This window comes from Agelaius phoeniceus, chromosome 11 (genome assembly GCF_051311805.1).
Source record: "Agelaius phoeniceus isolate bAgePho1 chromosome 11, bAgePho1.hap1, whole genome shotgun sequence".
Lineage (NCBI taxonomy): Eukaryota > Metazoa > Chordata > Aves > Passeriformes > Icteridae > Agelaius > Agelaius phoeniceus.
The window spans coordinates 18019185-18286787 of NC_135275.1; the positions used below are offsets into that span (position 1 = coordinate 18019185).

General features: G+C 42.1%; 1 protein-coding gene across 2 annotated transcripts; it reads left to right on the forward strand.

The window, feature by feature from the left end:
• The first annotated feature begins 3668 nt into the window (after window positions 1–3668).
• Window positions 3669–216291, forward strand: TAFA1 (TAFA chemokine like family member 1). 2 transcript variants are annotated; one of them, XM_077184519.1, is made up of 5 exons: window positions 3669–4449; window positions 6528–6648; window positions 171744–171881; window positions 207916–208040; window positions 212578–216291. In XM_077184519.1, the coding sequence occupies exons 2-5, from the start codon at window positions 6531–6533 to the stop codon at window positions 212593–212595; spliced, it is 399 nt and encodes a 132-aa protein (XP_077040634.1). In that variant the 5' UTR covers window positions 3669–4449; window positions 6528–6530; the 3' UTR covers window positions 212596–216291. The 2 variants fall into 2 exon arrangements, with proteins under 2 accessions (XP_077040634.1, XP_054496175.1); XM_054640200.2 differs by having other exon boundaries at window positions 3680–4449; window positions 171741–171881.
• Window positions 216292–267603: the final 51312 nt, after the last annotated feature.

Sequence of the window (267603 nt, forward strand, 5' to 3'; positions counted from 1 at the left end):
TTCAGTTTGGCCACTGAGGTTGGATTAGATCCCCTGCAAGAGAGGGAGAAAAGTGGTGAGGACTGAGAAAAGGAAGTCTCAGGATGAGGAAGGTTTTCCTGGGAATGTATCAATCAAAAGTTCTAGACATGAAGTGGAGCTCCTGGCTAAGCAGAGGTGATATGCACACAGAACATTAAACTTTGCTGCACTCATGCATTGAATGTGGGCTGTGAGTGTTTGTCAGGGCCAAGCTGTGGCCAGGGAGCTGGTAACCCTGTGCTCTCCCTGTACCAAAGGAATCCTCTTTGTGCTTCCTCTTCCACCAGGGGAAAGGAAAACAACCAGGAGCCAGAAACACAGGGAGGCTCAGGGCCCTGGATGAGGATTTCTTGGCTGGTTTTACTCTGGGCTTCACAGCATTGCTGTTCAGGCAATCACGTGTAGGCAGCTCCATCTTCACATGCTCAGCTGCTGGGTATCCATGTGGGATGGCTCCCAGTGGAGGAAAAACTCTGAGGAGGGGAGGAGGCCAAGCAAAACTGCTCTGCCAGGCTTTTGAAAAAGCTTCCACGCATGTTGTGAACCTTGGATGAGTGTCAGAAATCTGGCTTTTGGTGGAACTGAGGTAAAATTTGCTGTGAGACTGCACTTGGCTCACCTGGGTAGGAACATTTAGGTGGGGAGGAGCTGCAGTGTGCAGTGCCTGTTGCCCAGGCAGCAGCCAGGGGAGAGGCTGGGATATGAGAAGGAGCTTTGTAGGGTGGGTGGAAGCAGCTGGGAGGGGTGGAGAATGCAATCTGTGAAAAGCAAAGATTCCTTGTCCCAGGAACACTGGAACTGAGGAGCTCTGCATTTCCAAGGTGGTGAGCCTTCTCCAGACCCTGTGAAACATGAGCCTGGATGTGTGGTGTTAAACCTCTTCATGGGAAAAAGGCAACTGTGGGGAGGAGGAGAGGGAGGCAGAATTCAGAAAGCAGAGGCCAGAGGCCCCCATTTGGGTGCAAGCACCAATCTGCTGTCTGCATGAGCCTGCCTGAGTTGCATATGCTGTCCTTTTCTGTGTGCCCAGAAAATTGTGATAAATAGAGGTCCAGGCAGGGAAGAGCATTTATTTTTATTTGCCTATTTTTGTCATTCACTTGGCATCTCTAGATGAATGGTGGAAGCAGGAGGGAGAGGCTGTTCTCCTTGTGCACACAGCCCTGGGCGTGGGGCAGATTCTCAAAGACAGCTGGGTTCTTGCTGACCCCTTGCAACCTACCTTCACCTTGGAGATGCCATCCAGTGTGATGCTCTGTGCCAGCAGCCCCGTGGAGTCTCTCAGAGCTGTGGATGGGCAGTTTCCATGATCTCCAGCTGGGACAGCTCAGGTGCTGGTGTCTGTCCTCTCCTGTGTCCCATCAGGTGTCAGAGTGGGGCTGGAAGGAGCTCCCCTGACACTTCACCTCCCAGCAGTCAGACACAGACCATGTAACCCAAAGGGTGTTCATGGGTTCATCATGCCCCAGCACTGCCAGGAGCTGCCATTCCACAGGACACCACCTTTTCTCCCATCTTCCTCTTGTCTAGAGACAAATTACTTGCAGCCTTCCCTTTTCACGAGAAAGAATTTTGAAATGTGCAGACTGCTCACTCGTGGGTTTTTTCCCTTCCTATTTTCTCTTCCCAGGGTGTCAGGGTCAGTAGCCTCACATCCAACATGGGTCCAGAGCATCATCCCCTCCCTGTCAGAGCCAGCTGATGAGGCTGAGGTAAACCCCAAACCATCAGGTGAATATGGCACTGTGCTTAGCAAAGAGAGCAAGAGGAAAATGTTTGATGTCTTGTTGGTCCACTGAAAGTTAAAATTGGCAGCAAAGACATCAAAGCAGGTGTGAGGATGCTTCTGCAAGATTTGCCAAGGACTCCTGTGCTCCTGTCTGATGCTGAGAGCCAGGGCAGGGAGAGGCTGCAAGCACAGCCTGTTTAATATTCTCCCTGTCCCTCTGATCTCCCCCCTACCCTGCAGAAGCAACATGTCCCCTGTTTCTGCAGAGCTTGTCCTGAGCAATAGCAGCATCTGTCAGGGGTTATGGTGGCATTAGCCTCATGGAGCTGGGAGTTAGCAGTGCTTGGCAGAGTGACAGGTCTGCTGTACCTTACATAAATCTGTATCTTGCATAAATCTGTCTCTGCCTACTCTGCCAAGGTGTGTGGTCACAATTTGTCCGATTCTTCCTGCTGTCCACAAGGCTTTTGAGTTCCTTAGAAAGTATTTGCTTGAGACTCTCCTCCTTTCATCTTTCTTCACACCTCCCGACTGTATATTTCACTTGTATATTTCCCACACTGTGTATTTCACTTGTATGTTTCCCACAAAGTCCTAAAAGGGATGTATCTTAAACAAGTGTTTATTTTCAATTAAATCCTCATCACCTGCCCCTCCCAGGAGCTGCAGAAATCTCCCTGTATTCCCATGGGATTGAATTTCTTGAGCCTCCCTGTGGCTTTGGCAGCAAACCCAGCAGCCTCCTCCTGCTGTTGGCTGTACCTGATCCTGGGTAGCTACAAGGTACCTACCTTGTTCTTCAGTACTTCATGGTGTTTCGTTGCCTCTCATCCACTTTTCTTGAGCCTTCTAGACCCTTTTGGGGCCAGAAAGTAATAACTACTTCAGTTCTTTGCTGTCTTTCAATGTCTCAGGAAATTCTTCAGGAAAACAAGAAAGCCCTTATTAAACATAGCATTATATCCCCACCCACAACGTGTTTTCAAACAAAGCACCTGAAAAGAAAATGCTGACCCCTTGAAAGCATCTCTGGTCAGCTTGGCCTGGGCCACTCTCTGGTCCCCAGCTCTGCTCAGGGACCTGATGGGAAGGTCCATGGCCAGTGATCTCCTGTGTCACTTTGTCACACCCACCTGCCACCACCAATTGCTTTGCTGTGTTAGGGCTGTAATAGAGACCTGCTCTGAGCATTGTGGCAGAGACCAGTATAACATCTCTGTTGGTCTGCAGGCCCAAATACTTGGTGTGTATTACCAATAAAGTACAGCAGCTCCAAAGGAGAATGTGATCTGTCAGGTGAGCTCATTGCTCCTCTAAGAGAGTCTGCACTGAGATAGATGTCCTCAGGTGCTGAGGTGGAGGTACTTGAGTGTAAGAGTACTTAGTGCTGTTATTATTTATTATTGTGTGGTGTCTTGTGCTGGTGAGCATTTAGTGAAGGTGGCACACTCTTCTACCACAGGTTATCCAAAGGGAAAACAAATAATCCCACGTTGTGTTGTAGCACACATCCTGAGCTCTCAAAATGGAAGTTTCTGTGTTGTCTCCAAGCCCTTTTTCTTTTGTAGGCAGACATAAGAGCTGTAATGCCAAGTGAATGGTATGTACTAAGTCTATACAATGGCTCTTTAAAAAAATAATTACATATGGTACAAGAGGGAGAGGAAACCACTCCATTCCTGTAAATGGCCACTTAAGACGTGGAGAATAAATAACTGCAATAAATAATCTGGCATAGCTGAGCTTTAGCATTTGGGAGTAAATCAGAGCTCTTTCCCCATTGTCTGCAGAGAAGCCTCGGAAATGGAGTTGGAAGCAAAGATTCCCCTGAGAGTTGAGGCGAGGTGCTGGACAGCCCCTGGGAGCGTGAGGGAGTCTCCGGCTACGACGCGTGCCTCGCTCCCCTTTCCCTGCACCTCCCTTCCCCTTCCCAGGCATGTGCAGGGGAAGAGACTCCCTTAAGTCTCGCTCTCCTCTGGTGAACAGGTGCCAGGAGAGGGCTGGGGGATGAAGGCCGGCGGATAAAGGCTCTGCTGCCGGAATCAGCCCGTCCCAGGCGCCTCGGAGGCCGCGCAGCCCCCGGCGCTCCCCGCTCCCCTCCCCGCCCGCCTCCCGCCGCCGGAGCGGCCGCTCCCCTGCGCCGTGCGGGCTCTGCTGCCGCTATTTAAATGCAGCTCCAGTCGCTGGCTGAGCGAGGGCTGTGTCGCTTTAAGGCACATGTGATACTCTCCCGAGCGGGGATGTGTTGAAATAGGCTCGGGCAGGTCCGGGAGCCGCCGCCTTGTGCCGCCCGTGCAGAGTCGCGGCCGCGCTGCCCTCACCCGCCGGCTGCTGCTCGGCCTCGCGTGTCCTGCGAGCCGCTCCTCGCCGCCAGACCCCTCCAAAGGGCTCCTCCAGCACAAGGGGATGCTCGGAAATGATCTAAAGGTGAAAATGAGAAGGTTTCCACCCCTCAAACCTTGGCCACTTTTCTGACGGCAGTCTGAGAGCTCAGATGTCTTCTTTACTCTGGAAACAGGATTTGTAACGAAAAAGAGATTTTTTTTGCTTCTTTTTTTTTCTACTTTTAATCCTGATAAAGAAGATTATTGGGAAGCTATAAAAGAAATCCCTTATTGTGGTACAGATGGATTTAAAAAAGTATTAGATCTTTCCGATGAACACTACTAGAGTGCTCTGCTCTTGGTTGGATTACTCAGGTAAGGAGCTTCCTCAGGATTTAAGATTCAGAAAGCAGATCTGGAACTCCTCAGATAATAAGTAGAAAATAATCACTGCTGTGTTTCTGTATTAATGATAAGATGATCTCTGGGTGAAACTGTGTGTATGTGACAGTTTGCTGATGAACGAGTGCATGAAGAAATATTTGTAAGAAACGCTGGGTTTGAGCAAAGGTAGTTTGAAATAGCAAATCTTTGAGAGAGGTTTTTTATATTTTAAAAAACCAAAACCAACTAATAATAAAGGCTGAGTGGGTAAAGTCTGCTGTCCATGTGTGAAGAACGTGATGCCGGAGGAAAGATACAGGAGCATTTAGCAGGTTGTGGAAGTTTCGCTCTTTGACTGGGATTTTTAAAGTTCCGTTTAAATAACCTGAAATTCCCCTGCATGAGGCTCACCTTTCCCTTTGCCTTGTGGTATAAAAATCACGGGAGCACCAATTATGACAAGAAGGTGTTAATTCCTGAAGACACGAGGAAGCCTCCCGGGAGCTCCCTGATCTGAGGAGATTGAATCTATTTTGCAAGATAAATGGGTCTAAAAAGAGAGGAGAAAAAGTGCATTGTATACTGCAAAGCAAACAGTTGGAAATGAAATTAATTATACACCAAGCAGTGCATCAAGCACTCAGTACAGAGAAAGGAAGAGCCTCATGCTGATCAAAATAATGTTTTGGTATTCTCTATTAATTATACTTGTCAGTTTATGTGGTTCATTTCAACTAATTAGACTTAAAAAGCTTCCCAAAGACTGCTGCTTTAAAATCAGGGCGAAAAAAAAAAAGGATTTATATGCATATATTTTATTACCACAGCATTTCACTATTTTAATAATGTTCATCTTCCCACTGTAGAAATCCCCTGATATTGCATGCAGATTTTTTTTTTTTTTGTAAAGACATGATTTTTTTCCAAGTGAGAGATTTGAATCTTTCAAAGTCTTTCTTGCTCTGTGGAAATGATGTTCAGCTGATTGGATTATTAGATAGAGAGCAGCATCCTATCATTGGCTGAGTGAGGAGAGTGCCTGAAGTTTGATTAATTTGCCCATCTGAAATGCAGCAGAAGGTGCTGTTAGGGGAACTGGACGATGTGTAGCGTAGCTGAGCCTTGCAAACCTCCTGATCCTTGCAGGCACTGAGAAAGAGCTGCTGAAGTTACCAAGTCAGAGGGAAATTCAGCCACTTAGTACAGCCATGAGCACAAGTATGGAAAAAGAGTTGTCTGCCCTGCATGGCCAAGTGCACCAGCACCACAGACAAAGAAATTGCCTTTTCCCTTTGCAAAGGGAATATTTTTAAAATTTTGACACAGTCTGCTTTGTGGAAGCATCAAATCTTCTATAGACCACATCTGAAATTCAGTCTGGCCATACTCCAGTCCTTGTGCATGCACAGGTCGAACAAAAGGAAGCTGATTTCATCTGGGGATTAGAACATAATTCTCAGAAACAATTACTTTGTTTGGTAGACAAAAGCATAATTAATAATTAATGCTTGCAAAAGCAAAAAACCAAACAATGTACTGTTACCTTCTGGGTCAGTAATAGCCTTTTTAGTTTAGGGGATGGAGAATTTTGGCAATATGTCTTGGATAGCTGAGGATGTGTTATGTCTTTCTGCAATGCATTTAAAGCAGCTTTGATACTGTCTGGACATCATGTTGGTTTTTTCCAGCTGGTGTTGTGACTTTTTACAATTTGGTTTATATTTTTAACTCCCTTGTAAATTGAGCTATGGATCAGTGTGAGAATATTTCCCAGCTTCTATTTATATTGTGGTTTTTTTACTCCTCAGATTATTACAGTTTGATTTTTACCCCTGAATTATTAAAGTTACCCAGGCTCCTGTGTTGTCTTTTTACCTCTGCTGTCCTTTTTGGGCGTGACCTTTGTTGTACAACAATTGCATCCTGCAGGGGGGGAATTATAATCAAAAGACATTTAGCAAAAGGAGTGAAAAAGAAAAATACTAAAACCACTGTTGTAATGGAAGCTGACTATTGTGTGTGCTGGAAGGCATTGGATAATAATAATGTGTGTCTAATATTTTGTTTAGAGAATGGCAGTGGTCTCTGCAATGTCCTGGGTCCTGTATTTGTGGATAAGTGCCTGTGCAATGCTGCTCTGTCAGGGGTCCCTCCATCACACTTTCCAGCAGCATCACCTGCACAGACCAGGTAGGACTGAGCTCAGCTCTGGGCTTGCAGGCTCTCTGCCCGTGCTCCTGTCTGTCTTGATAAAATATTGACTAATCAAAATTCTCTTTATCATTTAAGTTTTATGAGTTGTTTGCCTTTGTATTGCACAGCATCTGTTCTCTGGTGAGTTTAATGTGTGTTGTGCTTTGCCAATCTAATGTGGGAATAGTCATGTTTAATGTCATTTTCTAACAATTGCCCAACAGAAAAATCCCATTGTGGGTAACGGTTCAGTTTGTGTCCTTGTTTCTCTCTCCCCTTCTTCCCATTTGGTGAAGTTCTGGAATTTTTGTAGAACTTGGACATTCTGAGAGCTCAGGTTTGGGGAACTTTGCACTTATCTGACCCAAACTGGGTTCAAGTTTGTTCTTTAAACCACGGGCACTGAATCTGGAGGTTGGATGTTTGCCTTGGGTTAAAGGAGGCACACTCATTCTGAGGTTCTCAAGTTTACCTCTGAAATTGATGGGGCTGCAAAAGTGTGTCCTGGAGGAGAATTTGGGACTGAATAGAGTGCAGTGCCTGTAAAGGCAGAATCAACCCCACAGGTTAGCAGTGGAGAACACAGCTCACTTGGACTGCTGGGCCTGCAGGGACAGCACAGCAGTGGTTTTATTGTGTTTTTTATTAATAGAAATGGATCACATAACTCCTTCAAATGCTAATTGCACTTTGAAGAATGTGCTATGCTAAAAATTGAGGTGGTGGCATTTTCTAGCACAGTGTTTTCATCTGGTTAAAATTAGATGGGCCAAGAATGTCACTTAACCAATTTTGAATCCAAAGAAAAGGTGGGAGGGGCTCTAAGAGTTGTCGAAATGAAAGATGGAAAGTGTTAACTCACAGTGATGAGTCATTTTATGATGTGGCAATTAATATTTGAATGTTTTTTGATTGAATGACATCCATTCAAAGACAGATGGTCTTTAACACAGGTCTTTGGCAACTTTAAAACTCAAAGTTTTCCCAGGTTTGTTTCTTGCCCGGAAATCACAGGTATTGGCATTGTCTTGGTTTGTTCTAATAAAACATAAATGTTATAGAGGAATAGACCAAAATCCTTGCTAGGCCAGGTCTCAGTGCCCATGTTAGAGCATCAGATTAACCAAGGGTGTCACCTTTACCCCCTGGCACTGGGAATCTGGGAGTGCTTGAAGTTTGAGGGGTGAGGGACTTATCTGGAACTTGCAGAGATTTATTACAGTGCAATTATCAGAGATGCTGCTGGTTTTTTGAGTGTGTCCCTAGTGAAGGAAAGGGGAAAAAAGAGCCCAGCTGCAGAGGTATGTAAAGGGAAAATGTAGTCTCATTTTATGGAATCAGTTGAAACAAGTGACATTATGAGAAAAAATGGGAGCTGGGCAGATCCTGAGCTCTGCAACATTTGCCTAAGCTTGAAAAATCACCTTTTTTATGAAGCAAGAACAGCAAGACACTGAATGCATACCAAATGTTGGGGAAATGTGAAAAATGACAAAATCTTTCACTCAGGGATGTGCTACAGATAGAGTGAAGGTTTTACAGCTGCCTCATCACCTACTTAGAAGCAGCCAAGCTTTCCCTCCTGCGAGCCTGGCTCAGGCAGCTTCTCTGCACCCTACATGAATAAGATTGATGGTGTTCTGATCCCAGGCAGCCAATTTCAGTCTCTCAAGAAATAATCCACTACATTGACAGATGAGTGGAATTTGACATGATGTTCACCTCAAATTCAGATTGTGCTGCACCTGGGAAGTACCAGCCAGTGAGTGTCCTTTAGGGAAACTCTCAGATATTTTGGACGATTTCTGCTGTCACAACAGAAAATCAAGACACTGTTTTTTTTATAAGGCCATGAATTTGCAGTCTGCCAACTGAATGTGAAAGGTTGTACATAAAAGGGATGGAAATATGTTAACTAGCAAACTGAGTGAATTTAATGTATTCAACTGCAGTCCCTGAGCACACCCTATTTTTCATATTTATATTATTAGGAATGCGTAGTTTACTTTTAGTTAGAAACTGTGTAAGTAAGATTAAAATGTTCAGCCAAATAAAAGTGAATAAAAAATGGCTGCAGATAAGCCAAAGCATAATTTCAGTAATTTAATACTTGGTGTATGAAATTTCAACTTATTGAATCATGGCAGATAGAGCTGTAATCAATAGCATGCTCAGCATACCTTTTCTTTCACTTTGTGATCATGCATAGATAATGAGCTGCCCTAAAATAAGGGAGTTTGAGCAGTTCATCTCCATCATGGGGCCACTTTGGTACAAGATAATTCAAAAGGCAGGTTCCACCCCATCTTGTGCTTCTTGTTCTTGATGAATAGAAGAGTCTCACTGAGCACAGGAAGGTGCAGGTAAAAGATAAAATCCTCTTGGAGTGTATTTAGCATATTAAACTTGAACTGAGCACAGTGGATTAGCACAGTGAATATATCCATCTGGACCACAGCAGTTAATCCAGTTTGGAAACCCTGGAAATCAAGGGCAATATATTAAAAGGTTAGTTTATCATCAGAGATTTCTGAGCTTGATCTTTTTTTTTTTTTTCCCCCAGAAACTTTCTTAAGCAAGTATCTGAATGGGCTGAAATAGATTTTAACACACTGTGCAATCACAGAAGCTTAAAGCCTCTTTCCAGTGCAGTATAATTTTTCATTTTTATAATTCAGTACTTCTTTATTCAGTTAGATGACTTAGCAGAGGGTATGAACCTGGAAACAAATGTGATCAACTGCTCTACATGACAGTATTTGTGACTTTATTTTCTGTGAAATGTTGGCAGGTGGGCCAAGGTAGTAAGGCCATAGTAAATGCTGCTTGCTTATAAGATGAATGATGCTGTATTATTTGTGCCTGTTCATTAATTCTTTCTTGTCTCATTAACACAGTGAGAAGTTTGAGTGCTGCTCCTTAGTGCCCTTAAATATTGATGCCTGTTCCTTTTGACTTTGATAGGTGAGGAAGAGGAGACCTGGGAGTAAACCTGCAGAACCCCACTGCAGTCTAATTCCCCTTGGGCAATACTCATGGCTTTCTGCAGGGTTTTTTATGACTATATTTCATTTTCATGAAAATCATGTTAGGCAAAGGATGTGTGAAAGCATTCACAGGAAATAACTTTATGTGGAAACAAATCTCCATCTTCTTTGCAAGCTTGTCATTTCTGTGTGATTTAAGAAGAAATGGTGGTAATGAAAAGAATTCCATGCTGGTTGTTTTGGTCTCTAAGATACACACAGTTGTAGGGCTGTGGAATTGGCCTGAGGGGTTAGACTGGCCAGGTTGATTTGCAGAGTTATCTGAGTGCCTGTGATAGTTCATTGATCATCTGATTGACAGGATTGATCCTCCCAGCAGCAGGAATTAGGTGCTGGGATTTGGTGACATAAGATATTAGCAAAGTACAGGATTCAAGTTAAAAAAAAAAAAAGCAGACATCACCCTTTCAATTATGCAATTCTTTGCAAAATTTTGACATTGTTCCATAACAAGGTATAGGATCTTTCAGCTAATAGGTGACAACACTGGCCATGTGTTACTTGGAAGGACATAGGATTCACCTGTGAGTTTGTGCAAATGAATTATGTACACATCAAGTTAGTCTTGTGTGCAGTGTAAAGGTGGAAGGCAGACACAAGCAGAAAAAAGTATCCACTGTAGCACTGCTGACATTTGCAAATATGCTAATTAAAAACAGGCCTGTTCAGAGGAAGAAATCATGGACTGAATCAAGGCTGGAATTTTATGATGCTAAACATGAAGTACCTTTTATTGTGACAGTAGTTAATGATGTGCCTATTAAAAATCTTCTCAAGAAGTGATTCTCTGGACTACATAATACTAGACAGAAAAATCAGTCTCAAAGCAATTCTGCACCAGCTAACCAGGAACATCAACCTAAGGATGCTGCGAGCATGTTTCTCAGTAGACAGCATTTTGCAGAAACGGGAGTCTGTGGCTGTGAGCAAAAAATGTCTTAGTTCTGATCTTGGCCTTCCCACTGATTTTTTTTTTTTTTTTTATAGCCCTGGGGTAAACTGCGTATTTTCACATTTCAAAAGGTCTGCTATTTTCATATGCCCCATATATGTGGCTATTCAGTTCAAAACAGGCAGGGTTTTGAATCTAATTCCTCAGGAAAGTATAAATAAAATCTCTCATTTGGAAGGTGAGTTCAGCAAGATTTTTGCTCTTGCTGTGGACAGAAGCAAGTGTGGCACTAGGCAGTTAATATATAAAAGTTTCTGTGATTAGCAAGAATTGTGTTTCATTAATCACATGGTGTGAATGCAAACTGTTGCCTTCAGTATACAATGTTCAAATTGCCAGGCAGGAACACAGCCAGCCGTGGCCATGAAAGGTGACAGCTATTGTTTCTTGCTGTGTTAATTAAAATCAGCACCTTTTTAAGTTCTAAGGTCTGACTCTGTTTTCATTTACTCCAGCAAATGCACAGAAAGCAGCACAGTGCCCTGGTTTGTTCACAGTCAGAAAATCCTCCTCTCAAGGAGCTGTTCCAGTCACTCACTGTAAAGATCTCCCTTGTGATACCTTTGTTATACACACCTGGCCTTGACAGGCTGCTCTTGAAAATGTGAAATTACCAACTGCAAAGTGAAGAAATCCAGGTTATAAGTACCTACTGTGTTCCTGGTCACACACAAACTACATTTGGATGTATGTGGACACGTACTTAGTTTAGGAGGAGAACTGATGTGACAAAACCAACACTTAAGCATGAGGTTGGGTTTCTAGCAGCATGATGGCAATGAACTGCCTGCTGTGCTTGTGTGATGGGCTTGTTTACAGCAGCACACTTGATCAGAAGTATTGCACCCTGTGATTTTGAGTTTTTTGATTGTTTTTTTTTCCTGAAACATCAAACCTCTGAAACAAAGCTATCATGGCTCCAGGGTGTGCTTGGAGATAGGGTTAGCCATGGGAGTTTTTGGGGTCTGTTGCCTGGGACACAGGGGAAGTAAAGGGGAAGGGATAGGTTGGCATTACCAGGGGTCAGGCTCTCTTCCCTGGCTGGTCAGTGGCAGGAGCAGAAGAGCAGCTGGGATCCTCACAGCTTGGTGGAGGAGAGCTGTCACCAGTGACTGCTGAATGTGCTGCCTGCTTACTGCTCATCCAGGGAGATGGAGCAGCCTGGGGGCAGCAGGAGTGTCAGCTCCATGGGTTGGGAAGAGCAGCATGGCCAGGGTGTGCCCTGGGGCCTGGGCAGCACAGGAGGGCTCCCAGGAGCTGCTGGAAGCATGGCTGCATTCCCTGTTGGGTGCCCCCTTTCCTGTGGGTGCACTCCTGGGGTCACCCTCTGCACACCTTGTACAAACCAGCAATGGCAAAGTGCTTCCAGAGGGACAGTGGGATGGTGCCTCCTGTGCTGGTGCTTTGCACTGACACTCTCTGTGCTCTGGTTTAGTCCCCCTTCCTCCTGGCCATGCTCCTGTCCCCATCCCATGCCATTTCAGCCACTTCAGCTCTCCCTCAGGCCTCTCTGCAGGCAGACACTTGGGCAGAGCTGCCCTGGGGAGGCAGGGACCAGAAAGCTCCTCTTGCTGTGCTGGCCCTGGCAGCATCTCCTGCTCCCAGCCCTGTGCTGAGCCTCCCTCTCCAAGTGCAGCCTCAGAGCCCTGTGAGTCATGCAGAGACCTTTCAGTGCACACCACTATTTGTAGCTCGCTGTCATGGCCTTAAAGACTGTGGGAATTCGTTCTGGGGTGGTAAAATACCAAGGAAAATTTGGCACCTACAAACATAAACCCCAGAGGCAGACTACATTGCTCTGCACTGAAGTGTTTCTGCTGATAACATCAGAAACATGCCTTTAATGATTAGCCTGCTTTAGTCCAAGGCTCATTTATATTTTAAAAAGTAATATTCAAGTGCATTGCTTCGTAAGATTGATGTGTTTTCCCCTTTAAGTTTGATATTATTTTATCCTGTACTGTCTATAATATTTGTGTTTCCTTCTGAATGTTTTTCTTTCCACTCTGTGAAACCAACCTGTGCTGTGAGCAAGATTTTTGGGTTTTTTTTCTGGGTGGAACTCAGCATTTTTTGCTGTTTTCAGATGCCCTATACAGAGTAGTTTTCTCCAGCTGATCTTACTCCTTTGCATGGGAGTGATGCTGGAGCTTTCTGTTCATTGTGCCCTGGGAAGGGACCACGAGGACTGCAGCACAGTTGGAGTCTAAATTTATGAGAGTCAGGCAGTGATGCACAATGGGGAATCGGGGGTGTAAATTAAGCTGAATGAAGTTACACAGCCCAATGTTTCTGTGACTCATATTTCTACGCTCTGTTTAGATTGTTTTTTGACATCTCTCTCTTGCCTTCTGTATCTCTTCTGGAATACCAGTTTGCCCCTTCATAGTGGGTAAAGAAAAAACTCCTGCCCTTCTTGAAAGGTCACTTCAGTGACAGCAGCGTGCAGGATCACTGTTGCTATCATGATAATCAATATCTCTGTCCTGCTGTTCCACTGTAATCCTTATTTTGAGAAAACAGCTTGGCTTGGGAACTGAAATGATGGCAGGAATATAAAATTTTACTCATTTTTGGATGATGTGAGAGGGATTCCTTGAGAATCAGTGAGTGAAGTACAGTACATAAACCATCTGTTATATGAGTACCCTTGTTGGGGTGCAGTGTCTCTGAGTGCCAGGTAGCCCAGGGAATAACCTGCCCTCCATGAGCAGCTCCCACCCAGCCACACCTGCTGGGAGATTTTTGGAATTGGGCACAAATATTTCTACCATGAACAGTTAAGTTTTATTTGTATACCATGTACCTTAACTCTTACTAAATGAATAGGCAACTAAAAACCAGCTTAAACAGTGATCCTTGTCTCTTGATTATCAGGAGAGCTGTTGGTTCAGATTAAAAAATATTTTTAATCCATCCTCGTGCACGATCCAAAGATCTGCTGGATTAATTTAGCTTTCTGTAGTTGACAAATCTGAATCAAGAACCCTCATTTTGAACCTGCCAAAAAACAGGGAGCAAAATAAAATACACTGTCAATTAAACTGTGTACAAGTGAGAGTTATATCTGTGGCAAACTTGATTAAAGACTCCCATGCATGTACAGATCAGCTTGTTGGAAAGTGGGGAACCTGGGACTGTGATTTTTTTCTGTGTAAATAATGCCAGCAACCAAAGACTCTACAGATCAGCCTGGGTGCAGGCAAAAGCCTCAGGATCTGAGCTGCACCCCCTGTTAAAACTTTATTTTTACTGTCCTCATTAATGCTCTCCAAAACTGCTGCTACATATTGCTGGTAAGCAAGGCTTCAGTACAATTGTACTGTGTTGTTCAGGATTTATTAATTATAATCTTTTCTTGCAGAGTCTATTTATATTTGATCGTGACATTAATTGGTTGCCAAAACAAACTAGAGTTAATGGTGTTTAATTAAGTGCTTGAGAGCAAGCAAGGACATTTTATTTGGAAAATTGGTTTCATTGATTTATATGTTTGTTTCTTACAAGAACATGCAGAAAGGAAGGGAACCTATTGGTTAGCACCTCTTTCCTACATGCTGCCCAGGAATCCCAATAACACAGTGGTGACTGAACATGATCAAGAGTTGACAAGTATCTGTAGCTCATGTATTTGCCTCTATAAACATATTAAAAAGTAAGTGTTTCTGAGTCATTCTGAATTTAAATAAAGCCAAAATCCAGACAGAAATGAGATCAAATAACACTGAAATATCATTAAGGTCATGTTCAGAACACTGCATTGTGAAAAAAAAACATTTTAGAGAAGACCTTAGCTTCATTTCTGGACTGGCTGAAGTTGCTGAGGATAAGGAAGGAATGGAAAAATACACTGAAATATGACTAAATATAGGTACTTCCTGTAATTATATTAATAAAAAACTCCATTATTTTATTTCTATGATATAGTAATTCCTATGCTTTCTATCATGTCTTTAAAAATTGGCTGATTTTACAGTTCAGAAACCTTTGAACACCAGCCTATGTCAAGTTTTTATAGCCAAAACTGGAACTGAGTGGGAAATTCTGAGGACTTAACATTTGGGGGTTTTGTTTGTTTTTTAAGAGTCAGTTTCCTAAGTTGAAACTTTAAGAAGTGATTCTATGTCTTTGTGCCTTTATTTCTGCCTTGATATTCCTCTTTGAGGGAAAAAAAATTATCTGTGTAGGTATCAGCAGCTACCCAAAACAAGCCATCATGCTGATAAAGGCATAAATCCTGTCTGGAAGCAGAAATTGAAAGCTGCCAGTGGCTTCCTCTTTCCCAAGAAGAATCAAGACCAGAGAGAGCTCAAATTCAGTACCAGGGTGAACATGAGGAGGATCTTGTGTGTCCTTCTGGCTGGTTCCAGCTCTTGTTTTGGTTTAGAGCAGCACTGAAATTAAAGTAGGTGTGGTGTTTTCAGAAGTTGCCCCTTTTTACACAAGGATACCCCTTTCATTAAACAGGTATCTGGGGGAAAACCTTGCTTTAGTCATAAGCTCTCATGGCTAAGCTAACACAATTTACTGTGACTTTCATTAGAACATTAAATTCCTCTTTTTGTTTCCTTCCATGGAGTGCTTTCAGATTTGAGTGGTCACCCAGCCAGAAGTCACTGCTGTGTGAAACAGAGGGGAACCCAGGGGATGAGTTGAGCTCACAGAGGTTTTTGAGTTCCTGATTGTTTTCAGTGTGCTGGGGCAGGATCAGACAGAGAATGACTGTGTCTAAGCCAGCTCCTACATCTGCAGTATCATTATTTCTTTAGCAGTAGCTTTTTGTGAAGCTTTAAAACGCAGCATTTTTTTTTTCCTCCAGGTAATTAGAAACTGTTTCCTCAGCTGACATCTGAGTGCTTTCTCCATTAATTCAGCTGCCTGGGTGGTGTTTATCCTAACCTTGTTTTGAGTTTCTCCAACAAATAGATGACTCCTTTAGTTCTAATTTAGTTTCTCTTGGTATTTCTATTATCTCTTTCTAGTTGGCAGGCAAGGAAATCAGATGTACATCAAATGAAACCATTTGTCATGGATTAGTGCATGCAAATGCCTTGATAACAGTAGTAGACAAAAGCTGTGAGTGTCTGGGAAGAGAAAATTAACAAGGCCAAAGCAGCACTGATAGCTGTCCCTAAATGAGATTATTCAATGGCTAAGAGCAGGACAACTCTTCTGTTCCCTCCCTTGACATTTGTCCTCTACTGAAATCTTAATACATGAGGGAAATTCACAGTGAAGCCCGTGAAGTGGGGAAGTGTCTGTGGCAGCTCCTGGCTTTCCCAGGAATATGGACACATCAGGATCTTCCCTCTGTCCATTAAAAGCCAGCAGAGGTGGAGGATGGGGCTCACAGGTGGGCAAAAGTAGAGAAAAACCATGAATGATCCTCCAGCCTTGTGTATCCCAATTTGCCATAGCACACTGGGAGTCAGGAGAGCTGCCAGGCAGGACACAGTGAATTCTGTCGAGGTTGAATGTATCCTCCTCAATGACTTCTCTGGAAATATTTTGCATTTCCTGCTTTCCCTGAGGGCAGAATTGGGTAATTGTTTAATGCTGATTCCTGCTGTTGATAGCTCACTGAATTGAAGGAGTTGAGTGGTTATTAGATATTTATCTCATGCTTGTCGTGGTTACTCCAGTTCCATTATGAGCCTGGTTGGTCCCAAGAGGTAAATGTAAGCTCTGGAGTTCCCTGCTCAGAGGATGGAGGGAGGAGGAGCTGAAGCACAGTTGGAGGAAGGGGAATTTTGAGGTGCCCTGACTTGAGGTGAGCAAGGCTGTGGGCAGTGAGCATCCAGGGCCATTGTATCTCTAACCCTCCAAAACCACCCCTGGGAGATCACCAGACACAGAGGCTGTCATTTAGTGCAAGCTCCACAATGTAGGCAGATTACCAGCTGTTTTCTGTTGGTTTTTATCCTGTTTCAGTCTTTATTTTCCCCTCTCACTTCCTCTAAACCAATTTCCTTTGTTTTCTCTAAATCTTCCTTTATGTAAGCTCCTAAGGCTCTCACTTTTGGAAAAAGCTTTCTGAACTTCCTCCTCTTAGATAATGCACCTTGATGTGGTGTTTGAGCAACAGAATGCCATTTGATTTCATCCCAATTCGAACACCAGCAATATCTTAATAAACTAAATAGTTTTAAACAGTTTTATTTTTAAAAAGTATCAAAATGGAGCTATTTGATAAAAAAAACTTGAAATGTTAGAAAGAATTTCCTACTTTCTGATATTGGTAGGATAGATTGTTTTCTAAGAAAAACTGGGAAAAGTAGAAATCATAATATAAAATATATCTATATAAAATTATATATATATAAAATCATCTTCTACCCATAGGAAAAACTATTTCTGCTGATCAGGATCTTCCAGTGGGAAAGATTTTGTAGTGGTTTCTGGTGTCTACACACCCCACACATGTTTTGATTGGTACCTTTTACAGCAGTGTGGCATCGAGCAGTCCTTTGTAGCAGTCAATCCTCTGAGGTTCAGGCTATGCAAGTCCCCCCTAAACCCTGTTCTTAGGTGAAATGAATTATTTCTTACATTCCTTTCTTGTTCTTTAGCCTATCAAAGGAAGAGGTGTAATCTGTAGTGTCTAGAGATGGAAACAAGGTACAAAGAAGTATCAGATTTATACTGAAGTCCTTCTGATGAGGACTGTGTGTCTTTAGTGTGCTGCTCCCCAGATCTGAGGGGCTGTGCTCTTTAACAGCTGAGAAGAGATTATCCCTTAGTCCTGACAGAATCTATGAATCAAAATCTGGAGGAGAAATTCATGCAGAGTTTAGAATGCAAACCTGCTTTTAAATGTTACTATGGTAAAATAATTTTCTCTGTATAATGCATGATGTAAATTAGTATCTTAAGTTTGAGATATCTTACTCTAAGCTGTGTCCTGTCTGCTTTCCAAGTGCTTTAATGTCCAGATTTCACATAAGAGGCAAAGATATGAACAAAACTGAAATACGCCTTTGTCAGGAGGGATTGTTCCATTATTCTATATTTTGATAGCACATATGGGTCTCAGAACCTCATTTGGTACAGAAAAAAGGCAGCCTAGTTTTACAGGGACTCCAGAACTGCCTGTTTGGTTCTTTCTGTTTCTGGCCAGCCCAGGGACAGCCTGTGCAGCATCCAGCAGTGGAAAGGCCATCAGAGGAACCAGCTCTCCCCAGGAGCACATTTCTGGGAGCTGGCATGGAAACAAGTGAGATTTTGTTACCCAGCTCCTCACAGCCTCCTGGGTGCCTGCCCGACCCTGTCCTGCAGCTGGTACTGTGATGAGTAATGCCATGGCTGACTCTCACAATTAAAAGGCAAATATTGTGTATATATGTTAAGTTTTATAGACTTATGTTTTACCCCCCTGGTGCTGTTATCAGGGGCTGGCCTGGGTTTGGGACATCTGAGAGGGTTTGCTTGTGACTGTGGCACAGCTGACCTCCAATCAAGATTTAAGGAAGTGATCTCCACCACTGGATGGTAAAGAGGAGTCAATGGACACAACTCTAGGAGGGGCTAAAGGGTTAAAAGCAAAACCTCCATTGTGTGGGCGAGCACATGGTGAGGAAAAAAATTCTCTGCTCCCGGTGCTGTGATATTTTCTCTATCCAGTCTTCTGTTGTATTTTTGATAAAGTCTTAATAAACGTTTTAAAATTGGGAGTATCATTTCTCACAGTACCCAGAGCAGGAATCCCCTCCCTCATGCTGTGTCCTTGGCATGGCTGCTCTGGGCTGGGTGATGGATCAGGAGCCTCTCAGCTCCCTCTTTTCATGGAATCAAGAGCTTTGCCTTAAGCCAACTTCACGCTGGCTTAAACTTCCATGGTGGCTAAGCTGTAATGGCTCAGAGTGCTCCAGCTGAGAGGTGTAAAGAGCCTTTGTGTTGCTGGAGCTCAGCTGACAGACAAGTTGTGCCATGTCAGGGAGTGTTTCCCTGCCCGGGGAATGTCCAGGCTCTCAGCTGAGCTGCAGAGGGGCAGTGCCAGCTTTGCTTCAAATGTGGAGCTTCCCACTTTCTACTTAACTGCTTTCATAAAAAGGGGAGAAGATTGGGCTTGTCTTAGGATAGAAAGGCTTCCTCTTTAGCCATGTTTCTCACTCAAAACCTACACTTCCCACCTGAGTTTAGTGCTGTGCTTCCAGCCTTTCCCAGGCAGTCTTAAATGGATTCTGTATAACTCAGGGTATTTTTTGAAATGTGTCTGACTTGCAAATATTACCTGCCCACTGTTACTCAATAGTCAATTCTTGCAGGCCAGCTACAGCAGTGTGGAAACTTGTGTCAAGATAAATGTCATCTTATAAAGGAAAAAAAAAATTCAGATTATTTCTTTTGCTATAATTGGAAAAAGCCCCCAAAACCTTAATCTCTTGTTTGATTCTAAAACCACAGATTAATCTGGGGAAAGCTCCAGAATATCTGTCCCAAAAGAGGATTGTGCTCTGGCAATCCTGGGTGGAAAATCACCTGTGAGTGTTGTCTAGTTTGGCCCAGCCAAAGGAGTGTGCCCACACACTTGGCAGGGGCAGGATGCTCTTCAGGTCCTGCATGTCCTTCCCCACTGATGGCCAGTTCTGGGCTCTGCCTGTTCAGGTTGACTGCAGGAGTTCTGCTTGTCATTTGTTGGAACCTAGAAAGCTGGAGGAAGGTCTCTCCATGCTTTATCTCTGTTTTGGCAATACAGAAGCTCTGAGGTTCTGTAGATATTTATCGGTGGTTTTGTTTCATGTCAGGACTTTTTGCTCTTTTTGCTGTCATAGAATGAATTGTGTGTCCCACCCTTTTTGGGCTGGGGAGTCCTGGCCAGGGATCCTTTTCCAGAGGATCCTTCTCCCCTCACACAATGAGAAGGTGACTGAGCATCAGCTGCTGCCCTCAGCCTGCCTTGCAGAAAGTGTCTGGAGGCTCTCATTAGGCCTTAAATATCAAACTAAGACTTGATTCCCTCTCTACTGAAAATTAATGTAAAAATTGCTCATTGAATCTCTTGTGGTGATAAGCTTTCACGTGCTTGAGTAATTGTAGTAAATTTTTTGTTGTGACAATTGTTGATTTTTTAGTTTGAGGGAATACAGGGTAACAGTCTACATTTTGAAAAGCAGCGTTGCTTTTGTTGTGTGACTAAGCAGTGTAAATAATTGAATTTTTTTATATGACAGCCAAAGCAAGATATCAAGTGTTGTTTTGGTGCAGTATTTACATTTTGCAATTAGTTTAGAACCACTCGATTGTTTTTCTGACTAAGCAGAAAAGCAGAAAAAGAAAACAAAACCTGAAACAATTTGACAAATTTCTAGACACTGAAAGAAGAGTGAGGAAATGGCCAGATGAATAAAAACCACTAGGGATGGTACTGCTTCTTTCCTTTAATAGATTCAATTCAGAGTATCTCTAATCAGAAGTTGTGTTCTGCTTTAGGGGCTGACTCTTCATCTTTCTCCCTAAAGTAGATCTGTGGTGTTAAGATATGGCTGGGAGGGAGAGTGCCTTCCAATAGCTCTTCAATTTTACATCTTGAATAAATAAATAAGAGAGCAGAGATGAGATATCAGGATTTTTCTGTCTCACTTTTTATGAGACAGCAAAAAGCCCCCGTTGCATTGCTGTCAGTCTCCATGGTAAGGCAGTGCTCTGTGGAAGTTTGAGTGGCCTTTGAGACAGCCCTGAACTCTGCCAGAAAGGGAGGGGATGGACAAGACACACCTGAAATTTCTGCCACTGAAGCTGAGTGTGTGGCTCTGCTCTGAGCTGCTGGGGGCAGTTGCTGGTCATTCAGAACTTAATATTTATGTGAAAAGGAGGTTTTACCTAAAAAAGGGTGCATATTACAAGAGCAGATTGTTCCAAAGTTTATTTGGAAAGGGAACACTTTGGCAGATTTTTCTTTCTTTTGGGAAAATGTTGAATCCCTGCCCCTCAACTCTCAGAGCAGTGTGAAAGACAAAGACTTTCTGCTGTTCTGCTGGGATTGAGCTCAAGGCTTCACCTGTGGCTTCTCTCTGAGTTTTGGAGGAGGCCAAGGCTGCCCCAGCCCTGCCCATGGCCTCTGCTGATCCATTCAGGAGGAAGCAGGAGCCTAGAGGGAAGGAAGGCAAAGCTTTGACAAACCCCTGTTAGTCTGCAGTGCTGTTCTGTTTTGCTGACTTCAGTCATCTGAAGACCTCTGCTAATTTAATGAGCACATTTCACTTGTCAGTGTGACAGTTATCCATGTCAGACACCAGGGCTCCTCCTTTAGCACACATCTGTAGCAGTTATTCTGCTGTCCTTGAAGAAACTCGGGCTGAAATAGTACTTTGAGAGATGCTTCTAGGGTTTTGGCTTTTGGGGTTTTTTTTAAACAAAGTTTTAGTATTAAAAATATGTTTGTTTATCTCAGTAATATTATCTGCTTTTGCCATTTTTATGTAAACTCAGCTCTGCCTTGCCACAGCAGCACTGTTCTCTTCTGGGGAAAGCAGCATTGTCTCTCAGCAGTGGAGCTCTGTGTGATCTAATAGCAGTCACTGAATCCAGCAGTTGTGAAAACTCTCCCTAATTGTGCCTTTTTCATTGCAGGGAGGGTGCAGGGGATTGTGGTGGTATTCCTATGTGGACATATTTGTTTTAAAATAGACTGGCAGTAAATGAGTTATGTGCCAGGAGATGTTTAGTGAAATGTAGACTTGTGGAAAAAAAACCAAAACCTCACACATTTCTGGTAGGAACATACCACTTTCAGCAGGTTCCAAATTTGAGTAAATTTGAGAGAGAGGTTGAGATGTGATGTATTGGGTTTGGCCAGGTCTGGTGGCAGGAGGGAGACTCCAGGAGTGGAGCAGTGAGAAGCTGCCAGAAGCTTCCCCTTGTCTGACAGAGCCAATGCCAGAGGCTCCAGGATGGCTCTGCTGGCCCAGGTCAAGCCCGTCAGAGAAGGAGGCATCAACAATAATATGGGGATTTGGGAAGGAGGGAGGGAATTTGGACTGGGAAGAGGGGAGGCATGGGAAGGAAGGTGTTTTTGTGATTTACTTCTCACCATTCTGCTCTGGTTTGGTAATAGATTAAGGTGATTTCCCCAAGGGAAGCCTCTTTTGCCTCTGACAGTAACTGGGGAGTGGCCTCTCCCTGCCCTGCCTTTTCTTTTGTCTCCCCTGTCCAGCTGAGAAGAGCAGGGATGGAGGAGCTTTGGTGGGCACCTGGCATCCAGCCAGGGTCACCCCACCACACCAAAGGTTTGGGTTGTTTTTTATAAATTAGGGGTTTTTTTTATTTTTTACCTCTTTCCAAAGCCTTGTGATGCCTGTTGAAGTCCCAGCCCAGTTTTGTGATACCTTTTCGTGCTGTTTTCCATCTCATTGGATGATCTCTTGCTGTCAAATCTTAAAGCCCCAACTTTCTGCCAGCAGAAATAGAACAGGGTGTGAAACATTTTGATTTTGATGGCCCTTCATGTGGAATAGAAAATGTAGGTTCATTTCATAGCTGACAAAGAGCTGATTATTTATGTTTCTTAGAAAACAACGAAGAACGTCCAAGAATCTTTTTTTGCCATTATGGATGACTTTCCTTGTATTTTCACATCGTTCTTTTTTGAATCATGACAAAGTGAGATTAAACAACAAACAGCCCCTGAGATCTGTCATTTTCTTTCCAATGATTTGCATAGGATGGTGCCCATAAATTATGGAGGCAGTTACTGGATACTGTGAATTCACAAATACTTTTTGATATAATTTTGAGAAGCATCCTGTGCATTATATCTGCACAAGATAATGATGCTATTCTATAAAAAAAACTGCTAAACATTTTTAGGACAGTAAACCTTGAGGCAAGGGTGTTAATTTATTTCTTTTTTTTAACATAAAATTGGGGAATTTTATGTTGGATTACATAACACTTTGCCTACCTCTCTTCTTATTTATTTAAACATTATAATTACAAAAACCCTCAGTGTTTTAGACACCCTCCTTTGTCTGTGAATCCTCCTTCTGTAAATGGAAAGCTTGGGAAAGATGCTCTGAGAAAAGGAGGCTTAATTCTGTTCTGCTGCAAAGACTCCTTATTATGGCTGATTTTATTTTCTGTATTCCCTTCATTACTGATTGAGCAAGGGGGCAAAGTATCATCTCCCAAAGTGAGAGAGTGTGGATATGCACATGGCCAGGCTTGCCTGACTTTTCTTTCTCTGTGGCACAGGAATATTCACTGTTAGCTCCTGTACATTGCCTCATCTTGTGCAGAGACCCATCTTTAGTGTGCAGGGCTGGAATCTTCACATAATTGTCCTTTGCTCTTCCCTAATTTCTTGTCTTCTCTGTACAGCCCATAGTGGGATGTTCAGAGCAGCCAGGGCCCCCTCATGGGGAACTCAGTGCTGAAAGTTTCCCTTTGGCTGACCAGGTCTTGCCCTCTGTTATTCGAACACTCACAAGGGTTTGGGGTCTGGCTGCATTCTGGCTGGTTTTGATGAAGACTGAAATGTTTTCAGTCCTGCTGTTGCTGAGAGCATCTTTCCTCATTGTCCAAGTGCCAGTCTGGAACAAGATGTTTCCCCTGGGACCACAGCTTGTCATGGACTAAAGCAGTGAGAACAGCACTGTGAGGGACAGCAGAAAATCCCTGTGCTGCACTGGCTATGGGAAATGGATGCTGCTGCCTTCTTCAGATTTCTTCCTAATCCCTGAGATAATTCCTGATGGTTTCTCTCTGCAGCTGCCGGGGCAAGGCGTGTCAGAGCTGCCCCAGCACTGCAGGAGCTCAGCTCAGCTGGTTTTCCGTGTTCCTCTCCCTGTGCCCCAGGGCAGTGTGGCTTTGTCTGTCCTGGGGCACAGCTCTGACAGCTGCCAGCGCTGCTGCTGGGCTCTGGCCCCCGTGGGACAGGCACTGTCCAGGCTCTGCCTCCACAGGGCAAAGCCCCAGCTGACCTGGGCGTTGAAAAGGTGCCATTGCAGGCACAGGGCTTCTGCCATTCTTTAGGCAAAATCACTCACTCAAATTCCCTGACTTTTTGTTGTTTGTTTTGTTATCTGTCTATCCCCACCCCAATAAAGAAGATACTTCTAATATTTTTGCTTTACATTCTGGTTCTGGTTCACAGCTGGGCAGACCTCAGTGCTCACAAGGATAGGTTTTCTAAATGAAGTACTTAAAATCATAAAGGATAAGTGTATGAAAAACCTGAAACCAGTATCAATTACCCTGCCTTTGTTCTTCTCTAGAAATATTTTTCTTATTACATTTTGAATTACGATTCCTGTAACAAATTCTAAAGCATATCCATCAACTCAAGTGCAGAGAATGCTCAGAGTGTCTTTTAAATCTGGCATGATTCTTTCTGTCAATATTTCATATTTGGCTAAGTGCAGCTCATGCTGTAAACAAAGCCATGGCAAACTGGGGGAAGGTGGTGCTTGGATGTCCATACCCCAGCTTTGCATCCACAGCTTTACTGCAATCCAGCTCAATTCTTGCTTTGCATTCCCCACATCCACGTGGATTTCTTCCATGGGGGTTTCAGGCACTGTGCCCTTCTGTAGGTGTGGCAAGATTCAAAAGCTGCAAATCCATGAAATCAATCTACTTGGTGATCTTCCAGTAAATAACACCTGAGTTTATGGTTTGTTCAGCTTTGTGATAGATCATAATTTGGATTTGGAGCTGTTTGCCAGCCTGGTGGGCAGAGGGGTAAATCTGCTCCCGTTGGGAGCCTCCAGTCTGGCAGCAGCTCACCTGTGTGGGATGCTCAGAGCCTGGCAGGGAGAGGGTGCTCCAGGGATTCCTTGCTCCTGCTGGCTGTAACTGGGGATTTAAGGAAGTGCCAGGCGTTCTTTACTTTTCTTTTTCATTTTGCTTCCATCACACTTCTGGCAGTGATAGGTATATTAATTATCATTTTTATCATGTAATAGTCTATAGCCCTAAAATATCAAATTACGAGCACATCTGTAGATCAGGTTTAACTTTTAGTGCTTTTCTGCATATAGATATCCATTATTTCTTTACTGGCAATATTAAATCATTCCAGTTGAAGAGTTAAATATCTGGATTTTATTAATTTTTCCCCTTCCACCAGAATCATGCCAACATCACAGCATCCTGCCCAGCTGTCAGTATATGAAGATGTTTTCTCTTTATAAGTCTCTTATATAGGTACACAATATAAAAGAGTGGAGGATACAAAGATTTCATCTGTATGCTTTCCCATAACTTAATTTATATTTCCTATTTTTTTCAAGGAGGGAAACTTCCCCACCTGTGAGGAGAAAAAGAGAGGTAGACTATGAAGCATTGTTCTTAATGGCAGCAGTGAAAGTGTTCTGTGATTTGGGATGTAAAAGCAAGTCTGCTGGGAAATGGATTAGTAGGCCAGGAGAGGGTATTGTGATCAAAGTGCATAGTAAATTAATTTACCTCACACTCCAGCAATTTATCACATAGATATCACCTCTACATGTGTAAAGATATATGAGTATGGATGTGATATTGCTCTAGTGTTTATATCTTATTCCTGAACCTAAATAATTTAACACTCGTGCTTTAACCTTATTGAAGTGTTAAAACCCTGCCTTTCCTTAGATTTGGTTTTGTTACAACTGTTACATTACATTTTTGTGTCATTATGACACCCGTTGGTAGCTGCAGCCCAGACAGGTCTTTGGCTGTTGGAATAGAAAGCAAAGCTGTTTTGGGCTGGTAAATGCAAAGAGATTTCATCATGAACAAAGATACACTTTGTAAAGTAGGAGGAATGACAGATTCGCTGACATCAGGAGCCTTTTTTAAAAGAAGTTTTTCATTTTCTCCCCCTTGCAACTTTTGGCTTGTAGTCATTTCCCATCTCTAGAGCAGTTCTGAGTGCTGTTTCAAGTTGCACTAGTTAGGCTGTGCAATTAGACTTGGCTGGTAAACAGTTCATTAAAAATATCTACTTCAAAGCAAGATGAAAGGCAGCTTTCAGAGGTTTTGTTGCAGAATGGAACAAAATAAAGATCCACCTATTGTTGAAGGGCCTCGAGGTCAGGGAGTGGAGGTGGTGCAGTGAGGTTGGGCATGGGGAGTTCACAGATATGTCCTGGCCTGAATTAAGAGGTTTTTTTGCTGCTCTTGGGCCAGGGCAGTGCCCTGACAAGGGGCTGTGCTGTCTGTGCCTTTGACCAAAACCTGCCTTGTTCCTCAGCAATTCCTTCCCATCAAAACCCCAAGTGGCTCCTCCTCAGAAGGTTTCAGCTGTACAGAATCCGTGCTGCCAGGATACACAAACATTCCCCCAGAAAAATCCCAATTTTCTCAGTGCCTGTGCCCAATTCAGTGGGGGTGAGCTGCTCCCTGCTGCTCTTGGAGCTGGCACAGGGCTGCAGAGAGGGGATCTTCCCCCTCCTGCCCTTCCACAATCCCTTTCCAATGATTCCCTGGCTCCTGGCTGCAGAGCCACCAATTTCTCAGAATCACTTTATTGCTAGTGTTCCTCTAATTAATTACTTATCTCCAGGTCTTTTAAAAATCTGTTAATTGGTGTATGTAGCTGTCTGTCTCCCTTAAAGTCTGAAACCATTTTATGCACATCTTATCTAAGTGTACAATCAGCTAAATTAATACTAATTACAGTTTCCAAGGCTCTCTTGAATTCATTTTCTGAAGGGAGAAAAATTTTCTTCATGTTTATTTACAAGTAGAGGTCATGAATATCCCTGTATTAATCTTTTTTGATTACTAACACCTGATAACTCAGATTGCTTCTTCCTAAAGTATTTTTGATTCAATTAATTTGCCTTTACTGCTGGATCTAACACACATTCTGCTGTAGTAAATCACCTGCTAATGAAAGTACATCTTCTTAAATCAGTTCAGACTTGCCTTGTTAGGCTTCTGTTTGAGGGAAAAAATGTACTTAAAAACACTTAGAGAAAATGCAAAAAAAATAGTTACTCAGATAATTAATTTTAGTTGAAATTTTTCAAGTGAAATACTATGACCCTTAATTCTTTTTGAGTGGATTTGACCATCATCTGCATTTTTCTTTGTAATTTTTTAGCATAGTATTATTAGTGTTTCTTGTAGGTTTTTCTGTTTGTTTGAGTCTCAGAACCTTTACTGTCAGTATGAAAATATGACCCAAGGACAGCAGGAAGTATTTTCAGAAGCTTGTGGAATGATGAGCTGGTGCAAATCTCAGACTCACAAAACTGCCAAGAAAAAGGGGATGGATGAAGTTGATTGTCTTGTACAGGAGAAAATCTTTCCAAAACAAGCAGTTGGATCTTGGTTGAGTTTTTATTCTCCTCTCACTCCATCAGCACAATGGAGGCACCAAGTTAGACCACATTGATTCAGTGCATTTTACCAGCATTGCCCAAAAGACTCAGGGCAGTAGATAACTGTCCCAGGGTTATATAGAAAAGCAGCTTTAGACCCTCTGCCAAATGAAATTTGAAGACTCAAGGGAGGGATTTCGGATCAGCCAAGTGACCCATCAGAGAGAGGAGTGAATGCTTAATCAGGATTTCATCCTAACCAGGGCAAAATGAATCTCTTCCACTGAGGGAGAGAATTTGTCATGGCAGCTTTGGTTCAGCTCCTCAGGAGGGAGTGTGGTGTGGGACTGGGTGTGCAGGTGGCAAGGAAGTGTTTGGGTGGTCAAAAGGGAGGAAGGATGCAGTGATCTCAAATAAAGAGAGCAAAGCTACAGAACCGCTTTGCAATGTGCCAGACTCTTCACAAATCAACATGTGGTGGGATTCAAACAAACAAATTGGGGACTTTGACAACTAATAAACTGGAGATATATGTGGATAACTTTTTAGGTTATAATCTTCATTTATCAGTGTAATCTAGCTATCAAATCTTAGTATCTCTGATGCAAATCCTAGTTATACCTGCACTAAAATGTGTACCTAATGTCCATGATATCTGGCTTTTTAGTCTGATACAATACAATTAGAACAAAGTTCTTCTCTTGTCACAGCTGCAGCAGGACTCATCATTGTGTCAAATCTCAGTTTTCAGGGTTGTCCACTGTAAATAATTTCACCCTGCCTGTAACTTGAGTTATCTTCTTCAGCTTGTGTCAAATCATGCTGCATGAGCCATCTAAGATGCAGCTGTTGAAGTTTATATGTGCAGCCAGAAGTCTTATTAAGGTTCTTGTTTCATGCTCTGATTATTTCCACCTTTTGTAAGTTTTGTTACATTGTGCTGATGTCTGATTGTCCTTAGCCTGTGCCTTGTGTTCCCTCTGTCCTGGTATCCCCTTTTCCATTGTATCAGTTGTAAAATTAAAAAACTTTGATTTTTTAATGGTATTTTTGTCTATTCCCAGCAGATTTGTTTCCTATTTGATGTGTTGCACTTGCTTCCCATGTGCCTTGCACTGGGCAGGTTTTCATGTTGCTCCTTCCCACAGCACTTTCTGTACCCTTTCCAAGCACCAAACCCCTTTGGCATCAGGGGATTAGGTGTAGCAATTGGTCTGATATTCTGTAATAATTTACCTATTACTGCAGAAAGAAAGATTATCTAAAGAAAGTCTATCTATCTTCAAAAGCCTGTACTTAGAATAAAAAATTATTCTTAAACTCAGGTGACTTTATCTGATCTCCAGAGACATCTCCTGGGACAGAGTGGTTTAGGTACCCAAATGCAGGTTTGTGCTTTCTAGGGATTTCACCCATGAGTTTTTAGGCATTTAGTTTCAAAGTTGCCTCAGGGTCTCTGATTCATTTCACCCTGAATATTCCCCTCTCATAAAATGATTCTAGGCATGTCCACACAGTGCAGAGGGCACAGAGGTGTCCTGGCTGGAGCCTGCACCAGCCCCAGAGCCAGCACAGGGGCATCAGGACACACTCACTGTGTTGATTTGGTACCCTGCTGCCCAGGCATACTTTGTGTTGCTTCAGTATCACATGTGTTGATTGCAAATCTGCTTTCTGACTCAGGTGTTCAGAATAGCCTATTTTTAAGCTATTATATCATCCTAGGGGAACATAAGACCAAAATCCGGTATTGTAAGTGTTATCTTAATTGCACACATTTTTGTTCATGCTATGTTTCCCAGATTTTGTTAATGAACTAAATTATCAGCAAAAATTGTTAGAAGGTGTAGCTAAAATTTGATATTGATTGACTCACTTATGCCTGTGAGTGTGCATAATATGGAGTGCCCTGGTTTATTAATCTGAACCAAATTTTACTCTCTGAAAGAAGGAAGATGTTATTAAAGTGAAATACATGTGCACAGCTAGGCTATTGCCCTACAAACTGTGGTGATAAACCTGAGGCTTAGGTACTCCAGAAAATATCCCCTGTGGAGAGGGACATGAATTTGTTTATAATAATTCAGGGACTTAAACCAGGATTTCTGCTGGCGTTTTTAGCCCATGCCCTGGCAGCAGTCAGCAAACTCTTAATTAGCATCTAAACCCAACTTTAGGGCCTCAAGGGTGACCTTCAGTAGAGGGGAGCAATGAGACACTTTTAATTTCCTAATTACTGAGTGGGGCTAATGGATGCATGGCAACATCAATTCCATAAAAACTATTCTTGTTCCCCTTGGGTTCCTTGGACTCCTTTGTGTGTATTGATTGCATCTCTGCCCTGAAAAATGTATAGGCAGTGTGAAATAAAGCTATTTTAGCCTGAGGGGCTTTGAGATCAACACTGTCACTGTGTACAGGGTGATTTAAATGTGATATTCCAAACAGAGTGCCCTCTGTGCTGTGCTCATCTCTGCTGAAATAATAATTATTAGCTGTGCTCTGGTTTTAAGGAAATAAATGTGAAATAGGGATTTTCCTCAGAGCTGAAGGGTTTAAATTGCTCCAGTGAATAGCACACATTGTGCCATCAGTTCAGAGCAGCAGCTGAGGTCACAGGACTTTTCAGCCTGGGGAAGAGGATGGGAGGCCTCAAAGCTTCCTCACAAGGGAAAAGTGCAGGGTCAGGCACTGAACTCTGCTCCCTGATCAGGGACAGGGCCCAGGAGCAGCTGGAGCTGTGCCAGGGGAGCTGGGATCAGGGAAAGGTTCCACCCCAGAGGTGCTGGCACTGCCCAGGCTCCCCAGGGAATGGGCACAGCCCGGAGGCTGCCAGAGCTCCAGGAGGGTTTGGACAATGCTCCTGGGCACAGGGTGGGATTGCTGGGGTGTCCTGGGCAGGGACAGGAGTTTTCTGTCCCCACTGGAGTAGCTCAGTGCTGGTTTATCTGTAATGGTCACAGGGTGTCCCTTGTCCCTGCTCCCAGCCCAGGTGACTGAGGGCAGGTGCAGAGCCAGCAGCTTCTGGGCTTCAGACCCTGCTCCTGCCATGGATCTGGGACCTGCTGTTGGATTCTCCCCATGAGTTATTTCCTCTGCAGCACTAGGACACAGGGTCCTGCTTCTTGTTACCTCTTGTTCACATAGCTCAAGCTTGTGTAGTGACCTGGAACCAAGTAATTGCTGTGCATTAAAGTACATATATTTACTGATGTAGAATGCCAGTAATTCTGCCACAGAGAAATTACACCAACCCAAAAGTTGCTCATCTAAATCAATTTGACATGTGATGTCTTTAATGCTTTTCACCAGTTTTGCATTTTGAAGAATGGTGAATAAGTGATTGGTCTTTCCATGTCATCTGCTACTGTTTGTGCTTTCCTGTGTCCCTCCCCTTTATTTGTCCCTGCTGGAAATTCAGTGTTTCAATTGGTTAAGTGCCCTTGATTCCCCTTGCTACTTTTGCTGCTCTCTCTCTTTTTCCCACTTTGTCTTTTTTAGGGTGAGTATCTAACATCATGCTAAAAAAGAGCAAAACTTAAATATATTCCTTCTGTACTATATTTTTTTCAAAGCTATTATGTTTCTAGCTCCCAAAGTGTCAGATGTTATGGCTGAACTATCATTTTTTTTTTCCTAACCTGACATTGTTTACTTTAGAAATAGCTTGGAGAAGGTAGAGCTGACATATGACTTCAAGTGGAATTGCATCTGTTTTGTTAACTCTTGTATCATTTAATGATTTTCCCCTTTAAAAAGAAAAAAAATCAAACCACAAAAACAACTCAAAAAAAAATCAATTGAAATGCAGTTCAACAAATGAAGATAACAGTTAATGTTGGCCTTCAAAGTGAAGCAGGGGGAGTTGATGCTGGTATTCCCTCCAGAGCCTAGTGCTATTTTTCTTCCTTTGATAATACCAACAAAGTGGAAGCAGCTTGGGCAGATTTGTGTGGGGAGGTGTAAAAATTGTGGGAGTGTGGAAACAGCAAAATAAATTTATCTTCATCCCACTACAGTGTGTCATTGCAGCTGTTTATTTCAGTGGTTGTTCCACAGAAAATGCCAGAGCAGAGCTGATTTCTCTGCTGCCTCAAACTGGCTTCAGCACTGGGGTGTTTTCAGGTGATGGGCCAGCAAGGAGCAATGAGCCTGAATTCTGTCCACATGCCTTGGAGAGAGGCAGGTCCTGCTTCTTCACCAGAAAACAAAATCCTGCTGCAGGAGCTGGGCCTGTGCACAGCAAAAAAAACAAAAAAGAAAACCCTCTGAGGAGGAGCTGGAGCTTGGAGGATGCTCTTTCCTCTCAGATTTGAAAAGCCACATCCTGTATTGTTTTTTTCCCTGTGTCCCCATTTCTGAAGGGAGCAGTGGGACAAAGGCTGAGGAGGATTCCCCTGGATTTCTCAGCTGCCTTCTCCCTCTCACTGTGAGTGCCACAGTGAGTCACTTGTAAAACAAGAGGTGGCTCCAGGAGTGTTGCTGTTGTTGTTGACTGTAGAGGGTAGAGCTCCAGCACCCCTTGATGAACCAGAATTCCTGCTTTTGCAGGGCTGTGAGGTTTGGCTCCAATAGGAATTAAAACCATTATTTTTTCTAGGACTTCCATGGCACTTGAGTTGTCACATTGCAAAGTGACCTCACCATCTGCTCCCAGGTTCTCATCATACCTGCCCAAAGACAGGTGTGACTCTGGGTGGAAAGGGTAGAGAAGACTTTGGGCAATTAAATAAATACTGGTTCTTTGGTGTTTATTAAGGCATAGAAACTCTCATATTTAAATAGAAAAATAACTCTCGCAAATGCAGGGGTTTTTTCCTTAAGTTCATCTGCTGCTATATGTGATTCTGGTGCTCCTATACTTAGAAATGCTTAACATAAATTATGACCTAATTAACATTTGCATGGTAAGCGAGACTTCCTAGAGCTTATTCTCCTAATTAACACATGACAAATGATCAAGAATTAATATTTCATTGAAACATAAATTGTCCAAGAAAGCCCATTAATGCTGCAGAAAACATTTTGTTGCCTTATAGTTTTATAGCTGAAAAGTGTTCTGTTACATTTGAGACCATTATATAATTTTGTCATTAAAATTATTTGTTATTAGAAAAATTATTGTAATAATGATGAGTGGAGGTGTTTCAGTTTTTTCTCAAGTTGTGTTACAAACAGATGAATCCATGTCCTGACATGATCACCTGGGCTGATTGGGGCTAGGGGGAGTTTGGGCTGCTCTGCTGTTCCTCCCTGGACCACAGTGAGCTTCAAACAGGTGCAGAGGAGTGCAAAGCCCACGTGCTGTCCCTCTGGGTTTATTTGCAGTGTGTCAGCACCAAAGGGCTCTGTGCAGTGCTCAGGTGAGCCCCAGGGAGGCCAATCCCAGCACACACAGACACAGCTTGGGCCCTCCAGCTGCTGCTGCCTCTTTCTCTCTGTATTTCATGTTTTCCCCTTTTTGATGTTGCAGAGCATCCTTGTGTTTATCCCTGCTGCACTGGGGTCAGTCTGTGAGTGGAGCCCTGCTCTCTGTCCCCACCTTTCCCAGGGAGATGTGTGGCCTCTTTGAAGGATCTCAGCTCCAATTTCCCATCTTAAATGGATGGCAAAGTCCAGCTAAAATAGAGAGCTAACACTTCAGGACAAAATGCTTTCTTCAGATCTACAGGAAGAGAGCCTGATGACTTTAGTAAATGTGTATAGGCTTAGGATAATTAACACTTAAATAATAATTAGCTGCTAACTCATATAACCAAGAAACTGAAGGTCTAAATCAAGGTTGTAATTAGGGTTACATGATCAATGCAGCACAAAAATCCAATGAGCTAATTCCTAGAGTTCACAGTGATTAAGAACTGGCCATTTTGGCCATTTTTGCTGTGTCTTTTCAAGCATTTCTATTTCTGGGCACTGCTTACTGAAAATTTGAATACAGCTTTAAACTTGGGCTGCAATAGTAAGTTTGGTTACACTTATAAATCTCCAAAATTTAAAAATAATCAAATGAAAACAGATTTTCTTCTACTTGAATCCCCATGTAGATAATATTTCTAAAATAATAGGTACACTTTTGCAGGAATGCAGGTCCCATCTTTGTTGTTTGGCCATCAGATACATCTCCACAGGCACCACTTGCTCCATTTCTTTTAGATAATGTGTCATCATTTGTTCACTGAGCAATAAATCCTTAGTGATTAATCAATCAGTGCCTATTGGTTTCAGAAGGAATCTCAGCTGCTTGTGAAACACAGGCTCTGCTCTCTAAGGAAAGAGCAGAAAACATGCACATATTAGACTAACATTTGCTTTGTTTTAAAGTCAAATTAATTTTGCCTTGCCTGAAGCTGAGAAGGAACTTAATCATATAGAGAGTGTGTAATAAATCCTGCTTGACATCTGGTATTTCCTTATGAGCTTCTGAGAAGGAGGGGGATGCAGCAGACAGGGTGTGCAGGGACAAAGGGCTGGTATTGCTCGAGCACCAGCTGAACTCCAACATTTTGGATTTGCTTTTGTCCTCGAGTTGTGTGTGCTTTTCCTGGAAAGAGCTCCTGACTCAGTTTTGTTGCACATGGCTGCTTGGCACAACTCTCAGGTGCAGAGCAGAGCCACCAAGCTGAAAACTCTGCTTCAGAGATTGTCAGTCAGCTCATCTCCAAGGTGTGAGGTCTGTGTTTAAGGGTTGAGCTTTATGGCTATTGTTTTTTTAAAACCCTGAATAACGATCTAATTATGAATTACCTGTAACCTTTTTAATTCAACCAACAGGAAAGATATTTGGGTCTCTATTTTCAGTTCTGAGGTTATGAATATCTATCTCAGCAGCTCAACATGCCCAGACTTCTACAAATTGATTGATCAGGCTGGGGAGTCTGTTTTCTCCCCCAGCAAGTTAAAAACGCAGGCCAGGAATATGGAGGATTTTGGACAAAAGGGAAAGATTAGGTTTGTACCTGAATGGTGGCATGATGTCCATGTCATCCCAACTATTGGATGAGTACAGGAGTGCTGAGGATCCTTGTGTGTCATCCTGCCACTGCCTTCTCAGGACAGGCCTTAGTGAACACTGGGTATCACTCATTTTTTGTCTTAACTTTACAATGAACTGAGTGATGCAGAGTTGTATCTTTGACTTTCTTGTTAAGGGCAACTTTTAGAAGAGTTCCCTTTGTCTGGAATGGGAGTGCAAATGGAAATTAGCAATATTGATCTGCCAGCAGTGATGTATCTTACAGCTGAGTGTGAAGCATATCATCCCTTTGAAGCTCCCTTTTTTGTTGGGCTATTTTTCCTTTGTTCTAGTTATTTCTTATGTTCTGGGATTGATGCCCACAATGCAAAGAGAACTGAATGAAGAAACCCTTCAGAAATATAACAGTTCATGCCTGTTTACATTCTTCTGCTCTACATTAGAGATACTCAAACACATTTGACCCTGAAAAAAGGTTTCCTTTAAGGCTTTTGATTCACTGTGACATATTTTGTGTGTCTGCATTATGCAGGTGCCATCGTAGCATTTGCCCTCTACTGTACAGCTGGAGGAGTAAAGTAATAACACAAAATTTCACGTCAGTCACTTCAACTGTAGGTGACATTTCAGTGCTTCCAAAACCCAGATGTGCATTTTTTTCTTTCCATGAATTTCACAGGAAGCAATAAAAGATTGTTTCTATGGAAGAGTAATGAAGCTGATGAGGGGACTAAAGCACAAATCATATGAGGAGTGGTTGAGGGTGTTTGGCCTGGATAAAAGGAGGTTCAGGGGATCTCCTGCAGCTCCTAAAGGGAGGTTGTAGCCAGCTGGGGCTGCATCTCTTCGCCCCAGTAACAAGGACAGGACCAGAGAAAATGGCCTCAAGTTGTGCCAGGGGAGGTCTAGATTGGATTTTAGCAAAACTTTCCTCACTGTAAGGGTTGTCAAGCACTGGAATGAGCTGCCCAGGGAAGTGCTGGGGTCACCATCCCTGAAGTGTCCAAAGTGTGTGGATGTGGCACTTGAGGGTGTGGTTTATTGGTGAACATGGAGCTACTGGGTTAACTGCCAGTGGCTTGGATTCCAAATAAAATGTCTTGAATGTCTTTGATCTGTGACAAAGTCTGAGATACAGAAGATATTGCACATCGCCCATGGGTCTGGGGATAGCAGAAATGTCAGTCAGGCTCCCAGCTATTTTGCAGCAAGAGCAATTTTATGTTTCTCATGGTCCTAAATCCTCCAAATGCAGAGCACTCACTTTTGTATCCCTTGGTTTCTTCAAACACCTGAAGGGTGACTGTAACTTGGCCTACTGACTGAAAGGAATTGTGAATAATTAACTCTTGGTTTATATGGTTCTTTTGGATTGGAAAGGCTCTGGTCTGTATTGGTTACTCAGATTTGATTTTTTTTCCCCAAAGGTTGGAGAGTCAAATGCCTTGGAATGATTTTATTTCTTTTACACAATGAACAGCTGTGTTTTGTCTCTCTGCATTGTTATATCCTAATTCCATTAGATCTGTGGATAAACCCACAGCCCTGACTGCCTCAGAAAAGGTTTTACTTTCATCCAGCTGCTTGAAGCAAAACCTATTTGCAAATAAACAGGGAGTTGTTAACAGTGTCCATAAGAAACACTGCTCAGTGCAGTGAGGAGCTCCTCCAATTTGTCTGTCTAAATGCAATTAAATGCTGCAAGACTTGCCATAACAAACTGCTAAATTGTCACTGTCATCCACTGCAAGAGACCCCTCGAGCTATTGGGGGCACTGTTCATTTCCTGCTGCAGATAAGGGATCTGTCCTGCTGTCAGTGCCTGGCAGGCAGTGCTGGGATGGAGCCTGGACTCCTTCTGCTGCTTGGCTTCGCTGCTTCAGGGCTGCATTTACATTTCCAGCTTCCCCAAGAGCAGCTTCAGGGGGAAAATGGAGTGGGAGCAGGAATTTAAAGGGGTGAAGTTTTGGCTCTGGTTATTTTTGTGCGACAGGGCGGGCATAGCTCAGTACCCTGGCCATGGTGAAGGAACAAGTTGTGGTTTTATCATTAGGGGTCTGTCTGCAGGAGCTGGCAATCACAAACCTGGTTGTTTTGTTTTCTCCACTCCAACTTGTGCTTTGCAGTGAATATCTCCATGTCCACAGACCAGCACAACATTTAAATGGAGGAAGAGAAGAAAAACCTTTTTCGTTGTTAAGTTAGCTGTAAATGCATCACAGGACAGTCTTTTCTTGTTGAGAACAGAAGCCTTGCTACCTGAATTTGGTCTCTCTCTAGCATTGAACTCTCACTTGTTTTACCTTTTTGCTTCTCATTACTTTTTTGAAATGAGAAGAGCCCACCAGAGGCTGTTTTCAGCATTAATTACTTGGCATAATTTGAAATACTGAGAAAACTCGTGGTAGTTCAGACACTGCATTTTGGGCTCTGTTATTGATTGCTGTTGCTTTTTCCTCACATGCTAATTTACTGGGGAAAACACACACCTTTTTTTCTTTCTGTCCTCTACCATCCAAAGCATCTGGAAGCAGCTGCCTGTGTGCCAGGCCATCAAAGAGGAAAAGTGGCTGTGCACTGATGCACATGCACATTTCTCCCTGACACCTCTGGCTCTGGTTCTGTTGAGGAGCAATATTTTGGCTGCTGGAGCTGGTATTTACATTTGGAGCTGCACTGTCCGTTTGCTTCATGGCCTGGAGACGTGAGGCTGTCCATCCTCACATCCAGCAGGGGTGGTGGAGAGCCCTTCTGCTCCTGCCCCTGGCAGGGCTTTCTTTGTGACCCATCCAGTCACAAAATCAAAATGTTTATGGTGTCTGTGTCTTGGCAAGGCCCTCTGCAGTGCCCCAAACACAAATCCATCGCAGAGATTGTTGCAGAGCAGCCATGTGTATTAACTCTATTTATCAGATAATTAATTTTGGGAGCAGGGAGAAGGGATGACCATAATTTACAATGCAGTTCAGGGAACATGGAAGGAAGAGCAACTCTGTAGTACTGTGGGCTGCAAATGGGAATTTTAAACACACCTTAGTATCACATGAATATACTAAATATATTAGGTAACCTTCTAACCAGAAGTCCAGTCCAGTTCATGTCCTGTTTCTGGCAGGAAAGAAATAATTTCCTTCTCTATGTGTTTCTTCAGTAAGAGATGGGGTTTGGGTTTTTTTGTCTGGGATTATTTTGGGTTGTTTAGTATCCCATAAATCTCAAGAGGCATTATTACTGGTTCTCTGGCAGCAGTCATGTTTTAATATTTTTTTAAACAATATGGTATTTATAGGCCAGCAAAAAGATTTGAACAATTTTAAGCCACAAATTCTGCTTAGACTATGAGATGTGGAAATACACTGTCCCAGGCAGGGCCTGAACCCTATAAATGTGTAATCAGCCCCTCTGCTATTTTCTGGGTGCATTTTGTTGTTGAATGCCCTGCCAGGGACTGCAAAACTCCTTCACCTTGGTTTTCCTGCCCTTTCCTGGGAGAGAAGGAGCACACATCACATTATCTGTATCTCCTCAGAGCACTTGGAGTGCTTCTTTCTGCCTCCCAGCCCTCAGCAGCCATGCAGAAGCAGGAGAACATTTCTCCTGGCTGCCTCTTTTCTCCCTCAGTGTTGTCAGACTGGGCACTTCCATTTGACAAAAAATGTAGAACATGCAAAATTTCACCTGTGCTTTTCCATAATTGGCGTGACCTCTTTTATCAATAGCACAACAGAGAGCAGGTAATGTCTTTTAAAATTTATTCTCCTTCCCTGCAGTTTTCTTCCATTTTCTACAGTTTCTAGCTGGAGGAGGGAGGACCAAACTGAGCATTCAGTTTTATTTTCCAGTTCAGCATCCCCTGTACTCCTGCAAGCAAAGTGTGGGTCACACTCCAAACACCAGATAAATGGCTCATTTTACCTCATCTCCGAGTGAAACAGTCCTGCTCCCTTTTTTCTGCTGTTACAACGTGTTTGCTCTTGTTCCATTTGCAATATTTGTCACAAGTTCCACTCTGATGACCCCCACGATCCTCTTGGCAATGTCTGAGAGTGGTGCTATTACAGCACAAAAGGGATCCAGCAAAATTTCCTTTACTGCTGCATGGCTCTCTGCAGAAATGCCAATTCCTTTGTAACCTGGTGCATTGTTAGTTTGCATTTTATTTTATCTTGCTTAGTTGCACTGACTGTTGTGAGAAAGTTAAAGGGATCAAAGCTTAGACCAGTTGGTGATTTAGACTGAAAATTTGGCTGTGTCCTGGAAGAGAGACACTCTTACAGGATTATATCAGAATTTGAGCTGGTTAAAATGTGAGGTTTCAAGGTTTTTCTCTATTTTTCATATGCTATTTTTCAACTTCGTAGTAATTTTTTACAAGTGGTGGTTCAGTATTTCATCAGCTCATCTTTTGTGTTGTATCTTCTCCCATGTTTGCCTTGTACTGGCCAGATCCCAGCTGCCTTTATCAGAGCAGTGTCAGCTTTGAGCTGCAGTGAAGGGTTTGACACATGCACCAAATCATGGCCATGGCAAAGGAGTGCAGGATGTTTCTGCCATCCTGTTGGAAAAGGTGAGACAAGAACCATGTAAATTGTAAAACACTTCACAAGATTTTAATACCACACTTATAAACCCCTAATTTATTTTTTAAAAATGCCTAAATGGAATACATTTCATCTCACAATGTCTTCATTGAAGTTTGTATCAAATCAGTAGAATTAGTAGAAATTTATTTTTTAACTCCTTAAGACTGATGCTAAACACACTTTCTATTCTTGCCAGCTCTTCCTCAATCACCCTCTACTGGGGAGAGGGGGAAGGAAGAGTGATTCTTTCCTAAAGCCCTTCTATGAAATCCAAGACACAATCAAGTCCTTATATCCTAAGGAAGTGTGTGGTAGATATCAACCTAAATAGATTAAAATGAATTATTTGTGTGCATATTTTTGAGACTGACAGTAATCAGTCAGAGATGACATTCATTTGCTATTTATTTCCCCCAGAGACAGGACCAGATGGGACAGCTGGGTTAGGGCCCCTCAGTTTGGAGAGAAGATTGAGGGGGTGCCTTGCCAGGGCACAGTGTGGAGGAAAAGCAGCCAATGTGGAGCTGTTCATCACATCCTGGAAAATTGGAGTTATGAGCAGGGCACTGATCTTAAAGAACATTTGTGTTCTTGATTGTGGCCAGGGAAAGGCTGCAGGTTTGTAGGTTGTTTACTCCCGTGCCAAAAACCACATAGATCAGCTGGGGTTGTCACCAGAACCAGATGGTTACTTCTGAAGAACTGAATGGAATTTCAGTGATATAGACAAATACTTCTGAGGTTGGTTTGCAGCAGGTTTAGCTTGTCTCCAGAGCCACCTAATCTCAGTTTATCTAATATAAAAGATTAATCTTTGCAGCTTTCAGATTCTCCCAATATCCTATGTCCAAGCTTTGTGCAAGGAATGCAGATTTTAGGGTGAAAACTATCATGATGAATGCATGCATAATGTATTAAACCTATTCCTAAGCAAATACTGGCTGATATTTACCAACATTTGCTTTGTATCCAAGCCAGTCTTTTCAGCTCAATTTATATTGATCTTTCAGCCTGGTTTCCACCTTTCCCCATCAGTTTTTTTTGAACCACTGACCTTTATTTTGTCCTCTGGAGCTGTAAGAATGACTGAAGTGATGCTATTAGCTTTATCTTTAGAAAGCTGATGGTGACAGTGGCAGCTTTTCCTTCAGGCTCACAGAAGCCTACAAGTGTGTTACTGATACTCCCATGTTAGTTTAATCTCTCAGGTCAGTTCCAAAAAGAAGCAGCAGTTAAACCAAACACTTTGTCACCCCCAAAATGAGAAGAGTGTACAACAGAAGCCTGTGGGTAGAGCAGACATCTCTGCTGCCCTTTAGAGCTTCTTATTTCAGATGACATGGAAATAGCAGCTTTATACCCAGACAGGGAGCACACAGGTTAAAATTCATGTGATTGAACACTATCCCACTTGTGGGGCTGTCAGGAATTTTAGCTGCACCCTGCAGAATGAGAAGGATGTTCTTGGCAGGATAGCCCCTAAATCCCAGGGCTGTGCTCCCTGCCTCAGAGGTGGGATTCTCTGATGTTGGCCACATCTTCCAGTGGGGACTTGTGGCTTTAAGGACTGTATGAAATATTGATGTGCCCTGAAAATGGCACTGCCTGGTCACTCTTTGTTTTACTTGTACCTCCTGTGGTACAAGGCTTGAATCAGAATTACATGGAGGCTGAATCCCAACCCATGAAATAAACCCCTCAAAACAGACCCATTTTGTTTAAAGAATCTGGTCCTTTAGTTTGAGGCTGGTGGAAACTCCTAATTCTGTCCATTTCCAGATGGACTGTGCTTTTGTCAGGATTTGCTGTATCAGGAGAGAGATGAATGCTTGGCAGTGCTTTGTGAGAACATAAAAACCACATCTTGGCTGGCATATTCTGTATTCTTAGATCCAGTCCAGAGGAAAGAGCAGGTCACAAAGACCATTCTGCTGGTTTTGAGCTGAGTCTCCCACAATGTAATTATCAGTTAACTGATGAAGAACCACACTCTGCAAGAATTATTTTCTGTTTTTTTTATGAAGGGATAATGGCCTTTTCCTCCTGGGAGCTGAAAATGATGGGCGTGTCACTTGTTATGTTCAGTGCTTTAGAGGACTGGCTCTAAAGGTGGCATAAGTATATTAAGGTTAATTTTAGGTGTAAAAACCCATGGAGAGAGGCTAAAAATCAGGACACTGAGATGATATCAGCCCTGCAACTCTCCATCAGCACCTGCTGAACTTCTACATCTTCTGAGGAAACTGAAAGCAGGGTCACACATACAGACATAAATGTGGGTACATAAAGACACAGAAAGATGTTAATCAAAATCTCACTGGATGTGTCACTCTGTTGGTAAATGTTTCATTGTTTCAAATCTGGCTCTTGGACTTTGGCTTTTCCTTCAGCCTTTCCGAGCCCCAGCTAAAATAACCTGATTTTATAGTGGTGTTTTGACTTAAATTTCTGACTTGTGTTTTCTCCTTGGAAGATTTTTTTTTTTTATTGTATTTTATTATTATTTTATTTTTCACGCTATGAATTATTTCCTGCCAATCCTGACGTGTTTTCTTCTTTGGAGCCCTGCAAGATTGATGGGCTTGTTGTCATTTGAGACTAATGCACAACTGTCAGTGCCACTTGCTCACTCAGGGATGAAGAGACCTTTAATCATGAAAAATGGTTAATAACAACAGCTTTTCATGTCTACTATCTGGAATTAAAAATCTCATGAAAGCTTTTACATGCTCTCAAATTGTGGTCGCTTAGTGCCTTTGTACTTTTATGTGCTAGAAATCTAACAACTCTCCCCTTCATGCCTGCTGAACTCACAACTGGCTGATGTGGGAATGAAACCACAAAGATGGCTAGAGCTCCTCCAGCACTTGCTTGAAGATTAATTTTCATTTCTATTACTTGGTGATTCTAATCTTTGTTTCAATTATAATAACATGTTGATAATGTGATATCTGGGTAGGGATATAAACCAGAATTTATGTATATGTAATTTTGATAGGTAGATCTACCTCTTTAATCTGATGCAGAAATATTTCCATGGGTATTAGTTGTGTATAAAAACATATTTCTGCATAATTTGCAATGCCAGTTAATGCATGGTACCACAGTGCAGGATTTTGGTCCCCTCTCAATCTGTACACAAAGTTATTTGTTGTGCCATAATGCTGGGTGGTCTCAGCCTCCTTTACCCAAGCTGGCTTATTTAGGTGCAGGTACCCAGGAAAAGTTCCCTGGTTCCTCTGTCAGTGCAGAAGAGTGGCTGGGACCAGTCTGAGCAGAGGTGCAAGATCAGTTATTTCTAGATTCACTCTTGGATCTGTTGGAGGGCTGAGATACAGCATCCAGGGGCTCTGCTGGATTAGCAGATGGAAACAGATTCCCTATTTTCCAGAATGAGAATTCATTCCACTAAGCCCCAAAGAGCCCGTGACACCTACCCTAAAAATAAACCCCTGGTGTATGGGAAGTTTATTGCAAAATCGTTTTATGATATTTTTCAAGAGAGCACCAGTATACACCTGGCCGTAAGTTAAAGCAGGTATTTAGTTGAAGCAAAAGAGAAAATTACCACAGTTAACTTTTAACACACTACACTTTTTCCATGTTGAAGTATTAGTGTGGATTAAGCACTCTAAGGAGTCTGTAGGCATTTGGATGACATTCACAAGTTCCTTGGGAGTTCCCTGTCTGCACTGGAGACGTGCCCAATGAGTGCCAATTCAATATTTACACCACCACAAACTATTGCACAGATACAGTGCTCACCATTAACATCTCAGAATGTGTCTGCAGGTGCTTTATTCTTTCCAATTTTATTTGATAATTCAGACATAAGCACAAGAAATGGTGAGCAGAACAAGTGGTATTTCAAAGAACTAACAGTTGGAGGAGGACTGAGGACGTTCATTCACTGATTGTGTCAGTGTAGGATGTGAATTTAGGCAACCACCAATGTCTCACCAGTCATGTTCAAACAAAAATAATGCAGGGTGTAAAAAGTGACTTTAAAGCTATTAAGTGATGTGTCCTTTCATAGTTTCTTCTCACTTTGGATTCATAGTTCATGTGCTTCTAGTAAGAATGATCCTTCTTTTAAGTTGCAGTTATTCTTGTGCTTAAAGGGTACAGCTTAATAAAACACAGCTTCTCTTTGAAATGTCTCTTGTCAAAACTAAACATTCGGGAATTTTCAAACAAACGTCAGATGAACTCACTGTAATTGGCACCAGTGTGTTGAATATAAAATGCATTACTCTAGTAGGATTTGCTTCACTTTAACCCAGTATCTTGAAATGAATGTAATCTGCACACTGAAAATGTTTGGTGGCAAGGAAAGTGATGAATGAACGTGACTGGTGGCAATAATTAAAACGTGTGAGCTGGTGTGCATTCATTGTGCTGCTGTGTAAACTTTGTTCAGGTTGAAAAGAATCAATTTGCAAGTATTTGCCTGAGCCCTGATAAGTTGCAAAATTTTGTCATGTATTATTGCTGGCTTAATAATTCATATATTTAAGGAGCTTTAGTACCTCTGGTTCTATAGACCAGGTAAGTTCTGGTCCACAGTGGGAGAGCTCATGTCCATCTGCACTGCCCAGACAAATGCATCTTCAGGTGGGCATGGGATATGGAAAGAGTGGTAGAGGAACAGGATGTGGCTAAGAAAAGGCTAAAAGAATCACAAAATAATCAATAATGGGAAGAAAAGCAAAATGAATCAAACTAACACATCGAGAAAAGAAGACATAGTACCCTAGAGGCAGGGATATAAGAACTGAAATTAAATTGCTATAAATTACTACACCTGGAATACTCCTACTGACTAGGCCAAAAAATAGAAATGAGGCTTCAAGGAAGACCACTGTTGGTATGGAAAAGGAGAAACAGGAAGAAAAACACTTTTCCTTTTCTTGAAAAGAAAAGCTATGGCATGAACACCTTCAAATATATCCCCTGTTGTAACTCAGGGGTGAGACCATCTCTTCAGAATGCAGAGTTGGGTTTTTTTTTTCTTTTTTTTTTTTTTTTGTCTGAGAGGGGATGGAGGGAAATACCTGGAAGCAATGTAGTGAATACAGTGAGGTTTGAGTGAAAATTTCCTTTGTTGAGTAAAGGACTGGGTCTTTTTTTGGGGAGGAGGGGGTGTTAGGTTTTTTTTGGTGTATGTGTGTGTTTATTTGTGGTTTTGGAAAGTTGCAATCCTGGTTGCTATGCATTTGGAGGCTTTAGTCCAGCTGATGTGAGGAAGGCAGATCAGAAATTCCCATTCTGCACCCTCTGCTTCTGCATTTTTGTTGCTGGGCTGTTGCTCAGCTGCTGGGATGAAATCATCTGTGCTGTGCCTGGGGTGTGGAAAGGCACCTCAGGAGAACTGGGCTCTCTGTAAGAGCCAGCCATGCTAAAGCTCCATGAATTCCACATCCTCCTCAGTTCATCACTTGGTTCTCTCAGAATAATACAGGTTATGTGCACTTGCATTAAAAATCTTCATCCTGACGGTGCTGTTTAGAAATATGTCAGCTGCTGGCATCATTGTTTGGTTGGGAAACCTTCCTTGTCATGGTTCTTTTCCTGCTAGAAGGCAATATCAAAGCTGCCATCTTCACCTCCTGCTAATTTGCTTCCAGTCAGTCAAATGATGAGTTAAACTACATTATTTTTCCTTGTATCTGGCAGTTTAAGTCAACCTCTACCTTTTCTTCATTCACAAAGCCAACAGCACAAAAATGCCTCCTGACTGAGTGTGTGTACATTAAAAGTGCAGTTTCCTAAATAATCTGATCTCTAAAAAGCAATAAAATCTGTTGCTTGTACAATTTTTGAACATTTAGTTTAAAAAAAGTGCAACGAGAATCTGATGATAAAAGCTTCTGGAAGTTTTGTTTAATTTAAACAGAGAGTGGTTTTTGCGAAAAAATTGCAATGGAAGAGTGACACAGCATTTCTGCTCCTGGGATGAATTCTGGGTTGCATTTGCTGAAGTTGGTCACAAAATCAGTTTATGGAGCTGAAAGCCAGCCCTGTCCTTTGCTGCACATCTATCAGGAACGGGGCAGAAATGCTTCTCACAGTCTAATCACTCCAAACAAGCATGCCTGGAGCAGACAGGATTACAGGGATATTAGGAAGGGCAATCAATTTAATACTGATGCTGCAAGAGAAGCCAAGCACTTGGGGTGTATTTCAACCCAAAATTTGAGTTTTGGGAGTTTGAATTTGAGAGGTTTCTCAGACTGCCTGGAAATCACAAACTTGTGACATGGAAGCTCAAAGCAGGAGTAACTTGGATTTTTTTTTTTTCTGTGCTTGGAAATGAGGTTGTTTGTTCCCTCTTTACAGTCCTGGGCGATTTAGAGGCTGGGGAGAGGCAGATAGACAGCAGAATAATTAGTTTGCGGTGCATAAAGCATTCACACGCTGAAAGGAGGCAAATGGGTGCCTCAGGGAGGATGTGGGATGCACCTGAATTAGCCTGGGTGCCCGATGCGAATGACAAAGCTGACCCCAGGCTGGCACAGGGACATTAAACACCCATGGGCACAGGGAGCTCAGGTAGGCACAGCAGCGCAGTTTGCTGCAGTAAATCACCCGCTAAATGAGGAGCAAGCAGGTGAGCAGGATTTACACAGCCCTGCTCTGTCATCCTTTTACACGAATAGGCACTTAGGACATTTGCTGCGGTTATGTCTTGCTCCCCTGGGAGGCTGGAATCATTTTTCGTGGGGGTAGTTTAGTTCAGCTCTGAGGAGGTTTGTCTGTACCTTTATTTTATGGCACACAGAAGCTGCTGATCTCCCTCAGCCTGTCTTGGCTTGCAAGCACTTGCTGCTGAACTGCGTGATACCTCTGTTTCCCCAGCAACTCCATTCATTCATTTAAATCTTTCTTATAAAGTAACTTTTGCTGTCTACCTAAGGATAGAGAATTGTAAGGGAATTACAAAATCAATATACAAAACAAACACAAACTACATTTAGAGAGACTGCTGCCAAAACGATGTGTGTTTGTGTTCCTTATCTAAGAAAGATTTATTTTTTTTGCATTGTTCACTTTCATTTTCCCTACAACTATTTCTTTATTCATCATTTCAAACATAGGAAAGGATGCTGAAGCTACTGAGGTGTGAGTTTATGCATAAATGTGATGGAGCTGTGTTATTTTCTTCATCCAGCTACATCTTAAATGTAGATCCCAGTTTTTGTAGTTTACAAACTGTATGGTGCATTTATATGAATATTTTGGAAGTACAGAGAACATTTTTAAGAAAGGAATTCTGTATGGATGGACACAGTGCTGGGTGGAGATGCAGTCCCCATCCTGCCAGGATGATTTATCTACTCAATCATTGCATTTGCATTAGGAACATCCAAATCCATTGTGCTAGTGATTAACTAGAGGATAAATATTTCGATTCAGTGGTATTTGGTGGATGCCCAGCTAAGTGCTCTGCCTTTGGCTCTGGTTTAGAAAACATTGGCATGGAGATGAGAGGAGTTTCCCCCACAGTGCTGAACTCCCACTGCCTGCCCAGTTTGATTTCTTAGCACTCTAAATAAAACCCCCAGGACGCTGGCAGAGTCTTGAAATTTCTTTGGAACTCAGGGATACATGAAAAATAATGGGCACTAGCTTTTAATCTATTGGAACAAACCCTTAAAAATCAAATCCTTTTTGCTTTCCAGACTGTGACAAAGCCTCTTGGGTTGCAAGAGCTTTTCCAGTCCATACCTTCATGGTGGCTCAACCTGAGCCAGGCTTTGAAGATGTGTCAGATGCCTTCTCATGCTGAGCAGATCCCAGGCTTTGTGTTGACCATGTTTTCTCCCCAAAAACTGGGGAGCAGTGGTCAGGGCACAGCCCTCTGCCCCAGGGCAAGTGGAATTTTCAAACATTTCTGATTTCAGCTACTTCTGCTCAGCATTGTACAGGCACTTCCAAGGAAAGCAGTGAGGGCTGGGCTGAGCTGCTCTCCCTGTCAGGGAAACTTGGGTTCTGTTGTCTCTGCAGCCCCTGTGTGCTTTTAAAGGATGAAAATTAAACTTGCAGGAGCGTATCAATCCTGAGAAAGTTGTGCACAATCCTATTGCCTGTGGTCTGCACAGGGGCCAATTTCACCCTGCCTTTCTTCATAGCCCAAGGCTGTCAGCTCCTTGCTTTCCCTGAGCCATGAGGATTCAAAGGGAAAACAAGATAAAGAAAACTGCTTTGATTTTTTTTATATTTTTGTTACCACCACCAAACAGCATATAATTAGCCTTTCTTTTACATATTAAAGCTAGCCTGATGATGCAATATCCATTATAACTCTAAAAGCTTAATCTTAAACAGAGCAAAAAAAACCCCAGAGGAGGATCATATGCCTGGAAATTAGCATAGGGTTTTTTCCTCTTTAGAGGAATGCCTGAGTGCATGGATGCTGAGAGGATGTGACTCACATAGAATGAGAACAAGTTGTTCCTCAGCCTCTTGATATAGTGCCTGGGATATCAAATCAAGTCCAAGCCCTGATTTGAAACTCCCTTAGAGGACCAATTATTAATTGGATGTGAACTACTTTTAATGCAGGAAGGACATCTCTTTTGGTGTTGTATTTATGTGAAGAAGTGAAAAAGTAGTTTTAGATGAGCAGTAACAATCCAGGGCATGCAGCCATAACCCAGTGGAGAAGTTTCACAGAATTCAGAATTCACAGACTCGCTGGGTTGGAAGATCCAGATTCCAGATCATCAAATCCAACTCAGCTCCAACCCCTCAACTAAACCCTGGCACCCAGTGCCACATCCAGGCTTTGTTAAACACACCCAGGGATGGCGACTCCACCGCCTGCCTGGGCAGAACATTCCAGAACTTTATCACCCTGTCTGTAAAAAACGTTTTCCTAATATCCAACCTGTATTTCCCTTGGCACAGCTTGAGGCTGTGTGCTCTGGTTGTGCCTGCAGGACTCACAGCTGAACCATGGCACGTGGAGGACACAGGCTGCACGTGGCATCTCACACAGGGCTCAGCACATCGCTCCTGTGATGCTGCTGTTGGTATTTTCACACAAACTTCCCCCTCAGGACAGGAGCATTTTGCCATGTTTATGCCCAGGAAAGACAGATCCACCTGGTGATTGCTCTGTTCTGTGCATGTGGAGAATGAAAACTGACTGGCCCTCAATTCCCCTTTCATCAGACCCAATTTTTCCCATGCTGGCTGTGCTGTCCATTGCACCTCTGCAGGAGCTCGTTAACCTCCCTCATTAGTACAGTGTGGAGGTCTTGGCTCCATCCCACTGGGGAATGGGGTCATGCATTTGTGACTCACTCCTTTGCTGCTGCTCTATTTAGTGGCTTTAACTATGCCATGTTTTGGGTTAGTTTTGCTTCAGTGCCAAAGCAGAAGCTTTTAGGAGACACCTCCTTGCATCCTGCACTGTTCCTGGGCAGGCACAGCACTGACCACCACCAGCTGTAATTGGCACAGAAAGTTTGTCAAATAAAAATAACTCTTGGGTAATTGTTACTCTACCTTAGAAATCAGATTTTGCCTTTTTTTTTTTTCTTTTTTATTCTTCCTTCTTAATAACCAGCCAAATAATGGCTTATAAAAACTAACATTTAAAAAATCTCTTCGCTGGGCATAACGTGAACCAATTTGAATTAAAGCACTGCTTGGAAAGAAGAAGAAGAAAACCCCACAACTTGGCCTTTGCCTTTTACTTTTTACTTTTTTTCAGAAATAATAGGCTATCTGGCTATTTAAATAATCTTTCATTCCAATAACTAAGTCCCTACCACAGCCTCATTATTTAACACTGATGGGAGTGTTTTGCTGTGCAAAATCTCACTGCTCTTTTTACCCCTTGTTTTTGTATCTGAAAACTCTCACACCTGTTGACTTTCTTTGTTTTTATGATTTAGCAAGTTTAATATTCTGCCCTATGCTTTCTGTGCCCTGGATGTTCTCAGAGTTGTTATGAAGTAGCTAAGCAAGGCTACATTAATAATTTGCTTCTCAGTAATTTTCCTGCAAGCAAAAAGCTCTAAAACAATTATTTTTCAGCTGAAGGTCTTGGAAACTTCATTTGATTATCCAACAAACAAAGGACCTGGTCTCAAGGTTGACTGCATCCTCCTTGTTCTCCCTATTCTCTACAGGTTTTTGTAGCCACAAATTCACAGCTGCACCTGAACTCCTTTCAGTGTGTGCTGTACAGCACAGTTAATATCTGGTGTGTGTTTTTCTTCTCACCTGCTCCTCCTTGGAAAGGGAAGTGTGAGTTGCAGTGTTCCCAGGTGGTTTTTTTGGTTGACTCATGCAATAGGAACATTTCCCTGAGTTTGTTCTGCTCAAGTGAATGGTTTGGAAAAGGAGATGTTGAAGGGTCTGTAATTCCTGTGTCAAAGGAAGCTCAGCATCCCCCTTTGGGGGCCTAACATTCCTTAGAACATATTTTTAATTTCCAAACAATGAACTCCTCAAACACAGGTTGTGATCCTGCAGACACCTTGGCCTCAGCTGGGTTTCAGGAGTGTGGAGCTGGGCTGTGTCAGGAGAGAGCAGTGCTGGGGTGTTACTGCCTGCTGGGGGGGCTCCCCAGGGCTCCACAGCTGTGCCAGAGAGCCATTTCTGCTCTTTATTCTGGTTATTTGGAGAAAACAGTCACAGCACCACGCTGATAAAGGTATTTACCCTCTAATCTAATTGGTCTTGTGGGCACTGGGTGCTGCAGCTTCACACCCTGAGGTCAGCTGGGATTCAAGGAGTTTGAATCTTTTGGGAATTTTGGTGTTAGAAAACAGAAGATTGATCCGATCTACTTAGGGTAAAAGCTTTCAGTTTCTTGCAGTTTTCTGTCCAGTTGGGTTTTCTCTGAACAGGTCTTGCTGCCCATGACCTTGGCACCACGGGCAGACCTGACAAGGTTTGAACTGAAGTCATCATCTGCACCACTGGGGGGGACAGGGAGCAACAACCTTTGTGTGTGCAGACACTTGGAGCCTTGGATTTCTTGAGTCTGTAATAGCATGGAACTCTTTTCCAGACAGCAGGATCCCTGAATCCTACTTCATTTTGGTCACAAAGGAAATTGGTCCAACCAATTTCATTATTTCCTCACTGAGAGTCAAATAGACCACATATTAATTGTGACAGTGCTTCAAATTTTCCTTTTTTACTATATGCTGCATTATTCTTTCATGCCAGTTATTCTTTGTTTGGTCTGCCTCACTGCAGGAATTTATTAAGAATCCTTATAGCCCAGATTTAGACATGCTTAGGCATGATGATTTTTCATTTACTGTTATAGAATGAACATTGCAGAGCAAGCAGGAGGCTAACCATTTAACACCAAGTGTCTTATTAATCAGCTTTTGTTTATTTAATTTAATAAGCAGCTTTTGATAGCTGTGAGAGTCTGGTTGGGTATTTAATGAGATCAGCATTTACTGCTTGGGTCTGTGGTACATCTGACTTCAGCTTTCCTGATACTTTGGATCTCAAATTTATTCTTTTTTTTTTTTTTTTCTTTTTCACTTGAAAATGCAATAAGTATTTTCTCAATAAGATAATTTCAGCTCATTCTTGGTTTTGGGGGTATGTGTGGGGATACAGAAGCCAGGAACCACTTGCCTTTTGGCATTAAATACACAAAAGCAGTGCTGGAAATTCCTGTCTTTGAAGCCTCTCTGGTCTGTTGGGAAGGTGTGGGACCTTCTTGTCATCCTCCTCTCCTTTTGAATAAATCCCAAATCACTTCAAAATCACAGCTCTGTGAGCTGAGGGCCAGACTCCCCCTCTGAGACCCCTCTCTCACAGTCCTCTGATCATATCTGCTCTGGGTTCTGGGTTTTCTCACACAGTTGTTTTTAGAGCCATGTGAAACACTTCCCACCATGCACAGTGCTGCATTCCTGTGCCTGGCACCTCAAACCTTGTCTCCTTAGGGATCTGGGGTCCAGCAGATCACTGTCACTCTGTGCTCCTCAAAATTCCCCAGGACAGAAATCAGCCCTGCAGAGTAACAGGGCTCTGGGAAGCCTTTCTTTACTTTCATTTACATTTCATGTAATCATTACTTATTTATTAAGTAATTAATCTGGATTTATTTTTCTGAGCCAGAAGAATGCCATATGGTTTTTTGTCTTCCATTAGTTCAATCATGTCACATTAACAGGATGGGTTTGCATGTGCAGCCTGGAGTTCCAAGAGGCCTTGGGCAGTTTTTTCATGGATCCCATAGCTGAAGCTGAACCTGACTGTCTTTAGTGAAAAATCAAGAATTCTCCTTAATAGCCACTGCAACAGGATCCAGAAAGATCTTGATAAATTGAGGACAAAGTATTACTGAAATAAATTCACAGAAGTGTGAGTTCCCTTATAGTCTTTTTCAAGAAAAAAAAAAACACACAAAAAAACTAAACAAAAAACCTCTTCTATTACTCATAATAATAATAATAATATTTTTGCAGTTTTGCAGTGCTATATTGACATAGAGACCATGTATTGAATTGAGTATATATATATATGTATGTATGTGCCTAATTTTATTCTCAGTGCTGTGGGCTACAATACTTTGCTATGAAAGAATAATCAGGATATAGTCTCTTAACTTCACAACTCCTCACATAAATTATTAAAATACTGCAAGGGCTGGGAGGGGAGTTTGAGAAAACCAGAGAATTGTGATTGTCTTGGTGAAATGGATATTGATAACATTAGTGTTTAACTATTTGGGAAACCCTCTGGGAGAAAAAAATTACAGTTTGCTGTGACTGGCAGGTCCCAAAGCACTCTGAGGAATACAGGGGTGGACAGCACTGCAGAGTGGCCCCTGTCCTTGGCTGTGGCCCCCAGCCCTGCAGCCCCCTACAAGTATCTCCTATTGCACTGTTCTGACACCTAAACAAGAAGATAAGTGAAGGACAGCTATTCAGTGCTGAAAAGCTGAAGAAAACCCACCCCACAATAACAGCAACAATAAACCCCTCCAAATCTCTTACACAATTTGTTACATTGGGTATTAAAGCCACCTAACCAAAATTCCATGCTTGGCAAAAAGCCAGGGGCAAGGTTCAATTTGTTTTTCAAAAACATGGAATGTGGATATATAAGTAATTAACAAAGCAGGTTTTTAAACCCAATTTAAAGGAAAAAGGGGGAGAGTTTTGAAGCACATAATCCAGCTTCTCTTTCAGTTTATTGCCATGCTTTCATTGGATTTTAGGGGCTGTTGAGTAGTTCAGTTGTAGTCATTAGGATCCTAATTCTCTTAGGTGCTTATTAAGCACTAAATTGCTTTCTTGTGCCAGTTCTTAGTAACACATTCTCCTGGAATGAAAAGAGGGCGAGTACAGATTGACATCTGAGTTATTCTTCCTATTGTGTTATCTGGAAGAACAGTGAAATCAGCATTTTAGAATATTTTCCTCTCTCTGCTCTCTATAATCAGCACATAAGACACTTTTACCAATGATGGAGATCCCTCATCTAAATGGGAAAGCTGAAGTTTCTATTCCCCTGATTTTTTTTACCCTTCCAGGAGCGGCCATCCATAATTGATTCTTGGTACCCAGCTCCCTCTATTTCCAGATATCCAAAGAAAAAGACCACTGTGCTCAGGAGCAATGGAATTCTCCTTTATCCAGTAACAGTGGGACTTGGAAATGTTTCCAGATGGGATCTGAAACAAAGACCTTAAGCGCTGTTGTAGGAGTCCCAGCTCTTCACTGGGGGTGAGAGGGGCTGCTGTGTGGAAGCAGCCATGGAAACTCATTTTCCTATGTCCATCAGCTACAAGAATGGGCCATCTCTCACCTGTTATGCCCACAGAGCCTATGTGAACATCTAAAACCCATTTCTGCTGCAAATAATGTCAAAAGGTCCGTAGGTTAATTATCTCTGAAGCATAACAGCTCCTTGGGGAGGCATAAGTATAAAACCAAATGCTGCTGTGTGCGTTAGGGACAGCAAGTGCAGCAATCATGTTTTAGGCACAGAAAATGCCAAACTGGGAATCTATCCCACTGCAGAGCCTTGGGAACCTTGGCTTTCCCAAAAAAAAAAAAAAAAAAATAGAAGTGGCCATCTGCAAATTAACCTGAGATGGCTCTGTGTTTTAATGGAAGAGCTGTTAGGCAGGAGTGTCAACAAGTGCTCTTTGACAGAAAAAATCCTGGATAAAAGATGTCAAAAATAGTCCCTGCAGAGGGGAGACAATCAAAAGCTCAGGTTGGATGAGGAATCAGCTTTGTACAGCAAAAGGTGACACCAAGCTCCCTGCATGGGATAACAGGCAGGAAATGATCCTGGAAAGAACTAAGACTTGTTATCCTTCCGTGACCTGAAGTGGTGATGGCATGAAGGAGCTATTAAAGGGCAGTGGAGGCAGAGGAAAGAGTCTCCTTTTAAGTGAGAAATGAGTCATTTGAGGAATGAGTTGCTTGCTTTTTTTTTTTCTTATTTAATTGCGTTTTTCTCTCTCTATTAGTTAGATAGCAGCTCTGAAAAATGTGCTCTTTGGGTTTCTGGGAATTCATCAGCAGTATTTCAAGTTTCTTTGTCTATTGTTTTTATAGACTTTTCAGCAAAAAATCATGGGAGAGGGAAAATCAGAAAATCTCTATTTTTGTGTAAATCATCAGTTCATTTCCATGGGTATTTCTCAATCTGATTTCCACAACACTAAATGCATGTATGTGCTTTATTTTCATTGTGTTTATTTATTGGAAAGCAATGTTATCAATAGAAAAGTGTTTCTCTAAATGCAGTCTTGCTGGAATTGTAATGTTATGTCTCTGGCACTCTCAGTTATGCCAGTGAGAGTATTTGCTGCTGCTGTTTCCAAAAATTAAGTCACAGGCTGCTGTTCCCTGCCTTATTCCTGCTTTAGGCTTTTCCCCTCAGATTTTAAGAGAACTCCTGTGAGAGTTTTGCCTGTCCTCTGCACCTCAGGTGCCCATCCCTGTTGCTGAACAGCCCCAGTGTAAAACCCTCAAATTGCCTCCTCCCCTGTGGTGATACCCCAAACTCAACCTCAGAGCACACCAAGGGCTGCTCCGGCTTTGTTCTTCCCATCCTTTGTCTCATTGATTTATCTTACTCTTCAGAAACATCTCATTTCTCACACCTTGCTGTTTTGTTTCTCCATTTTTCCCATCTCTTCCTGCCCTCTCAAAAGCAAACCCTCATGTTTCACCCACCCTGGCTCTCCCTGTGTCCCAGTGGTTGCTGCCCCAGGGATAACCACCCTCCTCATCTCCTCCTTTTCCTGGCACTCCAGTTTCTTTCCAGGGCAGTGCCTGGCAAACAGGTTTACACCAATTTACCCAAACCAGATAAAATGAATGTGCAGTTATTTTTGTTCCTAGCAGCTTATTTCAGTTTATATCAAAACTGTTCTTACACTCTGCTGTGGTGAAGCAGCACAGAAAATAACTGTTTTGTTTTTTTTACCATGTTGAAGAAACCACCCAAGGTGTTCTGCTGACTGATCCCTGCTGGTTTTTGGATAAGGAGATGTGGGAGGTTGTGGACAGGATCTGAGGGCTGTGTTTCAAGCCACAGCCTCTCCACTATCCACTGCTTCTGCTCCCAGGTTGTTTTCAGGTGAAAGAGGCACTTCCTTGTTGCCCCAGCCATCTGATTTGGTCTCAGCACACTTCTGTCTCTTCTGTCTCTGAATGGAGTTTGCACTATTTGGACCTTCTCCCTCTGAGTGGACAGAATTTTTAAATGATGGATTTTCAGCTTGGTTTTCTCACAAGTTCCCTCTTCTAGGAAGAGTGTGGAATTGGCAGAGCAGTCCCCTCATGGATGTTAATTGGGTCACCCTTCTCAGCACCTCTCCTGACCCATCTTTTCCCCTTCAATTTGTGTGCCTGAGTAGGGCTGGCTTCCTCAGCATCTGTGCAAACATTACAGCATTTTATGAAAATAGCAGTGAATAATTCTGTTAGTTCCTCCTCGCTGAGGTTTCATTGCCTGTATTTTAAGCATAGCTCATTAAGGCTGTAGTTATTTTTTTTTAGCTCTTATCATTTAGTTTTCAGCTTAGATACCATCTACTGTTTATTTTTTTTTTAACTTTGGTGTCCTACTGCTCTAATAGAGTCTTCCTGAGTTTCTGGAAACTGCAGAAGGGTTGACTCTGTCAAAAACCAGGTCTTTACCCTTTTTATCAGTCTGACTTTCCTGACATTTATGACTGTCAATGGAACACAATGCCTTTATTTATAATGATAAAAGATATATTTGTACCCCAAATTCAGCTTTGGGTTTTCTGTAGCTTGAGAAGGTGTTTGAGGGTTGCTTCTCACATCCCTCAGTCTGACATAGAGAACAACCATTGTTTTGTCTTTAATTCTGGTTGTGAGGAGAGTAAAGAAGAAACCCCTAGGACAGGTGCTGGTTTGGAGAGGGATGGATCACCCAGCCAGGCTCCTGCAGAATCTCATGGACAGGCTGCACTAAGCACTCCCTGCTTCACTGATCTGGTCTGCTGACCTTACTGCATTCATTGAGGGGTTTAAAATAGGTATTCTTGCCTTCAGCTTAATTAATTAAATTTTCTAATTGTGTTCTCTTTTTACTGCTGTAGGAGTGATAACTGGTGACTTAATTGGGATAATTCAAGGAAAAAAAAGTCATCTTGTTCTTATTACTGGCTTGTGGAGTTTGTTTCTTTAAGGTTTTTTTCAATATAATAGCCAAAACACTAAATTGCTTAAGACTGTGGGCAAGTTTCTGCCAAATACAGCACAGGAAAAGATGCTGAGAATCCTGGGTGATGTGGGTCAGGCCTGGCTTCCAAAGAGCCCTGCAGCTGCCAATGCTGGACCTCTGCTGGGAGGTTCCTCTGCTGGGAACCCATTTATGCACAATATTTTTGGATTTAGGATTTTAGGATTAAACTGCAGCACAAGGACCACAGGTCTTGTTAGGCTGATCCCAGTTTTTAATTACTGTATTGTTCCTCTGAAATGAATGTTGGACAAGAGAAAATTGGCCCATTGGGTGTGTTATGATCACAGGGTTTGCACCATGAACCAAACTTTGTAGTTTGCTTAGCAGATGAAAATACAACAGAAAGATCCCTTTGACAATCATCACGTCCCTAAGTATTGTCCCTGTTTTCCAGAGACATTTCATGAATGGGAATTGCTGCTTTGGGAATGGGCCATTGAGAGTTGTGGATATTTTGACTGAAACCTTCAAGGCTTTTCTACATGGACAGTTCAGCTGGTGTAATTACACCTGTGCAATTACACCTCTGACTGTACCAGCACCAATACCCCATGTTCCCCAGAATGAGGGTTCCTTTCTTTTTGTTTATTGTGCTTCCATGGTGACACATTTTGGGGAAAAGGCAGCAAACTTTGGCAGGGATGATCTCTCCTATCAGAGTGGTGGAACCCAGGGTGTTCCAGGGCTTTTCCATCCTCTGTTGTCCCCACAGCCATGTGGATTTATGTTCCAGCACGTGGTAAAATGAGGAGGGCTGTGCTTCATGTGGGATGATTTTGTCCACAGGCTGTGTTTCAGCCAGTTCTGTGGTAACTGTTATCCCTTTATTCTGCAGGGTGACAGGAAGGAGCTATCTAGCAGGGACATGTCTTTTTTTGGCAGCACAGATTCTGAAAAGAGCATCATGTGCTTTCAGCAAGGTGATATTGCAGGGGAGCATTGAACCACCCCAAAAAAAGCAGGGGACTCTTGAGGGGTTCAAGAGGCACATCCCCAGTGAGCAATGCCTTCAGGGCTGGCAGGGGAACACTCCAGAGCTTTGCTTTGAGGCTGGGTGAAGAGAAGAGTAGAGGGGGCTAGGCAGGTGAGGGGGGGAATTAATTTGCTGGAACTTTTGTGCAAGGTGCAGTTTGAAGCATTAGGAGTCCTTGTGTAACCACTGTTGTTTGAAGAGACAAATCTCTAATTTTGGAGTTGTGTGTTCAGGACAAAGAAATGTTGGTTCTTTCTGCAAGTCAGCATCAATAGCCAGCTGGAACTTGTACAAAAATGTTTCTCTTTGGATTTGCAATTATTTTTGATTAAATAAAAAAGAGGGACCTCATTTTGTTTTAAGTACACATTCTGCAATATTTCTGATACTATGGGAAAGAGCACACCATGCACTTACAAATTACTGCTCAGTAATTAACTTCTTTGATCCTAAAAGTGAAAACAGTCCACCTGTGCTACAAGGTGGCTTGCAGAGTCTTTAGAAAAAAGACTTTTGCTGAAAAAGCCTATTCTCTCTGCTCTGTTATGCAAACAAATGATTTTTTTTTTCATTTAGAAGGAGTGAAGTATGAGTTCTTTTTCTTTTCCTGGCTTGCTAAAAATATGTGATAACAAGTTGACTTCTGTGGGAGTTCTGCATGGGTAAAATCTGAAGGATCAGTCCCCATATTGTATGTGATTTTGCCCTAGTAATTATTCTTCGCTTGAACAGCTTCTCCATGGCAACTGCTTCAAGAAAGTCTTGTATCTTCACCTATTTTTAAAAAAGGACTTATTAAGATGTATGTTTTAAATTTTTTCACCCTAAAAAGAGAAACAGAAAAAGAATCAGACACAAGCAGAAACATACGGAGTTTCGCCCAGAAAGCCCTTTCTTCCATGCACGTCCCCACCTTTTCTCTGTCCTGGGGGTAAAAAAGAAAAAAACCTCCAGCAATTAAAAATAAATTCACTACCTTGCCTTTCCCCAACCCCTTCCTGAGCCTCTGAGACATTGTGACGCTGACTTGATCAATCATCCCACATCCACCCTGGCAGTTTCTTAACACAAACTTTTTCCTTCTCCCTGTTTTCCAGCCACAGTCTGCTTTCAGTCTGGCAGTTAATTGTACCCCTGCTCCAGTCCCACAGTTGTATTCTTGTCAGAAGGCTCAGCTGAAAGTCAGGACCCGCTGCTTTGTAGCTTCTTGCTATAAAGCAAAGGGAGCAAAACGTTCTGTGGCTGAGTATTCTCTTTCTGCCTGGACTCAGCTGGGTCATTGGTGGTGCCTCTTTGTGCACTTCTACTCCTAAACCAGGAAATTCTCTAATGTTGTGCCAGAGAACAGAAAACACATCTGTTGTTAGCAATGCAATAGTCAGGAAAAGCATCCATTTACTTTAAACTTACTTTCTGTCTTCATTTTTGGATGGCGACTGTGCTTTCTAATAAAACACCAAGAGCAAGGGGGTTTTCTACTTTGGAGGTCACTGTCTTCTGAAACAACACATCCTTTAGAAAGTTTTTTTTCCTTGATTCATTTCCAAATGTTGGGTGATTGTTGTATGCTGGATGTTGTATTTTGTGTTCAGCTCCTTATGCTGTGACAGATTTTAAAAGCTAATAGGTTAAAATGGGGTCCCTCTCCTTTGTGCTGACCTCATGAACATGGAAATTTACCTACCCTGGTGACATGATTTTTGTCACACTCCTGACTGACAGTCTTGCTGGCAGGTTTGACCCGTGACTTTCTTAAACTGAGATGATAGATAGATAGATAGATAGATAGATAGATAGATAGATAGATAGATAGATAGGTGGATGTACAACCATGTTACCTATGTTTCACCTGAAATCCCACATAATGTGGCACACAGAACATGTAATCTGGCTTCAGCAGGGTTGCACCCCTGTGAGAGCTGTTTCATCATTTCTAAAGTTGTCTCTGAAAGTTTTTTCGGCTTATGTCTGATTTCAAAATCACTGCTCTTATGATGATCATCAACCACTGCTGATTTTTTTCTGTTTTTCTAACACAACCAGGCTGACTGGTTCAAAAGTTGTGTGACTTTGGCACCTGGGGATATGGTTTGGAGGTGAACATGGCAGTGCTGGGTTTACAGTTGGACTCAGGTGATCTTAGAGGTCTTTTCCACTTTAATGATCTTGTGGCTGGCACTGTGTCTGAGTTTTACCTTCAGTACCTGCTCACCCTGTGGGTATGTGCTGCTCCCATCCTCCTGGCAGAGCACGTTGCTTTCAGAGATCCAGTCTATATTATCACCCAATAAAGAGTTTTATCTGCAGAACTAAGATGGCAACAAACCGTGGCAGAAGCTAGGAAGAGTTTTTGGAGGATGAGAACATAATAAACCAGATTTCTCATTTAACCTGATTTATCCCTGTACCCTGAGCCACAACAATCGTGCAATCCAGCAGGTGCTGCTCAGTTTTGTTCTTTTCTTTGCAACTCTCAGTGTCAAAAGGAGGACTCATCAGGCAGCATCCCCAAGTCCACTGGTGCACATAAAACATTGCCTGGTGCTGTTTTCTGACAGTCACAGCAGAGAGGGTGGTAAATAAAGCTAAACCAGTGGTTTTCAGTCAAAATGTTGACAGCCATTTTGCAATTGCCATCTTGGCTCTGACATCTTGGGAAACAGCTCAATAATTAACCTTGCAGTGGAGATTTGAACTGTCTGCCATTCCTGAGGAGCCCCAAAACAACACCCAGGCTCACTGGAGGGAGCAGAGGTGCCTCAGGTGGGCTGGACATCAGGCACTGGAGAGCAGCTGTCATGTTTGATATGGTGCCGCAAGATGGAAGAAACTGCAACAGAATCTTAAACAGGTTGCATCCATTAAGTTTTCATTATGGATGTTTGGCTTGAACAGTTACTACAAGGATTTAATTGTCTTTTGTTGACATTTAAAAAATTAAGCCAGCAATTAGAAAATGAAATAAGCATAACTAGCAGTGAGAAATTTAGGGTTGTTTTTTAATATGTCTTGGCCGTAATAATTGTTAAATAGTGATTAATGGTTGGCTGTCAGTCAGGTTAGGAGAATAATTTTACTCTAAAAAGCTGCAAGACAAAATTTCTTGTTACCCTCGGTTCTGCACTACCTGTTTTGTCACTTAGTCTAATACCAGAGTAATTAATTCCAAAGAGCTATCTTTGAAAAACAAATAGCCCTGGCTTCCTGCTGAAAATGATAGATATCACTCCACAGGGAGGCTAAAAAATAAACAATAGTTTATATATATCACAGAAAATTGGACATTTTAATTGAGAAATATGTAAATTCTCCAAGCACTCTCTGATTAGTGATTTCATATGTTAAATCTATGGGTGAAAATGAGTGACATGGTACATTTCTTCAGTGGTTATACAAGTCTTTTGGTTAAAACAGCCCAAAAATTACAGAGGGTTCTTGCAACGTTCACCTTAATGCTAAGCTTTTAATAATAATAATAAACAGAATGCAAACCTTAATGGCTTAATGTGGTTCTGTGGACCAGTGTGAAATGAATATTGGTGTCCTGTGGATCACCAGGGACAGGTGGGGCAGCACATGGGATCCTTGCTGGTAGAATCCTTGTGGAGCATGGAATGCTGTTGCTGACAGTGCAGAATTTCCATGGCCAACACATTTCAGCAAGAATCAGCCTCCCTGCATTGCAAAGAGAGAAACCTTTCTGCAGCAGCAATAAAATGATTGATGGTGCTGTTTTTCATTACAGCTAAGTCTTAAAACATCCATTTATCCCATTTGTCTGTCCCATGCAGATTTTAGACAAAGTGACATCTTCTCCATGAGTCTCCTGAGCTTGCTGCTCTCCCTGAGGCAGGGCTCCTCAGTGCTTGTATTTTCCTCAGGACACCCATCTCTTTGCCTGTGTAAGGAGGATAGTGAATAAAGTATTCTTTTGTGGGGAATTCAGCAAGTTTATTGTTTCATGTATTGCTGCATTTGGATTTTGAGCAAAGCATGCAGCACATGAATCCTGAAGGGAAGGGTAAGTGTTGCACTCTGCATCACTGATGAACTACACTGGTCTGGGCAGGTCCTCAGGAGCAGGGGACATGGAATTATAGACAGCTTGTGCACAGGATTAATGTCAGATGTTTATACCTGAGAGCAGCTTGGATAGTGCTTCCGAAGGCTTTTTTTGACTTTGCAGCTGTGGCACTCATCTCAGCCCTTTTATTTATGAAATAATATCTTTAGACACCTTCCAGCAACTTGGCTAACATAAATCCTTCTAATCAAAATGTTTTCCATCCAAATTAAACCTGATGTCCCACTGTGTTATGAGAATTACTTTTCCTGATTTCAGCTGACCCTAGCTGTGGGTATCCAAATGCTGAAGAAAGGATTGTGCATCAGATCAGAACTGGGCACAGTGGAGAAAGAGAGCAGGGCACAATATCCATGGCTGGAGACCAAAAGAGGAAAGGTTGTCATCCCTGCCTGTCTCTCAGATAACAATATACACCAGGTTTCTGGTTAGTTTTATCTGCTCTCCTCTCTAAGCTGTTCATATTTGAAACATACATCTACCTGAAAGGTGGTATTAAGATAATATCACAGAATCACAGAATCATTGGTGTTGGAAGGGACCTTTAAAGGTCATCTTGTCATAATAGGGTACATGTGTCTCTGTCAGCTGTTCAACAGCAAGAGATATCATAAAGTAGGTGGCTAAAGCTGGTTTTGTACCATACCAGTTCATCTTGTTGTCAAAATTACCATGTAGCAAAACAGGAATTAGGTCTCTCCTCTTCCTGCTCTTATTACAAATTAATGACACCAGGGCACAAGACTAGATGGGAAAAACTCAGGAGTCCAGCTTACAATTTTGTCTTTAAAAGAACTAGACCAAAAAAAAGAGGAAGTGAGAGCTTTATGAGTGTTAATATCCTCTAAACTTAAAAATGCCTCCTAAATGTGGTAAAGTTAACACATGTTCCTGTCAAATTCCATTTCTGGAAGGTGTATGAGCAGATTACAGCTTAATGTTTTTCTCAAGGTATCTTTGTTTAACCTCCATTACAATGCAACTATGTAGTCTGCAGTCTACATATGGCTTTTTATTTTTAATATTTGTATCCTGTGCCTAGATTTAGGTAGCATATAAGTTAAATTCTGTCACATATTAAGCAGTTAAGACTGATCCTAATTTTCAGGATCTATTAGAATGCAAAAGGAGTCATGGCATTAATCTTGCAGACTCATGCTTTTGAGATATAAATGTAAAGAAATTTGATTTGCTGGGCTGGAGTTTCAGGTCATGCTAAATTTATGCTTGTGCAGACTTTTCTGAAGGAGAGAGCCTTTGCTTATATCTTACAAGGGATGTGAGGTAATGGACTTTCACACTGAGACATTTGTACTCCAGGAAAGCTTTTACTGACCAAGAGCAATGCCCAGCCACTCCTGCGGTTTAGATAAAATTAATTGGTGAAGAGGCATTCCACATTTACTGAAAATGGAAATAGAGTGTTTTGATAACTTGAGGGACTTCTTTCCTTCCTAGAATTGACCATTTGAACATGCTGAGGAAGAGATAGAGTGCTGTTGGTGGACTGAAATAAATCCCAGGGAAATATATTAGCAGGCAGGGTATGTAGTTGTGGATGTGGGCTAAATCAGATAGCTGTGATTATAGATATGGAAGAGAAATCCATGATGTGAATTCTACATGTATCTGTGTGTGCAAAGTAAATCTTGACAAAATAACAGTGAAAGGATTAGTGTATGCTCTGAAGTCAGAGTTGAAAAATAGTCCTGTGAGCTGCCCCCTTTTTAGTTAATGAAGACATAGGAATTTTTGCAACATACAGAAAATCAGGGCTCTGTAATGTGTTCATTATCCTCCCATTAAAGTCTATCCTGGACATAGAAATGGAATATAAGTTAAGCTTTATAGGGGAAATATCGACTAGACAGGCTGCTAAGACGGAGATGGATTTTATTATTTAGAAAGGCAGAATATTAGGATACATGAGCTTTTTTTTTTTTTTAACAGAGATGCTATGCTGTCAGCAGTGAAATATTACTGCAGGAGAGTTTTCTTTTTATACACAGTGGTAAGAAGTATGGCTTCCTTTCTCGGCACTTCAGCCACAGATGCTATTGGCGAGACCATCTGTGGTGACAGATTTGTGTTATATCACTTCCAAACTCAGCGAAGCTGGTAAAGCCTCCTACTACAGGATATAAGTAGCTCCTGCTAAGGCTGGGATGTATTACAGGGCTGTCTTTCTTTGGGGGGCAGAGCAGTGGGAGGATTGTGTGGATAGAGGCTCACAATAGCTTTCAATCACCTCCCCACCGAGTCTTGAAATGCTGGTGTGCATCTTCTGGGGCAACATCTACACAAGGATCCTTCCTCTGGGTCCCATAGGGGATAGGTCTGGACTCTTCTTGCTCTGTGTGAGGCACTTGCAGACCAGTCTGATCTGGGGATGTCAAGGGGGACACTGACTCTGACCTCAGAGGGAGTCTGTGTAAGTGGTAATACCAGGCTGTCGTGTGGCCCGTATCTCCTCTGGAGGCATGGCTGCAGGAAGCACATTGTCCCCTCAAAACATCTCCTCAACATTACATTGTCCTGGAGATGGTGACCCTTTGGCTCACAGTGGGCTTCTTCTTGCCTAGTCATAATTTTTTCTTCTCCTAATGTTCAAAATTATTTTAATTGGTATTGTGGGATTTCCTTGGCCGGGGTGGATGGGGCTTGGAGCACCCTGGTCTAGTGGAAGGTGTCCCTGCCCATGACAGGGTGGCTGGAAGTAGATGGTACCTGAACCATTGTGTGATTGATTCCCTGACTCCAGGCATGACAAGCTCTGATGAACACTGTTGTTAGCAAGTGACCACGGTGACCTTGGCACCATTTGGGCACTGCTGGGACCAAAACCATGGCACACACAGGGCCAGCTTCCCACACCAGGGGTAGGTTTTCAGCCATGAGTAGGCAATGAAGGGATGTTGATGGCACAGAGCATCACACAGCATCTCTGTGCAGTGAGACGTGGTACAAGCTGCTGTTTTGGCAAAAGCATTGCAAAAATCCTGGTTGAGCCAAGAGTGGAAACCTCCAGTCTTCACATCTGTGACTGTTGAAAGTATTTGAAGATGTGTTAGATTGGAAAGATACTCATGTCTACTAAGCATAAAAAAAAAATGCGGGTTTAGACTGAGAAGGAAGTTTTGTTGCTAATAACATTGCAATAGCCTTGCCCTGGGTTTGGAGTCAGGAGGGCATGCTCATACCAAATGGGCACGGTTAATTCAACACCATGGAAGCTCTCCAGATACCTTGAACTGAGACTTACATGTTCCTCAGCCCCTCATTCAAATCATCTCAAATTCAAATCTTCATCTCAAATTCTAGCAAGTAACAAAAGAACTTAAAGAGCTGAGCACCTTTATAGGAGTTGACATTCCATGATCTCAAGTTCCCCACCTACAAAAGAGAAGAGGTCATTCACTTGGTCATGTCAAGCAATGGCCATGAAATCCTTCAGTAATAGAACCCATAAAACAACCAAAAATAAAACTATGGCATTTTACAAAATCTAAGTGATAACAAACACCTACTTGTCAGTATAAATTTGTAAAATTGTCCTTCCGTTCTTTTAAAATAAAATCCTACTGATAGCTCATACTTTAAAGGCAACAAAGAGACTTTCCAACAGATGATTTGAGGAAATTGTTTTTTATCTTTCTCTTTGGAAATTTAGACTTGTTGCTTTCCTCCACAATAATTTTGCAGAGGGAGATCATAGCAGTTTTTCTCTGGGTGCTGTTCCTGCATGCAGCACAGCCACCTAAAATTTTCCGCTTGGTAAGAGAAATACTGAAAGAGTCATCAAATGAACAACTCTTTTTTTTTTTTTTTTGTGAAGTCTGGTGTTTCCTAAAGGATAAATTGTCAATCAGTTAAGTCCCTAGCTGGAAGATACAGCTGATGTATCTTCTATGTGGTAGCTTGTCTCCTCTTTATTCTTTTCCTTTACTCTTCCTCCTCCTTTCATTCTTCTCTGTTTGGACTCTTGTTTTACAAAGACAGCACCCAGAGCAGCTGGATTGATTGCAGGGGTTACTGCATCTTTGGCATCTATGGTTGTAACTCTGCCTCTGAGTCAATTCTCCACTCAAGTTCTCTTCTTCCTTGCTCTTAAAAATGTGAACTGGCCATCCATTTAAAATCATCCATTTTAAAGCAAAATGGAACTGATGATAAAGACTGCTGCATTTAATTATTTTCAATTTTTTTTCATTCCAAAAGTACTGTATACAGTGAATGTGTTTTACAAAGGAGAGGAAACTGTGACTGGTTTTACTTCAGTATCAGTGGTGGTCCTTTAACTGGGCTCTTTTACATGAGCCATTTGTCAAGAGGGTTGTTGTTTGTATAGACATGATAGGATCAATTTAAGCTGATGATTTGCAGTTTTAATAATTTTTTTTTCTTGTTTATTATTTGTTTGGGTTTCTCAGTCTTCAATACAATAATTTGATGCAGCTCTCCAAAATTCTGCCTTAGCAGGTTGCTGGTGCCTGTGTTTGTTTCTGTGGCCACTGGCAGGGTACAGAACGATGGGGGATTGCATCTGTCTGTCTTTGTCTCCAAGCACTGCTCCACACCACACACACACACAAAGATATTTCCCCCTCCAAAGGCTCTTCCTACAGCTAAGGAGATCAGTGCTGGAACCCAGCTGCTCCTTATCTCTCTGGCTGTTGACTGGGTAATTCACAGCCCAAAATACAATGCTGTGAGGGTGTTACAAACAATTAGAGGAGCAGGGATGGGAACCATGAACTCTTGTCAACTGGACAGCATCATCCATCTGGGTGTGCTGCCTCTGGGCACCTTCTGGTTAAAGCCTTGCTCAGAACAGGCTGCTCAGGAGCCTCTCCAGGCAAGGTCTGAATGACACACTCAGCACGAGCTCCTAACAAGGTTTGTGGGTGAAATGAAATTCAAATGTAGACAGGAGTTATTGCCATAGAAAAGATCCTGGCAAAAAAAAGGAGATGATCACCATGTCACAAGTATAAACCACAGAAAACCAAAATCTTCAGCACAAATTCTGTTCTTTGTTATGTTCTTGTCATGTCCTTGAAGTCTGGAAATCCACCCTATGGATAACTGGGGTCAGAACCCAGTTCTGCAGCAGACATGTGATGACTCTTCTGTAAAGAATAATACTTTATTAACAATATGTTTAAGTTATGTCAGTTATCAGCCATTCATGAACTTTTATTGACAGCTAAATAGGACCTGAATGATCTGAGCTTTTGGCTGTCATTCAGGGGGGCATTTGCTTTCAGGTCTGCCTTAACCTGCAAGTATGTAATTTGTTTCATTTATGGTGCTGCATAGGAAATGAACCTGGTCTATAGAGCTCGAAGGCAAATGCAGTAATCATCTGCATGACTTGATTCCTTATTCCAGTAATATGAAAATTGTCAATTATGGATGAATTATGGGTGCTACTGATACCTGTAATTTGGTTGTGCAGTTTTGTAAACATATGCAGCTGCATTTAATTGTATTTTACTAGTCATGTAATTCATTAAGGTGCACCTGCAGTCACCTAAGATACAGATATTAATGAACTGAAACGCTGTCTTTCATTGCCTACTATTTATATTGACATTCCTTACAAGTTTTGTTTTAATCAAATATCTGTGTATCTGAGATGCTGATATTAAAAAAAAATTAAATGATTGAATGAAATAAACAGAGGGCATAGCTAGGTGCTACATTTTTAACTTCCAAAAGTACTCTCTAAATAATTAATTTAAACAATTGCTTTTCCATGCAAAGCCCAAGACTGGAGGAAAGCTGTAGGATCGATTTTTGCAGCAGTTATTGTGGCAAAGATGAATCATTAGATAACTGATTCCAGGGATGTGAGCTGCTGAAGCCCTTACTCTGTATTTCCATGCTCCAGTGGTGATGGATGTTGTTCAGCTCTGCCTGAATACAGTACCTTTACTTTTTAACTTCCAGTCCAATCTCTTGGAGATGTTATCTTCAGACTTGGGAACACACTTATGAAATAGGCATTTTATTTTGCACAAATATGTGTTTAATATTCACAGCCTGTTCCTTTTCTGCTGCTGCTGGATATTCCTTTCATTTGAATTAAACCAAAAACCAAGTAGATTTATTAGCCATGGAACCAGTCCCTGGTTCATTGGATTTTGGAGAATGTGCAAGTAGAGCATTGAGAATCCAACCATACCTGAAATTTTACTTTTTCCTTCCTTCAGCAATTCTCATTTTGCCTATTATTATCAGGTAAAAAAATTATTTTATGGCAGAATCTTGTGCCTTCAGCAGGTCTGGGGCAAACTTTGGCTCCATAGGGAGTTGCCATAACTTTGCAGAGGATAAAGATGGAGAAGGAAGTGACAGAGAGAGCTTCAGCTGCTGCCTGCATCCCTGGCATGGTTGCTCCATGGCTGCTGTCTGTGTGGGAGCACAGGGGAAGAGTGATGAGCCCATTAGCTGTGAGCTGCTTAGGGAAACACAAACCTTTCCATCAGGGCAGCAGTCGTGCTCTGATCTCCTCTCAGTGCTGCTCTCAGCCTGTTCCTGCTCTCTCTGTTAGCTGCCTCTTGTCTCTGACAGAGTCCCACAGTCAGGGATCTTCTTCCTGTCTTTACTCCTCCTTGAGCAGAGTTTTGTTTCCATTGTCCCCTCTACTTTTCCTCAAAGGGTTATTCCCATTTAATAACACTGTTGCAGATATAAAAGAAGTCACACCACTGCAGCTAAATAGCATAGTAACGAAACAGAATAAGGTTATTGAGTCCAGGAGAGATGTAGGCTTGCTTACCTGAGGTTACAAATGTTGTAGTCCTCATCCCTGAATCAAAGGTATTGTATTTCTTGAGAAAAATCTCTTTTCCTTTAAGAACCTGTTGGTGGATTGACATCATTCCTGGAAACAGCTTTAACTTGTATATTCTATTTTCAATGAATTGCTTTTGGTCAGGAAAGTTTTCCAATCTCTATTAGAATACTCTTCCTGCCTGACAGAAAGTTGTTCCTCTGCCCTGTAATATAGGTCCTGGGACAAAAATAGAGTGAATCCTTTCCATAGATCTTGACATTTTGAAGAATATGTGAAGTTTCTGTTGCAGGCCGGGGGGGAAGGGTGTTAGTTCCGCATTTCAGAAGTTCCTGTGATCTGTGTGTGTATGGTGACATTATGTCAGGAAATATTTTCTGGCCTTATGAGATTTTGTGATAGATGCTTTTGCAGTTACAATATTTGTCACAAAATGGACTAATCCCATCGTTCAGATGAGGTACTTTGTGGCTTGGCATCATTTAACAGCACAGTGATGGTTATTGTAAGAGCAGGCTAAATATTCTTCAGCCTATCTAGGATATTAAGTTCTACCAAGCATCACACCTCCATTTCTGGAGGTGCTTTACAGAAACAGTTTCCAGCTAGGAAAATGTCAAGCAAGAAGATGAATTGGAACCTGAATAGCAGGACTTGCATAAGATGACATGGGCTCCTCAGATGGAAGAGGCAGATATCAGGACAGATGCCCTCAATTAGGAGGAATTAAAGATTTATGTTGTAAATAACTCGGAGGGGAAAAAAAAAAAAAAACCACAGGAAAGAATAATCTGATTATGTCTGTTCTGACATCTGTGCAAGTGTTGAAGTGTCCAAAGGCAGGAACATTTGCATGGGAACAATCAAAGTACTCATGTGCTCTTCCTGTGCTGGAGTCTAAAAACAGATGAAAAAGATAATTGCATTTTTCTTCTCTTTCTTTGTTATGTCCATTAAGAACATTGCAGACAACTGAAGGAGCAAGTAAAGAGAACAGAAAAATGAGCTGCCATTTTTGAGGAGAGGGCTGGGAGATGAGGAAAGGTGGGTAGGATTTTCCTGTGCATCAGGTTGAGGATGGTCTTATTTACTAGGGAATTCTGTTTAGAAGCCTGAGTTAACTTGGCAACTTGGCTGTTTTGTGATTCTATTCTACTGACTGTATTGAAGTTAGAATTTGAAGAACAATTGAAATGCAGGAAAATGTTAACAGTAGGCTACATTTTGCAATCACTTTGTTCAAGCTGTGCTTTCCAAGGAAGTATAGAACAGATGAAGCATAGTTCCATTAAATTAATGTGTTGGTTGAGGCATTTCAAAGTCCTCCTTCTGTGTAATAACAGGATTTGTGAGGAAAATGAGGTGTCCAAGTCCCAGAAGCTGGTTCATTTACCAGGCCTTGCACTTTAGCCAGCTCCAATTAGGGTTATTTTCTATCTCAGACTCAGGTAAAATCTCCTCCAAAGTTTGGCTTTCACTGGGCTTTGGAGTTCTTAGCACTACTGACATCTTACCCACTTCACTGTGTGAGGAAACAAGATTTAGCCTTCATCTCTGCCTACACTCTTCACTTGAAGTTTCCTTTAAATGGGAGGCTCTTCTAAGCCACATAGGTACCTGGATTTGAGATAAAACATCTCAGTCATTAAAGGGGTCCTTGTCTTGCTGCATTTCATGCAGCTTTGGGAATGGCTCAGTTAGTTCTGAGTTAGCAAACACATTGATTTTCTGCTCCTTTTCCCTCTGCCAAGAAATGGATGCTGGTTATGACAGCACCTATCTTTATAAGAAAATTCCACACACAGAAACAGGCTTCAGAAATAAATGGCTTTATTACAGACTCACAGAGTTGTATGGCTGCATTTGCTTTGATCATTGATTTGTACAGAGTGAAGTGTTAGAAGAGAGGAGAGGTGTTTCCAACTCTCAGCTGACCAGTAAGTGCCATATCTAATTGATTCTTTTGTGCCAAGTGGAAATTGAGTTTTCTTGGCTTAGAAAAATGTGTCTGTTTCTGGAGTTTGCTGCCATTAAAACACTCCTGTTAATGCTCATCATTGCTATTGCTATGTACCATTGTCATTTACTTTTGCTGCTGATTTCTAAGCACACTGAATTAACGAACTTGAGTTTATAACCTTAATGCTTGTTTAAATAACTGGTTCTTGCTGCATTGAACATTTATCCTTATACCTCATGTCTTTTATGGCTGAACTCCACTCAAGCACTTCACTGATGAAGGCTTATCCAGACTGTGGAATTGCTCTATGCACAACACAAGTCAGTCACTGTTTGGTTTCCTGCCGTACATTTCAAGGACAATTATCCTAAACTTGGTTTGTCTTGAATAAGGACAGAAATATGATTCTCTCTGGCAACAATAAAAGTCCAAGGGGTAAAAAAATAAAATTATTTTCACTTTTTAAACAATATTAGCAACTTCAGGACGTTACAAGACGTGATTTTTGCTGAATTTCAGCTTACCAGTCTCTTGCTTCTTTCTGAAAGGCTTTCGGAGCAGAGCTCCCAGTGCAAAGCCCACAATGGCTGTGTATTAAACACAGCTCTAATTTGCAAAGACGTGTGGGATAGTTTATAGTTTAATTGGTTTGTGGCTTCAGCTGTCTAGAGAAGGTGGGAAGAGGGGATGTAAACCTGCCAACGTTCTGCAGCTTGCCTGAGCCCCCGCTCCCAGGGAGAGCCCAGCAGAGGGTGGGCAGCTCCAGGGCTGGGTAACACCTTGGCTCAGCCCTCCCACACGCTGGGTCAAAATAGCTGAGCCAGCACCTGTGTGCTGGGAGGGAGGAACTCAGTCCTGCTCTGGGCCAGCAGTGTCTCAGTAGCCTTTCCCTCCCACGGGGAGTAGGTGCTGGTGATTCAGAGATGTGGCTCTGAGTCAGGTGGCCTCCCGGGGCTCCCGTGGGATGCTCGCTCCTGGTTTAGAGTGTGGAGATGCAGAAGAGAGGATCCTCACCAAAATATTGCTGGAAGGGGCTGACTGCATCCAGTCTGATGAGAGGGTGTAAGGAAATTTTTTTTTTTTTTTTTTTTTTTTTTTTTTGGTTTTCACAGTCACAGTCATAGAATGGTCTGGGTTGGGAAGGACCTTAATGCCCATCTCACTCCAACCCCTGCAGGGACACCTTCCACCAGCCCAGGTTGCTCCAAGCTCCATCCAACCTGGTCTTGGACACTCCATCCAACCTGGCACTTGGACACCTGTTCCAGGGCCTCGCCACCCTCATAATAAACAATTTCTTCCTAATATCTAATCTAAACCTACTATCAGCCAATTTGAAGCCATTCCCCCTTGTCCTGTCACTCCAGGCCCTTGGGAATAGTGCCTCTCCATCTTTCCTGCAGGCCCTCTTCAGGTGCTGGAAAGCCACAATCCAGTCACTCCAAAGCCTTCTCTTTTCCAGGCTGAACATCTCAATTATCTCAGCCTTTCATTCCTTATAGACAGTGTCCTATCCCTGAGGTGTTAAAGAATGGTTTAACATCCTGAAGCTGAGATTTCTATCTGCTTTTCCAACTGGTTGTTTTCTAAAGAATGTGCTATAATGTGCAGAAATATGATCATAGTAAAGCCTGTGTGCCTGCAGAGATGTCATAAGTGTCTTCTCATGCCTGCATTTCAAGAGGCAGCACTTCCAAAGATGAAGGAGTAATCTGAAATAGTTGAGGTGGTAGAAATTTTCTCACAAATTCTGACAAAGTTCCAAAGATATACATATTTCTTCCCAAATCTGCAAAATGCCCATCATTAAAAATGTCAGCTTAATGCAAATTAATGTGGAAAAGAATTTTGGAAGTTTTCTCTGGTGTATCCCTGAAGGCACTCCTGAAGGACTGTAATGTTGCCTTCAGTGCCTGTCTGCTGGAAGGAAGGGAACATGCAAGATTTTTTCCCCCAAGGCAGCAATTTCTCCCATGCTTAGATGGAAGGGGTTTTTTTTTGGTTTGTTTTTTTTTTTCCTAGAAACACTTACTGGGAAGCAGATGGAATTATGTTTCTTTACAGAGTCATTTTCTCAAGTAACTTCTTTTTCCTCATACTTTCCAACCAGCTAAGCACCCTGGCCAAAAGAGGAAAGTCTGGTCCACAGCTTTGTTCTGAAGGAGTCATGGGATAGCCTGGTACTACCAGGCTTCCAAAGTCTTTTTCCTGGCTCAGGCACAAGCAGAGGCGTTGGGGTTGCAGTCCTGCAGCAGGAGCTGCTGTGGGTGAAGAACTTGTTCCTCTATGTGCTGCTTTCTGCTTGGGGTTGTTTCCTGACTCAGTCTTCTTCTGAGATCTTTGCAAAAGACTGTGACATCCTCTTGTTTCTGATCACTTCTGCTCCAAGACTGGCAAACATGCAGGAATAAGATTACATATTTAGAATCCACCCAAAACCCCAAGAAATTTCTTCTTTGCCATTTACTGGGCCCAGTTATTCACTGTCTGTTCCTAGACAGTCTCTCCCAAAGGAGCAGTGTTACTATTTCTTGTAAATATCTTACTTGTGAACACTTTATTAGCTAAAATGAAAGTGTGATCAAAACCCTTCCTTAGGCAGGAGTGAAAGCAAATGAAAGAACAGAAGAGATTCAAGATTTTGTTCTGCCTTAACAGCAAGTGACTCAGACTTGTATAAGGTAACTTTTATTCCGGTTTTTTTTGCATTCATCCATGACATACTCATGTCTTGTTCTTTCTGTAAGGTGCCTGGGGTACTTGTGAAAAGGCTGTCATCAGTGCCAGGGAGAGACAAGTGCTGCATGAAAAGCGACAGCGGAACTTTTCCTGTTCCACCAGAGTCGTTGCCTTGATTTTTTTTTCGGAGCTGTCTGGAGAACAGAAGCTGCAGCTCAGCTATTACGGCCATTCAAACAAACCTGGCTATAAATATCTCTGCTGGCTCCAAGTAGAGTGTAGTTTTTCACTGGGAATGTTTGCTCAATCAGTGTCTCCTGACTGTCCCCAAGCATTGATGAGTCAAGGCTCTGCTGCAGGGGAAGGGCTGCTCTCCATACAAACACCTTCCCCCAGACTTGGAACACTTTTGTCTCTTCCCAACACTCCCAAAGACTTATGGTGAGAATTATGGTCACCTTCATCTTCCAGTGTCTCAGAAGGGATGGTTTGCACATGTGGAATGGAGTAACTGCACTGTTGATTATTGCTGGTACAGGATGGGGTACTAGTGGTGGTCCCACGTGTGGTTGTTGCAGGACTGCTGGTTTCCCAGATAATTGTACAGGGGACCCATGCAACCCCTTTCCAGGTTATTTGATGGATATTTCCAAATTTCCTTACTCAAGGAAACTATTTTTATCCTCATCTGTTACCTGTGAATGAATCCTGTAGTTCTAAATCTTCAAATTCAGGTTGAACATCAGACTAAAATTTCATGGTAATGTAATTGTTTCATATGAGATCATTCCACTTCATAAAAGGTGTGTTCTGATGGTCTGGAAATAATGTTATAGAACAGAAATACCTCAGAAACACTAACGCACTCTGGCTAGAATTGTGTTATCTAAAAAATACTTGGAGTGCCTTTCTACTCTGTACTGTGTCCGGAATCAAAATGAGGAGAGAAAAATTTTTAAGATAAATTGGTTTGTGAAAAATTTATGTGCACTTTAGTAGTGCAGGCAGGATGTAATCTGCTTTGTATTGAATCTGCTTGGGAAAAAAAAAAAAAAGCCACAATGATAATGAGATTTTTTAAAGGCACTTTTAAATTCATGCTGGCAAAAGACAAATAGTCATGACTTTTAATTTCTATAAACTTAACAGCTGGGGACAAAATAAAGCGTTATTAACTTAAGGGGTGTAAGGAAGTTGCTTTTGCTTCAAGGACGAAATAAGTTATTCTATTCTCAGTGTTATTCATCTCAGCTGTCTGTCTGATCTTTCTGCTGGTGCAGCCAGGCCAGTGAGTGGGTTTATTTATACTGCTTTTACTGTTAGCAGTGAGAGAAGGGGGGCTGTAGACATCTTTGGTGATGTCTGTATTCCTTGTCCTTGGTAATGGCTGTGAAAACACTGATTATGGAGGAGCTGTGCTTCAGGGGCACGTTGCTCTGCTCCTAAATGGGAGATTTCTTGGATTCAAAATATAAATTGTATTACCAAATATTGAGGAGCTTCTTAACTATATTTTATGGTTTGGAAAAATATTTGTCTCTTCTACCATGACAGCCATTAATGATGAAGATGTTTGTCCTTGTCAGACTGAGTTCCTACACCAATTTTAGTAGCATTAAGGACAATTTACTGTTACCAGCAGATAAATAACAGTTATTTTTATTAATCACTGTATGTATGTATTGTATTGCAACTAAGAATCAATCTGTTTGGTTTTGCCTTTCTATTTTTCATTTTGATTACAAATTTGGAGGTAATCCAAAGACTTCCATAGTTTCTCTGTACTCTTATGTGCCTGCTCTTTCCTTTGCCTGTTGAATTAAATTGCACTTGCATTAGTGATTTTTTTTTTTTTGCTGTGAATATCTTTGGTGGCCACTTGCAGACTCCTCCTGTTTTTTCCTGGACTTCACCATGGAAGAAGTTGTAGAATATATTGTGTTAATATAAACCACAAGTTCATGTTTACATGAGGAGGAGTTTCCCCTGAGTCCCCAGTCTTTACTAACTGATTTGTCATGGAGGTGAGGGGCACAACCTCTGTGTTTAGGAAATCAATACCAGTTGCCATTTCCATTAAGGAGTCTTGGCTGAAGTTGTTCTGTCTTACATATTACACTGCTGTCAGGATCTGCTTGCACTTGCTCATGGCCCAAAGCTAAAGTGGGGACAGACTAAAAAAGGTTGAGGTTTTTTTCCTCAAATCAGCATATCATGTCTGTGGGATTGGGAAAGACTGATCTGAAGATGGCTTTAGCAGAGAGGGAGCACAGGAAAACTGGTCTGAGTAAACGTTAGAAGACAGCACTCACACATGCTCAGCCAAATCAGACAGTAAAAACAAAAAAATAAAATTATATATATATATATATATAGTTTGACCTAGTGTAGAAAAATGAGCAGAAGTACCAGAAATTCAGAAATATTGATCCTTCTGCAGGGAAGATGTCTTTGTGCACTATAAGAGTAGCAAAGCAACACCTCTCCATAGTTCTAGAATGCTTTCTGATGGCACTCCCAGGCACCTGAAAGAAGGACCAATCTTTGAAATAGCTGTAGAGTAGCAGCAAAGAGCCCTGTTTAGGAGAAAATGTATTATTGTCATTGCCAAATTATGGCTTCTGCAAGGGCTTGCTTAGGCTGAAACCCTTGATCTGTACCTGTTGCTGTTCTTTTTCAGTACTTCTGACCATCAAGACACATTTTGTTACCTTTGAAGTCCAGGAATTCACACGTGCACCAGTGTGATGGTGTCATTACAAAACCCACTTGCATCCCTGTAAATCTGGTGAGGAAGTGGACTGTATCCAACCATAAATAGTTCTGAAGTCAGTGTGGAAAATGGCAAAACACATCTTTCATAGTTTTGGATTGTCACTCACCATTTTCTCTAGGCAGGAGTGTAATTTAAAAAAGATTAAAGTGCACATGAAAAGGATAAAACTCTCCTCTTCCTCCTAGGGTGCTACTCAGAGCTTACCTGCTTAATACCAGTGTTAGTACCTTCTTCTCTCACTGGAACCTTAACTTGATTAGACCCTCAGGTGGGACTAGAGAGATGCTCACAAGGGTGCAGCATCAGCACCAAGACTTCAGGAGTCTTGGCCATGGATTCTTTTCTACAGCATCCAACACCCACCTAATAGTAGGAAAAGATTTGTCTCCCAAGGCAGTGCTAAGTTCACAACACCCACAGTGGTGTGGAAGTGGGCTTGAAGAAAATTCAGCTTGTATTTCATCATCTTTCTGCCTGAAAGCGCCACAGTGCCATTGCATGGTCTCAGGCACTCTCTGGTATAATCCAAATATTCTGCCTTTAAACACTGGCCAGCAGCAGAATGATGCCAGTGCTGAATGCTCTGCTCACAGATAGGAAAATCTGAGGGAAGATCCATTTCTATCAAAATTATTTAAGGGACATCTGATAGCACTGTTTCAGTTCAGGCTTATTAAATACTCTCCATTTTATCCTTCATTTTCAGGGATTTATAATTTTGCTATAAAAATTCATTCAACCTTGAAACTTGGCATCCGTCGTTTCTCTCCACAAGATATTTTTAAAGATACAAGAGCAGAAATATTCCTATTCTGGCAATGGCTTAAACGGATATTAACTTTCAATCCTGCTGCACAGCACAGTGGAAAGTTGAAAAAACTGCTGAAAATTACTGCTAAAAAAAAAAAAAATAAAAGCCTTTGCAGCAATATATAGCTTGAATTGTTCACTGAAATCCTGGTCTGTTGAACGTGATCTGGTACATTTTGAGGGTTGAGTTTCAGAGGGAGCTGCTGAGATGCAGATCCCTCTGCACTGTCCTTTGTGCAGGAGCTGGAGCCACGTGCTCCTGCTTAGCAGGGCCATGTCCCACCAGGGAAGGGCTTTACAGAGAGGGGTGATGCCCAAACACAGCATGTCCTGAAAACAGTGAGAACTGGGAATTTTAGCAAGTGGGCTTCAGCTTTGAGGACTGGGAAGTCCTGTATCATATGAATGCCTGGCAGCTTTGGCAGTGAGCACAGTGGCACTGAGATTGTGTGCTCTGGAGAATTACTGGGGAAAAAACCTTTCTGTTTAGACTTGGAACAAATTCCTTAAGGTTGTTGTAGCTTCTCTGTATCAGAGGTCCTGCTGGACAGGCTAAGCAAGGCATGTCTCAGTAATGTCTCAGGTACAGAGGGAGAGGTGGACTCTCTCACATGTCCTCCAGCCCATTTTCCACACCTTTTTCATTATAAAATTGGCTCTGTGCTTTGTCATTAGTGCTGCTTTTGCCTTTCCCCATTCACCAGGTGGGCGCTTCACAGGTGCCTTAAGTGAGCCCTTAGTTCTTAGAGCAGAGAAAAAGTTTTTGGTCTCAGTGGAGGTCTCCATTTTCCTGTCCTTTTTTCCTAACATATCTGAGCCTGGTGTCTTCTTGATTTCATTGGCATTTAAACTGCTTGACATCTTTAGCCCTCAAGGATGCTCTGAGCTGTAAAGGCTCCTTGCTGAAACTGCTGTTCTGGAGTTAGAGGTGATGCACGATTGGTTGGCTGCTTCATGCACTAAAGAAATCAAGCAGCATGTAGCTTCTCCCATTAAAAATTAACACTCTGCAGTAGGCAGTAAAGACCTTCAGTGTTTTGTTGTTAAGGAGCAAATAATGGAAAAACACCACCTTTTTGTTAAAGTAGGAGGGATGCTTCAAATTAAGAGCTGTCTCCTGTTATGTAGCTATCTCCTCCTTGAAACTGGTGACTGGAGAAGGATTTCTGGGAATGTGTGGCTGTGCATGTGGTTTGCTTGGATGTTGTTCCACAGTTCATCTCCATTCTGCTTTTACCTTCTATAGCCAGTGTATGCAATGTGTTAAAAGATGGATAAGTACCTGTTAGAGCTGATAGGATTTGGATATCCTTTCACATACCTCATGTTCATGTAAAGCTTCACACGGCTGCAGATGGCTAATTTGAAAAGAGGCCTGTGGGAAATTTGGCATAGAGTATATTTGTCAATGAAAATAACAATAATACATGTGGGAAGGAGTGAAAGGATCATTTAAATGGAGCACTGATTCCAAAACTTCCCAGACATCTGTGAATATCCTGGGTTAAGGGGCTAAGCTCGTGCTGGGGGATTTGCTGTTTGGGGTTATGTGAAGGTGAGCTGTGGGATGTCCATGTTCCCATCTATTTTGCACACTCAGCCTGCACAGGGGGCTTTGCCTGGTGCGTGGGGTTCTGCTGCCCTGCTGTAGCTGTCTCAAAAAGCTGTCTCAAGCTGTTCTTCACCCTGCAGAGCAGCGATGACTCGGAGCCTGGGAAATGCCCGCAGAGCGGGACGCACTGCTCAGAGCAGACTGGTGGAAAGCAGGCACGTTCCCTCTGTCTGCCTCAAACAGCAGAAAATGGTTTTGGCAAGGACCACAGCGAGGGAGATGAGAGGGGGCATTCTGTCCAGCCAACTGGCACTGCTCACATCCACCTCCCCTCTGCCTCCCTGGTACATCGTCCCTCTTTCTGTGGCACCATCTAAATGCTAAATAGCAGGGCTGTTGTGTGCCTGTAACTATGCAGCACTCTTTTGTTCCACTCTCTGCAGTTATCAGATGAGAAAGAAAAGTAGTTATTAAGTAATCGAAGATTTAGGAGAGCTCTGAAGCGCTGTCATGCAAATAGGAGGAAAAAATATGATGTTATAAGAATGAAGCATTTGTCTTGAGAAGGTCTCTAGAGTAATAGAAAATGAAGTCTCTCTGTTAAACAGCATTGCAGCAGAGGGGTCCTTCAGCTCATCTGGCATGTGACAGGCTATAAAAGCTGGTGCTCACAGTCTCTGTCTAATTGGGAGTAATTGCAGTAACCAAGAGGTGTAGTAAGACCAGTTAGAATAAATGCTATTAATGAGGAACACATATTAACATTGATATGATGATTGCTGGGTATTGGTGTGCAGTTGCTAGTTTTCATTTTAATTTCACATAGAAATGATCTATTGTCAGCAACCCAGTCGTTCAGTTCAATGCAAAGACAGTTAGTTAAGACACCTGAATTCAGGCTCCCCTGGTTGCTTTACCCACATTTCACTGTGCTTCTCTGTAAATTCTGTCCATAGCCTTCAACACATCCTTTATGGAATGAAAAGAGCAATGTCACTTTGAGGCAGATCCACAGGGTTTAGACCAACTTTCCATTTCCTCAGTTAATTACCAACATAATCTCTAGATAATCTCTTCTCGAGTCTATGAAGATTGGCTGCCTTTGAATTCAGAGGACACTTGGTCTTTTTGGATCGTAGCCATAGATTAAACTTCTTCAAAGTGGAGATAGCTGTACTTTCCTGCTGTTGATTGAAACATGCCACTGAACACTTCTGAAGCTGGATAACCCCTCCAGAAACACAAACAATTGCTGGCACCCTGTGTCCTCCCAGCTCAGAGGTGCCAAATCCCATTATAACTCATCTCTGTGCAGACAGTCAATCATAGCCTTGTTGTTCAGTGTGGAAGAGATTTTTCTAGTGTTACTGGGAATATTTTATCAGTAAGAAATCACACAATATGAAAGAGTTGTTTGCAGCAAATTGGCAAAATCACGCCTGTAATTGTGGTGATGTGTGTTGCTATTGCATCAACCTAAACAGGGGAATTTTCTGCCTATGTTTTCTGAACTGTCCTCATCCTGACTGAGTTCTGACATCTCCCATGGAAGGAGAGATCTCCCACCTGCAGGGGATGTGCTGCTGTGCCCTGCACTCCTCTGCTGCCTTCAGTCCCAGGAACATTGGCTCCCCTACACAAACCTCATAAGGCTTCTCTGATCTCGCCCCTGGGAACTTCGCACAGGATCAGAAAACTTTCAGAGGAAAATTAAACAAGTGAGGAAACCTATTTAAATGAACAAATTTCCCTTGTCCTGTGTGCTTTCCTTCTGCATTTTGTGCAGGTATAGTTAATGTAGGGAGCCATTTTCCTCCTCTGTGCATGGCAGGGAGTGCAGGATCCTCTGTGCCAAACACATCCTCACAATCCTCACCTCAAACATTCAGGCTGTGCCTCAGTGCCTCTAAGACCATTCCTGGCCCTGTTCTTTTGGCTGTGCACTTCTGATGGGCTCACTAAAAAATACTGAGGACTGAGAGCATGAATCCATTTTGTGTTCACTATTAAATGCTCAATGTATATTTTCATGTAGGGCATAAATTTAGATTAATTTTGTCTTTTTAATTGGTCTTACACTTCTAAACTATTTCACATTAAAAAAAAAAAATGCAGATACCTGCACAGTCAGCTTGGTGGGATTTGTTTTTTTTTTTTGGTTTTGAGATTGTGTCTCTAGCAGCAAGTCTGTCATTTAGTTTGCTGATGTTTGTTTACAAGCTAAACTCTGCCTGTATCTGAATGTAACACAGTAAATGTCTGTTTGGTTGCACCACCAGATATGACCCAGTGTTCAGATATCCATACAGTAATTTCCCATGAGCTCAGAGGAAATCATTCCATCTCCCAGTGGACATCCAGCACCATTTTCTATTGTATTTGAATTTTCTTTGCTTGTGATATTGCATTTCTCCCCCTCCCCAGACACATATAGTCATTCCAGTTTCTGGTAATAACTTTTTGATCAGGTTTTCTTTGTACTCTTCAGCTTTTGAAAGCTCACCATTGGGGTAAATTTCCCTTTCATCTTCATGTAGCCTTCTCCTCCCCTTTTTCTCTGAAAACAACTGAAATTGGTAAGGAAGAAAGTTGCAGTGCAAACACAATTTGCTTGTTTTGTTTGAAATTGTAAATCTCCTTTTATAAAAGTTCTCCCTACAGTGAAGGAGAAAAAACAAACAAAACCCTAACAGTTATTTTTATCTTTTGACATTAAAATCTGAAATTTCTACATCTGAAGAATAAGACAACTCTCTACTTCACCAGCTGTATGTTTTTTTACAAATGTCAGGCTTAGTATTGAATGAATGAATGCATGCAAATATAACTACAGACCTAAATATGTGCCATAAAGGCATCTGAATTGATGGAATTCTGCCCTACCTAGGCCTGATATTTTGAACACTATCTGCAAAATACAACAGCTGAAGAGTTTGTTAATCAAATCCTGCTCTCTGCCAAAGTACTAAAGATGTTACTATGGCTCAAATGCTTATAACTCTGTGAGATGTGGAGAAGTGGGCAAAAAATACCTTTCAGAGAATGATTTTGGTTTAGTAGGAAACTCAGATTTTACTTGCTACTATAAAATGAATAGAAAATGGCCTTAACTACAACTTCTGAAACCACTGACCAAACAAGCAGCAATGTGTGTTATTGTTTGGTTCCACACACACTGTGACTGGAGCCATGGGGCAGTTTTGGAGGGGATGCACTGGTTGCACTGTGCAGGAATCTGTTTCCATTACCTCATCTTTTAATTCATCCCATTGCTCCTGTCCCTGCCTTCAGCCAGGGGAATGGGATAGGGAGCCACAGGATCCTGGAGTGCTTTGTGTTGGAAGGGACCTTAAAGACCATGCAGTGCATTTCCTCTGCCATGAGCAGAGCCAGGTTGCTCAGAGCCCTCCAGCCTGACCTCAGACACTCCCAGGGAGAGGGAACCTTCCATAACACACATCCTTCTGCTCTTGGGTTTGATTCCAGGGCTCTGTCCCTCACAGTCACTGCATTCCTCAACCTCCTCACCTCCTCCTGCAGCTCTGGTACTAAGGGGAGGATTTCCTCCACCAGGAGAGCTGTGCCCACTGCTGCTGGATGGAGCTGGAGCATGAGCAGGGCACAGCCTGCAGCTGGCACTGGTGGGCACCATGTTCCCCCCGAGCTGCCTGGGCAGCTCTGATCCCCAGGCTCTGTGCCAGGGGATCCAAAGCTCCCAGTGGAGCTGGCAGGGCCCTTCTGTGCCATCTGCCCTGGTGACAGCATTCCTGGTCTCCAAGTGCTCCCCAAGGGCTGCTTCTGTAGATGTGGGAGGCTTTGGCTGTCGCTGCTCCTGGTCCCACCCAGGTCCTGCCAGCATCTGTCACACGAGCTGCAGGCACCCAGTGCCTCTCCCAGGGTTCTCCCAGTTGGGGAAAGCCCCCTGCACACCCCACCAGAGCCTTGCTGGGAATTCTGCCAGCACCAGGGCTGCTCTCCTCAGAAGCAGCATGCCAGTGAAAAATGGATAGAAAAGCCATAAACATTTGCCCTTGGTCTGTGTCCCCTGTTCCCTGCCACTGCTGGGAGAATCCCTGTGAAACTGTTACAGTGACACAGCTCCACATTTGCTCTTTTCCTGCCATGCTCTTTATTTTGCCAGGGCTAAGAACAGCATCCAAAATCCTGTGAGCTGGACCTGTTGTGTTAAGGACTGGTGTTTCTGTGTGCAGGAGGAGGAAAGGCTGCAGCCTGGAAAGGCTTTTGGCTCAGCTCAACAGATGAGCTCTGCTGGCACTGGCACAGCCCTGTCAAATGCCACCAGATAAAGCCCTGATCCAGAGTCAGGTGTAAAGCCAGATGTTCCAGGCAGGAATGTCAGCTGCCTTTTGTTTTCTCAAATGAGGACTGTGAGCAGTCTCAAAGCTGCAGTCTCACAAGAGTGAGATGAGTGGATTTAGTGAGATTTTGGAAAGCAGTGAGCATGTACGAAGATCTAAGAAAAAAATTAATATTTTCTTGTGCTGGGCTTGTTGTCTGTAAAACCTCCCTGTTCTTATCTGCTTTGTTACACACATCAGAGTCTAAAATAGAAAATATGTTTTATCTTTACATCTGTGAGCATGATATACTTGATATACTGTGTGCATGATATTCTGGGTGCAAATATACTTTTAAAAACATTAATTACCTGAATTTGGGGTAAATAATTTCTTAAAGGGAATAAAACTCCTCCTGAATGTCCAGACCAAATGGCATCAGATCCTTTAAAATGATAAGGTGAGCCAGATCCCCACTGATGTAAATTAGTATAGCCTCAATGAAACTAAAATAGCAGTTCAGACTACAACTAAAAATGTATCATGTTTAATAGGAGATTTTCAGAAATAAACTGTTTATTCCTTTTACTGTTAGATATATTTTGTGGCAGGATATTTTCAGGCAGTAAGAATAAGCAGCTCCCAAAATTGTTAAAAATACAGAAAATACTTGGGCACTGCTAAAAGGTGTTATTTTTTCACTGTATGTAGGTTATTACTTGCATAATTGGCACAAAATAGAAAGCAGTTCACAAAAATGGTATTGTTTGCACTTCTGTAATTAAGATTGTATCAGTATTTCAAGGGCATAATAGCCAGCTAGAAAAACGCATGCAATTACAGCATTAATTCCTCAGGAAATGAATCTTTAGCCAGTTTTTGTAGGGAAAGCACTGCTTTGGTGAGTGACCAGGTAGAGGAGTCCAAAGAAAATCATTCTGGGTTCCAGCATGGCATCAGGTGTTCTGCATTCCTCACATAATTAAAGCCTAATGTGGAAGAGAAGCCTGAGCGGACTTAACAAGCAGAAATGCAAATATTAGACAGACTTAGTATGTTCCACTTTTGCAATTTATTAATTGCTGTAAATATGCAAAGGTATGCAATTAAAAGAGCAAATGAGTATTTCTAATTAGGATGGAATGGCAGCACATTCCATCGAAGTAGGACGCAGTGTGCTGCTTTGCTGTGTATATGTTTTTGCCAATTAGTCAACACGGGATTCTCGTCTCAACAATTGAGCCTCATGTAATTGGCAAACGAGCACTGGAGCACCAAAGTCCAAAAACAACATTTATATTACCCTGTAACACAACAGGGTACTTCTGGCCTTCTTTGAGGAAAGGGATATAATTCATTGACAAAACCTGAGCCTGCCTGTGGGAATGTGGCTTTTTCTGAGCTGTCCTGCTCAATGAGCAGTGCCTGGCACTGGGGCACCAGGTCCCCCAGCGGGCCAGGGCAGAGCTGCTTCCTGCCCCTTGCATTTGTGCACTCAGATGTGTCATTCAGCAGGTGGCAAGTATCCCCAGCACGTGTCCTTGGGACACTGAGGGTTGGATCCTGGCTTTCCTGGCAGTCCCAGCAGCATGCTACAGCCAGGATATCCTCAGTGGCTGCACACCACATAGACCATGTCAGCAGCACTTTCCTAGAAAGCACTGAGAAACAGCTCTGAGCTGAAATTACAATGGAAATATAATGCTAGGCTAAGTTAATTTTGATTTGATCTCCTCCACAGAGCTGTGGTTTTGTGGATGAACATGTGGGAGAGGGGTAATTCCATACAGTGCCATGTGTGGGATGTGCCAGGGCTACGTGGCCACTTGGACCATGGCAAATGACCTGCTGGCAGGCTGGGACAGCTGAGCACTGTGCTGGGGTACAGCCCTCAGACAGATACCAAACCCATCTCTCATGTAATGGCTGAGAAAATTGATTTTCTGTGCAGCCAGGAGTATCCCAGTGAGTGCTCCCCATTTTGGATGAGGGGGCATTTGGAGCAGGTGGAATTCCTGCTGTACAATGCTCAGTCCCATTTGTGCTGATTTAGCAAATTTGGTAATTTTGAGACTAGATTTCCTCCTTTCTTTTCTGTTGAGTGAGAAGAATAGGATAAGAAGGGGAAGAAATTCTGTTCTTGGCTCATGTCTCCATTTCCTGTATGGAAAAGGATGCTACCAGTACAAATTGGAGCCACCAATATATCATGACATCATTTCATACTGATGTGGCGTTTGCAGGCAGAAGAGTTTAGTCTGCCTGTCATGAGGAGCTAAAAATCTGAAACCAGCAGGTTTGGAAAACCCTTGAAGAGGCAATGGAGCCCAAGGATGAGGAGAGGAGGGGTGGAGAGCACAGCAGGGACCCCCAGCCCAAGGGCTCACAGGAGCTGCTTGGAACAAAAAGCTGCCTCTGGTTCTGTAGTGCTCTGATGGGTTTGGGGCTGCTCTTCCCTTGCTTTTGGATAAAGTTTCCTTGAATTTAGAATCTGTGTTGTGGAAGCACTGAGTTTAGGGGCTTCATCTGGGGAAAGGAAAAGCCATTTTTCCTTTGTATAATAATTCAAATAAACTTCGACTTAGGCTGTACTTCAAGACCTGACTGACAGTTTCTGTGACAGATGAAATAGAACATTCTGGGGTTGCAGAATAAAATAATATAATTCAGACTGTAGCAGGCAGCCTCCTGCCCTGAGCCATGACCCCTCAACAGATATTCTTTCCACAACCTCCTGAAATATTCCCAGAGCCTCTCTCATGGTGAAAGGTATCTTGCTTAGTGCTTCTCCTGTGCTCAGAAGGCACAGGCCTGTAGCTATAAATAATTACTGACTACTCACACTGCCTTGCACGAAGTTCAGGTTTGAGCTTTCATTCAGATACCTCTGTGCCTGCTCCTGCTTGCTGTACCTGGGAAAAGTTGTATTTTTTACATCCAGCCCATTTGCTCCAAGTTAAAGTCATTCTGTCATCTGGTTGAGATGCTCAGACAGGGGATTAAGTTCCAGGCTTTTCTGGTGATTTGGGCTTTTCTTCCATCTTGCTTCTTTTCCTGAGGATAGTTACTAAATCCTTGATTTTTTCCCTGAAAGAAAGGAAGCAGTTACCTACCCCCAGGTCATCAGGGTGTGAGTGTTTAATGGCCTTGTGCTGCAAGGTGAAACACAGCTAAAGACTGAGGTCTGCCAGGCTGCCTTCCCCAGCTTTCCTCAGGAATTAGGATGTCCTAAGGTGAGCCAGGGGTGAGGAGCACCTACAGGTCTCTTCACAGGGCAATCCAGCTGCCCCAAATGGGACATTCCCTGTCCCACCACCTCTGCTGAAGTCCAGCCTGTGGTGGCCCAGCCTTGAGGGATCCTCTCTGCCTCCAGGCTGGTCTCCACCAAGGCCACTCACTGATGGCAACATAGCCCCAACTTTTACACATGTAAAAGCTTCACCCAAGCCCATGGGGCTGCACCTCTGTTTCCTTTTCAAAGAACAATTACATTTATAATAGCAACAAATGCCTTTTGCTTCGTGGCTGAGTGTGACGTGTAGAGCTGTGTGCTCACAGGTTGTGCCTCAGTGGGATGAACCATCCTCCCCAGCTTTCAACAGCACTCAAGGAGTTCTGCATCAGGTTCTTGGATGCTGGTTTTTCTGCCAAAAGTGCTTTACATCACTCAAGCTCACCAGGTGCTGAGCTTCATATTTTGAGTGAGGGTAACTTTCCTGATGTATGGAAGGTGTTTAGTCCTTTCATTTGACCTTAGCTTTAGCTTGCTCATATTTGTCACTGGAGAGGAAGGTGATTAGGAAGATCTATGGTCCTCAGGACTGATTGCAGACAGCAGATATGCAGCACTTTCAAGAGTGGGCAATTGCTGACAGAACTGTTTCAAGTTCAACTTTGGATCTCAGGCTCACATCTCCGTCAGCTCTATTTTAATATCTCCTAGCACAATTTCAATATTTACTTCCTGCAGAATAGAGAACATCTGGGATTTATGTGGCTGCTCACAGGAGTAAAGAAAAAAAAAAAGAGAGAAGTGTTTCTGGGGCTTTGCCTATAAAAGCTTTGACTTTCTGGGCAAAGCTAAATGGTATTTGGCAGTGCTGTAGTAGAAAATCAGAGAAAAAATGGTATAAAGACTCCTGTTAATACCAAAAGAACTTGCATTCTGCAGAATTTGGCATAGCAACAACCTGCATTCCCAGAACTCTCCCTATGTATTTGAAAATAATGAAGTGAGAACAAATTGGGTTTGTGGAGTACATTATGTGTGCCAACAGGCTTGTTTGTGTGTGTCTGAGATAAATGTGTGTGTGCCTGTGTGTTTTGGGGGGTAATTGTTATCTCTGAGTGCTGTGAGATCCCCTTCCTCCCCAAATCCACATCACCACTGGATGCTGTGAATAACAAAATCCTGGGTACTGCCATTTCTACCTCTAGACTCAGTTTCCATGTAAAGAGGTTAATGCTAGCTAAGGCTGAAATGGTCTTCTCTTCCTGCTACTTTTGAGGCATTTGGGAATATTTTTATATCCTTTTTGCTTTTAATTGCTGTTGTCCCTGCTTCATCCTCTCCCTTGTTGCCACTTAGTCCTTGCTGAACTGAGGAAATGGCTTTTACATGGTGTTCTGTAACTGGTGAGATCTTTGATTATAAAAGGTGCCTGCTGTTCCTGCTGCCTTCTGTAACTGTAGTTTGCTGAGGGAAGGAATGGTGAAGGCTGCATTGAGGGGGTGGCCAGAGCCTTAGGAAAGCCACCAGCATGAAAACAATGATCTCCTTTGCACTGGGGGAGGCTCTGTGTCTCTTCTGGCCCCTCAAAGGGGGCTATTTTTGTCAATCAAATAGGGCTTCCCTATGGTGTCAGGGCTTTGTTAGCAGAATTTCAGGACAGCACAGTATCTCCCCAGACCCTTGATGCTGTGATCATTCCTGCTCTATTGACAGCCTGCGTCCGAGCTGACACTTCACACTCAGAGCAGTGACAGCCTGGTGTGCTGCAGTAATTCCACAGCACTTCCACTCCTGCTCTGCCATCCTTCTTTCCATGAACCCTGAGTCCTTAGCTAGCCCAGGAGAAGTTATTAGCCTTGGGCTGTGCCCAAGCCAGGTAATCTGTGTGAGGTAAAGTTGCTCAATGCAAGAGTTCTTGCAGGAAGTCACTGCTGCTAACTGGGAACTGCTGCTACTGTGAATTTACAAATTCTCCTGCCTATCCCAGCTCCTGAGTGCATACTTCTGGGTACCCCATGTCACAAGTTTTCTCTGCTTATTTTCCTTTTTGTTCCTACAAATTTTTCAAAGTGAATATTTTATACAACTGCATAGTAATATTTATATTCAGAATTCCTTTGTGCCTTACTGACACATGTCAAGGCCAGGGCACTGCAGGTAGGCAGTAAATCAAACTAACCCTTTAAATGTTGACAATATGGTGTATGCTCTGTATATTTATTGCTCAGCCATAAAGCAAGCCCTGGACTTCATGAAATATTTGGATTTATTTGCATGTCTGGAGAGGCAGTCATGTATGAAAGTGCTGGGTGTACTGCACGTGCACAGAGCATCTGTGTTGTACATACACATTAGGAGTGATGCCTCCCAGGGGCATCTCTGTGTATGCAAGAGATGCACAGGCTGATGGTTGCTGAGCAGGATGCTTGGGCTTCCAGGAAATCTTGCTTGGAGCACATTTCCTGTGGCTCCACAGCAATGGGGATCCCCCACGCTGGCCCATTATTTCAGGGAGGCTTTTCCTGAAGGAAAACCAGCCCCATTTGAAAGTGGACTGGTCAGCAGGAGGTGATAAAGTGTTCATTGTCGGGGGGAAAGAGAAAACTCTGACATTTCTGTAATTGCTTGGCTGCTGTGTCTCATATTGCAGCAGAGTCATTCTGCATGGTGGGCACCTATAATGGAGAGTGATGCTGTCATTAATCTCAAAGGAACATCAAAAGTCTGAACTGTTTCTGAGCACTGGTATAAATCAGTTAAGTGTTGTCCTTTGCACACAGTCATCTGCTCTGCTTTCCTAATAACTCTGATACATCCTTTCTTCTTTTTTTTGACACATTTCTCCTTAAGCATAGTGGTAAGATGGACCTCCCCACATGAATCACAGTTTGTGCAGACTTCCATTCTTGGGTTTTAACATCAATTTTACCTTAGGATAGTTACAGGTTGTCACTGTGCCTACTCAAGGTATATTATTTCCATATCATTTTTGTGTGAATGTGGTGGTATTTATTCATACACAAATAAAGCCAATAAAGCACATAGCCAGTGCATATTTTATTACTAATGTAGCATTTAAAACACTTTATTGTTAACATAAAAAAATGGTACACATATAAAAAGCAAATGTTACAGCATAAATCACCCTAAATGTTCAGCCAGCATGACCATCACATATAATGTTTCCATTTATCAATCAATATGTCAACATGCCTTGATGCTTCAGATGTAAATTATCACCTAAGGTGTCTTTAACTCCTCAAAATGTCATCTGCTGAACCCAGCTCATTCAAGTTCACCTTTTAGCTTTTTCCCTGAGATGCTCACTGTCCATCAAATAAGTGAAGGAGGCCAGAGGTTAATGAATCTTAATTGGACTTCATTATGGGGCAGTGGAGCACCTCAGGTGCCTGTTTGTGTCCTGTACTGAGGAGCAATGTCCTGACATGGGGATGGGATGGAGCAGAAGCCAGGGTGAAGCATCATGCACTGTGGCATTTGGAGGCATGTTCTGGTTCCCTCCCTGTGGCATTTGGTGACATGTTCTGGTTCCCTGTCTGTGGCATTTGGTGACATGTTCTGGTTCCCTCCCTGTGGCATTTGGTGACATGTTCTGGTCCCTCCCTGTGGCATTTGGTGACATGTTCTGGTTCCCTCCCTGTGGCATTTGGTGACATGTTCTGGTCCCTCCCTGTGGCATTTAGTGACATGTTCTGGTCCCTCCCTTTGGCATTTGGTGGCATGTTCTGGTCCCTCCCTGTGGCATTTGGTGACATGTTCTGGTTCCTCCCTGCACTGTCCCCACTGAGGTGTAAAGCTTGGTGCAAACCAGAACAGCCACATTTTAGTTTTGAGACCTATTTAAAATACATTTGTAAGCATGAAGACTTATGAATGACTGAATTATGCTGTAAGGCAAGCCCAGTGCTTTATAACTTCTATCATTACTGAGATCTGGTGTTCTTTATTGCCTGTGATCCAGAAGAGAAATTGTATTCCCTCACTGCAAGTAGGGCAAGGCAAACCAAAAAAAAAAAAAAACTTCACTCACGAATTTTATGGTGTTAATTTTCCACATATTAATTTTCACGTATCATTTGAGAGCAAACAAAGAATTAAAGTCATTCATTCAGTAATAAAACTGTTTTATTCAGAGTTGTAATTAGGCTATATTATTTTCAGTTTCCCTTTGGAGGATTGGAGGCCATGAACAGAAAATGATTGTGCTGCTATTTCTTATGTCAAAAAGTCTGCTTAGGCACTGGCTTTTAGCAAAAATGCCTATGAGATCCTGGAGAAATTAGAAGGGCATTTCATGGCCAAAATATATTGGATCCCAAATGTGGTTTTTGGTATATTGCAACCACTGGTGGTTATATTTGTGTTTCCCAAAGTTTCACATTCTGCATCAGCTGCATTTTGCCATGTTTAGGAGCTGTCATTGATAGAATCACTTTGTCCTCTTACAGGAGCCAGGTACCATGTCAGTTAGCTGGAAATCATATTTTATTAATAAAAGGTATACTAAAGAGCTTTCAATAAGCTCTTCACAGAGCTGTGTAATTAATTGATAGGTCTGATTGGGGTTTTTTTGGGGTTTTGGTTTTTGGGGGGGGTTTTAGAGTTGTTTTGTTTTTTTATTTTTAATTTTAGTCATGCTAGAGGAAAGTATTTCTTATTAGGAAAAAAATTAAGTGTCAATTTAGGTTCCTGATTTGAAAAAAAAATGATGATTCATATTTCTAAGGATTTTAAGTTTTTTTCCATATTTAATTTTTAATTTAAATATTCTGGCTTTTTTATAATTACTAAATCAGATTTTAATATTTTTTAAAAATCATAAACAAAAAGAAAAATCAAAATTTTTCACTTTGAAAATATTAAATGAGCACTTCAAATTTTGAAAAACTAACACCTTTTTAGCCCCAAGGTCTTCATGGACATCACCCTAGAAAGGTAATATTGTATGTGCAAACTACTCGCTTTTTAATTCTTCATTTCTCAGGTCATTAGTTTTTCATGCTTTTTTTATTTTCCTCCTCAGAGATTTTGTAGCTTTTTAGGGGAAAACCCAACCATATTCACTCCTAACATTATCTGCTTGGGCTAAATCTTGCTTAAGAATATGCATTAACATTTGCAAAACCAATAAAAATTCAGCCTGAAAGATGACAAACAGTAGGACCACTTGAAACCTCACTGCAGAGATAACTGTGCTTTGGCTGAACAAATGTGCTGCTCCTTCCTGGCACTGCAAATGGCAAATAATTTTAAATTGTTTCATAAATAAAGGATTTTCAGCCAGCAAAAGACCACCTTCATTTCTGAGCTGAAACTGGTAATTTTCTTGTGGACTTGCAGTTGTTAGGGAAGGAAACAGAGTTATGTGCTGCTGCCTGCACCATCAGGTATCCTGCTTTGAATCCAATAACTGAGCTCAACAGCTTCAAAAGGGTATTAAACATCAATATCCTTTCCTCAGTTGGAACTAATCAGTTCCATCTCTCTACCTTTTGGGATAAAAAGAACTCTCTGGTTGCTGCAGGATTTATAATATTTATAGGTGCATTTTATATTCTGTTTCTGCCTGCCTTTGTTTCCATCTCTCTCATTTGCTTTATTTACATGGGGCTGTGTGAGCTGATGGTAACACCCCAGATTGGATCAATGGCCTGAGCTGGAGGATGCACCTGCCATAGGAAAGGCTCCAGTGGTTCCACTCAGCAACTGAGACGTGCAAATATCTTTATTCCTTATTTTCACTTCATAAGGACAGGCCCCAGGGCCAAATGGGCACTGTGGGGCTTCTTTGTCACAGCAGTGGCCAAAGATCCTCACCCTCTCTGGAAGTGTTCATTCCTTTGGGCACCTGAGCACCCCTGAAAGATACAATAAATAATCTATTATTATTATTTATAATAATACATGACATGGAGAGGGACTATTCACAGTGGCCTGGAGTGGCAGGACAAGGGGGAATGGCTTCAAACTGCCAGGGGGCAGGGTTAGATGGGATTTTGGGAATAAACTCCTCTCTGTGAGGACAGGGAGGCCCTGGCACAGGTGCCCAGAGCAGCTGTGGCTGTCCCTGGATCCCTGGCAGTGCCCAAGGCCAGGTTGGATGGGGCTTAGAGCAGCCTGGGACAGTGGAATGTGTCCCTGCCATGGCAGGGGTGGCATGGGATGGGCATCAATGTCCCTTCCAGCTCAGGCCATGCTGTGATTCCGTGGTTGATAACACAGTGGGACCCTGCTCCTGATCAGGCTGTCACAGCACTTTTATAAGTTGTCTATTTTCCATTGCACCACCTGATAACTCCATTCAGATAAACTATTACCTGAAAAAGATGAAAACAAAACCAAAAACCCTCAGGCATGTGTGGTGTATGAAAGCAAATCTCAGCTCCTATTAATTTTTAGGCCGTTAAAAGACACTTTCCTAGAGAATAACACATTCCTATTGTCCCTAAAATGTGAAATATAATACAAATAGCCAGTGGCAGCAAGGGATTTATTTTCTGTATGCTCGGGTAGGGTTCATCTGGTGGAGCTCTATCACATTCTGATGGATTTATGACAGTTCAATCAGAAGTACAGCACTCGTGTGCATGTGCTCAGCACCCATAGGGACAGCACAGATTTCAGGGAATGCAATGAGCATCCCAGCAACAATCACAATTCAGGACAGCAGTGTCTTCTTGCTGGATATCAGTGGCAACATCTAATTATGAAGAAAATGTCAATGCTTCCTCTTTATTACTAACATTGTAGCTGCATTAAATCTAACTTTATTTGACAGGGCCTACTCAAAATTATTTCCTCCAGAAATGTGCTATCAGACAGCAAGAGTATATCTTTGTCAAAACAGCAAGTAGTAGCTGCTGTTAAGCAATTTTGCAAACATGGTACCTTCAGGCACATATCCTGTATATCATTCTGCATTTCCTGATATGACAATTAGCCTTCAGTGTCAAGATAAAAAAGATTATGGATGCAAATATGGCTATTTCTTTTCTTTTGGTTGATTGTATCTGATTACAGCCAGATACTACTTCCCAGCATGATGAGTTTAAATATGTTTTACTCTTTTCTTAAGGAAAAAAATTGAAAATTGACAGCAGAGTACTTAACTGCTGAGATTCACATGCTCACTTTATGTATATATGAAATGTAATTCAAGTGGCTGCAAACATTGACTAATCCAAGAATTCAAGCTTATTTGAGTTTTCTGTAGAGAAGCTTAGATTAGATCAAGTTGATGAGTTCTTTTGAGTTGCATATTACAATGTCATAAAAGACTAACTGAATTCATACCAATCATGAGCTGGGCTCCTGCTCTCAGCACCACCAGAGAACAGAATCAGGATTTGCATCTTCTCCTCACAGACAGCAAACCTCCTCTTTGATTATTGGAGGAGTTTTGGCAGATTGTCTCACTCAGCAGCAAAATAACATGAAAAAGTCTTATTATAGAGTCAGTCCTTGTACGTGGATTTTATTATTGTAATTTTCTAAATGTGAGCCATTCTTCAGCTTTGCAGCCTGGAGGTGGCTTAAAAAACTGTCTGGGAAGTTCAGTAATGAATTTGTCATAACAGCATTCTGAAAAAGACATCCTGGAATTACAAAAACCTATAGTTAAAATTAGTCACTCCAGACTCATCTGTGGTGCAGTTTGACCCTGAGGAGCTCTGCCAAAGGACCAGCCCAGCCTGGGCTTGCCCTGGTGCTGCAGTGAAACCCAGGGGGTTTTGTTCCTGAATGTGCCAGGGAAGGGCTGAGCCCTGCCTGTCCTGCCCTCCTGCTCATGGCAGTGGAGACAGCAGAAATCCTTGTGCAAAATGGGCAGCCTGGAGCACAGTCTTCATAATTAGAGACCTTTTCCTTTGAGTCTGCACCAAAAAAAGTTACATTATTTTTTGCAGCTCATTACCTGAAAAACAGACATAACAATGGAAGGAGCATGTGTGATAAAAGATGGAGCTAAATAAAGAGAACAATAAATATTGTTGAGATTAGGCTGTTGGGCAATGAGCTGAATGCAGTTGAAAATCCAGCAAATCAGTTCAGGAAGATAAAGTTCATTGAGAGCAGGCATCAAAAAACTGTGTTTCAACCACAGCAAAAACTGAAAAGAAAACACAGAGATGGCCACAGCAGGTGTACTTTATACTTCCAGCTCTTATGGAACCTGCCAGAGAGCAGTATTGACATGTGGCAGCAGAGCATTTGAGTAGAAAAGGAGCATAAAGTTGCCTTGGCATCCACATCCAATTTAAGAGAAAAACACTGCTTGGATACCTAGAAAATACAAATCCTTCAAATAGTTCATATGGAGCTTGTGTGCTAATCAAGAGAACATTCAGGGAAGAAACCAGTAAACAGCAGGTTTGAGCAAATGCTTTCCCAGCTCCCAAGTAGGAATTATTTTTAATCATAATACATAAAGCATCCATTGGAGTAAGCCCTGATCAGTGTCTTGCTGTCATGTGAGTTGTTTCATTGATTTCAGTGGAGCTATTTAAGAAAAGCATGTGCTTAAGTGCTTGGCAGGGTTCAACCATAAAGAGATGGTTGAACAGGAGCAAAGATACTGGCAAAAACTGCCCTCATTTGCACCTTAACTCCCATTTCATAGTTCTGTCCTTTCAGAAAACATTAATTCACTCAGAATAAGAGAGGACTCATAGACCCAAACTGCACCAGAACAGAGGCAGTGTTTTCCCTGCAGATATTCCAGCAACATCCAATGACCTCCAACACCTTTAATTAAAGAGAAATGCATACAGCTGAATAAGCTATAGCTGATAATTTAGTTCAGCATCAAAAGTCAGCAAAACAGTGTGCTCCATGAAAAGCAACTGTCAGTCCTTGGCCAACAACTATAAAACATGCTGTGATGCCCTGAATTATTAGGGGGGAGAGAAGGAAACTTTTCCTGACTTCTTCAAACTGGGCAGAGCCTTCATATTCCTTTTAACTACCTGAGGGAATTAATTAAGGAGGAAAAAAACCCACCATGAACCCAAAGTGCACTGGGCTGTTAATTGCAGGTATTTCTTTGCAGCTCTCCTGCTGCTTTGGCTGGTTTTATCCAGGGCTGCCGTGGTTTAGCTGCTGCTGGCCTCACCCTGGGAAACCTCTGCACACACTGGCACAGAACTCGAGGTGCTACAGCCCTGTGTGCCCTCCCCTGAGCTGCCTTTCAGGGATTAATCCAGGGCAATTAACAGAGAGCAGCAGCCACCTTTCCTGTCCCAGTAGCTGCAGGCCAACAGAATTTCCATCTGCATTACCAGGGGGAGGTGGCTGGGCACTGCCCAGGCTCCCCAGGGAATGGGCACAGCCCCAAGGCTGCCAGAGCTCCAGGAGAGTGTGGACAACACTCCTGGCCACAGGGTGGGATTTTTGGGGTGCCCTGGGGTGAGGCTCAGTGATTCTTGTGGGCACATTCCAGCTCAGGAGATGCAGTGATTCTAGAAATGGACACAGGGCTAATTCCCTCCTCTGACACAGGGTCTCTGCCCCTCCAGCTGCTTCTTTCATTGGTTTCACCTCAGTCCTCTTTAAAAATAGCTTTGTGGACTTCTCACTTCCCCCAGAGAGATGGAAAGGCTTGAGCTGGGTGAGGGACACCGTGGGAGTTTATCTTGACCACTCCTTATCAGATCTTGTCAGGTGCCAGTCACAAAAAGCCATGGCAGCAGCAGGTCTGTCTTGCTTTCATCTGTAAATGTCTATTTTTCACCTTGGGCAAACATGTCATTCAAGAGAGGGGGGTAGGCCATGCAAATGTAGATGGCTTTGTAGATTTTTCTCTGATTTTCAGGCAAAATCTATGGATTTTTAATCAAAAAAGGCAGTCTATATTTACATACTGTTTTCCTGGAAACCTCTGTGATATTCTGTGATGATCAGGACATAGCAGTCTGCCTGGGTTGCAGAAGCCACACAAATTTAAAGAGATAAGGGACAAACAATTTTGCTGCTCTGGTCCTGTGCAGACTCCTGCAGGAGAGGAGGTGTTTGTTGAGGACAGTGTTAAATTAGAGAATTAAACTTCAAGCAGCCAGGTTGGCCAAACTATCTGTCCTTAGTGCCTGAAGGTTCCTGTTGAATTCAAGGCATGTTTTCTTGCTGGCAGGTCTCAGTGGAGATACCCTTTCCAGGCATTAATGTAACTGATAGCATCACTTGAGTGGTGTCAGTTGGAGTGATATTTCGCTTTCCTTCACCTAATAGAGACTGAAAGGGCTCTGAAGTTCTGGATTTAGTTGTGTGGAAGTATGGGGTATTTAGGAAGGAAAAGGAAGATAAGATGCAGGAATCAAACCCATGACAAAATCAACACAGTGTAATTTAAAGATCAGTCACAGAGGGTTGGAGCCTGCTGGTAGCAGACCTGTCTAGTCTGGGCTAAAGCAGGAACAAGTCTGAAGGAAAACTGTAAAAAAGACCCAAGGCTGAAACTGGGGCCTTTACCTCTCTGTGACAGTGCTTAACTACAGATACACAGGACTAAAATGTTCTAGTGTGAACTGGACTTGATAGTTTTTCCTCCAACAACATTTAAAGTATGTAATTTTGAAAATATAGATGGCTTGACTGAGACAAGTAGATAGAGAAACCTGTTGAGAATTAGAGCAGGTAACCACACTGACAAGACTTGCTGTACTCTGTTTTATTTACAATGCATGGTAAATTTATTTGGATGTCTCACTCCCATGCAAAATATGACTGAAATACTTGGCTGAAACTGAATCACCAATAAGGCCACTGAAGTATTTATTTCACCTTTTAATGCACATGTTTTTAATCCATCAGAGATTACAAATTATAACATCAAAGAAATACTTTCAATTCTCATGAATAAACCTCCAAACTCTGGCTTAATTTCAAGTATTGGTTCTAATCCCAAGCAGTTTAGTTGGAGCTTCACTAGTGTAAGGATTCCAAATAGATCTCACTGATTGCAACCTCACTTCCCTGCTAGTCACAGTAATCTCAGAGAGTCTTCTGGCTGTTAGTGTGACATCTGGAGTAGTACAACTGCATTTCTTGTTGAAGTGTGTTTCATCTAAACTGTATCATTTAGCAAATAAAAACCATTTAGTGAGATACAGTAGATGGATGCTGAAATTGGCCTATTAAAGATGCTTTAACAAATGGTGTAATGAAATTCTCTGCAGCTGAGACACCACACTTAATATGACTCAGAATAGATAAAGTAAATAGTGACTAAGAGTAACAGCACTTTATAGAACATAATTATCATTTAAGTGAGGTGCTTTGCAGATGTGAGGAATTTCTGCAGTACACTTTCTGCTAGCATTAAAGGTAGTTTTCTCTTGGTAGTGACTCAACATGGAGCAATTTGTTTCATAACTGGAGAGTTTAAAATGTAGTTTGGAGGTTTGCTAAAATGTCTCAGACTCTTCATTTTGTGGTGCTTTGAAATAGGCTGTGTATTTATGAATGGTTTTCCCCTGAGCCTTTATTAACCAACAACCACAGGTCCCCCACATCTTCCAATACAAACTCCTGTGAGTAGTAGATTTTCTTGTTGCCTGTGCAATACCTTCCTATGCTGTGAGAAGCTTTACAGACAGAGACTTTAGTAAAATTCTGGCCAAATAATACACCATATTTAGGATTTCAAGTGCAGGGTGGAGCAATCCCTGTTTTTGATTAAATACAACAGCAGGATGAGTCTACTGTGTCTGACTGGGTTACAGATGTGTCTGTGTCATAAAGATGTACCTGTTCCCACTGTGATATAAACATGAGCTCCATAACCTTGTAGCCTCACTTTGCTAGCAGCTCTTTCAGAAATATGGAGACTGTTTGAAATTCTGTATGAACCAGGTTTTGCTTTCCAGAATAAAATTATAATTTTGATCTATACACATTCAGATCAGTGACTCTGGTTATCCTCATGTACCAGTGACTCCTCCTGTTTGTCTGTGGATAAAAGGCAGCTAAAGGTTAAAAGAAAGGCTGTGTCTGGTTCATACAGTCAGGATGCAAAGCCTGACCTAGTCCAAAGCCAAATGAAGTGAGAGATGCCTCATGAGCTGCTCTTCACAGCCTTGGAGTCACCATTTTCTCCTGGGCAGGGAGAATCCTCCCAGACAGGGCTCTGACAGGACAAACCTCCCCAGATGAGGTGGGGCACACATAAATGATTCTCCCTTCTTTGGATGTGTTCTGAGATCCATGAGTCCTGAACCATTTTTCTGTGGGTGACTTATTTGATTAATTAGTTTGCTGTGCTACATGCTATCCATGAGCAGTTAAAAGGCCTTTCCTCTTCATCACAAAGTATTTTATTTTGCTAGATATTGCTTTTATTTAATACAGAATTTATTCAGCAGCTGATTGCTGAATCTACAAGGTTTTTCAAGTGTTTGCTGTGTGTTCTAGTAGCCACTATAGTTATTGTAAGGTTTAATGTTCACAGTGCTTCAGAAACAAATGGCTTTTCAGTGTCCATATTATTTTATCATATCAGTTATGAGCTATTAGATGAATATGGAACAAGTTTTATGTGACATAGCAGAGAAACAGTATTAATTTTCCATACCATTACATTCTCATTTTGAATTAGCAAAGGTGTGACTGAGAACCATTTCTAAAACACATTGTGCCATATATTGCTGTATGAGGAACGTCTGACAAGGAGTTGCTACAGTTAAAAAGAGAATAAATGGAACTTTACTTTTAGATGGAAATCTCACCTATGATGCTGCACAGGAGAGGCTGACCATACTGTTTAGATACTGGCCCAGTGGCCCAAGGAAGTGCTGCAGTGCTGCACATTTGATTTAATTTATCTGAGGCTGAAGTAAGGTCACTCAGAGGTCTTCCCTTACCCCCTGATTTCCCCTGCAACAGATTCAGTTTTGTCCTGCTGCCTGCAGCACATCTTGCTTGTGGTTTTTTACCTGGAAAGGGCTTCCATGGCTTGCACAGGAGTGAGATTAGATTTAGGGCCAGGCACATTTTTTTTGAGGGATTAAGTTATTCCCATGCAGGGTCTGGAGCCATCCCAAAACTCCTCACTGAGTGGTTAAAATAAAATCTGCTGAATTTCAGGCTAAATCCAGTGTGGGCTTGGGCTATCAGCAAGTGAGGAAAGCAGGAGGCACTCGGGGAGGAGGGCAGGGGCTGCCCCACTGTGCAGGCTCTGGGGGGAGCATCCTTCAGCCCACAGCTGGATTTAGCAGATACCCCAAACCCAGCACAGCCTCCCCTCATTTCCACTTTGCACTGCCCTCCAGCTGTGTCCCACCTTGGTGTTGGAACATCTGATTTCCCTTCCACACCTCAGTACTTTGCATTTGTCTTCCATGAATTCCATTTTCTCTGTTTCAGTCTGTTTCTCCAATTTATCAAGATCGCTTTTCTAAGTCTGGCCCTGAGAGACTTCCCAGGCTCTTGTCAGCTGCATGTTCAGCAGTGGCTTCTCTTTTCTAATTACTCCCTCTGTAAAAAGCAGCACCATTGCCACTGATAAAGCACAGTAATCATTCCTTTGCAGCCTGCAGAATTTAACCAGTGATGCACTTCTGCCCTAGAAGGCTATAAATGGGCTTAAAAATCTTCAGAAGATAGATAATTATTTATTTAAATGTAGCAGTTTTATCAATTCCTGTGGAATCCAATTGATTTCATCCCAGTGAAAGCCCAGGTGAGTGAAGAATGCAGCCTCTTTGATAAATTAGTAATTGAATGTAATGAATTCTTAATCATGGCTCTTGTTCTGCATTTGGTGACACAAGGTGCAGAGACCCCAATTAATTCCTTGCCACCCCCACTTCATTCAATGAGCAGTTTCCATACCAAATTGAGGTTTTTTATAAATCTAGCAGAGGAATAACATTAGATATGCTGTTTGTCCTTTTAGTTTTTAGAGTGAACTATATACTTGCAGTGTGTGAGACTTCCTGAAGTTATTTCAGGGGTTTTTGTAACATACATACTTTTTTCAGCAAAAAACCCCCTTGTATTCCACAAGTCTGAGTTTCACTTCATGTGTTCTACTGTTGTGAATAAAGATGTGCATTCATCCACCTCCAAATTATGGATTTAAATAATCATCAAAATTCTAGATCAGATATTTATATGACCCAAATTATCAGTGAGAAAACAAAGCCTGAAAATCGGGTCTTGACCGGTGTGTGGGACAGTAAGTGGAAATCATCCACAATACAAAAGAAAAAAGGGTTTAAACCAATTTAAATGAAGAGAAGCCTTGCCCATGCTACAGGAGAAATCAGCCAAATGCACTCTGCTGTTTGATTCCATTCCAGCCTCCCTGTTGGTTTTGCAGCTCCCGTTTCCTGCAGCTGCACACATCGCTCGTGCTCAGGATCTCGCTTCACCTTCTTGCTGCCCTCATGGGGAGAACTCAATGTTTTGTTCTGGAAGATAGGATTACAAACAGCACTGCACAAATGATCTCTCCTTCTCTTACCCCACCTGCTGCCCCACTGGCCAAGTGACAGCCAAAGCTGCTGCTCAGTGCCATCTCCTTGCCTTAGGAACTGGAATTTCTCCTAAGTGTCCTTGATCTTGCTGTAGGATATTTTAGTAGGACTACCTCCTTCCTAAGATTCTCATTTTTTTTTTCCCTCTGAATTATTTTAAAGCAAGATATTCTCTAAAAGGATTTATAACTTACCATTAGAAATCCTCTTCATTGCTTTTTAGCCCTTTAGGATTTTGTCAGGATTACTAACGGGATTTTTATCACCAGGGAAATATGGCTTCAGACATTATATCTTAAAAAAATAAATCTGAAGCATAGACTGCCAATGAAGCAGCCAACACATTTATATTCTCTCCAGAACAGCTTGTCTTGTAAACCAGAGGATTCTTTAGCAAGGTGTTTTAATTTTTTATGTGTCAGAATAAAGCAGATTTCTGGCTGAGGAAAACCATCTGCACAGATGACAGCTTGGCCATCGTGCTTTCCCAGTTTGTAACATGTAGCTGCCACACAGTTTTAGCCATGTTTTCACCATGTTTTGCTGCAGCTGCATTCCTCATTCTGGTCCCATACTTAAATATATTCTTAAATCCAAGTCTGCTCAGCTATTCACTCAGCATTGCAAGAACATGCCTAAATAAATCAAGCATCCCCTCAAGTGTTTTTCAGCATCAAGGCCTCTCTTTTTGTGTATAGAGGATGAGCAAAGAAGGAATTAGGGACATGAGACCTGTGCCAGACCCAAGAAGCTCTGATTTTAAAAAAAATTTAAAAAGCAGTTCTGCCCTGCATTTATCCCTGGGCACAGAGATTGTAAAGGACTTAAGGGGTAAAAACTCAGGTGGGCAGGGATACATGAGTGAACTGGATCTCTGACTTTATTCAATGGTTTTGCTAAGTGGGTTTGCTTGTCTTAGGGTTGTTATCTTCCTCCTCCCTGCAGGGAGCAGGTTTTTACAGTCACAGCTTTCTGCACATCCATGACACCAATGGAGGCTGTTCACATTTATGTCCTGTCCCTGAGTGCCATGTCTCCACTTTCTACCCTGTGTATCAAAAGCTGGGGAATGGGAGTCAAACTGGGAAGGAAACGGAGGAAGGAAATTGCAGGAGGAAGTGTTACCCTTAGATATTGTCATCAGGTATGAAAGAGCTGAAATGCAAACAAAAGCAGATTTTGCTTCCAGAAATGCTTCCTGATGATCAGATTCCTTGAATTGTTTGTCAAGTGAAGGAAGGAAGGAAGAAATAAATTTCCTTTCTTCTCCCTCTAAAACTGTCCTCACAGGGTGTGAAGAGCCCTGTGTCTTCAGTGAGCTCTTTCTGCCCACATTCCACCCAGAGAGATGAGAAAAGGAAGACTGGATCACTGTCAAAGCAGAGCAGCTCCAGATTGAGCAAAAGCCCTTCAAATAGGAGGTGGAAACTCTGAGTTTCTGACAGTGTTTTTCCAAGTCTGTGTTTTGCCCAGGAGGCAGATTCCCACTGCATACCCTTGGGCTCCAGGTTCACTGAGGCTCTGCATGTTCTTCCTGTAAACTGGTCAAAACCATTTCATAAATAATTGCTTTATTTAGGAAAATCCTGTGGGGTTTTTTTTCTGCTGTTTGTTTTGTTGTGGTAGGTTTTTTTTGCTGATCAATAAAGAGCAGAGTTAATTAGTTAAGATACGTGACACTGCAGGGGTTGGTCACATAAATATTTTAGAGCAAATAACTCTGGGGCTTTTTTATTCAAAAAAGTTTATTTCAAATAATGTGTCTGGGGAGGTACCATCAAGGGTATTTCAATTTTATATCAACTATAATTATTTAAATGAACTTTAATCTTACACCTTAGAAAGTCTAGAAGGCTTCCACAGGAATGAAATCCTGTGAGTACAGCCTTTCTAGCCACTTACAGGATTATCCTTGGGAAAAGCTCAGGCTTTTGGAAGGAATGGACTTTCTAAATACTTCAGATCACTTAAGTTTGGATTAATTAACAAGGGCAAAATACAGAGGTTCCTGGGAATGGCAGAAAATCCAAGCAGTAATAAGCATGATCCATCCAGATCCAAGTGCCAGGGGCTCTGTCCAGCTGTGACCATATGATGTCCATGAGCTGCATGCTCATTTTCTGTTTATAGCAGTATTTAGGTTGTTCTCTAGCTCTTCTTCATTTTCCTGAAGAATATGAAGAAGTTGTGCAAAAAACCAAAAAACCTCACCATAGAACACTATTAATTTTTAAAGTGATGAGTACAATCCTCACAGCTGGTGGCTCTCTGCTGTTTACAGCACAAGTGATCTGTCTGTTTATGTATTTATGGCAGGCCAGGTAGTGATAAATGTCTGGGGGCCATGGGGGCAGCTCCATCACCCTGGAGCAGAATCCCTGCTGCCAGCCCAGGTCACCTCTGTCCCTCCACAAACTGCATGTGCTGCCCCTGCACCACTCAGTTATAAAAGTCAGGAGTCGTGCAACAGGATGAAATGCCTGTGATCTTTGAAAAGAAATCCGTGTCAGGTAACTCTTATTTCCATCCTTGGCTTTGACCCTTTGGGCTTTAATCAGTTTTCATTTTCAAGTTCATCTTTGAACCCACAAAGGCTCTCTTGTCAAAGGTGAGATATTATGTCTAATCACTCCATTTCAAGAGCTGGGCTTTAAAATTAAAATAGCAGATATTCAAGTTCATGGTAAGGACAGGAAAAGTCATCCTTAAAACAAAAGTTAGCAGGAGTTCTTTCTACCTCCTCTGTGCCATCCCTGAGCCCACGGCACAGCCCTGGGCAGCCCTGAGGGACAGGCTCAGGGCACCTCCTTTCCTGAGTCAAATTTCACAAATTCCAGCCTTGGCAGCTCGCCCTGTGCACAGGGTTTGTTTTAGCAGGGGAGCAAACAGTTTAATTGCTCAGATTCCAGGCCCTGACCTCAACTAACCTTAATTAATGAATTAGATATTGGCACCAGACATCAAGCCTGTAGGTGAGGGGAGGGAAAAGCTGCTATTTTGGAGCATGATCCAGGACCTTCATACTTGCCTTTGCCAGAGGAAGGGAGGGGGAAAAAGTGCTTTGCACTGCTGTTCAGGCAAGACCTGGTACAGCTGAGGGAGATGTGAGCAGAGCCAGGTGTTGGGGCTGGAGCAGAGAAAGCTTTAGGGAGACCTTAGAGCCCCCTCCAGTGCCTAAAGGGGCTCTAGGAGAGATGGAGAGGGGCTGGGACAAGGGATGGAGGGACAGAGCAAGGGGGAATGGTTTCAAATTGCCAGAGGGCAGGATTAGATGGGATTTTGGGAGGGAATTCTTCCCTGTGAGGGAGGCACAGGTTGCCCAGAGAGGCTGTGGCTGCCCAATCCCTGGAATATCCAAGGCCAGGTTGGACATTGGTGCTTGGAGTAACCTGGGATAATGGAAAGTGTCCCTGCCCATGATAGGAGGTGGAAGAAGATGGGCTCTAAGGTCCCTTTCAACTCAAACCATTCCATGATTCCATGATAACTTTGGACTCTGCTACAGCACCCATCCTGCAGGGGTTCGTGTGGCTGCTGTCACCTTGGGGTGAAGCTGTCACCTTGGGGTGCCTGATGTCACCTTGGGGTGAAGTTGTCACCTTGGAGTGGCTGCTGTCACCTTGGGATGAAGCTGTCACCTTGGGGTGAAGCTGTCACCTTGGGGTGAAGCTGTCACCTTGGGGTGCCTGATGTCACCTTGGGGTGAAGCTGTCACCTTGGAGTGGCTGCTGTCACCTTGGGGTGCCTGATGTCACCTTGGGGTGCCTGCTGTCCATGCCTGATCTGCTGAACAGCTGAGCTGATGTTTTAGAAACTGAAACCACATCAAGGCAGCCGGGCTGCAGCTGGAATGGTGTCAGACACTGTCTCAAGCAGGGGCTGGGGCCAGGTTTTCCAGCAGAGTGAGGCTCATTTCAGGCAGAATTAACCCCAGGTAAAGGATTTCAAGCCCCTCTAGGTATTCTGGACATTGAGGAGGGAAAGGTCCATTCAGAGGGCAATGCAGGAGAGGGTTTAACTGGACAGAAACCCCTGTTGTTGGCTGCAGCCTCTCCCTGCTGCCTGTGCCATGGTGAGAGGGATGCCCAGGGGAGGTGCAGCAATTCCTGTCATACAGCCTGGGGTGGCTGTAACTCAGCAGGACAGAAGCTTGTTCGTCTGCAGGCTCATGTTTGGGATATAACAGCTTCCTTTGGGAAGGAAAACACAGCTCCCCTGAATAATTTATGGGTTTTCCTTAATTATTCAATAATAGGTGCCCATTCTTTGGTATTGAGATCCCAGATAAAATGCCAACAGTATGTTATGTCTCTAAATCTTATTTTCAGGAGCAGTTTAAGGCCAAATTTTCAAGGTTATAAAAGCAACTTAAGATAGAGATAGCAATTTTCAAGACTAGTAATTAAGCCAGGCATCAAATTCCCAGGGAGCTCAACCTCTGCAGGCATTTAAATGTGTCTTTTGGCACCTAATGACCTTGGCATCTTTCTCAAGAACAGAGAACAGAGGGAGTAGAGATGACTTCCTATGCCTGAATTGCAGTGGAAATTTTTATTAAGTAGGAAATGCAAAACTATCTTTCAGCATGTTTATTTTGTTATCTGCTCTCTCATGATACAGAACAAAAAATGAGGCTTGTAAAAAGCTGAAGTGACCACCAAGCTTGTTGTTTTGAGGCTGTGCAAATAAGTAATGCCATGTTTTTCTTCTGGTTCATTTAAAATTTTGTGTCTATGGTACCAGCTTTATGTGGCATCATTAGAATGCCTGCACCAAAAATAACTTTCCACTATTCATTTCTTAGAAGTCTGAAATGTGACTAACAAATGCTACATCTTTTAAGGGTTGTCTTCCCAGCTGTACACCACTACTGCCTTGGCAGATCCCCAGCATGGCTGGGACTCCTCTCTCTACTTTCTGTCCTCAAAATGTTTTCTGGATCAGAGCTTTTGACAAGTAAAAGGGCGTGGGAGTGTCACGTTCCACAGCTCTGAATCATTAGCAAGAGGCTGAACTGGAGTAAATCAGCATTCCTGCTCTGACCAAGCTGCTGGTATCTGTGCTTGGGTTAGCTGAGATCCTGATCCATTTAATAAAAGATTTAATTTAGATTAATGCTTTAAAGTGTTAATTTAGGAGGGGTTTTTTTACATAAACAATCCCTTTTTAATGAAATATTGCTTTGGTTTACAGATTTATCTATATATGAGCATACTTTATTTATTCCACAATCAAATTTTTAACTGAAAGTCTAACAACTTAATAGAACATTATAATAAATAGTAGAGAGTATGTAATAATAGAGAGTAAACAATAAAGAGTGGAAGAATAGGACAGGAATTCCCATAACCCTGGCATGAGGTTTATCTAGTTTCCACTGGGCATGTGCTAACCATACCCCCCTCCAACTTGTGCTGTTCCAAACTTCTCTCTGATCACTTAAAAACAAAATTAAGAACACTAATTATTGACAGAAATTATATGGTAAATAATTGTGCGCAAAAAATAAACTTTTTTAAAATTATAACCTGCTTGTGAATGATTCACAAAGAGGGAAAATAGGATGCTTTATTTAGGGTAAATTATTCACTACTGTGAAGTGGTTTGAAGTAAAGTGCTGATTATTGCCCTATATAGAGCTGTGTTGAAATTTATTAAATACTTGAAGAAAGAGTCACAAGAACATTGCATGGCAGAGTTAGTGTTTGTTTGCAAGAGTCTGGAAGTGACTGCTTGGCATGAAGGTTTTGCTCAAGAAAATCACCCAGCACTGCAGACTGGTGTTACATTTTCTTTACATAAATCTCAGATCAGAACAGCCCTGCCTTGCTCACCTTAACTTGCATGTGGAAACCAGGGGAAAGCGAATGAAATTACAAAAATAATTTTTTTCCAGGCTCTTGCTTCAGAAGATAATTTCAAAAAACATCAGCTTTTGCAATAGGTTTTTATAATGCCCAGACAAACAGCAGCAATTCCTGGTACCTGAGCTGCTGTGTGTGTTACTTGACAGCTGTCAATCAATCACTGTTGAAATTTACTTCTTTGTTATATGTGGTTTATGAAAAAAAAAAAAATAGGAGAGCATTCACACAGCCTGAGTGGGCTTCATTAGCATATTGACAATAACATAGCACTCATGGAGAGAAAAAGAGCATAAGGGGAGTTTGGCTTGCCTTCCACCCCAGAGTCTGCACGGAATGGGAGTTTTCCAACCAAGGCATTGAATCTAATTTCCTAAATCTCTAGACTGACAGTGGAAATAGGAGAGGGAGTAGAGGGGTTATTGCTATTGAGACTGAGCAGGACTCTTGGGAGATGCCAGCCTGGCTTTTAGTTTGAGCATTTCACCTTCTTACTCTCTGACTTAATCTTGATGAACGTGGTTATGGCTTTTGTCTGTGTTTTATTTTGCTGAGGACACTTGTTCTTGACATATGTATATATATATATAAATATATAAAAATAGATTTATAATATACTTGAATGGCTCAGTTAATATTATCAGGATGCCCAGAAGCAGTAGTGCAGCATCTGTGGTGTAGATGGCTTTTGTCACCAGCTAAGTCAGCAGCACTTCTAAGTTGTTGCTTTTCACCTGTAGCAAAAATAGGGGTGACAGCAGAGCCCTCTCCAGGTCAGTAACCAGGGACTCTTCACAAATCTCACCCTGCATGAACTGGTGTGTGCTAAGCTATATTTTAAGGCTTTGAATGCATTGGCCAACCTGTTTGTGACTTTCCATATTGTAGTCAGTACAGAGCTATGCTGATTTTCCCCAGCTAAAGACTGAAAACCTAGTTCCAATGCTTTAAAATTATTACTTATTACAAGACTCCAAGAGAAAAAGCTTGTGATAGGAGGCCCAGCTTTGAAAATACAGCAGAATTCTGTTTCTGTGGTAGCTAGGGAACAGGCTTGACTATCAAGCTTATCCACATGTGTACATATAGATGTGCACATTTGGAATGTGAGTATGTGTATTCTGAAGCTTTTTTAATATATATTTATGTAACCACAGATCAATATTTGTGTTTATATGTTATATGTTTAATTGTATATTAAAAAATTCAGTTCATGCTAAATCATATTTCTTAAATGAAGAAACAAAGTTTTTCCTCCTTGCACAAGACATAACCTATAGAGTGTGCCAAGAAAAATACCACAGTTTGTGTGCCAAGGCACTGGAGTTTTTGCTGGTATAAAGAAGTTAAATATAACTCATTTTGTAAGATGTTGTTTAATGAAAATTCTTGCTTTTTTTCACACTGGTGCTGTTTATTTTTGTCAAACCCTGGCTGGTTTGTTAAATATCACTAAATGATATTTACAAGTTTGCAATGCTCCCACGGACCAGGTGCAAAGACTTTATCTATCTAGCTATATTTTACATACATATATTCTTTATTATATATAATCAAAATGAGAAATTAATGACAAATTCCCACCTACCCATCATGAGGCATGTCACTGCACACTGAATGTCATCTCGTTTTATCTTTACTCAGTTTATTGCTCAGGGAAGTGGATCAGACAATACATCCCAAAAAACTGAATATCCAGTAACTGTCTATGACACTTCACAGCAGATTAAGATTTGCAAACCTTCTCATGGACTCATCTCTTGACTTTTCCAGAAACTTCTTCCCAATTCCCAACCCAACACAGCTGAGGTTTGAGTTTTGTCCTCTTTGCAGTCCCAGCCCTCAGGAAGAACCTGTGCTTGTGACTCTATTGCAATAATCTCCATCTATTTTCAAGTGCCAGCCATAAATACCTTCCCCTTGCCCATAACTCTTCATTTCTCACCCCTCTGCAGCCACCTTTTCAGTGTTGATTTTGCAATTGGACTCTTCACCTGTGGATTGTGTTCGGGAGGCAAATTCCACCCCCAGACTGGGGGACCATGGATACCAAGGAGAACCACAAGATAATTGAGGCTAGAAAAGACCTCAAAGATTAAGTCCAACCCTCAACTTGGCACCAGCATCATGTTCACCATTAAACCATGTCCTCAGGTGCCACATCCACTCATTTTTTTGACACTCCCAAGGATGGTGGCTCCTCCTCTTCCCTGGACAGCCCATTCCAGTGCTTGAGCACTGCATTGTTCAGTGATTCACAATGCTCTGTCTGGCTCATGGTCCTGTTAACTCCAGCCACTGTCTGGTGGGAAGCTCAGCACTGTGGGTCCTATCAGCATCCCTGCAAGCTCTGTGTATATATATATATATATATACACACACTATAAAGATATAAATAAAATCTACAAATATATAATATATGTATAGTTATAAAAATACATATATAACTATAAATGTATTAATATATAATATGAATACTTTATGATATATAAAATATAGGATCATTTATATATTATATTAATATATATATTTATATATGTATGTGTATATATATATGTATATATAACTATATATATGTATCACCTAAGAGTACCTCAGAGCACATCAGTAACCAGTCTGCAAGGTCAGAGTCAATTTTTTCTGCTTAATTCTAAGCTATTTTGGATGATCCAAAGAGCAACTTATCACACACACCACATCACTGAGAAACTCTTAATTCTGGCATTCATGTGTGGTTGCTGTATCAAACAAGCTAAATTTATGACAGCAAGTCTAATTCCAGCCACGCTCTTGAGTTCAGTCCACCTGAGCACAAAGATGATTTGATTGATAGGAAAAATGTGTGATCTGTCTGTCTCTAGGGTGCCATCTTTTCCCATTGTCCCTTTGAGCTCTCAGTTCTGACACCAGTGAAAACAAAGGGTCAGGTTACTGCTCAAAATGGAATGATTTTATGCCACTTACTAATGCAATTTCCTTGCAGGCAAGCCAAAAGAGGATGGAAGAGCTTGACATGCTTTTATGCCCCATGAAATGTGGGATTGAGGACCATATTAGCACAAACATATTTGCTCCATCTCTTTCTTCAAATGTATAGCTAATGTGTTCTAAAATTAGTCTGAATCAGGTTTCTCATAAAGTGTTTGAAATTTTTTTACCTTGATTTCTGACAGGCAGTATCTGAGCTGTATATTAAATTTAGTTATGAACAGAGACAGCCTATTGATAGACAAATGATACCTCTGGTGCCTTATCTTCCTGTTATTTTGACATTTTCCTTGTAATTGGTGACTGTGAAACTTGAGAATTAGCAAGATGGAATTATCTGATACAAAGAGAATGCAGTGAATTTTGCAACACTAAAGTGGAGCAGAAATATATCCACAACCATTTTCCTATAATCATTTCAGGTGGGTGTTTGTGTTTCAAAAACTGCAATTTATTCTTCATAGCTCCTTTCATCCAGAAGAAATGGACTACAAGGTGTTTTATAGACTGTGGTAATTTAACTTACAGCAGTAATATAGGCACAACATGGCAAGCAGACCTTCTAAGCTGGCAGAGCAATTAATTCATGCTGAACATTAAGCACCTCAGGAGCCCCAAGATGAAATCCACTGGAGACTGCTGACAGGCCATTTTAGTGTTAATCACATGCTTACAACCTTTCCTGTATGAAGGACTTCATTTACCAATACCAAACAGCTGAAGAAAGAAAGAAAATAGGGAAGACAATGAGGAGTCACTCCCAGGTAAAAAGTTTTAGTAATCTTACTAATTAATCTTTAGTAATCTTAATCTTTGAAGTAATCTTACACTTCAAAGATTACTGAAATGGCCACACTTACTGATGCTGTGCCAAGATGTGGCTATTTCCATTTGGATTTGTCACTGAGAAGAGCAAAACCTTGCTTACTCTTCTCTTTATGGTAAGTGGTCAATCTTGTGGCATCAGTGTGTTGAATTCTAGTATTTTAGGCTCATTCAGAACAGTCCCAACTGTTTCCCACAGGCAAATAAAAATGCAAATTACCATGAAGACAGTGGGAAAAGTAAGAGCCAGGAATTGGGGTTGTCACCAATCAAAGACAATGGAGGAAATTCCCTAAAATTATCCTTCTGTTTAACAGAGGTAGGTGGGAAAACATGTCCTCCAGTAAATGACATCACTTATTGATGATGTTAGAACTGTGGGTTTGAGGTCAGCACTTTGGTGAGCAAAGGGAAGGAAATATGGTGGATTGGGACCAGATTTGATCCTCTTAAAATCACCCAATGGAAATATTTCAGGCACTGTGTGAGATTTGTGCACAAACAGTTGCTTCTGAGAGATTTCTGAATTCGTAAGAGGTTTCAGTGATAGAAAGTGTTTGGGATCTGGTTTGTATCCTCTTGTCTGTCTAATAGGTGTTTTGTGCATTTTTCCTGTGTGAGTTTTGGATGACAGATTGTCTTCAATTTCAGTGAGACACATTCAGTCCTCTTGACAGTTCCTTGGGGTTTGTTTGGATTTTTGTATATATATATATATACATTTATAAAGCTATGTAGATTAACCAGTTGGGAAAAAAACCCAACATTTCTCTCATAATAATGAATATAAGTGCACTCTGAAAGAATTATCACACAAAATGAAGGATGGAGAATTGTGTGCTGACTCTATGCTGACAGCAGTAAAAGTTTGGCAGAATACATCGAAACTTCTGTCATTAGAACTATTTTATTGAAGCTGGGAATAACAAGAACTGTGAGAACTGGTCATTAGAGACAATAAAAACAATGTTTGTTTTTTTTCTCCAGATAGGTAAATCACATTTGGAGAGGTAATTGATAAGCTAATGCTACAGAGCCAGCTGTAAATAAACCATCCATCCCAAAAATGATGTATATACTTTCTTCAGTCACAATTCTAAGCCTCCATCAAAGATCTAATTTCCTTCCTTTAGCAGGGGAAAATACAAGCCTTTATCAAACAGTAATCCTTTTAACAGAAATGCCAATTAAAGCTACCCTGTTCTTTATGCTAGATGGGTTCTTACCATCTGTCTTGCAACTCTGTACTGTAAATAAGAAGGAAAATAAAAGGATTCTCAGTTTATTATAGCTTTAACTGTAGAAAACAAAATTCAAGCATTCCCCTGATGTCAACAAATATCTTTCTTGGCACCCAGTGGAAGCAGGATTGTACTCCTGCACTTCTGCTTGAATTAATGAGTTTGGGCTTGGTGTTCAGGGTGCAGGGCTGAGAGCCTGAGTCCTGGAACCTGCAGTTCAGGGCTGGCAAGAGTTTCCTGTGGGCAAACAGACCTTTCAAACACTTTTGGCAGATGACACAACAGCCCCTAACAGGAGTGGCAGCAGCTAGAAAAATATGCAATAAAAATTGTGGAGGTGGGGGCTGCAAATTGGGGGTTGGAACTTCTGGTTCCCTTGCAACCCAAACCATTCCATGGCTCTTATGAAATGTCCCTTTACATTGCTGATTAAAGACTCCTTGGAAAAAATCAGTAATTTCTCATCTGCTACATTAGGACCATGAGTTCTTATTTGGAAATGGGGTGTCTTTTTAGACTACCAAAGCTAGGAGAAATCTTCTGCACTTTCCTAAGAAGTTACATCAGAGCAAGGTCCTGAATCATATTTCAGAGTAAAAGCTCTGGCATGCTCTCCTTTCTCTATCATGCCTGCATAACTTCCTATCCTACAGCTCCAAATCAAGAGATGTGACAACGAAGTTCATCCACACCAGATTAAAAAAGAAATGAGAGTCACTTCTTCTCAAAGCTACAGCCTATTTTCAGAAAAGTACCGTGAAAATAATGAAAAGATGCTCAAGTCCACTTTTCCTTAATGTGTAAGCCAATTTCAAGTATTCCATGACCCCTTTTCTTTGATTTTTTAGCGAGTGATTCATAAGTTTTATTTCCATGTCCTGTGGGACTGATATTCTCAGAAGCTTTTTCTGTTCTGGCAAAGGCCCGATCAGTTGGCCGAGTGGAAATTGCGCAGAAAAGCTGCAAGCCTCCAAATTTACATAAACTGATTCAAAATGGCATTAAATGTTACTGAAAATGGTATATAGAGATCTACAGAGATCTGATTTTCCTCCTGTCCACATTGGTTTGGTTCCCTAGGGGTTCCCCTGCTGTCTGGCAGAGGCACATGGGGCTGGTCCATGGTGAGTGTGGGACTGGGTGTGGTGGAAAGGGTTTGGTGGGTGGCCCTTGCTTAGGCTGGGGCATTAATGCTGGCTTTGGTAGATGTCTCCTGTGATGAATTCAGCAGGTTATTTTGGCAATTTTTTGAACATTTTATGAGTTTGGAAACATAGGGGCAGGGAGTTCAGGTAGTGATTGTGTGACAGGTGGAAAGCAAACATTTGCTCATTTCTTTACTCAAAATACCTCCTTTAAACTCTTTTTTAGATTCAGAAAACATTTTTTGTATCAGGCAGAATGACAAAAAAAAAAATTTGGGTTTTTTTTTCCACTTGCATATCATTAGGCAGACCCCAATGCATTTATTCAGGATTGAATTAATAATGTTCTTATCAATGTTATAAATCTTAACAAAAATACCTTTTGTTGGCCCAACTTTTCCTTTTCTCCCAGCTTTGTCTTATGGTTTTGCAGATTATTATTTCTGCTTCAGACACCCCTTGTGCAGACCTAACCATACATTCCTACAAATTCTTGGTGGGTCAGCACCTTCTCTGGGACTGGAGCAGCAAAATTTCAACTCCCATTGGCACTTGGGGAGTGCAGCAGGAGCCAGAGGACTTCCCATCCTTTTTAATAACTCCTTTAACTCTCCCATCTCCAGTTTGATGGCTTCTGTTTTACTGCAGAGTGAGCTTTCCTCTTAAAGTTAATGACACCCTTTGGTTTCTAAGTATGCAGTAAATTGGTCCCAAGGTGTCTTATGACTTTGACTTGTTGAAACATCCATCCCATTCCTTGCACAGCTTCTCTCATATGAAAGCATCCCTGCCTAGTTTGGGGCAGTGATGGGGTTTCTGTGTCATGCTTTTGATTGTGTCATTGCTAATTAACAGTTTGCACATCTGCAATGTTGAGATGTGTTTGCTGCTGTGTGGACACACATAGAACTCCAAACGTGCACCTAACTCAGACAAAAGTTGTATTAAGGGAAAAGTCATTTTATGCATCATGGAAATTACTTTCTCATTGAAGAATTCTAAGAAATAGGAGGAGAAGAGGTTAAGTTATTCAACATAAAATGTAATGTATTGAAGTAAATGAATCCTGTTCATCAGATCATGCTTTCTTTTCCACCACAGCAGCCCAAATCTTACAATAAGCCTGAGGAATATTATGTGTTTTCCAGACAAAAGCAATCTGAAATATCAGATTCATAATCTGGTAGAATTGTGCTGCCTAGGAAACCTAATGGTATATAAGGATCAGTGTTATGTGATCTGGGGTAGCAATGCATGACAGGATGTTCCTAAGCCAAAAGAATCCATGAATATGTGTAACTAAAGAGGACCAAACCTGTGCTATAAGGGTCTCAGGAGAATATAAAGGAGTTCAGTTCCCTTTCCAACAATGTGTAGGAATGCACTGGTCCTCCATGTAAAATATTAAACATTTTACAAAGTAAAAATATGAAAAAATATCATAGAATGAAAAATATAAAAAAATATCATAGAATGTTTAGATATGTGTCTTCCTATGGCAAATTTAAACCCATTCAGGAAAAAAAAAAAAAAAGCAGATTGCACCTTCCAAATGCTCTAACTCCTTCACAAGACATGTAGGTTTTAATTTTACAAGAAGTTCATAACAATGCTACAGCTGCCAGTTCATACAAACGAAAACAGAAATTGCAGATCCTCTGGTGGAGTACCTGTTCTGGTAAGCCGTGCTAGTGTTTTCGGCATATCACTTGGCACTCATAAATAATAATAAAAATACAAGTAATAAATAGTAATTAATTGGAATAATGTACTATATAACAAGGAAACAAGGCAAGTGACTTTCTTGCATAATGAATATAAATAATACCATAGTGAGAGTTTTGTCAGTCTTTCTCAGTACCACTTTCTGAACCCTTTTCTCGGAATGGTCTGCTTGGCCTGTCATTCATGTGGCTTTTGAGATAAAACAGCCCTCCTCATGCAAGCACTCAGGGTAATTACTGAGCCCACTGCTTAAATAACTCTGCTGGAGTGGCTCCATCTGTGAACGGCATGAGCCCACAGAAAATTATTCACTACACTTGTAAAGAGAAAAAGACAGACACACAGCAGCATTGCAGATAACCTCAGGGCTTGGCAGTAGGTCTGCAACAATTAAATAAAAGATTTTCTGAAGGTGACCCTGTGGATGTTCATTCCTTACTCCTGTCAACAGTGGACCACGATGACAAGGCGGGCAGAAGGTAGTAATGAGACAGTTTGATTGATCAGTGAATGTCAAATTAATTCAGCTGGAAGCTTGCCAGAGCAAAACACAAAACTGCACAGTGGAATAAATAGAAGAGTGGATTTGATACTTTGGCTAGAACAATGCCTTGAAACCATCAAAAGGATGTCTCAGGCAAGAAAAGTTAAAAAATGAATTCTGCAATGAATTATTTGTCATTCAAAACAAATTCGGTTTTACAACAGAAGATAAAAAGGAGAAGCAAATCTTAGCAGGTTTGCCAAAAGGAGAAGCAATATCTTAGAAAAATGTTAGTGGTACAGATGACGAATATTCATTTATCTTTAGGCAATCTGAAAATTCAGCCTTTTAGATTAAAATCAAAGGAACCAGTCTGGAGTATTCAGTAATTTAAAACATAAAGGAAAAGAGCCCTTTTTTCACCGTGTTTTATATGTACAGGCACGTATCATTTTACAGAGCTTCTTCAGAATCAATCTTGAGAAGATTGGTCTATTAAATATATTTATTTGGATTTGATTGCAATCATTTATGAAATGTTTATGGTCCTGTGGTGTATGCACAGAGGGAAACCCTGGCTTGCTGAGCCAGTGGCAAAGCTTCCCTGACTTCACAAGGTGCTGCTACATGTACAATTGTTCCTCTTGAACTCAGGTTTTTACCTGATAATTAAATATAGTGGCTATTCTCCAACTTAATTCAACCCATTTCACTCCTATTAGCACAAAAACAATATTCACCTCCTTAACAATACTCTTGCTTGAGACAAGGTCTCCACAAAACTTGTGCCTCCATAGAGCTCACTGCTGTAAGGCAGCTCCTTTTCCAGGGTGGCTGCACATCCAGGAAACCTTCTTGCTCAGGGGTGTTACCTGTCTTTGACATGATGGGGCTGGGAAGGAGAGGAGTGTGGGCTGTGGAGAGAGCTCAGGGCAGGGGGCAGGAAAACCTTCACCACAGCCCTACCAGTTGTAGCATCCCACCTGCTTTTCCCCATGCTTCCGTCAGGTGTTGTCTTTACAACCAATTCTCTGAAACCAAAAAGCTGGCTCAGTAAATGTGAAGTCTGCACAGTAGTTATGCCAGCACAGAGTTGTATCAGCTGCTGGCAGCCCATAATTACATAGCTGCACACTGTTAAATGTTCTTTTTCACAACACAAGTGCCATCGTCCTATTTAGACTGTATAGGTACTTACAGCAGGTACTTCCTGATGTGAACTCATCCTTGAGTGGGAACTTGCTGCCATTTCCCACAGGTTTGTTATTTGTGCTGCAAGTGCAAGGCAGCAGAGAAAGATTGCTAGCTGGGCTTCATTATCAGCCCTTTCTGCATCTGCTGCTCTGCTGCAGGTAGAAGAATTTTCCTTCCAAGTGCAATGCTGATGTTGAAAGCACAGTGAGAGCTCATATAACTCGGGTTAGTTCAATTGCTCGGTGTCTCCTGGGAATTTTCATGCCATCACACTTGTAAATTAATTTCCTTTGGCTATTCTGTGCTCCACTTGTGTTAATTTTCTATGAACATTTCTACAATATGGTTTTATCAATTAAAATATTCATAGGATGACTCTTTCTAGACCAAGGCATATTTGCAGGGTCGACTCTGGTACTTGTTCAAGTACTTACTCTGAAATCATGAAGTGCTCTTGCATTGTGTGTAGGAAATCCTTGGTTTTAAAAATGCCCAGTGAAAATAGTGGCAGATTAGTGAGAAATTTTGCTCCAGCGTTGGAAGATTCTCAGGGCTCAAAATGTATCTGCTAACACCAGGAACTGCTGATGGTAAAGCTCTTTGTGCAACGGCTCCAGCACCTTCAGTGGATATACCATAAATCAGGTTTTGTATCTGGAGGAGTAGAAGTAAATTCCTCAAGGTGGGTTTCCTGTGAGTGGCCAAATCTGGAATTTTGATACCGCAAAGGCTCAAAAGCTGGGAGCTCATTCTGCACAGTGGTGGGACAAGGTCCTGTGGATTTTCCCCACAGGCAGCACTCACAAATCCACTGGTGTTATTCTGTCACAACAGCAGGACTGCTGTGAGCACATCTGGGCCTTGTGGCACAGACTGGAGGGTGGGTAGGAGCGAGACATGGGAATTCAGCCACCAGCTTCAGTGGAAAACAGATTGAGGTGCTCTCTTTTTATGCATTTATCTGCAGTGATTAATTTTTCAGGGAGTCAGGGCAGCCAGCTGCCACTGAGCTCTGTGTTCTGGGCTCCAAGTGTTCGATAACTTCCCAGCTGGAGAAGCCTTTGTCCCCACCTCATCTCTTTTTTGGTCGTTCCCATTATCACTTGATAAATATCTCATGACCTGATGCTCTGTTTTACCCAGACCTGCACCTCAGAGACCTCCCTGCAACTTCTGCTGTCCCAAACCCAAGAATGTAATGCATCAATAAAAAAGAGTAATGACTTGATGTGACATGAAGTGAGACCTGCAATACCCTTGGTATTGTGTGTTAGACACATTGCAAACCATCACAGACTGCAGGGTTTAATGGCTTGCTGCAGTTCTACTGAAAAACTTTTTTCATCTCAGTAGAAATGAATCTGAGTAGAAATTTGTCATATATTGTGGAATAATAAGTCAGCCTGATAGAAGACAGAGCCTCTTGATGTGATCTGTAGAATTATACAATGCCTATTACATTATTTGCTTGTTGTTTCTGAGCTGTAAGTGTATCAAAACTCTTGTTTGGGCACTGCCTGCCCTTGGTGAAAACTCCTGGGTTTTTGATGGTGGTCAGCACATCGTGTTAGGGCAGTGGAATGACTCAGGGGTAAGAAACTACCATGTAAAATGTAGGCAGCCAGTTTGAATGTCCTGGGTAGGAGCCTGATCTCTGATGGGCTCAACCACCTTCAAGAAATGCCAGTTTCTTTCCACCTTGAGGGGAAGCTTAGGAGTCATTTGGGTGCCTGAGCAAAGGGCTTAAACAGTGCATCCTCTGCAAAGGGCCAGAATTATCCCTAAAACTGTGCAGCCCATCTTTCCTCCAGGAGCAGACATCTGCACATTGATAAAGCTCACCTGACTTAGTTTTGGCACTGAAACCGTCTCTTGGTTTCAGAGATACAGATTCCTACGTGTGCAGGAAAAAGCACCATACCACAGTTAAACTTCCAAGAATTTCCACAGAAAGTTATTGCTGAGAGATTTGGATCTTTTAACTCTAAAGACAGGAAACCTGCTGCTTTTCAAAGTAATAATTTTGTTTGTCTGAGTTTTCACCTCTTGCAATCTCTCATCAAATGCAATGGGAAGGATCTCAGCCTACCCACTGCCTAGAAATTCCACCTATTCTTTCTTGGAATAAAAATAAGTATGTTTCTCTCCAGTTCATTTACAATAATATCCTCCCCTAATACTTATTGTACATGTTCAAATTTTTTACTTGGTCTTCATTTCCAGACACTGTCCTTATGCCCATGTGATAATATTTTGATTTTCCAGCTGATGTGCATTTCTCATAATGCAGCACTTGAATGCATAGCCATGGCTCTGAACTTTGAAGAGGTATCATAGGACTGGAATGAACCTGAAAGTTCTTTAAAAGCCTCTCTTATCTTAAAACACTTCATGCAAAAAATCAAGTGCAAAGCATTCCAATGATTAAAGATTATTTAGCATGTTTGAATAGCTTTCCAAAGAAGCCACATATCTGAAATTTAGTCACATTTCTGTGAGCCTGTGCTGATGTTTCCAACATGATTTTTATTAATATTAAAGGAAGGGAAATGATTTTGATTTTTCCCAAGAGAAAGAGCAGGTTTTAATGTGCTGAGAGGACAAGCATTTGCTGAGATTTCTGTTGCTGTGACTCATTTACTGATCCCACTCTTTCAGTAATTAGCTGGGATGATTTCTTTTTCTGCCACTTGGCATTCCCAAAGCGTATGAGGGAAACCCTGGTGGTTTCTGTTTGCAGCAGCTGAGATGAGAAGGGTGCTGGGTCACCCCTGAGCACAGACCTTGGCCTCATTCCCCACCTGCAGGGTGGGTGCCTGTCCCTCACCCCCAGCTGGTTGAAAGTGCCAGGTCCCAGCAGATGGGTTTGGAGGTGGAGTGCTCCTGCCAGGGATGTGGCATCTCAGAAGGGTCACCTCTGGGGAGGGAACATTTAAAAACATATGGGAGGAAAATGCCACTTGGGAGGGTTTTGACACCTTGAGTTTCTAAATTGGCAGTTGGATATGAGGAGAGATTACTGCAGGGAGGTTTTCCCCTTCTTCTGAAAAATCCTTTGCTGTATTTTGCAGTACAAAGCAATTTTTAAGTGCAGGGAGGGTGAAGGGAGGGAAGCATTAAAGATAAGGATTATATTAAGGGAAGTGGCCAAGTTTGGAGCCACAGCAGCATGACAAGATTGAGGTAGAAGAGCAGTGACTGATTTTTGATGTGGGATAATTTGACTTAAGACCGTGACTATCACTCCCAGTTTTACATATTGTAATGAATGCAGGCATGCAGCAAGAACAGTTTGGGAGCATCTGATACATGAAATCATGAATATGATATTAGGTGCTTTTAATTGCTGGATTTTTGGTGTCTCAGGCTCTTTTTAAATAATTTCCATAGTTGTTCATTCTTAAGAAGCTACAAGGGAGCTCCTTCACTCTGCAGAGCGTGTTGGACGTAGAAATGTAGAAAGCAATTGAATTGTTTCTATACTCTGTGCTAGCAAACAACTTATTTTGTACAAGAGCAGCTTTTGTAAAGCTTCTCCCTAATTAAGCCACTTCAAGCACCCTTCTGAGCTCAGTGTATATTGGCCTGGGTTCAAGATCTGCTCAGTGCAGAGGAGGTGCACCAGGGAGCCCATTACAGGTCTCAGGCACACAAACCCATCTGCTCCTGCCCTGACTTCAGCCACAGCATCTGAGGGGTGGCTCCAGGTTGCCCCCAATTCCTCTGTGGCCTCACAGGCTCCCAGCTGGCTGGGAGCTGGGAAAATGGAGATTTCTACCCATGACACACATTGTTCTCAGCCAGGACCATATTCCATCCAGATGTGCTCTGGTAGGGGTTGCAGTGAGTGGGAAGAAACTGTGGCCCTTTAAATACAATCCTGCTTCACCAGAACATCTGTCTCCTCTCAGCAATATCTGCCAGTCCCCAACAGCCTGATTTATGTCAGTGGGTGCTGCTCTCCCCAGACTTCATTACAATTAAATAGTTACAAATTGTATGAAAATTTAGTCCCGATACTGCAAAAGTTTCCTTAGGATATTCTAAAGGAATCTTTTCGTATGAAGCAGAGAGGAAAAAAGTGGTAGCTTCACTTAATTCAAATGGAGATGCTTGATGTGCTGATATTCTTGGAAGATTTCTGTCAAAAGCTTAAGTTCAGCTGTAAATATTTCTGTCAAAAAAATACTTGAGCTGCAGTGTTGAGGAGACAAATACTAATCTTGGGACTTTGAGAAGATGCATTTATTGAACAAATTATTATAACAATTAGCCATAGGACAGTTCTAAATAAAGTTGATATCTGCAAACACCACATTAAATTAAAAAAAAAAAAAGAGAGGATTTGTTGTCTTTACTTAAGTGAAATAAAGTGGGTAATAGGATGCCCCTTTGCAGCTCATTTGCTGACATTTGAGACACTTAAACACACCTGTGAAGGATTCTGGCCAAAAGAAGGGTTGCACTTGAGCAGCTCTGGAAGTGGGGCTGGTGATTTGAAATTTTAAAATTACGGGAAGAAAATCTTCTTGCTGGAAGAGTCAAGGACAAACCTGGAGTTAAAAGGAATTGAATCAGAAACCTTTTGTAAATTATACTCCCAGGCTCTTGAGAAGAAAGTTTCACAGATGTAAGGAAAAATAAGTCCTTGAGCTTGATGTCCACCATTCCTGAGATGGCTGGTGAGTACTTTTATTGTGACTGTGTTTAGGTTTTTATGACTTGTGAGGAGCTTCAAATCTTTGATCTAGGGTAACAAAATGTAATCATAGCAGAGCACTGAGGAAGGTGCAGGAGGCCACTGGGGAGCTCTGTCAGCTGTGGTGGCTCTGCCTGAGAGGGTCCCAGCACAGGCTGCACAAAGAGCAGCTTTGGGAGCAGGGAAACCTCCAAACAAACATCTCTTTCTGATCTCCAGAAATCTGCTTTTGGATAGGGCTCCCAGGTCTCTTGATAGAATTCCCCAGCATATTCAAGAAGAAACATCCAGGTTTCTGATGGAGATTATTCTGTCTGTAAACACTGACAGATTTTCCTTGCCAGAGACATCTCACACCTGAGCAAGGGGAAAAAAAGCGCATATCAAAATGGTCTTTGTCTCTTTTTTCTTTGTTTTTTTTTTTTTTTTTTAATAATCTTAAATATATGAAGGGTACTTCCTGTAAAATAAATCATTAGGAAAATAAGCTTTCAGTGCCACAGTACCCAGTTTTCTACCATGGATATTCATAGAATGATACTCAGCTCTAGAACACAAATATTAATGAAAAAGAGGATATTAATAAAAGCAGCCTTTTCATATTTAGGTTGTCTTTTGCTTTGGTTTTTTTTTTTTTCTTCAAGTTGCAGAGTTATTGCTTTGCAAAAGCCATTAAAAAGCTCCTGTAACTGCACTTCTCTGTTGGAGAAGGATGTCATGTCTAAAAATGTTGTCACCTTCAAAATACTGTGAAAGTCAGGGCCAAGTTATTTTAATCAGGCAGTGCTGGAAGTTGTGGGTAGAATCATAATGGGAAAGCAACATTTACCTTTATATGGCCAATGCAGTAATCCTGGCTCCTCTGGGGAGTCACTCAGAATTATGGGGATGGTGAGATTAGTGTATTACTAAAGCATTTGACAGCAACAACAGCTACAGTGTTGGCTCTCTAATGCATTAATAATACTTAACATTTCTTAGTTGTAAAGCCCCTTTTTTTTTCACAGATTTCTTGTGCCTGTCCTTCCTAACAGCAGCCAGCTCCAGCTGGCTTGAGACATGGAGGAATAGGAAAGTTTTCTTAGGAAAGTGATTGATTGAGGTGAGGTTGTGGCCCCTGTGGGAGACAAAGGAGGCTGCCAGGTTCGTGCTTTGGAAAATGCCACTGAACAACAGTGTGATTTTTATAAAAAAAAGAGACCTTCTTGTTTGGGAGTGATGTGACACTGTGCAGGAAGAACCTGATGGTGATTCTCAGATGAAAGGTTAGTAAGAGAGTCATTTTGTACCAACATAAAATTCAGCTTGCACTGATGGCTTCTCCATTTGGAAAGCTCTTTTTTTTTTTTTTCCTGGCAGGGGAAATCACAATAGGTGAGAGCTGGAATAAAGGAGATTTCTTACCCATTCTCCTCCAACTAACCCCAGGCCTCTCAATTTACACCTTGTGCTGCTTTCTCTCATTTGCTGCCCCCTCCAGCTCTGATGCCAATTGTTAAACTGCTTCCCACTGGCCCTTTCAGAGGCTTTGCTAGCAGAGTCACATCTCACTCATGGAAGTTCTGTTCCAGATTCCCTTCACGTATTTATTTATGCACAAAAGCTTCTTTTCAGGAGGACACAGTCCTGAGCAGGAGGTTCTGTGACAGGGGCAGGGTTGCTGGCAGGCTCAGGCCAGCACAGCAGAATGCACAGCTCAGCTGGGCCTGGGTATTGCAGGGACAGCTCTGCTCAGGTAGGGGTTTGTTTGCAGGGTGCCATTAACAGCATTAACACCATTCCCACCTCAAGCCCTGTTTTACCCCAGAGCCCCAAGGAGCATCCTGTGCCCACCCAGCCTTGGTAATTGGCCTGGCTTCCTTGGCCCCTGCCTCCCAAGCCAAGGCTGCCAATCTCCCTCCTGTTACCATCCAGCTGAGCAGGCCTTCATCGTGCTCTAAATTGACTTTGTGGGAGAGCTGCAGTTCACCTATTCTGCCTGGCTGCTCTGCTAACAAGGCTCAGCTGCCTTCTCTGGGCCTTGACAGGCTGGAGAAGGATTTTCAGGGCTTGGCTGAGTTCACAGGCTCTGGAACAGCTGCCAGTAGTACCTGAGGGCTTCTGTCAGTGGCTTCATCTCTCCTGTGGGCCTTCCTGTGCACGTCCAAAATAAGCACTTTTCTCATTGAAAAAGGGATGAGTGAATGCTCCCTCACCATCCCTAAAACCTCTTCCCCCCTCCTTGACTTCTCACAAAACTATCCAAGAAGTGTAGCAAGGAAAATAATGAACCTGTATGTGGTATTTTACTGCTATTTTCTAACTGTTTATACTATGTCAGATATATTGAAAGGAATGGGATTTATAACACTATTATGGTTTCTGATACTTGGCCCTATCTATGGCTAATCTTATTTTTTTTCTCTGAGCTCCCCTGTCCTTTGTTGCACTCTGATTTGATTTTTTTTTTTGGTAATGTAGTGATATCAATCTCTAGGAGGCAATGTTCAGTCACAATTAGAATTATTAGATGGCACTATTTATAAGATGAGGCCAACGTGACTAGGTAGTTTTTTTTTTTTGTTTTTTTTTTTTTGTAGTTACAGACTCATTAGAGGAGCCTCATCCACTTGTAGCAGGCAGGCCAGAGCACACCTTATTAGTGTTTAGTAGGAGAAAATCCTGGCATGAAGCAGCAGAGGTTAGTTACAGATGTATTTTGTGATAGATCTAAAGCTCTCTATTTTAACACTTGCTCTAAAGTAAAGCTGCTGAACCATGGCTCTGTATTGCAGAACATTAAAATGCAATGGTAATTACCCTCATTATGAGAACATCTCCTCATATCTCTTGAAATCCCTGCTTAAAAGTGTATTAAGGGGGAGCACACCACTCATGCAGTCCACAGAATGTGGAGGGTGAAGGGTAGGAGTGCAAAGGTACATTTATGGACAGCAGAGGTGGTGAAGAGATGTCCCTCCCTGACTGAATTCTACTGCAAAATGCCATCTCAGAAAAGGTCTGATTCAGCATTCACCAGTCAGAAGTTTCCTTTGTCCTCCCTGGAATCAGCACTTGGAGAGTCCCAGTGGTCCCCTTTGCCTTACCCTGGTACAGGAGTGACAATTAAAGGGTTTTTGTGCAGGTGTGTGCTCACCTGGAGCTTCCTCACACACGTTCCCTCCTGGGGGTTCTGAGGTGACAAAGTGAAAGGTGGTTTAGCTGCAAACAGGACTCATTAAAAGTCAGGTTTATGTTTCCAACCTGGCCATGCACACAGGGGAAAAACAGTTCCTGTGCCTAGTGTGTAACCCACAGGATTTGGTTTGAAGAGCTGTAGCAGCCTGGAGACAAGAGGGAAGCCTTAATTAGAAATAAAACAGGCAGGTTTTCAGCCATCCTGTACTTGGTGGGATACAAGAAGGCCTTGCAGTAAGAAAAACCCTTGATCTACTGAGTTTCCATACCTGCCACCTGCTAAGAAAGCTGTTCTATTGAGTGAGAGAACAAAAATAGGATATATCTCCATCCTGAGCAGTGCTAGTGTGTTCTGCAGTGTGCTTCTTAGCAGGGGACAGCAGTTTGATAGGAATCAACATCTGATCCTTACAGTGCTGTGGAAAACTTTGCTGACGTTTCTGTGCCTTGCAGTTTGCTGCTCCTTCGGAGCCTCCAGGAGCTGTATGAGCTGAAAACCAGTCAGCTGGGTAATTGTGGTAATTAAAAGAGATGTAAACTTTCAAAGTAGCTGACACTTAGTCATTACACCAAGCTGTCATGCTTGACTGAGCTAACGTTAATTCCGATATCCCATTATATCTTGCTGATATCAGTTTAAAAGATAGCTGCTGTGTTTCTTCAGCAACTTGCAGCTACTGTCATAAAAGTATTGATTGCAGTAGGATTTGACAGATGTGAGATGTATTTAAGAGAAATTGTGCCATAGATATTCTTTACCTCAGCTGCTCAATGCTGTATGGATTCCAGCTACGTCCTTCTGGATTTCACTGGTAAAATGCTGTGGAATCTGCCTGAGAGGGGAAAGAGTGAAGAAACACCTTCTCCTGGGCTGTGTTTTTAGTCTTCTTAGCATAGATCTCTTTGATTTTTGTACCTGAACTACAAAGGTGCTGGGGAATGAGAGAAAAATCAAGTTTTAACCAACTTAGCCATTTTCTTTGAGCCTTCCCCACATGCTAAGGTACAGACCTCAGCTGAAGTGAAGTCTTCTAATTGACTTCAGCAAGCTTTGATGGAGGGGCTGAGCACTGAAGTTTTCCATTCCCTGGGAATTATCTACATATTTAACAGGTATTTTATCTTGTCTTCTTGCCGGCATCCCACTGATTTCCCAGCAGTGAATTATTATTTTTAATGCCTTGTTAGATTTCTAGAGGTACAGAATTCCCAGCCAGTGGAAGCTGCTGGGAGCCATGCAGGAGCTATGGAAAATTCTCAGTTACAGGATATAAACTCTGTGGGAGTGGCAAGTGGGGTGCTCACAGCAGCCTTGGTTCTTAGCAGAGGCTGGAAAGCATGAAGTTTCCATGTTCAACCTCTAAAGGATTTTTACTTTTTTTCATAACTGTTCCACCCTTCTTTATCTTTTAAATGAAAATAAGTTTTATTAGGCAATAAATTCCATTTTTTCTTTGAACTAGCATGTGCCCACACTGAAGCATAAAGAAAATACTGTCAGTTGTCCTGAGATAAGAAAACTGAAGAAATTTTTTCTTGTGCTTTAAAAAACAAAAATCACTAAAAATCTAACAACTGGAAAAACTCAATAAGCCTAATTACTGATATCTCTTAAAATCATGTGCTACCTTGCAGCATGGCAGGAAAAAGAAATCAGGAGCAATTCCCCAAACTTGCATGAGATGTGGGAATAGCAAAATGAAATATTAAAAGATAGTTTATTTCTCTAGTTTTGGCCAAAAGAATTATGAGCTGTGGGCTTTCATGGAGACAGGTATGCTGGCATTATGAAAATAAAAAAAAATTTTCAACTTTATCTAAAGGATTCCAAAGCTGTCATCAGATCAATGTATGCCTTAGAGTGGAGCTTGCAAAAATCATTCCTTAGCTAATATTCTCAAGGACAAGACGTAGTTTGATTTGGCTCTTCCAGGAGATATTCCTGATTGCTTTGGAAAGCACTATTTTAAAATGGGGGTGAGGGAGGGTGGTGCAGAATTTTGTTTTTAAAGCACTTCAAGTCAGAACATCAGTCAGCGATGAGGATGGAGATTCTCCTTCTTTCCTTAGAAAATTCATCTTGGATCTTCTATTTTATGCCTAATTGGGAGTTGTTTTCATGAGCTTATGAAAATCAGCCTGTCTTCCAAAATGGTCCAGAAGCTGTGTTTGTTTGTGGGTTAGTGCTTCTGTTTGTTGGTTCCTTCACTGCAGTATTGAGGAATTGTGGACCATTTTTGCCAACATTTGCATTTGATTCATATGTAATAGACCCTTAATGCTGTATAAATGGATAAGCCAACAAATCTTACCAAAAAATGCATGGAAACACAATGGAGACAACAACCCCATACTCAGTGTTCCTCTACTGAGATATTATGAATACCAACAATTTACTTTTTTTTTTCTTTTCCACAAAGCTGATTGACAGAGAAAATGAAAATGGTAACTAAACGTTCCTGCTGGTTTATTTAAAGAGGTGCACAGGCTTTTTGTGTGCATCCCACAAGTTTATTTAATAAGATTTGTGCACAAGGCTTACCCCCCAATGGGCAAATAGACACATTGCATGGCCACATCTAAATGCAGGAGCCTGAGAGGCCCAGTGCCTGTTTATTCAGTCAGCAGTGCCATTATAATTATGGAAGGAAGGGATCTCACATTTTGGAAGTCCAAAGTCTCTCTCCCACCCCTACCACAGCAGCAGTAGCTCCCAGGAATCACATGTTAATAATTACTGATGGAGGAGTACCTTTTTAAACCCCTCAGGAAAATGATTACAGGTATGGTTTTGCTCAGGAGACCTCACAAACATCATTAAAGTAACAGACATTGCAGAGCAGAGCCTTCTTTCTTTTAGGCTGGTGGGAGATGTGGTCAGAAGGCGAATTCAGGTCTGTTCATAGTTAATTTCACTCATTAAATAAAGTATGAAAAGGGTCTCAGCTGCCCTGTGATTGGCTCAGAAAGCGAAGAGATTTTGTGAATTTAGTTTAAAGTGTTTTACAGAGTCAGCTTGTGCGTGAAACAAAACTAGGGACAGGTTTTGAACACACCATAAATGGCTGCTGGTAGTGGGAGAGCTGTTCTTAGGGCAGGTGTACCATTTTTAATTCTTGATTTATTACCCTGAGCACTTCTGCTGGTCCCTTCATTTGGTTTGCTCTTCTAGTTGCCAATTTTAGGGATTTTTGGGGTTTTTTTTCCCCCATTAATGGGAGGAAGCAATTTCTCTGCAATTTTTCCTTCTCAAGAGATGAAATGGAAAATGTCTCATAACAGGAGTGTCTGAAAGCTACTTCCAGTGTGCACAGCTGAACACCAGCACAGGGAATCAGAGTGAGCAGGTCCTTATAGCAATCCTGTTAATCAGGGGAAATATTGGTGGTCTGTTTTATAGGGACTTGGAAAGCCAAGTTTCAGAGCTATCCATGTGAAATGCAAAAAATAAAGGAAAGAGTGGGAGAAAATTCCTTTCTCTTCTCTTCACATGTGTCACTATAAAGCCTATACTGGCATAAATCAACACTGTTTTTTCCATCTCTACTTTGAAGTGGATTTTGTCTGCCTTTTGGTAAGATGTGGAAATTCCTGGTTGCTCAGGGGTGTAAATTAGCATGGAAAGTGTGTCTGTGAGAAAATGAAGCACATGTTTCTAATGGCTCAGTTTCTTATAGGTGCATGGAATTGTATTTATTTCCCTTAGTAATACTTTGAAATGTGTTCTATTCTGGCAAAGTTGTGTATCAAGCACATCCATGGAAATGAGCTGGTTTCACCTCCAATCCTGATTTTGTCAAATTACATCAGGCTGGAGTTTCCTGAGTCCCTGGAGTTGTGTTTTTGTTCCTCAGTCACCAGGCGTGTCCCAGGCATGAGCTCACAGTAGTGTCCATCCTACTGTTGTACTGGTTAAAGAAAAAATTAACCTGGCATCCAGCTCAAAGATGTCAAAGACACTGAGAAGAAGAAAATTTGCCACTTGGCAAGGCGTGTGTTTACAGTAATTTTTCCAAGTGCATCTTCAACCTATTGGTTTAAAGGATATTTGTCCTCCAGATCCTAGCGCTTCATCACTTACAGAAAGGAGAAAAACAGGCTTATAAAACTGGTTAGTTTGAACAACAATACAGTCAACTCTAAAAAACACAGCCTTAAAGACATGGAAATCTTTCATGCAGTGTGCTAGGCAGTGATCCTGAGCTGATGGTTGTAATTGTTTATCACTCTTCAGTGTGATCGATGCAGGCGTTAACCACAGCGCTCCCTTTCAATGCCATTGATTGGAGCTGCTCCCACTGACAGTCCCTCGTGTACACCACAGCTCTAGCTACATATTAACATGACTTCTGAATGGCTGGGGAGATTTAGACTCAAAGGATGCTATTCTTCACTGATTTACAGCCCTTGCAGTGCTCCTGAGGCTACGTGGAATGTAAATCAATGGAGAAGCTGGCCTAGGTGATGAACTATTCCATTACAGAGCAACGTTTCCATTTTGGTGTATTTACAGTATAATGCACTTAGATCCTCAGCTGTTACCTCTAAAGCAAAGTAGGGGTGCAGCACTGGGAATAAAAAATCAAAACCCCTATTTGTTCTTTGAGCACACTCACTTAGAGTCATTACTTGCCTTTTTCCTAATGACTGAGTCAGCACAAAAGCTCAAACCTTGGAAAAGCAGTTCTGGCAAATTCCCTGCAGTTTGAAACGAGTTCACTGTGTGTACCTTAGGTGGATATGCTGCACTTGCTCACTTGTAGCTTATTGCCTGGGGTACATGTGCCTTCACTTGGCAGGTTATTGCCAGGAGTGAGCTGTGAACCCTCCTGCTCAGACTCCTGCCATCCTCCAGCAGGAAAGTCCTGAGGCAGACCAAGGACAGTTTGCTCTGAGCAATTTCAACCTGCACTTGGGCAAAGTGCTCTCAGCACATCTGTCCAGTGGTAGGAGTTTGCAAACAGCTGGTTCATGGTCGTGCTCAGCCCATGACACAGGCACCAGGGCAGGAGTTTGATGGCTCAGGATGACCAAAACTGCTTTATCTGCTCTGATCTGGGAGTAGATTCAAGCTTTGTTCCCCCCAGTGTCACCCTGATTTTTTAAGATTTTCTAAGCCTTCTGATGTTTACATTCTTGTAATGAACTTTCTCACACACTTTATATATATAAATAACTTATTGCTTTGCATTCTTTTATGGAGGAGGAGAAATTTGATGGACTGTTGGTTTGTCCAGTGTATTGTAGAGGTGGTACTCTCACCCTCCAATCCACTGTCACTTTTGGAAATCTATAAATGTTGGAGTCAGAAAATAAAAAGTCCCTTTTTACCTTGGAAATAGCAGTGAGTCCACATCGTGTTGTTTCATGTCCTATAGTGACCCCCCAGGGTCACAAAGCAGAGTTTTGTAACCTTAAAAATCGATTCTGTGATTTGTATTTTAATTTCCTTTGACAATGAGTATAAATATGATAGTAACTTCCATATCAAAAAGAAACTGCCATTATTCTCTCACTTGAGCCCTCCCCATTAATCAAGCTGAAGGAATGGATGGTAATGGCTCAGTTGTTTATTGACAACCATTGGGTTTCTCCTCAGCCAATTCATGATGCTTGTCTGGATTAGTGTTGGAGTCTACCAAATAATCTATGAACACTTCAGGCTATTGACAGACCTCCTTGCAACACTTTTAAATTGTTTTTGTGGAAGTCAGCTTGGGAAAAACTGACTATCAGAGTGGAGGAAACAAGTGCTCCCCTCCAGCCCTACCCAATATATTTGGGGTTTGTTCACTGGACAAATCAAAACAATCAGAATAATGTTGTGATGTCACCAGCTGCAAAACAGGTTTGTGCATGCATGGCCCTGCCAGGGCCTTGGTTTGTACAGCCTGCATTGGTATGATGCCATTCTTCCCCATGTGACAACAGAGTTTTCAACTGGTCTGCAAGTTGTCCCCCAAAATGTCACAGTATATCCCCTCTCTGAGCTCTGGAAAGTGCAGGTCTTGCAACCACATGCAGATGTCAGAACTTGTATTAGGGGGACAAGGGCTGAGATTTTGTTGCTGTTGTAACAGACCAAATCTTAGAACAAATATTGAGATGTACATTTGCCTGCACCTTGGGTGCTGATGTAATCATGATTCCTGTTTATTGTTTGCCTTTCAAAACTGGTCCATGCCAAAGTTACAGCCATGGTATGCAGTGGCCTAAAGCATGAAAAAGCAGCAATCCTACATCAAATAAGTTTTGTTTCTGTTTTTCTTTTCTTTGTTTTCTCAGCTCCTCAATCACTAATCACAGGCACAGAGATGAAATCTGCCCATGGCTGTATCTCTAGACTCCTGCTGACTTGGAGTGAGATTATACAGTGGGACCTGAAACCAGAGGTTTTTGCCTTGGTTTTATTTTTCATTCTGAAAAAGAAAAACTAGACAAGGGACTAGGCAGAACTCAGAATGGGAAATTCAAGTCCCCAAAGAAATAATTTCCATGCACCTACACCTTGAAAATAGGTTGTTTTCCTACTTCTTTGTGTTGATGTCTCAGATGCTAATTGCCTAATTAGCAAGCTGACATTATCTCCACTGCTGAATAACTGAGCAAATTAGGGTAGTGCTACATGTGTGTTACTTGAAGGACATGCTTCAGCTGGGATTTCCTTGAGCATCACGTATCTGTGGAAACCTAATGAAACTGCTTTGTATTAAGTGCTTGTGATGATGTTTCTGACCTTTTGTGCTTCCTCTCCATTCTTGGAAAAAGGACCTGCATTTTAGGCCAACTTGCTATGCATGTAAATCACCATAAGTGGTGAAATGACATTTTCTTGATTTGACAGAGAGCACTAAGTAGTGTGCTTTTGTTCCCTACCTACTGAATACGAGCTGGCTAGCTGTACGTACTGTGTGAGCTATTGTATCATGCTGCTAAAACCTGAGGAGCTTTTTATTGGACTTTCATGCTAAATAACTTCAAAGGTACCACCTGATGTTTTTATATAAATTATAAATGTTTTAAAAATACTTCAGGAAAAATACTTTAATAGCACAGTTTGCCACTGCAGTGTCTCACACTATGTAAACTTTAGGTTATGGCTATTTAGCCCTTCCCCCACCAATGACAGTCTGCTTCATGGGACTCAATTACAACTATTTATTCACCTTGAATAACAGGTTTCTTTAGATATTTTGTCTTGGAGCATTCATCCTTGTTTTGTAGGTTTGGTGGGAAACACCCACAAACATGATTTTTGCTGCAGTCCCCTAGTTGGCAATTTTGAAACACGGCATAAAGATCATCATAAAATAAAACCACTGTAGCTTCAGAGAGCAGCACAGAGTTTTCCTTGAGTTTGATCTTGCTCAGCTTTACTGGGAGCTGTGGAACTGTCATCTCTGTACTGAGAACTGCAGGAATATCAGGAGTGAAGCCCTGCAGCAGGTCTGGAAGGTCAGTTCTGGGTCATGTGTGCAGGGCAGATCAAGGAGGATGCTCTCCTGTGTGGGAGGCTACGTGGGGCCAGTGCTCAGGGTTGTCCCCCTTAAACAGGGCTGAAGTGTTGCTGTGCTTGCATTTTAAACGTGATTATTTTACCTAGGCAACCTTTCTTCTGTCTGCTTTTCTGCTCTCCTCATTAATGTTGACTTCAGGATGTTCCCTTGTACCCCTTCTAATGAACTTACGATCTTTGATCCAAAAGTGTTCACATGAGCTGGGGTTGTCTGTAGACTGAACTGCAGTTAGTAATGGAGCATCAGCCTGGAAGCAGGATACTGTGATCCTCATTGCCAACATGGTCCATAGCCTGTGGGTGGAACTTGGCTGCTGGGGGAGCAGGATTGTTTCTGTGCTGCTGTATTTGGTGGTGAGGTCGCTGGTGAACTGTGATAAAACTGGAAAACAGAGAAAAGCTTCCTCCCAAATATTTGCATAACACTGGCCAAGTTGGTCCTGTGAATTTCAACAATAAAGGAGACCTGCAAGGTAGCTGTGTGTTTGATTCTGAGCAAGGGTTTTTCCTAGAATAGGCAGTTATTTGCTGTACATAACTCTTGTGACCATCAGCTGTGCGTGGGCTTACAGTACACTGCAGATCAAAGTATTATTTCTGCTGGCCTTGAAACTGGTGCCTGGAGTGAGATAATATCTGCAAATGATGCATTGTAACTGTTGACACTGGAAAACTGTTTTGCAATCTAATACAGCAAAAATAAATTAAAAAAGCAATTGGAGAACTTGCAAATGTAACGATCCTGCAAATATTATTTCTCTTTGCCTTCCTAGTTATTCATACATTTGTAAATGCCAAAATGTCTTTTATCTGCCCTTTCTCAAGGGCAGATCCCTAGTGCCATAGTAATTGAAAATTAAGAATTTACAGTATCATAATTAAATTCTACCCTTTGAACTCGTGTAGACTCTAGCTGCATATTAACAGCTTCCCACGCAGATCATGAGTGGCAAGAAGTATTTTGAACACCAACTGCTGCAAGATAACATAACAAGCTCTGACAGCTCCTTAATTACCAAACTACCCACTAGTTAAAAACTCTTTCATACTATAGCAATTCTCTTCCTTGCACATAAGTCAAAAGGTATAACTAATTTGTCCTTTAATTGATATCTATATTGCTGTTTAAATAAAGGGCATGTTCTCCCCCAATATGCTTAAATATTAATTTGTCACCTATGAACTGCATTTAGGAAATAATTGGAATGACTAAGACTTTTTTTCATTGATTTTTATCAATTTTACCACAAAGCATTTACATCTTATTTGATCATTAGTCATGTTTAGTGATTGGCAAATCATGTACAGTGATCCTGAGCAAAGCTGAATTCAAATGCTTCTGTACACATGAAAGATCCTCACCAAGTCCAAGTCCCAGTGCTTGTGGCTGGGTACAGAAAACAATAAACAATTAAGCCTTAAAAAAAGGTTGCAGAGTGGGCAGAGCTGGCACCTGGAAAGCAGCAGAGGGAACCAAGTCGTGCCTGCAGCACAACACCCCCTTCCCCATCCTAAACTCATCAGGTTATACTGGTTATACTCATTAAATACTCCTTTCCTACACCAAGGAGGGGGAGATGGCTCTGCTAGCTCTCCAAAAGTGGCCCTTGCCCAGCACCATCTCTCTGCTTTTCCTGTTGCTGGCTATAATTTAGGAAAAAGAGAGGGGGGGGTAAAAAAAAAAAGGGTTCTGGTGGTTTGCCAGTTTGGAAGGAAGAGTGGGAAGGTGATATGGAAGCTGCTGTAACTGCATTTTCAGTGCAGACACAAAGAGCCAGTCTGGGTGTGTCTGAAGGTGGAAGAGGGTAACCCAGAGATGTTCTGTGCAGTTGTTTCCAGAGGGGCAGGAGAGCTGTGCAGCCCCTGCGGAGCATCCGCAGCGCTGCCGGGGGACGCGCGAGTGCCGCGGGTCACTGAGCCACCCCTGCCTCCTGCTCCGGGCTCTTGGAGAGCCTCTCTTCACTGAAGGCTTCCCTTAAACTGCAGCCAGAGGAGGTGGGAGAGCGCTAATGAGGCTGGGTTTGGGATGTTCCTCATGCTGTGTAAATACCCCTCGGAGAATGTACTGTAGGCAAAGATAGTAAACGCTGGTTTCATTGCTGCTTTTCTCTTTTGTTCAATACCTGGCATGGATTTAATAGGAATGCTGCCTTCAGTGCCTGTGAATACAGTGGGATGTTTTGATGTTGATGACTGAGATTCCTTACGTTTTTAGGTAGCTAAGGATGCAGGCAAGAGCTTCTGAGAGCATCACTCTGTGCCTCACTCCATCAAGGCTCTGGCAAGAGCAGAGGCTCAAATGAACCCACATGTACTGGCTGGACCTTAGCTTGCCACTCCATCCTTCTCCTCTGTTTTCATGATGCACAAAACAGACTCAATTTCTTACCCCAACCTTCTCCCTTCAACAATGCCAAGTCCTTTGCATGCATTCCTTTAATGATCACTGAATCCAAACTGCTTGCACTCAGAGAATGGCACAACAAATCCATGCTCTTACAGCACACGAGCAAATCTGAGGTCTCTGAAGAAAAAAGAGGGCTCAAAACGTTTTTCAAAACTTTTTTTTTCATGCTTCAGTTTTTTTAAAATGGCAGGGCAGAATATTATTCATCTAGCTAAGAACAGTCTCTCCATAGCAGAAAAATAACAAGTTACCCAGAACAAGAATGTGGTGACCTGAGTACAAGTTACTCAAGAGAATCATTAGTTAAAACTTCAAATTATTTTAGCAATAACTTTTTTCTTTGTAAGGAATTTCTGGGTCATGCTTTTAATTCTGGCTGAAGCAGAGTCAGCTCAGTGAGGAAAAAGGTAATTGATAAGAATGCCTGATGAGACCAAAAAAAAATATGGCTGTATCTGTCATTAAAATATTTTTAATAAGCTGCCTTGCTAGTAAGAAATATCTTTGTGTGCTTGCTTTTCCACTGGAAAGGGAAAGAAAATATCAGTACAATGTAACAGGAGAAGAATCACTGGCAATCTGAGAGATTTTGGTAAACATTCACTTGTGCCAGGTCCCCCAGATTCATTTATGAGTGAGTCAAATGTGGAAATATAAACCTAACGCGGAGAGGAAAAAGGGGAAGGTCACTCAAGTGACAGACCAGTGTGTGCATATTCTGGGATGAATATTATCCAAAGTGGGACTGAACATGGATCTACTCATGACTGCTTTGTACAAGATGTTGTGTATGATCTATGTAAGGACCAGTCCACTGGTGTGATTACAGAAAACCTAATGAAAGTCACCTCCATGCCTCCCAAAAGAAGGAATATTTCTATATAGTTCATAGCAGAAAGTTTATATTCATGGGGTTTTCCCACTGTTTCTGTGTTTGCTTTGGACCCATTCAAGGTCTCTTTCCTTCTCTGTGTCCCTATGGGTGGTGTGGAACTCCTTATGTGGAATATGTGGCCTCAATGCCTTTGTGGGGTGACAAGTTGGTCATGGCTCATCAAAGGGACTCACCAGAACAGAAGTGGTGAGAGAGGGAAGTGAGCAGATACCACAGCTTTAATGAAAAACCAATTCTCTCTGCTTCTCTGGGTACTACCACCTGGATTTCTGTATCGACTGCTGAAATGTTCTGTAATTGTGTAAAAGGGACCTCTAGACAGAAATCTATTTTTTGTTCCTCCTCTCCTTTGTATTAAGTGAGCTCTTCTGTAATGTTACTTTTTATAGCCTATAATCATGGTAATTATGTTTGGTTGAATCTTTCACAGTAGTCTAACATTTAGTAACATTTATCTCACTGTGCTGGGACTGGAAATCTTCCCTGCCATCAGATGCTAATTCTGTTATATTGTTGAGGCAATATGGGAGCTAAGCCTAAGCACAGTTCTTGCTTGTTACTGTTGTTACCTTTGGCAAATTACTTTGGTTATTACGAGTAGCTGCATTTGGAAGGTCAGCATTAAGCAGACCATGAAGAAGATAAGAGCAATAGAAACATTTAAATGTCCATGTAAAAGGCAGAGTTGTTGCATTGGTCAGCATCCAGCAGCCAACAGGCCTTGCTTTCAGCGTTGTGCTCATTGAAATGATTATTTTTTGTTGAAGATCCTCTGGTGTGCTTTTTCAATGTACATGTGTCCAAAGGTAACTTAACCAGAGACATTCTCCTAAATGCTAATATTAGTATAGTCTTGCCAGCTTGTTTCTATAAATGCTGGACTAGATAACATCCTTGTATCATCAGATCAATAAGAGGGGGTGTCTCAAAGGACAGAAGTTTGGAGAATGATCACTGTGGTTTCTGTGACATACTCTGGAAAAGGGAAGTGCTCATCCCTTTTTGTCCCTGTCATCTGCTCACTTGCTGTCCCACTTTATGGCTGGTATTGCACTTTGTGCTGTAAACAATCACCATTAAACTCAATTGGGGCACTTCAGGACAACAGCAGAACTTATACCAACTGTTTATTTCTCATTATGCTTCTCCAGCCTGGCCTGCTCTCATCATTCCAAGACAATATCCTCAGCTGGCAAAAAACAGATGTCAGTCAGTTTGTGTCAGTCAGGATGCACCCTGTGATAAAGGTACTTTTATGAAATGTCAGTCAGGTTGTCAGGTGCTTGAGGTGGTGGTTCAGGAGGCACAGATCCTGGATTATCCTTGGGATATGAGATATGATCCTGCCCAGATCATGTCTGCTGCCCATAGCCCAGTGAGCTACAGCTTGGGTCTCAGTGGGTTTGTGTTCATCTCAGGCTGCAGTAAGCTGGAATAAGATGGCTCAAATGGCTGATATTTAGCTAAAAGCATTGTTGCTACTTCTTTGTGTCTGCCTGGCACACCCTTTTCTCAGATGCTCATTAGCTGGGAACTGCAGTCACTACAGCCTGTGCCCGAGGCCGATCCTGTGATACACCCTGAGCACCTCACAGCAGAGATTGCTCCTGCAGCAGAGCAAAGCCAGCAGAAATGCTCCTGCTTCAGTGGGATGACCCAACAATGCTTCAGAGCATTCTCCTTCCGAGCTGTTGTGGGGTTTGTGTCATAGAACTGGAGCTCGATTTAGAGACAGAACTTGGAATTCAGTTTTCTGTATTTCCACGTGGCCACAGCAGGTCCCCTGTGCACCCGGGAGGGGTGGCTGGAGGACAGCTCCTCTTGGCCTGGCAGGGTAGGGCCAGCTGGGACTCAGAGCAGCACAAAAACCCACAAGGGGCTGATCTGACATCTTGCTTCATTATAAATTATATTTAAACTACTGTAAAGGTAAAAGGGTGCCAGTGAAGGCAGGTGGGTGTGGGTGGCGTGTGCTGTGTCATGAGTGTTTTAGGGTGAGAACAGAGAGAAAGGAGTGTCTCATCACCTTTTGCAGCTCCTTCCAGGCATCTCTTCACCAAGAGGTTGTTACTTCTCCAGGTTTTTATGAACTTGCCATCTTCTCTGTCTGGAGACAGCACCACTTCTCCCCACAGGTTTTAATTTTGACTCAATGAGAGGGAAAGTGAACTTCATGTTTCCTGTAGCTACTGTGGGGAGCACAAGGATGCTGGCAGCAAGGTGATCTTTGGGGTAGAGCTCTAAGGAAACACCCCAGAGTGAGCCCTGAGATGCACTGTAACCATAACAGAGGATTTTATTCTCTTGTTAGGGTATTATTCAGCTGCCACTGTTGCCTCTACTTTCAAGGGCCTGATGATGCTCTGGGATATACAACTTTCTTTTTCCTAGAATAGCTTCCTTGGTGTGAAATGTCCCAGTGCTCTGTTCACCAGCAGAATTCCCAGCCTATTTTTTTTTTTTTTAAGGAGCAATAATGTACAGCATCTGCTGGCAGAGCTTTGTCCTGCCACAAACTTGCAATAAAAGAGGAGTCATTATTGATTTCTAGTGTTATTTGAGTTTCTTTGCCTTCCCACCACTCTGCTCCAGTGCTTCTGACAAGCAGTTGGCTGTCAGGTCCAGGAGTAGGAACCAGCAAAACAAATCCCATACAGGATTTGAGGATCAGTGTAAGGAAAAATTCAGGTTCCAGTGCCTGGAACTGCAGCTCTGAAAGCTCATCCAGCTACCTGCTCTGGGAATGCCTAAATGCTTTGATTTAACAGCATGCCTCAAGTGGCTGGATAAAATGTGCCAGTCCTTCTGGAAGCACATTTTATTTTGGGACTTTCTGGGTCCCAAATCCAGGGCTGCTGCCTTTCCAGGATCAGTTAGCAGATTTATTGTTCTCTCCAGCACCCAGCAGCACTGGGCTGCTCTGCCTGGGGTTTAGTGACCAGGGTGCTCAGCAGAGGTGGGTGATGAGAGCATCTGGGGCTCTGCTTTGCTGGTTGAAGGTTTTAGCTACAAAACCTCTGTGCAATGAAAAGGAAAGCTCCAGCACCATCAGTTTTAGCTTTTTTAGCATTAAAAGGTAAATGGCTGATTGCAGCCCATGTTCTGGTACAAAGGCTGTGGATGTGTGTGTTCAGAGAGGGCCCTGGGTGGAGCTTCCCACAGAAAAGTGGGGAGTAGGGCATTAGGAATTGAGGGTTAGGGTCTGACTCACATCTGCTGATGGCTAACTGGACAGAAGTAGTGATTTCAGGTACTCTGGGCTCCAACTAGGAGATGTTTCATTCTCATTTGGAGGCACTGTGTAAGTGTAGGAGTTGGAGCACCAAAGTACTTTACTAGATCTGCTCAAAAATTTATAATATTTTCTTGCATTTTACCTGTCCAAGAAATTTTTCCTCCTCTCATGTTTTCTCATGGTGCTATAAAAAATGTTTTAAAAATGAAAAATATTAGCCACCTATGTATCATTGAAGGACAAATGCAGGTTTTAGCATAAGCTGTAATTATGCACTTGTGTTCCTTGAAAAGCCATTTTTAGTCAGTTTTGCACATTTTACAAATGTCTTCTGTGCCAAATCATCCATGGAACGTACAAATCATCTCAATTGTTAAATTCATTAACCTAACAAACTGTGGACTAAAAGCCACATTTAAAGCATGCATCCTAAATAGTATTCTCATTATGTGGAATCAGATTAGTCCCTAATCAAATTTGATTTGGAGCTTGGAGCAAAAGGTAATGGAGTATGACCCCTGATGTAAAACAAGGATAGGTGAAGTGAGTGTCCAGCACCATGATACCTCCATTTTGTGCTGTGCCAACTAATTCCATCCTTTCTGAGCTTTTTCATAATTTTATAAACAGATTTGTACTTGTTTAGCTCCTTACCTCAGCTTCTCTCACACACACACACAACATCTGCTAAGAAATTTGCAGATATTTGTCCCAGCAGCTTGATGTTTTTGCACATTCCTGTCACTGATGTAACTTTAATAGCATAGCCCAATAATAATGATCAAGTCTATTATTGTTGTGCCAACAGACTGAGCAGTGATGGGACACTGTGGTTTGGGACACAGTGGAGACAGAGCAGGAGAACATTTCTGCTTCAGAAAGTTTGCTGTATAAATAGAAAAGGCAGGACAGGGTAGAACATGCAAACAGAAGGGGGAAAAATGCTAAATAGAGACAAATGTTACAGTCAATTATTTCTCTCCCAGAAAACTGTAGAGACATGAGGAGAGATTTGCAATAGAAATGAAAGGAAGGACTGAAAAAGACCACAGCATTTTATGCATTGGGACAGTGGATTTTTCCTAGGGATTTCCAAGGACATCTGAGTGATGTTCCTTAATGAAGATTTAGGAAACCATATTTTCCCTAGTTGCAGTCTTAGATCTTCCCTACAATGACCTGCTTATTTCGTGCAGCAATATTCAGTATGTTTTTGAAAAATCAAATCTGTCCTGCAACTTTGGTAAAGCATCTACATTCAAAAGGCAAAGGTTTATGTTGAGGTTTTTTATTGGGTTTTAAATTCTTCCTTTTTGAAAAACTAGACTTTCTTAGAGCATCCTTTGAAACTGTCCCATTTCCTGCACTGCCATAGGAAATTCTTTTGTTTGCCATTGGCTAATTAAAGCTGTAGCTGTTTATAGGATAAATTAATACCACATCCCAAAGTTGCTTTAGCTCTTTAGCTGTGTATCAATAAGGAAGAATGGACTGCATCTACAAATACAAAGTACTTAATAAATTTTAATTTAAAAACCCCTTCTGATGTTCAGAACCCCCACTGTCAGCTCTTTGGAAAGCAGGAGAGAAATATTTGTAAAAGTGTGGTCAAGGACATGACGTGAGGTTACCACAAAGCAATTTAGCAGATAAGAGAGTGTGTGACAGTGCTGAGGTCATTGCCAGCCTGCTCATGAGCTGCTGCCAGGCTGATTTGTGACCGAGTTTTAGACACCTGAGATTTGTGGCTGTCTGTCTGCAGCAGTCAGTGCTTTATCAAGGTCCTTGCATATTTTCCTGCAGCAGGGCAAAATAAGGTCCCTTGTTCTACCTGCTCGACTGGCAGTGCAGCACCTTCATTCTGTGGCTCCAAAACCATCTCAGTGGAAGGTGGCTGGGGTTTGATTTGTCACAGCCACCTCAAAGCCACCATCAGTAATTTGGTGCAGACAGCAATCTTTGGTAATAAATGGCTAAAAAATTAGTTAGTAAAAATTACAATGATTTTTCATAACTTGCACCAAAAACTTGGATTACTTTTCCTTTTTCACTGCAGAATGAAAAGATTTGTCCATTTGCTTTTCCTCTTTACAGGTATTTCTTCAATCTTCTCAAAAATTTTAGAAGATAAAAAAAGCTCCTCAGACCAGATTCTTCAGAGAGCCCTAGAAAATGAATGGGATAGCTGGTTCTCTTATGGTTCTCCTTTTTAAGCTACAAAAGTTTTAGATTTTTAACTTTTGGCCCTTTTAAGTAAATTTGTAAGGAGTAAGGAGTTTTGATTCTCACTTCAATAAGGTCTGTCTTTCTTCTGCTGGAAGAAAATGTGATTATGTAATTTGAACTATATCCAAACCTTTCTGCTTGCTAAAATAAAAGACCCTGTTCCTGCCAGTTTAGCACCTGCCCACAAGTAATCTTTGTGGGGAGTTCTGGAGTTTATTTGGTGTCAGCATCTGGGTGAGAGCTCCAATAAATTGCTTTGAATTGAGAACCAGAACATGAGGATGGAAGATTGGCAGGGATACAAAACAGTACAAAATCTGAGCAAACATAACTTAATAGCTACTCTGCAGCTCCTACTGACCAAAATCCAGTTGCACCTGGGATATCTGGTTTAGTTATCATATCTTTTTGGAGAAAGCTCTGTGGGTTTTCTATCCCAAACCCCTGTGTCTTTTGCCATTTAAATATGTTCATTCCCTCCCAACTCCTCACCCAGCCCATGAGAAGCAGCAGTTTCAACCCACAGAAATTTGTGGGAATTAGTTCCCTGTGCTGCTAGGGAGGATGCACAGCTCCAAACCCCAGCATCAGGGCCTGCAGGAGGGCAGAGCAGGAGCAATAATCTGATTTCATATCAAACAGTTGGGCTTCAGCACATACACAAGGCATAAAAACTGTCCCTGCAGGCAGACATGGGGTAATTTGTCATAAATAAGAGAAACTACATACTTAATGCATAATTTGCCTATTCTATGGGCCCCTTCCTGAGAAATATTTTGAATAATGAAAGTGTTGTAGGGGCAGTCTTCTCTTTTCATGATCTCCATTTTTGAGGTGTTAAGAGGTTTTTTACTGCTAGCATTAACTAACTGAACTGATGCTGCCTTTTGGTCCTGGCCACTCCTTCACTGGACAACTAATAAAGTATCTGAAAAAGAGGAGCTAGCTGGGGAGAAAAGAATTTGGGTCAAATCTTATAAATAGCTCCTGATGAAAAATATAGGAACAAGAGAGAATTCAAAATCAGTTCATGGGAAATGCCAAAATGTTTCTTTTCAGCATTTTAATGATCCAACTTCTGAACTTTTTGCTTCAAATCAGCATTTTTAGTGTATTAAAAAAAGAAAAAAGCTCTACATACTAAAAAATGAAACGATGCTTTGTTCAGGAGTTATATAAACTGAAAGCATAGTAAAATACCTTTTTTTTAGGTTAAATGAAGCATTTTAGAGTGTGCCTATGCTAAATGTGGTGATTTTCTTGTTGTTGAAATAGCATATATATTTTGACCTAAACCAATTTTCTTCTCAAGCCCAGAATTGGCTGGGATGCTTGAAAAGCTATTTTTCCTCTTTTCTTTTCCCTGTTACAGCATTCTTGAAGTCCTAAATTTTCTTGGCAGACTTTTTGAGTGTGGACAGGCTTTCCTGGAAGCAAATCTATTTACCTATGACTAGAAGCCGAATTTTTTCTGCTGAAATATTTTTCACATCTGTTCTTTCTGAGACAAGACTTTTCCTGCAAAACAACTTTGCAGAACACTTTCCTTGCACGTGCACTCAATGTCCAATTATTCCATGTGTACTTTTTTAAGGCTTTGATTATCATGGCAAATGTAGGAGTTAAATTGCTGTGATATTCTGTGAGCAGTGGAAACACCCTTTGCATTAGGACTACAGCCTCAGGAGTTGATTTATGTGCATTTGCAGACCACCAAAGGCTGGCACTGGTTACACAGGATTGGTGCAGAACCCCTGCAATCACATCCATGTTTTTTCCAGCTGGGTTGGCTCCTGGTTGGAAAATGGATCTCTAAAAGCTGTACTGATGAGTTCAGGGATGTCCAAACCTATAAAATTATAGTGCCACACCATGGCAATCTTATCTCTCACTCTAGTACCTCTTTCAATAATGTCAAAAAAATCCTTCAGGACTGTGAAGAGCAAGGAGCTGGATGAGGAGAGAAGGCAGAATGGAATGGTTTTGCTCAGGACACAGCTGTTTAAGTGGCTGTCACATCTATTGCTTTGTTTTTTCTGTGTAACTTGCATGCTCTGAAAATGGAGGAAAAAATCCAATGGACATCAACAGACATCTCTTAAGGCACTCTTATGATGGCTTGAGAGCAAGAGGTGGAAAGGAAGGCTGGATAACCAAAAAGCAGGCTGCTGGCCTCATTACTGGCCAAATTACATTTGCCTTTTAATTTCCCACCTGACCTGGGACTGAGTGCCCTGGGGGACGGGATGAGGGGAAGCTGGAGTCCCCTGGGCTCCTGCTCCTCGCTCCCAGCCAGCCCCACCAGGCTCAGGGGGTCTGACAGGAGCATGAATTAGAACTCCAAGGGATGTTAATAATCCTGTCTCTGCTGCTCCTCTCTGGCACAGCTGAACTCTGAAATGCAGCTGTAAGCATTCAGACTGTGGCTGTGGTGAGTCTTACCTGGCCATTCGTGTGTCCTCAGAATTCCTTTCCAGTCAGTCTTTGTGCCATCTTGCCATTTTTCTGTTTGGGAAGAGACAGCTCCATAACTGAAATCAAATTTCTGACTGCTCTTTGCTGCTCTGCTGAGACTGTGAATATAGGGAGAAAAAGGAAAGAGAGAAAAATCTAGATTTTTTTGGTGGTATTATGGGGAAAGGAAATAGATAATTTTCATGAGAGGAAAGAAAAAGATTTATGTGAATTTACTGTAAGTTAGAGTAAAACGTTTCATAGATGTATGGATGTTGTTATCTAGATCAAGAGTATTATATGGAAATACATTTAAGTTTTGTGCCCAAATTCCAGTTTAATTTCTGCCAAGTCAATAGAAAAGATTGCAGTGTGTTGAATGGAAGTGAGATGTAGGTCTATAAAAGTGCTTTTCTTTTCACTGGGGACATTGCTTTGCTATTTGTACTCTTTGTTCCTTAGGAACATCTCTCAGAGGTCCTCCCTCTTTCATTTCTCTCGTCAGAAACATGTTATTAATGATCTCTTTTTAGGCTTTATTATTCAATTCAGGTCACTAATCCAGTACACATGTGCATAGTTCTGAAAAACCTGAATTGTCACCACATTCATCCAGCCTGGTGTACCTAGACTTGTAACTATCCTGGAATCTGACAAATAAAATCATTTTAATGAACCACAGCAAACAGTTCATGTTGAAACAGCTGTAAGCACAGTATGCAAATCATGTTTACTGGTAGCTTATGCTCCAGAGAAATAATCTTTATATGACTGCTTTATTATTTACAGGAGTTCCAAAATTTAATTTTAGTCAACATTGACAGATGCCATCCATGTTAATAGTTGGGCTGCTATATATGGAAAATGCTAAACATATTCAGAGATCTGATGTTTGTGAGTTGATAATGTGGTTGACAAATGGGTTTAACAATATCCACTCCTTTCTGAGCAGTTGGCTAAAATTCACCTGAGGTCTGTGGGAACAGAGTGAAGAAGGTCAGAGGAATATGAATGAAGAGGAAATAAAAGAATGACTCCAGAGAGCAGTGGGTATAATAAAAGCATGACAGAGGATGATTAATTATATTTTAGAGTCAGATAATTCCCAGAGAATATGCGTGCATGATAAAACTTTCTAACCTTTTGAGTTGTAATTAAATGAGAGATACACTAATCTGACCAAGTAGAGACTATTCTGTTTCTAAAACAGCATTAATGCATATATTAAAATGTGTTATTTTAAATAAGCAGTCCTACCTGCCATGAATAAAGTCAGAGTCCATAAGTGCAGAAGACAGAAATGAGAGTAAAAGAGGTAAATTAGAAGAAAACTGAAGGAGATTTTGAGATATGGATGCAATGTCTAAGATGGTATAAGATGCAAGGAGCAGAATTAGTAGGAACAACTATGGCTGGAAGATAGGAGTGAAATCCTCCAAAACTTTTCTCTAACTTTTTGTTTTGAAGATGCTCATTTAAGCCTTTGCACCCTTGCTATCAATGAGTTTGGTGGCTCTATCAGAAGCAGCCTGAACTCAGCTTTTGAGAGGTTGGTGGGTTGATTTAGGGCAAAAACTCTAAAAAGACTTGAGTGCAAACTAGTCCATATGCATCCAGCAGAATGAGCATGGGTGAGTAGGAGCAGAGTTTCTCTTCAGTTGCAGTTCAAAAAGTACCTGAAAATGTTGCTGGATCATAACACTGGCAGAGCTGCTCCTTTAGGTGAAGTCTTGGTGGGCAGGGGCTGTTCTGGATTGCTTGGGGACAGACCTTCAGATTGCAATTATTTTCCACTTAACTCCATTCCTTAGCAGCAATTGCTGAGGTGCTGGAATCTGAGGTACAAACCCATGGTGCTTTAATTTTTAATTAACCCAGAAAGCAGAGCTTAAGGACAGTGAGCTGTGTCCCCCTGTTTAGTGAACTTCACTCTGCTAAGAGTCAATATGTTCATTTCTACTTAATTCTGCCAGAGCTTCTGCAACCCTGCTTTTCCTACCTTGCTTTTAAGAGCACAGCCTTGAGTGCCATCCCACAGCACATATGGGACAGCCAGGGATCAGACCCAGCCAGCAGGAGTTTGGGAAAGGCAGGTCCTGCTTGACTGATCTGATCTCCTGATTGGTGACACCATAAAAGAAAAAAAAAAAAACTAAACAAAATAACTCTGAAAAGGTGAATTTGAGAAGGAAGATATCCTTTTTAATAGACCTGGATATATCACAGAAGCCTGGGCATAGAGCAAGCCTTTATATTCATGGTCTGCTTAACAAGCCTATTGTTTGACATTAAAATTGAAATCTGTGAAATGGTTAAGTGCATGTTTAATCATAATGGATTGTGGACCCACTCATGTATGCCATTTTAACAGTTTTTCAGCTTTCTGAAGTACATTTTCCCTTAAGTTTTAAGGTAATAATGCAGTGAATTGTGCTGATTTCACCCTGATCTCACATGTTTTTAACTTTGCAGGCTGGATCAGCAAATTTTAAATCAAAGCATTTCCTGTGGCTTCTTAGATTAAAGCAAGAAAAATACAGCTCAGCTGTTTATATACAAACATGCAACAGTTATAATGAAAGAATTACCCACAATGCCAGTGTAACTATAGTAACCAGCATTCACAAAGATCTACATTAAGGGTGGTTAAAGCCAAATACATATTTGTTTCACACAGACAATATTATTCTTGAAATGGAACACAACAGCACAAAAAAAGGACCTACAGATGCAAACATTAGCTGGGTGTGGAGTCTCCTACAAAATAAACTCTGCCTTTGCTAGTGGCATGTGTACTCCCAGGCTGCTCCAAGCTGTCAGAAAACAGAGGTATTTCAAGTGCTATTTTAGCATAGTCAGCTGAAAGCCCAGTTCCCTAAACCCTCATCCCCAGCAGTGTCCACTGGCAGAGATGGTGAGGCACAGGCACTCTCTAGCCTGCAGCAGCTCCTGCACCCTCATACTGCTGTAAATATCAAAAATAAGGTATTTTGATTGTGGCAGAGCTGACTCTTAAGTGATGGAAAAAGAGAATAGCAATAAACAAACAGAAGGCAGATAGAGAAAATAAAAATAACGAGTGGGTATACACTGTAATCAAAGGCCCTTTCTAGTTTTGATACACTTTATGATGCTGCTCTGTTCAACAGAGCCTGGTTGGGGTTTTTTTTTTTTTCAAATCTATGGCTGATTGCAAGTAAAAATAACTACTGATCAATAGAAACCTCCACTGGGAATGGAACATTGCCTGGAAATGATCTTAGCAATGCTATCTGGCTTTTTGCCGTGCAGGTTTATGCAACTACTCCTTCACAGTTGTTCCAATTCTTCTTGTATGCAGAAAAGTCTCTCCAAGCCTGTGCCCACCTTTGCATCCTGGCAGTTTCAGGGAGCGTGAGGATACAAAAAAAATGTCTGGTTCCTCCACTTTGGCTGCTCTTAAACACTGTGAATTTGTTTTTTTCCAGATATCCCACGCTGAGATTGCAGAGCATTCAGTAACAGAGCATGGTGGGCAGAGGACAGGGAGGGTTGGGAATCCAGGCACTTTCTGAAGTGGGAGGATGATCCCAGCAAGGAAATCTCACCTTTCCTAAAGAGAAAGGCACAACCATCTTGCAAATCTTGCAGCTCTGGCACAGAGGGGGAAAAAAAAAACTCACTCCCAGCCCAAAACCTGGTACGTGGGGAAAGCTTGAGAGGCAGAGCCTGGGAATGGAGGTTCTCTGTGCCACCTCCTTCCTTAGTCCCAACAGCTCCTCTTCACAGCATGGCTCCACACTGATCCTTCAGAGCAAGACAGGATAAAACCCTCAGAGATTCTCTAGGCAGTTGTTTGCTTTATACAAAAAAAGCACAGTAAGTATGACCAGGTTTGTCTGAGATGAATGGTTTCAAGCCTGAAAATACAATACAAAACTGGCCAAGGATTCTCAGGATTCAGAATAATTCTGAGTTTTGTTTGTTTCAGCCAAACTTAAGGCAAGGCTGTGTTTTTCACAGGACCCAGTTGTTAAAATATTATTTAAATAATGATAGCTGTTGTTGTTGATTGATGTGGAAGGAAAGCTAAGAGTTGACAGGTGGATGGGCCCAGTTCATTAGTACATTTCCATCAGATCCAAAAATGGAAAATGAGACAGTAAAATTGAAAATAACATATAAATAGAGAATTAAGAGTGGCAAAGGGGGAACAGTCTGGGCAGGATGGAATACTCATAATGACATCTTCACCACATAGGACGGACGTTTAAAATCTTGTTCCTAAATCAATAAAGAATTAAAAAATGGCATACTTTACTCCAGTCAAATAACACTTTGATCTTCAATTTCAAATAAGGCAAAAGCAGGTTGCCATGACTACTGAGTACTACTGGGTGTCTTGGTATCTGGATAATTGCTGAATATTTGTAGACAAACAGCTGACGTGCATCTTCCACTGGCAAACATGGAAGCTTAACTAGTTGTTGCTGTGAGTCCCCTGGTGTCTTTGTGAGTAATTGGCTCAACACTGAGATACATTTATCCCTACCCAGACAAAAAGAGAGCCTTTCAAACATCCACATCAGGCCTAAATGTCGTTGTGTGTAAACACACAGTGAAACTCAGTGTTACAGAGCTTCCCTGTTTAGATAAATCAGGGCTGCTGACATGGTTGACATGATTTTATGAAGCTTGGCTGTTTGATCTTTGCTTCCAAAACTCAGTAGCTTTTCACACAGAAGTGCATCTTTCCACAGAGCTGAGGAGAGCAGGGAGAGCTGTCAGCTTTCTTGGATTGTCAGGGAGTGTTGTGGGGCTGTTTTGTGCAGCTGCTCCCCACAGTGTCTCCCTTTCTCTGCTTGGGTGGGAGATCAGATCCAGCAGGAATTGCTCATGATTTTATTGTCTTTTATATTTTTACTGATGATTTCAGTTAAACTGTTCCCATGCAAAATGAGATGTGGAATTTCCTCTGTCCTCATATATTATGCATATATTCTTTACTCTGTCTGCTAAAAGCAGCACTTCCCACTGCCATAGAACTAATTGGTGTTTAATCCTGCATAAGCAAGCACTGCCCCCAGTGAGGCTAATTCAGGCACCCATAACTTTCAACAACATTACAAAATCCAAATTTTTATTAACTTGTAATCATCTATAAGTGACCTGTGTAGTTTGTACTTAGGCAAAGCATTCAACTTTTCTCTTTTATTTCTTCTTTTTTTTGCCTGTGGCATGCATTTGAGAATATCTAGAATATATAAAACTAGATGGAAAACACTTGAAAGAAAAAGAAATCCTTAGTAATTTCCCTGCTTCTCATCCAATTCAGAAATATAATTAAATGTTAGAGAAACCATAAAAACATTACTTCACTCTCTCTTTTCTTTTTAACTGCATCTACAGTAGCACAGACATGGCAGTTAATAGCAGGAAAGTGGTCTGGAAAAACAGATTTTGTATTGTTGGACTTGTTTGGACAGTTCTCTCTGTCATACAGCACCTGCAAAAGAATTAAGATGGCACAAGAAAACAGGGAAAAGTTCTGTAAGGGACTGAGAGCTTTAAGCTGAAAGTCCTGCAAGTAAATCCCTGATAAATAAATGTATGTGAAAAGTAAGCTCAGAATGTATGTGGAAAATTCTGGGTTATTCTGGGGAGCTATTTCCCCTGCACTCCAGTCCTGTTCTAGAAACTGTTGTTCCTCAAACAGAACTTTTGAAGCTGTGCATGTATTTCTCACCAGCAGTGAAAGCTGCAGAGTTCTTTGTAATTAGCTTTTATTAGCAAAATGACTGAACTCCAAACCAGAGATCTCTTAAAACTCCTGGCAGCACCTAATAATACAGAGCTGGATCAAATTTGGCAGCAACTCTCTTGATCCACAATTAACCAAATTCCAACTTAGACTGTATCTAGTTCTGGAAAATAATGTAACCATATACAGGAGCCTAGTAGTAGTGAAATTATTACCTGTAGCTTGCTTCCTGTTAAAAATAATTAATTAAAAGTTGCTATCTTGAAGTCAGAAACCTTATTTTCTTTCCACTAACTGTACTAGGATGGGTCCAATTTATTTATTCAGTACTTGAGGTCTGTATATAAATCAAGTTTACACATTCCTCTATTTGCATAATTCCAATCAACCAGTGGTTGAAAGGAAATGCTGCATGAAAGTCTTTGGCCTTCCTACCTAAGCTCATTATGCCTCTAAAGAGCACTAGGCTACTCCTCTAATCACTTAGATTTTTTCTGTCAAGCTGTATTAGTCTCTGTTCAGGTTCCACTGGATTTAAGCTTCTCTTTCTTGGAGTTTGCTTAATTGTCTAAGTGGAATTTCTTTCCTCTTGCAGAGCCTTTGGAGGATGCTCCACACCTTCAGTCTCAGCACAAAACAGCCCAGTCCCCAAGTGATACATATTTTATTGCTTCTCTGACTGCAGTTCTCTGCTTTTTCTGTTTACAACCTTTTCCCTTTCATCGTGGAGCCCATCCACACCTCTGATGGGAGGCAAACAGTTCTTTTGGAGAATAATAATTTATACAAATAATGTTCAGGTGTCTGGTTTTGTTCATGACCGTGGATTTTTCCTTGTGACCCTGCAGCCAGCACCTTGGAGAGCTCCATGGATATTGTGCCTTCCATGAGCCCACACCATCTCCTTGGAGCTCTGAAGGCCTTTGGGGTATTTTTGTTTGACTTCTTAGGACTTTTCAGTCCATTGTGTCTCTAGCTGAGCTGTGAGATCATCACCCCTTGGCACCACTGTGTGCCTACACCAACATTTCATACATGTAACTCCGGTGTGACTGTGGAAAAACAAGGTTTTTTCTCAGCTGTGCCAAAAATGTCGGACACTTTTCTGATTTTTCATAATAAGTGGTCTCTGCTATTCCATTTTAATGTGCACAGTAGATGGTATTTTGAAGTTTTTTTCTTGTTTTATACGTTAGTGAATGAAGTGGCAATATAATTACATGGTATTTTAGATGTTATCTCCAGTGTAGATGAACAATTGGATAAAAGGAAATAAGCTAAAAAGGGATAAATTGAATTAATTCTTTGAAAGTCCACAGACTCAGCATTTCAAAGATGTATGAAATTTCTCCTTTTTTTGTAGTTATTCTATTGTCTCAAAGATTTTTAAGGTCAGAAAGTGCCTCTAGAATTCCATTCTCCTGTGTAGCAAAGGTCACAGGATTTCATCCAGCTGTTTCAGTGCTGAGCCTTGTAAACTGTGTTGAATAAGCATATTTACTGATGCAGAAGTCAATGAACTGAAGACATGGACTGGGCCTGCCCCTCTCAACCTGTCAAATCCCTTCTGTCCTGTTCCATTTTTACTCAAAATGCCAACCTTTTATGTAGAAAAGTATTTAAATACAGAGAGATCATGGCACTTCTTTGGAATACAATCCAATGGTTTCTTTACAGAGAAGAGAATACACATGACATAGTCTTCTAAATACAGGTGTGCTCACACCCATTTATCTCATGCTGCTTTCCCTACTTGCTAAAGTGTCCCTGAGAACAAAGAGTGTTAATTCTGCAAACATCTGTAATCCCTCCTTCATTTTCATCCCTACATGTATAATGAATTCAGTTTAGACAGTAGTTCCTGAAGACAGAAACTTCATAAAAGCTTTACAGATCAAATTTACATTCAAGGTGGAGAAAATTCTAACTCATATTTTCTTCTTTGTTGTGGAAGTGTTACTTTGTATGTGTGCTCTGGGCTTATTTGTACAATTTTCTGGGAACAAACCTTTGGTAAACTCTCTAGGATAGAGACTGTCTGTGGAATGGGCTGCAGGGAAGACCAGACCATTCCATGAACTCACAGGCTGAGTTCAGCTAATGCTGGAAAAGCTGACATCAAGGCTCTGCACTATTTTTAAAAACTTTCTTCTCTTGTGTTAAGCATAAAATCTTGTTAAAAATAAGATTTTCCATGTCTTAATTGTAATACAGAAAGTATCTTTTATTCTTCCTATGCTTGAGATAGCAAGGTAATTTCAGAACTGAAACTGATTGTCTCAGACACTCATGACTCAAATATTTAATCTAAAGGGTAAAATTCCCAGAGTACTTCTCTCATCATTCCTCAGTTCTATAGAGAATAAAAGCTTCAAATTTATATGATGTGATATTATTTCCATTATTGGTATTATGCTGCAGGCAAATATCCTTCAAAAAGCAAAATCCACTTCTCCAGCACACAGTGAGTTGTGCACCACAAAGGCCCAATCCCTCCTTTGCACTGTGTGCTGGAGATGCCTTGTAATCTGCTGAGAATTTAATAACAATTATTTTACTTCTTGTAGTGAAGAGCCTTTAAGATGTAATATAAAATATTCATCTGAAACCTGATGTCTCCAGATTTCAGGGGTGATTTAGGACTGAAGGATGAATTTTCCAGCTAACTGAATATTTTAGGTAGCAGTGCCTCTATTTATCTGCATCTGTGTACCTCTGTACATGGTGTGCAAGGGCTTCCTTGGCACCTCTTTCATTTTCATTCTAAAACATTCAAAGGCTGGACTAGAACTATCTTACTCCTAAGTAATTCATCCATTTTTGGAGCCTGCCTCAGGAAATGAAAACAAAAGTAAGCATTTGCCTGTATGGTAAGCAGACAAGGAATGAATTTGTTCCAATAACCCCTCAAATTCTTTCTGTCCTTAAAAACACCTCCAAGATTTTCACACAGCCTGAATCCAATTGCTCCCATCTGAAGGTGGTAAGAGCTAAATAGGAACTTTTCAAGAGTTTGCAGTGTAATATGAAAAAATGTAAAATATGCTGGGATTGCAAACAGTGGGTAATATAATGCACTTTATCTGTAATCCAGAATAATAATCTCTTCATAATATCAGACAAATTCTTCATGTCTCTTTTAGTTCTTACTGAGTAGAAATCCCATTGACTTTATCATCTTAGTGAGGCTGCAGGATTTTATCCACCCTGTCTGATAGCATAACAACATGAATATGGATCACTTATTTATTGTAATACAAGGAAATATGCCTTGTAACTATGCATAATGAGGCCTTTAAGGCTGAGAGCTGTGTGTGTGTCTGCTCCTTAGCCCCAGACACGCAGGCAGGAGATGGATGCAATTTCTCTATTATTGATCATGTCTAAACATCAAAGGAGATGGTAGGGGGGATTGCTTCCTACAACTGCACAAAGCAATGCTGCTTCTGCAGAGGGAAATTGTGCAAATATGTGTTTTCTTGGGGGAAAGAGGGAGGATTTGTGTAAATACATGAGAATTCAGGGACACACGGGTGATAATTGTATAGTAGTACACACATGGAGCAGCAAGATCAAAGACAGACTGAAACACTGAGGCAGACAAAGTCTTTGCATCACTGAAAATGATTACTTTCTCTATCCAAAATGTCTTTGAAAAACAGCATTTCCTGCATGTGAATGTCATAACCAATTTGTAGATGCCACAGCTGGGCTTTGATCAAACAGAGGAGCAAGAGAACTGAAGACCAGGAATAAGCAATCATGACTCAGGACTGTGCAGCAGACTGAGAAAAGAAAAATCATAACCTGTGCCAGGAGTGCAGGTATTAATGTGTGCTTACTCTGAATTTTCTATGGCATCCAAACGAGGAAAATAAGAAAAATTTAGTCTAGATATTTAAGATTTGCACAAATATACCCATTATGGCCAGGAAGGGGGCATTCATTTCACAGTGGTTTGAAGGTTAACATACAAAAGTTTACACCTGAGCTCAGATGTCCCCCTGCAGTGAAAAGCTTTGCATGATTGAATGCACAGAACCCTGGTGCCAGGCAGCAGATGCTCAAAAATATTGATAAAGCCATGCAGATAAGGTGTGACAACCAAATAAGCTGCCTAAGGTTTTGTGTATTGGCACACTAAGACAACAACAACAATAAATAAGAGAAACACCAAATAGTGTTAGAAAAGGGAATTGTTTTTCAGGAGATGATGCATTTAGTTTATGGCAATGTTAGTTTTGGAAACCAGATTTTAAAATATTAAAGCCAGATCCAGTAGACAGATCAAATAAGAATAGCTGTGATGGTCCACATTAGTTATGTTTTCGTCTCAGTATTCTAATTTTGGTATTTTCAAAAAGTAGAAAACGGAAAAATAGTGAAGTAATTTATTTACTCTGATAAACTTAATTACCACAGTAGATCAGTTCTACTATCTGGATGTATGTGAAATCAGAATTCCTTGGGTTATCACCAAAATGGGACATTTCATTGTAGAAAATGATCTGTATATGTATTTTTTTAACCTAACTTGCAAATAGCTAGTAAATGTCAGAATATGCCAGATGACATTAAGAAACTTATTCAGGCAAAGATGGTTTAAAACACTTACTGAGTGCCTGTGGTGCTTTCAGATGCAGTAGAAGACATCACTCATTTTCCTCTTGTGTTCTGAAAATAGCAGCAGGTAAAGGCAGAGCAGTTGTGGGAGTGGACCCCCAGCTATCTGCTAACTGCACATATCCTTCAAGATATTCAGAGACTCCTGAGGAAAATACAACTGAATTTTAAATTCTGAGCCAGCTGAACCTTTGTGGGTATATATGTTTAAGAATGAGTATGTGCTTATAGACATGCACAGAGATTTTGGAGATATTCACTCTGAGTATGTGCAAATACATCCTTAACTGACATTATAATCTCCATTTAAGTGCAGCATATGCTCTGCTTCAAAGTCAATTCATAACATTTCTCTCATTCTCCTTTATTTGCCTTTTTCAAAGTATGTTGTAGGAGTGAAGTCACACTCAGTCTCTGATTTTATAGATGAAAATAGTTAATGTAATTTAACATTAATTGATGACCCTTTTATTATCTCTTACTTGGTCTTTTGAGCAAACATAATACTGCCTAGTGTTGCATGAAAGTCAGAATAATAATTGCTGTTTGGTGACTGGAAATGGGTTTCCTCAGCTTTAGAACAGCTGGGATTTTTTGTTAGTATTTAGATAAGTTTTTATTTTATATATTTATAGGTATTTTAGTTTGCATTTATAGCAGCTACTTGTTGCATTATCTGGATTTTGTAGGGACAAAGACTGTAGGAAACACCAGGAGATGGAGTGAAACCCTGTCCACATTTGCCAGTTTCTTCTGTGGGACCAGGATTTTGCCTTGAGATTTTATGTGGCATCCAGGGACCAAATCTCCTGTCACCTTTTGCACTCTGAGCTGTCCTTATGAAATAAGTTTCTTTTCAGCTATGTTAATTCCTGAGAAGCTTCTTAGAAAAGTACTTTAGTGGATTTTGTTGTAATAGCTGTGGAAATTCAAAGTGAGCCAGAGACAGCCATGTCTATTTCATTCAAATTCCTGATGCTCCAGTGTTTGTACTTCAGCTTTACATTTTTCCTCCGTTCCACTTCTCTATGTTATTATCATCTCATTAGTTAATTATTGTTAATGATTCTACTGTATTATCAAAGAGAAAACTTTTTCCTTTTGCTTTTCCTGTAAATTATGTTTAGACATGCAGTAATTATTTTGATAACAGTGGGTATAAGGATGAAGAAAAGCCTCCTCCCTTCATGTGCAACCCTTAGCTGAGCTGGAGAAGCCAAAGCTGAGCTGAGCTGCAGGTGTTCATTGGTGCTGCTGTTCAGTGAAACTGAGGTGGGTGTGACCTCTGCAATCCAAGGAAAAATCACAGGGGGCAGAAAAGAATCCAAGTATGAGGTCATTAATCCGTTGCCATATTTGAGAAAGGGAATCACCATCTCTTACCCACAGTCTAAAGTGAGTTTTAAAAGCTGCACACAAGGGTGACAGCGTTCTGCCTTTTCTCCAATTGCTCTTTGGTGTTTGCCATCAAGGATCAGGCAGGGTGGTAGAGAGACCTTGACACATCCTTTAGTGGCTTCCCACACCTTGCAGACACGGCTGGCATCCACAAAAATTGGCTTTCCATGAATAAAATTGTAACACTTGCACACAAACCAGCTGATATCCAGTGTCTGCCCTCCACCACCTCAGCTGTGACACACAGCCTTCCAACAGCAGCCTCAATTCACAGCTCTGTCTGAAATATTGTCACTCTGGCAATTAAGTTTGCAAAGCTCATGGCAGTAGTAGTAAAACACAAAGTCTGCTGTACACAGTTTAATGTTACTGAGCAAAACTGCTAGGAGTAGCCTAGTGGAATTACAGATATGTGGGCAAGTTTGTGCATGCATTTAATGAACTGAGCTAAAAATACATGAAACGTATTTTAATGATTGGAAAAAATGCAGAAAAATGTACTGCTCATCTGTAATGAATGATTTTCTCTAATAAGCCCTCTGCCTATAACATGGAAAACTCTTTATATCTGCACACAGACCAAAGTCAGGCATGCTCAGCACACAGAGTTGCAGACATGGATGGATGCTGATGTGCACAATTGCCCACCCTGTGCATGTGCATCCAGAATTTTCACAGGCTGATGTGCACAGCCACTGCTGAAAAGTGCATGTAGTTCATGGCCCCTACTGTAATCTAAAATTCTCTCTCACTGCATGCAAACCAATATTAAAATTAAAACCTTCTTCTCTTTAGGGAGCCAAGACAAAGTAAACTTAAATAATGCTCATGTAACAGTGTGTGTACATGTGGGGATGTGTGTGCAAATAATGGAATTACCATCAGTAATGCCTTTAGTGTGCTAACACTCTTTTAAAGCACTTCCAAAGGTGTGCAAGAATGTTTGTTACAGTTATGTCTTATTTTTAATGCTAATTAATTAGTACAAAGATAATATTTACCATAAATTAGATCTAGTAAAGATTTGGGCAGTGATCTGACACCTTTGGAGAAGTATGGAAGAAAAACTTTTTAGGAAGCACATGTAGAGACTTGACTTAGACTGATAGAGTCAGGTGATAGAGAACATACCAGACTCTCACAGGGTGAGATGAAAACTGGGTGAAAGGGTAGTGTAAGGGCAGAGGATCTGAAAAAAGCTGATAAAAGCAGGAAAAAAAACCCCAAATGTTTACACAGAAAGAAAATCACTAAAGATAATTTTAGCCTTGAGGCATTATTCTGCCTTTGCATTCAGTGGAGGGAGATGTGCATTCAAAGGGCCACTTCCAGGATCATGTCTGAGCTACAGGCTGTCCTTGTGCATGTCCCTCAGCACAGGCTCTAATTAAATCCTCACCACTGGATTCAAAGCCCCAATTCTTTCTCCTGAGCAGAACATCTGGTTCACAGCACTGTGAGTTGAACCTGTGGCATGGTTCACACGACTGTGCTGAAATGAATAATGGATCTGTGACGGATCCTGGAAGGGAGGAACGAGGGAAGGGGATGTTGGCAGGATGTAAACGGTAAAGAGACAAGAGCACCCAGGGGAACGTGTGCTGAACTGTTCTGGGCATGAGCAGACACTGCAGAGCAGCACAAAAGAGCTCAGGCCCAAGAGGATAGCAAGAAAATGGAGAATTATTTGAAAGCAGAGCTAGAGTAGTCCCAGGGCTGAGCCACCTCCTGCCCTTGGAGTGGTGAGGGAAAATCACCTATCTGGTGAAACTGCAGAGGGTGATTTATTACAAAAACATTGGTTATTGGGAAAAAAAAATGTCAGTGTCAGGGTGAAATAGGTGTGCCCAAACTGGTAACTGCTGAAGTGCTTGCTCCAGCATGGCAGGATGAAAATGGGAAATATTGTGTTGAATACTGAACTCTTGAATGTCGTTATGAGTATTTAAGATGTTTCTACTGACAGATTCACATTGCCCCTTTTATCATCAATTTTCAAGCACCAGTGAAATCTAAAATAGGAGCCACATGGTGTGTTGGAGAGATGAGGAAATAGCTTTATATGAGCAAAAATTGACACATAGGTGGCCATATACAATAGAGAAAAACTCCTGAACAGGCAGAAAATGGAATGCAGAATAACTGTTATATTTGCAGTCCTTTTGATGAATGAGAGCAGATACCCAAGAAACTTGTAAAATTGATGCAGGGAACCAGGTTTAAAATATTTATTAATACAATGTATATAATGTATGTGAAAGGTATGCACACCAGTAGTAATAGGGACATATAATAATATGGACATATAATAATATGTGTATTTTTCTGGATCATTTGAACATTATGAATTTCTCTAGGATTAAAAAAAGCTCCCAAAGGAATTGGAGTTCCCATTTCCCAGAAAATAAGTGTGTAGGCAGCCTGTATTGCAGTTGTCCCATTTATGGGCTCCTTTGATGTTCCTTTGAAACCCTTTGTGTTTCATCTGTCACAGGGAGTGCAGAAGAGATGACGGGCAACTGTTCTGATCTAGTTTGGCAGTATTTGTGTTCCAGGTTTGTACATGTTTAAGGGCCATTTAGCAGTGAATCTGGGACTCTTGGAAATCTGAGGATTTCTCAGGCATGTGGGAGATTCATCCTTAGCTTGAAGCCCAAGAACAAAGAAGTTTTGCAGAAGGTGTGGCTGGCAGCAGAAATCAAAGAGCTGGGGAATGTGCATGACAACTTTGACATTTCCTGCCTTGTTCTGTCCTGTAGCAGTGACTCTGGACAAGGCTCTGCAAGGCAGGCTGTCAGATGGCAAGGAAATAAATAAAACTTTAGGATTTGCTTGTGATGGCATTTCATAGCACAGCTTGGAGAAGGAACGTCAAAGCTGGTGTGATTTGAATATAAAGAGAATACAGGAGATGGAGATTTGCCCTGGATAAGAGCAGGAAAAAAAATGGAAATGCAAGACCTGCAAAGGGATATGAAAGTCCCAAAGTATGATTTATGTTAGGAATATGTGTCCTAAATAGCTTGGTGATACTTTACAGTGGGTTACTATTTTCAGATGACTTGAAGAATGACCTCTGGGATGTTGGGACCATCTCTGGGAATTTAAAAACAACCATACTGGGTCAGGTCAGGAATCCAATCTTGTTTCCAGTAGCAGTTGCAGCACATGCTAAGGCAGAGCACAGGAGTGATAAACCAACAAGGAGAATTTCCCTCTAGACCTTTCCAGTTTCCAGCAGTTTGTGATGCAGGGATTGTTTTTAATAACCCCTAAAAGAATTTGCTTTTCTAACTGCTTTGTGAGCTCATGGAAAACTTTCAGCTCATGTGCCTTGTGTGAGATTTTTCCCTTATTTTTTTGAACATTCGACTTAATGTTCTGTCTTAACTCCTGGGTTTGACATTGGAAGACACAGTGAAAATTTGTATTTTCCTGACATCTCTCAGTACCCTCATTATTCATCGCTCCAACCACCTCTCTTTTTCATCATTCCCAATAATATTCTTCTTCAGAAAGTCACTCTTATGTTGGTTAGAAACATTTAAATTTTGTTCCTAACTGACATTAGTTCACTACCATATTAAAATTTATTTTTTACTGTTGGGTATCAAAAAGTTGCAGTTAATCTTATTTGTCATCTTCTATTCCCTTTATAATGCTGTTTTACTGAGTTCTGTTAACAGAGATTAACTGGCTTCATTATTGGTTTTGGTTTTTTTTTTTCCTTTAAATTGACAGCCAAAACTATTGGGAGGGGGGCGAAGTTAAATTAAACCTAAATTTAATGCAAATGTTCACTTTGAATCTATATTTCTCCAAGAAGTTTCAGTGCAGTTTTACACTTCTCTTTTTTTTTTGCTTTGTTCTGATGCCCAAATGCTTACCCTCCCTGTCCTGAGGATCAGAAGCAAAGCCATAAATCCATGAGCAGTTGACTTGGAAGCTGTGTGTCACAAACTGGCCAGAGGGAGCAGAGCCACCATCAGTCCATCGTGCTGATGACCAGCTGATGAAATTCACAGTGAAAAGAATTTCTTACTGAGTGAGGGTCAGTGAGTGAGCAGCAGCAGCTGAGAGCTTGTTTGTCTCAGGCATTGATCAGGGCATATTTTCAATCATCTGAAGCATCATCCTGTTTGAAGCAGTCACAGTCAGGAATTTATTTAGGACACCAAACCTCCAACATAAACATGGTTGAATCCTGGAAGAAAACGAACAGAGACAACAGCTTTGTGCCATTTCTTTTGTTTGTATAATTAATGTTCAACATTAAGTGCTCACTGGGCTGACACATCCGTGGTACCAGCAAAGTAAATTCATTCAGATACAAACAGTTGCTCTTGTATTGTTTTTGGAGCTATATGGTACATTTGTTCAGCTCCCTGGTAATGCTTTAAAAGCTAATTAGTTTGAAAAGTAAACAAAGATGCAAATATACATCAAGAAGTTCCAGTTTGTTGTCTCTGATGTTTTGGTTTGAAAAAACCCAAGAAGAGAGAACCATGACTTCACTGAATTACTGACAGTGCTGTGGTTTCTATTTCCTGTTGATACTTTCTTTATCCAGACTAATTCTAAAATAATTGAAACCAGTACTTCAATTTGTGCAAATTTTCAGCTGAAACAAGTCAACAAAAACAGGGATAGTGCAGAGGAGCCCACAAGTGCCCAGGTGGGATATTTATGCACAAAGATAACAGAGCCCTCAGGCAGTTTCCCTGCATCTTCCAGGGATGACAAACCTGAGATTGCTGTAGTGAAAACAGGTCTTCATCAGGATTTGGGAACCAGAGCTGTTTCTGGATGCCACCCTGCTGGTATTCCATGAGGCTGTGACCTGGGCATAACAGGGAGAAAGAGGACAAAGTTAAGGCCTTCCAGATCTAGCCAGAAAATTAGATTTTTTTCAATGATAAAACTATACAATTGACACTTAGATATAGACTCAACAATGTCCAGTAACTTATCAAAGGCAGTAGTTAGTGATGATGATGATGATAATAATAATGATAATAATAGTAGTAGTAATAATAATAATTCATTAGCCTGATATAAGGGAGCTCCTGGTTCACATTTCTAAGGGAACAGTCAGATTACAAAATCCTTAGTCAGAATTTATGCCAATATTCTCCAACATGACAATTATTTAGGGCCTGATGCTATCTCACTGAATTAGAAAGTTTCTCACAAGATTGTCTCCTGGTCTCAGAAAGTCCTGCCATTAGATTCTTGTTCCAGAATCATTAATTCACTATTCTGTCTCTCAGTAGGACACTGTGCTTGCACATCCATCTTTTAGAATGGTCTTTTAGTCTAAAATTGTGGTTCCAGCATGGCTGAATACTGTTTATTGATGTGGAAAAAAAAGTCTGATCCTGAAAGTATTAACATATATATTCAGGTATTGAAGAGGTGATTTGTCCCACAGAGAGAATTATGATTTTTAAATAAGAGAAGGGCTATGATGCATGAGACTGTGAGGTGATTGCAATATCAAAGGAGGAAAAGGGAAAAAATGAATTTTCCAATTATTTTAGTAACCTTACTCACTCAATAGTATGTAAATTATTGTAATTTATTTAGATGAAATTTGTGTAAGCAAAAGTATTTTCCTAGGTACATTAGCTTATCAAAAAAAGAATTTCTGGGAAGTTTCCTGAAGGTTTCTTTTTGTGGTGATTGAAACAAAACCCACGTCCTAAAGCTATTATGGTAGCAACAAGGATTTTCTGGCTGCATTACTTGTTCACAGATGGTTAGCCTTTGACATGGCAATGAGATTGTTCACTTCTGCAAGATGTTAGCACAGATCAATAAGAAAACTGTCTTACAGAGGGAGCACCTGTTTGTCAACCAAGGCTGCCTTAAAGGTATTGCTGATATTACATTTTTGTTTGTTCAGTGGAAAGTCAGTAGTTTCTCTGGCTGCAGGGTTAAATTCCTTCTTTGTTAGTGTGCACTTTGATAGGAGAAGGCTCCCACTGGAGCAAGAGGGAACCCACATTTGCAGTGCTGGGTAACTGGGTAGGTTGAGCTTGAAAATCTGTTCCTTTTGCTCCATTTTGGGCCATGGCTATTGCGAGTGCTAGTTTAGTTTTCTGCCAAGCAAAAAAGCATCTTTCAGGTTTTAAAAGAAATATTTGGGGATGGCTTTATCCACAGGAAACGGGGCCTCTGCCAATTTACCAGTGACAGTAAAATATGTGTTAACAACACATAGCACTGAAGTACAAGGCTCATAATAAAAAGAATCAGAGAAATCTGAAGGCCCAGGAAATAATGTAAGTGTATCTAGAAAAAAAAAAAAAAAAAAGTGAACTAATATACGTGGGGAAAAGAAGTATTCAAGGATTAATGCTGGAAAATTGCCAGCTACTACAATGGGGATGGAAAAAATAGGAAAGTGATGGCATTTTCTCCTGGAGAAGGAGGTAATAGTGTCTCTCCTTGTTGAGAACACTGCTGGGAAGCACAGAGCACCATTTCAATTAGATATGGCATTCTTCTTCCATCCCAGACTGTTGGCTGGATTTTCTATTACAGAGCATCTGCCTCTGTTTCTACACCCTGATTTTTATTCCTTGTCCATCTCCTCAGTGCTGATGTGCCCGGGCAGTAATAATACCAATGTATCTGGTAGTTTATACACTGATGATCAAATATTCTTGAAACTATTAACTTGTGCTGGTTGTCTATGTTTTAGTTAATAGTACTGAAGAGCTGAGTAGAGATAAATGCTGGATTGGGAAAATAGGGCAGATTTTCTCTCTTGAATGGAGATAATAATGCTCATCCAATTTACAGCACAGAATTTCTATCACTTTCAATATTAATGTAATTGTTATATAGTGGAATTTTAAAAACATCAGTGATGTCAGTGATGCTGAGAAGAGCTGTGGACATCAGTAAGGTGATGGGGACAGGCTCATGAAGAAAGGTGAAGTGAAGCAGCAAATGCACAGCTTGTCTAAGTGGTGATAATGATGATGGGGGATGTGATGACCATCAGAAACATATCTGACATCTGTAAATGTGGAACAGGGAATAGCTGTGTTCAGTTGGTCATAGCATCACAATTAGTGTTAATGAGGAAAACTGAGCAAAAGAAAACAGAACATTCTTTTTCTGTTCAGCCCAATGGTAGTTCCCATTAAACACTAGAATGGCATCTTCAAAGGATCCCCTGTTGCACCAGCAGAAGTCCAATTGCTTAAATAATGAGAAAATAAATTGAGCAAGATGCTCATGAGTGTGTGGAGGGCAACATTTTGATACTGGGAAAGATTTGGGCAAGATGACCTCTTCTGCTCCTAATTACCAGCACACCATTAAGGAGAGTTGGCAGAGCTGTCCTATTTCTAGTTTAGAGGCTTTTCCCAATTTATTTGATTTCTAGTGAAGGCCCAGTTTATAGCCAACATTACCCAAAACTTTTCAGGCTGGAAATGCAGCAGCTGAATTGAGGGCTCGGAGCACTGGGGTCGTTTCTCTGCTGGGGCTCACCTGGAGCTGGATCCCCATGAGCCCTGTGGGATGGCACCTGAACTGAGCTCTCTGAAGCAAAACCTTGGGGTTGGAGTGAAATGGGGTTTTTCCAGCTAGCTCAAAAGTGGACTGAGCTGGACATGAATCAGGGCAAGGCTAAGGGCTGAGGGCAGAGGGACCCTTTGGAGGCAGTGCTGGAATTAGCACAGAATCACAGAATTAGCAGCACATCAGAGGGGCTGCTTCTCCTCAGGAAGCTGCAGCACCTGCACAGGACACACCTGTGTATCTTCTTTTTGCATCATTTCCCTGGAATATTTTGGAACAAAAGTTGAATTTATTATTATCTTAATGCAAAATGGTTTCTTTGTGCCCATAAGAGACATAGCTCAAATAATTCCTTATTTCCTTCTTTGTTTGGACTTCAGCTTTCAAGACATTTTCCCCTTTCTGGTGATGATGTGAGTGTGGTGTAGTTTATTGGCTGTAGTACTCTATGGGAAATGGAATCATTTGCTAAAAGTAGTTGAGTTATGTGAATTATAACACATGCTGAGACAGGGATTTTATCTTGAATTGAAATTTGTTGACATTGGCCAGTGAAATGTCAATGTTTTTCATCAAAAATATTTTCGTTTTTAAAGAAACCTGTTTAAAAAGCAACTTTTAATTGAAAAATCGGATTCCAAATATTTTTAGATAGTGTTTGAATGAATACTGATCATCACCAAGGGTAAACAGGGGAGAGAAAAATAAATGTGTTTTCTGCCTCTTAGCTTCTGCTAACTTCAGAGCTCCCTGCATACAGCTCCTGTTTAACTAATAAAAAATAAACTAATATTCATTTCAAGCCAATGTTGTAATGTCACATGTTGCTTTCAAAGTAGGAAATTATTTGCTCCCTACACTTCCTGTATTTCCACTGGAGTATGCAGCCCTTTTTATTCACATTATAAAGGGACAGAGTGCACTGGATTGCACATGTATTCAAAGGAGCAGTACAAATCTGAACAGCAGCCAGGTGATCAATTATTAGGAGGCAGTACTGCATTGTGTTGTTCATCAGGAGCTTCCAGAGAGAAGAGAAAGAAATTGTCAGAGAGAGAAACATTCAATGCAGTTGAAAATAAAAAGGTAAAGAGAGGGAGAGAGAGAGAGTGGGGAACCAGAATAAATCAGGGTTACAATTGTATGCAGAGAGCTGGAGTGGAAAGACAGAGCAAATCATGGTGGCAGGAAATAAAATATTGCTCATCAACAGAAATAGGGAGGAGAGAGACATCAAAACACAGAGCCTCAGGCAAAAAAAAGCAGCTCAGGATAGTGACTATGGAAAATGTAGGAGAAGAGAGGTTTGGGAAGAGATTAAAGTAACATGGGAAAAGAGAAAATTAGACTTGCTTTGTTTGAGATGAACACCACCAGAACAAAACCAAAAGAAGAAAATAAGAAGTGCCAAAAGATAACATGAAATAAAATGTTCCCATTGTCCTCTCCCTTAAAATTTCAGTGAGGAGGAGGCAACTGCCCTCCCACTGAGGCTTCCCACAGTAGTGGCTGCCCTGATTGTTAAATTTTGAGAACTGCATGGTCTGAGTCCCACTTCATCCTCTGCTTCCTCCTCTTCCTCAGCCATAGTTTGGTCCTGACCAGAAGTGAAGCAGCTCAATCATGCTTCAGTCTGGAGGGAGTAGATCATTGTGAGGGGGAAATTTTAAGCTTGCTAATTCATAACCACAGCAGAGTAGCCTGAAAGTTAAAATAGATTGAGAGAGAATTCCTTGAGTTGTTAATTCATAACTGAAGTATAGCAGTCTGAAAGTTAAAATATTGCTGCTCACATACCCAGTTCCTAACATTTACTGAAGTGCTTCACTGTGCTTGAAGCTAAATAAGGTTCAGAAATGAGTGTGCTATAAATTCCTTAGGCTGGAGACTACCAGGTTCTTCTGCTATGGATAATGAGTGCAGTGTAAAATGCTTTCCATGCAAAAACAACTGATTGCTTCTGAGCCTTTGGTCCCATCCTCTGTCCTTGTGCACCAGTGTGCAGCCAGTTTCTGGCAGAGGAATGGTTTCCTGCTCAAATGCAGGACCAGCTGCTGGCAGTCACGGTATGAATAATTCTAGAAATATATGGGGTGGCATAATGGGCACACTTGTCCACTGGAAAATGCCTGGGAAGGGATTGCCTGGCATTGCTCAGCGCTGCAGAGGACAGGATTTACTGCTGCTGCTCATCACACACAGCTCCTCACAGTGACTTTTCCTTGCACATGCTGGAACTTGCAGTCTTTGTTTCCCTTCTCATGGATTTTATAGGATGGGGTCAACCCAATAGATGAAAATGTTTTTGCCACCATGGCTAGTCAATGCATCCATAAGAGATCCTATTAAAAACACTATGATCCCACACTGACTTCTCAGTTTTATACATTGGCCAAATTTGTTTAGACCCATTCCTTCCTGTTATTTTATTTATTGCCATTCACTGGAAGATTAATGCAGCCTGTACTCTGGTTATAATTCTCTCTATCAGTCTGTCTGTAGTATCTGTGCAATCCCAGCTCTTCATCACTGTGCATTCTTTATGGATCACATTATTTCCACCACTCCTTATCTAACTGCTTCATAAAAGCATCTCACACATTTATAAAGCATGACAAGAGCATTACCATAAACTATGCCACTGTGCTCAGAAACACATCATAGGCTCTCCATAGGCTAATCACCTTAGTGGATAAAATTATCTGGGGATGAATTTATCTGCAACCATCATATCAAAAGATGAACTATATAGAGCAACATTGTATTGCTTTTCCACAAGGATTTAAGATCCCTGAATCATTTTGGGATGACTCAAAGCCTGGGTTTGAAAGTTGGTTTTTGTGGAGTTGCTTTGTACTTGGTGGATTATTTTATAAATATTTTTTTTAAATCCTGAAAGTGTGACATTTTCATGTACCATATGAAAAATTCAAAGGGTGCATCATGAGCATAATAAGAAATTTTGAGTCTCTTTTAAGGCTGAAGAGAAAATTAATACGGTTTTCCAGTTTGGAGAAGTTTGGAGATGAAGGTATTCAATAAATGTATTAGGCAGTTTTAGAGATCTGGTGCTTGGGGAAAGCCTGTTGGGCATAAGTCAGGCTCTGGCAGGACCAAGCTGTGCTTGCATATTAGACATAGAATAATTTCTAAATCCTTTCTTAGTAACCATTTCTCATGCACATTCCTATATTCATTTCTCATCAGCAGCTGTGACTGAATTACTTATTTCTTATCAACTTAATTATTCCATCCAGAAAGAGAGTAGTCCTGTCTTTCTTTCATTGTGTGTTTTTCCTTAACACTGTTTCTTTGGATGTCTTTTGCTGGCAGCATTTAGAGCATTTTGAGATTCCAAGAACAATATTCTGTGGTTCACTCAAATTTTATTGTGAGGGTATTTCCAGGCCTAATTCCACTTTGGATTTTCACTGTTCTCTGGCGAGGAACTAGAGATGTCAATATTGGAAATGTTCATTTCTGTTCAGCAGCAGAAATCTACATTTCTCCACAGCTTTGATACCTAGAAAATTTGTTCTGGGCAAGAATTGTGCAGCTGCAAAGCAATGATCAGAACAGCACAGCAGGTCTTTTTAATCTCTAGTTTATACTGCTGCCTGCAGTTTAACTTATAGGAGGAGCACTGCTTCAATACAAGCACATTACATCTATTTTGTCCAAACTCGGTTTTTTTATCCTCTCTGACATATCAAATATTAAATTTTCCAAACCACCCAAGTGACTAAGAGCATGATTTTTTTTAAAGGTACTTACAAGATTTTATGCTCAGCCTTACTGGCATACATCATTTAGACCAAGACATCCTATTTACAAGTGATATAGATTTCTAGGAGTGTCATATCTCACTGAAAGTCAATGAAATTTAAAGTCATAATGCTTATTACTTTTTGATATGGAACTTCAGTTATTTCTCAAAAGTAACATTCTTCTCTTTCTGAATTAAGTCCTGCCTCTTCACACACATCTCTTAATGGCATTCCAGAGCTGTAAATCCCACCAAGACTTCTAATTTCTAACCTCCATTTCTCAAAGTTGCTGTAAGTTGGCCTCCCTTTGAAGTAAAAAAAAAAAATCTCATTAAAAGACTGAAGATCCCCACTAAGAGAACATTGGATTCTTGCCTGCTTCGTGAGTTACATGTCTGGGTTTGTAGTTCATCAATAGAGGAGTGCTGATGTCCTTAGTGCAATTCCCTGTGACAAAAAAGCAATCAGTCCTTGGGGAGTGGCAGGGACAGCTCCACACACAAGAGGTGGGATTTTCTCATAGATTCTCTCCTTTTGGGGGTATATTTTACACAGGCATGCAAAATGCTAATTAGAACTACTCATAACCCTGCTTAAATAAGAGCTGGGAGCAGATTCCTCATCAGCATTCCTCCCCAGCCACCCTTGCCCTCTCCTTCCTCAGCCTTGCTGGTTATTCCATTTCTTTGGAGCTACACTGTGCCAGAGGCAGGAGCTGCTAGAAGGCTGCCTTCTTCTTCTGGAGACCATTTTCACTTTGATTCATCTGTAAGAGGGGTTTTTTTTTATTATTATTATTTTTTAATATGCATAAGAATAAGGTCCTGCGCAAATTTCTCAGGAGATCAATTTGCAAGGCTCTTTAGTAGAAAAACCTATTCTCTGGTGTGTGTATTGGTTTGATATGGAAATCCATAAGCCAGCCCAAGATCCAAGCACAGCTCACATGCTGGTGTGCTCTGGGTTTTCCTTGTGAATTCAAGAGCAGATTCCATATCCTTTCTGCTTTACAGAAAATACGTATTTTTAATTTCTGTGAATAAACCAGTTTGTGAGGATCAGAGTCTATTCTATTCTGAGTGTAAGTCTAAAAATCTGTAAATCTCAGATAGAAGCCTCCTGTGGCTGATGGCAGAGAGCATTAGTAGAAAATTGTAAGACTACAAATCCTTGTGCTAATTAGGATATGCATATCCTTGCTTCCCCTATTATACTGAATGGGAAATAAAATATAAATGGAAAAAAAAGTTAATATTAAATTGAAATATTAACATTCTGCTGAACAAAATATTTTAAAGATTTTATTTTCCTGTAGAAGTTACTTTGTTTTTCATTTTTGTAGAAAAGTTTATTTCATTAAAATGGCCTTTTCTGTCAAGATTACTCTCAGAAATTTAAGAGTTTTTAAGAAAAATAACCAGAGATGCCTGTGAGAATGCACGCTGCCCCTCTTAGCCCAGGAATTCTCACTCCAGAATCCATCAGAACTTTGGCTGAGTGTGAAATAGATCTTCACAGGGAACTGACCTGCTTGGTCCAGCAGCTCTTCTCCAAATTCTGACCATAGGCAGAGGCAGCACAAAGCAAGACAATCTCATTATTTGCCTTGCTCCAAATGGGGGCGTTGTGCCTTGGCACAGCACCTGGGGCCTCGACCTGCAGGGATGTTGCACCATCCCAAGGGCTCTGTCCTGTGGGCTCAGAGCTGGGGCTTCCAGGAGTGCTCTTTGAGTGACCTGGACATCAGAAAAACCTCAGGAGCTTTTAAAGTTTAACACAAGGTGCATTTCCAAGGCAAAACAAGTTTCACTAGCCATGGTCCTCTTGTTCTGTTTTTTTGTAGAGAAGCAGCAGTTTCTTTAAGGGGGTACCCTGTGTCTCCAGAACCCTTTCACAGCAGCAGCATTTGAGAAAATAATATCCCAACCCAAAACTTAATGACCCACAGTGGGAGTCACTTATGTTGCTGCTGTTGCATAGAATCTTCCCAAAAAGAAAATTATAATATAGATTTTGCATAATGAACAACAAAATACTGAATATTAATCAAAATATAAATAGAAATTTAGGGAACAGACTAATGCAGTCTATTCTGATCCACTGGGCTAAAAAAAAAAATCCACTGTATATCAGGAGACTTGCAGAGCATGTGTGGAGCATTCCAAATTCTCATGGTTATGGTAATTCCACATCTAAAGAACAACTCATCAATTTATTTGTATTTGTTTTCATAAGGGAAAATAATTAAGGAGTAATGCTGATGGGTTATGCTTAGGTCAATTTTTTGGTAGTGCCTTTGTGTTACATCAGGTTTATGAGCCAAGTTCAGCTTTTTGTGACTTCATTGATGGCAGTTGATGTTGACCTTGTGAAAAGGAGTGAAAGCCCTAAGCCTTCTCTGATTGCTCTGAAAATGCATCCTGTAAGCTTGATCCCTTTCCTTCTGGAGCAGATAAACAATGTTGGAGGATTATATGTAAAAGAAAAATTGGAGTGTAATTGCACTGTGGCTATGAGGAGTCTTCTGTTTGTTCACTTGTGAAGTGGCTGGTGATGTAGCATGGGACTTTGTTTTTCCATCTGTTACATATTCCTGTCAGAAGTAAAAATGTTGCTTTGTAAGTTCCATTGTAGTGGCTTATTATTTCTTAAAGTAAAGTATAGTATTTTCCCCTGTGCACAGTGTAGTCTGCAGTTCTGGCACATTAGCTGGCATAAACATTTTGATTAAAGCTTATGAATGTATTAATTACACCTGGGAAGTTTCCAAAGCTTATTCAAACTGAAAACTCTAAATTGCAGCCCCCAAACCTGAATTCTTTATAGTAAATGTAAAAAAATAAGGGCTGTCACAGGGTTGTTTTTCCTTTCTTTCCTTTATTGTATAAAGACATGGGGTGGAGACCATGCAAATTTTTATATCCATTCATTTCTGGGAGCGATTTTTCAGCAAGTCTACGAGTGTCTGAAGAATTTTTGCTGTCACATTGTTCAACATTTGCTTGGAGTCTATAGAATTTAAATTCTCTCCTAAATTTTCTCTGTTCTCCTAGGTCTAGCAGCAGCATCTGCATATACTTGAGCATTTTCAGAATAACAAATGAGTCCATGACCTTAGCACTGGCACTTAGACTGGCTACTTGAAGCTGTTACAAATAAATAGAGCTACCACAAACCAGCTACAGTCCTAATGAACTGTCTGGAAATGTTGATAAAATTGGTTCCATATGATTTCTTTTGTTCATATTTCCACGGTGAATCACCAGTGGTGTAACAGAGGCAGAATTTGGCCAGAAAAGCCCATGATGTTATTTGGGCACCATTATTTTTTTGCAAGTAGCAGGAACAGGTTCTTACAACAGCCTTCATCTGGATTAGGCTGTGAGGTGCATTTGCAATGAGCCAGAAGCAAATGGAACAGAGGATCTGAATTCTAAAATCACTGGGTGTGTGACCCTGAGAAGAAAGGCACATCTTATCTGTCAGCCAGCTCTGCCAGTGCCAAACAGCCCAAGAAGTCTCACCAAAGCTCTGCTCTGCTCATGCATTCATGCACACATGCATTCATTATGATTGACCTGCCCTAGGAAGGTCCATTAAGTGGAACTCATTTCAAGCACAGATGGTCCTGAATAGCTTAATGTCTGTCTGGTGGCCAGAATAAGTGAATTCTTGATGGCCTTAGACTTCTGATCACATACATGCAGCCAAGGAGGAAATGAAAACATGTTTATCATTTTGATAAACAACCCCTCTCATTGCTGCAGGACACTCCATGTAACTCAGCAGAGTCAAATACTATTAAATTGTCATCACTGTCAAAGAGAGAATGTATAAGTTTTGCTACCTGAGTCATAGTTAATGACTTCCACAATGTATAACACAAATCAGTAGTGCTGTTTGCTTTTTTTATGTTTGTTTACTGATAAGTTCAGGCTTGGCTGGAATGCAGAGGCAAGTTATAATTTTGAAGTGCAAAATATGCTTTTATTATTACCTCCTAGCTAGAGGTATAAAAAACAGAGATGACTAGAAGATGGCTTTTTGGCTTCTGCCAGGCATGCACTCAGACCTTATAGGTGATTAGACATTTTAAATCACAGCCTCCCACGGCAGACTCATACTCTTGATAAAATATTTCAGTCTGTGGTGTGTAAACTCAAGGTGGCTTTGTAACAGAGACAAAAATGAGCATTATTTCAGGAGTTAGTGTCTTCCAATTAGAATGAAACCATTTGCAGGGGTAAAAAACAGCTGCCTCTGTTTTACAGCAAGAATGATCTATTATTTCTACAGTTTCCTGTTTGAAGTCTGTGCAGAACAAGGGTTTCTGGAAGGCTGGGGAATGTGAGCAGAGTTGCAGTGACACAGAGAGTTGCCATCCTCAACATTCCAGGATCCTCCCTGGCAGGCAGGTCTGTCCCTCTGGCTTTGGTCACATTTCCTCCATGCAGAGCTGAGGCCTCCTGTGAACTGAGTGCTCAGAAAGGATCAGCTGGTTCTCACCATCAATTCCTGCTGATGTTTGGTGTGAAGAAGGTGTAAGTCATGACAAGACATTTTCATTCACCTCTGAAGCTTCTTGAAGGAAGATCAATGCTCTTCCTGATCCGCGAGTTCCAATTCCATTTCTAATCTTCTGCTTTTCTTGGGGCAGAAAGAAATTATTTTTTAAAAAATGCCAGGTGGATAAAACAGCCACTTCATGAAATGTAACTGTCAACATAACATTCAGAAGACATTTACTTTGAGGATTTTTAGGCCACTTTCCTCTCCTTTTAAATTCAATGGCAAATCCTCTATTGACTTGAATGGGTTGGATGAGGCTATTGTTGTGAAATCAAAGCCAGAAGCTACTGTAGCTCAATAGACCATAAACTTCAAAAAACAGACACACTTGTGGGTTTATGACAAGGATTCAAACTTCTGCTGCACTCACAGCCTAGCAGGTCAATAATTCCCATTTTTTTTCAGAACTCCCAGCCATGTTATATCTTCCCAGATCTTCCCATAATCCAGATGAACCATTAAGAAAAAAAAAATGGCTCAGGAAATTCATCAGATACTGGATTAGAGTATTTCTTGATGCACTCCAGCCCCCTCCCCCAAAAGAAGAAAGTTGGAAATAAAAAATACAAATCACAGGACGCACAGGTATTTCACATAACACTGAGTGATTTTCAGTGGAAACTGAAGATGGATTTGCATTCCTCTCCCCACTCAATTAATTTCCTCATTTATGCAGTTGAAGTAGATTTAAATAGAACCTCCCACCCTCAATATATTTGTGGTATATGTGTTTCTGTGAATGATGTAGTAAGGAGTATGCTTTTTCAATTAGGTTTTTTTCCCTATTCTCACTGTGTCCATTTATATCTGTCTCTATTCCCATTTTGTATCTGGCTTTTAAAAAGTCTCACATGTACAGGCATGGTTGGTAAAATCCATACAAGAAAGCACATTGCATGCAATGCTACCCAGTAGGCATCCATAGCTAAATATGCTGTAATGCAAATATCTGATCCCACTTAACAGATTTTTCAGGAAAACAGGCTGTATAACCTCCAGAATTTTCTCCATGTGAGGTGGATTTTTTCTTCTCTGTCAGCACTGGAAGGGGTCTTTCTATTATTATAATTATTAATATTTGCATACTTTTATGGACTATGTAGATAAAATTTCCAATTAATGTATTTAAAATTTTAGCAGTTAAAAAAATGGTTTTTCATTGCTTTTATAGTGTCATTATGTTTTGCCCCTCCTAAACAACTACACACTTTGAGCTAAATTCATTACTGCTCCAGCAACTTGAGCTTCCACATAACAATTAAAGGTGTTATAAAGCTCTTCCACCACAACCCATTATTTTGAATAGATAACCAAATAAGCAAGACTAGGTCATGTGGTTCTTCATACTTATACAGCAAATTTATAGAGAAAATTAAACATTTAGTTTATTCACAAATATTTACCACACAGTCTATGTAGTCTAAAATTAGAAATGCTTATTACTGTGTACATTATCTTTATTGTTGAAGTTGCAATCAATAAAATCACAAATCTCTCTTCTCCTAGGGCATGACCATAAGATGGATTAAACCAATGAGAATCTTTTCATTGCTTTCAATACAATTTGGATAGGGGAACAGGGAGTTTGTGTGAAGGATTACTTCATAGAAAATGCAAGCATTTGGGGATGAGTTGATTATCACAATTCCTCTTACTCCTCAGATACACTCCAAAGCCCATTTGTCAGAGGATGGCTCTCTGAATTGTTGGGATCTCTCTTTTTTGACACCTTTTGGCTTTCAGAAAGCTTGTGTCAGCAGCCCAAACACACCTAATAACTAAGAGGTGCAGCAGCATGTCTCTCCAGATGACTTCAATGTTCACTACAGAATTAATCTCGTGCTTGCAAACTCCCCCATATGACCAACATCAGGCAAGGCAGAATCCACCCTGCCTACCTGCCCAGTGCTTCACTAAAAATGCCATATTTGTAGAAAACCCAGGTACCAGAACTCACTCCTGGTAGGGAAATGCCACTGAACTGCCAGACCTCTACCAAAACCCATTGTTCACAGCCAGATGTGGATCAGCATCTCCACACTTCTTATTCTCCTACAGCACACAGTGCCAAAAGCTCTCAATATTCTTTCAAAAAGAGTGAAATCCAAAGATAGGATTAATGTGGTTTATGCTGCAGTAAAAGCAGCATGTACTTAATGGCATGAAGAAATAATGCTCTTCTAGAAAATCTTGCACATCCTGCCCTTTAGTGGGCAGCACATGAGGTTTTGTGCTAAGTTGAAACAAACCCTGCCAAATTTGTGCTGTAATTTCAGAAAGCAGCCAGATATCTGTGGGGAGCAGCCTGACACCATTAAACACTGAGTGATTGTGAGCTAAATGCAATCTGAACTGAGGAATGGAGAAATTACCTGGGCAGGGCATTAGCCCACCGTGGTGTTTGTCTCCTTGCAGAGCAGAGGTGAAGGGGAATGGCCCACCTGACACTTCATTTCTGTGCTCAGCATATGGCACAAACACCGAGCACTCATCAGCCCAAAGCCACCATGGATCTGTCGATCACCCCCCTGTGCTCTCCTTCTAATAAAACTACTGCAAATGCTCAGAAAGAACAATTAGGGAGGAGACAAATCAAACCTGATGATCTCACACACAGTGGAAATGTTTCCTGCCTTAAATCTGCCAATCTAGTGAGTGGGAAGTGCTGTTGGGCCACCCTGTAATCTGGGGAGACTGTCATTCCCTAAGGGCTGAGAACTAGCACAGAATCAAATATTTGAAGAAATATCTTATTTCTAGATGGATTCCCTTAGTCTCTGTCCTTGTATGAGAAAACATTTGGGAAAAAGGTTTCCAATATTGCAAGCATAAAACCAGCCAACATGGGTTGCACATTTTCTATAGTATTTTACCCACATTTCTTCAGGCCTAGACATTGACAACATTATTTTTAGGCCAGAAATTATGTGGATGTCACAGAGATTTCTAATATAAGAAAGGCAAGGGAACTTATCTATGTTTTCTATTAAAAAATGTAGTGTAGCAGCACCTGGCTGATTTGGGAGCACACAAAAAGAAGGAAATAAAACTGTAATCCCACCTGTAGAGAAGCTGGGCAGAGGCAGACAGGAGCACGCCTGGGTGCTTTGATTAGCCACTGCTGCTCTTCCTAATCAGAGTGTCAATATTCTCTTTTCTTTTTTTTTTTTTTTCTTTTTTTTTTTTTTTTTTTTTTTGCCAGAAGGAGGAACGTGTGAAGTTATAGCAGCACACAGATGCTGTAATAAGAATCGAATTGAGGAAAGATCACAAACAGTAAAATGCTCCTGTCTACCTGGGAAAGTGGCTGGGACTACAAGAAACAGACCTTCCTGTGTTGATGGCAAGTAGCTCCTCCTGTGTATATGTTTCTGTTTGTGTACTATCCATTAGAGCTAGAAAGCTGTAAATCCACAGACTGTGCATAGAAATTTTGTTGTGTTCTTTATTTAATGAAATATAAAAATCTATAAGCATAAGTATATATTTAGATCACTTTCTTGCTACTTCAGTGCATAGCTCTGTGCACGTGGATCATGTTAAGGTTTGACTGAAAACTGGAAGAATATTGCCCAGTATGGATGCTTTGATGAGTATAAGAGATTTATTATTGATAAATACCTGGATAAAATTATCCCTTGAGTCACTTCACGGGGCCCCTTCGGTGCCACATTAGTTTTGATTCATAAATATTTCAAAGGACAACTGCTATTCATTTTGATTTAATTAGTCATTTGGAAAGTCAGTGGCAAAATAACATAAATAAATGAATCTCATATTCTAGCCCTGAAATGAACATTACAGAAAGCAGGAAAAAAATCTTTGTCTTTTAAAATCACTGCTGCTGTTGCTTGTCATGGCGATTTGGTTTGTTTTTTGGGTTTTTTCTGAAGGAAAAGCACCATTTTATTTGTGTCTGGGTTTCATATGAGGTTTAGCTCCACAGGGTGTTTTCCTCTCTGGGGCTCCCCTGCCAGCACTGCAAGGTGAAACCACACAGCAGTCAGGGGGAGAGCCACAGCTGGGAAGTGCTCAGCAAAATATAAATCTCATAAGAAGATGGGGGGTAAGTCGTACTAATCCCATTAGTTACTCTTCCCAAAAAAGCTGTTCTGTGCTGCAGAATCCCTCAGTGCAGCAGCTTTGTGGAATGGAGTGTCTTGTAAAAATCCCTCGCTGTTCTGTTGGGTGAAGGTTGTGTTGTTTGTACCAGCCCACAGGTGCTTCAGAGAGCCACAGGTTGGTTTTGTGCAGCACTGTAGGCTCTGTGCTGGGCTCTCCTCACTCTTTCTATGTTGAAATCCCATGGGTACTGGTGTCTCTGCCAGTTTTGGTGGCACCCAGAGTTTCCTCTTTGGGTCTGTGTTTGGCACTCAGCTTCACCCCAGGCGAGAGTGGGGAGCTCTGCAAGAAAATATTGGGAAAAATGTTTTCTTCTGGGTACCTTTCCTCAATCCCAGGCTGCCAAGGCATTAGAATGGAGCAGGGAGTGGTCCAGTATACCTCAGACAGGAGTTGTAGTTAGACAGGAATATTGGTGGGTGTTGTGGAATGGAATATTGTGCAGACAAAGACCATTCTTGCAGATTTGATACCAAGAAGGTGAGAGAATAGGGGCTCCCTTAGAGGAATGAGAATCTCATGTCTTCTCAGATATTTCTGGCATGTGGATATCTGGTTTATATATTAAAGATACAAAAGGAAATGTTTTATTATTTAAAAAACACATTCAAATTTTTAAATTATGAAGTAGTGTTTCATAGTATTTCATAACAAGTTTTCATAGCTTGTTACACTGGGAATGCAATTCAGCTTCTGAACTCATGATTAAAACCATGCTATGAATGCACCTGTGAATGATTATGCTTTAGTCCACAACCTGTCATTCTGTTATTGCCTAATTACCCTGATAAAAAGAAGCTTTTCTTTTTCTGCTAAGCACACTCATAAAGCCTAGGTGAAAACTACAGCTGGTTGTAACCAAAGATCAGGCTGTACAAGCCTTGAAGAATTTCATGTTCTTCATCAGGTCATGAAATACAGAGGCAGCAGATAGAGCAGAGAGACACCATTAATTCAGCCCTCATAACTCTGTTCAGAGAAGAGAAGCTCAAAGAGTGCTGTGTGAAGAAAAAAGTCGGGTGCAGGTGTGGACTGGAGCCTAATTGCTCTGTCAGGATTACAATAAAGAGAAATGTTATTGTCTGGAATTTTGAAAGGAGTTAGGATAAAACAATGGCTAATATGAAAGTGTAAGGCAAGTCCCATTGAAGTCACTGGTAAGACTCACTGTGACTTCAAAGCCAGCAAACGTGAACTACAAAGGAATGTCTTCCCCTTTCAAGTTTGGTTGTAGTCAGCCCATAGCTGCTTTTGTAGATGGCTGGAGAACAGTTCAAAAGCCCAATATGCTGCTGGTAAAAATTAATCCAAGGGACATTTGCTTTGGCCTTTGTTTTATCCCAGACTTTGCTTTGTGGCTTTTGACATACTGACCTGGTTTAAGTCAAAACTTTTTCCAATTTGGTGGTTCTGTTCTTGTAAAGACAAACGCCCAAGACTCCCCATGGGAGTCCCACTGACGTCAGTGCTTTAACTCACACAAAGATTTGGGCTTTGCTGTTTATTTTGTGCAGGAGAACATTTCAAAAGGTCACCTTTTGAACTTTCTACCTTCTTTGTCTACCATATTGAAAGGTTTCAGGCCTGTTAATCTCACACCAGCTTTTATTTACAGTGTGTAAATATGTACAATTTCAAGCCATAATGTGTCACTAAGAAATCTTGCTTGAGTCCTAATTAAATATCCAGAGGTGTTCAGCAATATACTCACAATATAATACTTCAAGCAATATACTCACACCCAAAGACACTTCTGAGAGGTGCCAAAGACTGGGAGACCCCTGTGAGCAGTTTGGCTGTTGGTTGATCACCACCTTGAGCCATCTCCACCCCATGGCTATGTACTAGTGTGTATAAAGCAGGCTGAACCCCAGTATTGCCCTGTCAAACTGTGACTTAATGGCATTGGGATCCAGCTTTTGGTGCTTCCCAGTTAAATTTCATCAGCAATCACCTCCTCAAGGCTGCTGCTTTGGCAGTTTGAGTCCATGATGCAGAGGAGAGATTGCATTGCCTTCCACCCCTACCAGCTATTGCTCTGGGACACAGCTGGGCTGTGTGGAGAGCTGGCTTTGTTTTCTCTTTCAGAGAATACAGTTATTTGTAGGAGCCATCTTAACATTTTTCATAAGTATGAGGGCTGATGAATGGTCCTTTAGTCCCTTTTGCTGTGAGATCTGGTCATGGGAAGCACACCATCCCAGTACACAGGGCTTGGCTTGCAGTCCTGCTCCTGCATGGGAGAAAACTCAGGCTGAGGTTGTTTGTACTGTGAAGGGCATGAAGTTGATGTGCATTCCCAAGCATCACTTCCTGCCAAGTCCAGCAAACTTTTTCTTTGGGGTCTCATCTTAATAAAGTGTAGTGAGGCCAGGCCATGGCAGCCTCAGAAGTCATAAATGATTCCTTGTATTCAGTAGACACTGTCCTAAAAGCTGCCTCCATCACCAGTGAATTATGCAGTAGCAACAGTGGGAGCAAAACAAAAGCCAAACCTTGCCATGAAACACGGACACCAGTTTCTGTTTCTTTGCCTATTCTGTTGCACATTTACTTTCATGATTCCCTTCACTACTTCAAGGTCTTTTTTATTTGAAGGATGGTTTGAAATGCTCCCTTCCCTCTCTACAATTTATCTTGCCTGCCACTTGGCCAGAGCATATACCATGGGCATCAGGCTGCTCAGCTCTCTGCCATGGATATTATTATTTTCTTTATTTGCCCAAATACCTCTCCAGGGCAAGTCCCTTTTCTGGGGAAAGCAATGCCCAGCATTTCCCGTGGGCTCATGAAGGCCCTCAGGTGCCTCAGCAGAAATCTCTGTCACTGGTGCAATTTCTCCTGTGGCCTGAGGTTTTTTTCCTTTGTCATATCATTACTATATAAAAAACATACTTATAATTTTTTTAATACTGTCACTTTTATACTGGGGATATTGTGCTTTGTACCATATCCTTTCAAGTGGTATTGAAGCATCCTGTACAGTCAGTAGGTGGTTATGTCTGTGTGTTCTTCAAGGCTTGTGAATAATATATAATTTGTTCGTCTATACTGGAGTTTACTGCGTTACAGTCAGTGCTCTCAGACACACATATTTTTAATGCTTCATTTTTCTGTTCCCTTCCCTTCAATCTTCTTCCAGGCTATTTTAAACTCTTTCACAGGCAACCTCATATTTCTTGCATAATTATCTGTGAAATTTGTTGGACCACAGAGTATGGAATAACAGAAAAGCACCTGCACTGGCTTTTGAAATCAGCCACAAAGGAACTTTCACGCAGGTTGTGCATATTGCCAGTGCTTTTAGGAAATGAGGTGGGTTTAACACTGGTGAAAACCAATGAGCAAAAAGGAAGGTGCTACTAAAATTCTTAGCAGTATCTCTTCCTTCTAAATTGTACCTGTAAGAAAGGCCTCTGCAGACACATGAGGTGATTCCATTCCACTTTTTCTGCAACACAGGATTGAGGCATTAACCCTCAGGCAGCAGGATTAGTGGTTTAGTCTCCGTGGTTTGTTCTTGTCCTGTTTTATACCAGTCATGCATCAGGGAAAGAAAAGTCATTCGCTGATACAGAAAAATAAAATAAAATCAAGCCAGTATTTTCATTTTTCACAGATTGATTTTGGATCACCTCAAGTTTCATTCCACAATGTATGAAATATTAGCACACATGTACACGCTTCAGATTTCTGTTAGTTTGAGGATCACTAGCCACCATGAGGCTGGTTTGACATCACACTAGAATTTACATCACACTTCATCAGGGCAGCACTACCAAGCCAAACATGAGGTTACTGACCAGTGGAAACTCCCTGACTTTTAATCCTCTCTTGGCCAGCACCTCACACCTCTCCAGTCAAGCTGCTGGATAATTGGTGCTGCTCATCCTTATTTTTCCATGTGCAATAGTTGGAGCAGAGAGAGGAGAGCATTCACAGCACACATTCCATTTGCTGTGTTTGCCCTGCTTTCTCCCACCCAGGACTCACAAACAAAAAGGTCCCATCTGGTCTGTCTCTTCCTAGGCAGGCAGTAAGTGCAGCCACCCTGTTGACATCAGTTCATTTATTTCTATTTATAAATAGAAGACACTAACTATAAGACACCAATTATGGAGCAAGCATCCACAATTCAGGAGTGTTCCTTCAGGACAGAGGTGCAGCTCAGCCCCTCGTGCTGGTGCTCGGCCTCAGCATCCTCCCACAGCACTGCACCAGCTGAGGGGTGGGCAGGGGATGCACAGACACTTCCTGGCTCTGCCTGCAGTGAAAGCAGGATTCAAGCCTTGTAGAGTCAAATGAAAGACTCCTATTGACTTTGGGTCAGGTCCTTAGTAAATGCTTTGTTAGAGATAATCCTGTATCTATCAGCACTTACATCAAGTGAGAACAGTTCACAGTCACAAAGCCAATAGTTTTCTATTTATCTAATGTGTACTTTAGGTGGTATCACCAGAAAGCCTTTTTTTTTTCCCACTCAGTGAAAACACTTTCAATCAATTCTTATTTCTTGAAGAAAGGGGGAAAAATGCTTTTTGAAATCCAAGGAGTCAGCTTCTCATCCCTCTAGCTGTGCTTCGGCCTAGATAAGAAGAGATCTCAGGGTCCCATATTATTAATTCACTGTCTATATGAATAATGAGCAGCCTTGGTGAATTATTCCACACTCCTGGGAAAATCTATAGCCCTGTCCTTCTGCAGCACCACTGGAACCAAGCAGTAAGCTCATATTTATTTTTATTTGGTGAATTCAGATGACTTCATTTGTAAGGAGGAAAAAAATGTTTCTCTTCTCCACTGACATCTTTTTAGCAAGTTCAGAAAAAAAGTCACAGAGTATCTCATGTGCTATTAAAAAATAGAAGAGGAGGGGAGAGAAATCTAACTTTACTGAAATATTTTAGGCTTTTGTTTTGTCCAGATCATGTCTTCTTGAAACGCCCTTGCAGCCACCCTGAAATCACAGCCAGATCCTGAGAGGTGCTGACTTCAGAGGGAGCAAAAGCAAAGCTGGCAGCAGCCATGCAGAGTAATTAATTCATTTAGCCAGGCACAGAGGCTCTCATTACCAATTTGCCTTCCCTTTGCAGGGCAGAGGCTGAAGGGAGCAGAGGGGAGGTGTGTGCTTGACCCTGCCAGTGCTGGGTGAGATTTTGGGTCAGGGCACAGCCTCATGAACCCAGCCCATCAGTGAGCAGCCTGGGGAGAGCAGAGAGGCTCTGCTTCTCCCTGAGCAAGTGATGTGCAAACAAATCTCTGTGTGGGCATATGGATCCATATCTATGCACATATATATATTTATATATGTGTGTGTGTGTGTGTATTTCTGTTCTGCAGAGCCACCCTGCCACGGGTGGTGCCTTCCAGCACCCAGAGCTGCTCAGACACACAGGGATGTTTTTCTGTGATCAAGGTGCACACAGGCAGGACGTTCAAGGAGCAAATCTGCACTCACCTGAGCCAGGTGCAGTCAGGGCTTCCCAGGCAGGTGCTCCCCATGTCCCAGCCAGGGCTGGGCTGATCCTGCTGCATGCACACTGCAGCAGGCCCTGGGAGAGGGGAATGGATGCTCCTGTGCTCCTGGTGAGAGGATGGTGCAGCTAATGAGAGCTTCTGACTGTGGGTTTCTGTGAGTACCTTTTCATTGCAGTTATCATTTGTCTCCCCACCTATATTTTATATTTCTTTATTTTTCCAGTGACATTGTGGTTTCCTGCACAGCCAAGCAACCACCCTTTTTAATATCAAGCTCAGAGAGCAGCTGACTAATCCACCCCTGATGAAGTGCAGAGAGCTCACTTAAATCCCAATTTCAGCAGGAAAAAAATTCTTTTTCTACTTAAGAGGGGTAAAAAAGGCTGTAAGGCATAGCACTGTCTCCATCTGTGTGAGGGGTGGTTGCTTCCCCAGGTTCCAGCTGGCAGATTTCAGAGGGAGCAGAGCCCTCACAGCCAACCAAGGTGCACAAACAGCATCCCCATGGTGAAATTAGGGAAAGGCATGGCTCTGGAGCACTGTGAAGACACACAGGAACATATAATTACTTCACCTCCGTACAGAGGAAAGTAACCTTTTGCTCAAACACTTGAAATAAACCCACTAGAGGCTAAATGGAAAAACAGTAGGAGATCTCTCCTCTGATAGGCAGCATTAAGTGTTAATCACAGCACTGGAAGAGCCTGGGAAGAGGGGCTGGAGGCAGGGAGGGCAGCCAGCCATGCCAGGCACCACAGGGAAAAGGGGCAGGAGCTGGAAGGGAAAAGAGAGCCTGGAGAGATTTCCCTTGCAGGGTGAAACCATGGGCAGGAGCATGGGTTCAGGTTCAGGGCTGGTCAGGCTGCCTGGAGAGCACAGAGAAAGCCAGGCCAAGGGGTCTCACTGCTTTGGTGAGCCCAGAACAGGAGGCTCAGCCCCCTGTGATGGGGGGATGGCAGAGCTAGGGGCAAAAGCAGCTGCAGCAGTGCCAAGGAAGGTTTCTCACAACAACCTTCACCCAGCAGTGCTGAGGGAGAGCTTTCCAGGCATCAGGAAGGTGCAGCCTGATGTGCATCTGCCCTGCATGGCAGAAGCAGAAAGATTTGCTACATTTGCTGCACCTGTGTGGAGAGGTGATGCAGCTGATGGAGGATGTGTGGTACCTTAGGAGCAGGAGGGTTAAACCTTTACACCCTGCCTTTAAACAAGTTCATCTTCCCCTTGTGTGGCAAAATCCACATGCCCAGCCCAAGGGCAGCATCCAGAATGCTCTCAGGAAGTGATTTGACACCCAGATTTTCAGCCTGTGCAAACTGGCTCCTGAAAGCCTGAGAGGTTTGTGCCAAATGAGGGCTCAGTTTGGAGGGTTTAGGAAAATGAGCAGGACTGGCTATTAATCCTTGCTCACAGTCCTCAGGGAATGTGTTGGACCAGTGTCCAGCTAATCCATGGCCAAGGGGAGCTTAGGGAAACATTAGGGTCGGGTTAGCATCTGTGCTGTATCCTCTGACACCAAATCCTGGCAGGAATTCTGATGATATTTTATCTCTGCCAGGGAAGACCATGTCATTAAGTGGCTAATTCTGCATGAGCTCACACCACACACCTTTTCTGCATCACATGCTGTGGATTTGGTGCACTGTGACACCAAATGTGTGCCTACAGGTGTCTCTGATACACTGTAAAAAATACCTGATTGGAGTATTGCAGAGCAGGAAGCCTTTTTTTCTTTTCTTTCAAAGCTACCTTCCATCTATAAACATGGAGCTGGTTCACAAGGCTTGATTGTGGTTTGTGGGATTAGGGTTTGAACACAAAAGAAGTGGATGATTAAGTAAGAATGAAGAATGCCCCTCCACAGTGAGCTCTCTTTAAATTAATAAACAAGAACCTGAAGCTATTACACACTGGAATTTTAAAGAGGCAGTGACCAAATCTTTGAAGGAAGCAAACACATCATTTTTCCTTTTACTGATGAAGAGAGTTCAGATAGGAGTCACTAATTTAGCACTGAGATTATCTGTTGTGTTGAACTATGTGAATAAATCTGGCAACTGCAGCTGGAAGCAGGCAAGTCAACAAGTGTTCCATTGATTTCAGAGGATCAGTTATCCATACAATTGATCAGAGACACATTGACAGTTCCTCCTCTCAGAATGCCACCAGGTCACTGCAGGTCCCAAGCCCCTCAGCAGTTTGTCAGTCTGGAGTTTGCTTTGGGAGATTTTTGTGTATTAATATTGCAGAATTGTCTTTTAGGAATAAAGTAAGGACATTGCAAACAAGGGATTTCTATCAAATCTTAGACTTTTTGCTGAGGAAATGTGCTACTCAGCATGTAAGTAGCCTTCAGAGTTTGGAACAGGTGTCCATATGCAGGTGTCAAAAAGCAGTTTATAATCCTGTGTACCAAAGAAAGCAGCATTCCTCTTTGGGAGCTGTTCTCAAAGACCATTCAGTTTGTCACAATAACTGCTCATGGTTCAGCAAGATGGAGGATGGAAAATTTCAATATTACTTAAAAAGTGCTGCCTCTCCCTCTTGAAACCATCATGCAAAAGACAGTGGTGGGGAGTGGAGCTGTGCTCCACAATTTAACCATTCTGCCCTATGTTATTAGTACATAAAAACTATTCTGCAGGCAGATGGATTGCTTTTAATATGTGGGTTTGTGTAATCATTTCCTTTTGATTACAGCTCCTAGGCAGCAACCATACAGCAGAGTTTTCAAGATGCATGTGCATGGTCAGTACTTTTTTTTTTGTCTTCCAAATGTGCCCAGAACTCAGGAACAGCAAGGTGAAACATCAGCACAAGCCATCACTCAGGAATGAAATGGAGAAGCAAATGACACTGTCTTAACTGAGGACAAAGGCAAATCTCCCATTAACTCAAATGAGAATAGAAAACATCTCTCTCTATTGGTTTTCTTATTACAAAATGCCCTCTCCTTTTTCTCCAGACCCCTCCACAAAATACCATCAAATACAGTTGTGTGTAATATAGTTATGCAAATAACAAATGAACTCTATTTCCTTTAGAAGTTTCCTTTCCTCCTCTTGAAAATTGCCAATTGGATGAACACTTTTTAAAACCAGAGCACCTGTTATATATAAAACCCCAAGTTCATTAGTGCAGTGAACACCTGCATATCCAATATATAATATAAATATAATGTAATATACACATTGGTTATCCAAGGACACAGGTACCCCTTGCTCTGAGCAGGATGGGGAACAGCACAGTGACCACTGCTTTCCACCACAGAGCACAGGAGCAGGGCAGCAGAGGAGAAAATCTGCATCCTTTGGGCAGAGAAGGACTAAGAAAGCAGTGGGGGTTTAATTGATATAAACTCCTCATCATTAAACGTAGCTTGGAAATTAGAAGAGTACTACCAGCTCTAAGAGGGGGTTGGCAACAGCTTCCCACCAGGGATGACAGCTGATTTTGAAGACTTCCAGTGTCTTTTGTCTCACCCACAAAATGCAAACTAATTGGTATTATTTGATCAAATAACACTGCAGCATACTGGTGAGCAATAGGTGGATCACAGACATAAAAGCCAAGACAAAATGCTGTACAGCAGACTCATAAAATTCATTTTTATGTTAGAGGCCAACAAAACCCCTCTTGAAGTCTTTAGTTACAGTTTGGCTTTATTTGATACAATCATTTTTTATTGTTTGGTTGACCAACATTGGTATCTCTTTTTTATTCATTTATTTGCAATAACCTGCTGATAAATCAGCTTTAGCAGTGGAACCAATTAATTCTCCATTGTAAATATTGACTTAGATATTTTTAATCTATTCTGTTTGTCAGAGATGGCAATCCTAGACTTCCCTGGATGAGCAATAATGAGGCAGCATTGCAGAATTGCATTACTCCTCTGAAACAGCCCTTGTATATTCTGTGTGATCATTGCAGAAAAAAGACCCCACGGCATTTGCAAGCACAAATTAAGTGAATTATGGTTTTGCTACCTGGCTTGCACTCTACCAATGACCCCTGGTGTCCACAAGTGGGGATTCTAGCAAAATGTATCCATTTGAGTTTTCTGGTTTCCCAGCTGGGCTGCTCATTAACACATGGCCTGATTGAAACTGTGATCAGAAATGATCTGTGGTTACAATAGACATGGTCTGAATGGGTTTTGTGTAGCTAGGTTGGATAAATAGAATGAATGGGGGAGGTTTTGAAATTTCTAAAATTCAAACCTAATTGCAAATCACCCAGGTCTGTGGTTTACTGTTTCATGGCACCTTTTGAAATCTGATACAATTTCCTAATAGAAGGAATAAATTGACAAACCAGGTTAGAAGCTTAAGCTCTGAATGTAACAACCCTTATTCACAGGTCTTCAGTGAAATCCTGAATCCTATCAGTGTATTTCTCAAATCATCAGGAGCACTCATTTGTAGCTAGCTTTGGGTTAGACCCTTTCCATCTGAACCACTCTCATTTTAAACTCATTATTTATGGTAAGCACAGCCACACACTTCATGCATTTTGCATATTCAATTTTCAAGCCAAAATATAGGAGCTGCATTAGCTTCAGTGCTCCCAGCAGGTAATCAGGCTCCTGCAATATCAAACCTTATGTCACCACCAGTAATAGGCTGAAATAGTCCTACCCTCACAAGGACTGTGCCTGCCCAGCTCCTATTAAAATTAATGGGCACTGGGCATCCATTCCCTCTAGGCAGCTTTGGAAATATCAGCCAAAATGTAGTTGTAAGTGTTAACCTTTGGGAAGTTAGTGTTGGCAGCTTCCCACTGCTCTGCACTGACTGAGCCCAGCCCTGCTCTGATGGGAGCAGCTCCTGGCGCTGGTTTGGCACCCCTGGGGCTGGTTTGGCACTCCTGGGCTGGTTTGGCATTCCTGGGGCTGGTTTGGCACCCCTGGGGCTGCTTTGGCATTCCTGGGGCTGGTTTGGCACCCCTGGGGCTGCTTTGGCACTCCTGGGGCTGCTTTGGTACCTGGGGCTGGTTTGGTATCCCCAGGCTGGTTTGGCACCCCCAGGCTGGTTTGGCACCTGGAGCTGGTTTGGCATTCCTGGGGCTGGTTTGGCACCTGGGGCTGGTTTGGCACCCCTGGGCTGGTTTGGCACCCCTGGGGCTGGTTTGGCACCCCTGGGGCTGGTTTGGTACCTGGGGCTGGTTTGGCATTCCTGGGGCTGGTTTGGCACCCCTGGGCTGGTTTGGCATTCCTGGGGCTGGTTTGGCACCCCTGGGGCTGGTTTGGCACCTGGAGCTGGTTTGGCATTCCTGGGGCTGGTTTGGCACCTGGGGCTGCTTTGGCACCCCTGGGCTGGTTTGGCATTCCTGGGGCAGGTTTGGCACCCCTGGGGCTGCTTTGGCATTCCTGGGGCTGGTTTGGCACTTGGGGCTGCTTTGGCACCTGGGGCTGGTTTGGCATTCCTGGGGCTGGTTTGGCATTCCTGGGGCTGGTTTGGCACCTGGGGCTGGTTTGGCACCTGGGGCAGTTCTGGCTGAGCACAGCCCAGGGGGAGTTGCCAGGCTGCCCTTCCCTCCCTCCTCCCAGGAGAAGCCTGCAGTGATCTTGGCTTTTTCTGGGCATCTGAGAGAAAGGAAGCCCAGCCCCATAAAAGTCAGTGGAGGTGGTGTGAAAATGCTGCTCTGATTCAATGTTGAAGTCTGGGGCAGAAATGACAAAACTATTGCAGGCTAACTGTTAAAATAAGTATATTCTGTATAGGAAAAAAATTGTCTGTGAATACTTATATTAAACCTTGTAAGGGACTTTGCCCTGCTGATTTAACATTCTTTAATTAGTTGGGTTTTTCAGGTTTTTTCCTTTCCTGTCTATGTTTGCAAAGAAAAATAGTCTGGCATTTTAAAAGAAAAATAGGATTAGAATAATTTATTATTGGATTACTATTAAACTAATAGAAACAGCCATACAAACTCATTTCTATAAACAACCTCCAGGTCTCAGGTCTAATCCATACAGATGGTGACCTGTGAGGAAGCAGTGTTCCAGGAATAAATTTGCTGGTTTAGACTGGAGGGTTTCAACCCAGCTAATAAACTCTCAGTGGTGCATGACTGAAATGTTACTGCAGTAGCTAGAGAGCAAAATGTCCTGTTTCACTTTTTTTTTTTTCACCAAATAGTTCTAAAATAACCAAAGTGTAATCACCACACTCAACTAGCAGATTGTTCATGGATACAAAATACAGTCCTAAATCAAATAAATTGCTGGCTGTGAAGCATTTGCTGGGCTCTGCTTTGCATAGTATGAGATAAGAAGCAAATATAATGCACTGGTCTCTATTACTAAATGCTGCTAAAAGTGCAAAGTGATAAATGTGCTCTTTCAATTTCAATATAGCATCATTAGTAGAGAGACCCTGTAAGGATTACCTGCATCTTAATGACCTGCATCTTCACCAGCACTGTGAGTGCAGCTCTGTGCTTTTGCTGGGAACCTGTGCCATTTTAGGAAGTAATCATGTTATTTTGCCAAATTCTGTTATATTTTTGTTCTGGTATTCTGACATTTTTTACTTTCCCTTCCTGAGTATGAGTGTCTAGTGGTGAGGGACCCAGAGGAAATGTGGAGCCAGGGACATCAGCAGTGCTGGCAGGTCAGAAGCAGCAGAAGGGCCAGCCAGAGCCCTTCCTGTTCTGCTGAGTCCACAGCTTTTGGGCAGAATTATGGGCAAGGCTTACTGCAGAATCCCTGTGCTCAGGGTATGGATCATGCACTTGCTCTGCCAGCTTTTCCTGAAATATTAGGTCTTGCTCCATGTATCTTTTTGTGGAATACAAATCAGCCATGTTGGTGTGGTGTCCTGCTTGTACAACATCTTTTGGTTATGTCTACCCTTGCATTTGCTCACTTCATGGCATGCTGCAATATGTCAAAGATTGTAGATGCTGCTGCTTCCTATATAATTTTTCAGCTAAAAATGACAAGTGCCTGGAATTATTACTGTATTATTTTGGTTTTGGGTTTTTTCACTAAGAAAACAACACCGTAGATGTTGAGAGGTTCTTCCCAGGAGTTTCACAGAGACCAAGAGGGCTGTATTTGCACTCTGGAATCTAGCAAAAAAAGTACAATCTGCTATTTTATGCTGCAAAACAAGGCAGGCATCCAGCAAGGGCAGGAGCAGAGGCTTCACATAGTGAGAAGAAAAATTGGGCTGTGGGCAAGACAGGAGTGAAGAGAAGCCACACTGCAGCATCAGCAGACTTCTTGTGTAGATAATACTGGATGCAGTAAATAACCTCAAATATTTGGATTTGCTTTCTTACTTTTGAAACCTGAAAGAATGTACAATAAATAGATTAAAGATGTGCAATGTTCAGATCAGTGTTACTGTACCTGTGAAGGATGAGAACAGAGCATGGGGAGCAGTTCCACGGGGTCGTGGTTGACAGCAAGTCTGGGGAAACACTAAGGTAAAAGGAGATATTCCTACAGTCTGCTTTTCATTCCCATCCAAAAATATCCTTCCTTCCAATTTCTCTTTGGTGTCAAAATAAATGAAAATGTTTCATAGTGATTAATGGTGTGCTGGCTACACACTGAATGCCACTAGGGATGCAGCTGATCAGCAAAGAGGATATTTTCAGAAAACCTCATCATATTTTGTTTTGACTTTATGCTGACACGTTGAATTTTGCCAAAAAAGTGATTCAATTCAGCCAGTTGTATAGGTAAGAGTGAGAGCACTCAGACACACACATGGGAGAGTCAGTCCCATGGGGATTCTCTGGTGCTTCTCCAGAGAAATGCTCCAGAGAGAGAAAGGCTGGGCTGCTGGCCACCATGTGCACCTGGATTGCCCATCCCTGTCACTCTGTTCTTCTAAGTTCTTCCAAGCCTTCTGATGTTTACATTCTTGTAATGGAGTTTCTCACACACTTTTCATGTAAATAAGGATTGTTTTGCATTCCTTTCTAAAGGAAGAGAGAATTAATAGACTGTTAGTTTAACCAGTGTAGCTAGAGAGGTAACAATTTCATCCTCTAATCCATGGTCACTTTTGAAAGTCTGTAAATATTAGAGTTCAGAAATAAACTACCCTCTTTTTACCTTAGACATTTCAGCCTGTGTGTGTTCATTTTGTGTCCTATTGCAACCCACCCCAAGGACTCTGCCTGCAGGACAGGATTGCAGGAGCATCTCTGTGGTCTCCAAGACCACCCAAGGTTGTGTGGCACTGAGGGACCCAGCTCGTGTCACCTCTGAGAACAGAAGGAGGTGAGAAATGTCACCATGTCCTTGTTTCCTTAAGGAAACAGTTCAGTTATTTAAAAAGTGCTTACAAGGTTTTGGAGAAAGGACCAAAAAAACCTGCAACCTAATGCAAATTAACTTTGTGCTTGTAGGTTTTGATGGAGCTGGTTATACATAAAGTCTGTGCTGTGTGTATTCACCTGGAGACCTAAACCATTATGTAGAAAAAAGAACAACAGCAGCACAATATTGTTGCTTTCACTACCATTGATCTTTAATTTCCCACTTCAATTTTGCCTTCTAGATTAAGAGAGGGGGTTTTGTACTGCTGTGTATGTGAGATGTTTAAAACTTGCTTGAGATTTCAATTTCCAGAGGGTTCTGTTGGCTGAGGTTGTAGCTTATCTAATATTTTCATGAAGTCCAAGCTCTGTGCTGTAAAAGTCAATTTAGTTTTAAGCTTTTGTTTTCACCACTACAGTGAATAATCCAATTTTTAATTATTTTTATGGGTTTTCTTTGGGGGGGGGGGGGGGGGGGGTTGAGTATTATTTGCTGAAAATTTAGTTGTTTGTCATTACTGTAATTTTAGTGGAAGGGACATTAGAGAAACCAAGCCTCAGTGGAATAGATTGTTATCCAGTGTAATGTATTGATCAGGTCAGGCAGTAAATTAACAGGAGCAGAACACCATTAAATTTTGAACTTAATTGCCTTCTACTCTTAATTTCTATTGGATATAATCAATAGGTGCCAGAGGAAAGTTAAAAGAGTTATTTAGCAAGCTGCTATTTCCTGCAGCATAATGGAAAACTAATGTTTCATCTTCTAGTTGATGCAAATAATTTGTAGTTCAAGAGTGGCCACTTAAACATTTTATCAAAGACTCACTTTTAGTTCTGTTTGATTAATCTTCATCCCTCCAAGAAAGAAACATGATTTAGTGACATGATGTGTTTTGGCTTAGCTGCCCCTTTGGTCTTTGTTTCCCTGGAGGATCTCTCCAGTCTCTGTTCCCATCTCCAGCCATGAGTGTTTCCAGGGGAGGGTTCTCAGGCCAGTGCCTCTCAATATCATTTCCTTTTCCAGGGAGACGCTGTGCTGCAGAAGTGAAGACCACAGCCTTGGTCTTGGCTTTTCTTCTTGGTTCTTTTCCCAGCTTGTTTGGGCAAGTTGCTCGTTTCTCTTATTTTCCTGCCTGAAAAACACCAATATAAACAATTGCCTTTGCCAAGGGCTGGTGTCAAGCTGAAGTGTTGCACTTTCTTGCTGGGCTCCTTGTGCTGATGATACATTTTGTTCTCCTCTCCAGCCTCAGTTTGTTGCTCCCTCTGTCTCACATTTCCCTCTATAGTAAAATTTTCGATACCTTTTTTAACTTGCTGTTGAATTTCAGTATTGCTTATCCTGCTGTAATCTAAACCCAGTCCCTTATAAATCAATATCTCAGTGCTATTATTATTTTTACACCTCTTTGAGCACTCTTTCCCTTACCTGGCCTTCTGCTAATAAAATGCTGCACAGGGAACACCATGGTTCAGGTGGCCCCATGCCAGAGCCACGTGCCCAGTGTCACTGCCCTGTGGAATTACAGGGACATTAAACAGCCATTGAATGGAGGACAGACTTCTGATGCAAATTAGGGAATTACTGCAAATTTTGGTGGGCCTCAGAAACTGTATTACTGAAGAAGTACTCAGAATAAAACAGGCCAAGGTAATCACACCTCAATATTTTACAATGGTGGCAGTTCTGTGCCAGTGGTGATGCTCCATATTTATAACTTTGTACTGGAATGAGGCAATTCACATTCAAGCTAATGGGAGTTTTCCAGGAGTGTTGATTCAGGTTCCTGATGAGAAATGAGTATAGCCCCTTTTGCTCATCTTCACAGCAGAAATAGCAGTTGGAGTTAAGAGGAGTCTACTTGAGCTTTTATGAAGTGGAGCATAATGATGCACCAAATGAGCAGACCTTCATGGAAGTCTCATTTTCTAAGAGAGTTGACCTATACTTGATCTGAAAACCAAGTATCTTCAGGGAGTGGCAAGTTATCCACCTCAAAATAGAGTGACAGTGAGTGATCCTTGCTCTGAAATCTTGACCTGCATCTGTCCACAACTCTTTCCATTATAAAATATGTATAACATGTGTATAAAATGTGTGTACTGGGACACATTTGTTTTTATCCAAGTCCTAAATATTAAAAAAAACATTGCTTGCTGCCTGTGCAAATTCAAAAGCTGCCAAATCATCAAAAGAGCTGAATATGAATTTACCTCTTTGACAATTATTCCTTGTCACATTATTCTGGTTAACAGGGAATTCATCACAGCAGAGAAGGCAAAAATAAAGCCTCTTGACAGTTACAAGAAATTACCTGTGCTTACAATAATATATTTTCCAAGGGAAGGCTGGAGGGCAGAGCTTGACGGTGCTGAAGCTGTACCACCTGCAGTGACATCCTGTGACCATCACTGGCCTGGACTTCACCTTTGCAGAGGGGAGATTTGTTTGTCTGTGTTACAGACCAGCAGGAATTGTGGGAGGTTTGCAGTCCCAGCTCCCCACAGAGGCTGAAATTCTCCTGTTCTGGCTGTTCCACTGGTGTCCATCACATCCCTGGCCTTATACTGGGAGGAGACAGAAGAGGTGATGTTGTGCCTGTTGTATATTTAGGGACTGAGCACAAAGTGCCCATGGAAGCCAATGGCCAAAGAGGAAGTTGGACATGGGGCTAATTGAGTGCCCCTGGCCAGGAGGGTGTCAGCAGCCATAATGGAATTCCCATTTCCCATCAAGAGCTTCTCCTCGTGTCTCACTCTTCTGCCAAGAAAAAATAAAAGGAGATTTTTCCCTGTCTCACTGAGGAGAATCCCCTTTTCATCCAAATGAATTAGGTTGTCTTTGAGGCGCCAGATTAATCAGTCTGTGATATCCCTCGTGCATTGCTTCCAGACTAACACATTATCTGTGCTCCTTCTTCCATGATCTGCTGGTGCAGATGAAAGCTAACACACATGGTAGGCTGGGAAGACTGCTGCCCACAGCCATGGAAATCTCTACAGGAGCAACTCTGCCTTGCTGGAGGACAGAGGTGCATAATGAGACAACATTTATGTTAAGGTTGATTACAAGGATAGTTTGGTGCAGTTGAAGCTCCTTCTCTGACTTGCTGTCATCATAAAAACTTTGTGAACCGTAGATTATTGCATTTTAGGTACCCACAGCAGGACAGGCAGACAAGGTAGGAAGTCTCAGAGACACACATGAATTAGGATTAAATGGAGCAAACTAATTCTCAATCAGATCTACTCACCACTAAAACAAAGAAGATAGAAAAAGACAGGATCAAAATTAGCAAGCTAACAGATTGCATTTCTGGTTGGGAAGAAGTCCTGGGTTAAGAAATGCTGCTGGATTTAATGTTCAATTCTACCTTTATTTGGCTTGCACATTTGTAAAGCATATTTGCAGCCATCACCTTCTAGTTCAATCAGGGCAGTGAGTTTTTGTTTATTGAGAAGTGCTGGAGGTTTTTATAGCTGACCCTTGGCAGAAGTCTGCCTGTGGTAATACACAATTCACATCATGGTTAGGATGGGCACTGCAATTGTTGCTGCTCTCTCTATTTTCTGCTGTGTTTGTAAAAGGATCAGGATTGGAGCTGTGAGGTTTTCTACTGATCCCTAAATCCAGAAGTGTATTTGCACCATTTTTATCCCCAGAAAGTTATCCACTGCTCACCACTTGCTTTCCTGAGAAATAGTCAGACAAGACATTTTGGGAAGTAGGATTTTTTTGTGCATGCTGTTTGCAGTCCTAAGAAGTTGTACCAGGCAGTAACTCTGCTTATGATCCAAAACCTCCACACAACAACAATACCCCAAAACCCAAAAGAGAGAAAAAAAGTAACCTGCCAAAAGCATACAGCTCTTCAGAGGTTTTGCAAGGTAGTTTTGGGAGTTTCAGGCAATAATATTTTCTTTGCATAACGGTTCAAGCTGATTGCATTGACTCTATGCATAAACTGTTTTCAACCCTGTCTTGTCATTCAGTCTGAAGAGTCTTTTGGTGGTACTTTGGAGTTTTTCAGAACATCAGTGCTGGCAGGTGTAAGACCTTTAGACTCTGCTGAAGGGGAGCTGAAGGGAAGCTTCAGTTTCTGGAAGCAGCTTTGCCATTGTCCCATGGCCAGCAGAACTAAATAGGGCTGAAGGAACACTGTATAACAGGCTGACAATGGAAAGGACATTATATGGAAATATGTGTGAAACCTTGCTATGTATTTGCACATATTTTCCAGGAGTTTCAGCAAAACAAGGAGATTTCCCCATCTTTGTTCTGAATGACAAGCATTTTAGAAAGATAGGTTCTGCACTGCCATAAATAACAATTTCTCTTTTTGCCTTTGCAAGGCATCATCAGGAGGTGATGGCATCACCTCCTCATTCCTACCCTCCATCTACCCACAGAGCCATGAGAGCATGCATGTAAAAATGCATAAAAATGTCAGCCTTGCAATTTAAATGTCAACTCTTCAATCTTATTCCAGTACATTTAGACCCTCCTTTGCATACAGTGTGGCTGACTTCTTACAGTTCTAGTTTTCTTCAAAATGACAGAGGAGGCATCCATGGCCCTTTCTGATGGTTCCATTTGTTACTGTCCCCTTGCAGAACACAAATGTAATGCAGTGTGCTCTGCTGAGAGACCAGTGCCAGGCAGCCCCTTAGGGATATTAAATAGACATTTCTATTGTCTTTGTGCTGATCTGACTCCCTTTTGCTTCACCAGAGTTTAGCAGGCTCCTGCTGAAATGCTGCTGGGACTTGGCTCCATTGTGATATCTCCCAGCATCTCTGCATGAGGGGAGGATGCTGTAAAGGGGTGTCCCTGTTGCCCATCTCTTTCAGCACCCTGGAAAGAAGAAAACACAGAGTTAGATATGTAGATATAGTCATATATTGGTGTGTAATCCATTTCACAGCTTTGTCTAGATGTTTTCCTTTCCCATCCTGTGCAGTTATTTCAGGTCTACATCAATGGGAGCCATTTGGCATTGTGCTGAGTGATGCTTTGTGGGTGCTGCAGGCTGCTGAGGAGCACAAACACAGCCCTGCTGCACTGCTGGAGCTGCAGACACAGCCTGTTCCTCCCTCTCCCCTTAGTGCATCTAGAACTCACCTTCAAAGCCTCAGGGCTTCCAGTGAGTTACCTAAATTCTATATTTGGGCACCTAAACAACTTGCCCTCTGTGGTTTTCTAAATAAAAAGTTACAATTTAAACCAAAAAAGCACTATCTATATAATTAATTTTCTCATGTTTATTCCATTTGAAATTAATACCAAATACAATGAGTGTAAAAAATATATTTCTGTAACTTGTTAACTTTTGAAGAATTTCCTCCCAAACAGTAATAAGAAATGTACATGTGTACATTAAGAGATTTCTCTGGGGTCCGATTTTTTTTTAATATTATTCTTAATAAGATAAATTTTTATGTCCATTCTTCAGGAACTCCTGAGCTCCTTTCTATTCCACTGCTCACAAAAAGTGGGAAGGATTGCCTCTGCTTCACTCTCTGGCAAAGAACACAAATATAAACCAATATTTTCACTGAAGGATCAGGGATATTTTTACCATTTTCCCCCATGTCCTGCAGAGCAGCTTGTACAATCCACAGTGATCCAAGGACAAGAATATGCTTTCCCTTCCACCTTGGCAGGATTTTACAATGTTAAGGTAGGGCCTGAAAAGAGCTTTGAGATCCTTGCAGGAGAAGTGTTGAAAAGGCACAGGAAGCTGCTCTGGTGTGATGAGACACCAATGGCTGCAGGATGAGCTTCCCCATTACTACAGAAGCCTTTGGAGGCCAAAAGCTGTCCTAATTTTACTATTTCCACCTGCTTTTTAATAGAAAAAAAATCTGATAGTGTTTGAATTATTCATTTATATTAAAATACAAATTTTTCAAGCACATCAGCCACTAAAGACTCTTCCTTGCAGAAACTCTTCTGCATTTCCCTGTCCAGAGCTGCCGTTCCCTGCGAGGCAGAGCTGGAAGATCTCCCCATGAGCTCCCAACACAGAACTGAAGCCTTGAATGCTCCCTGGCCACAAATTGAAGTCCTGAATGCACAGTAACTGAATATTCATTTTGTCTATTCTTTAGGAAAATAGTGACAATTTAAAGCACAAGAATAGCTCCATTCATGAGCCACGATGTGAGCAAAGCCTCTGCCACCGCTGCCTATCTGCTTTTCTTAATAAGCCAACAAAGCTGATATATTACCACGTTTAAAAATAATGAAAAAGAGATATCCAGGGAGAGAAATTATGTTTTTGTCATGAAGTGATGTAAGTTGATTATAAGCATAGGTGTTATTTCTCTCTGTTGTTCATTTGTCTGTGCAGAGCAGGACAGTTGGGATGCAGAGGGCTCCTGCTGCAGGGCTGGGTGATATCAGGGTTTCAACATTGGGAACAGCAGATACTTAGGGCAAAACTTTCCCCTGATTTCAGCTGAACTATTCATCACACACGTAGCTGTCATTAATCTTACATGCAGAGCCAGGCTTCTCATATTTCAAAACCTTTGGAGAGGCAGCTTTTTAATCTATATTTGGTTCTTCTTTTTTTCCCCCTCTGAGATTGGTTTCTCTTTGCATATAATGCTGCAGTAGTTTCAATTTAAACAGAACCCTGAAATAAAATACTTGAATTTAAAACCCTAGCAGAGAGAAAGGAAACAATTATCTTGAAATGTTTTGAAATTCTTTTTTTTTTTTTTTTTTGGAGGTAAAAAACTTAAATGACAGCTCTGCTGACTGTCAAAATTGACATGTATTTTAACTTCTGTTTCAAGCAATACATTATCTTAATCACAACAAGAGGACACATTCTCCAGGATGGAGCCATACATTCAATTAATCTCAGTAGTAATTCACAAAGCAATTCATTATAATATAATGCAGCACCTTCAAGTATCTAAATTACAGCACCTGAAGATGCTTAATGGCCAGAGGCAGATGCAGAAGCTGCCCAGCAGCTCGTGGTGGCAAGTTCTAACTTCTGCTTCCTCTCTGACACATCATTCCAGACAAAAGGCAGGTTAGGCATTCTCCTATGAGCCAGGAGAATGAAGAAAAAGGACAAGGAAACAAAAGTGTCTGGAAAAACAGGAGAAAAGACAGAATCTCTGTGAGGGCAGCAAGTGGCAGGGGGGTGAGGTCTGAGCTTATTCTCAAAAATACATGAACTATGGCAGCCACAGGATATGAAGTATTCCTATCAAAACTTTCTGGTGACCAAGAGCAAAGTTTTTAAGTGATTTGCATATCTCTCTCAGTTCTTGAGATAATAATATAGATGCCTGCTCCTTATTTTGTAGGTCTTTAATACAGCTCATATTCTAAACCCTTCTGTCTGCTAATATTCAAACAGGATGTTCTTGGAATCCCAACTTCTTTGCCATTTTGCAAAGCAGAATTTGGACAAAAAGCATTATAAATTCAGCACTGTGTGTCACTATGGGAACTGTTTCTGCTGCCAGACAGAATGGGAATAACTGGGAACTGGCTGGTTTGGAATGAACTGGAACTGGCTGGTTTGGAATTAACTGGCTCTTTTGGGAATGAACTGGGAAGTGGCTGTTTGGGCACATATGTGTCTGTGTCTGTGTGTGTGTGTGTCTGCCAGGCAGGCACACACATAAACATTCAAATGCAGATATGTAAATTTTACCATTAAGTGTTTGCACCTCTTTGCTTCCCCATTTCTTCTTATTTTGCTTCATTTAGCATAGATTATCTCAGTAAGTCTGGCAACTAGTCAATTACTGAATTCCTTTCAAAGGAAGGGAAAAGGAAGATTACAGAATTCATCAAGCCAGCATAAATCACCATATCTTCCCCACCTGAGGATCTGACCCTCCAACAGTAGTTTCTTTCTTCTTTATAAAGGTAATTATCCTATTAAAATTAATAGTAAAATGAATACTGCTGTGACTGAATTACATGGGATAAGCGTGAAATACTGTGATCAGTTCTGCTATGAATTAGTAATTATAGTGTGCCCAGTGAAATTTGCATACTTTGCTCTCCTTCCCTGCTATCTGCCTTGGTTTAGTTGCCAGTGCTCTCTCCAGGCTTGGAGCTGGAGATTGCTGCTGCTTTGTGCAAAGAGGAGGTGTTTGCAGAACATAGCACCCCTGAGTTTTAAGTAGCAGAAGAAGTTACAAGATAAGCTTGGGTTTGTTTGGTATTTGAAATAGCTGCGATTGCCTCTCTAAATGTGATGGTGTGGGGAGTTTTAGTGCTTACAGAGATGGGGTGAGGGGAAAAAGAAGAGGGGAGGGGGGAAAGTCTGCCTCTTTTCCTCCTCCTGTTTCAGGGTGAAAAGTTTGTGTTGATGTGACTTTGAGTTGGTGCTGCCTGGAGCAGTGCAAGCAGTTGGTATCTGACAGGGAGAGGGGAAAAAGGGAGAGCCAGAGCAGGAGGAGCTGCTGCACAAAGAGCTGTGTCCAGCCCCTTGCACTGGGGCTGCCTGCAAAGTTTAAAGGTGACCTTGAAGAGGATAAATGATACCAGTATGAAAGGCACATCCACACACATCTTGAGACCTGCCTTGGGTCAGCAGCAGCAATTACTTACCAGCTAAAGGATGGAATGTAATAATCCCTTTTTTTTGTCTTTTTTTTTTTTTTTTTTTGTGGTGCTGTAAGGTCACAGGGCAGAAGTCAAGCCTCAGGTCCAGGCTGGTTTCTCAGGAAGAGAAGGCAGGGAGGTTTTTCCCTGCAGCCTTACAGCCATGCCAGGATCCCTGCTCAGCTCAGGGACTCTTCACCTCAGCACGAGCTATTCCCCCACATCCCAGTGGAACAGGATCTAAAGAAAAAACAGATGGAGAGAGTTTCTCCCCTTCAGCACTCAGTGAGTGGAATCTGACATCCTACAAGAGCTGTGTGCTCAACTCAGCTCCAGAGGTGGAGAGAGGGAATCAGGGATGCCCAGGCAGGCTGGGAAAGCTCTAATTGGCTGCATTCCTGTGAAGTAATTGCTTTTGTTAATAGAATTTTATTGTTATTATCTGTATTAGGATGATCACAGGCTGGTTTGGATACCTTATGCTTGATTAAATAATGGCCTGCTGTAGTGATTAATGGAAACATGTTCTAGTGGTTAAAATCTTGTTTCTCTTTCCTGAAAATAGTGTATAGCAATGATTTCTCCAAAAAAAAAAAAAAAAAAGGAAAAAGGGAAAAAAAGGAAACTTATGCTGACATAGTTAACATAATATATTTTGTTTCTTGGATAAACTTTGATCTTGACAATCCCCAAGTTAATAGAAAGTTGTTCTTTTTCCCTCCCTAAAATATCCTGTGTAGTGCACAGCTTATCCAGATCAATAGAAGCATTTTTTCACCCCAGGAACACAACCTTAGAGAACTTGTAAAAAGGTCATACAAACTTTTGATGCAAACCATTATTTTTAATTCATGTGGTCTACCCGTGTTTCCTAGCACCTGAACTGTCCTTTCTGCAAATTACATTCCTTTTGTGAATAGAAACAGTTTATTAAAACTCCTATATTAATTATTTAAATGAATTTATAAATATTTGAGGAAGCCCATGCAAAAAGCACTCATAATAAATTATTGTATTCTACCTTCATTGAAAGCTAAATTAAAGAGCTCTGATGATTGCCTTTTCTGAGAAAGCCTTTTCAGCTGCCTGTCATCACAAGGTCTGGGATAGGAGAAATTTTTCTAAGTAGCGGCAAAACCCATAAAAATCAGCACCTAAAGGTCAAAGTGAGATATCAACATTTGTACTAAAGGTGAGCATCAAGTATGGGACCATTCCTTTAGCTGTGCTCCATGTCCTATGGGGGAGCCATCAGTTTCCAGCCTCAGCCTTGGGATCTCAGGTGTGGACTGGATTAGTGACAAAAGGGGAAGGAGTGGTGCTAAGGAGAGGAAAGTGAAGCAAGTGAAAGGAGAAATCCCTCCCACAGATCAATTGATCAAATGAGAAGTCAGATCCTGTAAGTGGTGCTAGGAAGAATATCAACCCTGAGAGACTGTGGCAGATCAGCCTGAGCAGGGCAAAGAGATTTCTTACGTGAAATGAAATGGAAAAAACAAAATTATATTCAAAATGGCAGCAGCAGAATAGCAGGAACTTCTCTGGATAAACTTTTCTGGGAATTATTTTCTGGATGGAAGAAAGCTTCCTATTGGAGCTCCCAGTTTTGCAGGGCTGGTGGGGTAAGAGTCACTTTGTGGACATTCCCATCTTTTGGGTCCCATTCTGTGTCATGTCTGGTTGTCAAGGACATTGCACATTATAAATGGCAGGTGCCAGTCAGGACAGAAGTGTTTCTGCAGAATTTGGGTAATGGATAATTAAATTGATTAAATAGAAAGAAATCCCCTTCTCCCAGTGCTTCTTTCTTAATTGTGCTGTGTTTGAGGAGCCTCACCAGGTGGATCCCATGAGAGTTTGGTACAGTCAGGCTGTGGTCATGCAGGATGGAGCAGGAGATGCTCCTGCTGCAGGGCCTCAGAGTGATGGTTGATAACCCCAGAGCACCTGCAGAGATGTGCTCAGCTCTCTGAGCAATGACAGTTCAGATCAGCTGCACACAGCCAGTCTTCACAGCTTTCTGAGCACTTTTCCATTCACCTGCTTCCCCTCAGTTGGTGATCACTATTAAAGCAGAAAATTAGAGATATGGAGTCTAAGGACTGCATCACAATGCCCAGAATTAGGGGGCTCACTAGGCAATTATCTCTCCTATTTGATCAGGTATTTTTGAAGATTAATATTTAAAAAGAAAACCCAGCCATTTCAACCTTGTTCTAATTTAAAGTGCTTTAAAATGATGGAGGAAGGGAGTATTGTAAAAATAAAAAAAAATATAAAATCATAGAATTTCACCTAAAGATTTCTATTCAGTTTTCTGGTAACTATAGCAATTCCCAGTGTCTTTGTTTAGCTATTTGTCTTTGCAGGGCTCCTGCTTGCATACATTTTGCAACTGGCAGAGCTGAACATTCTGCAAAACCTTTTCCACTAATTCATGCTCCTAATTGTGAAGAGCTTGGGCCAGGCACGCTCGGGCTGCACGTACATTCATTCTGTATGAGCATTAATGAGATCAAGTAGAACAAGGACAGATGTTTGTGAAAAACAAACTCCCTTTTGTAATGATGAGAGCAGAGCTTAGGGCTGAGAATCACCTGAGCAGAGTGGGCATGAGATTCCTGGAGCACCTGGAGTCTGAGGCTCACAGCTCCTTCCACCTTCTTATTTTTTCAGGAGCACATCTTGTGCATTACAATGGAAATGATGATCTTTGTATAAATTCGGGATTATTCGCTCTAAGGACAACAGGGTAAGGTCATTGTATAAATTATTAATAGCAAAGAGTTACCTAGAAGAAGTGAAATCCAGGGCCTCTTCCAGGGTAAAAAAAAAAAAAAAAAAAAAAAAAAAAAAAAAAAAAAAAAAAAAGAAAAGAGGAAAAATATCACAGTGAATGGTAGTGAGTTTTGATCTTTTAAAATAATACAACTCAGAGTTAAATGGAATGGAGGCAAAAAGACATGAGCTGTGCCAATAGCAGTGTGGCCATGAAATTTCAAGTGCCCATTAAAAGACTTCTCAGCTCTGTAAAAGGTCTCAGAGTAAATAAGCATTATGAGCACTGGAGGAAAACATAATTTCAAAGGAAAGCTTGTCAGTTAAGGTCAGTTTAATATCCACACTTGAATTTCACTATTTGTAAGTCTTGCTGATAAGCTTTTATAATTGAGTTACTTCTCTTATTCCATGCATATTGAAGCAGTAATTAAGCTATGATATGAAATACAAAATATCATGTGCTCAATTCATCAATTTTTGTTCAGTCTTGCAGTTCTTGTTCCAATTGCACTGGCATTGTTGCACTGAAATATCTCCCAATCTATCATGTCAAGATTATGCATGATGTAATTTGTAATAGCAGCTAGGGATTTGTTTACAAAAAACAAATGTTCCTTTAATCTCTGAAACAAAATTAGACTTGTCTTACATCACAGAACAAAGATAGCTGAATGAATACAACACCTTTAATAAATCAGTAATTACCTTGTGTAGTTCCAGTTGGCTCATTTAACTTGACCTTTGAAAACAACTTCCTCCACACGGATTTTAAAATGTGCTCTTCTGCACTGTGGAGATAGGAGTGCTCTAAAGGTGCATTATTTCGACCACAACAATTCCCACTTCATGGAAGAGAATTTGGACCTTATTGTCTTTTCCCAGCAGGGATAATTGCAAGTTAACTCAACCACCTCCTCAGGAATTTTGCAGGCTCTGCCTTTCAGTACCGCTGTGCATGAAGCAGCAAACACCACGTGCAAGTTCAGAGTGCCATCATTTGAACAATGAACCTCCCTTGGTTTTCCTTTCATGTGGAATCCTCCCTGCAATGAGAGCACAGGGCACCTGACCCTGTGCAGGGTGGGCTTGGGTTGATGGAGAGCTGAATAAACAAATTTCTGTACCTGGACTGAAATATCTGGTGGGTGCACACACCAGCAAAGGGCAGCTCCCACCCTTCCCTGGGATTTTGCTCCAGGAATCTTCCAGTTCTGATTATTATCCTCTCCCCATCCTTTTTAAGGGGAGAGCAGCAGATGGCTTCTTGTACTTCACACCTCTTTGCAGTCTCTTTTCCCAAAGACTCCTTGACATCCAGATTTTAGCAGAAACATGGAACCATAGAATCACAGAATGGTTTGGATTGGAGGGGACCTATAAAGGACATCCAGATTTTAGCAGAAACATAGAACCATAGAATCACAGAATGGTTTGGATTGGAGGGGACCTATAAAGCCCATCTCATTCCACCCCCTGCCATGGGCAGGGCACCTTCCACTGTCCCAGGCTGCTCCAAGCCCTGTCCAGCCTGGCCTTGGGCACTGCCAGGGATCCAGGGGCAGCCACAGCTGCTCTGGGCACCCTGTGCCAGGGCATTTGAAGCACAGAGAACTTAGCTTTTTTCACAGAGAAAAAGAGGGACAGTATAATAGCTTGCATTTCAAAACGAAAGCCTAAACAAAAACCATTTTTCACCGGAAAAGAGTACACACAAAAAAAAAAAAAAAAAAAGAAAAAAAAGAAAAGAAAAAAACCACCAAAAAAAAAACCCCTAACAAATAAAAAGGTGTCTTTCATTGACTAATGACAGATAATCACATCATACCCTATTAATTTCTGTAGATTCAATGGAGGAATTTTCTATGTATTACAGGAATCTGTTAACAAGAGTTTCTCTGCTAATGTACACTTGGTAAAACACAATTTATACCCAAGTGGTACACCAGAATTTAATTTCATAACTGATAACCCTCCAATATATTATGCATGCTTTGTTATGCCTTATAAATGCATTACAGTTATATAATTTATTCATTTCCAGTGTTCTTTCATGGAGTGCTTTGCTGCCAGGCTGTGATTCTGGCACCTCGTTCAGTCAAAATTTCACAATAGACTTTCACTCTCCTGAGCCCATTTCACAGCTTTTCCCTTCCACATCCCCAAACCCAACACCAGCAGCACAGGAGCTCATGTTTGAGCAAATGGCAGCTTTTACAGACACCAGATTTGGTCTGAATTCTGCAAAAACTGAGGGGTTTTTTTCCCCCTGCTTCTCCAGTAACTGTTGGATAACACACTAAACACAGATTGTTGGTTTACATATATATATATTTACATATATATATATATTTACATATATATATACATGAGATTTACAATCCCAGCAGCTACTGGAGGAATAGCACTCCAAGGCCACCCACAAACCTTTGTGTACACCCCTAATCTTCATCTCACAGCTCACAGCTTGGCACTTCTCCCTCTGCATTTCAACTCATTCATTTACTTCATTAATGAATTTTTGTTCCTGAAAAATTACCATTGCATGGAGATAATTCTTTGATTAGTCCTCAACTCTGGTCAGAAACATGTCTGTGAATATTTATAGGTAGTTTCCTACAGTCTTTCCAAATATATACAGATATGTTGCATTTCTTTGGCATTTCATTAAATGTATAACAATAAGATTAAACTCTCACTGGGTTATCTGAAGCCATTCAAAGAGGGTATAAATAACATTGCTTCATTGCAGAAATTCTTTAGCAGCCTGCAGTCAGCCTTGTTCTGTAGGGAAGAGTGGATTCAGTTCCAAACTTTAGTAATAAATAGAAGCCATGGGTGTCCCTAACCTACAAAAGAACCCCAGACAGGTTGGGAGGGGGTCCTCAGTCACCCACATTCCCATCAGCTCCCTGAATGTTGGATTTCATGTTCTCATCAGCCTCATTAGCACTCATTAGTGCCAGCAGGCTGCTCTCAAATGCCCCACTCCCTTTGCAGAATCTCAACTACCAATAAACTCACACACCTAAAACCATAAACAAAGTTGGCAGCTTGATGTCTGCCTTGGATATATGCTGCTGTGCAAGAATTCAGGAAATTCCAAGAAAAAATATAGGACTGTGTTCTAGCACTCTGGAAGGTCATAGAATACACTGTGCACTTTTGGGGAGACAAGTTTATCATACATGATTTATTTTATCATTTCTTGTCCTTTCTCTCTGCCACAGATATCTGCAAAAATCTGTTTTGTTGAGCCTTGCTCTGCCTTTCCTTTGCAGAAATCCAGTTTCCTGACAGATAATGTGCTGAGGCTCCTGTTAGAATATCAACTATAATCCATGACTTTCAGAGAAAAAGTCTCAAGCTTTAGTCATGTCTGAGTTCAGTGGAATGTGGAATAATTACAGCTCAAAAAAGCCTGCCACACTTTTTGAGTACAGGATTATCAAATGAGAACAGGGTTGAGAGCCAGCTGCCAGGACAACTGGCCTGGGACCTGCTGGCATCTCCTGAAGGAGTGCCACAAGAGGCCTCCCAGCCTGACAGCTTCTTGCTGGCTTCATTTTTGTATTTCCTAAAATCCCAGACTTTGAAAAGATCTCACAAGTTGAGCCGTGAGCGGCTGAGGAACATTTTGATTTCTTTTCTTTGTCGTTGCTGCTGAGACCTTCCCAGCTCAGCAAATGGTTATGCAAATTCTACAGTTCTCCTTAAACTCTGGGTGCTTTATCTGTGTGCTAACAAACCAGTGTTTCAGCCCTGGACAGCTGGGCACACTCTACAGCTGCCCAAAGGAGCTGGGTGCTGTCACTGTCCATGGACTCAGGAAAGTGATGATGCACATTCACTCACCAAGATGCTGCCCATGAGGAATCCTGGTCCCACGTCAGCTGTGGGAGCCCCTCAGCCACATGTCTAAGCAGCAGTTGTTTCCAGAAGTGCAAAGAAAAGGACATGGAAAAATGACAAAGCTGCAGCAGTTGACACTCCCAATCTGAACAGCATTGAGGGCAAGAAATTCCTTGGCAAAATCGAAGATTTTATGTGAAATTTGCTCCTTAACAGACCATCTCCATTCAGCTCAAAGGCAGGAATGTGCTTAAGGACTTTCTGACAGCACTTCACATCATTTTAATGTTATGATTTATTTTCATAGTTCCTGAGAAACCCATTCTTCAAGTTGTACAATTGGAGAAAAAATGTCACTCCCAAACTGCTGCAATTCAGTGTTAAAGTTCAGCAGGACAGAAGAGGCAGAGGGCCACTTACAAGGAAACACAGCAAGAATAACTCATCCTCTAAGTAAATAAAATTGCAAATGGCAAACTGGTATAGCAAGGAGATGATTTACCTGTAGTACAAGAGAAGGTGAGAAGGAAAGCTGGGATTAAACAAACCTTGGGAGTTTCTGCTTCTCAGGCCATTAACCACCACCACCTCTATTGGTCACATTGTTATGAGGGATGCACACAACATGTTTAAGTCATTTTTTCTAATTTATTAATTTCCTAATTTAATAGCAGTATGTTGGCTGCTAGGATATGGTAATCTAAGTGGTTTTTCTCTAGTGAGGCTTCCCATGCTGTTGAATTAGCACCCTTATTTGCTGGTTTATGCAGGTATTGAAAGGAAATTGTTCATGGATTCCTTGCCTTTAATCTGCCCTTTCATATTTAATGGTGCAGCCCACAGCATTGTTCAGACATGTAATACACTTAAAAATATCTTACTCTAGCTGCTGAATATTTTGTAATGGAGAACCAGGAATTCTGAATGGAAAAAAAATTAAGATCTTCAATTCTTTCAATTCTATCAGTGAATTAATAGAACACTTTTGAAAAGCCTGGAGAGTATCACAAAGATCAGAGTGTTCAGGAAAAAAAAAGCAGTTTAGGATGCTGATGTCTTTTTAATGTTTACTACAATTAAAAAATATTGAATTAACTCAGCAAGACTGAATTTGAGGCAATTAGAGATGTGAGACACCACTTGCTAGACTGATTGCATTGTACTTGTATTTTAAACAGGAGAAATGTCCATTTTCCCAGAGCTATGAGAGGTCTGTTATCAAAGTCTGTGAAGCATTGCACTGCAGGAACATTAGATTGATACTTCTAAAATTGAGTAAGATTGAATTAAAGCAGAGAGTTTGATAGTTTGGACTCCCTGTAGGAAACATCCCACATTTTTCCCAGGTACCAATATTCAACCTGAAATCTTTTGTTTCGGATTTGTATTCTTTAACTTATCAGATTTCTTCTCTACAGCTCCCAGAGTGGCTGCTATCTCAGTCTGTTTATGAAATACATAACCCTTCAGATGACACTTTCTTTCAGTCCAGGTTTCTCAGCCTCCCAGAAAGTGTGTTCCCACCCCTGTAATTCATTCTGCTCCTCATGACATCCCAATAAACTAAGAGAAACTGCATGTCTCATTCAATTCTCTGAGATTTTGTTGTATAAGGAATAGGTGAGCACAAGGTTACAGTTTTTACCATTCTAGTTTATAATCTTTTTTTCTAAAAAAATAAAAAGACAAACTGCTTGAAAAATTTTACCCACCTCTGTGCTGTTGCTATTGCCAAAACCTCCATCAGCGCAAGAATCTCTCACAGGGAGTTTGAACTTTCCTTTAATCTAATCCATTTAGAAAATGACTCACAATATATTGAATAAAGTGGAGAAAATTGATATCTTTTCATTAAGCTGACAAAGTCTTTTTCACTTCTGACATCTGTGAAATGTGTTCTCTATTTAAATTTTATTTATATCAATCTTCGCTGGTGGAAATGAGATTAAAACGGAATGCTCTGTACTTACAGGGAAAACTTTCCCATCCTGCAATGAGTGTCATACTGGCTTTGAAAATTAGCTGCTTATTCCTTGCAGGAACACAACACCTATGACCAGGAGGAGCCACAATCTAATATCTGCATTCCTTTGTATTCTATTTCTATGTAAACAAAACGTGCCCACTTTATCACAGGCAAAAAGAGAGCTGCTGTGGCTTTATAATGGCAACAGCAGAAGCAATCTTGGAACATTTTGATACATAGCATGTTCCCTCTAAACTGTTGAAAAATGCATGATGATACTTTGCTCTGTTTCATATTTCAGGGTATTCCATAAACATGAATTAAAGTTATCTGTTACTCTGTGAGGATGGTCTTATTGTTACATTGTTAAATATAATGTCTTTATACTTTTTCCAATATGGACTCTGTCATATTGTTAAAGCAATTTCCTAAATACAAATGCAGAAAAGTTAAGGAGAATTTTATCTACAAAACAAAACAAAAAGAATTTGCATTTTCTCTACAGACAGGAGTAACAAAAATAACAGAAGCAATTGCCTGTGAGTGTCTGGGCTGTGTATGCACATTTTCTCTGTCCATGTCCTGTTAATCACCTGTAAAACAGCTTTGAAGAACTGAGTAGCTTCAGTTTAATGCAAGAACTTGAAGACTGAGAAATGTGAAACATAATAAATTCAGGTGTTTCAACAGGCATCTTTAATCAAGTGGATTGTGTATTTTTTACAAACTTTGTTTGACTCAAGAGGAGGATGATTGAACAATTAATGTTTCCATGTTGATTTGATCTTTTAGCTGTAGATATATGAAGGTGTTCAGTGCATTTCTACTGGCCCTTAATTTTGATGCTGAGATTCAAGGGGAAAACTTTTCCCCAGCCAGCTGCCTTCATGCATCAAAACTTTGTGTTTTAGATGATGCACAGGAGCAAATCAGAGCATGGTCACTACCCTTGTGCAACCTCCAAAGGTTCTTGTGAACTTTGAAGGCTGAATCCAGCCTAAACTGGCAGTTCCCTGCAGCTGCCTAAGGCTTTGGGCATCATATTTGGGAACAAATGTATTTTAAAATGCAATAGAATTATGTAAACATGATAAAATATAAGCTATTTTAGTGCTTTTTCCCTATATTCTAGCTGATCTTCAGATTTCTTATTTGTAGTTTATTTGTTTGGAGCCCATGATTTGCAAATGCCATTTTAACCAAATGCTTTTTGTGTGTGTTAGTCCATGCAGACTAAATACATCAAAAGTTAAATATTTTGCTCAAAATTATTCCATGGCTTTGCAGACAAATATTTTAGAAAAGCATGATTTAGGCTGAAAAAGAAACCTCAAGAATTTCCTGAACAAAGTTGCTTTTGTTCCCAGCTCCATGGGTGATATGTTAAGAGTTAAATATTCTTATAAAAGCGGCATTTTCTTGAAAATAGTTCAGATATAAACAATCCCTTTTTTAACCTAGAATGTGATAACAAAAAAAAAAAAAAAAAAGCACTGAAACAAAACACAAGCAAAGCAGGAATAGTCAAGTCTCTTCTGTTCCACATCCTTTTCCTTTCCCCATGGCAGAGGGATCTGTCTCAGTCAATTCAGCCTAGCATGGAGGAACTCCTGTGCTTGTGTATTCCCCAGGCAGTGAGAAGAGCACAGTGAGAAGCACTCCAGAATGCTACAGGTGTCTCATTCAGCATCATGTGAGCACTCACAGCCTGTGCTGCTGGTGATTAACAGGGATCTCTAATTCTCACCCAGGATGAGTGGTTTGGGTCACTGAGAAGCTCAGGTTCCTCAGGATCTGGGAGTTCTTGAATAAAAACCACCCTAAGGGGGAGCATCTTAATTTGAGCAATTTGACCCAACTGCTTCAGCTCATCTCAAAGTGACATAACCTAGAAAGTGACATAAACATAGAAAAGCTGAATCCTTTCCCTGAGGAAGTTTCCTCCCCTCCTCCTACAGGTGGGCCCAGTCTCAAATGCTGTGATTCATTTTAAAGTGTTTTCCTCCCTCTTTGAACAGAGCTGGAGGTGTCAAACTTTGAAATCAAGTAGAACTCAAAGGATCAGCAGTACCCAAGAAAGACAACTGGTCCTAAAGATTAAAAGGCTCTTAATAGAAAGAAAACCTATAAACACAAGATTCAAAGAAAGTAATTTTCTTTGGTTTTGGATGCCACTGCCATGGTATGGGGCTGAGGACTAGACCACAGTGAGCTTTGTAGTGCTTCAGACTTAAAAAGGATTTTGCCTACATACAACTTAGAAACAAAGAGGAGCTTTTCATCTGCAAATTTCCCCCATTATAAAAGGAGCCTGGTCTTCAGTCCAGGTGAGGGTGCTCACTGGGGGGGCACTTGGCTGTAATTGCACAATTGTGATCAAAAATCAATGATAATATGTGTGTATATGCTAAAACGTATACACCACTACATGAGTCAGTTGCTGTTAAACTTCAGCACTGCCTTTGCATTTGATTATTTTTCAAGGTCAAGATCTGAATACTTGGGCTGTATTTAACAACATTAAAAAGTAGTGAAATCATTTTAGTTGCTATGATTAGCATTGCTTCTCCATGCTGCTTCTCAGTCTGTATTCACCTCAAATCTCTGGTTTACAGGGTAAACTCCAGGCCAGGGCATTCAGGTTTGTGGGGTTTAGTACCTTGCACTGTAGGATCCTTCTCTGGGGTTATTTAATGCTCCAGCACTGCTCCTAGTACACAATCATGAGCATCACTTTTGATTCCATGGATTCTTCTCACACATCCTGAGGATGCTCTGCTCTGATGATTGCTGTGCAGGCCAGTATTTAGCAGGATATGGTTTTTCAGTTTGCCCACTGCACAGTCTATTATTAGAGCACAGATTTCAGCCCTCTTTCATTTTCATGCACAGCAAAGAGAGATCTTTTTTCTCTGCTGTTAGCAGCATTAATGCTACCCTTCTGAAACAGGTGTGTGAGTAGCATCATTAAACTGCCTTGCCAGCACAGGTGTAAAGGGCTTTGTTTGTGTCTTGTATATATTGAGAAATGATATATTATATGATAAAAATCAGATATAAGCTGTGGGAAGAACCCAGAAAGACAACACTTCTAGACAACACTCCCTACAAGATCCATATGATCCTTGTAGGGCCCCTCAAAATGAAATATTCTACTCAATTTTGTATTTAAGAATTTAATTATAAGCTCTGTAATGTCCTTAAATCAATGCATGCACAACAGGGCATTTTCCAGAGCTGAATGGCAGTCAGCTGGTGTATGTATATATAAATATATACATGTATGTATAAGACAGCTGCTTCAAAGGTATTTTGTGGGCTTGAAGCAGCCATGAGGGATGACAGGAATGGGTTAAGCATCTCTCTTTGAGTGACTATGCAAAAAGCTTTGACAGGCTTCCTGAGTGCAACCATGAAATTAATTCTTGCCAGAGAAAGCAAACCACAGAAAGAGCCACTCATGAGCCAACTCTTCACACTTGCAAGGTTAGCTAAAGTTTATCAAAATCCCCAGACAAAAAATGTCATTAAGATACAGCTAAGGATATAGTCAGATACCAATTCCCAGGCAAGAAACTTCATTAAGGTACATTCAAGGTTGTAAACATATGTGCCAATTAAATTCAAACAACTGGGTCCAAACACTGCCATTATTTACAATGTTAAATATTTGGAAATTCAAAGTTACTTTTAGAGATAATGTGCTTTCTATAAAATTCATAATTGTGTTTCAACAAGCAGCTTCTGCTGCAGAGTTACCTTACCCTCTGTTTCTAGTTGTGGTGCTCCCTGTGATAGCTTATTGGGAAAGCCAAAAGTCTCCATGGCTTCAAATAATTCTGGACAGATTTCTGGTTAAAAAAAAAAAATAAAAAAAAAATCCAGCTGTAGGTCCTGAAACAAAGCAGACATGTGGAGTACACTGAACCAGAAGTCCTGGAGAATATTCTGAGGACAATCCCTTCAGACTTGCCTTGTTCTTGTGCATGTCTGTGCAAATCAGATGGGCACTCAGGCAGAGGGGCTGTGAGGATGGATGGTCCTTTGGTCTGCAGCAGAATTGCTGCCATCACAGCATTCCCTGCAGCCACAGCACGGGAGCAGGCAGGATCTGCTGTGTGAGGAGGCTGTGGCAAGCAGTGCACTGTCTTAGGCAATACAGGATGCCAAACAAGTAATTAAATGTGAAATCCTTACAGCTGAACTCCAGTTGAAGGGACACTCTGCCTTTTAACTGCAGTGTTAGACCCTTGAGATATTATTTAATTAGATTTGGTCATTGTAACGTAGTTGTAAACATTGTCTTTTCTCTTTTAGCTTCTATAGTGATTGGGAAGTGGTGGTGTGAGATGGAGCCCTGCCTAGAAGGAGAGGAATGTAAGACATTGCCTGATAATTCTGGATGGATGTGTGCAACTGGCAATAAAATCAAGACCACCAGAGTAAGTTTCCTTTCTGTCTGCACCCAGGAGGTCTTAACAGCAAAGGGAATCACTGATGGCTGCTCACCCATGTCTTTTCCATAATCATGCCTGCTGTAAAAGCCTTAAATACCACTGTCATGATCACCCAGTGCTTCTGGCCATAACTGGGTGAAAATTCAGATGGATCAGGCTGGTCAGCTGGGTCCAGGCTTGGTGATCAGCGTTGGAGCTGCTGAATTGCCAGGTCACTTTCTTACAGAGATTGTCACCGCAAGATACCCCCAATGCACATCCCTGAGTCCCTTTCTGGTGGCTAAAGGGAAGAACATGAGCTCAGAGGGATCTGCTGGATCCCAAATCCATTCCTTGGCTGTTCCAGGCCACATCTGGATTAGCACATCTGTAAAAGTGCTTTGGAGCAGAGGACTCAGCTCTCTGTGTGCACTGCAGCTCTCACATGGAGCAGCTCCAGCCCCATGAACTCATCAGTGATGGGCTCTTGAGATGCTCTTGAGGTTCAGGGAGCACAGGCCAACAGGTGACAACATCTTTCACCCCACCGTGCCAGGAGCAGGCAGAGGGAGGGTGGGAATGAGCTGCCTAAACTCCCACTATGGGATCACCTTGGGAATAAAAGTGTTTTTCAGAAAGAGACTCCAGCTTTTCTTTTGCGTTGTGGGATTGTTTCACAACCATTGTCTTTAAACTGTCACCTATACCTGTATTCAAAAATTTTAATTAACGAATTTTCATATCGCAATCGAATTTTTTTCCAAGAAAATTACGTGGTTGTCAACTTAAAATGCTTTTATAAATATATAGATTTTCATTTTCTGTGAATTGGAAAATGGCTTTTGAAATCTGCTAAATGAAAAAGAGCGAATTTTCAGTATTTTTTCCCTGTTTGATAAGAAATTCTACATACTCATGCCCACCTGCTAATTCACAGGAATGTGCAGCATAGTGTTGTGATTTCCTGACTTTTTCCTTTCTCTCCAATCCTAACTCCAGTCATTTTTCATGTCTTCTAGGCCTCCTGTTGAAGGAGGAGATTTTACCCTAATTGATCCCCTTGGCACCTGAATCCTTTTCTTTCCCTCCACAGGACCTACCCCAGGATGAATTATTTGTATTGCAACCCTCATTTCTGGAGCAGAGCCTTCTGCCACACCAACACATTAAATTATCAGGACACCTACTGACTTAGGAGGTTTTCTTTGTAGGAAGCAATCAGTGCCCCCCAAAAACAGATCCATGTGATCTCTTTGTCACCTCCCAGAGAAAAGGAGGAAGGAAGGAAGGAGGGAACTGGGATTCCCTGACTCAGTTTCTTTCTGTGGTGCTCTTCCTCCAAATCTCTCTGTGCCCACAGCTGATCTCTTCCACTGCAGCACCACTGAAAAGCTGTTTCCTAATGAGTGTGCCTTGCAGTTAAATTAAAAAATCCTCGGCCACAAATTCACTACATGGCCTTTCCAGTGAGGAAAGTGGGGAGTTAAAATGGAAGAAAGTGATGTAGAACTAAGAGGCAGCATGAAGTATCTTATACAATAATTCAGCCCTTCTGCAATCTGTCTACAAGTTATATAATTGAGGAATTGCATTTTCTTTCTTCAGTGAAGCTGTCCTTCTCTTAACTCCCCCAGTCCTCATCACATAAACTAGTTTAAGGCAATGGAAGTGATTGCTAGAAATTTAGGAGCTTCATTAATATGCAGATGTATGGTCCAATCTATTCAGTATGCATTATTGTATTTCATTTGAATTAAATACTTGCAGAGTGAGTGCTCATAACTGAAAAAATATTTCTTCATTTACCCACAGGAGTTATTTTAATTAGCTAGTGAGGGGAGTACCTTATGGTGCTGCTTCCAGTAGAATTTTGCTTTGTTGCTGTAAAATATCATTACAGAACCCAATTGACAAAGGCAACATGACATGATGTGCTCAGCAACTGTCTCTTGCATTTTCTAAGGAGAAATTCTGCTTCTTAGTCCCTGGAACTCTGCTCCAATCCGTACCACTGTGTCAACTCTAGAACATAAATATAAAATAATGAAAGCAATCAGATCCTAAAACAGGCTTTTTTTTTTTTTTTCTCTCTTTGTATTGCCATTTCAGACAGCAGCAGTGAATGAGATTACAATGTAATCTGCCCTGACCAGAATCCAGGTTCCAAGACTGGGCCATGTGTGTCTAATTTGAGTAGTTAAGGAATTTAAGAAGGCAGAAGAAACAAGACAAATCAGCCAACATCCCAGCTCTCTCTGTGGTGATTAGGCAGAAGGCTACGGCCAATCTCCATAGGCTGTAAACTGTTTTAATGAAGCCTTTTCCTTACACTTAATACATTTACATTAGCTGCTGTCCTGACAGGGAAAACATTCCCATTTATGACTCTTGGGATTAAGGTACCCATTAGTACATTCTTCCAGACCCACAATAAATTAAATCACATATAAGCATATGTGTATGCTTTTTATATATGTACATATATGTATATAGTGTATGTTTTTATATATATACATATATGTATATGGATATATTTACATTTATATTTCTGAATACATGGATATACACAATAGATATCATTTTCTAGGCTAGTGCATAACTTCAGTTGGGTCTCACATGTGATTAACATTGATTAGTGTCAGAAAGAGGTGGACAACAGACTCAGTGAAGTCTTTACCAGCATATTCCTCATTGCTTCCTTTTCATGTATTTATTTCTGTGTTCAGCCCTTTAGCAAAGTTCACTAATTAAGTTTTTAAAGCCAAAGTTATAAAGCTCACAGCTTCCTTAAATGGATTTGTTTTCTATTGATGGTCAGGCAGGTGACAAACACTGGAAGGAAATAATATTCTCATTCAATTTCTGGAGCGGTTTCAATGTTCATTTAATTCCTTGTCACTCCTTTTTTTTTTTTTTTTTATTTATTTAAGAAGTTTCAGTGCTTTCCTTAAAAATGTGGGGTCCTTGGAGCTGTGCTAGAACCTGCTGAAGGTCACCCTGCCACCTCCAGCACAGCAACTGGCACCAGTGGAAATAGAAGAGCAGCAGCTCGGGCTGGATGCTGCTGATATTCTGGATCATGGAAATTATTGTGTTGGTCAGCTGGGAATGGGCAGAGGAGCTCAGCTCAAAGCCCCTCTCCAGTTTTTCAGCCTGTGCCTTCTGCTACAGCCTGATTTGATCAGTTCTAACCAGCTTTAACAAGCTTTGACCCATCTGAACTGGTTCTGAGCAGTTTGAACTGGTTTTGATAGGTTTGATTTGGTTTGAACTGGTTTAAACTGATGGCTACCATTTTTATCCTGTTTTAGCCATTTTAATCTGGTTTCAACTGGTTTCAACTGGTTTAATCTGGTTTAAACCATTTGTTTCAGTTTTAAGTGGTGGGATTCAGTTTGATTCCATTTGAACCAGCTGGATCTCATGTAAATCTCTCTCGCTCTAATATTTACTGCTGTGTTTAATCATTTATAATTAGATATAATAATTTATAGTTAGATAATAATCTGTAGCCCTGATTTAATGGCCAAGCCTGACCATGTTCAAGTCAATGTGAGTTTCAATGCTGACCCAGTTGCCTGGCAAAGGGCTGAACCCCTCATGGTGTTCATGTGGGTGAACCAGCGCAGCAAAAGCATAACAAAAGCATTTCCTTGAGAGCACTATTTCTGCTGTGGGACAGTTGCTCTTATTTCAGCATCCTAAAAAAACTCCTGGGCATTGGTGTTTCCCCTTGCAGCATTAGTGCAGCACTCAGGTCAATTTTGGTGGTGGTCACAAGGAGGGGTGGGTTTTGGTCTGTGGCAGGGTGTGTTATCTCACACAGGCTGAGGAGATGGAGTAGCTGCTGTGGCCCTGCACTCTGGGGAAGTGAGTTGGAGGGGTTCCAGACAAACCTGAAAGGTGGATGGATGCTCCTGCCTGTCTTGTCCAGCAGAAGTCACTGGAATCACTCTGGGAAGGGGAGGTGGAAGGCTGGGGTGAATCTGTCCTGGCTCGTCCTTCTTGCTTGAAGGGCTCCCACAAGGAAGATGGAGAGAGACTCTCTGTAAGGGCATTAGGGGACAGCACGAGGGAGAATGGCTTCAGACTAACAGACAGGAGGTTTAGATTGGATATTAGGAATGGATTCTTCCCTGTAAGGATGGTGAGGCCCTGGCACAGGCTGCCCAGAGAAGCTGTGGCTGCCTCACCCCTGGAAGTGTCCAAGGCCAGGTTGGACAGAGCTTGGAGCAACCTGGGACAGTGAAAGGTGTCCCTGCCAAACCAAAACATTCTGTGATGTCCAGCACCACCAGCCCAGGTGCTTAAAGCACATCCAGTCTCTCCCAAGGCAGAGGCAGGATCTCACTCAGGATCTGTCTCTTGCATATTTTTACACCCCTGCAGCGCTAAAAGACACACACCCCTCTGGTATTGCATTTAAACTCAGCTATATCAATCAGCTGTATCCCACAGAGCCTGGGTCTTTCTTTTCCAAAAGACTATATTTAAAAAATAACATATTATGCATAACTGACTCTTTCCCATTTTCTCACTGCAGATCCACCCAAGGACTTAACAGAGCGCCCACGTCTGCATGGAGACAGTGAAAGCCTGGCTGATTTATGAGGACAAAGTATTGAAAGTTTAAAACCATCTCAGCATTTCCAAGCCAAATGGATTTCTTATTTGCACTTTGACTGTTTACCAGAAAACAACAGTGGCTTTACTCTGTGAAAGAAAGGATTCGGTGGAAATAATGGCCCTGATTTTTGACAGCTGAAAATAAAAAATGAAGAAAGTGGTTCCTTTGCTAAAGTTTCTGAGATTGCAAAGTACAAGCAACAGTATAAGTTTGGATCTACAATTTACTTTATACCAGTTAAAGTATATATATATAGAAATATATATATATTAATATATGATATTTTGAAATAAAAGCCTCACTCTTCAAGAAATTGAATAGTACCACACTTTTCTGCAGCTGCTGTATTTTTTTTTTTCCTTTTTTGCAATGGTCTGGAAGTTCCCTACCTGTTTGAGAGAGAAATGTGGCAGTGAAGAGGCAAAGCAAACCTGCTGTGGTACAAGGACGCCTAAGAGCTACACGAATCCTACCGATGCAGCATCCAGAGCTTCCTGTTCCCTTCGGCAGAATTTTGAGGGCATTTGTTGTTCCACTTTGTGTTCTGGAGGCTTTTCCCCTTGTGCAATACTAGCATGCTGGCTTTGCTTCATTAACCATACTTGATTGATATATAATGATGATAATTCTATCCTCCTCCAGGAAAATATTTTTAGAGCTGTTAGATATTCCATGAAGAAGAGATGGACAACTACTGAGTGAAGTACAGTATGTATTAAAAGTTTATTTGGCAGAGTTTGGTAGACTGTGAGCTCCCTTCTTATTAAAGATGTACTGTACATACAATGTCTTCAGACTTTGTATAGCTCCTAGAGACTCCAGTAAAAACCCAGTAACCACCTCCAAAGCTTTGCATTGTTGGCTCACTAATTCTTTGAAACAACAACAAAGCTACTTCTTTCCAGACTGGTATGTGAGGGGAGTTTTTCATACAGTTTGGTGTTTCAGGAGCCCATTTGCAGTTGGCAAACAGGCACCTCACCTTCAGCATGCCTCTGTGGACAGCTGGCTACGTGCTCTTACCCCACAGCACACATGGGAGAACTGCCTAAATTTAGGTTTCCCTCATTGCCAGGCTAATTCTCATTTGCCACCAGCTAAAAGCATTCACATCAGCAATTCCATGGCATAGCAAATGCCCAGCTGTTTGTGGCAAGCACAAACTTGTGGCTGATCCCTTCACTTTCAGAATAGTTTCTTTCAGTTTATTTTCAGTCTGTTTCTTGCTATGGTGAATTCAGCTGATCTGAGATGCTCCTCAGCAAGAATCTGTCCACAGAGACCTTGACCCAGTCACTGCTGAACTCCCATTTCTGGCTGATCTGTAGCTGCTCACCAGGCAGTCTGGCCCTGGCATTGCTGAAGAAAGATCAAATCTGAGGGCTGAAATGTGTGAGCCTAGTTCACATTCCCAGGCACTTTTGTGAGCAATCCAATTAATTTCAGGGGGTTTATTGGTGTGGAAAAGTGTCTTGCTGTCACGCATAAGTCTGCACAATCTACCCTTCAGTCTGCCTAATGCTACCAAATGAAGGAGGAATAGGGAATTGTAAAACTAGTTCTGTTCAGTCCAGCTTCATCCCTTTAATATTTCCAATTTCCTTTCAGCCTCCTTACCTGTCTCTCACAGGATGCCTTTGGCCATGCTGATCACTTTTAATCCAATGCAGAGGAAGTGCTGCACTTCCCATCCTAGATTGGGTTGAAATTCTCCCACTGAGTCTCTTTCCCCTTCAGGGTAACCACTTCAATCCTGATGCTTCAAGAGGCAGAAATTGTCACTGTAATTACAGTGCAGATTAAAGCAGCTACATGACGTGTCACGCCATATTCCATGCTGGCTTTCCATGCTGATCTTCTCCCAGTGCTCACAGTGGAAATGGATAAGCTGTTTCCAAGTACTTCAATTATCCCCCTTCAAAAATATGAGTGAAGAGTACCCAGGGAAGACACAGACAACCCAGAAAGTGGTAGAATCACTGTCCATGGAATGTTCAAGAAAAGGCCTCAATGTGGCACTTGAGGACGTGGTTTAGTGGTGAAGATGGCAGTGTGAGGTTAACAGTTGGACTTGATGATTTTAGAGGTCATTTCCAGCACTAAGAATTCTGGTTCTGTGCACAGAAAGGATCCTTGCACATGGAGCCCACCCTCCCTGGTGGCTCAGCTGGACAGGCTGGGTATTTTCTGGGAACAGCCACCTGCCCAAACCACAGAAGATACCTGGACCCTACTCTATTTTAGATGTAGTCTGCCATGGCCATGTGTCCAGTACCATCATCTCAGTTCAGAGGGGAACACTGCCTGCCTGCTTACCCCCATATGGATTATAAGGTCAGCTCCAGGCTCAGCTGCCACTAGTAAAGAGAAACTCCTCCAAAATAAACCCCTAGCATTTCTGAATTTTACTCACACAGCTCTTTATAAATCCCAAGACCCCCTCAAGCACCCCTTGGTGCACTAGGAGATAGACTAGCAGGTAAGTCTATTCAAAGCCAGGACATGTTATCACCCTTTTACCAGCTGGAACCGAGGCACACAAAGCTCAACAGCCTCCCGCAATCATACTGGGGAGCTGTGGAAAATCCAGCAGAAATGGAACTTTGGTTTCCTTATTCCCAGTCTAATGATACTCCATTAGAGGAGCCCCACAAACATACCCATGTGTGGCCTCTGGTACCCTTTGCCAAAGCCCCAGGTATCCCCACTGGGAGGTCTCTACCCCACAGCAGAGCTGCTGCCGTGGCTCATCCTGTGAGCAGATAAGGCTGCTGTGCCGTGCCTATGAAATATGCCTGTTGAGATTGGGAAATATTAGACTTGCTAAAATGTCAGAAGGAAATGTTGTCATTACCACAGGAAAGTTTCTTTGAGATGTTTATGAATTTTTCTTTGCCAGTAGGCAGCCTCCAATGCCGTCCCACCAAATTCAGTAAACATCTGCGTCTCTTTGAAGTTGCCGCAAAAATCCGCTCGTGAAGCGTGGCATCGAGAAATTGCTGTTTTAATTAAAATGTTTTAGAGGGCAATTAAGGCCTTTGCAAAAATAATGACTGATAGAACATGAAGTCCAATTAAGAGGCAGATGCAACTAACCTTCGTTGTTTCAGGGAACCAAGTTGAAAACAATAGTAAAAAAGAATTCAAGAAGCCTAGAGTCACAAATATTCCACATTTCAGGGATATTCACAGTAGCACAGTGTGTAGCAGGAAGATAGAGCTACTTATCCTGGCCAATGGAGAGCAGATGTCTGTCAGTGGTGGAGTGAATGGTCCTCATATCCTCATGGGAAAGTGACAGTCATGCCATTCTCTGCATAATGTTAAAAGGTTTATGTTAACAGAGGAGGAAATGAAAGTTCCTGCTTTTTGGCAGAAGTCTAGACAGAGACACTTCAGGAAATGAAAAAAAAAAAAGAAAAAGAATATTTGTAAATGCATCAAAGATAAATTTAGATTTATGTCAGTGTTTCTTCAGATGTGTGAAATCAAGTTCTGTAAATCTAAAATGTACAAGTTGGAAAAAAATACCAAAAAAAAGAGGTAGCTGCCATCTGCCTATTGATTCAGAAAACTTAGATTATGTGCTTCTGTCCAAAAATCTCTGGTAATAAAAGGCTCAGTGTGGTATGACTTGATATTGTTTTGAATATACTATATATGCTCTATAAAAAACCAAAACCAAAGCCTTGAAGGAAGTCCACTCCTATGGCCAACATGAGGAACAGCATGATGTGCACCCATATTTGGCACTACACAGAGAAAGGACCATGAAAAATTGCTGAAGGTGAAGCAGTTTGTGATGAGTGATGCTCTTATCAGATCTATTGATTGACTATTAGCAGAGTTTGCAGGTACTGTCAGTGCTGTGCTGCTTGGATGTTTTCCTATTATAAAATGATTAGTTACATTCCTAACTCTCCTCATTTGCCACTTACCTGTTTCACTGGCTGGTCCAAATATAATTACAGATCATAGAGAAGTTGTGGAGGAGATAAACATACTTTGGCTTGGAAAGCACATCCATTTCCTCTGAAAGTGGCAGGCTTTGTTTCTTCTTCAAGGGCAGGATGAATACTGTGGCCTAAAATGAGCTTCTCTTTTATCAATACCTCAGTCACATCCCAGTAAGCAGGGTTTAGAGCTTGCCTGACAAAGAACTGGGTCATGCTTCTTTGCTTGGTATTCTATTTTTTTGTCAGAGAAAAATAGAAACACATTCCACAAATAATCTTTCAGGTAGACAGAAGGAGATGTGTGTACAGGGCAGTTGGTTTCAGGCTGTCAACACTTTTTCTAGTTCACTGGTTTGAATTCAGATCATAGGCCTGACACATATTTATGGTTTCTTCTCTCAGAGGCTTACACAGTCAAAGCACTTAACTTCACAAATATTTGTACTTTATAAAACCATGCTGCTCTGAGGAAAGGAACTGAATCCTCTGCTTTCCAGGCAGGAAACTGAAACTCAAAAGAGCTGAGACTTGCCCAAGGTGAAACTAAAAACCTGCAGCAGACCTGGCAGTAAAACTGAGGGCTCCTGGATTTCAGGTCATCACTGAGGATGGTTCATCTGTGATTCACATCAGTGAAATTTTGGTGAGAGCAGACCCTGAGTCGCAGAGAGCAGAATTAGGGGACCTGCAGTCAAGTGTGGACAATCATGTGCAAGCACCAAGTGACCAGAGCTTGTGCATCTCCCTCCAGCTGGGATTTTCAAACCACTGATGCTTGGAAGGTCTACTCCAACATCTCTTGCTCCCACAGGGACACAGTCCTGCCTTAGTTTGGTTTCATGGCTCCCTAGTAGAAGCTGCTCTGAGCCTTTCAGATGAGAGCAGAGGTAGAAAATGGTCCTGCTTAACCCTGACAGGCTGAACAAAATGACCAACAGTTCTTTTTTGGAGGTCATGATTTTTTTGGAGACATCCATCTGAGAGAATGTTTTTCATGTAAAAGCTGACTTTGAGGAGAGAAAGCCCACATTGCCTTCCAGCAGAAAAATGAACTAGCCAAAGAGGAGCACAAATTACTTTGTCTCACCTGGGAGTGTGAGCACCACTGCCATGGGAGAGGATAGTATGCAGAGCAGCTTAGTCATGGGAAAAAATCCTCGGTTTTGACAAATATTCCTGTGTGGGCACATTTTGCAGATCTTTGCTAAACCTTTAACCTTTGTTTGACTTGTACCTCTAATTCCTAATTCAGAAATGTGCAGAGGTCTTTCCCACATAACAGACCTGGATATGGCATCTTTTCATCCAACACTCATGGCTGGATTATTACTTTTTTTCCCACCATGAAGCCATATGATCCATTTGTCTGACCAGAAACAAAACACATGTTTGAGCATCAGGTTACTAACCTGTTTCCTATTATTTCTCATCTGTTTCATTTCTCAGATTATTGTCCTTGATTCAGTTAGAAGTGGGGGCTAGGGGCCCACCTAGATACGAAGCAAACTACCCATAACCTAAAATATTGCTCAGGGGAATACGTAATTTCTTCCTCCCACCTGCCATTCCTCTTCATTTCCCATTTCATTTCACTTTCATTTCATCCCATCCCCTCTCTTTCACCTCGCTCAATTACATTCATCCATCTCTATTAGCCTTTTATCACCACTGCTGCCCCACAGACTAAAGAAGAGACCCCTTTCAGGGAGCTGTCCCCCACAGCAACAGTGATTTATGTGATCTTCACTCTTTTCCTTTTTCCTGTGTACTTTGGAAGGCAAGATGCCAATCTGTGCCAGCAGTTCTCTGTATTTCCCTGCCCAGACCAGCAATCCCCAGCTCAGGGCCACAGGGTCCCTCTCAGGTGTGCCCTGGGTACAAAGCAGGTGCTGCTGCTACTTGATTTGCAGCAGAGGAGTTCAGTGTCAGCTCCTCACCTCCCCTGAACCTGTTCTGTTTGTTCCTTTCCCCAAGGGCCCCTTTGCCTTGACCAGATCCAAGAACTCGGCACGCCGGCTACTGGGGGCTTGCCACCACTTTTAGCCTCTGCAGGAGGGAAATTTATCACTCTTGATTTGATCAGACTTTTTTCAGACTTGAAATAACAAGTGAAGAACTGGCCAAGCCGCTGTGAAATGCACAGTGTGGGATCCAAGCACAGGCATAGAAGATTTGAGATTGGAGAAGACCTCTAAGATCATCAAGCTCAGTCATTAACCCAGCACTAAACCATGTCTCTGAGCACCACATCTACATGGTTTTAGAACACTTCCAGGGACAGTGATTCCAGCACTTCTCTGGGAAGCCTGTGCCAGTGCTTTTTCTGAGCTTTTTGTGCTCTTTCATTACGTTTTCTCTCTGATAGGCTCTGCTATCCAGATTAGTAGAGCCTTCATGATGTCCCATGTAAAACGGTCCAGAGTTTTTACAGATCTGACCCCAAGTCCCTAAAGCCCTCCTGGTGTCTCACAAACACTGATAAAGAGCAGAGAAACAGTTAGGAAATGTTACAGTCTAAAGACAATGGTCTCTGTGTCCTTCTCTGCTTGAAGAGAATGCTCCCTGAAAGTGATTTTGAAATTAAACAGCCTTTCAAGCATTTTGCAACCTGAAGAACCTCAGTACTGAATGCTGAAAATCAGCTAAAAATGCCTTAAAATAAAAACTGCACTTGGCTCTTGAATTTATGCCCTTAGGCAAATCTTCCACCAGCTTTACTCCTTGAATAGGAGCTGATAGGTCACACTGAGACCCACTTAAGTCCTAGTAATGAATGTAAGCAGGGAAGGAGACCTGTCACAAAGACGTCACTGCCTTGCAGTGCTACCTCCAGGCACTCTGCAGCTTTCCTTTAATTCTGCCACAGGCAAGTTTATCATTCAGCTCTGGACCCATAGTAAGCAGATTTGTATTCCATCAACTTGCCCTGCTCTTAGTCTAGTCTGGATTTGACTGATGAGTATGTGTGATAACAGCACTTCTGTCTTCACAACACAGCCCTACAGTCCAAATAAAGCTTTCCCACTGGGGAAGGCATTTCCACCTCAGCTGAATTACCTGTTCTTTCAGCAGAGTTTTGTGCCATGGATGTTCAGAGCTGCTCAAGAGGAAACCACCAGGCTGCAATGTTTTTCCTCAGCAGCTTGGCTGTATCTCCCAATTCTGTTTGGCCACCAGACTCTCAAAGACACATCAGCTCAGTTGCAGCATTCAGTGGAACAAAAAACATCACGGTGTGGATGTGCACCTACCAGAGGCAGCTTCCATGAGCACCTCACTCATTTGGCTTCATTTCCTTCTGACTTTGACTCTTATAGTCTCAAAAGAGAGCAGTGGCTGGATGGAAAACAAAGCAAAAGAATTCATAGCAGTTACTGGTATGTCCTAGAACTGCCCTGTCCTCATCTGGAATAGCAGAGAGGGAAGACTCATAAATGCAAGGACAGGGAAATTCTGGCACCCAAAGCTGTAAGACTCTTACAAGCCTGAAGTGATATTTTCTGCTCATCTGTGCCGAGATGTGATTATTATAAGAATATCACATTCTCAGTTAGCTTTTATACTCTCTCAGCATCTGATTTCTAAATGTTATTATAGCCTATCTTCCATTCACCTCATCTCTGCTCTGTCTTTGTCTGAGGCAGAAAAAATTATACTTTGCTTACACAAAAGCCTGTTCTTTTACTTGGCACAGAAAACAAGACAGGGGATAAGAGCCTGTTGGTTTTATTCAGCAAAACTCATCATTTGCTTCACTGTTGGATTATAAACAGTGTTCCAATCTACTCCCATAACTGAAACACCTTTTTTATATCAATTTTTCTTTTTATTTTCATCAGACCACTTTGATTTGTTTACAGCTCTAGCTCATGTAACCTGTGTCTATTTCTCTGATTTGAGCAGAATTGAATGCAGTTTTCAAAATAGTGAACCATTTTCCCTTACAGATGTTGTATTCATTTGATCTGGGATTTCCACCTTGCAGTGCTCTTTCCAACAGTGCCTTGTTACAATCAGCACCAGCCTTGGGCAACAAAAACTGAAACAGCCAACTCTGAAATGATACTCCAGGTATTCATATATTAGACAAATTAAAATGCATGTTAGATTGTTTCATATTTTTGCTAGTCTTTATCCTTTAGGCACTGACCTCGAGCAGAGCATGGCAAAAACTTCACCAATGCCCAGCAAGGCAAGGAGAAAAATTGGGACAGGATCAAAACAGGAGAGAGTTACCCAGACACATTGTACCTGCTGCCTAGGAAGATTTTCCAGGCTGAAGTTTCTGAATTCACCCCAAAAAACTGGATAGTAAGGGTCACTACCTGCTTTCTGCAGGTACCTCAGTTTCCCTCATCACTGAATCTGACTCCCAGTATTTGCTGGTTCATAATGTTGCTTTGCAGCCCTACTGCTGACTTAAAAATATTAAATATTTTTTCCCCTCCATACTAATTTAATTTTACTTTTGTGACTGCTCATTGCACATGATCTGTGAGATCCTAAAGATGTCCCTCAAAAGCTCTCAGAAATGTTAGAATGGCTTTTCTCAACAATGTCATCTCCACTGTGCATCTAGCAGCGATCTACAGAAAATACTTACAGTGGGACCACAATACATCCCTTTTTCCAGCATGGAAAAAAGCTGCAAAGGTAAATAAGAGTGATAAGATTTCTTACAGTCAGTGCTGTTGAAGACCTGGTGGCAAAATTAGGAAGAGCAGCCTAAATCTGCTAGAACGGTTTAGCCCCAAAACTAGAACTGGTTTACCACAGAGTTTTCATTGATTTCTAGTCCTCATGATCTTCCTTTAACATCTTCCTGCAGACTACAGCAGCTCCACCTTTTGTTGCTCTACCATTTGGAGCCTTGACAATTGGCAAGGAGCCCCAAAAATCAACCTCACAGAAATGAGGGTAGGCCTGGTCTGTGTGTTGCTGTCTCCCTTCCACCTGCTGCCCTTGACACCCAATAGAATTGTACCAGAAGAGCCATGAGAAAGTTGCTCTTCCCAAGACATGAAAGTCATCTTGTGCCTGAATAACTGAGGCACTCATCCCTACCAACAGCCAGGCATTTCTGTACCCCCAGCACCCCTGTTCAAACTGATCTAATTAGTCCCTTGCAATCAAAGGCAGTGGTTTGGGCAGAAGACTTTAAAAATAGGGCTTTACAACTGGTAAAGTTCTTGATCAGGATTATTATAATTTTTTTCAAATCAAACCCAAAGTTTGCATAATGAGGATTTCTGGGAAGACAGGCTCTATTACAGAAAAACCAGCTGTTCACCATTAATTGACTCCATCCTTCTCAGACACTTTTTCAGACACCTGGAATCAGGATTTCTGAGCACATACAAGCCTAGCATTAAGTTAAATGAAAATTGAGGAACTGACCTGAAAGCAAAGATTACCAACCTTAACTTTCAATTTATCAGGACCTTGCCATGATTTAAACACAGGCTGCTCTGCTGAAACACAGAGAGTTTCTCCTTGCAGCTCTTGCTTTCCTCTCTGCTCTACAATGCAGAAATGCAGTTGAAAACACCCTGCACACCTGTGAGGTGACTTTCCTCAGCAGTTAGCACTGGAACACCTCAGACACAGGGGAGCCCATCAAACATGACCTATAGAGAGCCACAGAATCAGCAGGGTTGGGAGAGACCTCCACAATCATCAAGTCCAACCATTAACCTAACACTGCCAAACCCAGCACTAAGCCATGTCCCTGAGTGTCACATCCACACGGTTTTTGAGCACTTCCAGGGCTGGTGATCCCAGCACTTCCCTGGCAGGCTGTTCCAGTGTCTGCCCAGAGTGAAGGAAGCAGCAATTCCGTTTCAGTTTCATGCAGTAGAGAGGCAAACCAGACTCCTAGCAGGAGGAAATTGGTATTAAAACCCTGTCTGGACAGCAGAAGATCCACATCTCACTCAAGACTTTCATATAGAGTGAGTCTATACAATAGCTGTGCTGATCATTTCCTTGGGTTTTAGAGAAATTAACAACTTTAACTTTACAGACTTCATGGTTGCTTGATCTCACTACGGTAAACAGCTCCATATTTTTCCTTTTCATGTTTTATCCTGAAGCAACAGAGCATTACATTAATTGACTTGTCTTATTAATTCAATAAGCTGCTTCCAAGATGAAATGCTTAGCTATGCTTGCTTGTTTTTGGCACTTTTTGGTTGTTGGAAGAAAAGCTTTAAGGCTAGAATTGCTCTGATGTTTTCCACAGTTCACTGAATAATTTTATGCGCTACTGAAGATTTGCCACATTTGGAATTACTGCAAACTGCTACTTTTTCATCATATTATAATTTAATTCACACTTTTAGTATGATAAGAAAACATTTAACAGTTTGCATATTTGAGAAGTATATTTGTTCTGCCAGAAAGTTGTGGTTAAGAATTCATTATGGGTCACTCATTTCTAGGATTTGTAATTTGGGCTTAAGATACATTTAGAAGATTAAAGATGACATAGAAGCCACCCCATTCAAATGAATTATATGCAAGAAATCCAGGGAGAAAAAATTGACCTTGCTGTAAATATAGGGCAAAAATAATTTATTGCGAGCTTGAGTGAGGTTGAGGATTTTTTACTATTTCAGCAAGATATTGGAAGGGAGGTGAAACTATTTTAAGCTTTAAAAAACAAAACCCCGACATTCCTTGAGGGGAAAATATTCATGTAACTATGTGGATTCTTAGATTTCAACTTCTTTAGGAAATGTGAACTCTTGGCTTGCCTTTCAGCTGGTGAAAATGCTGATTTTTTTTCCTTTTTTTTTTCCTTTTTCTTTTTTGGTCTCTACTGGGTGAAAATGAAATTTCTTTTTGGTGTCCCTTAACCTCTCTGTGTCCTTTTGAGGGTCCTGTCACACCATGGGCTGCTGTCCTAGACACAAATATCTCTCTCCATTTTATTTCTTGGACTTGGAGTGGAACCTCACAGTGAAGTCTCTGCAGGGTCACTGTGAATATTCTCCCTCTGCTTCTCACTGGCTTGTGGGACCTCCACCCTCCCTGGTGGAAGATGGACTGAGTGGGGGACCCTTTATAAAGCTCCTGGAGTCAGTCCCTGGAAAAACACTTCAGCTGTTCCTGCTCCTGGGGGTAGGAAGGCATGGCTGTAAAAATGTCCTTTACACTCCTTCTCAGCCCAGAGCCAGGTACAATCCCTGCTGCAGCAAACCCAACAAGGTTTTGAGTTAAAGACTTTGCTGGCAGCGAGGTCCTGTTTTTAAATGAAGGTTATTGATCAAGTTTCTGGCCTTAAGAAAAGAAATCAAGACCTAATTTATGCTCAGAGTGACCTGTAGGTGTTTGCACAACAATTAATAGCCACAGTTATGGTAATGCAGCTGGACACAAGGCAATTGATCTTTTCCTTGAAACTTTTTACCCTTACAGCCACTACCTCTAACTCCTCATTATGTGTCCCCATACTCGGTGCATTTCAAAATTATCACACTGAGCAAAGCTCAATGCACTGTTTAAATGAGTAAGGAACATCTGGTGAGCTGAGACTACTGGGACTCCATGGACAGATAAAGTTGTAGCACTTTTCCTCTGTCTATGGAAATGCATTGTAAATTAAATCTGCAAATTGTCTGAAAAGGCCCAGGTCGGAAGGGAGGTGGAGAAGCACCATCATTTGTGCCAAGGTCAAATTCCATGCAGCTTAGCTGAAAGGCAGTGTATTCTAATGCACTCAGTCACAAAGCTTTGTACTGTTCACTCATTATTTTGTACCTTAGCAGTTTTCTAAAGGTGCTTGGGACATCCTACTTTGGCCATCACAAAATAAGTGCCAAATACACTATAAAACTGACAAACCTTGTGACTATGAAAATATTTCTCTCCCAACCTTTTTTTTTTTCTTCTTTCATTTGCTCTAAAGTAATGTGGGATAAAACTGATATCCCAACCCAGAGCTGCTGAGACTGAACCACCACTGCCTGCTGATCCACCTTGGTTAAAAAAATAAAAAGGAAAACAACAAGTTGTGCACTAAACCATCTGCCATGAAACATAAATGTCTTGTCATAGCAATAAGCCAAGAGCCATGAACCACTTAGCCTGAGGGAGAAGATGTTTCAGCAGGGTGAGCAGCAAGGAAAGCCTCAAAGAGTCGGGTGATGCTCCCAGCGTGCTGGGGCAGCTCTGCCCAGCCTGCAGAGTTCCTGGCCAGCCCTGAGCTCCTGCTGAGCTCCCTCTGCACCCCTGCATTCAGGCTGAGAGGCTCAGCCCTTGGGAAGATGGGAATAATTTTTGTTAGTGCTGCCCTGTGGTCAGGGATCCCACACAGCCCCTGTGCCAGGAGAGGATGTGACCGTACCTGGGGCTTGTCCCCGCTCCGTGCCAGGACATCCCTGACCTGCTGCCACCATTTGTGCTCGTGTGTTGGCAGGCCTAAACTTCCCTGCAGGAGGCAAAGAGAGGGCACTGCAGCCTGGTGGGACTTTGGTTCTGTTGATCAGAGCTTCTCCTGGAAGACACAGATGTGCCAGTCTCTATTGTTCCTGCTTCTTTCCCATCCCACACGAGTGTTTGCAGGACCTTCATACACATTTTGGCTTTTGTTCTTGCATCACAAAGGGGTAAAAGACAACTGGGAGAGCACAGCCTCCACCTCTGGAAGAAATTTTACCCCTCTTTTTTCCTAAAAGCATCAAAACACCTTTTATTCCAGGTACACCTGTAAGGACTTCTCTGGCACAGCTTCTAACCCCAGCCCCAAATGTGAAACCTGACATTAATATGAACCATTTCCTACTGTTTACTCTGTGACAGAGCTAATAACAAAAGACAAGCAGTTTTCAACAAAAGGTAGGGTTAGCTCATGTCACAGCAGCTAAGGAGTATCATTTGAAAACCCCAAAGGGAGTATTTAAGAAAACGTCTTCCAAAAAAATCCCTGCTCTTGTTACCATCCCAGGAAGAAGCAGCAGGAACGTGACACCTTTGCCTTGTTGGTGCAATAATGGTACTGAGAGTGTGGCAAGGCTGAGTGCTGATTGTTCACTGGGTGATCAGTGACATTCCCAGGGGGCTGCAAAGGCAGAGCTTGAAAAGGGAAAAACAATTCTTTGGATTTCCCCTTTCAAGAAATCATTTAAGCAGAGGCAATAATGAAAGGAGTGTCAGGACTGAATCCACAGATGGCTCCAACGTCAGGGAACATTTATCTGAAAGCCAATAAAAATGTGACTGTCTCCTGCTTTCCCAGGCTCTATAACATACCCTGATGGGTGTTTTCAGCCCAGACAGGTTGGTGCAGGAGGGCACATCTGCTGCTCAGCACAGCTGCCCCTGTTGCTTCCTGCAGCCCCTGCAGCCCCCCAGGGAATGGCAAACAAGGCTTTGGTTCCCCCAGCCCCCTGTCTGCCCCAGCCTCCTCCTCCCACTGTCTCCATCATCCCCACAAGGCTCAGCAATTTTGCTGATCCTTTTCTGGGCCTGTCCATCTGTCCCCAGAGCTCCCACACTGGGATGTGCCAGCACCTCACTGTCCTGTGTGCACATTAATTCCCTTTAAATCCTGCCCCATTCACCAGGTACCCACAGCCCTGATTTGGGGGACATGAACAGCCCCACATCAGCTGCATCTTCCACTCTCATATTTGGTAACCCACGCCCAGGTGCCCCTCAAACATTTTTCTTCAGAACCACAAGCTCCCAGCCCAACCCCTCCATTTGTTGCTGTACCTAGGGATGTGTTATTTTTAAGTCAGTAGCCCAAAATCCATCTGAGGATTTGGCTTTGATTTCCCTCAAAAAAGCACTTCAGCATCTGGTTTTACCTACCCAGCATGCAGGGCTGTGATATGGATGAACAAATCTTCCACTCCTTTCAATGTGGCTGAGGAGAGGAGAGCAAAGATGCCCCACACCTGGACAAAACACATCTGCTGCCTCTGGAAGGTCTGAAACTCACTTGGTATCAGCTGAAGGCCACACAGGATGGTGGAGAATCACTCTTGGAGCTTTCATGTAAGAGACTGCCTGGCACAGCTGATGATAATCGATGCCCAAGGGCAAAGTGACTGGTATGAACCTAGCTGCCCTCTCAATGCCATGAAAAATAATTCCATCCTTTGTATATTCCTAGAAGAAGGAAAAAAAAAAAGCCAGAAACAAAGTGCTTAAAAACCTGCATTTGTCAGACTGATCCTGTTTAATTAAACAGGAAATTGCAGGGCAACGAAATCAATCTTTACAAAGAAAAGCTGTTTCTCTGTTTACAGAAGAGAAACTTGTGGTGATTTATCTTTAAGAATGTAATTGCCAAATGATTAATAGTGACCAGAGATAGAAGAAAATGAGAAACAGGAGTGACTTCTCTTGGTGTGTGAAGCATGGCAGAGTTATATGCCCTTGCCACAGGGAGCATTAAGCAAGAAAAAAATTTCTGGTTTACACCAGGAACCGGCTATTCTTCTTCTAGTTTCTTCTTTTGATACAGAAGTTATCACCACTGGAGAAATCCAGTTATGCTATTGGATATTAGGAGATTTGGGTCCAGGTATGCATTTGTTTTGGGGGTTTTTTTCTGCTCATGGTAATTCAAAATCAGATTTCATCTTCCTTCCCACCCTTTTCCTGTAATCTGCTATGGAAACCAGTGGGCTTCACAACTACATTGAACTTCAGTGAACACCACAATGAAGTGTCCCAAATACTTCTGCAGTCCCATCTCTTGGGGGTTTCATTCTGGTTCTGGATCCTGCCCTGGCTGCAGGACACCTGAGGCAGAGGCAGGAGCTGAACCCAGATCAGTGGAGGGCCTCAGATGCCAAACACCATTTTCCAGTGTCTGCTCTCAGCTTCCCAAGAGATGAATGAAATTTGCTGGTCACTAATGATGGCTTAGAAATGGGGTTTAGAAACGTGGATTTCCCACACAGAATAACAGATACTGTGGCTGCAGAGTGCTGGCAGGACAGTAAAGACTCCCCCCACCTCCACAATTGCATTCAACAACTGATCAAAGCAATGCCCTTGAATTTAAGCAGGAACCAGATGATGCCCGTAGCTCTGCAGGGAAGGGAAAGGAATCACCAGTGGTTTGTCAGAGGAGAGCACACTCTGGGATGCTGGGCATGGAGCAGGGCATCCCAGACAGCACAAGGGGGCTCTGCTCAGCCCTGATTCTGACTGAAAGCACACAGCCACTCTTGAGTGGGACTTGAGAGTTTGACAAGTCACGATTTAATTCTGGAGCACTTGATGATGTCATTAACAACATCCTCTGCAGCTCATATATAGAAATGATACAGAATATAATATGGTTATATATATATATATATTATACAGCATATATATATATATGTATATATAGCCATTATACAGAAATGCCACTGCAGCCCAACCCAGAGGGGCCATCCATGCCATCCCTCTCACCTCACCAAGCAGATTTAACAAATTTAAACAATTTCTGTTCACTTGGAGCTGGTGAAGGTGAGGATAAGACTGTAACATTTTACAGACCCATAGCTTTTTGGTTGCTTATGAGGCAAGGCAGACAGTTCTCACAAACCAGTTTAAAAGCCCTCAGTAGTGATACCTCATGCTTTAAGAAAATGAGGATTGTTTATTATTACTCTGATGGGTGTATTATTACTCTAAAGTAATAATACATTAGTAATCAATAATACACTATTAATTGTGTATTATTACTCCAAAGGTGGCTTGCACTGAGATGAGGGTTTCAAAGACCTGTAACAGCTCTGAAAGTCGTGTCTTCCACTTGGCCAGAGTGTAAGAGAACCAATTTTACAAGTGTTTCACTATTTTTCCGTTGTAGCTGAACCCAGGCAACATTCTGCTTGTTTTCTCAGCTCAGTCAAGATTCATCTGCACCTCTAGTGGGACAGTTCTGACCCTGATAGCTCATGCACTCTCCCAACAAAGCTGTTCTGCCAGCATTTCTGTGCCTTACACTAAAGCTCCATGCTATTCTCTCAGCTACACAATTTTTCCCCATTTCCTTTAAATGACTCAAGGAAAGTCTGCTCTCAGTGTCTTGCAGAAAGGAATCTGTCAGGCTTTAACCCATAACCTTTCTCTGCTTTACTGACCTAAAATTCTCTTGCCTGTAAGGCAGACTCACATTTTAGAGCATCTATCTCCATAGTTTAGGGAAGGTCATAAAACATTGTCCAAGCACATCCACTCTCTTTTCCCATAGATCATTTACTGATTATCTATGGGCAGCATCCCAGCTACCTGTCTGACAAGTGCTTTCATTCCTGTGCCTCCATGTGAACCCATCTAGACTAATATCCACAGACTGCAGTATAAATTCCCTGTTAAATCCCAACCAGTGTAATTACTCAATCCTAAATACTCTCATTTCTTCCTCTGTAGGGTCCAAAAATATCTAGCACGTGAGGATCTCACAGCCACCCTCACTGATCCCCTGCCACCACTTAATTGAATTGTAACACCATAAATAATCTGGAGGCTATCTCAGAGGCCCCCCACACAATTTTCAGAGATGTTGCCTGGTGGGTGACCTATCTGGAGAGGTGCAGACAGATTTCTCAGGATTTTCTTCAAGCTGATTATCTCCATATTCCCTGATGGGCCTTTGTTGCAAAAGAATTACCAAAAAAAAAAAAAAAAAAAAAAAAAAAAAGTGCAATTTAATTTATTAACAGCTGGTCCCAAACCAAATTCCCACGGTGGAGAAACGCTGAGCAGATAAACCTAAACTTCTGGAACTGAGAATGTCAGGGCAGCAAAGTGTTTTAAGATGGGGATCTGCATTTTGCAGCCAAAGACCATCTTCAGGCAATTTGTGGATTATGCAGGGATACAAATGCATGAGGCACTTAGTGCCAAGTACCTCCTGGCACTCACAAACATAATCTCCACAAAAAGAAGGTTTCCACCACAAAGAGATGTTTTGTATAGGGCCAGAAACAAGGTTGCTTATTTGAATTAAACCTTCCAAGGGCATTAAGGCTAATCTACTGGCAGCAGTAGGTCTGCACTTCAGGTAGATGGAGTGCTTGTGCTCTATTGTAGCCCTGCATCCTCTCAGCGCAAGGTATTCAGAAAATTGCTCTTCCCTTTGCTTGCCCAGCTGCTCCAGGGACACTGGCACACTTGTCAGACAATAGATGTGCTATGGGAGCAGTTCACATCCCAACCACACACCCAAGAGTGCTGCTGTGTTAAACAGAGCTCTGCAGAGCAGAGCTGCACAGCACCACAGCCCAATCTCCTTTTGTCAGCACACATCTCCTCTGCCAGCCTGTGTTCTCCACATGCTTGTTACATGTTCTCCCCATGCTTGTTCACATGTTCTCCACCCACTGTGTTCTCCAGATGCCTCCTCTTGCCTTGCTCCTCCCTGTCCTCTCTCAAGGCTCCAGCAGGAAGGGCTGCTCCCTGCATCATCCAGGGAGTGATCTGGTGGCTCTGGCTGCCATGACATGCAGCTGGGGGCTTTGGTTTCCTCTCTTCTTTCTCCCTGTCCCTGGCTGTGCCTCTGTGAGTGCCCCACACGTGGAAGCAGGGATGTGTGCCTGTGCTGCCAGAGATCACAGACCTGTTGAGACTTGATGTGTTTCCCAGCCCCTCTGCTGCTCTCTGTTTGTTTTTGTGAACCAGAAGCCATTGAAGCCTGATGTATTAATATATAATCCCTACACTGGGAAGCAGCAAGGTCTCCCCTCCTGCTGCTCATGGAGTACTTTTACATCTTCCCTGCTTCCCAAGGAGGGGTTGAGAAAAAAACAGCAAAGGCTCAGGAAGGAGTCTGCTCTTTTTGCCTTCCCATCAAGCACAGCTGCCTGCATGTGTGAGGTCTCACAAGGGGTGTGAGCCAAGCCTTATCCTCATCCAAACCTTCAATTAAGGAAGGACTGAGCAGCGAGCACTGGCCCACACCAAAGCCCAGAGCTGTCAGTGTGGCTGCCCACAGCAAGCTCCCAGGAGCTCTCTACTAATATTTAGAAAACAAGGGCAAACAAACCCAAAACAAACCCCTGAGCCCGAATTTCTGATTAAATAATACTAAAGTGCACATAATCCAAACTGCTGCATGCCAAGGAACATGCAAGGTGGGCAATCTCTGGGATGCAAGAGTGTCCCTGCTCTCAGCCAGGAGAAGGAAGAGGAGCTCCTGCAGGAACATCTCTCTGGGGCCAGAGATGGCATCCAAACAGAGAAACCAGCAACACCCAGGGCTGATCCTCACCAGCACCTAAGGGGCTCCATTTCACCTCTTTGAGTGACTCTCTGCTAACTTCCTCAGAGGTTTTACCCAGCCCAGAGGTGAGTGCCATACCAAATCAGGGTTTGCAACAGACCAAAACCTTCTTTCCAAAGTTTCAGGAACTCCTGGGGTACAGCAGGGACTCAGTATAGAGCTGACCTGCACGGAGAGGAGAGGACACTTTCAAGTGCAAATTCCACATATTCAGTTATCATCCACCCAGTGCTGAACCATGTGATGGAGGGGAGGGAGGTACAGGAGGATGCACAGTGCCCTGGGTACCTGTCTGGCTTTATTTCTTTGGGGAAGGGAAATCCCAAATCTGCCTCTGTGCTCTGCATCCCTGAATTCCCATAGCAGTGGGGTCAGACACATCTGTCTCACAAAGGAGAATTAAACTAGGTTACCAATTTAAAAATACACTTATCCTGTTAAAGAAAGTAAGCAAACACCCTCCAGTGAGTGATTGATGTGTTGGGAAGTTACACAGCCTAATGAAGAGCACTATGAGCTGTTGGCATTATTACATTTGCTGTGACCTTAAAAAGGAATAGCTCCAGTTGTCTTTGGAGTACAGCTTTGTATGTTCTTGGATTTCTAATACTAACAGGAGCACAAAATCCTGCACTGATTAAAATCATTCAAGCTTTTGCTTCTACACCAAGGAAAGAGAGAGAATGGATTGTATTACAGGCATTTTGACAGAAAAAATATTTGCTTTCACAGAGGGAGATATAAAGTGTCAGTCCTCCAGTCACAGAGCAGACAGGCAGCTCCCACTCCAGCAAAGTCTGCTCTGACTCTGTTACACATTTCACAGCACCAGAGCCCAGGCCCTGGGCAAACACCTCCAGGAGCCCCTTTGCAGATCCTCCTGGTGCCAATGGAATGGGTCAGGCAGGGCAGGACTGGAAGTTTAAAAAGGTCTGTGCTACAGCATGGCCCAGAGGAGCTCATCCACCACGGGCAGCTCATGAGCCACACACGAGGCTGCTCTGGAGGGGCTGTGCAGCAGCAGGGACTGCCCTGGATGCCCTCAGTTGTGCTGGGGAGTTTTTTCTAAAACCTACTTTTCCCAGCTTTCTAAAAATCATCTTGCTTTTACTATTTCCCACATCAGTGGGTTTGTCCCTCCTCCTGATACCATCTCCACGGTGTCCCACAGGGAACAAAGGGGATTGCTGAGAGTTTCCCACACTGCCAGCCCCTTGAGCATCCCTAGCCCAGTTTCCTGAGACATTTCTCATTCCATAAGCAGCAAAAAATGTTGGGTTTGTGACTCACATTACCAGAAATTTCCCTGTGCAGCCATGCCTATGTGAACATGGGTTATGCTTACATCAGGTTACTTACCCTCCCTGGCCTGAGAACATTTAGCAACAGGGCTGCTGTGAAAACAAATCAGGCTCAGCAAAACCCGTTTCAGAGGCAGCAGCAAATTCCAATTGCATTTCCATTTCTGCAGAGAGGCTGAGGGTGGTTTTTGTGCATCTAACGTCAGTGTTCAACCGTAGGTGACTAATTATACCAGAAATGAAACAAAGTCAATACATTTCCAACTCCATTGGCTTCCAGTTGGGGCTTTACTAAACAAAAAAAGAAGAAAAATAAAGATGAGGCTTGTCTGTTTGAGATTGAACTAGAAGATTTAAATGCACATTTTCAGACTTTATACCATTCTTTCATATTTAATCTTTCTTTTTCCAGTGTTGTTATAAGCTTTCAAGTGATCACAATGCCTGAGTCTTAAGATGCTCATTTGTTTGGGAAAATATATGGGAAGATTTCAGGAAAGAGAAAGTTAAGTTTCACCTGCTTTCTTCTAGAGTAGAATACAATATTATAATTAAATGTATTTATAGAAGAGTGTCTGGCAAAGCATATTTCTGCTGTTGTTGAGAACACAGTGGTGCTTTCCCCTCCTTTATTATATTATCTAGAAAATTAATTATTTCCCTCATCCATTGTTTTTAACAAAATGTTTTTGTTTCTATCAATATGAAATGTCAGACTGAAACATGCAGCTATTTGCTGTGGAGTAAGCACAATATTACCCACAGCTCCAGTCAAAGCACCAAAGACCATAATAATGTTAACTATAATTAGATTATTTTCCAGAGAGTTAGAAAAATTCATTGTAGAGCAGGGGTTTTCATAAGGAAACAGAAAGACTTACTTTATCAAATAACTCTGCACAAAATAATTTTGGAGCATTAACTCCCTTTTGTGCCTTGGCTTTAATTATTGTCTTTTTGGCTTGGTAATGTGTGGATTCCAATTATCACATTTTAACAACATAATAGATGACTCAACAGACAAATGTGTTTTCAGACTACAGAATTATCTTATCCCACTGCTACTCCAAACCTCCTTTACCCACAGCACATATCACAAATACTCCTGAGGACCACCCCTTACCTTCTGCACAGCCCAGTGGCACCAAACACAGGTTTACACCACAGAAATATTTCCTGGCATGCTGGCCAGCACCTCTCAGGGGTCAGCATTTCACTCCTTCCCTGGACAAGGATGGCACAACACTCTTGCTAAAACAGTTCTCTCTCAGCACGGAGCTGCAGGCTTGAAAACATCTGAAGAGACATTACAAGGAATCTCAAGAGACATTAGAAAGGTGCACCTTCCTGACACAAGGCAGGCAGGCCATCACAAGGAATCATATCAGCAATTTCATCACTTATTTCTGAGCAAGCAGGTGATCGTGGCTGAAATTCTTTTATTCCAGGAAGTCTCTGTAATTGTTTGTTGTGTTTTCCTCCACCTGAGGTCTGTGTCCTAATGGATGTTCCGTGGGTGACTCATCTGGCACCTGGATCAGAGACTGCAGCCTCTATTGACCTGTTTGGTAGGAAGTCAGTGCTGATCATCATTGCATCTGACAAGGTTTAGGAAAACCCAGATAAACAGAGGCTGATAAACTACTTGCTGCTATACACCTGGCACTTAAGGACTTACAGGATTTATAGTGGCTGTTTCATCTCCAGTATTCTTGGAAATTAGAAGAAACTCAGGAACTCTTGAAATGTAAGATTTAACACAACTTCAGTGCTAAATTGAAGGACTCTGCACAGCTCAATGACCATTTTTCTAAAAAGGAAGCGAACTCTTTTTTTGTGAACTATAATTATTTTCAATTTTCAAAAATTATTTTTTAATTTTCAAAAATCCTAAGGTATGGTGTTACCTATGGAAAAACCCATCACTGTGGTTCTGCACAGCTAGTCTGGAAATCAAGATATAAGCACTGGTGTTCTTTATCTCACATCGAGCTGGACATTGTAGCTCAATCAAATTCCTCAGTATTGGCCTGGATTCCCAAATAAAAATCTTTTCAGTTCTTCTCTACCCCCACGTATTTTAACTCTCCATGAACACTGAAAGGGTCAATCTCACACCTTAATGGCTTGCAGGAAGGGAATTTTAAGTGAGAAAACACTAAATATTGAACCCTAGAGTTGTGCATTCAGTTGGGTGGCTCCTGAGGGTAACCACAGTCAAAAAAAAAGGGAGAGGAAATTTCAAAATCTTTAAGTCAGACCAGAAGATAAAACTAAGTGTAAACCAGTAATTAATTTGAGAAACTCATCAACACTCTTGACCTCCAGCACAGGTGAGTGTAGTTTTGTAGTTTTTCTGGGGGAAAAGTTGCATGTGCCCATGTGGGTCAGTGCATCCCCATTCAGCTACACCCTCAGTGCTACACCATCAACTACTGAAACATCTTCCAGCTCTCTCTGTTCAAAGGGCTGAGGAAACTGGTGACAAACCAGGTTAGCAATGGCCCCTGGTTTGGAAAAGGTGTTCAATGGTCTCCACTGACACATTTCACACCCCTCCCTAGCAGTGACTCTGCTCAGAGCAGAGGAACCTGCCCCAAGCCATGGGACCAGCACTGAGTGCCACCTCACTGAACTACATGGGCAACTTTACCTGCACCCCAGGCTGCTCCTGGAGGTCTCCTATTCTCAGTGGGCAAGGCCCAAATCAGCTTGCCTTGCAGGACTTCTGCCCAAGCTTCTGTGGCTGCAGATTTGTGAACAAATCTGCATCAGAGAGAGCTGAGAGCAGCAGGAACTGTAATGATGCTACCGCTGGCAGTGAGCTAAATTTCATGTGTCAGCACTGGGATTCACAGCAGCACTGGTGTGGAAATTGGATTAGTAGCTCCATCTAAACAGAGCTTAAGCCATTATAAAGTCAGTGGGAGGTTCTGATTGACCTCAGTGGGCTTTGGATCAACTCCCAGGAAGAATATGACCAAACTAGACAGTGTTACCACAAAGTGTTGTTCCTAGAAGATTTCCTTGCCCATGACAAAAGAGGTTCTAGTGAACAGCTTTCTAATGGAGAGCCTGGGCCACTGGGAGGATTGTCTGGCTGCTTTTTGAAGGCAGCTTCTTGAGCTGCTGGCTCTTGAAAGCAAGTGCCAGACACGGAGCAGAAAGTTTGGTCTAGTCCAATCTTCCTTCTGCTGTGACCTAGTCAGCCCTAGGTATTATTATCCACATTTTCTCACAGTTGTTTTTCCTGTCCTGAAGTCTCTGGACAGGACTTCAAGAGAGTGGAGAGCTGGAGGGTTTGTGAGCACCAAGCAAAGTCTCCTCCCTGCTTCTTCTACCTTGCTGTCAGAGCAGAACAGGATGCCACTTGAGATGAACATCTAAACTTTTGGACATCTGTTTATTTTTGGAAAATTAAATAAATACAGCAAATATATCAACTTGCACCTTGACTTTCATTTTCCAAACCTGTTAATTAACTGTGGGGGAAAAAATATGTTTTATGGGCACCAGATACCCTCACTACTGACACTGTACAGAAAAGAAAGACATGGTCCAAAGGCTGCCATTAAATGTTTTTAATGATTGCTTGTTGTTAGAAGGGAGCTGCAGCTATGCTTGTACAGTGTGCTCTCTACAAAAAACCCTGTAATTGGGACAAGGCAGCCACAAAGCTTCCTGCAGCTGGCAGGAATTGTGACTGTTCTGTTCAGCTTTAATCATGGCTTTTAAAGCAGATCAGTAACAGCAACAATTAGCCTTTTAGATTGGTCTCAGAAATTACCATTTTTAAAATATGGTGACTCTGCAGGCACAAACCCAAAAGCTCTGAGCTATGCATAAAACAAGCAGCCCCACACTCTGCCTTGTTTGTCACTTGTTTGGTTGCTCCTTTGTCTCTGCAGAATTGTGGTTCTAAAAAGCAGACAGGAACTTGTACAGATTCTCAAGAGGCAATAACTTTAGCCACCTCCTTCTCCTCAATAAACCCACCCTTGCAGACAGCTTCTGCTCTGAAGGAGTGTCTGGCACTCTGGCTGTGAATGAGGAAAGGGAGGCATGGCCATGTGCTGACTGATGCCTGGAAAGGTTGCTGGTTCACACTCAGCAGAAAAACTTGGAATCTTACTTAGTAGGAAAGCATTGTAACAAAGCCATTCAGAATGGAGACACGAGAGAACAAAGAGGTGAAATAAACAGGAAAACTTTCATTGCAGCCAAGATCCCCGTGGGGAGGACAAGGAAAGCACTGTAGGAACAAGAAGAAGCACCTCGTTAGAGCAGATGGTGGGGTGTGCACTTGCTGTTGAGAGGCTCTTTCTGTGCACCTCCACCAGCAGCAGCAGCAGCCAGCCTGACAAGGCTGCCAGGAGCTGGTTTGGCTCATATCTGCCTCTGCTAAGCCACTCAGAAGTTTCTGTCTGCACAGCAAGGTTACTCATGGCCCTGGTACCTTTTGTGAACCCTCTGTGTTAGCCACACAAGTCCTGGCATACAGAACTGGGTATCCCTATCTAAGATCTCTCTCCCTACTCTGTGTGGGATTACAAACGCCTCGTTCCTTCTTGGAGGGTTTGCCAGCACAGCAACACAAAGGAGCCTTTTCAAGTACAGATCTGGCCTTTGTGCCTCAGGGCTTAATTCTCTGATGCTGCCACTGCTTTGTACCACTGTGGCTTACAGAGTCTTTAAAGTACAAGTGTAAGTGCACTTGGATGTGTCTCGGTGTCAGGTGGTAACACGATGTTTCTTGCCTACCTCAAAGAGCGAGGGAGCCATGTTATCAACCAACACTTCCACCAGGCTTTGATTTCCCTCAAAAAAAGCACTTTAGCACTGACACTCCTGGCTCCATCTCCCTGAAGCCTGCTGCAAACCCCACACGTGATCTCCAGAGCAGTGCAGCCCTGGCAGGCTGGGGTGCCAGCTGCTGGCCAACTTCTTTATTCCCAAACCTTCATTACCTGTCTCACGAGCCGCAGGTGCCTCGGGCAGCAGAGGGTTTGGAAATGAAGCACAGCATTGGATCCCTGTGGCAGACAGGAGCAGCCCACAGTCTGCTCTGTGTTGTCCTACTTCTGTGAAAACAACAGGAAGATGATGTTCCCTGAACCAAGATTTCCAAGCAATGCAATTATAAAATGGCCAAAGGATAAAATCCATATATATAAGAAATACTGACAAAACTCGCAGCCCAGGCAGCATATCCCTAAAGAATTCTGGTATTTCCTTGGTTTATTTCTGTCACAAAATTGGGAAATTTATAAAATCTTCATTTTTCAACACCATAATTTGTCTTTTTCTCTACTCACTATGGACCTAGGAAGAAAAGAGTTGAAGCCTCAATTACAGGAGGCTTTCACAGAAGCGAAGGAAAATCAGCTTTATGGAGCAATCCTGCATGATGAATGACATGTGGAGCTGAGGCTGAGCCTTTCATCTCCGTGGGCTGCAGGACATGTGGACAGCAGTGCAAAGTACCCACTTTGTGCTTCAAGCCTGTCAGTCACCACATCTGCTCAATCAAATGCCATTGAAAGGTGGAAATGCTGATTTTGTCCGTGATGGCTGATAATGGGTTTAACACCTCCCTGGGAAAGTGCAGTAGGAATTGGCAGGAATATAAACCTTATGTTTCCTGAGGTCACACTTTGCTTTTAAATTGGGACTTTTTGCTGCTGTAAATAGGGTGAATGCTGAGCCAGAGCCATCATTAAGGTTTGCATGTTCTGCACTGCCCATTACTTCACTTGTCTACATCAAAATCTGCACATAGCAGAGACAGCAGGAGTCTGATAAACCAAATGCCTCTGAATGCAGTTTAACATTGGTCTTTCAATTATTCCCACTTTATGAAGTTAATCATTGAGGCAATGTGCATTAACAGCAAACCAAAAGGCACCTTCACCAAGGAGGATGTGCCAAGGACAAATGTTATTGGAATAACTGTGAATGATTCCTATCATAAATAGCAAAGCAAAGGATAATGTGTTTATTTAAAATGCCAAAATGGGCTGCATTCCCACCCCATAACTCTAAGGGGCCAGAAACCATCTTTTTTTATGCATTTGTATTAATTGACACGAGGATGGAGCACAAGAAAATGACTTAGTGCTCGTGTTAACCTTGCCCAGCTGACTCAGCTCCTCCCTACTCACCAGTTCCCAAATATCTCATCTCAGGCACTCATCTCTTCACTGCTTTGCCTTCACTCTCCATCTTCCTCCTCATTCTGTGCTATCTCCCAGAAATGCCAGCACCAAGCACTAACAGGAGCATTTTTGCAGCAAATTCAGGAACGCTTGCCTGTAACAAGAGCAGAGCCTCATTCAGAGCTGTATGGCCCTCGTGGATGTGCAGTTGCTGAAAATGTATCAAGTGGGTGCTGTTGCCTTGATGTTCTCTTTTTATGCCATTCAGCAAAATGTGCTTATTTAGATTCACAATTCCTGTCCTTGGGAAAATGAAAAGCTTTTTCCCATCCTTCCCATCCCAAAATGGAATGGAAAACATCTTAAAAAGTTGATTTTTTTTTTTTAGCACAGATTTCCAGCCTGTTTTTAGGAACGAAATAATGTAGGTTGATGCAATAACTGTCCTTGCTGGCTCACATAAGGTGAAGTTTTGTGTCTCGTTTAGGCAGGTTCTGTTTCTCTGTGTTGCACAGAGGCTGTGGTGTTTGGTGGGAAATTATGTCCCTTAGATCATCAAGATCTCCTAAGTACGTTTTCTTTATCATAATTCAGGTTTTATACACAGTCCTTGTCTAAACTTCACAAAGTTCTCTTCTCAGAAAACCTTTTTTTTTTCCCAGCAATAACTGATTAAAAATTTAACATCTTGTGAAAAATTCAAGAAAAACTGTTCCTTATAATTAAAATTTTAATTGATATCTGCTTGAACATGTTATCCGATTCATTACTGAAATTCTATTCTTACTAAGCTTTTTTAAATTTAAAAAAAAATCAGGGTTTCATTAAAAGAAATGTGACAGGTCTGAATGTCTTCAAATGAAAATTATTTTACATAATGAATTGTGTGGCATTCAAGCCAACCTCATTGTCTGCTCTCATATCTGATAATGCCATGTGGTACAGACAGCCTCTCACATCTATAGAAATCTAATATTTGACACCACTATTTATAAAATTGCTGTATTAGCATGTAATGCAACTGAGCTTCATGAGGTTTCAGGATGAGGCTTATGGAATTGCCCAAGGGGATATTATGCATGGCACCAACAAATCAACCACCCTGCCCACAGCTTTAACTTCTTGCAGAGAGCAATACTTGGTGATAATGCCAACTCTAAAGAAAAATCCAGCAACATTTTCTTCATCTGAATGTGGAAGCCACTTTATTAATGAAGAGTATTTAACTTGCTGCTTGAATGAAGGAAAATGTTTCATAAAAACAGCTTGGAAAAAAGACAATTGCCTATTTCTTCCTAAGATGGTCTATAACTTCTAGACAGTGTCCTGCTAATTGCAAAAAACCTGACACATTCAAGTAATAAATCAGCATTTCTCAGGGCAGCCAAAATAGCCTTTAAAATTCATTGGGGTAGGGCTGCTTTATTGCAGTGCTGAAACCACAGTTTCTCAACAGCAGCCCCCTGTTCAATCCAAAAATCTCTGCCAAGAGCTGGTAAGACAAAGAGGAAAGCTGGGGCAGAAAAGCAGGAAACGATGAAAGAAAACTTTGCTGCAAATGATACACAAAATGATTTTCAGTTATCTCATTTCAAGTGTCTTCTGCCTCCACAGTTAACCCTTTCAGGAGGGGTGGGTGGTGCAGATCAGCCCTGACTCACTCCTTGTTCAGGCAATCTCCCAGGGGCAGCTTTCCCCACCAAGAGATGGGGAGGCTCCTTTAGGATTTCACACACTTTGTTTGAAGCTGTAGTCAGGACTTGACCACAGAGCAACATGCAGAAGATAACTCTTTCTGGGGATCTTCCTCCCTGCTATGTTCTGCCTGATTCTGTCTGTCCCGTCTCTGCTTTGATTTCTATTCCTTTTCCTTTCCTTAGTCAGCCTCTCCCTACTCACATCATCTCCCTGCATCATCTCCCTGATCAGGAGGAAAAAGTGATTCTCCTGTGGCTCCCACTAACCCTCATGTCCCATCACTTGAAAGGTTTTTTAAGGGTGATGATTTCCAGCCTTCCTGAAATTGAGTGAAAATTAACACTTAGAAACGCCAGGATCTGTGTTCTGTTGATCTGACCCCAGGCAAAACACGGCTCTGGCTGGGGCTGTTTTACATCTGATCACAGCAGAAGAACAGCTCCCACACAGCCTTATTTGTAGCTTTTTATCTCACTGTCCAGCTAAGTCAATCAATTGCTGCAAACTGTGTTGTGCTGCAGGGTAAAGAATAATAGAGAAATATTCAGCCAAACTGTACAAATGTTCCTCCTACTGGTGTGTGTCTGTATGGGAACAGCAGCCCAGCCCCTGCTTGCCAGGTAATGCCACTGGTCCTTGGCAAGGCTCTTACAGCTCTCCAGTTTCAGGGGGTAAAACATAACAAGAGCCATCATTCACCTCAGGAAGCATCCACGGAATAATTACTCCCAACAAAACAATTATATCTGCAAAATGCTCCTTTTCCTCAGAGGGAAAATCCTCGTGGAGGCTGTTCCCAATTAAGGTTAATATATGCCTCTATTTCTTCAGGAGAAGGGTTGTTCTGGTCCCCACTGGAACCACTCAGAAACTTTAATGGTCTTTGAGGCCAGCCCAGTGACAATGTGTCTTCATTAGTGGTAGGAGTGCTCCCTTGCTTCAGTTTTGTCTGAGGTTTGGATGCTTATCCATCACACTGTGGCATGCTGGGGACAAGAAATTGGACATAAATTTATGGCAAGAACTGAGATTTCCTACAATTTGGCCGCGCCTCATGCCTGATTCAAGGGCTGCATGGAGGATGGCATTTTCAGTAACATTTGCTCTGGTGACACTGCTGGGACCAGCCCCTGCCTCCAGCTTCAACGTGGCTGGGAAATCACAAAATCATGGGGTGGTTTTGGTTGGAAGAGACCTTAAAGCTCATCTCAGTCCACTCCATTGCCATGGGCAGGGACACCTTCCCATAGAGCAAGGAGCTCCAAAATGGGGCTGGGCAGCTCAGCCCTGCTTCTGGACACACTCCAGCATCCCCAGCTGTCAGCTCCACCACAGGAGCAGCACATTCTCCTGACTCATGGGCACACTGAAATCATCCTCTGTTGAGTTTTGGGGGCTGGAACTGCCAAGGGAGGGGAAGGAAAATAATAATTATGCAGCAATCTTTCTTGCTTTATACCTCTGCAAAACAGCTTTGGGCTGATTTCTGTGTCAGTAGCCCCAAAACTACATCTAAGGTTCCTGGGAGGAGCAGGGATTTTGTTGGGTTATTTTTTTAAATGGAATTATTGTTTAATTTCAATGCCATATTAAGCAAACAAACTGCCAGGCTGCTACCCTGCAGCAGAGTCACTCTTACCAATGCCTGGAAAATTTGAAGACAAATTCCCTCTGACTTTCATGGGCCCTTTTATCACCTCGTCCATGCTTTCATCACCCTGCTTATGTTTTCCTGTATATCCCATTACTGTTTACAACAAACAGGGTGCAGTTGTTACTATTGATCACCAGTTTTCTTTCTCTCACACACAGAGTTCTCTCCCTCTCCCTTTCATCATACAGTTGTCAATCTCTACTCTTACCCTGGTTTAGCTATTGTATAAGCTTTTTTTTCTATTTTCTATTATTCAGCAAATGACTCCTCTAGATTGAATCTGTGCTACAAAATATCTGCAATGTGCTGGTACCTGAAGTTCCCCCTAATTGTTCCAATGCTGTGGTTTCCAAAGCTTTGCTCTCTTGCCATGGCTGTCTGTGCAGCATTTCACACAGGTCCCTTGCAGGATTGCTTTTCTCAGCTCCTCCAGCAGAGCAGAGTTTCCTTCCAAAATATCCATGGCATCCAGGTGCCTGTAGCACATTATAATGAATGGGGGAAATAAGTCACTTGTGAGCTGCAGACAGATGAAGGGGTTGTGCCAGCCTTTAAATCACCAGAGCATCTAAATGTTTGTTAAAAACAATAATAAGCACCCTCTCATCAAATGTAGTACTCAAAAACCTATTGGATTTTAATCAAATGAGAACAAAGGCAGCACACAGTGACTCCCATTCATCTCGAGGCATCTTAATTCTGGCTCCAAATATTGCTGAAAGTGAGATGAATGGGAACTGCTGACACCACTGGCAGAGTCAGCTCTTGGCTCCTGATCACTCTTAAAGCAGCTCAATCTCTAATGCCCACCCATCACAGGGTTTGAAGGGAAAGCCTGTGCCTTGGAGTAATAGAGACTTCAACTTCTTAATATAAATGTGCAGAATTGAGCCTCCATCTTCATCCAGCCTTAACTGTTTTGGTGTGTGCCTCTGTGCAATATGTGTGCAATATGTTTTGGTGTGTGCCTCCCTGGAAAGGGAGCCACCATGAGCAGCCTGGTGGTGCTCCCAGGACAGGGCTCATCCCTGTCCTCCTCATGTGCTGGGCTTTACATGGGTCTCTCTGCAGTGGGACAAGATGAACATTGTAGGGCCCTTCCAAGTGAACTCCTTCCATTCCATTCCATTCCATTCCATTCCATTCCATTTCCATTCCATTCCCATTCTGATAAACAAGGAGCTGCAACCATTTCTACACAAAACATCCCAGCTGGCCCTGAACACCCAACCCAGTCACGTCACACACTTCAAGAACTCTCTTACCTCCAGATCCACCTCTGCTGACTGTAACAGGTCTGGGCTCTCTGGGTGTGCAGCCTGCTCTGAAATACACCTGGGAGCTGGAGGGACATTTGCAATTTGGGATCCAGGTAGAATATGTTGAAGAACAACCAGGCAAAAATAACATTGAGGCTGCTTGGACCACGCTGCATCAGCACAAGAGGGATCCCACTGAGAATTCCACCCAGCTCCACCAGGATGGGATGCCACTGAGCACTTCCATCTGTCTGAGCAGTCATTTCCAAAGCCTCTGAGTTTCTCTGTGCTCAAATGAAAGCAACACTTGTGGACTATAAACCAGTAGTTGGATTTTACAATATCTGTGTTGCTTATCAAACTCCTGAACTCTGTGAGAAATATGAGAAACACATGTGAGAGTTGCTTGTGAATATACAATGAAATTGTTCCTTTCTGAGCAGCAGAGCTGCTTACCAAATAAATGAATAAAACAAAGTATTCCTTCTTAACATGGAACTTACATCTTTAATAAATATCAGCCTTATGTTCTCATGAGAATCTCTATTATACAACTCCCTTCGCTGATTCATGTATTAATACCATTTTGTATTAAGCTGGTACATAATTGATGATATGGAAGTGTTTTCATATAACAACTCCTTCACTGCATAATATAACCCACTTATCATATTTTCAGCTCAAAATTCAGAAAGTTCACACATGCATTATACACTAAAATGAACACATTAACTGTATAAAAGTACAGTATATCATTTGCAAATTGCATGCAAACCAAAGTAAATATACAGTACTAAATGCTGACTTTGATACAGCTCATGTTGAAAGGCATAAATCAGCTAATAGAAAAAAAAAATTTGAGCTCAGTTGAATGGAAAAATCCCCTGCAGGAAACAAGACCCAACCTAGTGATTTGGGTGCAACCTGTGTCCTGTATGGCTGTGATTAACACATGTGTTACCCATTCAGAGACAGGACTTTCCCCCAGAAAACCAGTCCTGTCTTTCAGTACCACTCACTAGAAGCAGGTGAAATCCCCGAAGAAATTTGACCTTTAGGTTTAGGACATTATTGGTTTGTTTTGTATTCTTTGGCCTGCATTTGTTTAACAGGATTTAGCCATACTTCAATATCTAATATGGTAAAATTACCTAAGGCTCAGAAGGTTGCTCTGTTTTATAAAACCTGTTTAAAACTAAGCCCAGGAAGACAGGGAAGGAAACCTCCTTCCTGCCAAACAGCACAACAGGGCAGTGACAGCCCAGACCAGCAGTCCCTGTGTTTACTTACAAGCTTCCCATCCTGTGGAGCTCCTTTTACAGATGCTCAGGCAAAACCATGGATATTGGAGAGCTCTCTGGAATAAAGAAGGTGATGGTTTGCAGGAGGAGCACATGTCAATTCAGCCATACCAAACAGAGGGAGAGTTCATTTCTGGGCTGCTGCTGTGTCCCAGCCTGGCAAAGGGACACGTGAGATGCCACTGTGGGCTTGTGCCAGCACAGGGCTGGCTCCCAGTTTTCAGACACAGTTCAATTCCCTATTATCTCCACAAGGGGAAATGGCTTTAAACTGAAAGAGAACAGGTCAGGTTGGATATTGGGAAGAAATCCTCCACACTGAGCGTGGTGAGGCCCTGGCACACGGTGCCCAGAGAAGCTGTGGCTGCTCCTGGATCCCTGGAAATGTCCAAGGCCAGGCTGGATGGGTCTTGGACCAACCTGGGACAGTGGAAGGGGTCCCTGCCATGGCAGGGCGTGGGACAGGATGGTCTTTAAAACCTCTCTATGATTCTGTGCTGCACCATTAAAAATATAACAGTCCTGAATCTCCTGGCTCTCCCCCTCCACCCACCCCAGCACTGACTCATCCCTTCTCTGCTGTCAGAAAAGGTGCTCAGGAGCCCGGGTTCCCTTCCAGCTCCCTTGGGCAGGTGAGAAGCCACAGCACCCAACCTTTTACCTCCCTGCCCTCCAAGTGACCTCTCACTTCCCAGCCCCTGCCTCCTCTGGGCAGTGAAACAAGCCCTGCCCCAGTGACAGCGTGATCCATTATTAATCCAGCATCTCTGCATCTGGGACTCTGAGGCCAAGGCAGAAATAAAAAGACAGCACAGGCAGACTGGGAGTGCAATCAGAGCAGCGTTTGTAATTTAATAGAGCTACCTGGAGTAATGCTGTAATCTCAAACAGCCTTCCTAAGTTCTTCAGAGAGAGATTCCCTAAATCCTCAAATCAGCTACAAATATATAGTTGCATTACTACCATGGATTTAAATGCCTTTGAAGTCAATAGGGAGATTCATAGGGATTTTTTACAGGCTTATGTGGTATTTACATATATACACACACAGAGAAATACATATATATATATATATATATGTGTATATATATATAAATCTCCCTAGGGGTTTAATCTGGATTAAGAGTCCCTGAGGAACTCATGGCTGAGACCCTAAGGAAAGGCACAGTCAGAAAGCTCTCTGACTGTAGGGTTTTATTATAATGCCTTTTGAACATAGTTTTTATTCCATTAACCACCATCTTTCTTTCCTTTTGTCAAGGCAAGAGTTGTCTCTATTCTGTAATGTAGACATCACCAGCTCAGAGTATGTTCCCAAGAAGGCCAATTTAAACACTGACAAGAAAATCACCCATTCCATTTGGACAGAGAAAAATTACATTTCTCCAGCTGGAAAGGAAGAAAATCCTGCCATGTCATCTTAATCAGGTTTGCTGGACAAGTCAGGGAAAGATTGAGGCTTTGCCAAAATGAGGATCAAAATTATTGGAAAAAGTAAATGAGTTTTATTTGCTTGTATCATTGCACTAATTTTCCCAAGGCCTTGGTGCAGAAGCAAGGGCAGCTGGATGCTTGCATTACCTGCACAGGTTCACTCCCAAAGCTGGGCTGGGTCACCCATTCCTTTTTCACCCCCTGTTTTTATCTTGCCCATTTTGCTCCCTTTCTGCCCCCATGGCTCTATTTCCCCCTCCTCACCCTGTACTGAGCAGTTCCTCCTCTGCCTCTCCTCAGCTCCTGCTGGTGCTGGGGATGGCCCCAGGTCAGGGCAGCCCCAGCCTCAGCCCAGCTCTGCACAGGTGGGTTCCAGGCAGGGACAGCCACAAACCCCATGGAGCAGAACCCCATGAGACACCAAAAGACAAAGGGCTGGGGCCCAGCTTCTGCTGGAGGGCTCAACAGGCAAAAGGCAGCAAGGCAAGGGTAAAAATAAACCCAGGTGTCCTTTGGAGGGCACAGATCAGATCAGAAGCCTCTGACATTTTAACTGACATCTCTGAAAGCTTTTCCAAAGCAGAGAGCAACTTGCTGTGGAAGGGGGAAGTGTTCCAATGAGGAAACATCCTTTTTTTAATTCAGTGAAAAGGATGGTATTATTAAACATTTTTGTTTCATACTAATTTGGGGATAAGGGATTAAAAGTAAATTAAAAGCCTGGTTTGCAGTACAAAGGCTGTTTCTCACCTCAGTGGTTCTGCCAGTTGGGAAGCAAATCTTTTCATACAAGTCCAGGGTGGGTTTAGCACACCAAGCCCTGCTGCTTGCTCTCAGCAGTGGCCAAAAATCCTGTGGGAAGCCACAGCACCAGCATGGACAAGGTCTGCCATCACTGCAGGATCTCAAAAAGCTCTGCTGGGAGTCACACAAGGCTTAACCCCCAGAATTAGGCACCACTGCCATACAAACACAGGGAAAGGGTAATACAAAAAATCAGCTGAAAATCCAAGTGTATTTCTTTAACCAGATAATTTAAAATTTTGGTCTATATTTCTTTGTTTCAAAGCAGAAGGAAAAAAAAAAGAAAAACAAAACTAAAGACGAACAACAGAAAGTGCAAATGTAGACCAAGAACAAAAGGCTGAGGTGTGTGTCTAGTGGATGAGTAAAGCATGAGTAAGGAGGAAGAAACCTCAAGCTTCTTTAAATGTCCTTCTATTGCTAATTAAAACATTGTGCAGAATTTCCCATGGGAAGAATTGTGGAACTTGAACCTTGCAGCACAATTCTGATAGAGGGGTAGGACACAACTGCCTCTCCCTCCAATAAGATCCTCTCCCACATTTCTTTCCACCACGCTCTCTCAGTCCAGCTTCCCACACTCCTCACCACACTGTCCACCCTTTCAGTGAAGAAATGTTTCCTCATATCCAATCTTAATCTTCTCTGCCATTTCTTCTGATCCTATTGCTTGTTCCTGGGAGAAGAAACTGCCCCCCAGCCTGCTACAATCTTCTTTTGGAGAGTGAGCAGGTCCTCCCTGAGTCTGCTTTTCCCCAGGGTTAACACCCCCAGCTCACTCAGCTGCTTCTCATAAGACTTTTTGGTACAATTTGTCCCAGGGATGTGTCATGTGCAGGATTCTGCAGGTCAGAATCATGGGGCTCCTTTGCAATCCTCTCTCTCTGCTCCCAAAACCCTGACCCAGTGCAGCCCTCCTGGCACAGATCTTCTCCTTCCCCCCACAGCCCTGCTCACCAGTGGTTTCAATGCACAAATCCCAACCTCTGCACTTGCTGGAATAATCTTGTGTCATGTTCCCAGAGATCAGACAGGATTTATTCCTAGATGAAACTCAGCTGATAATAAAAAGCAAAGTGATTAATCTGCTCACACCAGCCATGCAACACCCAAAGCCCGTTACTCCTGCTGGCTGGAAGGAGATATTGGATTGAATCAGAAGGGTCTTTTAGCTCTGTCTTCTTGTTGGAGTTAGAAGCTGCATAGAAATGTGTAGCCAGGGTTTGTGTCCCTGCATCCACCACCTGACTGTTGGTGACTGAACCTTTGCAGTAAGAACAGGAACCAAAGTCAGGATTCAAGTTCCCTCTGCTACACTTCCATTTAGTACCAAGATCCCAGGACTAGAAATAAGGCCAGTCCTGATTAATCATGTAATTTTTTTTTGTCTTGAATATTCATTAAACATCTCTTCCCTTTGGGCTCTGAGCTCTGTTTCATGCCTCTCCCTGGTTTATGGCTCACCAGCTCTCAGTCTCCCCCTCTCCCAAGCTGATGTCCCCCCCTGCCTCCCTCCTTTGCCCCATCTTTCAGCCTCCCCCACATGGACAGGCTGTTCCTGGGATCTTGGCACATCCCCACAGCCTTGCCACAGTCCCCAAGGGAGATCCCCATGCCCACAGGCTGGGCAGGATGCAAGGCAATACCCTGCAGCATTTACTGCTCTTCTGGTCATGAAAAAGCTGCACCATAATAGTTTGGGGGGCACAGATGCTTTGAAGATTGGTGTAGCTTCTAACACTTGTGTTTTTGTACCTCTGTGCTGAAAAAACTTTGATTTCTCCATAGGAATGGTTTAGATCTGTCAAAACCCTGTGTTTAGCTGCTGGTTTAACCAGCAGGGACTGGATTTTCTCTCCTTTTCTGTCAGAGGGTTTGATGAGAGAACTGGTATCAAGAGGATCAGCCAGAGAGTGATGATAATGCTTTTAGCATCTGAGCCAAAGCCCACTGCCTTCAGAGAAAGCCTTTTCATTGACTTCAGTGGAGTTTGATCAGCCCTGTGCCTCACACAGGACTGGGCAGGCTTTGCTTTGAACACAGCTTCAGCATCAGACACCAAAGTTTCCAAAGGCCACCAAGTGGCCTGGTCACAGAAGTTTGAGAACAGGCAAAGGAGAAAAGAATTATTCTTTTTCCCTGAGCTTTCAGTTCCTTAAACACCTTTCTCATGCCTCTCTCAATATATTTCTTTTTCAAGTATTCCCCAGCATCTCCTAAAGCATCCAAAAAGGAAAAAGACATCAACTCATTTTTAACAGATAGCTGATGTAAAACCCAAAAGATTTTGTATAAATAAACAAATAAATATAAGAGGAGTGAAGAAAGCGAACACAAAAAAAAAGACTATTAAATGCTTTGAGAGGTTGACAGGAAGGCATTAGTTGAACTCCTCTCTCACACAGCCCGAAATCTGCTAAATGCACAGAACGCAGTTCTGCCCGTCTCTATTTATTGCATTATGCATAAACTCTGCTATCTGGGGAGACGAGCAGATCCTGACACGCTGTGACAAGCTGCCAAAGTTCCTGCAAACAGGAGGTTCCTGAGCAGCCTCCCTGAGCGAGGACAGCCCACACGTGCTGCTAATGAAGGAGCAACCCACCTCCCTCGGCGCTCAGGAACGCGGCGACAAACGGGGATGGAAAAACCTGGCAGTGGGAGCAGCACTGGAGCAGAGGATGGGATCTTCCACACCTCTCAACAGCCATTGTTTCTGCTTGAAATCAGAAATTAAATGAGCAGTCACCATTGTTGCTGCCTGAAATCAGAAATTAAATGAGCAGTCACCATTGCTGCTGCCTGAAATTAGAAATTCAATGAGCAGTCATGAGCCTGCGCCTGTGACCATCCAAGGGGTTAAACTCAGTAAAATGCTCTTTGACTCCACGGTATTTTTTGGGGGTGAGACCACAATTCCCTTCTTAGGTTTTCTGCCTCGTTACACACTAAAAACTGAAAGCTAATTAGCAGCTTGCATAAAATGCAGGAGGGATGAGGAAAGGTGTGACAGAGACAGGTGGCTGTCACCAGGGAATGTCTCTTCCCATAAATGCTGGTGCCCATTCACAGGCTGCAGGAAACCTTGTCCCTAAGAAAACAAATGCCAGCTGCAAAGCACGTGGTGTGTGCTCTGCTCCTCTTCAGCAGCTTCCTCTTTGCACCCCCAGTTAATTACAACTTTGAGGAACAGCAGCCTGTAATCATGGACGTGCAAACTCATTTCTCTTTAAATGAAACCTGGCTAACGGTTGAGTTTTACTGGAACAATTTTTAAACAAACAAGCTCTGAAAGTTAAAAGGAATCTTAAACTCCATTAAATAATACAGTTCCTTCACAGGGATTTCTCCTGGGAAGGGATGTCTTCGATTCAAGTGCCATGTTATGACAAGCATGACAGACTTGATAGCGATCTGTTCCAACTCATGACATTGCCTAAATTAGGTTAGATAGAATCTGTGCAGGCTTCCCAAGGAAAGCTCCTCTGGGTGAAAGCACTATTATTTTTATTAATGGCATTGAATTATGATTTTCTTCTCCTAGGAGTCATAAACTGTGTTGCTACACAGTACTACATCATGTAATGTATGTAGTACATGATTCCTTAGTAGGGGTGGAAACTGTTACATTTGCATACATTAGAGCCAGAGTTGTAATCAGAATGTGTTTTCCCGCTTCCTTCATTGAATATTTATGGATTTCTTTCCCACTTCCCCCTCTGCTGCACATGTCTCTCCTTGACCTGGTGTCTTACTCCATCTCGTTCAGGCTGTGGAAGGGCTCGTGCAGAGCCTGGCTGCCTTTCAGGCTGCTCTGAGCCTCACCCACCTCCATGCACATGCAGCCCCAGCCTCAGCCATGTGGAAAGACAGATGGAGGCACAAAGCAGCTCCACTCCATTGCTCTGGGCTCAGGAGCACATCAGGCCGGGCAGCTGCTGGTGGCACCAAGGATGCTTGCAGGTAAACAAGGAGATTTTAAGGTTGTAGCAACACCTGAGCAAGCCTGGAAACACCGCAGGGTAGAAAGGCACAGGGTGATGCCTTCAGTGCTGTGCCTCTCTGTTCAGTACATTCCATACAGTTATTTCCAAGGGCTCAGCTCTCTAAAGGTGCTCCTAAATCACTGAGGCTTTACTCAGAAATCCTATTTAGCAGCCCACCAAGCAAACCCATGCCTGCATTCTTCCACAGCTTTGGTGGCTCACATCTTGAATTTAAAAAGAGTCATTCAAGTGCAAACACAGAAGATGAACTTAAAGGATTTGTTCTGAGCTCACATGAGCATACCTGTTTTCCCATCAAGACAGGAGACTGACACCCATCTGTAATTTGCAGAGGGGCTGGGGCCATCTGAGCAACCTGGACAAAGGAAAGCAGCAGGTACACAATGCCACATGTGAGCACTGAAACAAAGCAGCAAAGCTGGAAGGCTATAAGAAAAATCAAGAAGCAGAAGAAATTCAAATTGCTTTTGAATGCTATGAAACAACAAGAAGTACATAACGTTCTAAGAAAAATTCTTGGATCTCAAGTACACAAACCCACTCTTGGTCCATTTTGCTAATGCAGTGTCTGCACCTGGTGTGACAGCACATCTCCAGTGTCCCCTCCAGATACAGTCTGTGCAAGTGCCTGAGCTTAGGGGCAGAATGGGAGCTGGGTGAGATCCCTGGCTCCTGCTGGAGCACTCAGGTGCTGCCCAAGGCAGGGATTGGGGATGTGCTCCCAAGCACATTGGTGCTGATCAAAACAGAGTAGACCTTCCTGATGTCCATCATGCTGGCAAGGCTCAGCCAGGTTAAGAGGAGGCTTCACACCATGTGTCAAAAACCCACAGTAATAATGGGCTGCACATTCAGAACTGAATTATTGCCCCTGCCAGGAGGCTAGAGAGAAACCAAGAGCATTCCTTACAGGCTCAAACCAATTTAAGCTCAGGTAGCCAGAGTGACACGTTGTTATTTCTTAGCTGAGAGATGGTTCAAGGCAAACTTGAGCCCTGCAGGCAGCCTGTGGGCAGCCCAGCACACAGCCAGGGGCTCCTGCGTGGGGCTGGAGCACTGCAGGCTGGAGGGCATTGCCTCCAAAAGGACACAACAAGATCTCTGTGCTGCCACAGAGAAATATTCTCTGCCCCAGAGAGGATTTATGGCTGGGCTGCCAGGGAAGAGCTGCCTTTAATGAAAAGGAGCAGAGAGGGTGGCTGCAGAGTGAGATTCATGAGGAAGTGCAGACAAGGAGGTGGCAGTGCATGGTAGCGCAAGGGTTTTAATACATGACCAAAGATGTACTCACAGCTGAAAGATGACCAAGGGGCTAAAAATTCAGGGAAACATATGGAACCAGTCCTCTGAGGAAGAAGGTTTTTCCTGGGATGGGATTAAAGGAATTTCCAAGTCCTCACAGTAAAGGGAAATGCAATGACAGGAGCGTGGCACCTCTCTGCTTCTTAAAATTGCAGAAATAGCTCTGCAGAACTGGTCTTTGTGCTGAAGAGCAGTTGCAAAACTAAAAGGGAAAACAAATTTTAAAAAGGATGTTGCAATTCCTGTGCCATTGGGAAAGGCACAAAGCAAATAGCATCAGGTGGTTTTACTTCCTGCATTTGAATTTGTGACAAGTTGATGGTAAAAAAAAAAAAATGAAAAGCATCTTGAGATAACTTTAGCCTCTCTCTTCCCACATGAGACACTAGTCACAATTATCTAATAATTATGTTACAGCCATTTGCCATCCTGGGAAGGACAGACACTGTCACTCAGCTGCTGCATTCATCCTGGAAAATCATTCATGTAATGCAAACAAGGAAGGAACTGGCTTTAAAATGCTATCCAAACTCACAGTGCCTAAAGCTGGAGGAATCACACACCACTGAGCAGACACAAGCCCTGAGTTCCCACCCAATTCAGGGCAGATGCCCCTGCAATCCCAGTGTATAGAAACATTTGCTATTGTATTGGATCATGGTTTTTCAGCTGTTAATCAGCAGACTGCAGTGCTGTTAATCTAAGATCTTTATGAAAACAACTTTATTTTCAAATAGAACTCTATATTTATGGCTGATAAGTGTCATTTGATCATTTTTGTAAAATTAAATTTAAGTTCATACTGCATGCTCTCCAAACTACTCTATAAAATTACGCTTAAAGCAAAAATTATATAAATAATAGACAAACTGATACAGTCCTTAGCCCTTAAAAGTACTGCATGGGTATTATTTAACCATGATATATGCAAACAAAATGCAAATTAAATGGCAGTGGGTGTGGTATATATGCAAATTTCAAACCCTCCCCAGTCCCAATTTCCCCTTCATGAACTGCCTTACAGCTATAACTCAGAATTTATAAGCCTCTCAGTTTCTAATGCAATCTCTGTCATGGGAATGAGGCAAAAAGAATGGAAAAATGATACAAAGTCAACCTGCTGCCTTAGGCCCTCTTCCTACCCAGGGATTTGCCACCCAAGGAGGAATTGGCTTGCAGATGGCCAAGCAAGGTGAGGCACAGGCAGGTGTGGGACTCCTGAAAAACCCCATGTGCAGTGGGCACCTGGAGCTTTCTGTGTCACCCAGCAGGGAGCTGAGAACTTGAGGGCTGGAATTCACACATGGGAAGCACCATGGACAGAGCTGGAATTCATTCACACATGGAAGCACCATGGACAGAGAGCTGGAATTCACACATGGGAAGCACCATGGACAGAGAGCTGGAATTCATTCACACATGGGAAGCACCATGGACAGAGAGCTGGAATTCATTCACACATGGAAGCACCATGGACAGAGAGCTGGAATTCATTCACACATGGGAAGCACCATGGACAGAGCTGGAATTCACACATGGGAAGCACCATGGACAGAGCTAGAATTCATTCACACATGGGAAGCACCATGGACAGAGAGCTGGAATTCATTCACACATGGGAAGCACCATGGACAGAGAGCTGGAATTCACACATGGAAGCACCATGGACAGAGAGCTGGAATTCACACATGGGAATCACCATGGACAGAGAGCTGGAATTCATTCACACATGGGAAGCACCATGGACAGAGAGCTGGAATTCACACACAGGAAGCACCATGGACAGAGAGCTGGAATTCATTCACACATGGAAGCACCATGGACAGAGCTGGAATTCACACATGGAAGCACCATGGACAGAGCTGGAATTCATTCACACATGGGAAGCACCATGGACAGAGCTGGAATTCATTCACACATGGGAAGCACCATGGACAGAGCTGGAATTCACACATGGAAGCACCATGGACAGAGCTGGAATTCATTCACACATGGGAAGCACCATGGACAGAGCTGGAATTCATTCACGCATGGGAAGCACCATGGACAGAGCTGGAATTCATTCACACATGGGAAGCACCATGGACAGAGCTGGAATTCACACATGGGAAGCACCATGGACAGAGCTGGAATTCATTCACACATGGGAAGCACCATGGACAGAGAGCTGCCCTGCTGCTCCTTGCAGCAGCTCATGGGGATCCCTCACTGTGGTATTTGCTGGGTCTCTAGGACGAACGATGGATTGATGAATTTGACTCTATGTTCTTAGAAGGCATATATTATTATATGACATTATATTATATTATATTATATTATATTATATTATATTATATTATATTATATTATATTACATTATATGCTATACTAAAGAATAGAGAAAGGATAAAGACAGAAGGCTAAAAGATACTAATGAAAACTCATGACTGACTCCTCAGAGTCCAACACAGCTGGACTGTGATTGGTTATTAATGAAAAACAATGCACATGTTGGATAAACAATTTCCAACCACACTCCAAAGGAGCAAAACACAAAGAAGCAAGGAGATAATTATTGTTTTCATTTTTCTCTGAGGCTGCTCAGCTTCCCAGGAGAAGAAATCCTGGTGAAAGGATTTTTCCAGAAAATATGACAGTGACACCTGACCAAGGGGAAGCCCTGCAGCTGCTGTGCCCCTCACACCCTCAGCCCTCTCATTTCCACCACAAATATCTCACTTTCCCATGGCACAAATTGCTTTCATCAGCATCTCCCCTCGGCTTCAATGCAATCTGTCTCCTTGTTTCCCAGCAATAATGTGAAATGACAAATTCCATGAAGAACTCTATCACACCTCTACCTAGAGGGGATATTTTTTATGTTGCTAAGGCCTAAGTGCCTGGATTTAATTTCTATAAAGACAGAGCCCAGGTGTTTGGACAGAAAATATTCTCCATTTCAAACCAAATTAATATTTTGGAGAGTCTTCACTGCTAAGGTGAGCACTGGCAGTAGAAATGACCTGTGCTTGGGGCACATAGGCCAGTATTTTTCTGGAGGAAACATGAAATTCATCCTTTTGGCTGACCCACCTGCCACTGACACAGGACATCATCACACTCACCCAGCACTGAAGGAGAAATGCCAACAGCTTGAGCTGAGCCCTGTACTTCAAACCCACACTGGTCCCAGAAGGAAATATTCCATATCCTAGTCTGACAAAGCATTACAAGTGTTCTCCTCCATCTCTCCTAACACTTGAAGGCCTCCCTGCCTTTGACTCCCTTTTAAATTTTCTTTTCAAGCATTTATTTGAGCCTTCTCTCAAAGGCTGTGGGACTTTCACCCTGTGACAGCCTCACTGTGTTTTCCTCAAGAGCTTTCCAGTGGCCTTGTTTCCCTCCAGGGCCCTCACCAGGGAGCCAAGGCATCACATTTAGTTTCAAGAGACTCAGTAACAGAGGATCTGTCTGCCAGACAGACTCAGACTTAACAGATTTTTCCTTCACAGTTTCAAAAGCAATAGGACAAAGCAGCCCCTAAGTCTCCTTCACCTTGCTCCTAACTCACACTACAAAAGGAAGTTGGTTGTTTTTCATTCCTTTATTGGGCTCACTGCATTTGTCCTCAAGACCTTTCCCTGAGGACAAACCTAAACACACACCTAAAGGACAGAAAGGAAGGTTTTCCTCATCCCACTGATGGAGGACTTGGAGAGGGAGCAGAGCCAAACACACAAGGCAGGTCTGTAAGTCTGTCCAGTTCAGTTCCAGGACTCCCAGCTGTACCTCACCACTCACAGCCCTGGCCACCGAGTGGATTTGCTGACTGTTACTACATTTTCTGCTTTTATTAGACCTTCACAAGCCCCACAGCCTTCACAGTCACAGCCATGTAGAAAGGAAACTTAGTATATAGAGCAGAAACAGGGCTCAGAGTACAGAGTATTAAATAATTAATTTTGGTTCTGAGAAAGTACCTCAAAGAAGCACAAATGAGAGCCAATTTTTTAGTTCAAACTCAGTGAGGGCAAACTTTCTGTTCCTGGAGACTGGCAAAGTTGCTTTTTCCCCTGTGAACACCTTTCAGAGATAGCACAGTTTCTCTGAGTCCAGAGTAGCCTGAAAATTTCTGCATGAGAAAAAGGTATTTGAAGAAGAAATCAAGGAAAAATGCAGCTTTGAGCACAACATGCTTGAAGCCCCATGCACTGCAAATAGAACACCCTAATTTGTGACTGCAAACCTGGGAGTAACACGATGATCAAAGGCAGTGTCTGATAGTGCAGTACTTGTGACTTGTTCCTGTCTGTTCTGTTCCCACCTAATTATCCCCTCCTGAAGTGAATGGAAAATAGTTTAATCTGTTTTTACAAAGCTCTTTCCATCAAATTAGCCAGTGAGGTACATGGTGCAGTTACTGCTGGTAAAACCTGCACCTAGGAACAACCAAAGACAGAGAAACCGTCTCTCAGTGTCTCGGTTTTTTATTTGACAAATTTAAATTTAAGGGGAGGTAGGGGAAAAGTGTGCAGGAAAAGGCTCAGCAGACAGCACCTTGCTCTGGCACACAGGTGCCAGGATGGTGGTGCACATACAACACACCAGCTCCTTTATCCCTATTGATAGAAACAAACAAACCACAGCACCTCTTTCTCTCCCCAGTCCTCTCTCTGCCCACAGGAGCACAGGTTTTCCATTTCTGATGCTTAAACTCCACCAAGGCTGCTGTAACACAGGATGCTGTCCTCAGCCCTTCCAAAACTTCCTAAGGAATGCTCCCTCACACCAGGGATTACACAGCTCTGGTGAGAATCCCACAGCTCCCCAAGGATGGAGAGAGCAAGCAGTGTTTGGGTAGCAGGGTTTCCCACCATTCAGGAGTGTCCCAGCCTGTCCTCTCCCTTGGAAGGAGCAGCTCCTACCCAAGGCATGGTCTCGTTGGAGCATGAGCAGCTCCAGCTCTGGGAGCTCTCATTAGCAGCCAGCTCTTGCTTTATCAGCTGCTGTTAGGCTGCACCTGTGCTTTGGTCTCCAGAGTCTGTCAGAGTGATAATCCACTTGACATCTCCTCAGTCTGCTGTGCATTTTATGGTTTTATGGCTTATTCCTCTCTACCATCACTGTGTACATGCACTTCGGGTGGGCTGACCTTGAGAGGCAAAAGCTGCTGTTGGATAACTACACCCATAAATCCAGCTCAGCCTCGTGTCCTGCTGATCCTTCTCCAAGCTGAGCCTAACCCAGGCCTCACTGAAACTCCTGGGAAACCTCTGGCACCAGACATTTTCTCCTTTATCCTCTCTTCATGCTTCTCTGACCAAGTAAGCTGTAGTGTTACTAAGCTTTCCATCTAAAAACAATCCTTCCTTATTTGGAAATAAATTTAAAGCAGTGAATTAGGTAATTATGGAAGACAGTTCCACAAGGGGACAGAAAAGGTTACCAGCCTGTTCCCCTGATCCCAACAGAGAACCACATCTTCTTAAACTATTCATGAAAGGCCTTCTTTAAGCTCTTTTGGGAGTTTTCAGGGGTGAACCCTGCTGCACTTGTATTTAGACACCATTTTTAAATTATTCACATGGTTTAATCCTTGCACAGGTTTTCATCTCAATTCTAGGTTCATAGAGTGAATCAAATCAAAGATCATTATATTTGAGGGGGTGCCAAGGGCTGGTGTTTGCTTTAAACAGGTGCATAAAATACACAAGACACTGTCAAAACAAGCTGGGAGTCTCTTTGTCTGCACTTTTCAATCTGAAAAGATTCCAAACTATACAGCACAAAACACACAAAGTTGGAAAGCAACCTGTGGGGAGAAATAATGAATAAAACAATTTGATGCATTTCCAATCTGACAAAACAAAGAAACATTCTGAGCAGCAGTTCTAAGGGATAAAAATAATCCAGCTTTTCATTATATGTGTTAATTTATTCTTTACATATTTTTAAAAAACACTGAATTTTTAACTTGGAAACCTGCTATTCCATCTCACTCTGAGTGACACTTGGGCAATACACAGAGAAGCACTGGTAGATCCAAGCACTGAGCATGGTGCATTTGCAGTTACTAGCAACACTTGCTAATTTAGCAAAGGGTGGGGTTTTGCTGAATAATTGGTTTTCCCAGCCACAGATGGCCATCTCCCTCCACCCACAGCTCTGGCCTTGGTGGCATTGGTGGGAGGAAGGCCTCTGAGCATTTGACTCTGTCACCTTACAACAGCAAATTCTTTGACCTGTACTTTGATTTGTTAAACCAGTTGCACCCAGTTGAAAAAAGAAATGCAAATCCTGCACAGAGTCCAGCAGAGCAGAGAGAAGCCAATCCCACTAGGGCTCAGGAAATAGAAACCACCAGGATGGAGTTGCTGTGATAGCAGTGCCCTGAACCTTCTCAAATTGCATAAAATATTTCTTCCAACTTCCCCATTTGCTGAATCAGTTCTGAGGACAGTTGCTCATTCTGCAACACCATTGAACAGAGCAGAGAGGGGGGAAGCCTGACTCTGTCAGGTGACTGCAAGATCAGGTGCCAATAAACCAAGTCAGACTAGGCAGGATTTCAATTTGGCTGCTGCATTTAGTCATGGCTGCCTCGCTGAGACATGACTCAATGCTGTAGACTCTTGGAGAGACACCTCTCTCACCTTTGCTCCTTCTCATCACAAAGTCTGGGACACATTCCACGCTCTGGGGTATATTTTAGTACATACCAGATGAATGAAGAGGGGTTAACTGTTCCTCAGTTTCAGATGCAGAAAGTATTCCTGCATTGAATAATCAGATTTAAAAATAAACACATGAAGAAAACCCATACAGCAAAAAAATGAGATTATCAGCATCATGTTCTCCTCCAAAAAAAAAGAATTCTGACTCTCTTAATGAAATTATAGATCAGCTGCCTACCACCACATGGAAACTTCATATGAAGACATTCAGCTGTCATGTTATTATCTGGATTTTCTTATGAGGTGAACATATTTTGCATCACATTTTTAATGCAAAATCTGAAATCTTATATTCTGGAAGCACTAGGAATTTCAGACTCTGATGGAATTATTACCAACTAATGAGAGCAGAGATCAGAGGTTAAACTACACACCAGCATGGCTTAGAACAACTGAAACTGCTTTGCCTTTCAAAGAAGCCTCAACTTGTCCTAAGTGAGCAAACCAGTCAGAAAAAAAACATTACTGTGTATTTTCTTCTATTGTTTAGATGCCCCCACTCTGCCTATTCCCTTTATTCCTTCCAAGAAGGTCACCCCATGAATCTGTAAACCAGCAAAACAAAAAGTTGTGGAGAAGTGTCGGCTTATTAATCAAGTACATATGGCTCTCCCTGGAAAAGAAACTTCCACCTACAACCAAACTGATGTCTGTGTTTCTGTGCTCCAGAAAAGTTCTTTTTTTTTTCCCCCCAAAAAAAAGCCAGAATTCAAAATAAATATTCAAAAAGTCAAGTCTTCTAAGTCCTTCTTTCAATGATAAATAATTTCTTCAACCTTTTCAAAAGCTGATCCTTGACCTTGAAGATTCTGAGATGTGTTCTCCTCTTGATGCCTGCCTCCTCCCTGCCAGCTGGCTCACTTTGGCCAACATCCTGCCCAGAACAGGGCTGCAGCCCTTGAAACAGCACAGAGGGCTCTGCTGACACCCAGGTCTTGTCACCACCTCCCTTCCACTCCTAAATTAGTCTGCAGCCTTTGATATAAAAATTGAAGAAACATTTCATAACAATAACACAATAACATAGCAATAATAGAAGTGGAGAGTTCAACCCCAACACAGCTGCTGTCAGTGGTGCCCAGCAAACCTAAGCATGGGGGCAGGCTCTGCTCTCCCATCCTTGAACAGCCCACAGACATCCATGTATCCCTTCTTCCTCTCTTTTAACTAGGAAGGATGGCTGGGAGAGATGGAGAAGGTGCTGCAGGCTTGCTTAGCAGCAGCCTGCAGAGGACAATGGCCTCATTCTCCCCACTCTCAGCACACCAGAGCACCTCCAGGAGCTCAGCTCTTGGAGAGGAGCAGATGGCTTGAACTGCATCCAGGGAGGCTGAAGTGAATGAAGGCAAGCACAGCCAAAATGCAGGATGAGGGGAAGGATTTCTTTTAGCAGCTCATGGAAATGTCGTTTCCCCCTCTGTGGAAAAGCACACTGCTCACATTTGTCAGGGCTGTGCCTTGGGTCTGACACCTTGCAAAGTCTGGCTGCTTAGGTGGCATCAGTAATCCATGAATTTGTCACCTCTGGGCTGGATTATAATAACTCAATGTGTTTTGAAACTCAGCGTGGAAACTGTACACCAGCTCCAGCTGGTTGGGAATGGGGAACAACTGCTTGTTTGATGGCTTATGTTGCCAAGGGCATATCTGGTTTGTGCTCAAGTCTTTCCCATGGCTCCCAGCCAGTATCTGATGCCAGCTTAAGGCCCTGGTTCTATTTTTCAAAGCAATTAGTGTCTCAAGTTCCAACCACATCAAAGTTTGAATTCTCATCCACGAACCCCCATGGCATCTGTGAGATTTTGAGAGGTCTTAAAGCTCAGAACAAAGCACCTAGGGGAGCTGTGAAGAAAATAAGGTGGGTTTTATCAATAGCTGTGGAATATTTTTCTAGGGGGTATCAGGCAAGTCCTGACTCTGGTACACTTCAGGCATATTTCTTTAAAGTGGATTTACTTCCTGACCTAAATTCACAACCCAGATAACTGTTTCATGCCAAAACTCTTCCCAAAGCCCTCAACATATCAAATGTCATGAGTTCCTACTCCCATTTGGAAGAACTACAGAGCCCATTAGCTCACACTGCCACTGACCTTGCCCACAACATACAGATGCTCCAGCAGGTTAATACCCATAGAGAAAGTACAGCAAAGCAAGAGCAGCGAGAGTGTGTTGAATGCTTCAACCCATTCTTGACATTTTTTTAGATGACAGACCATACCAGAGAGGAAGTTAGAAATTATTTCTATTTGGTATAAACCTACCTTCTCACATCTGGCAGTTTTGCAGCTTCATCAGATGAATTCTTTTGTTCCATTCCTATTACAAATTACAGATAGATTTGGGAGGTTTGTTATTTACTCCTCCAGGTTAAGCACCTTGACAAGAATCCAGGGTGATGTTATCCTACCTAGCACACCAGCCTGCAGGCAGACTGAATTGTCTCCAGTATCACCTAGTGGAATTACCAGTTTATTTCCTGTGAAAGCTTGGTTTTCCCCCTGTCCATAATTTTAAGAATTACAAAGGGATGTTCTTTTGCAGATGAACAGGATTTTATACATGGCATGTGTGTCAAGCAGACTTTAAAATGCAGTTTCTTCAGGAACTGTATTTTTTCTACATGGCTGTTTTCCCTCAATAATTCTCCTGCTGTTTTCCTTCCCTTCCCAGTGCATCCCTCTCCTCTTGAACTTCCTCAGCATCAAGTCCTGCTTGTGGTAGATGTGATTCTCTTGCTGTTGCCACCAACATCCATGACATCTCTTGTTAAAAAACAAACCCAGAGTAGCACAGGCAACTCCTCACATTCATCATATTCTGCCCTCACTCAGACAAGATTAAAGACCTTTCAGTAATTAAAGATGGAAGGGTGTCATTGAAAGGCACAGGGCAGCAGGGGAAGGTGAGTTATCCAAGCAACACATCCATGAGCCTCTTATCTCTTCTGACCCCTTGTTCTGAAGGCTGTTTGTAAATCAAGATTAATGAGAAGAACAGCACTTAAGTGCACCTGATCATAAATCTGGGAGAGTTAGTACACTCTCTGACAAGATTAATATATTTTATATCTGACACTGTCTGTGAAACATTCTGTGCTCAATTTACTACCGTCTCAGACCTGAAAGTGGAGCACGGATTTCCTTGCAGAGCAAATTTCAGTTTTTGCAGAGTGTTTCATTTGCAACTCTGTATCCATTTTCATTTCTCTTGAGGTTATTTTCATTATGAAATAAACTTTTAATATAATTCCAGTATAATTATACATAAACCAACATATTGGCAAAAAGCCACAGAAGAGTGCTGTTGGTTAGATCATTAAAACAATTTGGGAATTTTTTGAGGAAACATCAGAAAATGCCATTTCACCTAATTCAAAACATTGCAAATGAAGAATTGTTCAAAAATTTGTTAGCTGGGGAGAAAAAAAAATCTGTAACCTAAACTACTTTTCAATATACTTTTTTACTTGAAACAGATTGAATTTCACATAGACCTGCTTTCTTCCTTTGAAATTTATAATGATCAGCAAATACTTCATTTACATTTTAAAAAGTCTGAACTCAAACTGCAGTAATTGCAATTTACTGAAACAGGTTTTTTTCAACTAAGCCAGCTCCTCCCTTTAAATTCCCTCAGCTGATGAATAAGAATGGTTGAGATTTTGGGTTGCTGTCATAATTTGAGATAACAGCACTTTTCAAATCTTGAATTTCTCAGCAGTTAAGAAACCATTCCCATGGTGCCATAACAGCCACAAGGACTCTACAACAAATTGTAGCAGATATTCAGATGTCCAGAAGTTCTTGAGCATGGTCAGTGGACATGGTGATGATTAATTAGCTCCTCAAGTTCTCTTTGGTGGGCTGAGCACAGCTGGGATCAGCATCACACATTGCAGAGAGAATTGTTTTGTGCAAGGCCACACCAGCTGCAATGCCAGCGTGACACAACACAAAACAAGCAGAGGTAATGCCACCCAACTCATCCCTTGTAGCTGCAATATAATAGAGCAAGGGGAAATGGGATTCAGTCCAACTGAAGGAACTCCTCACCACTTGTTTCCTCCCAAGCTGCCCCCAAGGTCCCAGTGAGTGAGCCCCAGTCATGATGGGCTGGTGGCACATCTCCCATGGCCATTCCCTCCTCCCAGGGCTGCACTCATGCAACCATGCCAGGAAACACCTCCTGTCCCCTGCTGAACCAAAATCACACCTAGAGAATAACCAGAGGGCTCAGTTTTATTCCTCTGAAGAGCAACCAATGCATGTAGAACATCCATCTTCAGGATGCTCCTGCAATTCACACCACAGCTCCTGTGGCCTCCAGGCTGACACATGCCACAGGAAGAACACACCTGGCAGAAGGCAATTTCCCTCCCAAGGCTCATCCCTGTTCACAGCTCCTGTCTTTAACCCTGTTTGATTCCCCTTTGCACAAGCAGCCCCGCTCTCACCAGTTCCTGCCCTCTGACACTGCATTCCTAAAGGCAGCACCCCACAAAAAGTTTGCTTCTCGTTATATTTCTTGATCTTCACTGCCACTGTCACCTCCTCCCACCACACCATATGTTTCCTCATCTCTTCCCTGCTGAGCAGTCTCTGGTCTCTGAAATCTGACAGCTGAAGTGACCTCCCCCTCCTGGTCCCCAGCCCTGTCTCAGCAGAAGTCAGGGACTGCAGTTGGCACACTCTGCTCTCCTCAGGAGCACACCTGCAAACAAGGGTAAAAGCACGTCCTCATTCCACCCTTAATCAGCTCTCTCTCCTGATGCTGTGGGGGTTTTGGGACACAGAGGTCTTCTGTTATTTGGCTACAGAGTGTTTAAGCAGGTCCTCTCACCTGGTTGAGGTCACTGGATGCTTCACAACACAGAATCTGCTCCCAGTATTACTGCAGACTATCCATTTCTAAAGCCTTTTTGTCACATTTTTCTCACCAGCACCACAGAAGAGCTTCTGCCATAGTGTGTGAACTCTCAAAGAGATTCTCAAGACACAAGGTCACAATCTCACCCATATACAAACCAGTTACTCCTGTTCGTGCTTCAGCTCCACAGCCAGGACTGAAATAAAGCAAAGTCAAGTTCCCTAATCTTCCACAGGATAAAACACCCAGCAATCAGAGGCTTATTAGCAGATAATGATTTACTTTCTCCCCACCAGTTATTTGAAAAGATCACCCACTCTGCCTGTCTGAAGTATCATCAGGGTTTCTCCAAAAGTCTACTCCATTTATCATTAGGGGGATTTACAGTGTAAACAGGACAACTGCATTACTAAGTCTAATTACCCTGAGAAGACAAAGCACCGTGTGCCTACACATCACCCTGGAATTAGAAGTCCAGGTAGAACAGGAGAGAGGCTTTTAATTAAACAAAGTCAGTTTCCTCTCACAGAAAGCCTACAATTTAATTTAAGCACACACACAGGAAGAACAGCAGGTCAAGCACCTTCCCCATCTCGTGAACCTGGAGCCTAGTGATTGCCACACACTGCAATCATTCCTACCCACCTGCCTCACATTTCTCTTCAGGAGCATTTCATTCTCTTCTTGGCTTTCTTTGCTTTAATTAGGAGTAAGGAAAAGGTTGTGGTGACTTCATAGCATGTCAGATTTAATCTGCATAAGACCCCACCACATGTTGGGGGGATGTGTGGCAGGAGTTTTTAATAAAGGATTACAGAATGCACCTGCTGTGGCTGAAATATTGTGAGCTTTTTTGAAGCTCTGGGAGGCCTGCATAGGGTCAGCTTTGACTTGAACATTTATTACTTATCAACCTTTGGCATTGGGATGGAGTCTGGAGCATGGTGATGATATCAGCTGATTTAAATTGCCAAAAAAAAAGTGATCAGGTTGTTTGTACAAAACCAGAGAAGTGTTTGTCTTGATGCCTGCTGCAGAGATGGGTAGGATTCCTCTGCCCCAGACAATATTGGGTTTTTTTGCTCCCAAATGTCATCAGATAATGACTTTTATGCCAACAAGTTAATTGCAAAAGCAAAGCAATGAAAATATATACTGAACCACAGTCACGTATTTTCTACATTTGCTTCCAATTTAATGTAATGAACAGAGAGTTCTGTGAAGGAAGATTGCAGATGCCATGGAAAATAGATGCTGTTTCTGAGCAAAACCATCATGCAGCCAAATGAGCTGCCAGCTCCTCTCTTCTTGTGCCTCTTGCACTGTTCTCTTCTATCTTCTACAGGGTGTGGGGTCAGTCACCTTCTCCATGGGAAGGAGCCCAGCCCAGAGCTCCCCAGGACACACCCTTGGCCAGGTGGTGCAGGTTTGGGACAGATATCCTCACTCCAGCCAGCTGCAGCAGCTCCACACTGCTCAGGCAGGTCCAGGATTGCTGGGGCAGCACCTGCACACTTCCCTATGTGTTTGAGATGCCTCCTGCTCACACTTCCTTCCCATTTTCTGGTTTTGAGGTGATCTGAGCTAAGAAAATCCCGCTGTAGAGCACTGCTGGGATGTGCAGCTGCAGTGCCTGGTTCAGCAGCTCTGGCACCCCAAGCAGAGCCAGGAACCAGCAGTTACACAGCCCACCTCCCCAGGGCTCAGAGCTGGACCAGGCACACTGGGAAACAGCCCCCTTTGGAGTGTCAGGTGTCTCCTTTTGGATAAATCACTTGTCAGCTCATCGCTCACAGCTGCCAGGGTGCACCAGACTATTTACTGCATCCCAGCCCTGTGGTTCTAATGGCTCACAAAAGAAGTGAGAGACATCCTGAAAATACACAGAGCACTGACAAGTGCTAATGGGGCTGCTCTCCTGCTTTAAAGCAATTCTATTAACACATTATGCTGCAACTGAGGGTAATTATTTCCAAGGGAAATGGCTCCATGACCCAGGATGGGCTCTCCTAATGGCGATTAAACTCACATGTGACTAATGCACAGAAGACATTAACTGAAGTTTGAGGATTTATTAAGATTTGCAGAGACATCTCCAGGGCCACAGAAGACAGTCTGCTTGGGTTGCAGAAACCAAATACAAAGTAAGAAAAGTTGGCTCATAAAGCTGAATAAATTAATTTCAGATTGTTCGTAATACTCTCAATTATAAAGAAATGCCTCTGCAAATCCAGCATTTTATTTAGTAAGCACGTGAAAATGAAAGGGTTGCCACTCATAATATGTAATAAATGTAATAAAGTATTGCATTTCACCTTCAGTTAACACTAACCTACAAAAAGTGTTTGGACAACACTCTCAGGCCCATGGTGTGATTTCTGGGGCTGTCCTGTACAGGGCCAAGAGTTGGACTTCAATGATCCTTGTGGGTCTCTTCCAACTCAGGTTATTCTATGATTCCACCAATAAATATTAAGATAATTTAGAAAAATTAGAAAGGGGTTAAAAAAATGGTGTTTACATTGTTTCTCATCTAGCACTGTCTTTCTCTGCCTTCCTGCAATCTGATGGCAGCACAGCACTGTGCATTCAATCCCATTCAATCCCTGCCATGCATATAAGCAAAATACTGATAAATGGGATTCTCCCTGTTCCTTTGCAGCACCCAGCTGGCTAAGCCAGTGCTGGAGAAGAATGAAAACCAGCAGCTGATTCCTCTGCCACTGGAAAATCTCCACCTGTCTCCCCCCTGACACTGGCTCTCCATTACATGCCAGTCATTCTTTCACCTGCCCCTGATGCTAATCCATCCCAGCAGCAGCTATAAACAGGGCCAACAGAAAAGTGATAATGCAACTTCTGCTGTGCCATGCATGCTGCAGCTCAGAGTAACAGCCTTACCAGCAGCATGAAAGGAAACCCTTCCAGGGCCTTCCACGGTGAGCTCTGCCACCACAGACTGCTGAGAGGGTACCAGGGAGCCACCAGCCTCCCACACCTGCCAGGGTGGCTCTGCTGTGTCAGGATGGCAGCTGGTGGCAGCTACAGAGCAGTTGGCAAACCTTTAGCCCTTTAGAGGAAACCATTCTGCAGCACCTGTCTGTAAGAACCAAATGCTCTCATGGAGAGTTTCCCCGGCTGCACAATACTGTAAATGTTCCTGAAGAACAAATTGGGCTGTTTGGAAAGGATAAATGACTCTCATCTAATTCTGTCCATGCAAGAGCAGTGCAGGAGGCTTTAATGACTGTCTCTCATTGCCTTTTGAATGTGTGTTTATGCACAGTTTGGATATAAGGAGTGGAAGGGAAAGGAGAACAGAAATGAGGAAAATTTAGATCTACATCTCAGGCTGAATGAGCATAGCAGCAGCTTTTACCACACAGCCAAATTTTCCCCTGCCTGTAAAGCCTCACAGTAGCTGCACACAGTCAATATTTGATAGACAAGTTGGCTAAGCTCCTACATCTCACATTACCTGCTTGCTACACAGCAGACTGGCTTGTAGGCAGTTGGGCTGCAGGAATCCACATTTGGGAATCACCAGTCTGGCTTCTCCTTGGACCTGTGCCCTGGGGACAGGATGGGAACAGCCCTGGCTTCTTAGCTCCCACTGTCACAAGCAATAGAGCAGAGGGGGATAGAATTGCCTTCCAACATCGATGGAAAACCTTTGGGCTCCATCCTTCATGCAGGATTTCTATGGATAAAGGTGCCCACCAGGATATCCACTGCATTTACCCACCTATCTGCATTTATTCAACCAGTTTGGCACTGCTTGTGTGTCACAGCCTGCAGATGGATCTCAAACACAATCTCCATGGTAGGACTCTGGCTAGGAGCAGCACCAAATCCAGCATTCCTCTCGAGCTGGTGACACTCTCTCCCAGCCTCCTGCTTGGGCTATCCCTGAAATCAGCTGAGAGCCAAATGCCAAAGGTGCAGAACTGGACATTGATGAACTTGACAGATTAAAAAAATTAAAAAAAAAATTTAAAGGAGTGACTTCATCAGTCATCAAATATTGATTTGTGCTAGATCTGAGGATACAGGGAATCACACTCCAGAACATAATGTGCAGTGGGAAAAAAACATTAAGAAAGGAAATAGTTCATAATTTCACAGGCTATATATATGAATAGCAGATCTATCGATCTATAAATTTATATATCTACTTATCCAGCAAGTAAAACACAATTGGTAGGCTCAATAATGTCATTCCTTCATTAAAAGCACCTCTAGAATCTCCAAAGCAATCC

Bases quoted from the DNA above. Each gene is read 5' to 3' on its own strand.
- TAFA1 (XM_054640200.2), top strand. From the start codon at position 6,531: ATGGCAGTGGTCTCTGCAATGTCCTGGGTCCTGTATTTGTGGATAAGT. The intron at 6,649-171,740 runs GTAGGACTGAGC...TTTTTTTGCCAG, and splicing joins GCATCACCTGCACAGACCAG to AAGGAGGAACGTGTGAAGTT. The intron at 171,882-207,915 runs GCAAGTAGCTCC...TTTCTCTTTTAG, and splicing joins CAGACCTTCCTGTGTTGATG to CTTCTATAGTGATTGGGAAG.